The sequence below is a fragment of the Haemaphysalis longicornis genome, unplaced genomic scaffold (genome assembly GCF_048455015.1).
Source record: "Haemaphysalis longicornis isolate Haplotype H1 unplaced genomic scaffold, Haemaphysalis longicornis Haplotype H1 scaffold_8, whole genome shotgun sequence".
Lineage (NCBI taxonomy): Eukaryota > Metazoa > Arthropoda > Arachnida > Ixodida > Ixodidae > Haemaphysalis > Haemaphysalis longicornis.
The window spans coordinates 15,303,160-15,591,517 of NW_027526445.1; the positions used below are offsets into that span (position 1 = coordinate 15,303,160).

General features: G+C 45.7%; 1 non-coding gene and 1 pseudogene across 1 annotated transcript; both read right to left on the reverse strand.

Annotated features, from left to right (window-relative positions):
* Nucleotides 1-11,233: 11,233 nt before the first annotated feature.
* LOC144148201 (uncharacterized) lies at nt 11,234-116,666 on the reverse strand (annotated as a pseudogene).
* Nucleotides 116,667-119,803: 3,137 nt separating this feature from the next.
* On the reverse strand, nt 119,804-119,875 carry Trnaa-ugc (transfer RNA alanine (anticodon UGC)). The gene has a single exon. It is a non-coding gene; the product is annotated as a tRNA-Ala (tRNA).
* Between the last annotated feature and the right edge of the window lie 168,483 nt (nt 119,876-288,358).

Below are 288,358 nucleotides of genomic sequence, written 5' to 3' on the forward strand. Positions count from 1 at the left end.
AAGAAATAAATTTAAACTTTACATAACCATAAAAGTTTCACTTTAAGCACACGACGTGCCATTTCAAGTGTGCGACGCGGACTGATTGCTGTTATTGTAGAGGGAAGAGTGGGACGGGTAGGATCTCTTGCAGAAGTAAGGTTCTCCAAACTACGACATAGTTCAGGTGGCCAAAAACGCAATCCCCCTGCCGCTGCGTGAGGGTACAAGCGTGTGAGTAAAATTCGAATGACTGTGCCCGCGAGTCTGCAATGCTTTGGAAAGCGGGGATTTGTCGGCCAGATAGTTATATGAGCTTTAGATTTTTTTTTGTACTGAAACGTGATCCCATTTCCCCATGTTTAACCTCAACATACATAAACTGGATATTCGTCATTGCCTCGATCTTTTGGTCAGTCGTGTTTCTCTAGAGGCGTTGCATGATCTTTGTAGTGAATACGATTTAACGGTCGATGACTACAACTTCAGAGCCAATATACGACTGCCCAACTTGGCGAATAAAAACAATTGTTTCTTCATTGTCGTTCCAAATGGAAAGGGCGGCGGTCTCTACTTTGCGAGCCCTTTAGTATTTCGCTAGAACAGTCCACCTGTTTGCGGCTCATCTCGTACAAAATGGGTTTATAAGGTCAATTCCCATTTATCAAAATAGCCGCGATGACATGGCGGTATGATAGGGAAGCCCCATGGGCCTAGCCGGCGGCGCTTGCGCAGCTGGCCTTCACGGAAGCTGCGAAATTAGTGGGCGGCGTGAGATGTAGTACGAGTCGGGTAGTATTTTCACTTCATCTTTCTGAGCGTGCGCACCGTGCTGAGGTGCCGCGATATTGGTTCATCAAGCCACGATTCAAAGATTTCGCCGTGTAGACCGGAGAAATGCCAAGAAATTATTTCTGTGTTGTTGTAGGGCCGAATTCCCTCACCTGGAACGAATTTTTCTTTAGGGGTGCAGAGGATTTCTGCAACACTGCTTTGGCACGGTGACGTTGCGTCCTTTGAAGTCCTCAATCATGAAGGGGAACTCGGAGACGCCTCACTGTTGGGTGGTTAGTTCACTTTACGTGATAACGGCTAGGAACGTGGCGTCTTTGTCGGTGTCCAGGGGGCGCGCAGACAGGAACGCATTAAAAGGGCTTCGACTTTCAACTGTTCCTTTCCGATTTTAAATGATGGTCACGTCGAACTTGTGCAGGAGCAGGGTGAATTGCCCAAGGTGTCCAGAGGGGCCCTTCATTTGCGCGAGCCAACATAGCCCTTGGTGTTCTGTTAAAACTTTGAATAATCAGCCGTAGACATAATAATGAGACTTAGATTTGCCCCGTAACAGAGAGATGCGCTCTCCGTCAGATGCTTAAAAGTTTTATTGTTCTTTGATAGACCACGGTGGGCAAGACGACTAGTTTTGGAAGGAAAATGTGCTTTTGGACTAAGAAAGTCCCCAAGTTTGCATCACTGGCTTTGGTGGGCATTTGCGTCTCGGCGTAATCGCGAACTTAGCAAGTCCAGGGGGGATTCTCCACCGCATGCCGCACCGTCTGGCTGCACTGCTAGTAAACTGCGCTCATGCGTAGTTCTTTCAGAGCGTTTAAGAGTGTGGCCTACTGTTAGGGGACATGCCTGATAAAGAAGCGACGCCGGTCATTTATTTTAAAGCGTCTTGTTATGCTCTGTCGCAACTGAGCATCCTGTTATCTACTCATTTGGAAGCCCAGCGCGCAGCAGGCTGATTGCAGCTAGCATCATGCCGTTCAACGATCATCCTGCTCAGTGGCGACGCAGCGTGAAAAGCCGCCTCAAAATAAACGACCGGCGTCGCCCCTCGATCAAGCATTTCCCAATAATGTAGGCCACACTCTCAAACGCTCTCGAAGGAGTGCGCATGCGCACAGTTTGCTGACTTTGCAGCCAGAGGGTGCAGTATGCGTCGGAGGCTGTGTGCTCCGTTGTTCGCATTTCTTTTTATCCCCCCTGTACGTGCGTGCATTGATGAAAGCTTGGTAGGTCGCCAAAAACCATGTGTTCTTCACACCCGCCGCGGTGGCTCAGTGGCTAAGGCGTTTTGTTGCTGAGCACGAGAATGCTGGTTTAATTCCCGTCCGCGGCGACCGCTTTTCTGACTGAGACGAAAAGCGAATACCCCCCCGTGCGTACATGATTTCGGCGTGCGTTAAAGATCCCCATATGATCAAAATTATTCCTAAGCCCTCAACAACAGAGCACCTCGTATCCTGCATTGCTTCGGCGCGTTAAACGCTACAATCTACCAAATTATTCATGTACTGTTCTACCTTGTAACAAAACTGAACGCGCTCTTTTATCACACTTTATGCAGTTGTTTAAAAAGATGATACTTGGAGGCCGTCCGTCGCTATGCACCCACGGCACTCCGTCAGAGACGAGCGACGGCTCAACACGGACTGCCTGAACCGCGAACACTCGCAATATTCAAGAAACCTTGTATTTTGGGGAGGAGGGACCATGTACGTTCTCTTAACGCTGCGAGTTACCGAATTAGCCTTGTTCCTGCAAGCTTTTAATTTCCTGAGGTCATCTGATGTTCTAGTTTTTAGAAATTTTGTAAACATTATGTCTTTATCTCTTATTTCTTTTAAATATTATTTCGATATCCATGGTTTCCGAGCCTTAGATGGTTGCTTTCTTTTCTCGTAAGGGAAGCACTCTTTGTATATTTTTTCAAATGTCTCAAAAAAGGCTACATATGACTCATCTGGGTTAAACTGTGCATATACGTCGTCCCAAGCGACTTGCTCAAGTTTGCTCTTAAAGTTTTGTAGCGTATATTCATGATATTCCTGGCACGTGTAGGTAGCAACTGCTTGTTGTACTTTGTCTGTGGCGTTAAATTATTCATGAATAAGTATATTGGAAGATGATCACCAATATGAGCGGCTATGGTGCCACACGCGTGGATTTCTTTTGCGTTAGTGATAAATGTGTCGAGGAGCGTTGCTGTGTTTTCTGTGATACGAGTAGGTTCACGTATAACACTTACACAAGCATTGCTTTCTATAATTAGGCACAGTTCTTTACGAATTGAGGAAGGTTCGAGAAGGTTTACGTTAATGTCACCGCCAAGAATTAGGTTGAGGTTATACTGGTTTACCCAACCCAAATACCCATCAAAAAAAGAAAAAAAATTACTTGCATTTCCGCAGGGGGAGCGGTATATGACGCAAAACACCGATGTATCACAACGAACAGAAAGCACTTCATAATGTTCGATTGTTAAAGAAAATTGTTCCACCAGTTCACATTCAAGTTCACGTCTTGATAATAGCAGAACTCCCCCACCCTCTTTGCCAGGCCGATTCAAGAAAAAAGAAGTGTATCCGGGCATGCGCAATACCTCATAATGTTTCCGTTATGAAGATAACGTTAAACTGAAAGTGTAAATTTTCCAAGAAAGCGCATATTACGTCTTCCTTGTTCCGTTCCGACTGGGCATTGAAATGAAGAAAGGAAAGTACAGGTTTTTGTGTGACTGAGAAGCGGCTAAATTCGTGCGGTGTTAAATGCCGGTTACTTACCATCCCTTTCATTGTGGCATTCATAATCCTACATCTGCTGCCTTTATTTATTGCATCTTGTCAATATCTGCTAGGCATGAATTGCGCAGTATAAGTGAGGACTCTGTTTTCCGGCCGAAGATTTTGCCGTTCCTTGTCCAAACAAAGCGCCATCCCAAGTCTTTCTTTTTTGCAACTGCAGCCCCAAGCAGCTTTTTTAGTGCAGGGCAAAAGTGGTCATTCAAGAAAATTGGGGCTTGCTGCTGGAAGCCAAAGTCGGTTGTCAAAAGACGCTTCTTCCGCGCCTTTTCAAGGACACTGTCACGTTTAGTCCGGCTGCAGAACTGTACAACTATGTTTGATTGTGACGTATCCCTGCAGGGGACGCAGTGGCATACTTCGATGTCATCTGCAGTGATGGATTTCTCTACAGAACGCCCAATTTTGTCCAGAATGTTATGTAGACTTTTATTTTCAGCTACAGGTACACCTTTTATTTCAATGTTCCGGTTTCTCGAGTACTGCTCTTGCTCCACGATTGGTTGTTCATGAACAGTAGCCTGCCTTCTAAGCATCTGGCAGTCGGACTGAAGCGACTGGTTCATTTCAAGATGTTCGCTATTTTCTTTTTTTAGTCCAGCGCAGAGAGAGGTAAGCTCCTCGAAAGTTTTGTTGAAAAATTCAAGACTTGCTTTAATCTCTCGGTTTTCCTTTCTCATTTCCCGCTCAAGTGACGGTCGCATGTCACGTAAATCCTGGCGGACATCCTTCAGCGCATTTTCAATCTCTTTTTTAACCATATTTTCTCATCACCACTCTGGCAGCCGTGGCGGTGCAACTAAGTGAGAGCGTGCAAGTACAATAGGTAAAGTTCCAACCTGCAAGATAGGGGAAGCGAGCGTAGGTGCTGGGTCTACTGCGCCGCCACAGCTGCCAAATGAAGGCGACGGGTCCTGCTCTTGCTTATATGTCGTTGATCCCTGGCGGTGAGTGCAGATCCTGCGCTGACGTCCAGGAGAGGGGTCAGCAATCGGAGCGATGAAGACGTCAGCAGGCAAACTATGCAGTCACCATGGCCTCTGTCTCGGTACACATGCGCCGCCGGGGAAATGCAAGATAGGGGAAGCGAGTGTAAGTGCTGGGTCTACTGCGCCGCCACAACTGAAAAAAAAACCATAAATGTCAACAGGAGAAGTCTAAAAAACAAAATCGTCGAGTTTGATAGATTGGTCAGCTTTGTTCAACCAGACATAATACTTGCAACCGAGTCCTGATTTTATGCCGAGGTTTTAGACACTGATGAACTTTTTCAAGTGGTTATGCCTCATCGGAAAGAACGCAACACGCGTGGTGGCGGAGTGTTTATTTTAGTTCATAATACTCTTGAGGGCAAGCCCCTTTATTTCTTTTAAAATGCATCGGAATATATTCGGTGCAAAATAATATTTTCGAATGGCACCAGCTTTGTTGTGGGTGCTTTTTATCTGTCAGAATCAAACAGTATTGAGCCGTTGCTGGAGTTGTCACGATAACTGCTTGATGAGCTGAGACGATTCGGTTGGGCGGAGATTTTAACCTACCCTAAGTCACTTGGCAAGACCATCCTCCGATTGAAAATAACCGTTACGGGATCAATGATGCTGTTCGTGAAATAGCTAAAACATTCGAGATTTTTCTATTTGCAGATTTTCCTACATGGTCTGGGCACTCAGGCGGTAGTATACTTGATTTATTATTCAGCAACCACAAGGACACTGTGAAGTCGGTTATAGCAACACCTGTGATTAGCGACTACCTTGTGGTGGTAGGTGCGGTAATTTGTCAGAGCATAGTGATAAGCAAAGCACGACAAAAAGAGGCGCTCTCGTTCGATAAAGGGAACCATGACGCCATTACAACGCGTTAAGCTTGTTTTTGCCACTTTTCTTAGACCTCAGCCACAATTTCAACATGGAAGAGTCATGGACGTTGTTTAAAGAGAACGTTTTAACGTTAGTAAACCTATTTATCTCCTCAAAAATGGTTACACCAAAGAAACGGAGTATAAAACAATGAGTTACACGAGAACTTAAATACATCATAAAACGCGAAGCTTCGTTGTACAAAAACTTCCGCAGAAAAAACCACACATCCTTGCTGGCACAAGTATATTTTCTAGGACCTGAACTTAAGCACGAAACAAAACAGGCAAAACACAAGGTCTTAACGACTCTCCCTGACAGAATAAAAACAAACCCAAAAGAAGTGAGACACCTCATAAAAATGCAATAAAAAAGACTGTTATCATTTCACCTCTACCGCACAACGGTGTAATAATAAAATATAATAACGGTACAGCTGAATATTTTAATTCCTATCTTCATTGGGTCTTTTCGGAAAAAACCAACTCATGATTTCTACTCCCTTTCCCCGAACAATATATATATATATATATATATATATAATATAAATATATGAAATACATGCATATATATATATATATATATATATATATAGTTAAGAGAAAAGGTTCCTGGCTATGAGGTTAGCTGTACGATAGAGAAGTCAAACTGAAAAACATAACAACATTTATCCTAACGTTTCGACCGGGGGCCGGTCTTTGTCAAAGATACCGGTCTTTTTCAAAGATCTTTGAAAAAGACCGGCCCCCGGTCGAAACGTTAGAATAAATGTTATGTTTTTCAGTTTGACTTCTCTATCGTATATATATATATATATATATATATATATATATATATATATATATATATATATATATATATATATGTATATGTATATATATATATATATATATATATATATATATATATATATATATATATATGTATATTTATATATGTACTTTGATTGCGAGAAGGGCTGTCTTTGGTTGCCGTAGCAAATAGTAAAAATGGGTATAGCTTCTAACAAAACTGTTTATTGGTCGACGTTTCGATCGGATGCCGATCTTTCTCAAGACAACATTTCGTATTTCTGTGCACGTATTTATAAGCACGTCGTCCAACGACGCCGACAAAAGAGAGAGGGGGGATGTGGGGAGAAAGGTAGCAACAAACACGCTCTCGGCGAGGTGAGGTGAAGGTATGCAAAAAAAAGAAAGAAAACGGAAAACAAAAACAAACCTAAACATGCAGAAAAGAGAGAGGAGCACACAACTCTTTCAAAACGCTGTCCTCCATCGTTCGTCAACTTGTAGAACGAGTGACAGGTAGCGCCCGCTTCAGAGGGGGGCCGCTCTGCTTAAGAAACGAAAACGCAAAGCAGTAACAGGGACGATCTCACGTCATCACTGGGAGGCACAGAATCCTAATGGTCACTGACATTACGGGAAGGGTTGACAGGAAGCGGTCGCAGCCGCACAGATTTCTCAGTGACGCCAACCCTACAAAACAAACAGGCAGGCTCGTTTAGAGTGTAGGTACGAACTCCGCACTGTGGCTCAACGCATGCACGATTGCGCCTACCGGCAGGACGGACGAGCGCCATTCATCACTCTTAGCTCTATTCTTCTGCCCTGTCCGGGCAGCCGACAGGGTCGTCCCTGACCATGAACCAGGCAAAAGGAGCTTAATTAATCCTCTAACCGCACGCGGGAGTCGCGCGGGTCCTTTGTTGGAGTAAGCGGCGGCGGGCGCCTCGATGTTGTTTGTGGCATACGCCGCCTGTGCAGAAACCCCAGGAAGGGAATAAATAAAATAAGAGTAGCTTGGTTACTTGTTTAAACAACACAGAGACCTAAAATTTAGATAGGGGATAATTCTGCAGCCATATTATCAACAGCATGTATAGACGACATAATGCCCGGGCTAACATTCATTCCTGCCTTTACGGTATTGAATTTGTAAATAATGTAAGATTCACGTTGTTCGCGTTCTCTTGTAGTAGAAAATCCACTCTGTAAAAGTGTGACCCTGATGGAGTCGAACGGGTGGTTTTCGGAGTTAATATGTCGTGATAAGGGTAGATCCGGGAGTGAACGAACATGTGCGCGATGGTTGTTGAAGCGCATGCGGAAAGCCGTGTCCGTCTGGCCAATGTATTGGATGCCACAAACACCGCACTCCAGAAGGTACACCACATTAGAAGAGTCGCAGTCGAGTGTCGCGTGAATTAGATGCTTGAAATTTGAGTTGGTGCTTTCTGCCACCGTGGTTGTCTGCGTGTGTTTACATACGCGGCACAGTGCGTTTCCGCATGGTCGACACCCACCCTTGGGTGCCCTCTCAGTTTTGGCGTGTACAAGGTAATCTTTAATATTTTAAGAGCGAATGCTCTTTACAAGCGACCCCAAACCATCCACCGCCGGCGGCGGCGTCCGCAGTGCTCCTCTATATTTAAGAAAGAAACAGCATCCGGCGCCAGGTTTCGATCCGAGGACTTTGCGGGCCGCAGCGCAACGCTCTACCGAATAAGCCACGGACGCGACGCTGATGTCGGTGTCAGAACGCGCCTTATATCTTTAACGCACTCAAACTACGTCGTCAGCGGCGTGCGTTGGCGACTCAGCGGCGTTATAGCGGCTTGATAACTGCGTGGTGTACACGTGATACTACAAACCCGATGGAAGAGATGGAAGAGAAGGCGGCGAGGCGGTGGGGTGCGGGGGCCGAGCGCAAGCGCCGCAAGCGGGCCGACAACCGTGCATTCGCACTTTCACATTCTCCCCCTCGGGGAAATGCGGGGGAATTTTTTTGGGGCGCCTGTCTACGACCAGAGGAGGGGTCGGGAAGATTTTAGAAAGCCGTTCACTCTTTTGTAGCATGTTGAAGTGCTTTTTCAAGATTTTGTTTATGTTTGGGGAACTGCCCCCGAACGTCAAAACTAGGTTGCCTCTCCCTTTCTGGTTTAGTTCTTTTTCATGGTGCAGCAACTCTTGGCGATCAAGGTTGACCGCTTTGCAAATAGCGTCGTTGACTATGGGTGGTGGGTATTGTTGCTTCGCGAGTACATTGCGCAAGTTTTCTGCGTTTGCCTCGAAGTCATCGGTGCGGGAACAAATTCTCCTAAATCGGTGGGCCTGCGAGTATGGGATACTCGTTTTGCAGTGGCACGGATGACAACTGTCGAAGTGCAGATACTGCTGCCATTCGTAAGGGTTTTGTACACGGTAGTGATCAGTTCTCCTTTGTCTGTATTTATAAGCACGTCAAGGAAATTGATTTCCGTGGTTGAATAGGTATAAGTGAATGCGATGCTTGGATGGGCCATGTTGAAACACTCGATGAAGTCGATTAAGTCTTCCTCCGTACCGGTCCAAATAAGGAATACATCGTCCAGAAAGCGTTTGTAAAAGAACGGCTTAATTTCCCAGGTTGATAGAAATTTGTTTCGAGATCGTTCATGAATATATTAGCGTAGTTGGGTGCCATTCGAGTACCCATCGCAGTGCCGTTTATTTGTAGGTAATACTGATTGTTGAATTCAAAGCTATTTATTTCCAGCACTAGCTTGGTCAAAGTTTCAATGACTTGTGGGTTTGGCGACTCCTGGTCCCGATGTATGCTATAGGATTAAACCAGGGCTTCAATCCCATCTCGGTGAGGTATATTTGTGTACAGACAAGTTACATCTAGAGTTACAAGGAAGGCGCCATCAGGGATTTTTATGTTGTCGATTTCCCGTAGGAAGTGGTTAGTATCGCGAAGATACGACGAATGGGTAGCGGGTATTTTCTTAATCAGGGAGTCTATGTAGCTTGATATTGGTTCGGTGAGAGTGCCTCTTCCCGAAATTAATAGCCTACCAGGGTTCCCTTCTTTATGAACTTTTGGCAGCATGTAAAACCTTCCTGGCGTTGCGTGTGCTGCTGTAAGTGCTTTACAGAGGCGTGGCTCTATTTCCCCAATTTTGACAAGATTATTTAGTGTTGTTGTTATTATTTCCTGATGTTCAACAGTTGGATCCGCGTCAAGTTTTTGGTAGAAAAATTCATTATTTAACTGACGGTGGCCTTCTTGGATGTAGTCTGGTTTACTAAGTATTACAATACCTCCACCTTTATCGGCCGGTTTTATGACAATGTCTGTTCGATCACCCAGTGCCTTAAGTGCCTCTCGCTCCTCTTTAGAAAGGTTCTGGGTCCCTGGTTTGCGAGCGTTATAAGCCCGCAGGACGTCTCTTTGAACGGCCTCAATGTACGAGTCCAAGTGTTTTTCCCGCTCTGATTTCGGTGTCCACTGCCGCCCTACATTGACGGAGGTTGGGGCAGCGCGCTCTTTGTTCGGCTTATCGAAAAAATATTCTTCTAGGCGTAAATTTCGTGAAAAATTGTCCAGATCTTTCAGCAAGTTAAACTCATTGTATCGGCCGGTACTTCGGCAAAATATCAGCCCGCGCGAGATTTCCGACCGCTCATGAATTGTAAGTTGTACCCCGGAGAGGTTAATTATGTTTTCATCTATGTTCATTTGAGTTTTTGGCATTTCCTTCGACTTGCAGGGTGAAATGGGGGGTGTAGTGTTGGGATTTCTAATGTCCGTGTGGTGCAGAGCTGAATTGATTTGAGAAAACTTGTTGGAGTATGGAACGTTATCCTTTGACAATTTTTTTAATTTTGATTCTCATTATTTCATCTGTCTTCTTTTTCTCGAAAAGTTCCAGTTGGCTGGCCTCCAGCGCAGAAAGGACAATATTATTCGAAGCTCCTCCGCCCTCAGAGACGCGAGTGTATTATCACAATGATCCACTACGATGTTAGTTAGCTGAAGTGATGCGGATTTAAGAGTTTCGTTCTAATTTTGTGTTTCACGTTTGTTAAACGTATGCATCGATGGTGTTAATGATAGAAGTAGGCCCCGGGGGCCGATCGCAGCCTTTAGATATATTTTGAGTGTACGCACATGTAGATCATGGCGCACCCGCTTGTCAATTGTTTTCGTTATCTTAAAAAAATTAGGCGTCAGCAGCTGATCACGCGTGTCATCTGAGGGAGAGGAAGTCGGAACATTGGCGCGGCCAGGATGTCAATTCATGCAAATGCGACGTGCAGAGCCACAGTGTTTTCGGAGATCGTACTTTTTGACGGCGGGGGTGGCACGGCTTTTCTCGTTTTCTGGACTGGATTCCAGAACCTCGCAGTCTCTCGCGCTCGGCTGGGGGTCAGAAGGTTGTGGGCTCGTTGAAGTCGGTGGGTTGAGGTCTGATTTCCCGGGGTTGTGCTCGATCGTCTGCAGGTTTTCCGAAGGAGATACGCTTGTGGCTGAGAGCCCTGGGTCCGGGCCTTGGGGTTGTTCAGGTGGCGTGCTGTTTCATCCGGCGATGGGTTTGGCTGGTTGCGGTGCTTTACGAGGCTTTTCGGGTTTTTTGTTGATAGCCCCAGAAAGAACGCTGCAAGGGGTTTCGCTGGGTTTCCACGTGGAGTCCGCAGACGCTGCGTCACCTTTCTGGGGGGCCACAGTTGTACGTGCACTCCCAGCTGTAAGCCTTCGGTGGACGTTCGGACGAGCGACCGGGCTGGGCGCCGGTTCTCTACTGCTAGCAGAGTGACTGTTCGAGCTGACCACCTGGGCGAAGGATGGTATCACTGGCTGCAGCTGGCTAGTTGCACTGGGGCATGTGGGGTAGGCCGTATCGTCCATGTGAAGGCCGTTCATGGAGGGGACGTTCGGGCTCGTCGGCGGTGGTTAGATGGTGGCACGGGGGAGGGCGTGGTCTCTCCAATCTCCGATTTGGGGTTTCCGGGTTCGCAGCAGGAGGTTGTACAAGTTCTAGGAAAGTAGTGATACTCCCGTGAAGTTCGGGTGCAACCCATCCGCCGCCAACACCATCCGAAGGGAGAAGTGCTGCATAGCGTGATTGAGGTAGAATACTCCGGCCATTTCGTTGCACAAAGCTACGAGCCGGCAGTTGAATGTGTGCGTCTCCTGGTTGATGATACCTACTCTTCTCAAGTTGGGCTCGCGTAGTCTCTCGTTAGGGCCCCGGGGCAGCACCAATGACACAAAAATGGATCCAATGTCCGGTCTTTCGGCCTTGATGTGGTGAAGGAGGGTCCGATACCTTTGAATTGCTGTCTTCGCGTTCGTCCTCGCGATGTCGTTAGTGCCCACGTGAAGGACGAGGAGAGACACCCCTCGTGGCACGAACTCCAGCAGTCCCCTGACGTCGTCAATGCGGGCACCCGGCTGCGATATGAACGCTGGGGAGTCCGGGCTTGACGGGTCGAAGTGCGGGTGAAGGTGCTTCGTCTGGGAATCACCCACGACGGCACAGGTGGGTGCATGCTGAGGGAATTTTCAGATGATCCGTTTCGTAGAAGCGTTGCCGGCAGCCATTGCAAGTTATACTTTGATTGCGAGAAGGGCTCTCTGGTTGCCGTAGCAAATAGTAAAAAATGGGTATAGCTTCTAACAAAACTGTTTATTAGTCGACGTTTCGATCGGATGCCGATCTTTCTCAAGACAACATTTCGTATTTCTGTGCACGTATTTATAAGCCCGTCGTCCAACGACGCCGAAAAAAGAGAGAGGGGGGATGTGGGGAGAAAGGTAGCAACAAACACGCTCTCGGCGAGGTGAGGTGAAGGTATGCAAAAAAAAGAAAGAAAACGCAAAACAAAAACAAACCTAAACGTGCAGAAAAGAGAGAGGAGCGCACAACTCTTTCAAAACGCTGTCCTCCGTCGTTCGTCAACTTGTAGAACCAGTGACAGGTAGCGCCCGCTTCAGAGGGGGGCCGCTCTGCTTAAGAAACGAAAGCGCAAAGCAGTAACAGGGACGCTCTCACGTCATCACTGGGAGGCACAGGATTCTAATGGTCACTGACATTACGGGAAGAGTTGACAGGAAGCGGTCGCAGCCGCACACATTTCTGAGTGACGCCAACCCTACAAAACAAACAGGCAGGCTCGTTTAGAGTGTAAGTACGATCTCCGCACTGTGGCTCAAAGCATGCACGATTCCGCCTACCGGCAGGACGGGCGAGCGCCATTCATCACTCTTAGCTGTATTCTTCTGCCCTGTCCGGCAGCCGACAGGGTCGTCCCTGACCATGAACCAGGGAAAAGGAGCTTAACTAATCCTCTAACCACACGCGGGAGTCGCGCGGGTCCTTTGTTGGAGTAAGCGGCGGCGGGCGCCTCGACGTTGTTTGTGGCATACGCCGCCTGTACAGAAACCCCAGGAAGGGAATAAATAAAATAAGAGTAGCTTGGTTACTTGTTTAAACAACACAGAGACTTAAAATTTAGATAGAGGATTATTCTGCAGCCAGATCATCAACAGCATGTATAGACGACCTAATGCCCGGGCTAACATTCATTCCTGCCTTTACGGTATTGAATTTGTAAATAATGTAAGATTCACGTTGTTCGCGTACTCTTGTAGTAGAAAATCCACTCTTTAAACGTGTGACCCTGATGGAGTCGAACGGGTGGTTTTCGGAGTTAATATGTCGTGATAAGGGTAGATCCGGGAGTGAACGAACATGTGCGCGATGGTTGTTGAAGCGCATGCGGAATGCCGTGTCCGTCTGGCCAATGTATTGGATGCCACAAACACCGCACTCCAGAAGGTACACCACATTAGAAGAGTCGCAGTCGAGTGTCGCGTGAAATAGATGCTTGAAATTTGAGTTGGTGCTTTGTGCCACCGTGGTTGTCTGCTTGTGTTTACATACGCGGCATCGTGCCTTTCCGCATGGTCGACACCCACCCTTGGGTGCCCTCTCAGTTTTGGCGTGTAAAAGGTAATCTTTAATATTTTTGGGGCCCCTGTATACGACCCGAGGAGGGGTGGGGAAGATTTTAAAAAGCCGTTCACTCTGTTGTAGCATGTTGAAGTGCTTTTTCAAGATTTTGTTTATGTTTGGGGAATTGCTCCCGAACGTCAAAACTAGGTTGCCTCTCCCTTTCTGGTTTAGTTCTTTTTCATGGAGCAGCAACTCTTGGCGATCAAGGTTGACCGCTTTGCAAATAGCGTCGTTGACTATGGTGGGGGGTATTGTTGCTTAGCGAGTATATTGCGCAAGTTTTCTGCGTTTGCCTCGAAGTCCTCGGTGCGGGAACAAATTCTCCTAAATCGGTGGGCCTGCGAGTATGGGATACTCGTTTTGCAGTGGCGCGGATGACAACTGTCGAAGTGCAGATACTGCTGCCTATCGGTAGGTTGTTTGTACACGGTAGTGATGAGTTCTCCTTTGTCTGTATTTTTATGCACGTCAAGGAAATTGATTTCCGTGGTTGAATAGGTAGAAGTGAATGCGATACTTGGATGGGCCTTGTTGAAACACTCGATGAAGTCGATTAAGTCTTCCTCCGTACCGGTCCAAATAAGGAATACATCGTCCAGAAAGCGTTTGTAAAAGAATGGCTTAATTTCACGGGTTGATAGAAATTTGGTTTCGAGATCGTTCATGAATATATTAGCGTAGTTTGGTGCCATTCGAGTACCCATCGCAGTGCCGTTTATTTGTAGGTAATACTGATTGTTGAATTCAAAGCTATTTATTTCCAGCACTAGCTTGGTCAAAGTTTCAATGACTTGTGGGTTTGGCGACTCCTGGTCCCGATGTATGCTATAGGATTCAACCAGGGCTTCAATCCCATCTCGGTGAGGTATATTTGTGTACAGAGAAGTTACAGAGAAGTACAGAGAAGTTACATATATACATATATATATATATATATATATATATATATATATATATATATATAAATATATATATATATATATATATATATATATATATATATATATATAATGAATATATTTAGAAAACTGAGGCATACGTAAAAACATTGCTCGTTAATCTGAACGCATACTCTGCGCATGGCCCTGGCGGCATATCAAATCAAATTCTTAAACGCTGCGGAGCCTATATCGCTCTTTTTCTAGTCGTACTGTTCACGGTATTCTTCAACTGCGCGACGTTGCCCAGAGACTGGAAGACAGCGAACGTCACACCCCTTCATAAAACCGGTGTTAAAGACAAATCTTGGAACTACAGACCAGTTTCACTAACCTGCGTTTGCTATAAAGCTCAAACATATATATTTATGTCTAACCAAGCAGCTTCAAGACAATTAATTTTTCACGGAGTGGCAGTATGCGGTTGATTATTCACGATATTTCACGAGTTATTCACGATATTGTTTTAGGCTTCAACAAAGGTGTGTAGGGTAATGTCCTTTTCTTAGATTTACGAAAAGATTTGGATGTTGTTCCCCGCAATCTTCTATTTTAAAAGGCGTCGTTTTTAGGCCTTCCCAGATATCTCGTAAAATGGGTGCAAGACTCCTCTCACACTATTCATCTGACACTAATCTTATCGGGCCGGCAAACTCCTGCTGCACCTTTACACTGCCTTGGCAGGGTCTCGGCTTGACTCTGGCAGTGTCCTGTATTGGTTGGCGACAAATATAGCAGGCAAAATGCTCGACCTAGTGCTGTATCTTGGCCTTCGCCTCTAATGCGGCGCTTTCTGCACTAACCCTGTGGAGAGTGTGTATGTCGAGTGCGACAAATGGGGCGTAGGGCATCAGCGGGAGTATGTTGACCTGCTGTGTACATCTAAGATCGTGTCTCTCACCAACCATCCTTTTCATACTATCATAAAATATACCAAACTTGCAACTCTTTTTAAATAGGCAATTTATGTTCTTACCTTTCTCTCTCAGAAATAGGAAAGATGCTTCAGTACTCAATATCGCCCTTTCAGACACGCACAAGAGACCCATCTATATTTTAATTCCATCATGCATGCTCGTCCTATATCGTGCGACCTGTCATTCACGCAAATAGAAAAAGTACGGTAAACTGGAGCGCGATTTTTCACCACTTCCTGTTCCTGCAGGATAAATTTGGGTGCGCTGAATCCTTCAGCGACGCGTCGAAGACTGCATCTGCTGTCTCTTGTGGTCCGCACGGGCAAAATTTGTAGTTAGTAAAAAAATAAAATTTTTAGCAGTATTTACACAGCAGAAGCGTACAGAATGTTACTCGTTTCATATCACATCATTAAACATAAAATTCCTTAGTCGATCGTGTTCACACATTTTCTAATCGTTGTGCAGGCACCGTCATCAGGAAAGTCGTCTAAAACTATATGATCAACGTTGTTTTAAAGGTTATAATGACTGCTTATGATTCAAATTTAGAAATAAGTATATGCTGGGTACAACGACTCTGTGGGATTCTTGGCAATGAGACCGCTGATCAAATGTCCTCTGCTGCTGCTCTCATGACCTCAGTTGACATAACAACAGTACCGTATACCGACATAAGACACACATGAGACGACAGCTTCACAACACATGGCAGTAACACAGTGGTCAACAGACCACAAGCTGTAGGTAACAAAATCACAATTACGACGCTACACTACTGACTCTCGCAACATAAACACTGAAGGCGCCCTGGCTAGGCAGCGCATAGGCACGCTCAAGTAAGGCCCTCCCAGCTGCTCACTGGATCTTTGCGACCCATGTCTAGCAGTGGTGCAAAGGACCTATCCGTAGTTCATGTACTAATGAAATTCAAGGCACTTGACACAACACGACACAAACATTTCCCTGAATTATACAGACGACACATTCCACTACACCCATCATTAATTTCTACGGACGAACCAATGATTTCTAGTCAACGTGTTCTTAAGTTTTTAAATAAGGTGCAGTTTCTGCAGCTCTTGAAATTACGTGTATTCATCCCGGCCCCATACACCAGCCGCCTTCATAGTCTTTGTTTAGCGTCACTGTTTATGTTTTATTTTTTAGTAACATGGTTTAGTCTTTTTCTAACACGTTTTAGTATTTGCGTCTCATCAACGAATAAATCAACACATCTTTGGCGGTATTTGCCATTGTTTGCCTTGCGCGAAATAACACGAACCTTCATCGACCTCAAGATCACTTCAGTGATCGCCAGCAGTTGGTGCTTGCTAATGGTGTTTCATCATCTCCTGCTAGCGTTTTATCTGGAGTCCCACAGGGCTCCTTCCTTGCACCATAACTATTCCTATTTTGATCAAAGATGTTCTCTTGGGACTTAAAGGCACTGTATCGTTATGCGCTCACGATTGCATCGTATATCACCCACTGAAATGTGCCGAAGACGTCAATGCAATATAAACTGACCTTGCCAGAATTATTACTTGTTGTACAAAATGGCCGATGAAGTTAAACATTTCCAAATGTTATCACGTTCAATGTACGAACAAGAAAAACAAAGTTCGCTGTCCATTATAGTTGCAGAATACTAAAATACAGACTGTGGACACGGTGAAATATCTTTGTGCGAACCGAAAAGAAACATTACACTGCACCACCCACGCCCACGCAATATTATGAAGGCATATCATCGTTTTTATTTCTTCCAGAGTGTTTTAAGGACGACCCAAAACAGAAAATAAACGCTATATTTTACAAATATAAAACCAGTAGTTGAATATGCATGCACAGTATTTGACACCTCTATCGCAATTTTACAAGTAGAACGAGAGAAGGTTCAAAAGCGAGCTGCTCGTTTTGTAACCAGTAATTAAAATTTATTGTCAGGAGCTCACAAATTATAGACAGACTTAGATAAAAGTCGTTGAATCAGAGAAGAAAGCTCTGTTGGTTGAAATTTCTACACAACATTCATAATAACCAAACTGGAACAGATAAAGTTTTGTATTTAAAACAGCCACACTATGTATTCGCACGCAGAGACAATCACGAAAGATTAGAGAATACTACTGTCCCATTATTGTGATCAAACATTCATTTTTTAACACAATTAGTGACTGCTATAACCTTCCAAACGGAGTGTTTCTTGCCACGAATTTCGCTGAGGCCATGGAGCATGCTGTATAATTTGCGCTCCAGATATTTGCCTCATGTAATGTCAAAAAGGTGTTTCATTCTTAATTTTCTCATCCTGATAAATTTATGCACTGTATACTGTGCGAAATAACCCCTCTCCAACAGTGCCCTAGGGGGGCTGTAGTAGCGTGTAACAAATAACTAAAGAGCTCGTGAATGCGCGGGTTAAAAAGGACACGAGTGGTATGTAGTGTAGAACCAATTCCATACCATCGATATATTTTATGCGGCGTTCTCTCTTCTCGGTGTTTTCTTGCAAGATGTACAGACATAGCTCAGGGCTTTAAACGGACATAAATATAACGTACAAATATAGTTCATTGGAAAATTTAAACACCCCTCTATTGTAACAGTCTCAGTGACCAGAAAAAGCTACGACATGACTCCGGAACTCAACTTACAAAGGAGGCATTAAGGTAATGCCGATACTGTGCCGTTCTGAAAATTAAAGCGGGAAAATACCCCATGGTGTTTCCGTGTAAAATCACCCCATGTCTCGTTACGGGATAGCCAAAAGGGTATCTGGAGAGATGCCGGGAAACGCTCATTGAAAAAAATAAGGACAATTATGACGCAAAAGTTATTTGCGGAAACTTATGTAGGCATTTTAATTCGTTGCTATTTCGTCCTAAATCTCGCGGCATACAAATTCAGCTTCTTCAAAATACGTAAATACACGTGCCTCCCCTGTCTAACCATGCTCGTGCTGAAAACAGTTACCCGACACTAATACAACCCTAACTCTTCAACTCCGACGGATGGTTGTTGTATTGCCTTTTCTTCAGCGCTGCACGTAAGTTAATCTAGACCGGTTCGCACTCGTTGCTTTAGTTTGTACGCTTCATTTAGTGACTTCCTTATTCTTTACTATCATACTAGTTTCTTAAAGTTGTACAAGACAATAGTACTTATCCACAATTTTGCCCCCTGTCCCTTCTGTGGGTGTGGTTGCCCAAGGCTTCGCTAAATTTGTACCCTGTACTCGGCCATATTGCAGTTTATAATTAACATTAGTTTGGGGTCATACATTTGCGTTTTCCTAATAAAACGTAACCGGCCCTATAAAATCCAGAATGCACGGGGTTTAATAACTGATTTATATTAAACCGCCGCAGTGCGTTGCAATTGTTCTTCCCGTATATTTATATGGAATTGCAAGCTGCTCCTCTGTGTTTGAACACTGTACATTGCTTTACGTCGTTCTAATTTAAACTTCGTTGTAATCAAAACGGAGTGTTTTGTCCATGAAAATGCAACCGCCCACACATAGGCACAAATGACCTAGAGGTAATTGCTCTACTTAAGACAGTCGCTCTACAGCCCACCAATTGCTCTCGTTCATTTTTACACGGCCTTACCCGCAGCTCCGCTCTATTTCCGCACCGTAGCTGGCCCTGATGGGCTAAAAATTAGGGTGTAGCCCGAAAGAACCCATTCCCGTTTGACCCCTTCCCGTTTGAACCCATTCCCGAAACGCCCTTCCCGCTTGACCCGTCGCGTGTGCGCCCGTTCCCGAAACGACCTTCTCGTTTGGGCGCTTCCTGTTTCAGCCCGTTCCCAAAACGCCCTTCCCGTTACAACCCCTCCCTAAGCGCCCTTCTCATTTGAACCCGCATCGTTGCAACCCATTTGAATTTCTGAAAATATGCGTTACCGTCTTCGAAACTGTTCCCCAAAATGTGCTTACAAGCAACGGGTCATGCACTAAAAACTTGTATGCACCACATTTTCCGGAATCGACCGATATTTCCGGCCGATAAAAGTTTCCGAATGCCTTAGGCCGATAGCGCCCTCTTGACACAAAATTTTTATCGGCGAAAGTGTACTATAAAGATACCCAATATCTTGAGTAATTAACGCATTGGATTTTTCTGCAGTTGGTGTTCGTACGTGCGGCTGAAATTTATTTATCAGCCGCTCTTATGCTCATTGTTTGGAGTGTAGCTTTGTCTTCGGGTTCGAGAGATCTATATATCAAAGATGTCCGTAGGAGAGACTTTAAAAAAGGAAAAAACATGTGCAGAAATCTGAGAATTGGATGCTAATGCCTTTCCTACGTGAGTAATTGGCAGATATTTTTATTTATTTACCGATACTTTACGGCATGGTCGGGCTGATGCAGGATTGAACATAAAAACACATCAGTATTGGTTGGCGTAGTTTAACAACGCCCCACACAAATAAATAAAAGACATAAATATGTAATAGACGCAAAGGGGTCCGAACAAGGATATGCATTCGTAATGTACTATTCCAATTTTAAAATACGACGATTCAACCAGAATACATATTTACAATACGTGGGCAAAATACTTATAACGATACTGAGTTCGCTGTTCGTTCATTTAACTTATTCCAGTAAGAAATTGCACGAGGAAACAAAGAAAACTTTCGAATAGTAATTCAACTGATTGGCTGCCTAATAGTCTTACTATGATGTCTTCTCGCTGAACGTCTGAAAGGCCCTTGGAGGTAGTATTCCCGCGACAATTTTAAGTTTTTGTAGTAAAGAAAATTTAGGTTAGAGATGACCCTGCGCGGCTGAAGTTTTTGAATGTTTGCCCTATTTGCAAATTGAGTACGCTAGAGTGGTGGGAATAAACAGAATCAATAAAACGCAAAGCTAAGTTTATAATTTTCGCCGCTTCTCATGACTGCGATTTCTTATAGCTAGATGTAGCATATGTATCCAGATACATAGGGTTACTTTACTTTTATTCGTCTTTTTATGTTTTATAGTTTTCATATGTTTCTTTTCGACATTAATGTGCACTTGCGTTATTATAACGTATAAATGTGTTAGTCCACGAAATACAATTTCTTTCAAAGAGAGGGTATTTTTTCGATTTTTTTTTTGTGCTTCCGCGGCGCTTTTCTGGGCTTCTTGATTTTATGATTTTTTGGTTCGTTAATTTAAAATATTTGTTTGTTAATTTAGAAGATTTGTTTATTAATTTGCTAATTATTAATTTCTTTGTTAGGCTTTGTTAATTTAAAAGATTTGTCAATTGGTATAACGAATTGTAACCAAATGTCGTCGTCTCTATATATTCAAAAAGTGAAGCCCAGGTTTGAAAAGCAGTCAAGGACTCTGGATGTACTAAGCATGCTATCGCAGCGGTGTGAACAAACGGAAATAAATGACAAACAATATGAAAATGTTTTTATAACGTTTAATAAACTGGATACGTTATTCCGGGAACGGGATAAATAAGAAAATACAAAACGGGAAGGTTCTTTCGCCCCGGGTTGAAATGGGAAGGAACAAACGGGAAGGTTGAAATGGGAACGGGTTCAAACGGGAACGGGCCAAGTGGTAAAGGCAGAAACGGGAATGTCGTTTTGCGTCGGGTTTAAACGGAACGGAACAAGCGGGAAGGGTGAAATGGGAATGGGTTCAAACGGGAACCTCCCAAAAATTAAACCCTGTTTGAATCATGGTGATGTGTCTTCACGACGAAAATGAAACCCACACTATCTAAGCACAAATTGAGTAGGTATTCTAACTTATTTTACAGGAAAGTAGTCCTACGGCGCTACTTTGAACATTTTTTACATATCATCGTGCACGTATTCGCTCAATTTCCACAATCTGTTTGGACTTTGTGTGCCTAAACTGAAGTTTGGTGTTATGAAACCTCGGTATTCTCTCCTAAAGAAAAGGAAGGAACCTCATACCAACGCATTAAACTTAAAGATTGTGAAGGTGTACGCTACATCCACGACCACCACGACGGTTTAATTCAATTATTGCAACTGATTTGCTTTCTTCCCTGCGTCGAAGCTCTATACTGCATTGCTGTCGCTGTGTGACCTTCCTCCATTTTTTTGGAAAGGGTGAATATTGTACATCACTTGGGAGGGGCGTAGGATGGAAGGGCGTGTCTTCCGCGAACGGAAGGTGTGTAGAGCAATCAGGGCGAATGCCGTATTTTTTCTCAGTCCGAGCAGGCGTTGCCAAGGTTATGGAAAATGCTTCAGTGTTTTTTGCAACTCACTGGCAAGTCTCCGTAAGCGAGTAGTTCGACATACGTACGCTGGGGACAATAGGTGGTCGCCGCGATGCACGCACTCAAGTGCGCTGGGCATTCCCTTGGTTTTTACCGTGCCGAGTGGTCGCCGCAGCCTTAGCCCACTTTCTAATTCGGTATGCTTGCCTTGGCAGACGCGCCCCGGGGACGCACAGCAGTCGTCGCAAGGCATGCATATAGGTGTTCTCGGCATTTTCTGACTTTCTGTAACTGTCGGGTGGTCGCGCGGTGCACGGCGCACATGCTGGCGCCTAAATGTGCACGCTCCGAATATTTTTCGTATATTTAACTGAGACGGAAAAATTTCACATGCTAAACAGCCTCGCTGTTAAAAAGTATACCGATCAGATGTAAGAAAAATTGCTGTGAGTGTAAAATGCTTACATAGAAAATTCATTGTACGCCACAATTCTCCCGCATTCATTTTCCACGTTGGATGGAACGCGAACTGCCTACACTTTTGATGATATGTGGCCCTAGTGCATTCTAACTTACAGTTCTTCGTCAGGAGAATTGGTTGTTTTGTCAATAAAAAACTTTACTACATATCATAAATGGGCTACGTGTTTTCTCTAGTGCTTGCAAAAAAGGCGTTAAGCCTTCAAATTTCGCCAACTTTCTTTTTACACGGCAATGCTGACAATTTTCCTCACTTTCGTGGTCTACTTTGCCCAACTGCGCCAAGTTGAACGTTATGATCATAGCTTGGCATTTTCTTCAAATAACACATCCGGCATACATAAGCGCAGAAAACGTATGTCTGATTATCAGTTTGGTCAGGCATCTGTGCTGCTCCCCACTTTTGCCGTACTACCATATTTAAACAGTATAAACATGCCTTTGATACGGTCTCATGTTATACGATGTCCTACTGCCCCTAAAATAAACCTAATTGTGTCCCTAACTTGGAATTTTCTCTCAATAAACACATTCAACAATGATTATTTGCAGTTATTGTTGAGTTCCACAGAACGCATGCTCTGCAAACAATGGTTCAGGCACTACATTGAGAGAGCGCTCCAGTGGGGCTAAAAATAATAATGAAGAAATAAAAAGCAACGAGGAATATGCATGCGCAGAAGGTCGTCTGCATCTTAGGAAATTATATGCTAGAAGTAAAAGGATAAAGCTTTCTCGAACCGATGGTCATTGCTGATCGCAACCACGAGAAATAAATCCGGCGCACAATAGGTATGGACTGGCGAGCACTCGGCAATCGTTCGGAAATTATAAAAAGTAAGCAACCTCCTTCGTTCAATCTACAACAATCTACAATTTCTGCGAACTCCCGGTCATGATATAGAGCTGTAACTTACTAAACAAATTGAAATAAAACTTGCTTTGGTTCAATGGGCCATGGAACAAATATCCTTAGGAATAACACTCAAGGACACCAAACAAGCTAATTGCATCAACGAACAAACTAAAGTTGACGATATCATAGTTCAAATAGAGAAAAAGAAAGAGAGCTACATAATGAGCCCAACCGACAACCATTTAAACATCAGGGCCACAGATTGGATACCAAGATCTCGGCATACAATAAGCGGAAGGCCAATCCACGATAGAGGCATAAAAAATAAAGTTGGGTATTAAATTCGGGTCCAGAGCAGCGCAGGGCAGGAGCATTGGGAGGTCAATAGGGGCGGCCTGCATTCTGCAGTTGACCTTAGAAGCCTTATGATGATGATGACGAGGGTGATGATGATGGCGAAGATGATGAAACAGAATCGGTGCTGTATGACTGTAATGGCGTTGGTTTGACAATTAGGTTTGACACTCGCATTGCGCCCTAATTTTTTTATTTTTAGATTTGACAATAATTAGGTTTGACATTCACAATGCGGCCTAACATTGTTTAACGATGATTGTATTTGTGTTTTCTGTATGACCACCGATATTTTGCTTGACCTTATATCTGTTGGTTTGCGTGTTGGCCCTCGATTGGAGACCCTGTGTTTGCGCTCGCAACCTGGCGGCCGTCTGGAGAATCGCGGCTAATCAGGTCCGGTTGCGGTCTTCTCCCCTGCCCATCACGCTTGGTTTTTGTCATAACTGCGTCGCTGTCGTGATACCGCCTAACAATACCAATTGAAGAAAAAGCCCAGGTTTAAGATGTTTTGCTGCATCCATTTGTTTCGGCACAATGGAAAGGAAGCAGGCTACCTTTTTACCGGTTCCTGCGGGAAGCAGACAGCACGTCTCGAAGGGGTATAACCGCTGAGCAGACCGCCGCACCTGTTGGCGGTTTGGGAAGGTGACTGTAAAGTATTTGTCGATGCGGTCCCTAAGAGTAAATGTCTCAACCACTCTGCCGAGTTCTATTGCAGCGCCCACACATTGTCGTCCTTCATACTTACCAAGTCGCCAAAACGTACTCGAGATAAAGACGAAAGCGGGCAGTGATAAACGAAGCGTAGAAGAAGCAAATATTCTTCCTTCCAACGCTTCCATAGTCGGTGCAGAAGCTCATCTCTGTACTGCACCCTTCGTCGCAAGTCATGCGCGGCAGAGATAGGCAAACAGGCGGCAGTTCGTGGTGGTATTCCCACAGTCGCTTGCCGGTTAAAAGTGCTTCAATCACAGGCATACTACTGACAACATGTTCCTCGTGTTTGATATTGGGGGGTGACGCAACCGCAGCCGGCTTCACGTCCGCACCCGGAGTCTTTGTGACCAGGCTTGGCGCGCACTTCCGTCTCGTTAACTGGTCGTCCGCCTTCTCCTTGTTAAGCTTCGCATGCTCAATCTCCACGATGTTCTTCAGACGGTTCCGTTCATGGATGTACCTGATGGCGCTGATTGTGCTCTTGAGCTGCTTGTGCAGCTCCCTCGCACGTTCATCAAGCTGATCCAGTTCTCTCGCCAAACACTGTGCTTCTTGATGGTCTCCCTTAAGCATCACAACCTCCTTCTTATTCATGAGCTGCGCCTGCCGCACCGCGTAGTTGCATGGATTCCGCTTGAAACGCTGCTTCTCCTTACGATGGCCTCGACGTCGAACTCCTTGTACTCGTAGTTGAGTACGTCCTTAACGTATGTCAGCTTCCGCGCCACCTCTTCCTTTGTCGGAAACGTGACCCCTTCGAGGTTTATTTCTTCTCTATACTTCTGAAACTCGTTGTTGGCGAAGTCATGGCGGGACACAAACTCGAGCCGGAAGACCCTATCCTGCTTCCCTTGCTTCAGCCTCAGTTGGTGCAGCCTCAGTAGGTGTTTCACATGGTGCAGTATCATCCCATGGCGTACACGTTAGCCGTATCGACCACGTCGGTGATCTGGGTGAACCTGTAGACGGCGCGGCCATTCTTGGAGCCGATTCCGACGCGCACAAAGCAGCCCAGCACCGTTTTTGCAAAGAACGGCGCATGCACCTAGCGTTCCATCTTGTGACGCGACAGACGGATCTTGCCGACCTCTTCCTTCGTGGCGACAATCTGTCGCTTCGCCTCCTCCACATCTTCCGTTGCTGAGGACGAAGGTGACGAAGAATGGCGCCGTTCTTACGCGTCGCCACCAACCTTGTTATTCTCTTCGTCATCTCTGTTGGAAGTGTCATCATCCTCGTCAAACGAATAAACGTCGCTGGCTTTGAGCTTCCTAGTCGTCTGGGCCTGTTAATCTTCCCGTGTCGGTGACTTGCGCTTCTCTTTTTCCTCTTGGTCATTCTGCAGCTGATCTGGCTGATGTGCAAACAGCTGAAGCTGCCTTTTCAGCCTGCATTCGGCTACACTTCGGTTCGTTGATCGCGTTAACCCAGGTGTCTTAGTCTTCAGCGGTACTACGTAGCGACCCGTGCTCTTGTGTACGGCGCTACGAAACGTTTTGAACGCCCGGTGTTTGTTGACGTTTTGCTCCTCGTCGGTGTCCTTTATACCTATGGCGTCCAACCGGCACATCTCCGACGTTTCTCCCTGCAGTACAAGCCAGGAACAATGCAGTTGCACTGGTGCTACTTGGTGTCAGACGATGGCAGACGTTAGTGTAGGTTCCTTGAACGATCCAGCCGAATATTATCTCCACGGCGCACAGGGTGTCGGTGAAGCGCTCTACACGACCGGTTACAATCCTCCAATAATTGTCAGAGCCAATCAAAGCGCTTATCACAGAGTCCTGAGGTTTATTGTCTTTGGGCTTGTCAGCTAAGGGTAAATTCTGGTCACGTAGCTCTGCAATAACGGTGGTCTCTATGCCCGGGTCTCTTACTGTACAGACCTGTGACACTTCCAGAGATTGGAGGGTAAGCTCAATTGATTCAAAGCCGCCACTCACAGTTATGTTCTCCTTTCGGCATTTTTACTAGCGTGGGCGGTGGCACTTGCCGAATGTGAACACTGCCAATTCCTTACTTCGAGTGCTAGATACAGACAGCTGCTGAGACACGTCTAGACGGACGAAGAACCGTTGGCTTCCAGTATCAAGCAGTTTCTGTACCGGTACGCGGTCGCGGTTTCTAGACGCCCACCTCTTGGCGGTTTGGAGCAACACGGGTGACGAGAACATGCTGCTTGCGTGATCGGCTGTCAACTGCTTTCCTCGTTGTGTTTCCACCTCTCGGTTTTCAGCTCCGATAGGAGTAGGTGGCAGTGTAATGCCCGTTGCTGCTCGTCCCCAAAGGCCGCACAGTGTAGTAATACGGCACCCTGAGCAGTGGTCGCAGCTGAGCCATGCTGCGCCTAGTTATAACGGGCAGTGTGGCCCTTCTTCCCACACTTGAAACAGCAATGCTTCCTGGACAGCCGTCGGCGCTTTTCCTCCGCTAATAGTGTGGCCTGGCATCTGCGCGTCGCGTTTCCTGCAACGTCGCAGAGGGAGCACACAGAATGCGCATCCATCGACGGATCGGTACATGGCGATGCGCACCATGACGCTAGTGCTAGGGCGGGTGGTTTTCGAGGCCTTGTCACGTTGCGGCTAGCAGGCAACATCCTTGAAATGGGTTTTTCACGCGACACTCGACTCTTCTGTCTGCTTTCAACCTCCATTTGCAGGAACTATACCATGGCCTTGAATTGCTGTTCTCGTGATTCCCCTGCAGAGTCCGCTCCCACCGTGTCGGTCTTCGTGCGCCTGCCGTACAAGATTGCCAGATCATCTGGCAATGAACGCATTATCACCCGGTTCGGAACAGCCGCGTACTCTGCATACGGCATGCCAAGGCTATCTAAACAGCCGGTCTGGAATTGAATCTGCAAATAGAGGTGTTACAGATGTGAAACTTGAGACGATGGATCAATTGGTTCGATGGAAAGCAGGTTGTTTATGTAGTCATCGAAGAGGACATCCTTTCGGCCATAGGGTTCGGTGAGCCCCTTGACTGCAATCTTATAATTGGCGTCAGTCAGGCGTATACCTTCCATTTCCCGCTTTGCAGAGCCAGCCAGGTAAGTCTTCAAGTACTGGAACATTTATATGTCGGCGAGATTGGGGTGAGCGTGTATGGTGGCCTCATAGTGCTGTCAAATTCCCGGCCATTCACGGCTCTTGCTGCAAAGACGGGTATTTTAAGCTTTGGGAAGTTTACACGTAGATTCGGTGCTCGTGGACAACTGTGAGCGGCCGCATGTTTGCTGATGAGCTTCGTTTAGGCAGCTCCGTAGGCATTGCTGGAATCGTTGATAGTCCTCGCAAGCCTCTGTAGCTGGCCTTCAGTGACAGGACCACCAGACGTAGTGCGCGAGTTCATGGCGAACCGAAGCCTTCTTATCGCGTTGCCAATCTTCGCACGGTAATCTATGGCACCCGCGGCTTTTTCATCAAACGCCTCAAAGTCAAGGAATTTGGCGATCTGGCTGTCCATCTCACCGAGAGCGGGCCCTTTAGAGCAAAGCCTGTCGATAATTTCCTGGAGGTCGCCCAATGACGGTAGAGTGCTTTCCCGAAGAATATCGCTGGCCACGGTATTGCGTCGGTGGTAGAACCACGAATGATGCCTCGATGCCTGGGCAGCTTCTCCAGGCTCGGTAACGTATCGGTGCGATGGAAGCTGGCCGTTTCCTGGGTTTTACGGCACCGTAAATGTAAAGACAGCGAAGAGTCCGGCACCCGCGTTACCTACTCGAACACATCCTGGTTCTCCTATTTTTTTATTGTGTGCTCAGGACTACAAAAATTACACGCGGATCAGATTACTGTCAGTGGTGTTAAGGGTACTTAAAAAGTAAATTGCTAACAGAATTTATGACACTTTATATTTCAGTCAACACAAAGAACAAGCATGGTTTTGTAAAGGCTGTTCAACAGTGGACCATATTCAAACGATCAATCAGGTGGTAGAGAAGTGCGCAGAGTATACTGAATCCTATGTATAGACTTGATATACTATGGAAAAGCATCTGAGTCGGTCGAAACCTCAGCAGTCATTCAGGCATTACAGAACCCGGGCGTGGACGATCAATATGTAAGAATACTAGAGGATATTTACAGTCGGTTCAGCGCTAACATCACCCTCAATTAGCAGGAGTGAAATACCTATAAGGAACGGCGTCAGACAAGGAAACACGATCTCTCCGATGTTAGTCACCGCATGTTTAAAAGAAGTATTCAGAACAATGGATTTGGAACAGGTGGAAGTAGGAGGTATGGTAGACTACCTCAGTAACCCCAGAGTTGCTGATGACATTGCCTTGTTATTTAATCTGGGAAGAAATTGCAAAACATGCTTACCCCACTGAACCAACCGAGTAGAACCGCTGGTCTGAAAGTTATTATGCAGAAAACTAAAATATTGATCACTAAACTCGGGACAGCACAGCGGTTTGAGATAGGTGGCGACAGAGTGGGAGTGGCAAGCGAATATATCTACTCAGGCCAAGTTGTGACCATGGATCCCAACCATGAGGCAGAGCTTCGGCAGGCAGTCTCAGATAATGAATGGCAGCCTATCGTTGTCTCTGAAGAAGCAAGTGTATGACAGCTGCATCTTGTCGGTACTCAAGTACGGGGCAGAACCTTGCAGGCTCAGTGAAAGGGTTCAACTTAAATTGAGGGCAACTCAGCGCTCAATGGAACCGAAGATGATAGGTGTAACATTGAGGGGCAAGATGAAGGAGCGGATCGGGGAACAAACGCGTGTTAAGGACAATATTATTAGAAATTAGGAAAAAGAAATGGACGTGGGCAGGGCATTTAAAGCTAAGGCAAGATAACCTTTGCTCATTAAGGGTAACAGAGGGGATTTCCAGAGAAGGGGGTGGGAGAAAGTTCGATGGGCAGACGCCATCAAGACGTTTGTGGGGATAACTTTGCAGCAATTAGCGCAGGGCCGGGGTAATAAGAGAATAATGCGAGGGGCCTTTGTCCTTCAGGGTGCGTAGATAGGATAGGGGTGATGATGATGATGAAACTAGCTACTTTAGCCGAGGCAACTAATATATTCGCTATTTATCACGTTTACTTGATCCTCCCGCTATGTATAATACCACCTAAGCCAAAACCGAATTGGTTATCAGCAATTTAGAAAAACGGAGTCCTAGTTGTGGCAAGCAGTGCGCCAAAGCTAGGTCAATCCTTAACGTATCTTTGCCGCACGACCACTTAATGTCTGCGCGTGCGGGTTACCGAGGAGGTTCTGACGAACAAAAAATAATGGCGCCGTGGGAAGGGAGCAAGGAATGAACACGAAGCACGCAAGAAAAGGCAAAAACAACCGTCGCTAAAGCTGGTGACAAAGCTTTTCCTCCAATGCGCCCGCCGGTGCGCGGAACGTTGATTATTAATGTCCTGTCATCGCCCTATCAACACTGTGTTCCGGCTGAGAAAACAGCCCTCCGTGTTCTCCTCCGCGTTCAGAATTTCTTTTGCGCACTGCACGAAGGAATCGTTGGCTGGTATAGGTAGAGGCCTAGCCTATAAATGACATACAGGCTTTGTTTTTGCTACAGACCATGAAATGCTTCTGTTCCTTCAGGCTCGAGGCACTCCTACAGACAGATACATAGCTCGTTCCCGTTGAAGCGGTGAGGAGCCCATCATGAGCCACCCCAAAATAGCTGCGTGCAAAACCCCAAAAGTGTTTCTGCCGAAACCCCCCAAGGAGTATGTGCTGAACAAGAAGGTACGAAATGTGCCAAGAGTGGAATGAACATAGAGAGGGGAAGAGGAAGCCGAAGGTGGCATGCTTTGGGAGAAGGAGTTTGAGGAGAACACCAGGCCTGCCTCCTGGAACCGCCTCCAGCTTCAACGGGGCCTAATGACGCCTCAAGACTTCTGACAAGAGATCCAAGCTACGATCCTGGAGGGAGGCCCCGCGGAAACGCACCGTTGACGACTCCGGGTGCGAGAGCCTGCTGGGCTCCAGGCGGCAACGCTCCGGCTTCACACCGCATCGGTTCAAGAACGCACCGACGGCTACACTCCCCTGGTTCCTGACGGTGACGGCAAGCTCACTACAACCAGCGGCTGGACTCGACACAACGGGCGCTTTACCCCTACACCAAATGGGAAGACATCGACTTTAACGAGAGGCTATATTATATTTAAGGACTTTACGTGGATATCAACCGTGTGAACGCCTTTTTGATTAGTTATCAGTAATTGTCTTGGGCTGTGATATACCGTCTTCGTTAGTTAAACATGCTTTTCTATATCCTGGCTAATTGAATAATTGGCGTGACAATTTTGGCGAGAATGGCAGGATGTATTATTCTTGATTGCCACTGTCATTTCATCCAGGTGGATTGTTAACCGAGAAAAAGTGTTATGGCTTACCGAGGCAATAGGGTTGACTAAAGAGAAGGCGTTGCCGATGTACGAAAGAGCAGCCCAGTAGGAGCAGAAGAAAGCCGAACGCGAACCGCAAAATGCAGAGAGGGAGCAGAGGATATTGGACTGAAATCACGCCTTGATGAATTCGCTTCGCGTGGTACAAACATAGATAGATTCAAGCGAGAGATCTGGTTCGATAACACCACGAGCACCACAAATCTGCCCCCTAAAATTTATGGCACCATTCCATGAGAAGCGAGACTACTGGGACGCCTACTTACAACTTTCTGGCAGAATAGCCACTGGTCAGGGCTGGAAATGGTCCGAATGGGCTGCGGCCTCGAGCTTGTGTTTGGCAGGCGAAGCATTAAACTGCTTCTGTCCGATCGCAGCTTCTGACTCGAACGACTACCACAAAGTGAAGATTGCGCTCCTGAAGAGCTTTCGCTTGACGGCTGAAGCTTTCAGAAAAACGTTTAGGTGCTGCCAACCAGAATACGCTGATACCAGTGGACGGTTTGCAGCAAAGATTAGGAATTACTTCTATCGTTCAATGGCCCCGATTTGAAGACACCTTTAAGACTATCAGCAACCGGATTGTCTCCGAATAATTCTTGCATGGCTGTTCTCGCAAGTTAGTCGCGTTTCAGATGCAAAAGCATCTCTTGCTCTCGGCTCCGTCATCCGTCATCCGTCGTCCGTCAATCCAAGGCCCAGGAAGACACTGACAACAATGCCTGTATAGGCGCCCTTTAAGGGGAAGCGTGCTCGTCTCGTGCTGGCCCAGGTAGACACCGGGAGCACTGTCGCTCCAGCATCTCATGGTCGAGGCTATGTCTCTCCCTTGTTGTGGCACCGTTCACACACCGCTGCGCATGCTCGGCTCATCTTGGGCCGGCCGAGGAAGACACCGGTAACACTGTTGATCCAGGAGCCCTTAAAGGATAAGACACCACCGCGCTTTCAGCAAGCCGAGCCTGCGCAGTGGGGTTGTGGACGGCACAAAAACGACAATGGAGAGACATAGCCCCGTCGAATCTAATAAGATTACATCTTCCCGTAGGGGACCTTTGAGTAATATGCAAAACAGCCATGGGCTCAACGCAATTTCCCATTTCGCAGTTCTGGTAAGTCAAAAGTGTGCTAGTTACCATGAAAACAAAACTGTAAATATAACGGTAGCTACGTACCTCAACCTAACGGAAACGACGAACTGAAAACTAATAGGCAGTTGAATCGACCCCATGGGTGCTTTGCATACTACTCAGGGCTCCGCTACCGGAAGATGGTGCAACCTTTTAAACGAAGACCGATTACAAGCTATTGGTTACCTGGCTGACTCAACCGATGGATTTCTTTAGGCGCAGGGCTTACAAAACTTTGGTACGGTGAATGACGAACAAGAACAGCCGTCTGGTAGAGGCAACGTGCCAGAATTAGGAAGTTCCACCTCACCGAACAGGATCCTAGAAAATGCTTCCTCTGCAACGGGGACAGCCATTTAGCTGCGGTTTTTGGCAGTAACTTTGTTGGTAACAAATCTGACCTTATTTGCCAAGTTTGTAATAGAAGAGGGCAGAGGACTGAAGCCTGTCGCTTCAAGACACAAGACATAGTGGCTGGCATGGCGTATCGACATGCAAAACAAACGCAATTGCCAAATTATGCTAAAGCAAAAGGAGATGAAGTCAGAACAGTAGGAGCATGCACGTCGATGTACAATACGGAGAGAACACCAATCGGTGAAGGAATAGTGCAAGGGAAGAAGATCGCGGTATGGAGGAATAGGGGTGCTAAAATGGTGCTGATTTGATGGAGTTCGATGCGTGATTACGATTTGAACGGAAAGAAGTCATCTGTTATTTTCGCTGACAGTACCTTCAAGTGGTTATCAGAAGCCATCATAGACATCTCAATGGCCTCCTATTCTGGGAAGGTTAGTGCAAAATGCCTAGAGAAGCCTTTACATGATCTGATATTGGGTAATGTTCCTGGTGTTCGAGATGTAGGCCCACCCGATTCTAGTGAATTTGCACGGCAAAATTCATGCAGAAAGGGAGTAATCAGGTTATATCACAAGAGCTACACAATACAAGTGGTGATTTACCCATAGAGAGTATGCCCCAGTGGAAATGTCAGCAGCCGTGGAAGCAGCCATTAGGGTGTAGGAGGAGCAGACCACTCTACGTTTTACTAAACCAACCCCTTACCCTACACTCTCGTGAGTTGCCAAGCACCAGATGCAAGATTAGACACTGCAGGGCTATTATTACCAAGTAGGGGTGGAATCGAAAGAATACCATTCTGGTTACACGTTTTTTGTTCAGAATGAACTTCTTTACCGAAGAGGCCTATTCCGCTGAGGAGGAGTAGTCAAGCGGCTTGTCGCAACGCAAGATATTGTCACGAAGCTAAGGACGACGCAGTTGTTTGGAAAAGAAACAAGTTTATTGGAGCGAACTTGTGCTCCCCTAACAACTGAAAAGAATACAGAGGCGGCCAAGCAGCGGTCAACAAAGTGACGTACAGTCGCCCGCAAAAGTTTGCGGGATGAGCAGCGTATGGCCGAGCGGCGCAAAACTGCGTTGCTGCGCGATCTGCAGCCAGCGGGCGCCGGGTCGAGGCTGAAGGAACTGGCGTGGTGGTTGCGCTTTGCGCATGCCTGGCCCTCATTTGTTACCGGGAATTTCTGATTACTCGCTTGCCCGTGACATGCTTTCGATATTCGCGGCAGCCGCGAATATCAACAGCTTGTCACGGGCAAGCGAGCGATCAGAGATGCCCAGTAACAAATAAAGGACAGGCATGCGACAAGCGCGACCACCACGCCCACTCCTTCAGCCTCGACCGGGCGCCCGCTGGCTGCAGATGGCGCAGCAACGCAGTTTTGCGCCGCTCGGCCACACGCTGCACATCCCGCCAACTTTTGATGGCGACTGTACGTGCGTCTGGCGAGCGTCGCAGAATCGAATGCCCCTGCCTCCGCACTGCAGACTTTTTATCTTTCGGCGCGCGTGGTTCTCGAAACGTCGATTCACATCGAGAACATAGTAGATCCAAGAAAATTATTCTGGGCTGTTAAAGTTAGATCGGAATGCTCTCCCTATCACAACAGATAACACATGCGGCACAGAAACAAATAAAGAATGGAACACGCGCTTCCCTTGGCGCAGAGACAACACAGACTGGCGCAGCCAGGCGGTAAAAGCAAAACACAATTAAACAAACCCAATTTATGGTTCGCGGCATTACCCTCCCCCCCCTCTAAGAGTGCATCGACCCGATGCTAACATAAGCGACAGTCCGAACAAATGAAAATAAAAGTTCGTCATCGTCCGTAGAAAGGTTTTAAGCAAACCACGTGGACGACATCGGGTCGCGTGGGTCGTCGTGATGTGCCGGAATCACCACTGGGGATCACTTCGTAGGTTAATTGCCCAACACGTCTTAGAATCTGGTAGGGTCCGAAGTACCGTCGCAGGAGCTTTTCACTGAGTCCGCGTCGTCGAATGGGTGTCCAAACCCACACACGATCCCCTGGTTGGTACTCGGCGTCTCGGCGTCGGAGGTTGTAGCGGCCCGGATCCACCAGCTGCTGGTCCTTTATACAAACTCGAGCGAGCTGGCGAGCCTCCTCTGCACGTTGAAGATATCCGTGGACGTCGGCGTTGAGGTCGTCGTCTTCTTCGTGCGGAAGCTTGGCGTCGAGCATCGTAGTCGGCCTTCTACCGTCGACAAGCTCGAACGGCGTCAGCTGCGTCGTCTCCTGGATAGCTGTGTTGTACGCAAACGTGACATACGGGAGCACTTCGTCCCAAGTCTTATGTTCTACGTCAACGTACATTGACAGCATTTCTGCGATTGTCTTGTTCAGACGTTCTGTTAGTCCGTTCGTTTGGGGGTGGTACGCCGTCGTTCTTCGGTGATCCGTGTTTCTGTAGCGTAATACTCCTTGCATCAGCTCCGCAGTAAATGCCGTTCCGCGGTCTGTGACTAGGACTTCCGGGGCTCCATGTCGCAGCACAACTTGGCTTATAAAAAACTTTGCCACTTCTTGTGCAGTCCCCCTCGGAAGAGCGGCGGTCCCTTCGTAGCGCGTCATGTAGTCTGTCGCTACGACAATCCACTTGTTCTGTGATCGTGACGTAGGGAACAGGCCTAAAAGGTCCATTTCAATCTGTTGAAATGGTCTCGTTGGGACGGCGATCGGTTGCAGAAGTCCGGAGGGTCTTGTCGTCGGTGTTTTTTGTCGCTGGCAGTCACGGCAGCTCCGGACGTAGTGGGTAAAAGCAAAAAGCCGGGCGGTAAAAGCAAAACACAAATAAACAAACCGAATTCATGGTTCGCGGCAATATACAGCAGAAGCTCTTAATATTAGCGCACAAAAACATCATGTCGGGCCATCGAGGGCTGTTTGAAACCGTCAGGAGAATCGACGAACATTTGTTTTTGGCCAGCCGTGCAAAGTAATACAAGGGAATATTCTCAAAGTCGGACCGAGCCCCTCATTTTTCATTTCTTATTCGCCACATGGCATACCGAGGGGCTCTGTTCTGGCAGTCTTGGTGCCAAATGTAGCTTAAGAGGGTTCAACGCTGGTCGACCACTCTCGACATGTCGTAGACACTCCATTCACGGCCCGGGGGTAAAAAGGAGGTCCCCTTCGCCCCGAGTAGTCCGAGTGGCGCCGGCCACCACCCCCAAGTGCAGGAAACAAAAAAATATCTAAACATAAATACCCGAGAAAGTGACGGGGAAACAGCATCCACAAGTAGTTTAGTAGTCATCGCACCAGACCGGTATTCTGGAGGTCGTGGGGTTTGATCCCACCCGGCGGGAATTTTTTCACCACGTTCTTTCTGTCTCAAAAAATTCTTCATTTGTTTCTATGACCTAGCGCATTCCCCCCTTTGCTTCCCGAGGTTTGCTTGACTGCAAACCCGTATTCTGTATTATTTCACCGAGCCCCTCATTTCCAATTTCTGATTCGCCAAGTCCATAGCGAGCGCCTCTGTTCTGGCAGTCTTGGTGCCAAAGATAGCTAAAGAGGGTTCACCGCTGGTCGACCACTCCCCACATGTCGTAGGGACTCGAGTTACGGCCCGGGGGTTAAAAAGAAGGTTGCCTTATCCCCGAGTAGTCCGAGGGGCGATGGCTACCAAACCCAAAGGGCAGGAAAGAAAAAAATATATTACCATGAACACCCGAGAAAGTGGCGTGGAAACAGCCCCACAGGTAGTGTAGTGGTCATCGCACCAGACCGCTATTCTGAAGGTCATGGGTTCGGATCCCATCCTGCGGGCATTTGTCACCACTTCCTTTCTGTCTCAAAAAATTCTTTATCTGTTTCTTTGACCTACCGCATTCCCCCGTTTGCTTTCCGAGGTTTTCTTGACTGCAAGCCCTTATTTTGTCTTTTTTACCGAGCGCCTCAATTCCCATTTCTGATTCGCTACATGCACTGCGAGGGCCTCTGTTCTGGTAGTCTTTGTGCCAAATGTAGCTTAAGAGGGTTCAACGCTGGTGGACCACTCTCGACATGTCTTAGACACTCGATTCCCTGTCCGGGGGTTTAAAAGAAGGTCCCCTTCATTCCGAGTAGTGAGAGTGGTGCTGGCTACCACCCCCAAGTTAGGGAAGGGAAAATACCTTAACATAAATACCCGAGAAAGTGGTGGGGAAACAGCACCACCGTTATCGTAGTGGTCATCCCTCCAGACCGGTATTCTGGAGGGTGTGGGTTCAGATCCCACCGGGCGAGAATTTTTTCACCACTTTCTTTTAAGTGCGAATGCACTTCTTAAGCGAGCCTGAAGCGTCCGCCGCCGTCCGCATAGCAACAGCTGATTGATTGATTGATTGATTGTGGGATTTAACGCGCCGACGCAACGCAGGCAATGAGGCGCGCCGTAGTGGAGGGCTCCGGATTAATTTTGACCACCTGGGGATCTTTATCGTGCGCCGAAACGCATAGCAACAGCTGCGGGTGCGCGCGCTCCTCGTCTTCCTTGGCAACGGGGGGAGATGGGCGCGCGCTGCCTGGCCGCTGACATGGCACATACCCATGTGGGGGATTGGCCAGGAATCTCCTCGTCTTCCTTGGCGACGGGGGGAGATGGGCGCGCGGTGCCTGGCCGCTGACGTGGCACATACCCACGTGGGGGATTGGCCAGAAATCGGGCGTGAGAAGGGCTGATGCACCCGCTTAGGGAGTACTGACACGAAATTTCAAAGCTGAGATCCGCTCTAGCAATCAACTACGACGACAACACAAATAGGTGTCTGTGTGAATAAATGCATCTTTCTTTCTTTGTAGTTGTGTGTGTGTGTGTGTGATGTCTATTTCGCGAACATTACCGAACCGCGCAAATTCAACTCGTGCATTCGCACTTCCACATTCTTCCCCTCGGGGAAATCCGGGGAATTTTTTTACTCTAAAATTTTGTCATCTGTTTCTATGAACTACCGCATACCCCCCTTTGCTTTCCGAGCTTTTCTTGACTGCCAACCCTTATTCTGTCTTCATTCACTGAACCCATCATTTCAAATTTCTGATTTTCTACATGCAAAGCGAGGGCCTCAGTTCCTGCAGTATTGGTGATAAAGGTAGCCTAAGAGGGTTCAACGCTGGTCGATCACTCTCGTCATGTCGTAGACGCTCGAGTCATTGCGCGGGAGTTAAAAAGAAGGTCCCTTTCACCTCGAGTAGTGAGAGTGGCGCTGCCTACCACCCCCCAAGTGCAGGAAAGGAAATATACCCTAACATAAATACCCTAGAACGTGGTGAGGACACAGCCCCCCCTGTAGCGTAGTGGTCATCGCACCAGACCGGTATTCTGGAGGTTGTGGTTTCAGATCCCACCCGGCGGGAATTTTTTCACCGCTTTTTTTCTTACTAAAAAATTCTTTATGTGTTTCAATGACCTACCGCATCCCCCCTCGCTTTCCGACGTTTTCTTGACTGCCAACCCTTATTCTGCCATAATGCACCGAACCCCTCAATTCCCATTTCTGATTCGCTATATGCATAGCGAGGGCCTCTGTTCTGGCAGTCTTGGGGCAAAAGGTAGCCTAAAGGAGCCATGAAGAAAGAATACACGATTGGTTCATTCAAAAGACGGCCTCGTTAGATTCATACTGTCACCAGTTTTAACGTGAAGTTCGCTCAAATAAGCTATATAATTAGGCAAAAAGGGAATGCCCATGCGACCCACTCGCTCATTTCCCGCAACTGAACCTATGATGCCATTCGAGCCTGCTCTGTGATTAGCGGAGGCCGGCAAAAGCAAACGAAAATAAGGCTAAGCTTATAAGCTTGCAGAACGAGCTATTGGTGCCTAAATTTAGGGCACATTCTTTTTAAAGCGATAAGAATGGTGGGACAAACAGTGGAAGTCACGAAAGTACATGTAAACATATGATCTATTCTGCTGTTGGTACTGCGCGCCCTATGCTTGGTATAGCTGCACAGCACTATGGGGCTTTGGGGTTGTCTTAGACGACAATAGCCTATTGATGCAAGCAACGTTGTCTTACGTGAACATATTAGCCGAGCGAGCACTGTTTCACGAAACGATTATTTTCTCATGGTGACTAAACAGCGCAGAAGACGAAACACAGAGAAGAGCAAAAACAGTACGAGCGCTGAACACTGAAAAGAGCCCGTTGAAAAAGAAATGAACTGCAGCAGGATGGAAAGTTGGGCGAGTTGGTGTTGCGACATGGTGACTAAACAGCGCAGAAGACGAAACACAGAGAAGAGCAAAAACAGGACGAGCGCTGAACACTGAAAAGAGCCCGTTGAAAAAGAAATGAACTGCAGCAGGATGGAAAGAGTGGCGAGTTGGCGACCATGTCGCAACACCAACTCGCCCAACTTTCCATCCTGCTGCAGTTCATTTCTTTTTCAACGGGCTCTTTTCAGTGTTCAGCGCTCGTCCTGTTTTTGCTCTTCTCTGTGTTTCGTCTTCTGCGCTGTTTAGTCACCATGTCGCAACACCAACTCGCCCAACTTTCCATCCTGCTGCAGTTCATTTCTTTTTAAACGGGCTCTTTTCAGTGTTCAGCGCTCGTCCTGTTTTTGCTCTTCTCTGTGTTTCGTCTTCTGCGCTGTTTAGTCACCATGTCGCAACACCAACTCGCCCAACTTTCCATCCTGCTGCAGTTCATTTCTTTTTCAACGGGCTCTTTTCAGTGTTCAGCGCTCGTCCTGTTTTTGCTCTTCTCTGTGTTTCGTCTTCTGCGCTGTTTAGTCACCATGTCGCAACACCAACTCGCCCAACTTTCCATCCTGCTGCAGATTATTTTCTCCCTGAACAAAAACAAGCCAGGTTTAAATACGGTCAAAAACAAACCAAAGCAAGAAAACGGCTTGCCCCGATATGGTGGCGCCATCTAGGTTGCAGTAGAATACCTCAACCCAATTCCGCCGTACAATATAGAGACACCCTTTCAACGGACCCCTGGGGCTGCAATTGGGTCAACGTGCTCAACGCGTTGTTCTTTTCGTTTCCCACGAGAACCAGCAACACGCAATACATAGGATGATTCAAACTTTGTCAGTAAACAGCGTTGCAGCGATAATTTTAGCGCGGTTTTGATGCAATAACTTGCTTCGGCGGCGCGCGAGTGACCAAAAATGGCCACGCCAGCCTCCACCCGGTCTCCACCCTGTACGACGGCCGCATGAATCAAGGCAGAGCGTTCGGTTCCTGTGATGTCATTGCAGACCACGAAAACACGATTTAGCGGGAAAATCAAAATTTTAACCTAAATTGAATAATTTCTCAGTGAATAAAGCATCGTTTGTACCCGGACAAGCGCTAGGGGCACTATAAAACACGAAATCTTTCGAAAAAAACAAACTTGTATTTTCTCTTCATGGCTCCTTTAGGAGGTTCAACGCTGCTCGACCACTCTCGGCTTGTAGTAGAGACTGGAGTCACGCCCTGAGGGTTAAAAAAAAGGTTCCCTTATTCCCGAGTACTCCGAGTGGCGATGGCTGCCAACCCAAAGTACAGGAAACAAAAAATATATTATCATAAACACCAGAGAAACTGGTGGGGAAACAGCCCTGCCGGTAGCGTAGTGGTCATCGCACCAGACCGGTATTCTGGAGGTCGTTGGTTTTTATGTGTTTCAGTGACCTACCGCATCCCCCCCTCACTTTCGGACGTTTTCTTGACTGCCAACCCTTATTCTGCCTGAATTCACTGATCCCTCATTTCGCATTTCTGATTCGCTCCATGCATAGGATGGCGTTTGGTATGGCAGTCTTGGTGCTAAAGGTAGCTTAAGAGGGTTCAATGATGGTCGACCAGTCACGACATGTCGTAAGCACTCGAGTCACGGCCGGGGCGTAAAAACAAGATCGCCTTCACCCCGAGAAGTCAGAGTGGCGCTTGCTACCGCCCCCATGTACAGGAAACAAAAACATTCCTTAACATAAATACCCGAGAAAGTGGTGGGGAAACAGCCCCGCCGTGGTCGTAGTGGTCATCGCACCAGACCAGTATTCTGGATGTCGTGGGTTGAAATCCTACCAGAAGGGAATTTTTTCACCACTTTATTTCTGAATCTAAAAATTCTTCATTGGTTTCTATTGCCTTTCCGCATTCCCCCCTTTGCTTTCCGAGGTTTTCTTGACTGCCAACACTTATGATATTTTAATTTACCGAGCCCCTCATTTCCCATTTCTGATTCGATACATGTATAGCGAGAGCCTCTGGTCTGGCAGTCTTGGTGCTAAAGGTAGCTTAAGATGGTTCAAAGCTGGTTGAGCAGTCTCGACATGTCGTAGACACTGGAGTCACTGCGCGGGGGTTAAAAAAAAAGGTCCTCTTCACTGCGAGTAATCCCAGTGGCGCTGGCTACTACCCCCAAGGGCAGGAAACAAACAATACCTAGACATAAATACCCGAGAAAGTGGTGGGGACACAGCTTGCCAGTAGCGAAGTGGTCATGGCAGCAGACTGGTATTCTGGAGGTCGTTGGTTCGGATCCCACCCGGTGGGCATTTTGTCACCACTTTCTTTCTGACTCAGAAAATTCTATGTGTTTTCATGACCTACCGTATCCCTCCCTTTGTTTTTCGACGTATTCTTGACTGCCAACCTTTATTCTAGCGTAATTCACCGAGCCCCTCATTTCCCATTTCTGTTTCGCTACATGCATATAGGGCCGCTTTTGTTGCAGTCTGGTGCCAAAGGTAGCTTAAGATGGTTCAACGGTGGCCGACCTCTCTTGACATGTTGTAGACGCACGAGAAACCACCCGGGGTTAAAAAGAAGGTCCCCTTCACCCCGAGTAGTCCGAGTGGCGCTTGCTTCCACCCCCATGTGCAGGAAACAAAAAAATTCCTGAACATAAATAGCCGAAAAAGTGGTGGGGAAACAGCCCCGCCGGTATCGTAGTGGTCATCGTACCAGACCGGTATTCTGGATGTCTTGGGTTCGGATCCCAACCAGCGGGCATTTTTTCACCACTTTCTTTCTACCTAAAAAATTCTTCATCTGTTTATATGACCTACCGCATTCCCCCCTTTGCTTGCCGAGGTTTTCTTGATGGCTAACCCTCATTCTGTCTCTTAATATATGTATATATATATATATATATATATATATATATATATATATATTGCCGCGAACCATACACTGTGTTTGTTTATTTGTGTTTTGCTTTTACCGCCCGGCTGCGCCGGTCTGTGTTATCTCTGCGCCAAGGGAAGCGCGTGTTCCATTCTTTCTTTCTGTGCCGCATGTGTTATCTGTCGTGAAAGGGAGAGCATTCCGATCTAACGTGAGCAGCCCAGAATAATCTTCTTGGATCTACTATGTTCTCGATGTGAACCGACGTTTCGAGAACCACGCGCGCCGAAAGATAAAAAGCCTGCAGTGCGGACGCCGGGTCATTCGATTCGACAACACTCGCCTGTGCAAGTCACTTTGTTGACCGCTGCTTCGCCGCCTCTGTATTCTTTTGAGTTGTTAGGGGAGCACAAGTTCGCTCCAATAAACGTGTTTCTCATTCAAGACAACTGCATCGTTCTTGTCTTCGCGACATCTGGTGTTGGTGCGGGGTACTAAGTCTTTATGCCCTCTACGACATCTCGAAGCCGCCAAGACAGTCCAACCAGAGAAAGCCCCCGACTGCAAGGATTGCTACCCGAGTTCGGTCTTCTGCCAGAAGGGCCCAAGAGAAGGAAGGCTGCAACCAACACCATGGTGCAAGAAACAACGTCGCCAATCATCCTGCAGCAGCCCCGAGAACCGCCATCGTTCCGGGGAGCCCCCGCTTAAGACCCCGATGAATGGTTGGAGAAGCTGGAGCGCGTCCGCATCTTCAACAGGTGGGACGACGAAGAAACTTTCCGGCATGTCTTCTTTTACATAGAAGATGCTGCGCGAACTTGGTTCGAGAACCATGCGAGCTCTTTGACCGACTGGACTCAATTCAAAAGGGAGTTCCTGAAGACTTTCACTACCGTGGTGAGAAAAGAGCGAGCTGAGCTTTTGCTTGAAACTCGAACGCAGCACCCCAACGAAGGAGTCGCGATTTTCGTTGAGGACATGAAGCGACTTTTTCGTCGTGCGGACCCTGAAATGACCGAGAAAAAGAAGCTTAGGTTTCCAACGCGAGGAGTGAAGCAAGAGCTTTTTGCTTGTCTAGTCCGTAACCCTCCGAAGACAGTGGCGGAATTCGCGTCTGAGGCGGCCGCGATGGAGAAGACGCTAGAAATTCGAACGAGGCAGTACGACCGCCCTGTCAACGCGCTGTTCTCGGAGACCATCGATGCCGCAAATGGAAGCTCCGATACATTGCGAGAGACCATCCGAGCAGTGGTCAGGGAGGAGCTTCGGAAGCTTTTTCCAACGACGCCGCAACCTCAAGTGGCTTCCCTGACCGACGTAATCCGAGAAGAAGTCCAAAACGCACTGGGAACTTCTACGCCATCGGAAGCACCCCGCGAACCACAAGCCATGACCTACTCCTCGGCTGTTCGTCAACCCCGCCCTGCTCCAACCCGCCGTCAAGAGGCCGAACCATACCGCCGTCCAATGCCGCCCGCCCGACGCCTTGTAGACCAATACCAGACGCCAAGGAAGACCGACGTGTGGCGAACGCCCGATAATCACCCGCTGCGCTACCACTGCGGAGAGGCCGACCACATCTACCGTCGCTGTCCCTACAAGAGGCTCGGTTTGCGAGGGTTCTCCGTCGACGCCCCACGCCCCCGATACGGCCAGCGCCCTGCTGAGATCGAAGAATACCTCTCCAACACCAACCGAGGACCAGCCCGCTTCAACCGTTCACCGTCGCCCTACCCGTATCAGTCACCGAACCGCCGTAGCGACGCTGACTTCGCCCGTGGAAGGTCCCCCAGCCCACGCGGGGGAAACTAAAAACAGCAACTTCTGGAGGTGAAGTTGCTCTACGGCGAAAAACCGGAAACCCTCCAATGACGCAAGGACACGCCGAAGACAGTGATTCACGACATGCCCTCATCCCGACGACCCGACATAGCCCTAACGAGACTCCTGAACACGACGACAGCTACACGGCGTGACGCGAACCCGACCTGACCGAGACGTCCGTTGAGAAGACGACGACAACGACGAAGCACAGTGTCCGACTGTCAACAAGTACAAGAAGAGATACAACGCCCCGACGAACCCGGAACTCGAGGAAGACTGCATCTGACGTCAAGGTGTCCATCGACGGCTTTGACGTAGTCGCCCTCGTAGACACGGGAGCTGACTATTCGGTAATGAGCGGACCATTTGCGTCTAAACTGAAGAAAGTTATGACCAGATGGGACGGTCCGCACATACGCACAGCAGGAGGCCACCTCGTGACGCCAAGTGGAACGTGCACATCGCGCGTCACCATAGACGGCACAACGTACCCTGAGGCGTTCGTCATTCTGCCTAACTGCTCCCGTGACGTAATTCTTGGAATGGACTTTTTGATGGACAACGGTGCAATAATCCATCTGCAGACCAAGTCAATAACCTTTTCCCCCAATCACTTCATGACGCCGGAACCGAACCCCGAACGACGTGCTGCTGTAAGGATTGCCGATGATCATCTGACCCTGCCACCCTGCGCAAGCTTGATGGTCTCAGTCTACTGTGAAGATGCTGCTCCTGACGTCGACGCTATCGTAGACACCGATCAAAGGGTGCTTCTCAACCGTGGTGTGTCGGTCGCAAGAGGCATTGCGCGCTTCAAGGAACACCAATCCCACATTTTGGTTACGAATTTCACTGATGAGTACCAGCATTTAAACAAGGGCGCGGCAATTGCATTCCTCGAAGAAGCGCAAGAAGCAAGTGACGTGATCGCGGTCGCCGACTTTGAACGCACACCCTTAGAAACTTTCAAGCTCCCGCCGCCATTCGACGTGAATCCAGCGCTACCGCAAGAACAACGGAAAAAATTTTTGGCTTTGCTGTGTCGCTATAGCGAATGTTTTTCGTCGAGCGCAAAACTACGTCAGACCCCTCTAGCGAAGCACCGAATAATAACCGAAGATGGAGCCCGACCTACCCGACAGTCACCGTACCGCGTCTATTCACACGAACGGGAAGCCATCCGGACTCAAGTCGACGACATGCTCACCGACGACATTATACAGCCATCGAAAAGCCCCTGGGCTGCGCCCGTTGTACTCGTAAAGAAAAAAGACGGCACATTAAGGTTTTGCGTTGACTACCGGCGACTGAACAAAATCACAAAAAAGGACGTGTACCCCCTCCCCCGAATCGACGACGCTCTCGACCACCTCTGCCACGCGAAGTACTTCTCATCGATGGACCTGAAGACCGGCTACTGGCAAATTGAAGTGGACGAGAGAGACCGAGAGAAGACTGCATTTATAACCCCAGACGGCCTATACGAGTTCAAGGTGATGCCGTTTGGGCTGTGCACAGCACCAGCGACGTTTCAGAGTCATGGACACTGTGCTAGCTGGCCTTAAGTGGCACACCTGCCTCGTATACCTCGACGACGTAGTGGTATTCGCCCGGACTTTCGACGAACACCTTGCAAGGTTGGAGTGTATACTCGAGGCCATTCGTACGTCGGGGTTGACGCTGAAGCCTGAAAAGTGCCGTTTCGCATAAGGGGAACTCAAGTTCTTGGGCCACGTCGTCAACGACGCGGGAGTCCTACCTGACCCGGCAAAAACTTCAGCCATTGCGAACTTCCCATGGCCGAAAGACAAGAAGGGCGTGCGAAGATTTCTCGGGCTGTGCGCATACTACCGGCGCTTCGTCGCAAACTTCGCACGCATTGCAGAGCCACTCACGCGCTTGACGAAAGATAGCACCCCTTTCAGCTGAGAAAACGACCAAGAAAAAGCATTCTGCGAGCTGCAAAAACGCCTGCAAAGACCGCCCGTGTTCGCTCATTTCGACGAAAATCCCGAAACGGAAATGCACACGGACGCCAGTGATATAGGCTTGGGTGCCGTCCTTGTCCAAAAGCAAAGCGGCTGCGAAAGGGTAATCGCCTATGCCAGCCGTGGTCTGTCGAAGGAGGAGAAAAACTATTCTGCCTCTGAGAAAGAGTGCCTGGCTATTATATGGGCGATGTCAAAATTTCGCCCATACGTGTATGGAAGGCTTTTCAAGGTTGTAACAAACCACCATGCGCTGTGTTGGCTCGCAAACTTGAAGGACCCCTCTGGCCGTCTTGGGCGGTGGAGCTTGCGCCTGCAGGAGTGCGACGTTACAGTCGTTTATAAATCCGGCAAGAAACACTCCGACGCCGACTGCCTGTCCCGCGCCCCCGTCGACCCACCACCCCAAGACGCTGACGAAGACAGCGCGTTCTTCGGGATCGTGACGGAGAGCGACCTAGCCGCCCAGCAGCGTGCCGACACCGACTTACGCGCCATAATCGAGTACCTCGAGGGATGTAACGTTGCCGTTCCTAGGACCTTCAAACGCAGCTTACCAGCATTCAGCCTGAGAAACTCCGTCCTCGTGAAGAAGAATTTCAGCCCCGGAACAAGAGCGAATTACCTTCTCGTCATCCCCGCGGACCTTCGTGACGAAATTTTGGAAGCGTGCCACGACGACCCGTCTTCCGGACATCTCGGCACAGCACGCACGATTGGAAAAATCAAGGCGAGGTACTACTGGCCCGGCCTTACCTCTGACGTCACCCACTACGTCCGGAGCTGCCGTGACTGCCAGCGACAAAAAAAGCCTCCGACAAGACCCGCCGGACTTCTGCAACCGATCGCCGTCCCATCGAGACCATTTCAACAGATTGGAATGGACCTTTTAGGCCCGTTCCCTACGTCACGATCACAGAACAACTGGATTGTCGTAGCGACAGACTACATGACGCGCTACGCAGAGACCGCCGCTCTTCCGAGGGGGACTGCACAAGAAGTGGCAAAGTTTTTTATAAGCCAAGTTGTGCTGCGACATGGAGCCCCGGAAGTCCTAATCACCGACCTCAGAACGGCATTTACTGCGGAGCTGATGCAAGGAGTATTACGCTACAGCAACACGGATCACCGAAGAACGACGGCGTACCACCCCCAAACGAACGGACTTACAGAACGTCTGAACAAGACAATCGCAGATATTCTGTCAATGTACGTTGACGTTGAACATAAGACTTGGGACGAAGCGCTCCCGTATGTCACGTTTGCGTACAACACGGCTATCCAGGAGACGACGCAGCTGACGCCGTTCGAGCTTGTCTACGGTAGAAGGCCAACTACGATGCTCGACGCCATGCTTCTGCACGTAGAAGACGACAACCTCAACGCCGACGTCCACGGATATCTTCAACGTGCGGAGGAGGCCCGCGAGCTCGCTCGAGGTTGTATAACGGACCAGCAGCTGGTGGATGCGGGCCGCTACAACCTCCGACGCCGAGACGCCGAGTACCAACCAGGGGATCGTGTGTGGGTTTGGACTCCCATCCGACGACGCGGACTGAGTGAGAAGCTCCTGCGACGGTATTTTGGACCCTACCAGATTCTACGACGTGTCGGCCAACTTACCTACGAGGTGATCCCCGATGGTGATTCCGGAACATCACGACGACGCACGCGGCCCGAAGTCGTTCACGTGGTTCGCTTAAAACCTCTCTACGGACGATAACGAATTTTATTTTTATTTTAGGACTGTCGCTTATGTTAGCATCGGGTCGATGCACTCTTAGAGGGGGGTAATGCCGCTAACCATACATTGGGTTTGTTTATTTGTGTTTTGCTTTTACCGCCCGGCTGCGCCGGTCTGTGTTATCTCTGCGCCAAGGGAAGCGCGTGTTCCATTCTTTCTTTCTGTGCCGCATGTGTTATCTGTCGTGATAGGGAGAGCATTCCGATCTAACGTGAACAGCCCACAATAATCTTCTTGAATCTACAATGTTCTCGATGGGAATCGACGTTTCGAGAACCACCCGTGCCGAAAGATAAAAAGCCTGCAGTGCGGACGCCGGGTCATTCGATTCGACGACACTCGCCTGTGCAAGTCACTTTGTTGACCGCTGCTTCGCCGCCTCTGTATTCTTTTGAGTTGTTAGGGGAGCACAAGTTCGCTCCAATAAACGTGTTTCTCATTCAAGACAACTGCATCGTTCTTGTCTTCGCGACAATATATATATATATATATATATATATATATATATATATATATATATATGTATATATACATATTTATATATCTAAAGCAGTCAGTGTGAAATAGTAACCTATTTCAGGTGGAATCGCCTTGATAAAAACGGCTTTATTGTAACTTCAAGCCCAATATTGAACTATGATATTTTGCCTCTAAATAGGCTACCGCAAGTTTCAAAAGCTATTTGGAACATTTTTTCTGGCGTTTTGGTATTATCTGATTCTGGGGTTCTTTTTTGAATCATCCCAGACTACTTTACACATTATTTAAGAACAGTTATGATAGAATCCTTTCGCGATCCACCGCAATGAAAATAAACGCGGTGCTTTTAGATCACTAGAACAGTTACGAGAGTAAAACATCAAATATTTTGGTATCCAGATACTACCAAGGGTAATATTGCCTGAGAGCATTTCCTTCAAGGGAATGTTTTGTAATACACCCCACGCGAATAGTTGACACTACCAAAGGAAACAACAGATGTATGTGCACATCAAAACTGACACAGCGTGAAGTATTGAGAATAAAAAACTTCGATTGCCAGATCTGTACTTACTTTAAACCACTAAAGGCAATAAAAATTTGCATTCTTAATTCTTGAAATCTACCTAATGACCACGGGCGTTAGAAAAGCACCTCATTTAGGTCCATAGGAGAACAACAGATTTTTGTCTGGACATGACATGGCTGTTGTCAAGTGCTGCCCGAATAAAACGTTCTCCCAATTTCTCTAATGCACGCGTACATGAAGCTCTCATCCACTATTTCTCCTATGCCCACCCCCCGGTAATAATTCCAGCATGAGGGTAAGTATTTGCCAAACAGTTCGCGGAATGTTAACCTTCTCCTGTGACTTTCGTCTGTGATATCAACCACTCCAATGTATTTTCTAATCTAATATTGTCATATTTTGACAATTTTGGCAAACGAATTTACTTCTTCTGAAGTTTTCCCGCAGGCCGTAGTAGTGACGTAACATGTTTTTTTCGTGCTATGCAAGACGTATTTTGCGCTATATTTTGCCACCGAATGTAGCATACAGTTATGTACTACCACGTATCTCTTTATTTAGGTCAAGAGATGGTATATGTATCTCTTTAGCCAGGCTATTTTAAATACCCACAATTCAACAAAATATTATTTTGAGAAAAAATACATACTGTAATTTTCAGGGCCAAAATTGTTTGAAGAGCACTGACCTACTTTTTTTAGTACTTTGTTGATTAAAATTTTTGCCATCCAAAGTTTTTGTTTATAATTGCCGGTTTTTTGGCGCAAAGCCCGAGAGAGAGAGAGAGAGAAACTCTTTATTAAAGAGGAAAATGCAGTGAGTTTTGCAGACATCAGTTCGCCGGCATGCTACTCTGCGGGGAAAGGAGGAGAGGCCGAGAGAAGCAAAGATCGTCAAAACAACGTGGTAAATCTGGTTTGCGTAAGCATAATTAAAATTTTGAAACTTCTCACGTTCGTGTAAAGATGTCTGCTTTACCCGCAACCTTCGAGAAGCTCCCGTCATGGCGGACTAGCCCTTTATCGCAGCTATTCACTTGATAACAGCATTGGCTCGCTTTTACAATTCATACGTTGTGGAGCCCCCCTGAAGCTAGGGCCGCATTTTATTTCTGCAGAACCGGGTGTATAAAAAAATTGTGACCAGAAACGCTGGCTTTATATAGCTGCAGGTGTGCATAGCAAAGTCGTTCAAAAGAAACTTCTGTAGCTTTCTCTTGACTTCCTCGTCTGTCTCTCTGGCGTATCCACCGAGGAATGGAGTGCTGCCTCCTCTGGTGGTAACCATTTTCACGGATTTCTTAGAGGCTACAATAGAAAGTTTCAAACATGATAAGGAAGCCACAAGGACACAAACAGCACTCCCTAACAAGAGAAGGATTTGGCCTCCCTGGTGTGGTAGATGGCTGCCACATCCAATAACTGTCAAACTCGGCTCTTGGGCCTGAGTCTACATTTAATCCAATTCATATCATGTCGTCCGATCAACACCTAAAAAAAAATAAAAAAAACTGCAAGACAGAAGCCGCATCAGCAAAGCTTTATACGAATACTAAATAAATAAAAGGGGTCCAATGCCAAATACCGTTTTGTAAAAAGGTAATTTGAAGTTGATTTAAAAAAATAAACATTTCACTCCATATTCAAGGGCCTGAAAGTTTACATCACACTAAAACACTAAAGTTGTAAACTAGCAATATATATCTGAAGATGCGAAAATTGCTAAAGGGCAGTACGAAATCAGAACGCACTACAAAATACATCCAAACAGTAAACTGATAATATCACTAAAGCAAGTTTGGGAACTATGCGAAATTGTTGCATCAATGACCTTTTTCTCATTCTATGCGGCCCAGACGCACAATATTTACACTAAAAACGCATCAACCAGAAATACGCACCATAGAAGTGACTCAAAACCACGTAGTTCAAAATAACAGTACTCGGCTGTGAAGTAAATGCTAGCACAAAATAAATTTCGGCGGTCTTTTCCATTGTATAGTCGTTTATAAAAGTACACTTTACTGTGGTGCTGCGTTTGGTAACTGTGTTCCAAAACCACCCACTTTAGAGCACCTTCCAACTGCTGCGGTACAAACAGCGATACAGCCAAGCATGCTAAGAATCTCTGGTCCGGACAGGTCGCCATTGGAACTTGACCCTGGCCACATTCAACGCATGCACTAACTGAAGCGAGGGAAGCTAAGCTGTATTACTAGAGGAGCTCCCCGAAATTAGGAGGGATATAATATGATTCTGCGAAGCTAGAAGGATAGAATAAAGCTCCTTACAGCTCACTAGCGAAAACTTTTTGTTTTACAGAGCACTTAACGAAAAGATATGACACTGGTTGCCATTTTTATTTCAGATTGAAGTAGGAGGAAACGTGGAGTAATGTTTCAGCATTGGTGGAGTCGCGGTGGTTTTGGTCAAGCTAAGCAAGTAATACACGTACAGGTACTACAGGCTTGCACGCCAAAAACCAGCTGTAATGATAAAGCCACCGACAGTTCCTACGAGGATGTCGGACCGGCAATGAAGAAGGCAACAAGAAAGTTCACATTTGCGATGGAACGCTTTACCACAAAGCTAGGGAAGAGGCAAATGGAGTAAAAGTCAGTGGGAAACTTCAGAGTAAATACTCACAACAGTAGAGGACGTGCACTGGTGAGGTTTGCATAGAGAAATACCTTTAGGTTGAAGAACAGGTTCTGGTACGAACAAAACAATTGTAAATAGACATCGAAAGGTCCCAACTATACACAAAAAAGACCAGTTTAAGAAACAACCGAAGTATTGTTCAAGGCTTAGATGGGGTGTGTATTATTCGGAGCGGTAGTTACACGATGGTTAGAGGCAAGCTATGCCTGAATCTGAAAAGAGAATGAGGTAAACTGGTGAAAACTAAGAAACCCGCATGGAGTAAAAGCTAGATAAGAGAGCTAGATCAAGGAGTTTAAAATAGCTCTTCAATACCGGTTCGTGCTTCAGACCAACACGAAGTAGGTGAGTTTAGGCAAGGTTACGCAGCCTGACATCTGGGATCACTGAATCAGCAGGAACTGTGTCAGAAGCGCATTACCAACCGAAAAACTGAGAACGAAGGAAGTAATTGTCAAAACTAAGAACCTAAATTTATCAAGTCCGGCAGAATAAATAGAATTACCCGAGCTGTCGAGACTGATCAACACAAGTAGAGCAAAGGACACTCGTGCCTATAGAATGATAGTGATCGAGGAAACGCTGCAAATGGAGGGAAGTTTGAGAGACGAAGAAAGAACGATACCACTTGCTGAGAGAAGAGGTACGCAGTCAGAGACGAGCCCGGTCACATAACGCACAATTTCGATGAACTAATAAAGTAGCAGAATGATTCTACTGCAGCCTGTATGCAAGCAACGTTATCGCAGGGCAAACTACAGAGATTCGAAGGTTTACTTACTTTGTCTGACTCGTACATGAAGAGGTAGGAAAGGCGCACAAAGGTATTACAAGAGGAAAATCTGCAGGTAGCGAAGGTATAACAGTGAAAACTTCGAAGGAGGGCGTCGAGTTTGAACAGCAATAGCCTGCTGTAATATTTTCTGAACGCCTAAAGACTCAGTATTTGCCCAAAGACTGAGTAAACGCAAAAAATATTTACAATAATAAAACTCACATACCAAAGACACAAAAATCACCGACCCATCACCCTAGACTCGCTTCTACATGCTTTTTGCTAAGGTCATAGATAGCCGCATAAGGGACAGGCTGCGTTTTCAACAACCCATAGACCCGGCAGAAATTAGAAAAGACTTCTCAACCGTGGATAACATCTATGTTGTCATTAAAGTAATATAAAATCCACAGAATACACTAAACCCCTTTACATGGCATTTTTAAAATACTCTGAAAGCGTTTCAGTCCGTACTAAAAGCACTAAAAGACCAGGGAATGGCGGACACCTGCGGGAGCGCTGTCCCGATCGCAACGTCACCAGCCACGGCAAGGTTAGAGCGGCGGACGCCCGCGCTGTAGTTTGGGCGCGCGTCGGCAGAAAGACAACGAATAAGATATTCTTTCGAAGGGTGAGGAAGACTACAGTAGGAGGGGCGGACACCACCACAGTAGCTCGGCCGTGCATCGGTAGAATAAAAACGGAGAGGAGCGTCATTCAAAGGGTGAGCAGGAGGGCGGTACACGCGGCTGCTGCGTTCTCTCTCTCTCTCACTGCCTCCCCGTAGGTCTTGTTTCATGTGTCGCCTCCAAACAACTTCCTGCTCATCAGCAAAGCAACAAATTCCCAAACCTAAAGGAAGTAAGACATGTAGATTCCATGTCGTCAAAACGCCTGCACAGGGTACCTTGAGTAATATATGTGACGGTGTTGGCGACGCGGCGCACCTAGATACCCTATACTCACGCTGTAATCTACGGCGGCTACGAGTTGTAAGGTGGAGGGAAGAAACCACAAACGGTGGCCGTCGGAGCCCGGGTAAAGCTCCGGTAGATGGGTTCCCTCCCTGTTTACCAGGCACGAAGCTCTGGGACCTCTTCAGCTATCAGGGTAAGGGTTATGAAGAAAGTACCCCGTCCCCTGTTTCGTTTACATGCACTATCATAAATCTTAAACCCCCAACCCACCCCCCCCCCTGCAAACATCAGGGGCCGCACCAAAGGTTCATTTCCGCCACTCACGGTCCTTAGTTTCACAAAGCCCGATAACTACCCCCATTTTGGGCGTAGGAATCTACTAAACAAGAACAGCCTCTTGTAGCACAGTCTGTGTTCCCGTTATTAACATTTCGGGAGGGCATTATTGGTGACAAATACAGGGCCAAAAACAAAGAGCTGGAGAAATCCTGGTTGCAATACACTGCTGGAGGGCCTGAGAAATCAGGGCGTGACAGTTGTGAGCCACATGGCTATGAGGAGGGTTGACAAAGTAGTCTCGATCAAAAACATAATCCTTTCTTTATTCCGGTCTTTACTCCCAGAGTACGTAAATGCAGGTCTTGTACTTTGTAATGTCGGGCTCCAATTCAAACCCGCGCCGCTGCTCAAAGAGCGAGGGGTCCTGGCATGGAACCCACTACTGCCCTGGCGATCTGACCGGCGCAAAGAAGTGTGCCCAGCATGATCACCCACCTGAAAATTGTCCGTATCTAACCCTCACTGCACCAACTGCCGGGAACCCCATGCCGCCTAGCCTTGAAAATTCGAGAAGCCAGAAAGTCCATTCCCCAGGTGTCCGGTGCCCAGCGCAACCCTTTGAGGCCCTGGTGGAAGGAGGATTCGTTGCGAGCACGAGAGGCCCAGAACAAGGCATGTTATGCCGCAGGATGGAAAGTTGGGCGAGTTGGTGTTGCGACATGGTGACTAAACAGCGCAGAAGACGAAACACAGAGAAGAGCAAAAACAGGACGAGCGCTGACTGCAACCAAAAGGGGGTTCTGAGGCAACGCGTAGTACATGTCTTCAACGTCGATGCTAAAGGCTCCGATATTAGCAAGATGTTCATTTTCTAAATACTCTATTATCGTTTCTGAGTTCTTGACGAGAAAAGGCTGGGCAAGATTCAGAGACATAAGACATTTCTGCAAGTACGCGGACACGTGAATCTGCCAAGTGGCCCTCTCAGACACGACGGCGCGGAAAGGAATGTCGGTTTTATGGGTTTTGGCGGTAAAGAAGACCTCTAGATTTAATTTCGGGGCTTTTTTAACATATTGGGCTACACTCTCGAGGTTCAGATCCTCAAGTAGGGACAAGGCTTGCTGTTTCTTTTCCGCCAGGTTAACGCTCATCTTCTTAAAGTTCTTATCCACTTGTCTGCACCTAGTCTGCACCTAAAGTTCTTATCCACTTGTCTGCACTTGTCTGCACCCAATATGTTAAAAAAGCCCCGAAATTAAATCTAGAGGTCTTCTTTACCGCCAAAACCCATAAAACCGACATTCCTTTCCGCGCCGTCGTGTCTGAGAGGGCCACTTGGCAGATTCACGTGTCCGCGTACTTGCAGAAATGTCTTATGTCTCTGAATCTTGCCCAGCCTTTTCTCGTCAAGAACTCAGAAACGATAATAGAGTATTTAGAAAATGAACATCTTGCTAATATCGGAGCCTTTAGCATCGACGTTGAAGACATGTACTACTCGTTGCCTCAGAACCCCCTTTTGGTTGCAGTCAGCGCTCGTCCTGTTTTTGCTCTTCTCTGTGTTTCGTCTTCTGCGCTGTTTAGTCACCATGTCGCAACACCAACTCGCCCAACTTTCCATCCTGCTGCAGTTCATTTCTTTTTCAACGGGCTCTTTTCAGTGTTTAACCTTCGATCCCTCTAATCCTGCGAACCTAGCTTCGCTCATTGCCGCGTGCAATGTAAAAGCGCGCATCGCCTCTTGGCATTTAAGGATCGGGTCCTGTCCAGAAGACGTCCAGCGAGTGTGCGGATGGCTGCATCCCACTCCTGCTCGCTCCAGGCGTTACTGCAGAATGTTCTCGGAGGAGTGGCGTAGGCAAGCCCGATTCTTTCGGGATTGCCTTAGGACTCACTGCGGCGGGCGATCCCGTGACCGTGAATATAGGGGTTGGTGCACAACGATCGACCAGACAACCGAGTTCCTGTGGCAAGCGGTGCGTCCCTCCCTACCGAAAAAGGAAAAAGCGCATCCCACGCAAGGCCGCCTACTCACTCTCGGTGAAGTTGAACTGCCCGACCGCCATCGCCGAGAGCTGGAGTTGGGCCCCAAGTTCTGCTTTGAACCTCGGCTTCAGCCCGTCGACAAAGTCGTCTTGGCCAGAGGAATCAGCAGACACGCCGATGAGGATGAACGAAGCAGGTGTGTAAATGAGTGTGTGGAAGCCTTTGCCCGCTCGTCGGGAGAACCTCGGAAGCGCAACCCTGTAAAACCGTTAGCAGAGTACTTGGTTTCTCACGATCTTCGCGCCCTTGTATCTGATAAGGAAGGCTTTTTCTTTGTTTTACCTGAAGGAAAGTATCAAGAGAAGGCCATGTCTGCCGTGGATAAGAACTTTAAGAAGATGAGCGTTAACCTGGCGGAAAAGAAACAGCAAGCCTTGTCCCTACTTGAGGATCTGAACCTCGAGAGTGTAGCCCAATATGTTAAAAAAGCCCCGAAATTAAATCTAGAGGTCTTCTTTACCGCCAAAACCCATAAAACCGACATTCCTTTCCGCGCCGTCGTGTCTGAGAGGGCCACTTGGCAGATTCACGTGTCCGCGTACTTGCAGAAATGTCTTATGTCTCTGAATCTTGCCCAGCCTTTTCTCGTCAAGAACTCAGAAACGATAATAGAGTATTTAGAAAATGAACATCTTGCTAATATCGGAGCCTTTAGCATCGACGTTGAAGACATGTACTACTCGTTGCCTCAGAACCCCCTTTTGGTTGCAGTCAGCGCTCGTCCTGTTTTTGCTCTTCTCTGTGTTTCGTCTTCTGCGCTGTTTAGTCAGCATGTTATGCCCTTCGCCTGTACCCCTTCGTACAACCACATCTCTTTTAAACGTATAAAAACACTAGGGAAGCATGTGCGCCGTGAGGCAAAAAGGGATAGTTGGCGCACCTTCCTCACATCTATAAATTCATACACTGACCCTCACATGGTCAGGACACTCACGAACACTCAAAGGACAACACAGCCTGCCTCTGGTTCATACAACAGGGAACACATTCGAAGACCAGGCTAACACATTTGCACAACACTTCGAACCCGTCTCCAGTTCAGCACACTACACAAACAGTTTCATGAAACACAAAATGTGTTGCGCAAAGAAGCCCCTGCATGATAGAAACAAGTCGCGCCCTTTCTACAAATCTCCAGTTTCAATTTATGAGGTGAAGACCGCACTGACCACATTTAAACCTTCAGATCTAGGTGCAGACAAGATTACATACACCATTATACAACATCCAGACCAAGACACTCTTGAAAAACTCCTGCACCTATACAATCAAACATGGCTTTCGGGGCACATTCCACTGTTTTGGAGGGGGGCCATAGTATTGGCTTTCTTGAAGAAAGATAAGGACCCTTCTCCTTCCGCCAGTAATCGGCAAATTGCTTTGACAAGCTGCCTGCGTAAACTCTTCGAGAAGATGATAAATAGGAGACTCGTTTATTTCTTAGAGTATAATGGTCTTCTCAAGAGCTGCCAGGCAGGCTTCAGGGCGGGCCGATCTACCAACAATCAACTCGCTGCATTAGTGTCATATAGCAAAAATGCTTTCCTCCATAAGCAGTACTGTATTAAGGTATTCTTTGATCTTGAAAAGGCGTAATGTACCGGTACCCTAATCAATTTGAAGTTCTTTGGCATGTCGCGTAGCATGATCAACACGCTTGCCAGTTGCACGCCTGACAGAACATTTCACGTGCGAGTTGGAAATGCACTCTCTCGGGTTAATGTGCAGGAGAATGGTGTACACAAGGTGGAGTTTTGAGCTGCACCCTTTTTACTGTTAAAATGAATTCTCTTACGAAGGCGCTGCCACAAACCACTTCCTGCTGAATCTATGTAGACGAAGTTCAACTCTCCTTAAAATACTTTAAATTGTCTGTTGTGAGCGCAAAGTCCAGCTTGGCGTTAACAAGCTTGCCAGCTGGGCAGATAGCAATGGATTTAAATTTATTCCAGAAAAGTGCAATTGTGTTTTTCTTTCCAAGCGGCATGGCATCCGCCCGGATACAGACATTCAACTCTGATGCAGGCCGGATCCAGACGTCAAAACAGGAACACTACTTTTCAGGCATAATCTTTGAAGAAAAGCTCACATTCATCCCACACATAAAACTATAAAACATAAATGCTTAAAAACAATGACTATCCTGAAGGTTCTCGCGCACATTTGTTTTGGTGCTGACAAACAACTTCCTTTACGTGTTTTTACCAGAATAATAGGTTCAAGATACGACTACGGTAGCATTGTCTATGGGTCAGGTACTAAAATATCCCTCAGAGCGCTTGACCCTGTACTTCATCTAGGGCTCCGCTTGGCGTGTTGTGTCTTCCGGACTAGTCCGGTTAAAAGCATTTATGTGAGCGCAACAAATGGAGCCTACACCGTCAGCGAGCGCACACGGACCTGCTTTCATTAGAAACGTTAGTTTCTAATGATACATCCGTATCTCAACAGCTTCCTAATCGTCCATGTATGTCTGCTCCCTTGCCTTTCAGAATAAAAGAAGCGTCACACCTTAATGCCACGCTTTCAGACACCACTGAAACCTCAGTTAATGATTTTCTAATACCGTGGCATCTTCGCCCCATATCTTTGGATGTATCTTTCAAAAGTGTCGAAAAAAACAGAGTGCCCAGAAGCGCCACCGTGCAACATTTCTTGTCTCTGCAGCGCAAATACACATATGCTAAATTTTATACGGACGCATTAAAACGTGCCACAACTGTTTCCTGTGCTGCGCATGGTGGCATCTTTTCTGTTTGTAACGCTATAAATAAAAATACAAGTTTCTTTACGGTAGAGCCCTATGGCATATTTCTTGTAGCTAAACACTTTGTTCTAAGTCGAATTTTAAAATCCTAATTATACTGATTTTTGAAGTGTTGTGCGTACATTATCGTCACAGAAGTAAAAAACCATATGGTCAATGTTCTCAATAATGATAATATATCGGAATATGCGGTAAACCATCAAGTGACCTAGTGCTTGGTGCCAGGGCACTCTCGGATTGCTGGTAATGAAGCCACAGACCTAATGGCTGCCGTGGCTGCACTTATAACTACAGTTTACATAAAGATACCCTACAGCGACCTCAAGTCACACATCAAACAATACCTTCGCACAACATGGGAAGCACACGGGAATGAACCGACAAACAACAAACTACACGTTACAAAGCCATTCATGGGAGCATACTCCACTGACACGCACAATAGACACAATGAAGTCACCCTGGCTCGATTAGGAATAGGCCACATGCATGCAACACACGCCTACCTGCTTACGGGATCTCCAAGACCCCTGTGTAGCAGGTGTGGAGATGGCATATCCGTGAACCATCTGCTAAACGACAATGAAAAGCACTCCACGCAACACGACAAAAACACCTCCCACAACTATACAGACAACGCATCCCGTTTCACCTATCAGATTTTTAGCAGACGAGCCTGTTATCATCATGCGTGTTTTTAAGTTTCATACTGATGTCAAGTTTTTTACATCTTATCTATTATCATGCATAATGACAACCTTGCCATTTACACCAGTCATATTAATTAGCTGGTGATTACTTTGTTTATTTTTACTGAAATGCTTCACGTTCTCTTTCATGTAACTCGAATAAACTAAACATCCTTTGGTACTCATTGCTTTCAGTCGGCCTTGCGCCATAAATATACAATCATCATCATCATCATGTTACCAACAGTTCACACCATATCACGAGGGGGTGTTTAAAACGCTTGAATGAAACACATATGATTAAGGATAAAGGGGGAATAGGTGAGCAATTTGACGTTTGTAGACAACACATTATTGATGAGCGAGACTGCAGAACCCCAAGAAACAATGCTTGAGGCGCTGATCCACCTCCAGCTGCACAGCATAGAGGATGGCGAACAACGCCATCTCGTGGAACACCCGAAAAGCCACGGTGTGTATGCAGCCCGGCCCGAGCCCCAGCAACCTCCGCACGCCTTGGTAGATCCTCGTTTTGCGGTGCCAGAGTGCCTTCTATGATGGTAGCCAGGACAACTGGCAGACGACAAGGAGCCCCAGATACTTGGCTCTGGTGCACCTCCGAACGGACAGGCCGTTCAAGGTGAGCGGCGGTGTCGCCTTACGTGCCCTGTAGCTCCTCAGGTGGAAGACCAAGATCTCCGTTTTCGACTCAGAAAGCTGCAGACCACGGCTTGTCAAGAAGGCGCGCGACTGCCCACAGCAACCCCCAGAGGCATGTTTTCACCTTCTAGAATAGCCTCATTCTTCTGTGGGCCCTTATACCCATGTCGTCGGCATAGACTGCCATGCCCAAAGCAAATGCAAGGTAAGTTAGGGTGCAGTCTGGGAATGGAGTCAGGACGATGTTGAAATAGAATTGGCTTAGCACACTGCCCGGAGGATCCCCAGAGCTGACACCTCGTGCGCTGCTGGTTGCTCGGGAAACCTTGACTCGAAGGGTCGGGTTCGCGATACACAGTGCTCGCTGAAGGCCAAGCGTCGTGCGATGGAGGTTCAGGGTGTACACTGCGACTTCACTGGCTGCCATTGCACGTAGGCATCATTGACAACGAGTTACAAGACACCTTGCGAAGGGTGCTGCTTTCAGGGCAGGGGTCCAAGTCACCGGGAACATGGCGTCATTCGACGCTTAAAAGAATATCCTGGCACGGGGGGGTGGAGGTCCTGCATTCACATGCCAGAGTGGTCAGTGTTGAGGCCCCTGGGTCCGTCCCAGACGCATCAGCAGAGATTTCCGTTCGACCCTGCATTGCAAGCGGCCTAATGGCTGCAACTTGGGAGCCCGCCTGCACCAATAGAGCCACCGTGCGTCCTCCACCTGCGCCGACTGCCGAGACTCGCAGACCCTCGAGCACTTTCTGTGCCTTTGCCGCCAGCATGACAGCTCGAGGGAGGAACTCCGGACTTCCCTCTAGAGACTCGGTGCACCGAGCCACAAGCTGGAAGTCTTCGTTTTCTCATGGGGTCCGGCAGCCTTCCGATGGGGGTCTCCAAGCATGTCCCCTACTTCCTGGTTGTCAGAGCACTAGTGCATCGTTTGTAGCCGTCGAGCCTTGGACGGGACGAACGCCACATAGACTGTCCCCCACTCCCCTCCTTCTTTCCTCCTTTCTGTCTTCCTATTCTTTAAAACCCCGTTTTCCTTCCCTGGACTAGGTTGTGCGAGCGTGAAATCCCCGCTAAGTTCAACAATATCGCGAGTTCTTTTCTCTTCCAAGCTTTCTTAATAAATCACCACTACCTACACTACGTGTGCTCACGGCAGCTATGAACATACGAAGTTTAAATCGACTGTTCTTACCAGAATTTTTTAATTGTCCTGTAAGGGCTCCCCTTCTGTAGGTATATTGTGTGGCGGGAACTTGTTTGTGCAGTGTGCCGAACTTTACCCATGATTGCAGTATTGTGCAAGTGTGTTAGTGTCGTTTTCGAGATTTCCTCTTTTGTGCTTAAACGGGCAGGCTTTGCTTCGGTTGTCCTGAAGTTTACGTATCAGTGGGGAGATTTTGATAGCGTCTGTGTACGAGTTTATAGATGCCATAAATGCACAAAAACTCTCTCTCGTCGGCATACGGTACCCACTAAATAAGCCTATGAGAGCGACAATTCAGTAGATTTTATTTAAACCTTGCGCAACCTTGAAATATTATAAGCTACGGCCAATCCCACCTATCAGAACACAAGGCAGTGTGCTGGAGACGATAAACTATGTACGAGACAGATTGTGTCCTGTGGAAAAATGTGGCACACCACGCTCAAAGAAACTTTGTTTGAGGAAATGTAGCCCAACAAAAACACATATACAAATGAATAGGTACTAAGGAAAACAGACTGCCTCACTTTAAATTCCCGCAGAAATACATCAACAAATGAATCATTAACTCACCACTCCTATTGCTAGCAAAATAGATTCATTCTATGGTATAATATTTCCAACTGTACAAGGGCAACTTTGTCTTGGCGATAGCCGTAGGACCAAATTTACGTCTGGCTAATATTATATCAGGCTAGGAGCAGGCATTCGTATACTTCCCCTAAAATAAACCTTTTAATTTACATAGAGTTGTTTGGAATGCCTTCAGAAGCTTTTGAAACGGCAGTGTTCAACTGTTTGTAGGCTTGGCCATTCCGGCATTGTTGCGTCTTCTATAAATGAATAAATGCTCGGCCGAGATATGCAGGGTGTCATGAGGTTGGTTTACCTAAGGAGTTTAGGGCCTTCGAATGTTAATGAGAATTGTTATATTGGCCCCAAAATTGGAGATTTTAACTACGAGTTAGTAGGCGGGGACAAACTAGTCGAAGGAGTTCTGCAGGATTAGTGGTATTTATTTAGGTATTTTTTAGAGGCGAGGGCCATCTCATAATATAAATCAATCAGTCGATTCATTTTCAGTGCCCAGGAATGATGGAGATGTCTTAGAACCAGGGTGTCGAACCGGTATTTTTTCGGGTTCGGTTCGGGTTCGGGTTCAGGCCTTTCGGGTTCGGTTCGGGTTCAGTTCCGGCGCACCATTCTGTTCCGGTTCGAACCGGTTCGAACCGGTTCAAACGGGTTCGAACGGGTTCGGAGAAAAAAAAAGCAAGCGTGTATTTTCTGTTCATTTTTTGTGCTAGTGTTTGGTTTCCTTGTCAGGTTTCCTTGTCAAAAACGAAGCCATAATGTAGGTGTTTTTGTGCAAGTGTTTTGTTTTGGCCAAAAATAAGTAACCCTGCAACACTTTTTTCAACTTTGTTCGAAATCTTGAATGCTTGCAGAAAGTAGTCAACCAACACATCCAGTACTTAGATCAGGGAGTCGGAAAGTACCTCAGACAAAAAGTACTGCTCTGTCCCCGTCAGATAACTTACAAACTTGCTTGAAATACTTTTCTTTCTTCCCCAGTCTTGGCGTTCTTCTACCGCTGGAATGAGGTCATTACAGCGATGTAGCGGCTATTTGCCGGCTTTCCTTAAGTTGCGACATTAAAATGAAACCACAACAGCGAAGCAGAAACGGAAGGCGTATCTGCTGGGATGAGCAAATCCCGCACTGCTCCTCTGTGCTGGCAATAGCTATAACTTTTGCAGTGTTTCCAGATGCGAAGATAAGAGTGAGAGCGTTGATCTAAACTGTTGAAGAGTTCCTTTAACTGTAAAATGTACTGCAAAATGTTTTCTATAGTAGGTCTACGATTACAACATTAACTGAAGCGAAATGAAAAATTCGCTCGGACACATAAGACTGCGTATTTGTATGAATTTGAAAGCCCTTCTTTTTATGGCCGCAAGTTTATTTTTATTGATTTAGTTTCTTTCATTTTTATAATTTAATTTAATTTATTCTTGGATCATAACGCTTCAGTTTTATACCCCGCAGTTGTTTTCTTGAGGAAGAAAATCACGGACGATTACGACACTCGCTAATGCGAAATTTGAGTGCAGCGCGAACTGTAGTCTTCTCGGCGACGGCGCATAGATGCTGTGCCTCAGGAAGTGGTCGCGTCATCAGCTAATGCACGACGGCGCGCGGCATACTCTGTCGTTATCTCGTAAGGGGTGGCCACTGGGAAGCACGTCTCGCACGGTCACAGAATTACGCCCTCCCCCTTACACTTTCGTCATACTTGCAACCTCCGTTTTCCTGCCAGCTCTATCTTCGGTGGCGTCTTCTTTCTCTCGGTTACAACGACTCCAACGCTGAGGGACTACGCGAAACCACAGGAGCGGGTGCTTAAGGGCTGCGCTCTAACGCATGGCTCTACGTCGCAGCTGTGCAGCCATGTGATCCACTCCCTTCGCCGACAAGTGACGGGCCGCACATCGTCTCCAAATAATGCATTCTCGCCACAGTCTTCTGGAAGGCAAACAGGTAGCCTCCTGACCAGTGGGCAGCACACTGGTGCCTCCGACGCCTCCCCCTCAATGCATCTTCGCCAGAATCTTCTGGTAATGGGCAGCCTCCCTGCAGACTGCCTATTGCCCCGTCCTACTAAGCAGACGACCCGTCCGTCCACAATCGTTTTAACGCGTACCATTCTTTGCCCACAGCAAGGACCGTGTAACCCCCTTCATTTCCACAAAAATACCGATTTCAGCGGGAGTTCCACCTGTAATCGCTATAATAGCGTAAATGGAGATAACTGGTCGCACAAAATTTCTGAAAAACTAAAAAATAAAAAAAGTAATAACCGAAACTGGCAAACTGTGTGACACCCTGCATTTACACAATAATGACGATTATTGGAAATTTTCAACTGTAATCGTTATATAGGGTAAAGGGAGATAATTAGTCGAACAAAATTTATAAATGTAAAAAATAAAAAAATGTAAAATAATTGCGGAAACTGGTGAACCGTGTTACACCCTGCATTTCCACAATAAGGCAGATTTCGCGAGTTACAAATGTAATCGTTATAATGGCGCAAATAGAAATAATTGGTCGAACAAAATTTTGAAAAACTATAAAATAAGAAAAATATTAAGCAATTAAGGAAAACGGGAAGCCGTATAACTGCCTGCATTTCCACAATAATGGATATTTCGCGAATATTATATTTGTAATTATAGCAGCGTCAATTCAGATAATTGGTCGGACAGGATTTATAAAAACCAAAAAATTGGCTGTAGAAACTCACACTGAGGACAAGCGGCGTAGGAATGCTACGCATTAGTAGATAATTGTTTGAATTTCTGCAGAAATTTTTTAGTACCCTGGAGTGTCGCCATGGTACAGTATTTTGCGTCTCCGCCGCCTCCCCCCCTCCGCCCGGGCGTCTCGTGGCGGGCCGCCCCTCGTCCCGAAATCACACATCCTCGCAGAAATCGCCTGCCTGGCAGGCAGCCAGGCAGGCAGGTAGTTTACTGGCGAGCGGGAAGTCTTTTTGGCGCGCAGGAGAGCCTGAGCGCCCAACATTTTTTTTGGTTCTACCAAATGTCTAGGCACGCACGCGCGCATGCACCCCTGTTTCCACACAATGAGGCAAATAATTTTGCCTTTAAATAAATTGATTGATCTGCTACGCTTTTCATGTACCCCTTGTTTCAACGGCGCTTTAGCTTTAACACGAAATCATTAGCACTGCTAGAAGTCGAAAACAGTCCCGCGTCGGCGTCAATTTCCGACTGTCAAGCGTGGCTGGTGGCGTTTAAAGCGATTTCCTTCTGCTCATCTTTCGTATGCTAACGTACCAGTTAGAAAGAAAGAACGGCTTTAATGACTCATTGGACGCCGTGTACAGGATGACATTAGATAGGGAACCACCGGAGATAGGAACTTACTACATGGCACTTCAGCGACAGGTGAGAGCGGTTGGGCTCTACGAAAGATAATAGCTGAGTGAAGTCACAAGCAGCAGTAAATATCCCTCGCAGAGAGAGGGAAAATGAACTTTAAATAAATCGAGGAAAAGTTTCAGAGAGGCGTCCTCATTCGAGGGGTAGAGTCGACAGTCGTTTTCATCAAGAGAAACTGATCTTCCAGGCCGGAGCTGGCCAAGGCTTTCTCCCAAATCTTTATGGAAACGTGTAGGTTGGATGGATCTAGGGTGGACTTGTCGCAGCCGCCTTCTGTGTATGCGAGGTTCCCAGGCTCCCCATGGAAGTGACGAAATGGAGAGAATTGTGTCCCGTCAAAGAGGTGAAGACTGGTGATGTGTGGGAAGGTGTTAATCCGCATTGCACAAAATAATCTTTCCTGGTTATTCGCTAGCGATTTTTGCGGAAAGGAATACGTTCTACGGGAGAGCCTATAGTGCTAATTAATTTCCTGGTGGATGCATGCGCTCGGGCTCGGCTACATCAGCGCTGGCTAAGCGGGTAAATGTCCAGCCACGAGGTTGGTGATCTTGTCTGCCGGCGATGCCAGTATGAGCTGGTGCCCATACAATCCTGGCTGGTCTCGTTGGTGGTCTCTGCTTGTTCATTCGAAGTGTTGTAACATGCAATAGACTGTTGGCAAAGATGCGCCACGCCTGATAAGAGTCTGTTATTAGACTTCTTGCGGCCCTTTGGCTAAGCGCACGTGCTATCGCGTCTTCCTCAGCTTGGAAGGGGCTGTGTTCGGGGGTTGAGATGCTACACCGGCGGAAGGCTGCAGAACGGTAGCACGAAGAAAGAGAAGGTATCGGAGCCTGCTATCGGTTGATGATTGATTGTGGGGTTTAACGCTCCGACGCAACGCAGGCGATGAGGCGCGCCGTAGTGGAGGGCTCCGGATTAATTTTTGACCACCTGGGGATCTTTATCGTGCGCTGAAATCTCGTACACACGGGCGTTTTTGCTTTTCGCCTCCATCAGAAAAGCGGCCGCCGCGGCCGGGAATCGAACCCGCGACCTCGTGCTCAGCAGCGCAACGCCTTAGCCACTGAGCCACCGCGGCGGGTCTCGTATGCTATCGGGCGTCTTTCGCATCAAACCAGTTGATCGTTCCATTTTTTTTTCTTTCAGTTTAGTTGCTTCTTAGTCTTACCTCCTATATATACACATTTTGAGAACCTTTTGGTGAATATAAGACATGCATTAGGCAATTAGTTTTTAACTTCATTGCGAGATGTAAATCTTACGCGAGAAATAACATAAGAGCTTAATACGTGCATAAAAAAGGCCTTTTATAGCATTCAGGTGATCGACACATAACTTTCCGGCTATTTTGTGCGTAACTAAATTTCCTGATTGGGCGAGAAAGAGAACGCTGCAAAATTTGCAAATGCCAAGGACCCCAAATCTATCATGTTAGGTCCAACCCTCTAATCCGCCTAACTGACCCGCTAATTCCTCTAATACATATTAATCAACACCGCAATCCCACTAATTCACATTAGTTCATTCACTCATCTCACTAAACCACCCTAGTCTACCCGCTAATCCGCGTTAATCGACATAAATCCATGCATCGAAATGCTATCGCATTCACTTTAAAAGTGAAAACGAGAAGGCCCCAATTTTTTTTTCAATTCTCATGTTCTCCTAGGGCAGTGACCAAAGGACACAATGGCACTGTACAAGAAAAAGTGATGGTGACGTAGAAAACTGTGAGTGTTTGTGTCTCAGTGCTGTTTTTATATAAGTGCGCACTCAAACTAAAATAAGTGTAAGATACGGATTTATTGTTGATGGTGTCCCTGAAGGCCTTCACAAGCGGACACGGATGCATTCGAATTAACAACATGAAAACTTCACACGATTTTAAACACATTGCACATAGAAACCATAAAGAATACCCCATCATATGTTGCCACGGAATATGCGTCCTAACTTAAGTTATTGTAAATGCAAAAAGATAATTTGGGGAGATGGGCAATACCTAAAGCAAACTAATAGTGTATACGGACTTGCAGACGTAACTGCAGACTATGCAAAATACTGCGTGGTGCCGTCTGGCGAATGGTAAAAGTATCTTCGGATGCAAGGTAGGATACCGGGATGGAAAACTAGAAATCACAGTTTTGAGGCCCCGGAACCGGTTCGGAACGGTTCCTTCAATTCGTTCCGGTTCGGGTTCAGTTCCAAAATGGCGGAAAAAATACGGTTCCGGTTCAGTTCCGGTTCCGGGCAAAAATTTGGGTTCGGTTCCGGTTTTCGGTTCGGTTCCGGTTCCGGTTCGACACCCTGCTTAGAACTGGTACACTAGCGAAAATACGAAACAAATACGTGCAATGACACGCCACGTACAACTACTGTTTATTAAAAATAGGCTACACTAATACAAACGCACTGTAAGGTAATAAAGATGCGATACAAAAAGACGGAATAGTAACCAAATAATATAGTAGGTAAGTCAGCACCCAAACAAAAAAAGATCATTAAGTAAGCATGAAAGCTTATATAAGCAATAGGTTGAAGAATATGCACTAGTGTGTAATTGAGCGGTCAAATAAAGGTACGTGGCACAACAAGAACATGTGGATGGAGTAAGGGCATATGCCGTTTGCTACAAACAGCACAGCTAAGCCCTACATGAAACTGTCTGAAAAATCATTGAACACATCCACTTTCTCACGATGTAAATTGTACAGGCTTTGCAGTCGGTGGACAGGTAAATTACCAGTACCAGTTGCGCCAGTATTGAATGAATCGGGCAACCACGTGTACGTCTGGGGAACACGGAGCATAAGATGGGACAAAAGTTCCGGGCAAAAATGATTCCGTGAAGCAGTATATAAAGAAAGAGAACATCAGCTCGATCCAGCCGACCACTCAAAGAAAGAGTCTTAGGTAACTGATGGAAACATCAGGTAGAAGCAGAACTGCATCCTGGCCGCTGTTTATATTTTGAGAGAAATTTTTTCTGCACCCTTAATAATAATACTTCTAAAAATGATGATATGACGATGATAATTATAATATTGTTACGGAGAGGAATACGTGAAAGTGAAGGTGTATTGAAACACGTATGCACCGGGCAGCGAGCACCGAGTTGGATATAGCACCAAGTCCTGCTTCTACGAACTGAGCCCAAGCACACTGCCGCAATGCTTGTGGCTATGTACTAACACTTCGCTTTTTGGCCACTGACACACTGTAACGTACCCCCCGCCTCAAAAATCGCCATCTCGGTGTTTCCTAAGGCGATGTTGTGCGAGTACGATGATACGGCTTGAGGCAGCAAACGTGGACAATGGCTGTTTGGCGGGTTCCAAGAGGGTAAATTGGCGGAGGGGCGGCTGGAGAGATTTCGTATGTGACTGGGGTCACTTTACGGATCACATGGTAGGGTCCCGAGTAAGGAAACAGCAGTTTTTCAGAGATCAACGCGGAGAGAGGGCGCTTACAGAAGCACTACAGTCGCAGGTCACAACTGGAGGTCTCGGTGCCAGGAATCGTAGAACGCCTGTTGGGAAAACTGCGATGAGCTGTGGCGAAAACAGACAATTTTCGAGCCTGGTCGGCATGGTCTACTGCGGCTTGGGCATATTCGGAAGTTGGAACTGAAGGCGGCAAGATAGTGTCCAGTGGCAGAGTGGGCTCGCGACCATACAGCAGGTAAAAGGGAGAATATCCAGCGGTGCCGTGACGGGACGAATTGTACGCACATGTGACGTACGGTAACGCAACGTCCCAATCACGATGGTCGTCGGAGACACACATTGAGAGCGTGTCGGTAAGTGTTGTGTTGAGCCTCTCAGTGAGACCATTCGTCTGAGGGTGGTAAGAAGTCGCGATTTTGTGTTGCGTCGAGGAAGCACGGAGAAGATTGGCCCCTGGCGAGGAGCTTCATGATGAAGGATGACGTCTTGGAGAAAAAAATTGCCAACGTTCGATTCAAAGCTGGTGGCGAGAGCGCGTCTAATGGTGTAACGTGTTGCGTAATCAGTGGCGACCGCGATGCACTTGTTGTCCGAAGCGGATACCGGAAAAGGACCAAGGAGATCGACCCCTACACGAAAACATGGTGGGGTGGGTATGTCCACCGGTTGGAGAAGGCCTGCTGGGAATGTCGTAGGCTATTTACGGCATTGGCAGAGGTCGGAATAGGCCACATAATGCCGTATAGAGAGATAAAGGCCTGGCGAGAAGTATCGAGAAACTCTGAGTTGCCTCCTGTGGCTAAGTCATGGAGTTGCTGGAGAACATCCAAGCGCAGATGTTCAGGGAGGACTAGAAGCAACTCTGGACCCTTGGGGCGGATGTTCTAGCGATAGAGAACCCCAGTGCGTTACTTAAAGAGGCGCGGTAAAGGGTCATGGGAGCCAGAATTCAGACGGTTCAAATTGGCCTGTCATCCGGCGTTCTTCATTCAGCGGGATTTCAATAGCGCGTAGGGCCGTACACATTGCGTGATCCGGGTATGGTACAACTGTGACAGAGAGCAGGAGTTACAGCGCATACTGTCTGGAAACCCATGTTGGAAATTTTGTCACGAATGAAAGCTTGAATGAGCGAAATGGCTGGGACAGGGGTGTCGATGGCATGGGGAATGGTTTCGGAAGGAGCAGTCGCTTTAGGTTTTCGGCGTAATAATATTGGGACGGTGTGCTCGAAGGGCGTCACGGTAAGAAGGCGTGGGCGAGAACGACTGAGGTGCTGGTTCGTCGCAACAAGAAGTAGCAGCGGTGTTGGACAGCTATTGGAACTGCTGCGTGATGCACCAGCTCTTCGCTTGCTCGAAGCGCCGGCATTCTTTCCGCATAGCATCGACTGTCGTAGAGTACTTCCATATGAGCAGGCGAAAGGCGTTGTCAGTTATTCCTCGGAGCACATGCCCGACCTTGTCCTGCTCGTTCATGGTGGCATCGACTTTACGGCAGAGAGCCAGGACGTCGTGGATGTAGGCGACGAACGGTTTGGTCGACGTTTGGGCAAGGGAGGCAAGTTCACTTTTTGCACGTAGGTAAAGGGCGACAGGGTTGCCGAATTCTTCCAAAAGCCTGGATTTACGAATGTCCCAGCTGGTGAACGTGCTCCATCCGTCTTATAGTATGTGAGGGCCGTACCTCTGAAGCAGTAAGAGAGGCCGGCGAGCTTGATAGTGGGGTCCTAATGGTTGTGGGTGCCGATCCGGGCGTAGTGCTTGATCCAATATTCGATGTCAATGTTGTCAGTGCCGGTGAAGAAACCAGGCTCGCTCGGCTGAGTAAAGAGGACCAGTGGAGTCGCTGGCTCGCTGGACGGAGCCCGGGTGGCAGGGTGAATACGATGCCTGCTGCGGAGAGACGTCATGAAGGGTCCCAAAGCCTCGAGGATTGGGGTGCCAAGACGAGAGGGAATAGATGTCGGGCAACCTTCACCAAGATGTTGCAGAGAGGAATACGTGAAAATGAAGGCGTGTTTCACACACGTATGCACAAGGAAGCGAGCACCGCGTTGGACCTAGCACAAACTTCTTCTACCCAGCTAAGCCCTAAGACACGTCCGCAATGCTTGGGGCCATCTACTAACATTTCATTCTTTGCCTGCTGACACACTGTAACAATATAATTATAATCAATCGGTTCATTAAATTTTTTTTCGGTGCACAGGAACAACCCTAGGGTCTTGGTGCTGGTGCGCCATACAAAACAAAAAACACTGAGTTTAATGTGAGAACACACACAAAAACAATGTGTATGACAGAAACAATAGAGTAAAAATTGTTGCCAAAATCTCCGAAGGCTGAAGGCCCAAGAAAAAAAAGAAGAAAAAGGTAAAAAAAAGAAAACAAGAAAAGAAAGGCCTAGTGTTGCAAGCCATGACACTCGGCCTGCGAAACACTAAAGGCACGTGAAAAATGTGAGCTATACAAGAAAATATTTAATGAACATAGTTTAGAGTATACGTATCAAACGAAAGTTTTCTAAGCAAATGCTAGGAAATTCTTAAATAAAAAAACTTCTCCATTTCCAGCACTTTAACTCAAACATACCCATAATCAAGCAACACAAAATAGGCCAAAGTGAAAAAAAAACAAGCGAGAACACGGTTTTCATATAATCAATACGGCACATAAATTTGAAATGACATAAAAGGACTAAAGCTACAACAGTTTTCTACCCATTAGAGAACAAAGAGAAAAGGAGCTCTGGAAACTATCAAGTCGTTCTGAATAATCATTATGTTTTAACGTGAGGAGAAATTGTGTGTGGGCAACCCGTCGGCTGGTCAGATGGCTACATCTGGATGGCAGAAGACGAGGAAGAGATGGGGAAGACGGGACAGGCGAAACGAAGCTGCTCAATCAGTGGTTCGCGCTCGCATCTTGGACCTCCGGCCAAGGCAGTGGGCCTGGCGTACCTCTCGTTCTTGTTCCTGAGGTGCGCTCTTACAGCCCTGGTGCCGGCATGCCTCCCGACGCAGGCAAGAGGAGCACCACCTCATCAGCAGGCTCAGCCAGTCACTGACGCTGACATCCGCGACTGGACTGGGGTTTGGTAAAATGCCGTCTGGACATTCTAGAGAGGCTTTTGTTCTATGTAAATACCCCCATGTGTCTGTGAGATTCCACAAACTTTTTCCAATTATTTTGTTCAGTGGTTTTGTTTTCGTGGTTGGAATAACAAGTAAGGGCACCATACGAAGGAGCGAGTCATTACGTCTCGTGCGAGGTACCAGTTGTACCTGTGATCCTTACAAAAGTGGTGAGCCTGCTAGGATCCAGCTACCATAACGAGCAATATGACTTTCGTGCCGTGCAGAAAGGCCTCACTATGGCCCTCGAAATGCTTACAGCGCGAGGCATCTAGTAGGGCCTATCTAGCGCTGAGCTGCTCGAGGGGTTAAGAAACAGTGTGCCTACCAGCGCGTGTACAGAGTCGTTCAAATTGAAGCAAGTCGCGAGGCGGAAGAAAGGCAGAAGGCCACGGACAAAAGGCAGAACGGTGCGGATGAAAGGCGCAAAAAGATCTTTTGCTGCAGCTTCAACTTCGGATACGCTGGCAATGCAGAGGGCCAAGGGAATTGCAGTCACGAGAAGAGCGGCGTTGGACCGATCGGCAGCCACCCTGTGGGGTCATGGTCAATCTCCCGAAGCTTCTCCTAATCATTGACGAGCGCAGCGATGACCTACATGCATATCTACAGGTGCATTGAGCGGGTACCTACTGCGCAAGAAAGGCCACCAGAGACGTGGTTCACGGCAATCAGAGTGTGCCTCTCTTGGGAAGCTTTGACCGTGATAGCCCGTATGACAGCAGAGGAATCGCTGGACTACCTAATGGGCTAAAATGCTCTGTTGCAACGCTTTCGCTTCAATGCTCAGGGCTACCAAGATAAATTCAGGAAAGCACGAGCCATTGATGGCCAGACTAGAACACAGTGTCTGTCCGGCTCTCGGGATACTTTGACTATTGGATTGAGATGGCAGGCGTGCCAAAACCATTCCAAGGACTCAGGGACCTTGTGGCCTCTGAGCAGTTCATTCAGTGCTGACACGCCAAGCTCTTTGTATTCCTGAAGGAGCGGGACTGCAAAATGCTGAGTTCTATTGCTGACCACACAGACCGCTTCCTTGAGGCCCAAAACATCACAAACCTTGGAACAACAGTGAAGAAAAGACATCCAAGATGGAAGAGATGCTCAAAAGAACCCGTTGACACGCTACGTATGCAATCACATTGGCCACACTGCCCCTGATTGTCACGTCTCTACAAGAAGCCACAGAAATTCAAGAATTGCGACATTTCAGGGCATGGCGCTGAAAAGTGCAAAAACAAACCAACCAACCGGGAACATTTTGTCTCGTGTGCCTTTACACAGCCTTCTCATGGTCATTCAAACCGGGCCGCCACTTCTTCCTCTAGGAACGCCGACAATACTTTAAGATTCCATAGCCGATGGGACCACAAGGCACCTAGATTCCTACCGGACAGCCTACCCGTTGTTGAATGGCGTGTACTCGGGGAACGTTAACGCGTTCTAAGGGACACGGGCAGCAACGCCAATGTTTTCCGGCGAAGCCTCATTAACGAAAACAGTTTTTCCGGAAAAACAAAGAAAGTCTTCTTTCTTGACGGGTCCGCGATGCAGTTACACGTGGAGAAGATTCACGTTGACAAGCCCTACTTCACAGGAGTAGTCTACGGTATTTGCATTGCAAACCCCACGTACGATCTAGTCCTTGGTAACTTGCCTCAAGTACAAGCAGCACTGAACCCAGATCCGTGCAGGAACAAAACAAGCGTCTTGGACAAGAAACACATCGGGCCTCAAAAATGAAATGACACTCAAGCGTTCTGGTGCTGATGTCTGCCATTGTCAAGATACAGAACAACAGCCTTCTTTTGAAAAAGCTAGTTGTTATGACTTCCCTTTCAAACGATGAGCTTGCTCAACAGCATAACAGCGATCCTTCACTGAAATGCTGCCAGCGGAAAGTGGAGAAAAATAACAACCTGTATTTATCTCAAAGAGAAACGAGGGAGAGCGAAAGCGGTCAGCCTCCCAAGTTCAGGATGCCGCGAGGCCATGAGCCCGCGCTGATTCCAGTGCCCGGTTGACCAGAGTTTGTTACTCCATAGCGGAGCTGGTCAGCGCAGACTCCCACTGCTCAGGTGATGGATTGAGGAGGTGTTTGGGGCTGTCTGGGCACGAGTGCGCCAAGTTGTAGCTGGAGAGAGGGAGGCTCCAAGTGTGGCAGTCATGTTGGAAGAGTGATGGAGAAATGATGGAGAGAACCCCGTGGTTAAAGTAAGTTCCGGTCTGTAGCCGGCGCCAGATATGAGACTGTTGGTTGGCGAGAGTAGGGTGGGGCGGGGGATACATCATTCTGGAGAGCAGGTAGTGGTTTAGGATGGCATTGAATGTTGGTCCAAGGGGTTTTAAAGAAAGGATTGTGGAGCTCGGGGCGCTCGTGGCATCTTGCCTGAAGGATAAAAGGCCCAGAAGTGCAGATTACTGGTGGAAGCGTGAGCTGCCTCGTTCCCAGCAAGGCCCGAATGGCCTGGGGTCTATACGATGGCGATTTCAAGATCTTCAGGAACGGTCCGGAGGAGACAAAGGGTGCTTGGCGGTACCATGATGTACTGATACAGCCGCCAGGCCTGTTGGAAATCTGTGAGAATTATGAGTTGTGGTTGGTTCTGGTGAGTAGTTGCAGCATGTGCAATCGCGATGACCTCAGCCGCAGTGGGAGAGGGATTACAAAAAGATGCTGCTGTAGCCAGCTCACATTGCGGAGTGAGGGCAACAAATGTGGTTCTTCGTGATCGGGGGTCCTGTGCGATGTCCGTGTACAGAACTCAATGGTCTTCGGATTATTTTCTGGCCAGATGACGAATGCGAGCTTCTCTGCGGCCATTGTTGAAAATCGGGTGCATGTGGCGGGGTATGGGGGCTACCAGGATCTTGCACCGTATGTTCGGTTGGATGGGGTGCGGGGCGTTGTTGGAATCGGGGGGTTCTCTCCCTAAAAGTAGGAGTACTCTCCTGCCTGGTGTTGTTAGGGACAGTCGGTTGAGCTGCGCCGTGTGCTTGGCTTCTAGAAGTGCTGAGAGGTTGCTATGTAGGCCGAGTTGTAGCAGTTTCTCGTTGCTTGTGTACGCAGGGAGTCCCAGTTCCGCTTTATACGTCTTGCGTATGAGAGTGTCCAATTTCCCTTGTTCTTGAAGATTGAGGGCTAGCAACGGCGTGGCGTACGTGAGCCTGATGAGGAGTACCCCTTGTACGACGCGGCGTGTGTCCTGTTCTTTCATTCCAAAATTTTTGTTGCTGATGCGACAAATGAGGTGGGTGAGTTGGTCTATAGTTGTTTGCAGTTGGGGTAAGAGGGCCGCACCGAACCCATCATGGTGGAAAGAGACACCCAATATTCTTAGAGTCTTGGCCTAAGGTATGGATTGACTGGAGATGGTTACTTGCGGGTCAGGCGTTGGGGGAGGTGGACGACCGCGGCTGCGGGACTTTAACATAAGAAGGGCTGATTTGGACGGTTTACAAGTCAGTCGTCTGGACATGAGATAGGAGATCGTGGTGTCGACTGGTTTCTGTTGGGTATCTTGTTGGTGACCGCTCCCGCGTTCTGTCGTCCATACGGTTTTATGGTCAGCACAAAATGCATGCCGAAGGTGTGGTATCGACTCCAACAATGAAGGGAGAGAGAAGAGGGCTGTATTGAATAGTAGGGGTGAAATTACCGACCCCTGGGGTGTCTCATCGGCTGGAGTGTTGAATGTGGGTGACGTTTGTGGGCCGAGTCGGGGTGTTGCCATCCGATTTGTGAGGAAGGTTCTGACGAAGTTGTAAGTTTTAGATTCACAGTTGATGTTGATGAGGTTTTCCAGAATGGCTACAGGGGTGACGTTCTCAAATGCCCTCTTTATGTCTAGGGCCAGTGTGGTTTTGGGTGTCGAGCCACGGAGATGATGAATGACTAGCTCTTTTAGTTGTATAAGAACATCCTGCGTTGAGAGATTTTGACGGAAGCCAAACATGGTAAGGTGGAAAAGTTTTTGCTCTTCTAGGTAGGTGGTGAAGCGTTGGTACACAAGTTGTGTGAAAAGTTTTCGAATGCACGGTGTCAATGAGATTGAGTGAAGCGATGTAGTGTAAATGGGCTTCTTGGGTTTTGATATTAGGGTAATGTGAGAATGTTTCCACTCCTCTGGCAACGTTCCCTGGTCCCAATGGTGGTTGAACAGTTATCGAAGCGAATTTTGAGCGTCATGGTCCAAGTTTCTGAGCAGTCGGTTGGTGATCCCGTCTCTGCCTGGCGTTTTGCTTTGGGTGAGACGTGCTAGTGCTGGCTGGAAGTCTGATTTTGTGAAAAGAGCATCCAATTCACAATTGGGCTGCCTCATGTATTCAGTTGACATAGCGGAAGGATGTGCTGTAGGGTAACCGAAGATGTGGGTTTTACACCTTGGAGGAGTTCGGCGGTGTAAGATCGCTGGTTCTGAATATTCATTGGATCTTGGTGTTGGTGATGGATCCGTATTTGGTCTTGTTAATGAGGTGGTGCAGTATATGCCATGGGCGTTTGGTACTGACAGTGCCCTTCAACTAGCCCCAAAAAAGCGCCAGTTTTGCGGTTGGAGTGTTTTGGCATAGTCTTGAGCCTGTTGAAGGAACTGGGCTATGCGCTTTTTTTATTTCTTGTTGCGTCACTGACGTTACCATCTCTTGATGAGGCCTCGGCGCGCATCCAGGATGTGGAGGAGATGCGGGACTGCGTCAGGGTTGGTGTGCCTGAGGGCTATTTCTTGCGTGTGTTGCCGTACAAGTTTGTTGACTGCTTGCGTGCATGCCTTGTAGTATTCCCCTGTATGTGGAAGCAGAGTGGGGTCAGATCTGAATTGTGGCCAGTTGGTGACTCTTGTCTTCCCCCTCTTGGTGGGAGAGTGGGCGACCATAACTGTTACAGAGATTAAATTGTGGCCGCTGCATAATGTGTCCTCCAGGCAAGTCCACTGTACGTTAGGTTTGTTGGTCCCAAAAGCGAGGTCGGGTGTCTTGTTCCATGCAACACTTCTGCCCAGTCTTGTTGTTTGGGTCGAATCGTTGCATAGTACAAATTCTTGGTGCTTGGTGGCTTGTAGCAAAGCCGTGCCCTTTTTGTGGCTTGTGCGTAGCCCCAGCCGTGGTGTGGGTCGTTAAAAAAGTCCAACCAGGAGGCTGGGGTCCTGCTTGGAGATCTCTCGCGCTTCATGAATGAGTGTGTCGATTTCATTGAGGGATGCGGATGGTGGCCTGTATTTGTTAATTATATATATGCTTGGCTGAGAAGAGTGACCTGGGATAATTTCCTCAAAGGTGTTGGCCTAATCTTGAGGAATATTGTGGGTCTGAGCAGATTGATTGATTAATAAGTCTTTATTTGCGAGCCTGAGGCGCAGGTGCTAGGGCCTCCGCCTGGTGGAGGGCATCCTTAGTCCAGGATTCCCTGGCTGCGGCTGGCTGTCCGGGCCCTGGTTACCAGGTCTTGCTGGATCCTGAGGTGTATTGAGGTCAGAAATATTTTTATTTACCATGACGAACGTTCTGTTTTGGGTCTCGGGCGAGAATGAGGCGTAGTTTCGGAGGTGGGGGTTCGGGGTGTTTACCTCTGGTAGGGCGACAATGTCAGGGGGGTTTTGGATGATGTAGACACTAAATTGCTCTTTTTGGTGTTGTACTATCTTCAGATCGATTGGTTCATATTGAGGGTTGCGCTGTGGCAGAAGTTATTATAAAATACAAGATGGGGGTCGCAGGGAGAGGCTACCGTCATCACATAGATGGAACTTCGCTTTTCGTGATGAGGCTAGTGATTGGGTCGTGGCTGGTGAGAGGGCAGGGATTGCCTTTTCCAGTTTCAGTTGACGTGGTGTAAGTGCATCCACTGCGCCGTGAAGTGCGGAAGTCGCTTCAAACAGGACTTTTGTAATGGTTTCTCGTAGAGTGTTGAAGCGCTCATCGAGCTCCTCTGCCTCTGGGGACGGGAGAATCCGGAGGGAGGAGAAGGTGAGTTTGTTTACTTTTCCTGTGAGGAAGTCTAGGTGTGCTTTAAATACTTTTTTGTTGCTGGGAGAATTAGTCTAGGAAAGCTGTTATGTAGAAGAGTAGGTAGGGTTGTTCTGGGACATAGTTGAATTGAAGAGAGGTTCGGAGGGACAGGCGGAAGTGCTGCATAAGGCCGCTGACCAGCTCAACTGGGCCGTTGGTAGTGGGGGATTGGGACTCCAGCGGGGTGTTCCCGGTGCCGCTGCTGCTGTGGTAGATGGGCCTGGAACTGGGCAGGTTGTTGCTTTCGGCCTCGTTGCGGTGGCAGGGGGGTTGGAGATGCCATTTGGGCACTCTTTGCTGGCAGTGGGGTGTGGTTGGTCACAAAGTTTCACTTTGGGAGACAGGTGTGGTCTGGTGGGGTGCTAGCAGCGGCACACATGAAAAAGTTTGTGGACTCTGGGTGGGGCACATGTGCCAGGGGTGGCCCACTTTCCCGCACTGTTGGCACACTTGCGCCACCCGCCAGTACGTGCGGCAGCAAATGAGTTCGTACCGCACTGTCACATAGATGGGTACTCTGTTTTCATTGAAGGTCAGGAAGCCTGGATATGTCCGGCCCAGTAGCCTTGCATGAATTAGGTAAGGCTTATTGGCAGCAGTCAGCTCGAGTAGTGCTTCATTGTCGATTTCTTCCGGCCGGCCGTGGATTACACCTCGAGATGTCCCGGGAGGGGGCTTCATGTAGGCAGTAATTTCGTGCTGGTTTTGCCCAGAGTGATCGTTGTTATTTGTGAGAGGACGGTGGTGATATCGGGGTCTGCTGTTCCTGCTACGACGAGATTCTGCACCGATTGTGCTTGGATGGTGACGCGTTCCAGAAACTGCGGCCGTGGGAGAGCGCTTGAGGTTATCAAACCTTGTACAATCACGGCCGGACTCGACTCTCATCCTCCTGCGCACCCCTTACGGCCTTCGCATTAGAGCATCTTGCTGCCTTCCGCCAGAAGTTGGGGATGGCGCTGCTAGACCACTGTTGCGCCGCCACCTCCAAGCGCGTTCACGGGCGCAGTGTGTGCGGCGCAGCACCGGGGACAGCCGTATGTGTGACAATTTGTGACGCAGAAAGTGCATGGTTGCACATCCTCCGATGAATATGCACTGCTGTCCAGTAAGCTGCCCGCATCTAACCTGGTAAAGTTGGCCACCACTCTTAGCGGCAAAACCAAATGGTTGCGCCAAGAACAGATGTCCTGAAGGATCATTGTGGAAAATGGTCTTCGTGTTCTGTAGGTTGAATTCAAGTACCTAAAATCGCGACATACATAGTGCGGTCGTGCCTTATCGTAGGGTGTTGCCTTCTAACAAGCTAGCAATATTTGGTAAGTTGAAGCCTCCTCGTTGAACTGCTGCCGACTTAGCAATCGGATTTACGATTTGTCAACGAGGATCGCCAAGCTGTATGTATATATCCAGTCCTTGCCGGTTTTTACGAGAAGTCAAGTCGAAAAACTCGCCCAGCGGGAGGAACAGAGCTCACAAAGAATATACCATTTTGATTTGGTAAACGATGGATGGGATCATTATAGTTGCAGCAGACTGGACTGTAATCGCATAAGTATGCTGTCAATGGAGTTATTGACCAAATAAATTGCGCATCTTGCCCTGAATAATTCCAAACTGTGGCACCCTGCTTTCTTTGCTTTGTTTCTTTTTCTTTTTGTGTGTGTGTTGGTACCGCGTGTCACACAGGTAAAGGTTGTTGCATAGTTGTTATTTGTACTTAAGAACACGAGCTATGTCAAAATATATTGCCATTTTCTCGCATGACAGATGGTTATATCGTCTGCGGAATTTATTTTTCGCTGATGTGCGCATATTTGGTGTAATATATGAACGTTTTACGAATAAATGCTGACTTATTGACTATGGGGTTCAATGCGCAGACGATACACCGGCGAGTTGGTGCACCCTATTGGAAAGCTCCCGATTAATTTTGACCACCTGGGTATCCTAAATGCCCGCCGAAATCTCAAACACAGGGGCGTCTGCGCTTTTCCCCTGAATTAGAAAAGCAGCCGCTGTGGCCGGGAATCGAACCCTCATTCTTTAATGCTAGTGGGAACTAGCGCTTGTCTCTGTCGTCCTTCTTTGTCCATGGTGTAATTTTTGCGTTTTACACGTCTACATTAGGCAGTTCTTGAGGGGGCGTGTTGCTTTCTTTTTCTTATTCAGGTATAGTCATAGAGAATATGCTTCTTTCCCAAAATTTTATAAAGCTGGCCCTAAAATAAAACTGTGTGTCACGGTGCGCCTCAAATCAGGAATGTTGCAAGCAAATATAGGACATACGCTAACAAATTTGCTCTGATAATATTGCGTAAACAACTGCCTGGCGTATATATCGTTTAAATACAAGAACAAAAAATCTTAGTCATAACAGTTACACTAACTGCCCCGTTTCATGTGGAAATGCAACCGCGAAAGCTCACTGGTTATGTTGTCGACGCTCAAGCTGCTTTGCTCTTGTCTTGTGCGGAGAGCCGGCGACGCAGAGCTTGCAGTGAGATAGTGCTGCCCTCGTGCGGTCAGCCCCTCCAACTGCGCGTCAGAAAAATCCCATGCGCCGAGACGGTGTTGCGAAGGCCGTATGGGAAGCGCAGGAGGAGAGTCAAGTCCGGCCGTGGTATGAGGTCTCGCATGGCCAAAGCTCCAACTCGCAGGTCCATTATTGGTCGATATACGGTGACTTAATTCGAGTGCGGAAGGCGGGGAGCAAGAGTGGCGCGAGCAGGCACCTGAGTCGTGGCTGCAGAGTTGCTGTTCGGCGTTGTTGAATTCTCGGCTTTCGCTTTGCGGAGAGCTTGGCGGGTTCACGCTGCGATCACCTCGGTCCATGGGTTAGGTAAATGAATCGTCAGACCACAGGATTCGTCGTACTCCATGGCTGCTGGAGGTATTCCGGAGCTCGCCATCGTGGTCGGTCGGCGAGGAGCCTAGGCGGGGAGGCCCGTACCGTCGGACCTGAAGACGAGGCCTAGCCGTGCTGCAGGCGTGGCCGCGAAAGTTTCAGGGCTGGAGTCGCCCCCAGATGATCTTCAGGGGTCGTCTTGGTGTCCAAATGCTCCGCTGGTCTCCACGAAGCCAGTGTTGAAGTTTTGGACGTCGTCAGTTCAGACCGGCCACTGGTGGAGCGACAAAAGCGAGAGCTGAAATGAGGCAAATGCGTCTATGTCATACCCCTGGTGGCGGCCTCCGGAAAGTGGGCAAGCGATATTTTATCGCAAAGGACACAATTGGAGATTCCAATAGGAAGACGGCATTCTCTAGTGGCAGTACCACTGAGGGACGGGGGAAACGCGTAGCCAGATTGTTGTGCGAAAGCCGGTGCAAGAATCGATCATTCGAAGGTGCCTTGAAGGTCCCCCGGCGGTCACGTGGGTGTACGGCGAACGCGTTATCGAGATCTAAAAGAGTTTTAGTGGCCAGGCGTAGACGTTGACCTGCAGCGTTTCGTCGCCTTTTGCACCACCTGTAAATGATCGAACTCGCCAGAAAAATCTCCGCATGGAGGTCGTGCAAGTGTCATGAAAGCGGCTGGACCCAAGAGAACAAAGTTCCGGGATCCGATAGGCTTGAGACCAAGCTCAAGAGGTCCACGTAAATGACCAACATGACATTGTAAAATTGCCTGGTGAATGACCATGTGGGTGCTGAATGAAAAACTGCCTGTGTAAACTAGGCATCACCCGTTTTCCCATGGAACAAAAAATACTTGTTATAACAACTTTCTTTTGTAGGGGCAATTGTGGTAACGTGAACGGAAATAGTGCGTGGGCGACCCGTCGGCTGGCCAGATGGCTGCATCTGACTCGCGTAAATCTAAGACGAGCAGGAAGAAGTGGGTTCGCAAGACGGGCTGCCTGGCAGGCTTGATGGTTCCGGAAGCCTCTCGTCATGGCGGCGACAACCAGGTGTCCTGCGACCATTGGTATAGAAGGTCGAGACACCACATCGCCACTGGCCACACCCGGTCATGGTATTTACTGCAGTGCATCTATTCTTCCCGGGACAGAGCCATTGTGTCTTCTCTACCTGGCCCTCTCTTCTTGAGCAGCTGCGCCTTCAAACAGGCTGTTACATCTGAAAACGTTTCCGACACTCGCTCATGCAAGCTTCAAAATGTCATCTATGTGCATGGACCACGTTAGACTCTTTATTTTCGCGAGACCCTTGAATCATTTCTGTGTTGGTTGCAATATACACTATTCACTCTATTTCGGCTCCGTTGAACTCTACGTTGTAACTTTTAGGTGTACCTTTTCTGGTTAGAGTACCACACGATGAATAAGATGCGAGAGAGAAGACGAGGAAGAGAAGGGCGAAGAAGGGACGGGCAAAACGAAGCTGATCAGACTGTGGTTCACGCTCGGATCTGGGATCTGGGGATTGGCGAGTGGGCCTCAGTTTCCTCTCGTACTTGTTCCTGAGGAGCTCTTATACAGCTCTGCTGCCGTCATGCCTGGCGGCGTAGGCTCGAGGAGCACCACCTCATTAACAGGCTCAGCCAGTCACCGACGCTGATATCCGCACCTGGACTGGGGTTTGGTGGGAAGCCGTCAGGACATTCCCAAGAAACTTGTGTTTTACATACCTGGCCGCGTGTGTCTTTTGAGATCCCGGAAACTATACGCAAGTCTTTCGTTTTGTGGTTTTATTTTCGTGGTTGAAAATGCCATTGATACAGGAGCTCGTTAGCTATGGTGCGAGGTGCTAGTTAGACCTCTGATCCTTACACATTACATGCGCATTGTATTCCCCAGATAGGCGGTGCGTCGCCTTCATTTACACACTTCATTCTTCACTTTGGCACTAACGACCTAAAGAACAATACCGCTGAAAGCACCATCGAGGCCATGAAAACTCTTGTTCACGACGTTCAGACCAACAGGCCCAAAGCAAAGCTAACCCTCACTACAGTACTTCCCAGCATCGAAAACAAACACAAGCCAGACATACCCCGGGCACACAAACTTCTACCTCACTCACAAAGGTAAGCTAAGCATAAATACTTCCTCGTGTACCTTGGACACAACAAAGAAAACGTTGACATCATCCACCACGCAAAAACTCACCATGACTCCCTAGAACTCCTGGCCAAGGACGGACTACACCCTAACTTTCGAGGCGTTCGACTGATTTCAGAAAACATCAAGCACAGGCTGAGGAACTCATTTAAGGTGACGCTCCAACTTCACGCATCAGCCTCCCGTCTCCAGCCAGCACAGAACAACAGAACCAACCAAACACCCCCAACCGTAGCCAAATATCATGTCACCCTAACAACAGCACATGTGACGCCAGCACACAAACCGTGGACATGGCCGCAACACCAGCTGTACAGCACGTGAGCGAACAACAACCCGACCCACCAAAGACATCACGATCATGGTTCACGCAGACCCCAACACGCAGTATAACGCAAACAAGCACCCAAACAGGCATCGATGTGCACCTCACCCCTAGCAGTTCCCCTAAACAACTGACTCCAAGCAAAAAAGCGTCACCCCGGCGGTCTGCTCGAAACAAACACAAATGACTACTACCGAGTAGACCGGACGCTCGAACCCCTAAATCCCGCTCTTTCCTCAAAGCTCGAAAACTATCCGGCAAACAAACCAACTACAGATTTCATCTGAAAACGTGCTCCTCGTACCTCCAAAGCAAAAAAATCCCAAAAGTCTTCCGCCTAAACTTTATTTGTTTCCTTTTTGAGCTCCCTCCTGAACTAACTGCCAGGTGGCAAGGTATTCTCTAAATTGCTTCGCTTTCCGTCCTGGAACTTCTTAGAGACTACTGTACTAGCCAACTCAGCCTCTTCGACGACCAGATTGAAGCTCTTTTGCTAACTGAGCAGGAGAAACTAGATCTCCAATTTTTTATAAATCGCAAGGAAAATGATCCTAATAATAAGCAAGCGGTTTAGTTTCAACGTGACCATCTTCCCTTGCGAAATACAGCTTGCACTGTGAAAAATCAGCCTCTCAGTAGCCCGGACTATGAAGTATTAGGTCATGTAATGTTCCCCCTCGACACAGAAATTCCTTTAGTAGAACCTCCACCCCCATCCAATAAACCTGTAGAAAAAACGAGCTCCCCCGCTACCTGCCCCGTCAACGTCATTGACATTTCCACAACACTAACGGCCTACGAAAAAAGTAAACTAGAACGAAGCCTAACTTTCTGTCCCACAAATAAGCGTGTGTATGAATACGAGTTACATAAAGGTCTCACTGAATTTTCTCGTAGAATGAGACTAAACGAGTTTTTTTCGGAAAAGCAAGACCGACCTGACGTTAACGAATGCACCCTCCACCCTACTAGCACGTGGTCTCCAGATGTAGATCAATCTCTAGAATTAAATCTCTACTTAAATCAGTGTCAAGAGAAATATTGGCAACAACTAAGTGATCAAACAAGCGCAAGAACCTAACTCCGTCGGAAGAAGTTACCCTCCTCAAAAGCCTATCAGCCAGAACCGACATAGTCATAAAGCCACCCGAAAAAGGTGGTAGCGTAGTTGTTTTTTTTTTCCCTAAGGGAAAATACAAAAATGAAGCTTATAGGCAGCTCAATAACCCTTGCCACTACAAGCCCTTAGATAACAATCCGACCCAGGAATATAGCCTAAAAATCCTTCAGAGCCTCACAGATCTGCAATCAAGAGAATTAATAACGACCAGTGACTGAAATTTTATGAAACAGAATATTAGGCATGCAGGACGTTTTTACCTCCTCCCAAAGGTTCAGCAAGTCCCCGTAGAAATATTGTTCACTGCCGACATTCCTGACAGACCCATAGTTTCGAATAACAATACCCCAACCGAAGCATTATCTCTGTTTCTGAATCATTACCTATCCGACAATCCGACACTTCTTTCTTCATTCGTTCAGAACACCTCCACTTCCTCCGCATAATAGAAGAGATAAATAAGGCTAGGCGCCTACCCAGTGGAACCCTCCTTGTTACTCTTCACATTGCCGCATTGTATACAAACATCCCTGTTGTCGAAGGAATGGAAGCTATTTCAAAACCTCTATCCGAGGACCCGCACCAACATGCGCCAGAGGTGTACATAACTTTCTTAAAACTAGTTGTAACGCTCAATTATTTTGAAGTTGACTCTTACTTTTTGTAAGTTTTTGGAACCAGCATGTTACTCCAGTCGCGCCGACCTATGCCAACATTTTAATGTGGCAACTTGAAGCCACCCTATCAAGCTCTTTTCTGCAAAAACCTAAAGTTTACCTCCGATACATAGACGACATCTTCATGATTTGCGAACACGGTCGCGCGACTCTAGAAACGCATATATCTCATCTCAATTCTTCGCATCCGACTATTAATTTCTCCTGCCAGTATTCTGAAAAAGATGTGAACTTCCTTGATACTACCGTCATTTCAGACAAGAGTAAACTTTAAACCACGCTTTTTAGAAAAGCAGCACACAGGCAGCAGTACCTAGATTGTAAAAGCCATCACCCGAGACACTACAAGCAAGGGATCTTTGTAGACAAGCAACCAGTCTTAGAAGAGTATGCAGTGATGACAGTGACTACGTAAAGCACCTAGACGAACTCAAGTCTACCCTTATGAACAGGAACCACCCCAAATGCTCGCTTGATCAGGCGTACCAACGTGCGTTTACTCTCAAAAGGGACGACGTGCTCAACGAACAGCGACAAAACGAAAGCGCCAGGCCGCCTGCCCCTTTTCAAACGCCCTCCCAAAGGTAAACAATATGCTGCGGAAGTACTACCCCATTTTAGCCAGTAGCGACAGACTTAGAAAGACTTTCCCGGAAGCACCAAGGGTTACCTACCAGAGAAACAAGAATCTAAAATATATTTTAGTGCATGCTAAAACAGGGCCTTCAAAGCAACCAGTCATAGCCAGCTGCTCCCGTCCCAGATACAAGACTTGCAGGCACCTGCAGACGAACGGCATTCTAAAATGCACAGCCAGTAATTGTGTCCACAATATCAATTCAAGTTTTACGTCCACTTCATCCAACATTGTGTTTATGTTGGAATGCTCAATGTGCCACATACAGTATACAGGGGAAAGGAGTCAACCTATGAGCCTACGTCTTAATGGTCACCGGGCAGATACTATTAGTAAATCCTACATAGCTGTAGCGCAGCATTTCAACCAAATAGCCACAATTTTGATGAACTTATGTTGTAATACTTCAGTCAAACTTGAAGTCTCCTAGGGGCAGGAAATACCGAGAATTCTATTTATTCCACAAATTCAACTCCACGGAATCTACTGGAATTTATGTGTCTAGGGGCAACTTGGAATCCTTGCGATATTCACCGGGAATACAGAAATAGGCATTGTCTTGCATATAGCTTATCCAAAGACTATGACCCCTCCCGCTGCTCTTCACCTGGTCACCTAATTTCTTTTATTTTCATTTCGTAGCTTCCACCCCAATACTCGCCCGCATCCCACCAACCATTGTTTTTGGAATTCCAATTTATTTATTTTATTTCTCCTTTTTTTGCTCCGCTTTGTCTTGTGCCCCGTACGTCACTGTAACTTTATTTCAGTTGTCGGGTTATTGCTTTTTCTTATGTTTGTGGGTTTGTGTGGTTCCCTCCCTGTTTTTTTCCTCTTTTTTCTTTTTTTTTGACCTAGTTATTTCCCCTCTTTTCTACCTTCTCTTTTGATCTGAGGCTTGCAGATAGTTTCTAATATTGACCCCACTCTCGCCGCCTGGTCTGCTTCCGGCGGTTCTGAGAACCTTTCGGTATGGGCAACAAACACCCGGCATTCTCTCACCACGCAACAAAACGCGGCAGGGCAACAAACACCCTCTCATTCTCTCTCTCCCAAAATTCCCCGAATATCAACCCCCGGCTGACTTCCTTGTGACCTACTTCGCGGCTAGAACTATACAACCTTCTCTGACCCTCAATATCTTCCCCGACTTACTCCCAAACCAATCCTCTATCTCAATTTCCCTGCCTTCTTTCCTTCTCTCCTTTCACCTGTGGACCTACCCCTATAAAATCGTGCCAGGAAGGCGGGAGATTGCCATGACGAAAGCAAGTCTTTTTGCTAGAACATTGGTAAAAATCGTGCTTTTTGCTTGTTCAGTTTTTTTTCTTATATACATACATACATACATACATACATACATACATACATACATACATACATACATACATACATACATACATACATACATACATACAACAATGCGCCAGATAACTAAAAAAAAGGATGGAACAAATTGTACATGTGATACTACCTTAACGGTACAAACCTTGGAGGAAAACGATAACTGTGACCCATCAAAAACATTGAAGTGAAGTATCCTGTATCTGTACCCTGTTGCATCCTGTTGAGGGTTGAGTGCTGAGAGAGGCGGGTAGTTACAAGAAACGGCCTGCCGTCTCTTGTAAGCTTCCGAGAATTCCGAAAATAATACTATTGAGCAGCATAGGACAGGATATAGTACCGTGAACGAGCTTGAAAAGAAAGAAAAGATCAGCGCGATTCCGTCGGCAGCGAAGCGAAGGCAGTGGCAATAGTTCAACGGTGTTAGAACACGAGCCAGGGTCATTTTTAGTGAAGCGATGGTTGTAAACGCTAAAAATTTTTTTCTGGAGACGTTCAACTACGTTACTTAAGGTTTTACAGATGCAATTCCAGATCACTGCTGCATACTCAAGTTGAGGGAGAAATATGGCGGTGTACAATTTGGGGAGTGGCAAAGGAGAATTAAATTGTCTCGATATTCTACAAACGCAACTGAGAGAACGAAGACCCCCATAGCGACAGGCTCAGTATGAGCTGAAAAATGCAAGGTGCTATCAGAGAACTCCGAGATCATTGATCTCGGAATGGATCATCGATCATTGATCATTGAATTGATCATTAATCATTGGAAGACACAGTATTGACAGTGTTTAAAAAAGATACGTTAGATAATTTGCGAATGGAACTGAAGAATTTGGTCTTTGAAATATTCAGAGAAAGGTTATTTTTTTCGCATCCATTCTGAAAAAGAACACAAATCAGACTGCAACAAGCGTCAGTCGTTAAATTAATGAATTTCCCTAAATATCTTGATATCATCCGCATACAAAAGGAAACAAGAATTGCGAATGTCAGAAAAAAAGTCATTAACCCATTAGGGACCCGTTTCTTTTTGTATGCAATTTGTCAAACCTGAGGTCATTTTTCAACGTATATGCGTCCAAACAAGTCACTGTGGATATATCATTGTGAACGTTCTCTTCGTTTTCAAAATATGACCCTGCAATATGGTCACGGAAGGCTCTAAGGCTACAGTAAAAATCACAAAGCGACGAATTTTATTTCAGGCCTTGACACATAACGAAAAAATTCCCCGCATTTCCTCGAGGGGAAGAATGTGAAAGTGCGAATGCACGAGTTTAATTTGCGCGGTTCGGTAATGCTCGCGAAAGAGATATCACACACACACACACAACTACAAAGAAAGAAAGATGCATTTATTGACAGACACCTATTTGTGTTGTCGTTGTACTTGATTGCTAGAGCGGATCTCAGCTTTGAAATTTCGTGTCAGTACTCCTTCAGGCGGGTGCATTAGCCCTTCTCACGCCCGATTCCTGGCCAATCCCCCACGTGGGTATGTGCCATGTCAGCGGCCAGGCAGCGCGCGCCCATCTCCCCCCGTTGCCAAGGAAGACGAGGAGATTCCTGGCCAATCCCCCGCGTGGGTATGCTATGTGGACATCGCCGGTGGACGCAGGCTCATGGTCGCTTAAGAAGTGCATTCGCACTTAAAAATATCATTATGGATTTGTCGGGCCCTATTTATGGTATGAAGCACGGGATGCACATGCCGACGTCGCATCAAGTGCACTGTGTGTGCACTGTACTCTTGCAGTTGTCTCCAGCGCACCTGTGCCTTTTGCCGTTAGGCACACTTCCAAACGAAGTGGGCTGTTCGGTCATACCGTGGAACGTAAAGTGCACTGTCCCCGAGCGCCGCCGTTCGTCGACGACGAGGTCCTTTTGGCTTGTTGCCCCATCATGTGAGGTCGCTTTGAGCGATTTGCCTCTTGAATTCAAGTTGAGAGATTTTGGCTACGGTGCTGCGGATAAGCGCCCAACTGCTGCTTATGGCTACGTCGCAAAGCCAAGTGAATATTGGCCTCCACCATTTCTTTCCGCGAACTGCAATTCGCTAGGCACCTATGTTTGCGTCCATCTGGTCAGTGCCTCGCATAAAGCAGTTATATTGGGTAACGACATTAGGGCGAGGCACTTGATTCCCTTTTTCTGTGCACGCGAATACCTGTCTGCTGTGGACATGGGTTCTATGCCGTGCGCGGTGCTTGCGATTGTGACAACAGAGTTGTCCATTCGGCGCACAATTATTATCCCGTCATCCGAAAGCGCGTGCTCTTCGTACACACGGGTATTGCGTTTGATGATATCAGGCCGAGCAATGGGGCATTCTTTCGGCACACGGTTTTTCCTCACTGTGCCTGTGGCTTCAAAGATTTTTTTCTTTCAGGTGCATCAGTAGATGCAGGCTGTTGAAGAGGTTTTTGAAATAAAAGTGATAATGCAGATCACGAACTTCAACGGGAAGTTCATGCACCATTTCGAGGAGTGGTGCACCGGCTTTTCCGCATTCCTTTTCATACTTCGTGCTTGTTCTACGGTCTTTCTGCTTTCCTTGGTAGACTTCGAAGTTTGCAAGGTAGCCATTTTTCGCATTCAAGCACCACACCTTTTACCCGAAGCGAATTGGTTTACCACGTATGAATTCCTTGTAGCAATGACGACCATAATTTTCTATCATGCTTTCGTCATAACTCGATTGACGCACAGGCTGGAAGTGGTTCTAGAACCTTGCCTTCAGTAATGTCATCAGGGGCCGCAACTTTGTGAGTTTGTCGCTTAGGTTAAGGCTCGTACTGTCGGCACAGTGAAGAAACGTCATGTTTTCTACGAAACGGTTTCTTGGCATGGTGTTGTATACCATCTCGTTCCGCATGTCGGTTTCACTGTCCCAGTAGCACTTCTTTCCTGGCAAGCGGTTGTAACTGGAGAGAACCAGTACACCAAGAAAACACTTTGTGACGTCGGAATCTGGCGTAATCAAAAACGAGCGTAGCTCCTTGGTTGTTCGACCAAGAGATTTATGACGCTTCTGTCAAAAAAGGTCTCTGTAACTGGTGAAGTCTTGTTCCGGAAATATTTCCAAATGTTTCACAAGGTCACTCTTCTTCCACTTGGTACTTGAAGATGAATTCACGTCGGCGCTTTTCATTTTTACGCATGAGGAGCCATTTCGTGATTTATCACTTTGTTCTTTACACTCTGCTTCATCTTCTTCACAATCGCCTCCACCCATACGACGGCCGTCGGCAAGAACCGTCTCAGCACCTGCTCTAAGCTACCTACTACAGTAGAGCCCACTTATAGCGAACCCGGTTTTTATTAAATATCGGCTATAACGAACAAACCTTTGTTTCCCGTTACCATTAGTATACATAGATTTTGTGTCCATATATAGTGAAATGCGGATATAACGAACTGAGTTCAGTTTCCTAATGCCTTCGTTAGAAGCATGCTCGACTGTACTAAGGTTGTCAATGAGGCCGCCAGAATCCTCACCTGCAGAATCTTCGTCCGAGTAAAGGGTACCCTCCGGTGGCTCAATGTAAAAAGCCGACACATCTTTATCGTCCTCTTCGGGTATTCTGGCTACTTCTTTTAAAGTCAACCTAGGCAGAGAAGAGATTGACGCATGAGTGGTGCGGAATTACACTACAAGGAGCGTAAATTCAAGTAACGAAATCAGGCAAAATACGGATCCTAAAGGCCAAGCGTGACCATTAGGCAACATGTAAAATAACACGCTTTTTCACTAACAACACGTAAATCAATCTCTCTCTAATTGTCGCGGCAGATTGCATACAGCAAGTGCTCTACCTGGACATGTACATCACGCTATTGCAAGAAAGAAAAATACAGAAAAATCCGCTTACTCTCGGGAGCGTTGCATGTCAATACGCCGAAACGAAGAACCACTGTTTCCCGCCACTTATAGCAGCTACCAACTAAACATGGGCAACTTCCACCACCTGGTGTCTGTAAGGGGTACCCAAACCTTTGAGAAAAGCATTGTGCCGACATTTTGGCGCGATGTTTTAAACCTGCATAAATTGAAACGCGCCGCTAGGGTATGCGTGACCATATGGTCACGCTGGTACCTAATGGGTTAACATTCATTAAAAAGAGGAGTGGGCCTAATGCCGAACCCTGAGGAACACCGCTTGTCACTTTGTAAAATGAGGACGTTTTGCCATTGACGGCAACATAACACGATCTGTCACGAAGATAGCTATGCAATAGATTCACAACAGCGGTGTCAACATCAAAGTGAGCAAGTTTACCCACAAGCATTGAGTGACTGACTACATCAAACGCTTTGCTGAGGTCACAGTAAATACTGTCTACCTGTCCTCTCTGGAATACAGGTGTAGATATAAGCGTCATGAAACTGGCAAGACTATCGACAGTTGAGCGGCCAGTTACAAACACGTGTTGAATATTATTGACTGAGTTTTTCACAATTAAAGACACTATGTGGGGAAGGGCCAGCTCAGAAATTTTTGACATGGCGCAGAGAAGAGAAATCGGTCGATAATTCGGAACATCAGTTTTATAGCCAGACTTAAATACTGAAAAAACACGGGCAGTTTTTCACATGCTAACAAATGTGGAAGTAATCAGACAATTAATAAATGGGCTAAATATACTGCTATAAGCTTTTAGTATGGCTGAGGGTATACCATCTGAACCGCATTATAAGGATGCTTTCAAGCGCTTAATGTATTAGCTGATGAGATTTTCTTCTAGCGACATAGCATTGCGTGTGTTGATTTCAAAGTGTTGTTCGATAGTAGTGCCAGAGTCAGAGGCTTTATAAACGGAAGAGAACTTCGCGGTAAAACACTAACTGACGGCTTGTAGTTCTGTTCCGTTGAAATCCAGTAGTAATAAAGACTCTCCACTTTTGTTAGACCATTTGCGTACATACTTCCAGAACTTAGCCGGCCTTTCACAGGCACTTTTTTCTAAGTGTGCAATATATAAACTGTGATCCCGTTTTATAGGCTTTTACAGAGAGTTCGAAAGCATCGGAAATCTTCCTTGCGCTCAAGAGATGGAGTGCTTTTAACCTTTCTGTGGGCGTGACCTTTATGCTTTAGAGCATTTAAAGGTTCAGACGAGAACCAGGGGGGATATTTATGGAGTTTAGGAGTAGTTTGTGGAATATATGTGCGCATACTGCTTAAGATAACTTCTGTAAGCTGATCTACTTGGTCATCAACATTGGTTTTTTTTAGTAACCATTCACCAGTCAATAGAGGATAAGTCACGGTGTAAGCCAACGTAGTCTTCTCTTTTGAAAGCAAATATGGGCGATTTGACGATGTTATTTTGAAAGCTGCGTTTTTCCCCTGACAGAGAGAGCCTTAGTTTAAGTTGTAGGTGATGTTTATCGGGCAGAACAAGAAAGACGACCGAGAGTGGCACTTCAATAGGCTAATTGTACGAAATACACATATCTAAGATGTTACCGCAAGGAGTGGCAATAAATTATGTTAAAGAGAATTAAAAGAAAGAAAATCTAATAGCAGGCCGCACTTATTCTCTATGTATTGATGGTAATGAGAATATTTATGTGTGCTCCAGTCGGTCCCAGGGGTATTAAAATCACAAATAACAACAATCTTGTGCTTCCTATGGGAAGCTATGACGTTTTCAATGGAAGACATGATGTCAATAAAAGAGATTGAGGTAATACTAGGCGGCACATAGAAGGACCCAATAAACAATGTTTCTCCGTGATCAAGGCTAGTTTAGACCCATAGTATTCAGGAACAGTTTCAATGTCATTTCGGGGAACAGATCTCAGAGAAATATCTACAGTCATAAGTACAAAACCAACTTTTTGTTTGGTTTCACTGAATTCACAATAACTGCGGAAGGTGTAGCTTGATAGAAAATAGTCTGATGAGGGAATATCATTGCACAGCCAAGTTTCGGTAATCACAATGACAGCAAACGAAGACGAAATAACATTAGCGAAGAATTCAGTTGGCTTATTTCGTAGACCACGAGCGTTTTGGTAAAAGATTTCCAAATTAAACTCTTTAAACTATCGATTACAGACTCTGAAGGATGGAGCATATCATCACGTAGAATCCCACGGAATGGCTAGAAAATGTAGCCACGCGACCACATTGAGGGGTCGTTCAGACGCTTCATGTATTCTTCGTCAACCGTGACGTAGAACGATTAATACGACGAATATATTGTTTTCAGCCGCCGGCTGGAAAGAGGACAAATATTTAGAGATTCGAAGTGCTTCTTGAGGTCAGCAGTGGAAGTGTCAGGGCTCAACATTGAAACAAATAGTGCCATTTGACGGCTCGGCCTCTCAACCGCCGACGACAGGACGACATCGTTATGAAAGAACGAAAGGACGACATCGTTATAAAAACAAATTTTTCTAATATTTGAGGCAGGACAGGCAGTATAGAAATGGGCCTATATCAATTTACGTTATCTTTCGGACCTGATTTGTGAAGAGGACGTACTATAGCAGTTTGTAACATCATAGGAATATCTGAACCGTTTATGAAGCCATTTAAATTGAAAAGAACGACATCAGCTCAAGTCTCGAAATTTTTATGAAGTGTATCAATAGACATACCGTCCAAACCGGCAGGCTTATTCGAACGACAGCTGAACACGATGGTTTGAGGTCAGATTTGGATAAACGAGGTAAAAATGATGACGAGGGAATGGAGTCTTTAAGTGTGCAGGGCCCACTAGAAAGCTCCGAGGGTTCAGGTACTTTTCTAAAAGCCCGATTTAACGCATTTGTTATATTAATCAGATCATCATGGAAAGATGAAAAAATAGAACAGCTATTGCTCACATTACCGCGTAAAGCGCTCACAAGAGAGCAGGTCTTCCTCTGATTCTTTGAATGTTGATTAAATTGCTTAAAGAAATGCCGGCGCTTGGCCGCTCGTAACAGGGCGACGACCCTATTACGCGCGGTTTTATTATTTATACGCAACTCACGGTCTCCAGGTGACCGCCTAACCCGTTGCCACAACCAATCTCTGCACGACCAATCTGTGCCTGCATAACCTCGGAAGTTTTCCAGCAGCAATCCTCACGACCCTTTTTGAACACAAAATCTGTGCTGGTACATTCGAAAGTTTTCAGCTGTTCGCATAAGTATTCCTACACCAAACCAGGGGAACCGTCCAGCATTAACGCCGACCAATTTAAATCACACACCAAACCATCACTCCTATTTTTGTTCACGAAGAAAAACGAACGTCGCTATCTGAATTCCCTTCACCGTATTTGCTCTACGCAAAACCGAGTCAGCCGAAAGCCGACAGACCACAAAAAATCATCAGCCAACTTTTTAGTGATGACGTAGTAAGCAAAAGAAAAGCTTTCGTCCTGATAAAGATATGGTCCAAGCATGGTGTAACCATTTTATCACCTACCACTTCTTCACCCATAGTAACATTTACAGTGCACTCAAGACCGCGTGGAAAGTACTAAGTAGTCAGCAACAACAGGTTGAACAGGACACAATATATTTATATTTAAGTTTCCGACTAAACACAATTGATCCGCTGCGCCGAACTTTTTAAGCGTTTCCCCCTATTCAAGCAAAAACCTAGTGGCGCTGTATGAAAGAGGACAGTAAATTGCCAAAGTACCTTAGGCATTGCACCATTTTTCACTTTATTAGCTAAAGATTCTGCATGAGTGAAGGTTACAACAAGATCAGTTACTTCGAAATAAATACGAACAAAAATAACAATGCCTCCGCCTGGGGGCCTGCTCGAGTTACAAAGTCGGAACGGTAGCTTGGCAAGGTGATCAAACTAACACATGATTCAGGAATATATATTTCGGTTATAACAAACACATCTATGAGCTCAGATGAACATTCAGCGATATGTTTGAATTCATCCTAGTATTTACGCATGCTGCGAATATTTATGGTAATAATTGTAAACTCAAGTCCTGATTTACTGCTGCGAAGCGTGTCCCGTTGGACGCTGAAGTTGACTAGCTCTTTAGAAGCAAGAGACATGAAGTTTAATGTATCTTAACGATGTCAGACCGTTTGTTTATTCGGAGGAGTGGTGCATCTTCATTCTTGTTAACAGATTTTTCCCGTCTTCACCCAAGCGAAGAGATATCCTTTGTCTTTTGCTGCAGTCCTCGCGTGCCAGAAGAGATCAAGAATGAACTTTGTCAGGTTGTCATTGAAAACAGTTTAGGCACAACCCCAGACTGGTGCAAATCCCTGAGTTTATCGCGTGCAGCAGACCAAGACTGGCTTAAAGTGACGTGAATCGCACGAGAACTACAGGCACAGTGTCACGTTTTGAAGGAAGCCTGTGAATTAACAACACATCATAGGGAGAGAAGTTAGGCGACTTCAGGGAGACTGCTGCTTTCGAAAGCTCATCTTTTAGGTCTTCATCTTGCTCTAAAGGAAAACCATGGATCTCTAATTTTGCTCTGAGACTGTACTGTTTGCTTTCGTTCTGGTCTTCCTGTACCAGCTGTATCTGCACTGCTTGCTCAAACACACTCTTTTTTAAGGCATCGATCTCTTCCTCTCCTTTTGAAATTTGCTGCAGGTTATCTTTCTCTTGATCTAGTATGATATCATACTGTTTAGAGGTGCATACCATGGATTCCTGCACTTCTTGGATATGCTTAGACAGCCCTACATATTTCGTTTTAGGAAGAGCAGCGAATCTACTTTCGCGTGTAGTTCTGGTAGAGATTCTAAACGTTTTCTAATCTCCCGAAGCTCGGACAGCAAAGCAGATTCGGAGCAAGAACTCTCGCTCAGAGGATTAACCTCGACGCTTCCTAACCGAACGACACGTCTTGTACACCCTTGAGTCTCGTTTTGTTTTGCCCATAGTTGTAAAAGTGCCAGAAGCAATGCCCGAGCACGTTCGGCCGAAATGATAGCAGTGGTTGCAATCCGAACACTTCGTAAATTCGCCATCGCACGGACTCATTTTCATGGCACGCAAGGCAACTGTCCTGGTCCGACATATGTGAATAACACCCTCAAAGAGACAGTACCAAAGCGCAGTCAGAGGCGAAAATCAAGCATAACAGGCTAAACAAACGAAATACATTGACTACCTGTAGGAGTAGAAGCCGTCAGTCTGCGAAAAACTTTTACCGCCGACTGCGAAGCACCGTCGAGATCCACCCCCCCTTAAGGACGATTACATTGGCTGGGTTTCCAGCTGCTGCGCAGACTACCGCCGGATGAAGCAGAACGGTCCGGACCGGCGAAGAACAGGCACAAATGCACCACCGAATAGGCGACGAAGTGTTGTATGCGTCAGCAGGCCACCTAGGTCCACAATAATCACGAGCTCGATCGGACAGCGAAGCTACCGCCATAACCTGTAGGAGAAGCCGTCGGTCCGTGGAAAAGTTTCGCCGCCGACCGCCGACCGCAGAATATTCAATCAATCAATCAATCAATCAATCAATCAATCAATCAATCAATCAATCAATCAATCAATCAATCAATCAATCAATCAATCAACCAACCAACCAATCAATCAATCAATCAATCAATCAATCAATCAATCAATCAATCAATCAACCTTTATTTTCGGTGCCCAGGAACAACCTTAGGGTCTTGGTACTGGTACACCATATACAAAACATACATAAAAACAAACTAAAATCAAGACAACACAACACACAAAACCGTATGCATGAAAGAAACAATAAAATAAAGATAGTTACAGTAATCTCAGAAAGCAAAACAGCAAAAAAAAATAAGAAAAGAAAAGAAACAGAAGACCTAGCGTTGCAAGCCTCGACACTCGGACTGCGAAATCTTCAAGGCACGTGAAAAACAGGAAATACTCACGGAAACCGACAGAGATAAGTTATACGCATAAAACGAAGGTTTTATAACCAGATGTTCGGAAGTTTCAACTTTGAAATAAGTTCAGCATTACAAGCACTTGCACTCAAACCTACAGAAATTCAAGCAATGCAAAACCAGAAAATGTGAAAAACAAACAAACTAGAACATGATTTGCCTAAAATAAATACGGGACATAAATTTGCAATGACATAAAGGCACTTAAACTACAACAGTTTTCAAGTCGTTTGAGAACAACGAAAAAGAGCTCTGGAATATATCAAGACGATCAGAATATTCATTATATGCACATTGTATTCTGCAGATGGGCGAGCGTCTTCTACTTAAAGCATCTGTTCTAAAAGTTCGAAATGTTCGGAAAGGTTTGTTCGCCAAGTTGATATTGATAACTCTAACCAAGTCGTCACACAAAATATCCCCATGAAGAAGTTTATAAAGAAAGATAACATCAGGCCGCATTCGTCGACACCGAAGTGAAGGAAGACTTTTGAGAAAAGGCACACTGCCGTTAGCGTCTTCTTGCACATTACGGAAGCGGTGCTTAAAGATAAAGAGGAACATATTTTGAACTCTTTCGATACGGTGACTAATGGACTTGCAAGTTTCATTCCAAACAACAAAGCCGTATTCGAGAAGAGGTAAGCAGAGAGCCGAATACAACTTTAAGAAAGGAAGAGGACCTTTAAACTCTCTAGAATATCTGCAAACAGCACCAAGACATCGAAGAGAGCGACGGGTAATTTGTGTAACGTGGGAAGAGAAACTCAGAGAAGAATCAAATAGTACTCCCAAGTCTCGAATTTCAGTCACCCTCGGCAATGCAGTGCTTGCAATTTTATAAGAGTATTGCAGCTGTTGAGTTTTTCTACTATAGGTGACCACTTTCGTTTTTGAGGGGTTCAAAATTAGGTCGTTTTTGGTGCACCAACGATGGAATGACGCAATATCAGCCTGAAGATAATTACAGTCATGAATATTACGCACTTCTCTAAAGATTTTCGTATCATCAGCTGACAACAAAAAACAAGAATTTTGAATTACAGAAGCAACGTCGTTAATGAAAATGGAGAAAAGAAGGGGACCCAGAACAGATCCCTGGGGTACACCACTGGTTGCTTTGTACCTAAATGAAGTTTGACCGTTAACACTTACATAGCAATATCGCTGCTGGAGATAGCAACGTATAAGACCCACCAAAGAAGCGTGGACATCTAACAGAATGAGCTTGGCAAGCCATAAAGAGTGGTTGACTACATCAAAGGGCTTGCTCATGTCACAGTAGACCACATCAAGCTGGCTTCTACCAACATTGCTGGGACAGCCTGCTCGATGAAGCACGCGAGGTTTGACGAAGTTGAACGACCACGCATAAAGCCATGTTGATTAGGAATGAGGACGTGTTTTAGTGAGAAAGACAAGACCATATGAAGAGATAACTCGAATATTTTAGAGGCAGAACAAAGGAGCGAGACTGGCCTATATTTTATGGCGTCAGTTTTTGAGCCTGACTTGAATACAGAGAATACGCGAGAGATTTTCTGTGCGAGGGAACGTGCCAGACCGGAGACAGCTATTAAACATTGAATGGAACACAGGAACGAATATGTTTGCATACGTTTTTAGAGTGGCAGCAGGAATACCATCTGGTCCACAAGAAAGCGAGGGCTTTAGCCGCTTGATACTGGTTCGCACGATGTTCTCATTCAGTTGGAAACAACCAGAGTTACCGCCCTGGTGTCAAGGGGCGCTGCTGTTATCACTGCCGCCGCTAATTCCAAAAAAAGAAGAAAACTGACGAGCAAAGCAGTCGGCCACCTCCGCAACCTCATTGCCGTTGGAGTCTAGTAAACGAATAGATTTTTTAGTTTTACTAGATCTTGAATCTTGAATAATAATAATAATAATGACGATAATAATAATATTATATGTTTATTTCTAATGTTATCACGTTAATGTAACAAAAATAATAATGATATTACAATATAATATTCAGCCTGTCCATTCTCAGGGCAGGGCAAAGGTCTCTAATATAGGTCTTGAATTTCCGCGGTTTTGTGCTAACTGATACTACTTTTTCCCCGCACACCCCCTATATGATCTGCCTACCTAACGTTCGTCCAACCACTGCCACGCATGGCTTGTGTAGGAACCTACTCTGTTATAGTTAATGACAAATAGTTATGTTGGCACCGCATACATGCCCTGCCGACAACTTCTTCCTAAGTTCCACTAATATGTCTTTAACACAGTTTCCTTCCCTGATCAATCCCGCTATCTTCTTCTCCATTATTATTCCACCTATCAATTTGCCTTGCGTTTGACGTTTAGTCGTCATCAATTTTAGTTGAACCGTTTTAGTGAGCCTCCAAATTTTCTGCTCGGTAGGTGAGTACTAAAAAATGCAGTTATAGTGCACTTTCTTCTTTAGGGACAAGGGTAAATTCCATTCAATAATTTAGAATTCCTGCCGAATGCACCCGACCCCTTTCTTATCTTTCCAATTTTCTCCGCTTCATGGATGCTAGTCCAGATCACTAGTTGGCCTATAGAGACATATTGGCTTAGCACTTCCGCTCCCTCTCTACCTATCTCAAACATAGGTAAGCTACCGAGACTACTGAGCGTATCGTTATTTTTGGGCACTAGTTTTCAGTCTCCCAATTCTACTCTGCTTGTCCAGTGCGGTAATCACGCTTTGCAATTCACCTCGCGAGTTACTTAGCAAGGCAATGGTCATACGAGGTTACTGCTGTATTCTACCTTACCCTTCCGCCCACCTGTTCTCAATTTAATGTTCTGAATACACCATGTAAACATGCTGTGAATAACCTTTGAGCGATTGTGTCTCCCTGTATGACGCCGTTCCTTATACCTATTTTACTGCTCTCCTTAGGAGGTACTGTGCAACTGTGGACATAATGCAGATATTCTAGAGTATTCTTACGTAATACCCGTCTACACCAGGACTCCGCAATGCCTGAACGACTGCTGAGGTTTAGACCACATCTAGTGCTTTCTCCTAATTCGTGAAGGCTATATATAGCGATTTACTATAATCTGGGCTTTTCTATACCACCTTATTGGTCGTGTGACCGTGGTCCATTGTTGTTTAGCCTTTGGCGGTGAGCGCGAACACGGGCGGCGCGGCGAAGCGCGTCTCCATGACGTCGGATTAGGGATTCTCGCATTTCTCGTCTGCTTCACTGAGGCTCGCTCTCCCTGCTGTTTCTTAGTGCTCTCTCTCTAGTGTCCATGTGCCCTCTCGTCGTCCCTCGTTTACGTTTTGCGTTTTGAACGGTCTTGCAATGGAATACAAACTTACCTAGAAGTCCGCCTTAATCTTACCGCTCGGTCGACGTGGGATGCTTGCTCGCGCCAGAGTTTTCGTGTGCATAATTTTTGTGATAATAATAGGCTTAAAATCGCATACACTAGCTGAAGATGTGAGTTAAAGTATAGTTTTCGATACTGCTACGGAAGACACATTGCCGGCGTCGCCCCATTCCTTGCGAAGCCGGTACTTTGCGGAGCGTGAAGATTCAGAGCTAGTTGTCAGCGCCTTATTAGGTATTCTTTCGAACAAATGGAATAGCCAGCTGCTAGTAAGCGACAACAGCGAAAATACAAGACCAAAATAAATTGTAAGCCATCAGGGCTGTCGGCTTTGACAGAAGGCATTACGATTTCCGGTAATCATATGCAAGGTAAAACAGTTTTTGCAACCATATAGAACACTCTAAAGTATTATATCACATCGCTTTACTCTGCCATGGCACGACAGTATGCCGACATGCACTATGGGTTGCATTAACTGTCAGCTGAGTTCCGAATAATCCACTGTGTGTGTAGGTTGGTGTTATACCAGGCTTCTAACCAGTATGAAGGTTTATTGAGCAAAACGAGTCTCGTCTACGGTAAAGATAAAGTAACAATATGTTTGTTCAGACCTGGAAGTACATTTCGTTACATTTTCCACAGCTATATCCTCCCAATATACGGATATGCTTTTTAGGAAAACTGCACTGAAGAGGAGGAAGCGCGAGAGGATGAGAGAAAACTTTATTTAACAATAAAATGGAGCTGGTAATGGGCCGGGTCCTGAGTTAAGGACAAAAGAGTGAGAGTAATTTTCTTCAATTCATAGAACGCCATTCAGAATAGAATAGGATTTGTTCTTTGCGTCTCAAAGGGTTCGAAACCAATAAAAAGATGCTTGGAAATATTCATCAGATTCGATTATTGTAATATCTGCACGTATAGTATTTATTGCGTTAGTTACCGAGTATATCAAGCCTTCAACACCGTAATCATGTTTTAATTGTTTGGGTTGAGAGTCAGGTGGCTATGATAACAATGGTTGCGATAGAAATTCGGAGCACAAAAACCGCCTTCGAGTACTCTGGACAACGTTGTCTGGGGCGCGATTGCTGTGGCGTAGCATAAAAGTTCTCATTGTATTTGCATATGACTAAACCACGCACGCGGCGGATATGCACCTTCTTGCACGCAGCCGTAACGAAACAAATTTGTGAAGGAGGAATTGTTTGCCATACAACCTGAAGAAAATATCCACACTATATTTTTGTGAGCCTCCCAAACATCCCCAAACGTCCTAATAAGACGTCTGTGACGGTGCAGAAAAATTAGTGCGTTGGGCACAGAAAGAAAAAAAAACATTCATCTGATACAAGTCAACTACAACGAAAGAAATAGAAGACAGCCGCTTTATTTCCTGCTGTGCGATGCGCGTGTAGGGCCCTGGTGCTTGGTACGCAGCATTAGACTGTTGAGTCTTCATAAGAGCATCTAAAAAAACTGCAGGGAAGCTTTTGCATTTCTAATACTTATCGAGGAGCTCTGAGCGTTGACCCTCGCGAATAAGGTACAAACGGCAAGCTACACACGATTTTCTCACCGATGTTCTGAAAAAAGTTGTTCTCTACCCCCTCGCGCGTTGCAAACTTGTGGGAGATACAGCTTGAAATTATTTCGATGTGTCAGAAGTTTGGGAAAAATAACTGAATTACTAGAAGTACGCTTTTTAATGCACTAAAAATTAAAGCGGGCGATTTCTAGTGCAGGCACTGCTGCCCCTCACAAGCGGAGGGTAGCAGACGACAGCGGCGCGACCCTAAGCTGACGTCAGAGCCAGGGCACGCCCCTCAAACATCTCCCCGCCAATAGTTCCCATGTGCCTTTGTCTGCAGCCCGCTTCTTGCCTACTTTAGCATTGAAATCTCCCATAATTACGATATACCGGGATTTTACTGGCGCCATTGCCTGTTCTACATCTTCATCGAAGCGTTCAACTAGCTGGTCGTCATGGCCGGACATCCGCATGTGCCTGTACCACCTTGAAAGTCTACCTCTTCATCATCATGAGCATCATGGGCTTGTTATAGCCCACTGAAGGATGAAAGCATCCCCCAAAGATTTCAAGCCATGCCTATCGAGTGCCAGCTGAGTTCATTTCCCCCCATTCCGAAGCTACACTCCCCAACAAGTTGTCGGCCGCCCCTACTGCGTTTGCGGCCCATTGGCAGCCAATCTGCCAAACGAATGGTCCACGTGTTGTCCCCCATTCGCATTACGTAACCATAAATGTCCTCCACCTTGGTCTGTTCCCTGATCCATGCGGCTGTTTCCTGTCCCTCAACGTGGTCCATAGCATTCGGCGTTCTGTGGCCCAGTTGTGCCCATCGAAGTTTGGTTTCAACTGATTTGGTAAGGCCCCACGTTTTTCCGCCATAGGTCATTATAATCCTTATCAAGTCATTCTTCCTCTTATTAGCCTAAATACAACACCCGTTACACATTCGGTGATGCTATATATCAATACATTTTGCCAGCTATTCTTTTATTGACTAGACATCTCACTCTCTTCTGTCCTCTTGCCCATAGTAACCTAATACATGTCTATTTTACAGCACTGTAAAAGCTTCACTGGTCCCTCGAACCTCACTACGCCGTATTGCACTATTTAATGTACTGTAATTCCTTCAACAACACCTCTACACTCGCCTCTCTAAATAAAGTTCTCGTGTTAGATGTTCACGAGAACTTTATTCTAACGGTGGCCTGTCATGATCTATACATTTTTAGCACCTTCTGCTGCATCTCAATTCTGACAGTCACCGTACGCCGTTGGTTCGCAGCTGCTGGGAACAGGGAGCCGAGGGTTTATTGACGTATTCATGGGAGGTTGTGGCCTTTACAACACACTCTAAATACAGGCCGCACTCCATGCCTCCTTCTGCAATTCCAACAGGGGGATATTTTTTATCTGGTGGTAATTGCGCATCACCGGGATTCAGACCACGTTCCTTCTACAGGCGAGGCCGATGCTCTACCTGCACGCTACCCATGGACCTCTCAAAATACTGAACCGCTCATAGTATTATGCAACGACAACTCCTAACACTTGTCTCAGTGAATTTATTCGTTTATTATTGTGAAACCAACACTGGAGGAGCTATGAACAAGGTGAATGGTCTTATTTGTGTATGAGAAAATCTCGTAGCGCATTTGTTTTTGAAATACCATAAATATAGTGCTTCTTGAAGGAATATGTCAACGGCAAAGTATTTGTGCTATTTATTGATGCTAAGTTAGCGGGAGTCTGGTAAGATTTTGGTAAGGTTACTGTGCAGAAAAATATCATTCCACTCGTTTCGTAGAACAGACTTTGTGTATTGCCCCACGTTGCAAGAAGGTGTAGAAATAGCATACTACATTTAGTAAGACTCATTACAACAAAATCGGATGATGCTATAATTCTTCTATATTATTTACGATCTACCATCAATGGTTTCTCTACAACATTTACGGGTAAAGCTGCTAAGTGCTCTATTCTGTGAACAACATGCGTACGGTGAATGGCCGGAACCTACCACGATACCTACGCATATTTGGCTATAATAACTGACGAAAATTACATCATCCTTTTGTGGAGAATCCTGATTTGGATGCGAAGTATCATGGGGCTTCCGTGTGGTTCCATTGTGTTGCCGCTATGTTCAGTGATCTGGTGTTTAGTAGCGCCAGAGGGAATTCCGCATCCGGGTCCACACCAGTGTCAAAGGCACGCAAGTACTGTTGTGTTACGGTGAGTAAGCGGTGGTTCTCGAGGCGCCGAAACTCGTCCATAATGTCCTTGTCGATGTGGCCGTCTCTGGGGTACAATCGGTAATCTCCATCAGCTTAGGTGAGGTAAAGGTTGTAGACGTTGGTGCACCGGCTGAGAAAACGTACATGCCCTACTCTTCGCAGCTTTGTCTTCTCCTTCTTCTTCTTCAGGGGTGCCCCTAAGGGAAGATGACGACGGTGGTTGAACGCGAAGCTATCTCGTGATGGATTCATTGGTTCGCCAATCCATAGGAGCCTCCTGCCACAATCATCATCAGAGGCGCTGCGTACGGGGCACAAACGCGGGACACCCCCCGAGCAAGATATGATTCGCATCTAAAAGTTTACATCGCGCATGCTTCGCGTGACAGTTTAATACCGCGGCAGGGGAACAGAACAGTTGTTCGCTTGCAATGGAGAGAGATAGAAGATACCATATCTTGAACTAAGGGAGAGCACCTGCTTATATACAAGAGTGGAGGGTTATTTTGGAAAGGAAAACTCACATTCCAAAAAACAGAATCGGAATTGCTCTGGTGGAGTGGGCTAGTTCTTTCTTCCCCAGCATATCGGAACTGTTGGAGGTTGGTTTATCGTTGCGGTTTTGTTTGCAGGCCGATGTTTACAGATGCAATTGCACTGTAGACACTTGGGGCTATAGTGAATTGGATAGCACGTCTGAAGCTTAGGTTGAGGGCGGGCCTGAGTGCGAGTGAGAGCTTGTTTAAGCAGTGAGTGAGAAGCGTGAGCATCAGTTTGGTATAACTGTGACGGCGAGTGGTGGGCATGAGCGTGGGTGAGTCTTAGTGGTGAGGGCAATTTGTGAGATTAAGTTGCATCTACGTTTGCTAAAGTATGGTAAAAACGCGAATATGACACCTCAGCGCTCTATCAAACGTAGACTAACGATATTATCAAGTGGTAGCTGACCAAATACAACTACAGGGCTACCTCTTGAGGTATCTCCACCATTTGTATAGCAAAGCTTTCTCATCAAACTTATGGCGGCCTGCTTTACAGGACGAGTAGTATAAGTTCGAGAAACAAATATTTTTATTACCTAATTAGGATTCTGATGTCGGCCGTTATACAGCCATAATCAAAAACTTTGTGATCCTAACTTATGCCCAGCGCACACACCTGCGGGCCGGGGTACCAATAAACACAGCGTTTGAAATTTCAGACGCTCCAGTGCGTGATTATTGCACACTACAAAGGGCAGACGTTTGCTGTAGCATCCAGAAAAAAAATCCCGAGCTACGCATTCCCTTTGGTGCAAAGGGGCGTACTGTATGTCAGCCCAAAGCCACACTTAGTTATTGTCAGCGCTGTGGGCACCACCCCTCCAAACAACATTTAAATGAGTGCCTTCCGAAGTCCCTCTTCTTAAGGTGAAATGAACAACAGCGTAAAAATGAGAAGCTGGAACCAGATACAGGCAGACGAAGCACTACTTTACCTGAGACCGTCCATTAGAACATAAACCTTTGCACTAGATTACAAAAAAATGATCTTGGACGATACAACTGGAGATCATTGTGTCCACGTGAAGGCCCCCGAAAGTCGTTTTCAAGACTATCAAAGATTATCTGTGTTTAGCTTCAACCCTCCATGCAGCAGCGTCCAGTACAATACTTCGTCGTACAACAGAAGCGCGTTGACACAAAAGTTGCCGACAAAGTTTACATTCCAGTTGCAATAGACAATACAACAGGTTCGACAGCACTGCTGTGCTGTGTTTCTCCAACTTTGAAGTGCCGACTGGATGATGTGCTTACGCGGCAGTAGCCCATTAAATGCTGCACGCTTCAGCTCGTTCTACTGGTACTGGGCATGATTGCAACCCCCACTCTGCACTTCCTCGTCTTTGCACACTAGTATTATTCACGGAAGTCTCTCCTCACCAACGTTAAAAAATGAAGAACTCCGACTGCTCTGAACTCTCACACAATGAACATTTTATGCCATATTTTGCAAACATTTTGCGGTATTAGCGTGCTGTGTAGGCAAGCAATATCGCATATGGTACGCGCAAGTATATATTGATTTCTAAACAGGCATAGCTTTTTCCAAGTCGCCATGCCAGACAAAAGAAAGTATGCTCTGTCCCAGACGGCATTACATACATTGTCACTGACGCCGAGAGTTAGAACATCCACCGTAGTGGGGCCGCTGCCGTGTTACTAGACGACACCCTAGAATTCGGTAGTGTATCATCCGATGCGAAACTTTTATGCTGTTGAGTCCGTTGTAATAGAAGGTCGGGGAAAACGGTTGATAGTACGTGTCGTCTTAGAATGACCATTTTTTCACAGCACATGATTAACATCAAACATATCTTCATACAACTCGTGGCGTGCTACTTGGAGGATTCCTCAACCCCGCACTCTTCCTCGTGCTCTTTAAGGTGTCATTATGTGTTCCAAAAAATATCGTGATTCTCTGCCTTTGCGAAATAAATTTGTGTTTTATGCCAAGACCTAACATTTCTCACCGTGTACGGACGACTTTAGAACGCAGTATCACCCACTTCAGCATTTCTGCGCCACCAGAACCGAAAATGTTAACATGACACCGCATGACAACCACCATATTCTGCAGGACGTAGAGATTCTAAGCAAGATGTGGGGAGGCAACAATATCATTTCAGATGCAAGGTAAGGCTTGTAGGTTTTTCTGCCTACCGAGGGGGTTCAGGCAACTGCCTCGTCAAAACATTACATCACAGAACATTGCGAGAGGAATAAGGCGCTTTACTGAAGCAGTGGAAACGAAGTATAAAAGCACGGAAGATACAATCACCAACGCACATCACCAAAGCACTTCAATGTCCGGAGTCTTACGGCACGACGGGACGGACGGCTGACCACTTGCGGCCGTGCGGGCTCCTTGAAGGTGGCTGGCAGTAACTTGTCTCTTCTGGCTGGCGGCACTCCCGGCCGGCGACTCCCGCTGGCGACTCCCCCCACTAACAAGCACCGCTGCGCTTATCTAACCTGCATATAACATGCCACGCCTCCCTCCATCGCACCGTCTTTCCGGAGTGCGTTCACAGATGGCAGGAGAGGTGGCGCGCTACCGCGCGCCACCTCTCCTTCGAATGCAGCCACGCGACGGCTGAGAGCGGAAAATCCCTACAGGCTGAACCGTAAAAGCCAACGAATGGAACTTGTGAAACGTAAACAACCAAACATTCGATTAGTCAGGGCCACGATAGAGCATGTAAGCATAACTCTTCATAACATATTGGCGCTTGTAAATGCGGACAACAATGATAATGTAGACAGGCTAAGTTACAAAATATTAACAGCGATCACAGAATCTGCAGCAGTTGCACAAGACGCCACACGTTGGCAACTATCTTTAAAATTAAGAAAACGAAGGAAGCAACTAAGAAAGAAACCCTTAGAACATCATTGAATTGCCAAGTAGGGAGAATCAATTTGAGTAACAAGAGCAGTTTGAAAAGCTTTGCCGAAGTAACAGAAACAAAATTTGCTGATGTTACATGGCAGCGATCAAGGAACCCATCCAAAAATGCAGCAGTTTGAAAGCAACTAAGACGAAGCTACCTAAGGGAACTCACAGACGAGCAGGGTAGTATTACCCACAACATTGATGAGATAATGAAAGTATCAAAAAGATTCTATAGCAGACCATATTCCATTATACAGCGACAATTAGTCAAGTCAAACTACTGATAGTACACGCGGAACTTTCGCTGTCCGACTAGTAGCTTAAGAGAAAATACGAGAGCCTCTCAAGGCATGAAAGCAAAAAATGTTGCAGGTGACGACAGTATACCGGAAAATATATTCAAGGAGTTCGGAGGTATTGCACTGGAAACGTTTTCTCGCGCTATTTACGAAATGATTAAAGAATAAAAAGTGTGCCGATATTATGGAAAAATATGTCAACATTATTATTAGCTAAAAAGAAAAATGCCAAGAACATTAACAATCACCGACCCATCAGCATTGTCTCAGTTGTTCACGAACTCTTTATCAACGTGGTGGTTGGGCATGTGACAGCTGCGATTGAGAACACCCCAGTGAGTTAAAATATTAATAATGAAAATTCAAGTAAGCGTGCTTTAGAGATTATCTTCAAAGCAGTCTGAATTCTGAAGCAGTGGTACAGTGCATCTAACTTTATTTCAGCAAAGCATTCCACAAATTCTCACGTTGCATTTTTGCTTTATATTTAGGTACGCTAAAATAAATCGAAGACAATCGCAATTTTTCCTTGTTTTCAAGGTCACTGCTTTTCATCCATAAGAGTTAATATTTCTCACTCACGTTGGTCCCCATTTCCTTCAGTGTTTCACAGAAGTCTCTTCATAGTCAAGTTCCTTTTCTTCCTTTCCCCTCAAATACATCTCAAATGCATCGGCCAATCACCTATTCGCGCAAGCATTTGATTTATATTATAAAAAGACACGCTTACAATTCCTAGTACTTAGTAAAACCAAAATGCAATATTTTCAAAGTAAATCAAATGGGTGATGGCACTGCATAGCGACAAATGCAAATTATTGGTTATCTCAAGCAGCAATGCAATTTACTTTCAATTTAAACCCTACAGGCATATACGATTGACACTGTTTCCCCTTATATGTATCTAGGAGTCTATATTTTAAACGCACTTTCATGAGTTCAATATGTTACATACATACCAAACAGTAAAAACAACCTATTCTTATAGATAAGATATAATTTTATTCAACTTCTTCATGCCTAAAACAAATCTTCAAAAACTAATATTTCGAAGGCAGGATTATGCGGCCCCATAATGAGTAGGAGCTCAAGAAGTTCTAGCAACAACTTAATAAGAAATCCACTTCCGCTCGTGTCTGCGCAACCTACCGAAAAATCTTCGAACAGGAACTGTATCTAATGAAATAACCCTTGCCTCAGTTTAATCTGCTGTTTCACTGCAAGAAACTCCAAACATGTTTCCTACACAAACTTTTATCCATGTGCTTCTCGACAATGTTCATTTGGCTGCCCCATCTAACACAACAGGCCGCGTCGACCATCGCCAAAAATATGGAACCATTCCAATGCAACACAAAGGCATTTTATCACTCGTTTGAATTCCGCATGGTTGCTGAATAGATCAGTCTTCCCAAACGGTTAGAAATGAATCAGTATAATAAAACATTCAAGGCAACCTCACTTGCACATGTTTCTGATCATTCATAGCTCATGTCCTTCAGAAGCCTCTATCGCGTGTAAAACCCTGTATGTAATATTAATAGCGCAATAGCCTTAATAGGCTGGGGTTGTTTTATTTCTCCGTGCCTGCTAGCTGTCCGCTATCAGCTGAGATCTTCAAGCGCCCACATAGTCGCGTCATCACTGCCTCTCGGAAGGTACAACAGAGCCGGCGAGATGCGAAGGGTTGCTTAAATTTTCAATATGGCCTATTTTGAAACTTAAGTGTGGAAAAGTGTACAATGATACTACAAGAGAGACAAAAAATGAGACTCAATTTTATCAGGTGGCGCACCGGCGCAGTGATGTTCGTTGTACGCTCTTCGGTGTTAACATGTTCGGCCGACACGGTGACCAGCCCTTCCCGCAACGAGCGCCATTACACTAAAGCAGCTCGCCACCGGAATATGACATTTATGTTTGGTAATTCACCTTCTGAAGCTACACCGGCGCTATAAGGGCGCAGTAATGCAAGACTCTGGCTTGATATACGCAATATGGGGATAGTTACGTGCACTCAAATATTCCAAAAAGTGTCGCCATTCTCTGCTTTCATCAGAAGAATGCGGCCATGGCCAGCATACAATCAACGTTCTTGGCTTTAGCAGCGTTACATTTCACACAACAAGCCACCGGGGCGTGCTTTCCTGTGGAACAGGGGCCAGTCAGTGCTTTGTGTCATCAAAATAAAACAGACGGGAAACGATTAGCGCCAGTCTCTCAAAAAACAAGGAAGACATATATTATGGGCTGAATTGAAATAAATAAAAGACTCCATATAGCGCCTAACTACAGGAAGTTTCAAACAACTTTGCATTGCTGCAGGTCTCCTGTGCCACATGCTGTATTTGGCCAGCGATGAATCCTAAAAGTGTGTGTGGAGGTCCTAAAATGATAACCGTGTCTGTAGAATCATGCATCAAAGGTGATCAGACATTCTTAAAAAAGGAAATTGTTGCACAATTGTTGCACAAAAGAAAAGCAATACACGGCAGGACTGACGCCGTCACTTATAATGAGACGAATATCTCTGAACCTTGTTATAAAAATAATCTGATATTCTACACGTAAAAAAACAACTCATCTTTGATACCTTGTTAAAAAATGTTTTTATAGAGCCATTTCAAAGTTGATATTATAAAAACAAGGTGACTCTGTAAAACTGAACTTCTTATGCTGCCTCGAGTACTTACCGGCTACGGAAGGAAAACACTCTCGCTCAACATACCGGTTTACTTTATTAAAATATACGACCCCCCAAGCGTTAACTGTCCCTCTCAACCACAAAAATTGTTGAAGTCATGGGTCTGCGAAGCTGCTATTGAATAAGAGAATGGTTTTAGTTGTGTATGAATGTAATTGTGCTCATTTTATTTAAATCGCAGTTTGGGAACCTACACTAACAACCATTTTATTTTTCATGCTTTACAGTCCTTTGACATCAAGCAACACAATGTGTTTTCTTGCTTGTTTTTTCCTTCTTGCTTTTATGTTCGTTTTTGTTTGCGTTTTTCTTTTTAGAATTGTTTTTATTCATCATATTGTTTCTCTTTCGCCTCTTTGTATCTGCCGTAAAGCCCATCCCCGCACGCAAACTTATCTGGCTTATGCGGTCTCGATATTACAATGTAACAGACCTTGAATAAACAATAATATAATTATTATTAGCCACTATTTACCAGCAATACATCGACGACATTTTTTTGGTTTGGTCTCATGGTGAGGAAACTGTTATGAAGTGCCGGTGGACGACGAAGAATAGCACACCAACTACGCATCAGCAGACTGAGCGTGCAGAAAATGGAATCTGGCCATGCAGAAAATCCAGTCAGTGGACGCCTGCGCCGCGCTGGGCTTGAGAGCTGTGCACTGTGATAGTGTTCGGGTGAAAAATTTGGTCTCAACCGCTGCTGTTTCCGGGAGCCGTCCGCCGCTCATCACGATGACCCGTGCCCTGGCCGTCTGCTGGTTATGGTGACGCGGTGGGCGAGAGGGCGTGGGTTTGTGTTCACCTTAACACGGAACCCTCGGCTTGCACCTGCTACTACGGCCTCGAACCGTCACCCACGTCACACGTCGACGGTGCCTGCCCGATGTCCCGTGCTTGTATGCGACGTGTCCTAGAGCGGTCATCGAGGCATTTTCGCCGTTACGTCCCCGTCGACCCCGCATGCTTGCGGACTTCAACATCCCGAGGTGCTGCGGACAAAACCTCTGTAGGATATTTTCTTTTCTTTGTTGCGGACATTTTTCGGTTAGCCTCTTTCATATTTTACCAATTCTAGCCTTAGGCTTGTGTCCTTGCTTCCTGCCCCTATCTCTCTTCTGCTTCCGTTTGCAAATTATGGCTAAATCAACGCTTACCCGCACACGCACTGGCCACTGACTCATGACTTTCACACCAGTCCTGGGTCCATTCATTATAGAAATACTGAATGAATTTATATACAATTTCAAGAATGCTCACAGTAACATCTCATTCTGACAGGAGTATACAGCTTCTACAATAAGTTTTCTGGACGTGCAGATAACAATGTATGGACACAGACTCGCTACTTCGTTGGCATAAAGCCTCATTATGGGCACCAATACTAGCGGCCATGCGAGACACTACAAAACGGCCATCCCAGACCGCCAAGCCTTGCGCTTCCGCAGAATTGGCTCTAACCAAAATTGCTTCTTTTCAAATTGTGATCAGCTCCGCACTGACATAGTACTACAAAAATACCCACCACCACTAATGGAAGATTCGATCAGAAATGCATCAGAACAAGAGCGTTTTATAGTTTAGATTGTTACTAAAGCCTTCACTTTGAGGTCCCAAAAAATATGAATCTGACATATTCGGCATCTGGCTCAATCATCAATGAAATTTCAAGGAGATGCCACAACATCATGCTCCAGAGTTAAAGAATGAAGACGTCACCCCAGAATCACCACACAAGGTATATCCCCCCGGCAAGAAACATCAGATATATTGTAGCATCATCTCGATCAAAAGAAATTAGTTCATCTGGTTGCAAACTGTGTAGCTCCGGTGAAAGCTGAGTCTGATAATGACACCAAAAACGGGCGCTCAGGGCAGTTAATCTGACTTTTCCTTGCATTTCAGCGGCAACTTCTATTTTGACACTGCAAATATACTTAACCTACTAGAATGTGGGTCATGTGGTGAAATATATTGGAGACACTGAAAATTCTTTTAAAACTCGCATTAATAATCACAGATCCGATGCAAAAACAAAAACTAATCTCCCTCTTCAAAAACACATCAGCTCTCTTAGACACTCATTCGATCAATTTACAGGTACGGTGCTCCAGTTGGGATTTAAAACATATTATGACAGGAAACACTGCGAATCATATCTGATATACAAATATACCACTCTCTAAAGGGGTATCAATGAGTCTCCGGGAAGGCTCTCGGGCCTCGAAGCCTCGGCAATGTAGCCGCACATTTCACAACCTACCACTTCTCCAGCCCTGAATGCCTTAGTGTTGTCAACAGGTTACTTTTCCGTATGCTTTATTGGTTCGTATGCACGAAATGTTACTGTATCACATCATTCCACTTTCCATGCACTATTCGGTTTAGAGTGGTCCACAAGTTATTTTTTCCGCATGCTTCATTGCTTTTTATGGTGGAATTGTGACTTCGTAAGCTGGTTTTGTTCACGGTTTTGGTTCCCCATATCCTGCATTTTGTACGCGCGAATTCTGTGGTTCTTCTCTCGTTTGTCAGTTTGTTTTAATTATGATGTGTGCGAATTCACACTGCAATTGATGGCTGATTACGCAGTGTACTTTTGTTTCCAATGTCAGTTGAAATTCGTTTCCGTGCGCGCGTCATATGTTCTTTTTTTTTCCATAATGTGCGTGGCCTTGGTACTTGCAGAAATGTGAAATGTAAGCTACAAATTTGTTTTTTCTAGTCATTTCATGTCACCAGCCAGGCCATCGTCAAACTGCTGTTTTTTCTGTGGGCTACGTGAGTTTTTGTTGATTTGCTGTCTGATAGGTCATTTCAAAACGATATCATCTGACCGGTGCTCTTCGCTTCTTGGGTGGCTCATGTACCCCACCCTTGCTTTCGGCGCCCATCTAGGGGTCATCATTGTCCGTTGTATATCCAGAGGCGGGCTATGTACAAGCTATTTGTGGCTATTATCTGGTCTCTTCGGTAAGCGGCGGCATTTTGTTTTCAGGACGCGGCCCCTCGCCTTTCCGCACGCCTGGGCTGTTTAACTTTAATTTCGCCTTCTTTCTGTGACGTAGCTGGCTTTTTGCGTTCGGCAGCGTTTAATCAAACGGATTGACGATTCCGCGCTTCTGCCTGTTGCGGCAGCTTCTCTGAATTGATATGTACAAAATCCATGTTTTATTTTAGTACTTTTCCTAATGTTGCTGTGCATGGGTTGGCAGAGACTGAACGAAGCACACTTGATGAGTGCCTCGCTTGTGCTTTTCGCCGGGTTGTGTACTGAGATGGCGCCGAATTGTCCGCTACTTTTCATTACTTTGCCTGCGTTTATTGCTGTAAATTTTTAAATCACGTATCCAAGTTCATGCCGCGCTCACTATGGGCATTCATATACCCTGTTTTCGACCTTTGTACTCCACATAAAAAAGCCTGGACCCCTGCCGAAATGTCGTAATAAAGGTTGTTTCTCTTGGTGAATCTACTTCATGTACTACTCAGCTGCCAAACAGTGTGCTTGTGTATATATATATATATATATATATATATATATATATATATATATATATATATATATATATATATATATATATATATATATACATATATGAGCTCACGAGTTCATACCGGCTGAACCTACGCTCGACCCGTTGCCTTACGCTACGCCTTAAATAAAACCCCACGATCAACTACCATTCTGACTGCTATCTTTAATATATATATATATATATATATATATACATATATATATATATATATATATATATATATATATATATATATATATATATATATATATATATATATATATATATATATATACATATATATATATATATATATATATATATATATATATATATATATATATATATATATATATATATATATATATATATATATATGTATTAAAGGGTAATAGCAGTCAGAATGGTAGTTGATCGTGGTGTTTTATTTAGGGCGTAGCGTAAGGCAACGGGTCGAGCGTAGGTCCAGCCGGTATGAGCTCGTGAGCGTGAACGTCCGAGTCGGGCCTTCGTCGTCTTCATGATAATCCTCATGGCATACCCGATTGTGGAAATGGCGCTTCGGCATCTAATATTGTTGTGCAGCGTTAACTCTTCTCAATACAATTGCCCCCCGTGCAAAAAGAGCCATCCTGGCTCCTCAAGGGCCCTAAAAACTAGAGCGTCGTAGTATGGCTTTAACCGATCCACGTGAACAATTTCACGCCCTCGGCGGCGATGATCTGTAGTTTGTGCAACTGGTTCCACAAGGTAATTGACGGGCGAAGCCCGCTCAATGACTTTGTACGGGCCATGGTACTTGGTGGTCAGTTTTGGGGAGAGACCTGGTGTATAGCAGGGCACCCAAACCAACACAAGAGAGCCGGGATCAAAACTGTGATATTTGACGCATTCGTCGTGATGATGCTTCTGGCCCTGCTGATCGGTCGATGTAAACGAACGGCCAGTCAATGTAAACGAACGGGCCAGTCGAAGGCATTCCTCGGCGCGGCGAGCAAGGTCTGAAATCGGCGTAAATTTGGTTGCGTCGGGCTTGTAGGGGAGTATCGTGTCGAGTGTGCAGGACGGCTCTTGCCCATACAAGAAAAACGGCGAGAATCCCGTTGTCGTCTGCGTTGCCGTATTGTAAGCAAATGTTACAAACGGGAGTGCGAGGTCCCACTTCGATTTGTTGGCAGACACGTACATGGAGAGCATGTCACCAATAGTGCGATTGAAGCGTTCCGTGATTCCGTTCATTTGTGGACGGTATGATGTGGTAGTCCGATGAACTACGCGGCACTCACAGAGCAGTGCTTCAATAACCTCAGGCAAGAAAACCCGCCCTCGGTCACTGAGAAGGTCCTGAGGTGCCCCGTGTCGAAGAACGAAGCGGCGAAGCAGGAATGACGCTACGTCGCGAGCCGTGGCGGCCGGAAGAGCCTCTGTTTCGGCGTACCGAGTAAGGTGATCCACAGCGACAATGGTCCATCGGTTTCCGGCTGGAGTAGACGGAAGTGGGCCATACAAGTCGATGCCCACACGTTCGAATGGCTTTGCTGGGCATGGTAGTGGCTGCAAAGGACCGGCAAGGCGGGGCGGCGGCGATTTTCGGCGTTGACATTCAGGGCGAGAGCGCACGTACTTGCGCACGAAGGTATACATTCCACGCCAGTAGTATCGCAGGCGAAGACGCTTAGAGGTCTTTAGTACGGCAGCATGACCGCAACTTAGATAAGCGTGAAATGAGGAGCATATGTCGCTGCGCACATGACGGGGTATCACGAGCAGCCACTTTCTGCCGTCGGAGCAGTAGTTGCGGATGTAGAGTAACTCGTCACGAGAGGGCAAAGTGAGAAACCTGCTGGCGTAGGGCCCGAGATCCCCCGGAAGGAGATGTACCGGAGAGCATCCCAATAACAGAAGCAATCCACGGGTCCTTGCGTTGCTCGGTTGACATGTTGCTGACTGCAAGAGGCGACAGACGTAAGTCACTGCCACTTGAGGCAAGGCAGGAAACTTCAGCAGGCAATGGTGAGCGTGAAAGAGCATCAGCGTTAGAGTGCTTCCGACCTGAACGGCAAATGACCCGGATGTCGCAGTCTTGCAGTCGAAGAGCCCACCGACCAAGACAACCCGACGGATCCTTGAGGGAGGAGAGCCAACAGAGTGCATGATGATCGGTGACGACATCGAATGGGCGACCATACAAGTACGGCGGAACTTGCCCAGTGCCCAAATTATCGCCAAGCACTCCTACTCTGTTACAGAGTAGTTCGACTCGGCTTTCGGCAGCGTACGGCTCGCGTATGCTACAACGTACTCGTCAAAACCGGGCTTTCGTTGGGGAAGCACGGCACCGAAGCCGATCCCACTAGAATCAGTGTGGACCTCGGTTGGGGCGGACGGGTCGAAGTGCCGCATTATCGGTGGGGATGTGAGTAGGCGCCGTAGCGTCACAAATGCTTCGTCGCAGGAGGGTGACCATGCAGATATGTCACTCGCACCCCCGAGGAGCTGAGTTAAACGCGAAATTATGCTGGCGAAGTTGCGTACGAAGCGTCTAAAATACGAGCAAAGACCGAAAAAGCTCCGAAGCGCCTTTATAGAGGTCGGCTTCGGGAATTCGGCTACGGCTCTCAGCTTCGCATCATCTGGGAGGATCCCGTCCTTCGAAACGACGTGTCCCAGTATCGTAAGTTTGCGCGCTGCAAAACGATACTTTTCCAGATTCAGCTGCAGCCCAGCTCTTGCAAGGCAGGTAAAAACTTGCCGCAAACGGCCGAGGTGCGTTTAAAAGTCCCAAGAGAAAACAACAACGTCGTCCAGATAGCAAAGACACGTCTTCCACTTTAGTCCGCTCAAAATACTGTCCATCATTCGCTCAAAGGTGGCAGGAGCGTTGCAAAGCCCGAACGGCAATACATTAAATTCATAAAGACCGTCAGGGGTAACAAAAGTAGTGTTCCCTCGATCTGCTTCCGCCATCAGGACCTGACGGTACACGGAGCGAAGGTCTAGCGACGCGAAGTATTCTGCTCCCTGCAAACAGTCGAAGGCGTCGTCGATGCGGAGGAGGGTATACACGTCCTTGAGGGTTATGGTGTTCAAACAGCGGTAGTCGACGCAAAACCGAATGGACCCATCCTTCTTTTTTAAAAGAAACACGGGTGATGCCCAGGGACTCTTGGAGAGACGAATAATGTCACGCTGAAGCATGTCATTGACGTGGTCTTCAATGGTGCGCCACTCTGCCGGTGATACACGATACGGTCGTTGTCGAAGCGGGGCATGCGAGCCAGTATCAATGGCGTGGCTGACAATGCACGTACGGCCAAGAGAACTTTGCCCACTATCGAAAGACGAAGAAAACTGGCTCAGAAGTGCAGTAAGCTGCGCTCGTTGGGTGGCGTCCAAATTTTCGTCGATTGAGCAGCAGAAAATCCCGGAACATGTTTCGTCCCGTGTGCATGGCGTAGTAGCGCTCAGCTCGTCGACTTGGAGATGGGGCGCATCATCAAGAAGCTCCGTAACAAGACGGGGATCGACCGTCTCTACAAAGCCGAGTGTTTCGCCGTGTAAAAGGGCGCACGAAGTCGTCGACTGGTTCGTAATCATCATTGCACTCGCGCCATTGCGAATGGTCAAAATGGCGAGGGGTAGCGGAACGCATCTGCGGCGGAAGAAAATGTCGGACGGCGTAAAAAGCACAGTGGCCTCAGGAATAGATGTGCAGCAAAGAGGAACAAGAACAGAAGAACGGGGTTGGACGGCAGTGTCTACGGCGATGACCACCTTGGCGTTGGGAGCACAGAAAGAATCTCCCAAGAGAGGCGAAAACTCGACTTCAAAGGTGCACACCGTATGACGGCATGATGGCGCGACAAAAAGTCCCAACCCAGGATTACATCATGAGAGCAAGAGGGCAACACGACAAATTCAACGGTGTAGAGAATATTCTGAATAACGACACGGGCCGTGCATGCTGGTATGGGCATGATCTTTTGTGCACTGGCGTTGCGCAAGGATAGTCCGGAAAGGGGCGTCAGAACCTTTCCATTTGAGCGGCATTGGTCGGCGTGAACGACAGAAACAGCAGCCCCAGTGTCGATTAGGGCAGTAGTGGGGATACCCTGAACAAACACATCAATAACATTTTTGGGCGGAACGTGAGGACTTTTAGCTTTCGAGGGCGACGCAGCTCTTGCCTCCGGAAATGCGGCTGTTAGTTTTCCTCCCCAGTGCTGGCACAGCGGCGCCGCATAGGCGACAGCGAGCGACGACGTGGAGAAGGAGATCAGGCGGCCACGTCGTCAGGCGGCCAGGCGTGACCGCTGCCAGGCGGCAGCGGTCAGGCCTGGCCAGAGTGGTCAGGCGGCAGCGACGTCATCGGCGGATCAGAGGCGACTGGATACATTGGCTCACGTGCCTCAGTGCAGAAGCTAGAGGGGACGACAGTTCCGCGGTGTACGGCAGGAGGGACACCTAGCGTGCCACCTCTTCCCGAATAAAATCCTTCATACGGGTGAACAGCGTCGGGTCGTTTGTGTAGGTCGCAGCCAAACTCGACTGGGGCTCGGCTTGAGCGCAAGCTTGCCGAGTTAGGACCCGTTGCTTTCGAAGCTCGTCGAAGCTCTGACACAAACGTACGACGTCGACTATCGTTTGAGGATCCTTGGACAGCAGCATCTGGAACGCGTCATCGTCCACTCGTTTAAGGACGTGCCTGACCTTGTCCGTTTCCATCATCGACGGGTCGACCTGCTTGCACAAGTCAACCACGTCCTCGAGGTAGCTGGTGATGTAGCTGGTTCGCCTGGTCTTGTGCCCCATACATCACTCTAACTGTATCTTTTCCTTTTTGAGTTTCAGGGCAGGCCTTCAGGACTTCGCGGCTTAAAATAGTCGTGGGTGACACGTGCCATTTCTGTTGCAGGGTCATTGCTTTTTCTTTTGTGTGTGGGTTTATGGGGTTTCTCTCCCTGTTTTTTTTGTTCTCCTTTTTTTCTTTTTTCCTTGACCTAGTTAGTTACCCCCGTCTCTATCTTTTCTTTTGACCTGTGGCTTGGAGATAGTTTCTGATAAGGACCCCACCCTCACCGCCTGGTCTGCTTCCAGCGGTTCTGATATCCTTTCCCTATACCCCGCGGAGGGTCAATAAACACCCTCTTATCCTTTCTCTCCAAAAATTCCACGAATATCAACCACCAGTTGACTTCCGTGTGACCTACTTCGCGGCTTCAACTAGACAACCTTCTTGGCCCCTCAATCTCTCCCCGGACACACTCCCAAACCAATCAGCTTGCTCGATTTCCCTTCCATCTTTCCCTCTCCTTTCACCTGGGGTCCTGCCCCTATATAAACCGTGCCTGCCAGGCGAGAGATTGCCCTGAGGAAAGCAAGTTCTCTTTGCTGAAACGTAGGCCACAATCGTGCTTTTACCTTGTTCGAAGTTTTTCTTCTCTTGTGTTCTCTACCATCTTCAAAGTTCTACTACTCCCTATATATATATATATATATATATATATATATATATATATATATATATATATATATATATATAGGGGAACTGAGGGGCTCCGTGAAATAAGACAGACAATAAGGGTTGGCAGTCAAGAAAACCTCTGAAAGCAAAGGGGAGGTTCTCGTGGGTCATAGAAAGAGATAAAAAAATTTTTGAGTTGAAAAAAACTAGCGAAAAAATGCCCGCTGGGTGGAATTCGAACCGATGGCCTCCAGAATACCGGTCTGGTCCGATAACCACCTCTGCTACCGGCGGGGCTGTTTCCCCAGAACTTTCTCGGGTATTTATGTTAAGGTATTTTTGTTTCCTGCACTTGGGGGTGGTCCAAGTGGCACTGGCTACCACCACCAAGTGGATGGTCCCCGTCCGAAATGTCGATGTAAAGTTGTGTTTTCGAAGTAAACTTCTTATGTTTTTTATTGCGCCCCATTTTACTATTTACCCTTCACTAGCCTAACCGTTTATCATATATATATATCTATATATAAAAATATATATATATATATATAAATATATATATATATATATATATATATATATATATATATATATATATATATATATATATATATATATATATATATATATATTGTGACCATTCTTGGTCAATCTACCCGCACCGGTTGGCACAGTCAGTCTTGGTGTAGTTTCTTCAGACTGGCATCAGTGCTTGGTCTTCATCTGTACATTCTCATTATCATTAGCCACCATGCTCTAGCACTTCGTCCTCATCTCTGTAAATACTTATCATCATGCTGTGTGTACTCGCGCGTTCCTTGCTGGAGATTCCGAATAAATGGTCGCCCCGACCCTCGCCCTCCTACGATAAACCTTGTCCTCTCATATATATATATATACATATATATATAGAGAGAGATAGGTCAGCAGTCTACAACGCCAAAGGAAGCATAGGGGTGTGGTAAGCTCTGTTCTTTATCACTACGGTTAATTAAGTAAACATTTTTTTTTAATTATACAGAAGAAAGAAAAAAAGAAAGAAAAACACGCTTCCAGAGTGGGGACCGAACCCACGCCTTTCGATTACATATCGAATGCCTTACCAATTCGGCTATCTGGGCGACTGTGTTCTCCTTCACTTTCTGGGCTATATATATTTACTAGAAGTGTATCTGACGCTTGAGGGTGGTAGCCAGCGCCACTTTGACTAGACGGGGAGAAGGGACCTTCTTTTTAGCCGCAGGGGTGTGACTCGAACGTCTACAGCCTGTCATGAGTGGGTTACTGGCGGAAAGCCCTCTTATGCTACCTAGGCATCAAGGCTGCCAGAACCGAGACCCTCGCTAGGCTTTCGCAGAATAATATAGTAAGGAAATGAGGGGCTCGTTGAGGAAATACAGAGAGATAGGTCAGCAGTCTACAACGCCAAAGGAGGCATAGGGGTGTGGTAAGCTCTTTTCTTTATCACTACGGTTAATTAAGTAAACATTTTTTTTAAATTATACAGAAGGAAGAAAGAAAAACACGCGTCCAGAGTGGGGACCGAACCCACGCCTTTTGATTACATATCGAATGCCTTACCAATTCGGCTATATGGGCGACTGTGTTCTCTATCACTTTCTGGGCTATTTATATTTACTAGAAGTGTATCTGACGCTTGAGGGTGGTAGCCAGCGCCACTTTGACTAGACGGGGAGAAGGGGATCTTCTTTTTAACCCCCGGGGCGTGACTCGAACGTCTACAGCCTGTCATGAGTGGGTTACTGGCGGGAAGCCCTCTTATGCTACCTAGGCATCAAGGCTGCCAGAACCGAGACCCTCGCTAGGCTTTCGCAGAATAATATAGTAAGGAAATGAGGGGCTCGTTGAGGAAATACAGCGAGATAGGTCAGCAGTCTACAACGCCAAAGGAGGCATAGGGGTGTGGTTAGGCTCTTTTCTTTATCACTACGGTTAATTAAGTAAACATTTTTTAAAATTATACAGAAGAAAGAAAGAAAAACACGCGTCCAGAGTGGGGACCGAACCCATGCCTTTCGATTACATATCGAATGCCTTACCAATTCGGCTATCTGGGCGACTGTGTTCTCCTTCACTTTCTGGGCTATTTATATTTACTAGAAGTGTATCTGACGCTTGAGGGTGGTAGCCAGCGCCACTCTGACTAGACGGGGAGAAGGAGACCTTCTTTTTAACCCCCGGGGCGTGACTCGAACGTCTACAGCCTGTCATGAGTGGGTTACTGGTGCGAAGCCCTCTTATGCTACCTAGACATCAAGGTAGCCAGACCGAGACCCTCGCTAGGCTTTCGCAGAATAATATAGTAAGGAAATGAGGAGCTCGCTGAGGAAATACAGAGAGATAGGTCAGCAGTCTACAATGCCAAAGGAGGCATAGGGGTGTGGTTAAGCTCTTTTCTTTATCACTATGGGTAATTAAGTACACATTTTTTTTAAATATACAGAAGAAAGAAAGAAAGAAAAACACGCGTCCAGAGTGGGGACCGAACCCACGCCTTTCGATTGCATGTCGAATGCCTTACCAATTCTGCTATCTGGGCGACTGTGTTCTTCACTTTCTTGGGTATTTATATTTACTAGAAGTGTATCTGACGCTTTAGGGTGGTGGCCAGCGCCACTCTGACTAGACGGGGAGAAGGAGACCTTCTTTTTAACCGTAACCCACTCATGACAGGCGTGACTCGAACGTCTACAGCCTGTCATGAGTGGGTTACTGGCGGGAAGCCCTCTTATGCTATCTAGGCATCAAGGCTGCCAGAACCGAGACCCTCGCTAGGCTTTCGCAGAATAATATAGTAAGGAAATGAGGGGCTCGTTGAGGAAATACAGAGAGATAGGTCAGCAGTCTACAACGCCAAAGGAGGCATAGGGGTGTGGTTTGGCGCTTTTCTTTATCACTACGGGTAATTAGGTAAACATTTTTTTTAATTATACAGAAGAAAGAAAGAAAGAAAGAAAAACACGCGTCCAGAGTGGGGACCGAACCCACGCCTTTCGATAACACGTCGAATGCCTTACCAATTCGGCTATCTGGGCGACTGTGTTCTCCTTCACTTTGTGGGCTATTTATATTTACTAGAAGTGTATCTGACGCTTGAGGGTGGTTTTTCTTTCTGACGCGTTTTTTCTTTCTTTCTTTCTTCTGTATAATTTAAAAAAATGTTTACTTAATAAACCGTAGTTATAAAGAAAAGAGCCTAACCACACCCCTATGCCTCCTTTGGCGTTGTAGACTGCTGACCTATCTCTCTGTATTTCCTCAACGAGCCCCTCATTTCCTTACCATATTATTCTGCGAAAGCCTAGCGAGGGTCTCGGTTCTGGCAGCCTTGATGCCTAGGTAGCATAAGAGGGCTTCCCGCCAGTAACCCACTCATGACAGGCTGTAGACGTTCGAGTCACGCCCAGGGGGTTAAAAAGAAGGTCCCCTTCTACCCGTCTAGTCAGAGTGGCGCTGGCTACCACCCTCAAGCGTCAGATACACTTCCAGTAAATATAAATAGCCCAGAAAGTGAAGGAGAACACAGTGCCCAGATAGCCGAATTGGTAAGGCCTTCGACATGTAATCGAAAGGCGTGGGTTCGGTCCCCACTCTGGACGCGTGTTTTTCTTTCTTTCTTTCTTCTGTATAATTTAAAAAAAATGTTTACTTAATAACCCTAGTGATAAAGAAAAGTGCCTAACCACACCCTTATGCCTCCTTTGGCGTTGTAGACTGCTGACCTATCTCTCTATATTTCCTCAACGAGCCCCTCATTTCCTTACTATAATATTCTGCGAAAGCCTAGCGAGGGTCTCGGTTCTGGCAGCCTTGATGCCTAGGTAGCATAACAGGGCTTCCCGCCAGTAACCCACTCATGACAGGCTGTAGACGTTCGAGTCACGCCCCGGGGGTTAAAAAGAAGGTCCCCTTCTACCCGTCTAGTCAGAGTGGCGCTGGCTACCACCCTCAAGCGTCAGATACACTTCTAGTAAATATAAATAGCCCAGAAAGTGAAGGAGAACACAGTCGCCCAGATAGCCGAATTGGTAAGGCCTTTCTTGTAATCGAAAGGCGTGGGTTCGGTCCCCACTCTGGACGCGTGTTTTTCTTTCTTTCTTTCTTCTGTATAATTTTAAAAAAATGTTTACTTAATTAACCGTAGTGATAAAGAAAAGAGTCTAACCACACCCCTATGCCTCCTTTGGCGTTGTAGACTGCTGACCTATCTCTCTGTATTTCCTCAACGAGCCCCTCATTTCCTTACCATATTATTCTGCGAAAGCCTAGCGAGGGTCTCGGTTCTGGCAGCCTTGATGCCTAGGTAGCATAAGAGGGCTTCCCGCCAGTAACCCACTCATGACAGGCTGTAGACGTTCGAGTCACGCCCCGGGGGTTAAAAAGAAGGTCCCCTTCTACCCGTCTAGTCAGAGTGGCGCTGGCTACCCCCCTCAAGCGTCAGATACACTTCCAGTAAATATAAATAGCCCAGAAAGTGAAGGAGAACACAGTCGCCTGGATAGCCGAATTGGTAAGGCCTTCGACATGTAATCGAAAGGCGTGGGTTCGGTCCCCACTCTGGACGCGTGTTTTTCTTTCTTTCTTTCTTCTGTATAATTTAAAAAAAATGTTTACTTAATTAACCGTAGTGATAAAGAAAAGAGCCTAACCACACCCCTATGCCGCCTTTGGCGTTGTAAACTGCTGACCTATCTCTCTGTATTTCTTTAACGAGCCCCTCATTTCCTTACCATATTATTCTGCGAAAGCCTAGCGAGGGTCTCGGTTCTGGCAGCCTTGATGCCTAGGTAGCATAAGAGGGCTTCCTGCCAGTAACCCACTCATGACAGGCTGTAGACGTTCGAGTCACTCCCCGGGGGTTAAAAAGAAGGTCCCCTTCTCCCCGTCTAGTCAGAGTGGGGCTGGCTACCACCCTCAAGCGTCAGATACGCTTCTAGTAAATATAAATAACCCAGACAGTGAAGGAGAACACAGTCGCCCAGATAGCCGAATTGGTAAGGCATTCGACATGTAATCGAAAGGCAAGGGTTCGGTCCCCACTCTGGACGCGTGTTTTGCTTTCTTTCTTTCTTGTGTATAATTTAAAAAAATGTTTACTTAATTAACCGTAGTGATAAAGAAAAGAGCCTAACCACACCCCTATGCCTCCTTTGGCGTTGTAGACTGCTGACCTATCTCTCTGTATTTCCTCAACGAGCCCCTCATTTTCTTACTATATATATATATATATATATATATATATATATATTGTAAGGGGATTATAGCTGGGAACCGGCAAGACGCTTGGAAAGAGGCAGAGACCAGAGAAGGGTAAGGCAGCGCAGACCGATGTCTCGGTGCGTTCTCTTGGAGCGAGCCACGCGATGCTGACCGTGCCTCATCTTCTCTCGCTTAGCACCATGTGCCTGCCATCATCATGCGACACATAGTAGTCCTTTCTCCTGTACATACCCCGTCGGTTGTACAGGGGAGATTGGCGCACACTAACCGCAAGGTATGTCGTCGTCTCGGAGACTACTATCTCCAATACAATTACCCCTCCCCCTCAAAAGAGGGGCAATCCTGGCGATTTAGGCGGACGAAACCACGAGGGGATCGTAGTAGGGCTTCAAACTTTCAATGTGCTATATTTCACGAACTCGACGACGAAGGACTGAGGTGGGAGTCACGGGCTTGATGAGGTAGTTCACGGGCGATGTTTGTTCGAGAATCTATATGGGCCGTGGTATTATCAAGCAATTTCGCCGAAAGACCCGGATTGGGGCATTGCACACAAAGCCATGCAAGGGATCCAGGTTGAAACGGTGCAGCGGTGGAGCTGTCATGTCGAGACTTCTGGCGTCCTTGGTCGGCTGATGAGAACTTGCGAGCGAGCTGTCGACATTCCGCCGCGTACCTCGCCATCTCGGAAACAGGGGCACATTCAGAGTTTTCCGGGCGGTAGGGCAACATAGTGTCGATCAGGCAAGACGGCTCACGTCCATATAGAAGAAAAAACGGTGAAAACCTTCTGGTCGCTTCCGTGGCGGTGTTATATGCGTACTTGACGAAAGGTAGCACCATGTCCCAATTTGAATGGTCGGACGATATGTACTTGAAGAGCATATCTCCAAGGGTGCGGTTGAACCTTTCAGTAAGGCCATTTGTCTGGGGTGGTATGAAGTCGTGGTTCTGTGGACAATCTGACATTGCTTTAGCAGCGCCTCCACGATGTCAGTGAGAAATACTCGGCCTCGCTCGCTAAGCAGCTCTCGGGGCGCCCCGTGGCCTAAGGCGAAACGCCGGAGTAGAAAAATGGCGACGTCGCGTGCCGTTGCGGTGGCCAGGGCGGCTGCTTCGGCCTATCGAGTCAGGTGATCTATGGTGACGATGATCCAACGGTTGCCTGATGGAGTGCTTGGAAGGGGTCCGTAGAGGTCAATCCCAATCCGATCGAAAGGCCGTTCTGGGCATGGTAGCAGCAGCAGCTCTCCAGTGGGGTGTCGTGAAGGGGTCTTGCGACGCTGGCAGTCAGTGCAGAAGCGAATGTACTTCGAGACGAACGTGTACACGCCTCGCCAGTAGTAGCGTAGGCGTAGGCGCTGATATGCCTTTAGTGTGCCAGCATGCCCATACTGGGCGTCAGCATGAAACAATGCGCATATCTGGGAGCGCAAGTGACATGGTATTACTAGCAACCATTTGCTGCCTTCTGCGGAATAGTTACGCCGGTATAGGAGCTCCTCTCGAATGGCAAAATGTGCTGCTTGGTGCCGCAGTGTTCGAGATGCGGAAGGCATTATAGGGTCTGCAAGAAAGTTTAGTACCGAAGCTATCTAAGGGTCCTTCAGCGGCTCGGTTGCCATGTCGTCAAGTTGTAGCGACGACACGTCGGTATTCGACACCAGCGCTGACGTACTGGCTTCCGGTGGCAATGGCGAACGAGAAAGGGCGTCTGCGTCGGTGTGCCTTCTTCCTGAGCGGTAAACAACAGAAACGTCGTACTCCTGGAGCCGACGTGACCAGCGGGCCAGACATCCGGACGGGTCCTTCAGCGATGCCAACCAGCACAAAGCATGGTGGTCCGTGACTACATTGAAATGGCGGCCATAGAGGTAGGGTCGAAATTTAATAATTGCCCAAACGATTGCAAGGCACTCTTTTTTTGTGACGGAGTAGTTATAAACGGCTTTTGTCAGAGCGCGACTTGCGTACGCCACAATATACTCGTCAAAACCAGCCTTGCGTTGAGCCAGGACAGCGCCGAGACCGGTACAACTGGCGTCCGTGTGAAGTTCAGTGGGCGCGGTAGGATCAAAATGGCGCAATATCGTCGGTGATGTCAGAAGCCTTCGTAAGGTCTCGAACGCTCTCTCGGAAGCCGTTGACCAGTTTAAAACTTCTTTGGCGTCACGGATAAGCTGCATCAATTGTCGATGATAGGACGCGAAGTTCCGTACAAATCGCCAAAAGTAGGAGCAAATCCCAATAAATCTTCGAAGGTCTTTCATTGTGGTCGGTTTAGTGAACTCGCGGACCGCACGCAGCTTGGCTGAATCTGGTAGGAGGCCGTCTTTATATACCACATGACCTAATCTAGTAAGCTTGCGGGCAGCAAAGCGGCATTTCGTGAGGTTCATTTGCAGGCCAGCCGAAGTAAGGCACGTAAGGACTTGGTCAAGTCGCTGGAGGTGGGTCGTAAAGCTTGGTGAAAACACGACATTGTCGTCCAAGTAGCATAAACAGATAATCCACTTCAGCCCACGCAGAACATTGTCCATCATTCGTTCGAATGTCGCTGGCGCATTACACAGTCCAAAGGGCATGACGTTGAATTTGTGGAGCCCATCCGGTGTCACAAACGCTGTTTTCGGTCGGTCAGCCTCAGCCATGGGTACTTGCCAGTAACCCGAGCGCAGATCTAATGAAGAAAAGAACTCGGCACCTTGCAAGCAGTCCAGCGGGTCATCTATTCGAGATAGCGGGTACACGTCCTTCCATGTAATCTTGTTTAGACGTCTATAGTCAACGCAAAGTCTAATAGACCCATCCTTCTTGGTGACGAGCACGACTGGAGAAGCCCAGGGACTCGTGGAGGGTCTAATAATGTCCCGGAACAGCATATCGCCTACATGCTCCGAGATAACGCGGCGTTTCTTGGGTGTTCACGCGGTATGGTTGCTGGTGCAGTGGTGCGTGGTTTCCGGTGTCAACCTGGTGAGAGACCGTTGACGTGCGCCCTAGGGTTGTTTGGTGGGAGTAGAAATAAGTGCGGAATCGTTGTAGAAGAACCAGGAGCTGGTCTGTTTGCTCCACAGTGAGGCCAGTATCTATGGAAGGCAGAAAAACTGCCAGATCGAAAGTGGTGTCGGGGCTTAGGGCGTCGAGATGGCCTGTGGCTGACTCGTTCGGGATGTCGACAACGAGGTGTGGCGCAATGACTTGGACACGCCCAAGACATTCGCCACGAAGCACTCGAGACGGACAAGGGGACGGGTTAGAAATTGACATGATGTTCGAACCACATTTGATGTCCAGGACAGCAAACGGCAAGTGTAGGTTTGTGCATGACAAAAACAGACTGGATGGCGTAAAGAGAACGGTGGCGTCCGCAACATCAGGTGTCGATAGAGGTACAAGAACGGAAGAGGATGGGGGAATAGAAGCATCTTCGGAAGCAACCAATTTCAGGCTTCTAGTCTCCGCCGCACCATCATTAGGTGAAAACCGTTGAACTTCTGCACGGAAGCAGTCGATGACAGCGCGATTACGAGACAAAAATCCCAGCCGAGGATGACGTCGTGAGAGCATGAGCGTAGGACGACCAGTTCAACGATGTGGGGAATGGCTTGAATGGTAACGCGAACAGTGCACATGGCTAGTGGTTGAACGGGCTGTGCATTGGCAGTACGAAGAGTAAATCTTGAAAGCGGTGTCATCACTTTGCGAAGTTTGCGGCAAAAAGCCTCATGAATCACAGATACCGCTGCTCCAGTGTCAATAAGCGCGAGTTCCGGGGTACCATCCACAATCACATCAATCACATTACAAGGCGAAATATGAGCACTTAGCACGTTCGACAGTTTCGCAGCTCGTGCCTCAGGAACTGCAGCTGCTAGTTTCCCTCGGCTGCAGGGTTCACACGGGGGCGCATCGGGGAAATGGAACGGCGTCGTGGGGAAGGAGAACGGCTGCCAGAAAAGGGAAACCCGTCGGGTGAATACGAAACAGGCGTTGAGCCAGGAGGAACGGACGCTGAGTGGGGCTCAGAGCCATAGGCGGGCGCTCGAGGAACGTCACTCGTCTGAAGCGGTCGGCGTCCGCAGAAACGTGCGACATGTCCGGGAACGTTACACGCGAAACATATGTGCGATTATCGGTCGTGCGCATTGGGTTGGGGGCTTGAGCTGCCGCACGAGGATATGGGAGCACCCGCTGAATTGTGGTGTACTGCAGCGGCTGAAATGTTGTGGGTGGTGCCTGCGCACAAATCGTAGCATTCGTGTAAGGTACTGCCACCAGGGTAGCGAAGGGTGCCGCCATGGTGGTACGAATAGATGCTGCCGTAGGCGAGAAGAGAGGGGCCGCCTCAGGTGCGGCTGCGGGCGCGGCCATGGGCGAGTTGACGTGAGCAGTAACGGCCAGCACCAGGTGCGCACACAAGGATGTAGGCTGGTGGTCTAACGGTAGCGCTTTGGTGACTCGGTCTTGAATTACTCGGCGTACTGTCGTAGGTAAGGGGCATGAGGGCGTGGATGTCAATGGCTGAAGGTTAAGTTGACGCGCAACCTCTTTGCGCACGAATTGTTCAATGTGTGGAATAAGAGGCGCAAGATCAGATGAGACTGCAAGTGCTGAAAGTGAGGCCCGATGCGGTTCGTCATTCGGGAAGCACTGGCGGGTAGAAATGCGCTGCTTCCTGAGCTCGTCGTAGCTAAAGCACCATTTGATGATGTCTCCAAACGACTGGGGGTTCTTGCTGAGCAACATCTGGAACGCGCTGTCTTCGATGCCTTTCAAGACGTGCTTGATCTTCCCGGACTCGGGCATAACAGGATTTACGCGCCTACAGAGGTCGACAACGTCCTCAATATAGCTCGTGTAAGTTTCGTTGGCAAGCTGCGCGCGCAAACGTGGGCTCTGTTCAGCCTTAACCTTGCGGGCGGTGGGGCGACCGAACATTTCTAAGAATCTCGTTTTGAAGGCAGACTAGGTTGTCATGTCGGCATCGTTGTTGAGGAACCACCCTTCGGGTATTTGAGTATGGCACAAACCGACGTTAGCGCGCTTCGTCGGGTCATTCCAGCGGTTGTAGGCACTAACTCTTTCCAAAGATTACAGCCAGTCTTCTGCGTCATGATCGTCGGCACCGGAGAACTTGGCAGGGTCGCGTCGAGGCAGCGATCCGAAACACATGATGGGTTCTTGCTGCGGGGGCACTATTTCACGATGGATTTCTTGTAATACTGGTCGAATTATGCGCTTGCTCCGTAGTTCCAGGCTGGAAAGGCAAAGGGGAACTGCACCTACCACACTGTAAGGGGGATTATAGCTGCGGACCGGCAAGACGCTTGGAAAGAAGCAGAGACCATAGACGGGTAAGGCAACGCAGACTCGTGTCTCGGTGTGTTCTCTTAGAGCGAGCCACGCGATGCTGACCGTGCCTCTTCTTCTCTCGCGCAGCACCTTGCGCCTGCCATCATCATGCGGCCCATAGTAGTCCTTCCTCCGGTACATACTCGGTCTGTTGTAGAGGGGAGATTGGCGCACACTAACTGCAAGGTATGTCATCGTGTCGGAGACTACTATCTCCAGTACGATATATGTATGTATATATATATATATATTTATATATAAGACAGAAATAAGAATTGGCAGTCAAGAAAACCTCGGAAAGCAAAGGGGAGGATATAGAAGGTCCGGATAAAGAATTTGGAAAATAAGAAAGTGGAGAAAAAATGCCCGCCAGGTCGGATCCGAACCAACGACCTGCAGAATACCGGTCTGGTGCGATAACCACTACGCTACCGGCGGGGCTACTTTAGCCGCCACTTTCTGGGGTATTCATGTTCAGATGTTTTTGTTTCCGGCGCTTGGGGGTGGTAGCCACTACCACTCGGACCACTCGGGGTAAAGGGGACCTTCTTTTTAACCCACGGGTCGTCACTCGAGCGTCTACGACATGTCGAGAGTGGTCGACCAGCGTTGAACACTCTTAAGCTCCCTATAGCACCAAGACTGCCAGAACAGAGGCCTTCGCTATGCATGTAGCGAATCAGAATAGGAAATGAGGGGCTCGTTGAAATAAGACAGAAATAAGAATTGGCAGTCAAGAAAACCTCGGAAAGCAAAGAGGATATAAAAGGTCCAGATAAAGAATTTGGAAAATAAGAAAGTAGAGAAAAAATGCCCGCCAGGTGGGATCCGAACCAACGGCCTGCAGAATACTGGTCTGGTGCGATAACCAATGCGCTACGGGCGGGGCTTTTTTAGCCTCCACTTTCTGGGGTATTTATGTTCAAGTGTTTTTGTTTCCTGCACTTGGCTGCTAGCCAGCACAACTCGGACTACTCGGGGTGAAGGGGACCTTTTTATCCCCCGGGTCGTGACTCAAGCGTCTACGACATGTGGAGAGCAGTCGACCAGCGTTGTACCCTCTAAAGCTCCCTATGGCACCAAGACTGCCAGAACAGAGGCCCTCGCTATGCTTGTAGCGAATCAGAATAGGAAATACGGGGCTCGTTGAAATAAGACACAAATAAGAATTGGCAGTCAAGAAAACCTCGGAAAGCAAAGGGGAGGATGTATTAGGTCCAGATAAAGAATTTGGGCTAAGAACTACCTCGCATACTCGGCGAGGTAGTGACTGGATGGGCTAATTATAAAAAAAAACAAAATACGCAGAATGGAGTATTTTTTCCACGCGAAGAACGAATGCGGGATTCGGCAACCAGTGACATAGCCAGACAATATATTGTCGTGAAATAGAACAAAGTATACGCGGAATGCAGCAATGGTAAATTGCTACTAAACTGTCCGTCAGTTTTGGGGAAAGCGTAAACACACGAGGTTATCGAACGAAAGGTGGCACGAGTTTTAAACGAAAGTTAGTCGCACTGCAGCGACTTTTAGAAGCAAGGAAAGAACGCACGCATCAGGAAGCATTGAAAAAGCAATGCAATATCTTAACAATAAAAATTGAACAGTTTGGACCTAGGGAAGCGGCACTGGCGTAAGAGTTACAAAACACTCCAGCCGTATTTCTGAAAAATGTAAAGACTTGGAGCTGTGAGGGACTGTCTGCGCGGTTGTTAACAAAACATAATCGAAATGCACCCTGATTGGATGGCAAAAGAACACGCGCGAATTGTCAACCAGCGCGAATCTTTGCAATACTTTAGGAAGCATAGAACACTGTCAGCACAGTCAAGTTGCATTCGTAAATATCGAGGAAAGCCTCCTTCTTTATTTACGAACGCATTTTTTTTGCATTAGGCTGTTAACCGTATAGGTTCATAGATTTTTAACAAGTCAGATGGAAGGTGATACCTTTCGGTGGTGAAAAAAAGCGCGTAGTGGTGACCAGTGACAACGCTGTGGATAAGGCAACTTGAAATACGGTGGAACCCACTTTCCAGGGACCGCAAGAAAGCGTCGCATGACCGGGGTGTCGTACGACGGGGGTGCGGTAACTGGCTACCCATTAGACGGTGTCACATGGCAATTGGGCTAAGATGTCATCTAAAGTACTATACTTTGCGCGTTCTCGCGTGAATTGCGAACAATCAGGTGATACTCCAAGAAAAAAATACACGTCCATCTTGTGGCCCCGCACCTCCTTGGCGTCGCAGCTAGCCCACCTACAATTCGCAGCGCGCAACGCTACACTCGTACAACCACCTTACCCATGCCGTCCGGCGCTATTTGTAGGCCGCCAGCCTCGCGCCTTGCACGAGCAAGATAAAGCCGATGTGGTGGAGCTAATTGAGAGAGGATAGAGCTAGTGTGAAACTGCTAATGCGGAGATGAATAAAAACCGCATTCTTGTATAAGCTGGAGACAATCTTTGAATGTTCCTGTGCCGTCGTTATTGGGTCATAGTGTTCAACACAGAGCTTTTTTCGTTCCCAACAAGACCTAGCAAAGCTAAATTGATAAGATGATTCAAACTTCGCCAGTAAACCGTGTTGCCGCAAAAATATTGCGCCGGTATTGCTACAGTGACTTCCTGCGGCGGCAAGCGAGTGACCCAAACTTGCGGTGCCAACAAATACGTGTATCCACCCTTGCGGGTGGAGAACCCGCCTCCTCGCTTGAGTTTGTTCAGTAGGTTGTCTGGCCCGCATGCGGACGCTTGCACGTCAATGAGCCTCAAAGAAGGGTTCTGAATAAAGAAAGGTAGGAACGAGGCGGCGAAGCTGTGTGTGATATGGGAAAAACTACGGTTTATCTGCCCCAGGGTCCGTCGTATGAAGTGGATAGCTTGCACCCGAGCATCATATTGTCACGAAGCCAAGGACGAAGCAGTTGTCTTGAAGGAGACACAAGTTTATTGGAGCGAACTTGTGCTCCCCTAACAACTCAAAAGAATACAGAGGCGGCGAAGCAGCGGTCAACAAAGTGACTTGCGTCGGCGAACGTCGCCGAATCGAATGCCACGGCGCGAGAGTTTCTGGAACCGTCGATTCGCATCCAGAACATTGTAGATCACAGAAGATTATTCTGGGCTAGCGGCGTTAGGGCGAAACACTCTGCTTATCTGAATGAGATAGCCCGTGCGGCATAAAAATAAAGAATGGAACACACGCTTCGCATGGGACACGGATAACGGAGCCGGGCGCGGCCGGGCATTAAAAACAAACAATAAATAAACAAACCCGCACATGGTTCGTGGCATTACCTTCCCTCTAAGAGTGCATCGACCCGATGCTAAAATAAAACGACAGTTCGAACAAACGTCAACAACAAAACAACAACAAAAAAGTTCGTCATCTTGGGAAGTACGGTTTGAGGCGAACCCCGTGGACGACTTCGGGTCACGTGCGTCGTCGTGATGTGGTGGAATCACCACTGGGGATCACTTCGTAGGTTAATTAGCCAACACGTCGTAGAATCTGGTAGGGTCTGAAGTACCGTCGCAGAAGCTTCTCACTGAGTCCGCGTCGTCGAATGGAAGTCCAAACCCACACACGATACACTGGTTGGTACTCAGCGTATCGGCGTCGCAGGTTGTAGCGGCCGGCATCCACCCGCTGCTGGTCTGTTATACGAACTCGAGCGAGCTGGCGGGCCTCCTCCGCACGTTGAAGGTATCCTTCGACGTCAGCGTTGAGGTCGTCGTCTTCTACATGCGGAAGCATGGCGTCGAGCATCGTAGTCGGCCGTCTTCCGTAGACAAGCATGAACGGTGTCATCTGCTTAGTTACCTGCGTCGCTGTATTATACGCAAACGTGACATACGAGAGAAATTCGTCCCAAGTCTTATGTTCAACGTCGACGTACATGGACAGCATATCCGCAGTCGTCTTGTTCAGACGTTCCGTTAGTCCGTTCGTTTGGGGTAGGTACGCCGTCGTTCTTCGGTGATCTGTGTTGCTGTAGCGTAAGATTCCTTGCATCAGCTCCGCGGTAAAGGCCGTACCTCGGTCCGTGAATAGGACTTCAGGAGCTCCATGTCGCAGCAAAACTTGGGTTATAAAGAACTTGGCGACTTCTTGTACAGTCCCCCGCTGAAGAGCGGCGGTCTCTTCGTAACGCGTCATGTAGTCTGTCGCTACGACAATCCACTTGTTCTCCAATCGTGACGTCGGGAACGGGCGTAGAAGGTCCATTCCAATCTGTTGAAATGGCCTCGACGGGATGGTGATCGGTTGCAGAAGTCAGGCGGGTCTTGTCGGCGGCGTTTTTCGTCGCTGGCAGTCACGGCAACTCCGAACGTAGTGGGTGACGTCGGATGTAAGGCCGGGCCAGAAGTACTTCGCCTTAATTTTTGCAATAGTGCGAGCTGTGCCGAGATGTCCGGCAGACGGATCGTGGTGGGACGCTTCCGAAATTTCGTCACGAAGGTCTGCGGGGATGACAAGTAGATAATTCGTTCTTGTTGCGGGGCGGAAATTCTTCTTCACGAGGACGGAGTTTTCGAGGCTGAATGGTGGTAAGTTCCGCTTGAACGCTGTAGGCACGGCGACGTTTCGTCCTTCGAGGTAGTCGATCATTACGCGCAAGTCCGGGTCGGCACGCTGCTGGGCGGCTAGGTCGCTCTCCGTAACCACCACGAAGAACAAGCTGTCTTCATCGGAGTGTTGTGGTGGTGGGTCGACAGGGGCGCGGGACAGGCAGTCGGCGTCGGAGAGTTTCCTGTCGGATTTGTAGACGATTGTAACGTCGAACTCTTGCAGGCGCAAACTCCACCGACCAAGACGGCCAGAGGGGTCCTTCAAATTGGCGAGCCAACACAGCGCATGGTGGTCTGTTACAACCTTGAGCGGTCTGCCATACACGTATGGGCGAAATTTTGAAATGACCCATATAATAGCCAGGCACTCATTTTCGGAGGTAGAGTAGTTTTTCTCCTCTTTCGACAGACCACGGCTGGCATAGGCGATTACGTTTTCGCACCCGCTTTGTTTTTGGACAAGGACGGCACATAAGCCTATATCATTGGCGTCCGTGTGTATTTTCGTTTCGGCGTTTTCGTCGAAATGAGCGAGAACGGGCGGGCTTTTCAGGTGTTTTTGCAGCTCGCAGAATGCCTTTTCTTGGTCGTCTTCCCAGCTGAAAGGGGTGCTTTCGCCAAGCGCGTGAGCGGGTATGCAATGCGTGCGAAGTTTGCGACGAAGCGCCGGTAGTCTACGCACAGTCCAAGAAATCTGCGCACGCCCTTCTTATCTTTCGGCCTTGGGAAGTTCGCTATGGCTGAAGTTTTCTCCGGGTCAGGCAGGACTCCCGCGTCGTTGACGACATGGCCCAAAAACTTCAGTTCCTCGTACGCGAAGCGGCACTTTTCAGGCTTCAGCATTAACCCCGACGTGCGGATGGCCTCGAGCACCGACTACAAGCTTGCGAGGTATTCGTCGAAAGTCCGGGAGAATACCACAACGTCGTCGAGGTATACGAGGAAGGTGTGCAACTTCAGGCCAGCTAGCACAGTGTCCATGACTTTTTGGAACGTTGCTGGTGCCGTGCATAGCCCAAACGGCCTAGCCTTGAACTCGTATAGGCCGTCCGGGGTAATGAATGCAGTCTTCTCTCGATCTCTCTCGTCCACTTCAATTTGCCAGTACCCAGTCTTCAGATCCATCGATGAGAAGTACCTCGCATGGCAGAGGTGGTCGAGGGCGTCGTCGAATCGGGGCAGGGGGTACACGTCCTTTTTGGTGATCTCGTTCAATTGCCTGTAGTCAATGCAGAACCTGAGTGTGCCGTCTTTTTTGTTCACGAGTACGACCGGCGCAGCCCGCGGACTTTTCGATGGCTGTATAATGTCGTCGTTGAGCATGTCATCGACTGTTGTCCGGATGGCTTCGCGCTCGTGTAAAGAGACGCGGTATGGTGACTGTCGGGTAGGTCGGGCTCCATCCTCAGTTATCCGGAGCTCAGCCAGAGGTGTTTGACGTATATTTGAGTTCGACGAAAAAAAAACTCGCTGTAGCGACGTAGAAAAGCCAATAACGTGTTCATTTCGTCTTGCGGTAGCGCCGGATTCACGTCGAAGAGGTGCCGAAGCTTGAAGGTATCGTCGGGTGCGCGTTCAAAGTCCGCGACTGCTATCACGTCACTTGCTTGTTGCGTTTCTTCGACGAACGCAATTGCAGCGCCCTTGTTTAAATGCTGGTTCTCCTCGGTGAAATTGTTGACCAAAACGTGTGATTTGCGTTGCTTAAACCACGCAATGCTTCTTGGGACAGACGCGCCGCGGTCAAAAAGCAACCTTTGGTCACTCTCTACGATAGCGTCGATATCGGGAGCAGCACCTTCCCAGTAGACGGTGATCATCAAGCTTGCGCGGGGTGGCAGGGTGACGTGATTATCGGCGATCCTTACAGCTGCACGGTGTTCGGGGTTTGGTTCCGGCGTCATAGAGTGATCGGAGGAAAACGTTATCGACTTGGTCTGCAGATCAATTATTGCGCCGTTGCCTGTCAAAAAATGTATTCCGAGAATTACGTCGCGGGAGCAGTTGGGCAAAACGACGAACACTGCTGGGTGCGTCGTGCCGTCTATGATGACGCGCGATGTGCACGTTCCACTTAACGTAACGGGGTGGCCTCCTGCTTTGCGTATGTGCGGACCATCCCATCTTGTCATAACTTTCTTCAGATTAGACGCAAACGGTCCGCTAATTACGGAGTAGTAGGCTCCCGTGTCTACGATGGCGACTACATCAAAGCCGTCGATGGACACCTTGACGTCAGATGCCGCCTTCCTCGAGTTCCGGGTGCGGCGGGGCGTCGCATCTCGGCTTGTGCGTGTTGACGGGCGGGCACTGTGCGTCGTCGTGGTCGTCGTCTTCTCAGCGGACGTCTCGGTCAGGTCGCGTACGCGTCGCACCGTATAGCTGTCGTCGTGTTCGGGAGTCTCGTCAGGGTTAGGTCGGGTCGTTGGGATGATGGCATGTCGTGAATCAGTATCTTCGGCGCGTCCTTGCGCCGTTGGAGAGTTTCCGGTTTTTCGCCGTAGAGCAACTTCACCTCCAGAAGTTCCTGCTTTTAGATTCCCCCGCGTGGGCTGGGGGACCTTCCATGGGCAAAGTCAGCGTTGCTACGGTGGTTCGGCGATTGGTATGGGTAGGGCGACAGCGAACGGTTGAAACGCGCTGGGCAACGGCTGGTTTCAGATAGATACTCGTCAATCTCACGTGGTCGTTGGCCAGGCAGAGGGCGAGGTGCGTCGATGGATAAACCACGTAGTCCGAGTCTCTTGTATGGTCAGCGACGGTAGATATGGTCGGCCTCTCCGCAGTGGTAGCACAGAGGACAATTATCGGGAGTTCGCCATACGTCCGTCTTCCTCGGTGTTGGTTTCGGGCTACCGGGGGTCGGACGGGTGACGATGGGTGGCGGTACGGCGGGCCCTCTTGACGGCGTGTCGGAGCAGGGCGGGGCCGACGAACAGCCACGGAGTATGTCATAGCTTGTGGCTCTCGGGGTACTTCGGATGGCGTATGTCATGAGTAAAGGACAATCCCCGCAACAACGCCGAAGACGATCGAGGAAGAGCAGGAGGAAGAGAGATATCGAGGCAGGGGCGGAAGAAGAGACCCGGCTCACGAAGAGCGAAGCCTGGGGTGACGCGACCTGAGACCGCGACGTCGCCACACAAGCCTGGGCTGTAGCGGGCCGACGACGCTTCGGCTCCGGTCTCCCGACGGTCCGCAAACCCACGTCTTGGCGGCTCCAGCGGCGACAGGCGCGCGTGTGCGATCAGCGGCGCTGTATCGTCGTCTTGTGCTACGACGGCTCCGACAACAGCAACGTCCACGTCCTCCGGAATCCCAGCCGGGCTACACTAGTTGCACAACATCACAACGACACCATGCGGGCACCAGCTCTTTCCTTACGTCCATACCCGTGAAGTACGTAAGCCTCGGCGCTAGTGTAACAGTCTTCTAGGACATTCTCGAGCTTGTAAGGCAGTGGGAGCTTGGGACATGTGTATATTCCATTTTCGAGAGTTCGATAGTCTTTTCGTGTGTGTGGTTTTCTTAACTCGGTTTTGTTTGCTTCGAGCTTTGCTGCGTCATAAATGTGTTTTGTTAAGCTTGCCCTTGTTTCCCGTTTCCTTCTTCTCTGCTGGTCAATTCAGCCAGGTGGATTATGGACCCAGAAAAACTGTTAACCCTCACAAAGGTACTATGACTGACGAAAGAGGAGGCATTGGTTATGTCTGAAAGAGCAGCACGGGAGAAGCAGAAGAGAGATGAACGAGAACGGCAGAAGGAAGAGAGAGAGCGGAAAATACAAGAGCTTAAGGTGCAGCTGGCTGAAAACGCTTTGCAAGGACCAGTAATAGAGAGAAGCGAGACGACAGGTTCTGTGTCACCCCGAACCCTAAAGATCAGTCCAATGAAATTGATGGCACCGTTCGACGAGAGCCGGGACAATATAGAAGCTTACCTTCAACGATTTGAAAGGATTGCCACATACCAGTGCTGGCAAAGGTCAGAATGGGCTACAATGTTGAGCTTGTTCTTGGGACGAGAAGCATTGAGTGTCTTCGAGCGAATGCCAGCATCAGACTCCAACGACTACGACAAAGTAAAGATTGCTCTCCTCCAAAGATTTAGGCTAAGCGCAGAAGAGCTGAGACAAAAGTTCAGAGAGTGCAAGCTAGAAGATACAGAGACCGGCCAGCAATTTGCTGCCCGGCTTAGCAACTACTTCGACAGATGGATGGAGCTCTCTGGCACAGAAAGGACCTACGAGGCAATCCGAAATAGGATCATCGTGGAGCAATTTCTGGATTGTTGTAACGCCGATTTAGTGGAGTTTTTAGAAGGTAGGTGACTTCAGTCTCTCGACGACCTGGCCGAGCCGACAGACGCATACATCGATATGCAGGGCTTGGAAAATTTGGGTGAAATGAAAGTCAAGCCAGACAAGAAGCTGGAACTCATTGCACACAGTCCAGAAACAAGAGATTGTCCTACAGGTTCCCACCTTCCTAGAAAATGTTTCTCATTTGATGGCGTTGGGCATTTGCCAGAAGATTGTCGCACTAATAATGTAGGTGGCGAAGCAGACGTTATCTGCAGCGTTTGCTACAAGAAGGAACACAGGACTTAAGACTGCAGTTTTAGCTCGAAGGACAAGGCGGGGAGTATTGTGTGTAGGCAGATTCAACCAGCCGGTGTGCAGCCAAATTATGAGGGAAGCGAAGAAAATAAGGCTGAAGTAAGAGTAGTGTGTTCAACGATTGAGCAACTGGAGGAGGAAAAGTCGATGCTCCGGATTCCATCCGTCCGACAATTAGCAATAACTCCTAGTGAATTTAAAGAATGTCAAAAGCAAGATCCATCTCTACGGGGCTGCTATGTGCAAGTAGGAACTCAGTGGAGACGGAATCATACACTATACGAGTTCCAAGTAGTAAATGGACTACTGTACAGAAGGTGCCAATTGAATTCTGGTAGAGAAGCCATGCAGCTGGTTGTACCGCGAGAGCTACGACATGCAATTTTGGCATCAGCACATGAAAACGTGGTGGCGGGTCATCGAAGGTTAAAGCCAACTCTTACAAGAATCACCGAAGAGTTCTTTTGGCCCAACATACAAAGTGACACAAGGCGCTATGTAAAATCCTGCCAAGTTTGCAAGCCAGCTTTACATAAGGGCAATCCTCCACTTAAAGCAGAGCCAAAGGTTATGACACTCTTCAAAAGAGAGGTTGCAGGCACTGTTCAACGGCAACGAATTAACGAAGAACAAGAGGTGTCACCCAGGAGGCTATCCAAGTACAACCGGCGTTACAATAGGGGAGTATGCACAGCGCAAAGGACACTAGTATACCAGAATGGGAACTACGGAACTACGGCAGGAAATATTTGTTAAGGAGAGTGAGAATGCCGCATGGAAGATTTCTGCAGAGAACACCAAATGAAAAGATAGTACAGGTGCGGTATTGCGTGGGCGGTGGATTTCGTAAAATGGAATTATGAGTGGGATGACTTGTGTTATTCGACGTGTTGCATTGACTGTTACTTCAGTATTGAGCTACATTGTTTTTAAGGCCTCAGAACTGTGAACACGTGCGAACTTCAGAACGCTACGGAGAACAGTGTTTGTGAACTGTGTTTTTTAGTCTATTAGGACTTTGTGGTGCAACCATGAGTGTGAGAAGGCAGTGTGCCAGTCAAGCGCATAGAATCTTCACCATCAACCAGATGGTCAGTCTTTGTGGAGTGAATAAGCCGTTTTTTAGAAAAAAACGCTTAAAAGGGGGAGGTAATGTCATGAGAAATCCCCCCAAGAGACCAACTTCCCGAAGAAGCCTAGCAGAAGAAAAGGAAAAAAAGGAGACATTAATGACAATAATGACATTTAAAGGAGACAAATAATAATGTCACGCGTCTCCACCAGCAGAGAAGAAGGAAACGGGAATCAAGGGCAAGCTTAACAAAACACATTTATGACGCAGCAAAGCTCGAAGCAAACAAAACCGAGTTAAGAAAACCACACACACGAAAAGACTATCGAACTCTCGAAAATGGAATATACACATGTCCTAAGCTCCCACTGCCTTACAAGCTCGAGAATGTCCTAGAAGACTGTTACACTAGCGCCGAGGCTTACGTACTTCACGGGTATGGACGTAAGGAAAGAGCTGGTGCCCGCATGGTGTCGTTGTGATGTTGTGCGACTAGTGTAGCCCGGCTGGGATTCCGGAGGACGTGGACGTTGCTGTTGTCGGAGCCGTCGTAGCACAAGACGACGATACAGCGCCGTTGACCGCACACGCGCGCCCGTCGCCGCTGGGGCCGCCAAGACGTGGGTTGGCGGACCGTCGGGAGACCGGAGCCGAAGCGTCGTCGGCCCGCTCCCGCCCAGGCTTGTGTGGCGACGTCGCGATCTCAGGTACCGTCACCCCAGGCTTCGCTCTTCGTGAGCCGGGTCTCTTATTCCGCCCCTGCCTCGATCTCTCTCTTCCTCATCGTCTTCCTCGATCTTCTTCGGCGTTGTTGCGGGGATTGCCCTTTACTCATGACAGCGTAGAAGTTCCCAACGCTTGTTGCACTTCTCTAATCACGTCGGTAAGGGAAGCGACTTGGGGCTGTGGCGGCATGGGGAGACATTTCCGCAGCTCCTCTCAAACTACTGCGCGGATGGTCTCGCGTAGGCTTTCAGCCGGAATCCGCATGTTGTCGATGTAGTTCGCATTAGCCGCGCCAACAAAGTTCCGCTCGTACTGCTTAGCACGCATTTCGAGGATCTTCTCAATTGTAGTGGCTTCAGTCACGAATTCGGCGACAGTATTGGGCGGGTTTCGGACAAGTCCAGCAAACAGTTCCTCCTTTACACCGCGCATTAAGAAGCGTAGCCTCCTCAACGAAGATCACAACCCCTTCGTTGGGGTGTTGCGTGCGCGTTTCCAACGAGAGGGCAGCTCGTTCTTTTCGCACGACGGTAGCTAATGTTTTGCGGAATTCGCTCTCTAAGACAGTCCAGTTGGTTAGGGAGCTTTCATGGTTCTCAAACCAAGTTCGGGCCGTATCTTCTAGATAGAAGAAAACATGGCGGAAGGTTTCTTCGTCATCCCACCTGTTAAAGATGCGGACGCGCTCCACTTTCTCTAACCAGTCCTCAGGATCTTCTCCGGGGGATCCGCGGAACGATGGTGGTTCCTGGGGCTGCTGCAGGACGACTGGCGACGCTCGTTCTTGCACCATGGTGTTGGTTACAGCCTTGCTTCTCTTTGGCCCTTCAGGTAGAAGACCGAACTCGGGTGGCAATCCTTGCAGTCGGAGGATGGCTTTAGTGGGACTGGGCTGGCGGCTTGCAGAGGTCGTCATAAAGGGTGCGTACCCAGCACCTCCACCACAAGTCACGAAGCCAAGGACGAAGCAGTTGTCTTGAAGGAGACCCAAGTTTATTGGAGCGAACTTGTGCTCCCCTAACAACTTAAAATACCGAGGCGGCGAAGCCGCGGTCAACAAAGTAACTTGCGTCGGCGAACGTCACAGAATCGAATGCCGCGGCGTCTGCTGTGCAGGCTTTTATCTTTCGGCGCGAGAGTTTCTGGAACCGTCGATTCCTATCCAGAACATTGTAGATCACAGAAGATTATTCTGGGCTAGCGGCGTTAGGGTGAAACACTCTGCTTATCTAAACGAGATAGCCCGTGCGGCACAAAAATAAAGAATGGAACACGCGCTTCGCATGGGACACCGATAACAGAGCCGGGCGCGGCCGGGCATTAAAATCAAACAATAAATAAACAAACCCGTACATGTTTCGCCGCAATATCTACCGGGTTTTCGATGCGTTGTTTCTATGGGGAATTGCGGGGACTGCGGTGATCCGTCGTACCAAGCGGGTCGTCGTAAGTACGGGGGACGTATCAACGGGGTTCCACTGTTGTGCTTGCCGGTCTAGACACGCCACAAAAGATAAATAGCTTTGTTTTCAAAAACGTTTTTTTTTCAAATGCGGCTGTGTAACAAAAAGTACCTTTTTTTCTCAATTAAATTCTATCTTCATTATTAAAGAGAAATCGTAAGCGTTTCTGGACCTAATGAGGCCTAAATAATTTAACTCAAAGTCACTGAAAACCTAACCTTTCCACAAGCACGCTTGAAGCATGCCCTGCTTTCAGGCAGAACCTACGCAGACGCTGCTCGCCGGGGGGGGAGCGTCGTCTGGTGGATGCGGGCACCCAGTGCAACCTGGTTCCGCCACAGCCCCCCGCTCAGCAGCAGAAAGTTGCTCCCGTGGATTCTGCTGCTACACCCTCCTCTAGTGCTGTGCCTAAAGCTTCCAGCGCGACCACCTGTGCTGCGCCTAAGGCCTCTAGCACGAGCTCTGGTGCTGTGCCTAAGGCCTCAAGCACGAGCTCAGTCCAGACGAGTGATGATCTGGCTCCATCCGGGGCATCTGCAAAACAGCAGAAGGCTGCTCCTGCGGTCACTGCTGCTGCAGCAATGTCCAGTGCTGTGACTGCGGCCTCTAGCACAAACAGTGTCTCCACTGACACTTCTCCTCCAGAAACCGTATATGAGGCCATATATATCTCTCCAAGCACACCTGCCTCTGAAACACAACAGGAGCGCCGCAGTTCCGCTGGTCGGGGTAAATCAAACAAACCGACGTCGTCCAAGATCACTATACTGGGAACTAACTCGGCGACCTAGGTAAACTACTCGAAGGGCCCCAAAAACAAACCTCCCTCACTAATGACCCCTTTAATGGAAACCCAAAGAAACATCCCCCTCGCGAGGGGCACGATCAAATGCAGAGCATTTCCGCGGGGGGCGCGCCTGCAAATTGTATGAATTACGTATTGGTTGTTGTTGTTGTAATTGTTGTCTTCAAGCGTAGACATTGTCGATGAAGTCGATGGTGAAACGTGAAACGTGCCGTGAACCCTCTGCCGCGGCTATGACGGAAGGTGGAGCGGCTATGACGCAACGTGGCGCGCCTACGACGCAACACAATCCAACACAATCCACTTTAATCCAATGTCTTCCAAATCCAAACCAACCCAATCCAAGCCATGTCAATCCAAGCCAATCCAATCGAATCCAATCGAATCCAATCGAATGCCCCTCGCGAGAGAGTGTTATAGCGCCGAAATCGCGCCACCACACGAACGCTAGATGTTGACGTCACATTCACGCCACAGATGTTAGCGACCGGAGCGCGCGCGAACGACATATGTGGTTTAAGCGCGAACCGACCGCGGCGAGAGAGCGCGATGCGAGCGCCCCCACCTGTTCTTGCGCGCGAACCGGCTGTTGCTCAGCGCGAACCCAACGCGGCGAGAGAGGGTGTTGCGAGCGGAGAGAAGGCGAGGAGGACGCGGGGGAGAGGGCACCCCTGTGGCCGATGGTTGAATGAGTCAAGGATACAAGGCGTGTTCGTAACCTTCCGTTCTGTGTCGGCTTTGTGGCCCAGTGGGTAGAGCACCATGTACCTTGCGTTCCGCCCGCAGAGTCTTGGGATCGAAACCTGGTGCCGGTAAGTAATATTTATTTATATAGTGTAGGGGGAGCGATGCATACTACGGACGTCAACGCGGGTGACATCGTGAGTTACTGAAATGCTCCGCATTTAAAAGGCACAGCGGCGTGTAAATGCAGTTTAGTCGATTGAAATACCATTTCCTGGAAAAGAGCATATCAGAATTTGCCGAATGCAACAAACACAGGTTACATGTTAACGAGAAATAGAGCACAGTTGACTCAAGCGTGCGGCCTGTCGTACGAAACTTTTCTCCTGTATTTTGGGATAGCTATGCACACGCGGCCGTCTAACAAACAGCTGCGCTTATTTTAAACAAAACGTAAACAAAATTTATTACTTTTTTAAGGCGACCAACGAAAGCCCTAGGCGGAACCAGCGACAGAGGAAATCGTTATGTTCTTGAAAAACAGAACACCACGCACCCGAGCATTGTGGCTCTGGCTAGAAAGCTTCGAAACCCTCCATCCGTGTACACAAGAATTTTCACCATACATGGTGCGCCGCCATTATAAATGATTACTGTGCCACCTCGCGGACAGTTCTTGGGGACTGCGGGGCGAGCAGACGAAGTCGCAGTCCCCAAGAAATGTCCGCGAGGTGGCACAGTAATCAGACGACGCCGCAGTCAGAAGCTGCTGCTTTATGCTGTGCGTGGTTGTCATACGTCCCAGCTGCAATAAAAATCAGTGTCATTTATTCGGTACCTCAGCAGCACGAAGTCAGTGATTTAAGGGGAACGTTCAAAGCGTCCGAGAGCTGTAAGGTTTGCCGATAAATTCCGGTTCACACTTGCGAAGGCGGCGTGCCAGCCGACACGCTCTAGTGTCCTGACAGTGCTTGCCTCTGAAGCTACGTTTTGCCGCACGAGCAGGACGCCTGATGATTTATTACCAATTGTTGTTTATTTTCCTAATTATGAGGAAGTGAGTATCGTTGTGTTTGCTTGAAATATACAAAACCTGCTCGTCCGGTTGTCATTACCTTGCTGTTGGCTGCACCAAGAATCAGCGTAAGTTAAAGTTCTAAAAGTCCTAAAAGTTAGAAACGTGCGAAGTGCACCACGACAAAACAAGTGCCTGCATGTTTATAGTAGATTCGGTGCACACGTTTTCTGCGTCCCTTGAGTGCCACTACGATTGGGTCGTCGCGCTGAATCGGAAAGGATTCGAATCTAGCAAATTTTCGAGAGTAAGTGCGTTCGTACGCTGCTTTTAGAAGCTCGGTTTATTCACTCTCACGCTCAACCCGTTCCACGCGTTACTGTGCTCTGGTGGTATTCTCTTATAATATCATCGACTGGAAGCCAAAAAAAATCAATCCTACAGCTGTGCTGCAGCACGGGTATACGATAAAGGTGAGCCCAAAGCAAAATAGCAGCGTCGCCGTGGCGCAGCACTGTCGGTCGTGTCGTTAAATAGCCGTTTGCGGTTCCCACCCACCTCTCAAATGGAAAAGTTTTTTTTAAGGAAGCAAGCGGCCGTGATATTTTGGTGTGTCTTATACGTTGCCCTGTGTTGATAGCAGGAAATAGTGTTATGCGGCGGCAAATGTGTCTCCTGCAAATCCCTCCTACGTGCGCTCAGATGTCTTTGGGTTGGCACATTCACCAAATGCCTCCGATTGCGCGGTGGGCAAATTTCTAGGCATAGCCTTCTCCTGCCGGTGCACAAGCATGAGTTCTTAAATAATCCAGCCTTTATATATTTGGTTAAATGTGCCGGTGGTAGATGTTACGTGCTCATAAAAGTGACATAGGTTTTAAGAATACTAACCGCGGGATAACACTATTTGCTGCTACCAACTCAAGGCAACGTATTAGATACAGCACGATATCACGGCCGCTTGCTTCCTTAAAAGAATGTTTGCGTTTCAGTGGCGGGTGGCAACCGCGGATTGCGATTTACCGACACGAACGGGCGTGCTCCGCACAAACAGCGTCGTGGTGCCGTATCAAGCATGGAACGCAGAACCCAGGCGCCCGGTTCTCGTAGTGTTCATGGAACACTATCTGAGCAAGGCAGTGGGCTCAGCTTCGTCTTTCTCACTATGAGCTGCTGCCCTCTGCTTGCCCTCATATCATACTTTATTTACAACCCACTCCCACCGGCCACAAAGGCCTTAAAGTTCAACCCTTGCCCATAGTGCCATATTTCTGTCCCTGTCGAACGGTTAAGTTTGAAAGTTGTTAGAGCGTTTTATGGGTGGTGGCAGAGCATTAAACATAAGTACATTCACATCACTTAGGGCAGCACGTTATTGTGGTGGTGATGCCACCCAGCTGGTACATCGTGACTCGGGCTGCAGCAGATACGAAAATGGCGGCAGTTCCTGCACCTTTTCATCAATGAGCGAAAAAACCACGACGAACGCCGAGAGCGAATGTGGTATCACCCTTCGTCACGCGACTGAGATTCATGTCGCAGCTGCTGATCGGCGACATCCTCCTCTTCCACGTTTAGTCTTGACGATGTAGCAAAGAAACTCCGTGGTGCTTGAGTAATCGTGCGTGTCTTCTGCAGCTCTACAGGTGACGTAATGAGACCATGGCAGCTTGTACACAGAGAAGAGGTCCGCTGCACCAGAACCATTGCTCGTTTTTCGAGCCTGTCTGCAGGAGGACCATGCACAGCCTCCCACTGAATCCGGCAGCCTCCATGCCTTCGGGCCCAGGCAGTGGCAGGAAGACCTCGCGGGCACTTTTGCCTTAGCCAAGATGTTCATCTAGGATACAGGGGTGTTCGACTTTTCCGTGTGGGAACTTGGTGGCCTTCCTCAGAATAACTCCATACTGAGTGCTACGGCAAAATCTCACTATTCACAAGAACCGTGTAGCCAGAACTCGTGGCTTTACAACTGGCATGCGTGGACGCCACTCTCCACTCTGTGGAGAAGGGATGCTTTGGTTGTAATTGTGGCTTCATGAACCACTCAGCGATTTGTGTGTTTTCGTCGACTTCATGCTCACTTTACAAATGAGACTTGCTGCTATTTCGGGCACTAGTGCCTTAGCTGTTTCTAGTGATGCACCCTGTTCTTCCAGTTTTGACATCAGGCAATGTGGGGCCAAAGATGAAATGGCAGCTTCAGAACTCTCAGATTGCTGGCATTTAGTCCTGTTGACGTTGTCTCTAGCAACATTCGTAGCAGCTACTGTTCGTACGTGGTAATCACTGCTAAACGCAGCCGCCTTTGCGGCAGGAGCATCCTGGTAGCTCGTTAAACCTGTTACCACACTAACCGATGCAAGGATAATTTTCTGCACGTACATGCTGCATGCAGTCCTGGCGTGTTTCTAGGACGCAGAGCTTCGCATCCCATGTCGTTCGTCCTGATGTCGCCCCGTGGAGAGGGGAGCTTCTGATCTGTTGCCATGTGGTCGTGTGAGGGTTCCCCTTAGGCCAGGAACAAAGCGCTCAATTCTGCCTGGCTGTAATGTTTGCGATTGGTGTATTCACCCTGAACTTCTGCGAGGTGCTGAGGTGTGGAGTCAGCCGTAAGATTTCACCCCAGGTGATTTCCCAATAGCAGTCGGATCTAATTAAAATGCTGATGTTGTAGACCATGTAAGACTAGTCTAGACGAGTATCAGCAACGGAAAGCCAATGGTCGTTCATCATTGTGAGTGCTTCATCGGTGACTAAAGACTCGTAACCGCACATATGTTTGGCACCTCTAGTGCCCCAATGGTCACTTGCTTTCCATTGTTCTGGCTGGCCACAGTGACTGAAAGACGATGACACTTCTCCGCTGTGGTAAGACTGCTCTTACCGAAGGTAACTAGTTTGAATTCTTTGATGTCTTCAGTGGAGCAGCCCTGATCCCGCGATATGTCCCGCCACACGAATGCCTGCTGGCGCCAGTACCTAAGAGAACGCTTACCAGCTGGTGACCCTTCAGACCCATTGCCCACGCGTGCCAAGTACGTAAGTAGACTGGAGCGAGGCGTGTGATACTGGTTAAAGCTGTGGTAACTGAGGAGGTGGAGTCACATGGTCTAAGCTACACGGAAGAGCCCACTTGACCAGACAATTTGGCGGGCATGGTAAAGTTCACTGGATCTGGCTGAGCCACGTCGCACAGAGACGTTAGATGCAGGAGCGAAAAGCGGTTGCAGGACAAGGTTCCAAGAGTCTGGAAAGCACGCGCAACATGAATTTGCTTGCCGTACAGGACGCAATGTCTGCCTGCTTGCAGTCACCGTCGCGTCTTGTCTCTTGGCCCATTATCTATGCAGGTCAGGGTCCCATGGCCTCGCCCATCACAATGGGGCCAGCAGTCTCGATTATGGCAATGTGGCGACACCGCAAAGAGCGCTGCAGCCAACGGTGGAAAAAACTACTGATTGGGGTCTGCCAGGGTGCTGGAGGGTGGGGAGCCTTAGGACCGGGGCTGTCAATATGTCCTTCCTTCCGAATTTCTACCGGAATTTGGAGAAACTGCAAGATCTCGTGAACTTGCTTGGCCTCACCGGTCACCTGATACGCTGCTGATTCTTTTATGCGTGGCAAATAAAGGAAAAGCAAGGTCCTGTGGCAACGCCTTTAGCAGGACACGGTGGGTCATTAGAGCATACCGTTCGGACTCCACGCCTAGTCCCTCCACTGCGTTCAGGTGAAAGGCTATCTCGTCATGCAAGTGCCGCTGCCTCTCGACGTTCGGAGATGTATTCACTTGAGGTATGGCGAGGAGGGCAATAGACATTCTCAGCCATGAATACGTCTCGGCGGCCAAAACTGTTTTTAGGATCCTGACCGCTGCATCGTAGCCATCTTGCGCAAGCCCATCGCGGTCTTAGCTAGGCCGGTAATGTACGAGCGGAGGTACTTTAGCTAGAATATTTTCGACAAGGGTTGGTTTGTATGGAAGGTAGCATCGAATCGTTCCCAGAATCCCTCCCAATCGCGACGGTCCCCAACGAGAAGTTCAATCTGAAGCTTGGCGAGGGCGACGCGGGGTACTGGCCCAACGGGATGAGCCATGGATTCGCTCACCACTCGACCTTGGGTTCGCTCAACAGCATAAAGACCCCGAGGGACCGACGACAGCAGAAGGCGGCGAACGGGCGGTGTCGACACGTGCCCGAATTGGGCAAATGCTGTGCTCGTACTTCCATGCTGTGGCGTGGTCGACTTCAAAGGCATCGTTCGTTTCTTGAGCATGGATAATGGCATCCAGGACGTGCAGCTGTCTGCTTCTCTGCAAGAAGGGTGACCTAGCCCCGAATTCGGTGCTTGCAGGCAGCGGTATCCTCGAGTAGAGCTTTAAGCGCGGTGACTGCCTTCGTGATGGCTGTGCACAATGACTCCCGTAGTCGGCCTTCGTGCTCCATGAAGGAAGAAACCGGGCGTCTGGGCGGGTTTTCGGCACCAGCGTGTGGCGGATCCAGCAGGGAATGCAGGACCCATACTCCCGGTTCTTGTGGTGGTTATGTAACACTCTCTGAGCGAGGCTGTGGGCGAAGCTTCGTTTTTCGCGCTATGCGCTCCTGCCCCCTGACTGCGCTCATCGTATTCGTTATTACAACAGCCACTATTTCGCTTTCGGCTCGCCTTTCCGCGTAACTGAGCAGAAGCATAGCTCCGGGATCTTTTTTGTCAGCTTTCAGTCGATGAAACGGACAGGGAATACCTCCAGAGCACAGAAACTTGTGATACAGGTTGAGCATAAGGGTCAATAAACAGAGCTTCCGAAAGCAGTGCATGACTGTTCTTAATGCAGAAAATTTCCTATATTTGAAGTCTTTCTGGTTCAACGCGACGACCCAATAGGGTTGGCATTTAAGGCACGCAGGGAATTTGTGCAGCGAATATACTCTGAAGAGGTAGACACTTCTTTTGCCGTTGTGCACTCTGCACGTTATTATTTGTATAAGCACATCGCACCTGCGCAGATGGTTGGTTCAGCCAACCACAGGGTAACATCACCCGGAAGAGTAGCTTCTCTGTGTTGAAAGTACAGACAATGACGCCGCCGTAAATAAACATCAGTTTGTAATAAATAGTTGAGCGTGCTGCTGGCGCGGCGAAACGCAACCTGAGACGTAAGCCCCTTCAGGACACCAGCGCGTGTCGGCTGGCAAGACGCGTTTGCGTGTTGGAAGCGGATTTTATGGGTAAACCTTATAGCTCTCGGATGCTTGAACCTTCTCCTTGAAGCCGTGTTAAACTTCGTGTTGCTGGCATAATGAATAATTGACGCTTACCGATTTTCGATTCCACTGGGGCGTCTGATATCCACGCGCGGCATAAACAAGAGCCTGTGACTGTGGCGTCATCAGCTCTTTCTGCAGTCCCTAAGAAATGCCCGCCTGGTGGCGCTCCCGTATCCGGAAAATGGCCTACCCGGCAAAATTCCTGTCTATACTGGACAACCGTGAGCGTAAGCTTCTTTTTGACGAATCACTGCGCTGGTTTTACCCCAAACTTACACAAAATTCAGTACCCGAAAATGAATAGAAATGGAAGCGAAAATGAATACGTCTGGCAGGAAACAGTTACAAAACTATGAAATATCTTGGAGGAATATTGCAATGAATACTCAGCCATGCACGGTGGAATAAATACCTAGGAAACAACCTCCCGTATTTTCGAAACGTTTATACACGCATAGCTGTAAATGAATCATTACGCAGATTTTCAACAGAAAACTAAAAGCAGTATCTGTTCACGGGAAGCACGAGCCCCAACGAGGCAATAAGCTATAAAGCTTAGCAATATGTTACAGGAGTTCTCCACTGCCAACCTTGGCATGCGGCCTCCGCTCAATAGCTATACAACCCTTCACTTGTATTTTAGTAAAGCGAATGCACTCTAGGTTTTGTGTAGAATAGAGGTGCCATGATTTAAAACTAAGTTGGAGCTCATACGGTACCTTTTCTATGTAAAGAATAAATGGTCGACTCAGGGACCACCCACAGTACGACGCCATATGTAACGAGAAATCGAAGAGTGACAACCGAGGAATTCGGCACTGCCTAAAGAGGTACGGTTCCCTCCGCCAGCATTTTGGGAATACCTATACTGCTGCGGCTGGGTTGGAAGAGCTGCGCATTTTTTAAGAAATGTTACAAGGAACACAAACATTTGCGTAAGGAAAAATGAACGCGCAAGGTGAGAAACCAGTGACAAAGATTTGCAACTTGTTGAAGAACAAACGAACACTGTAGACCCATACGTTCTACAAAATATGTAAGAACACCTCCATCCGACCTTTGGGGATGCGCAGAAACACGCGGTACTCTAAGAAAAGACCTTGCTGTCTTTTTAAAAATTACATAAAATCAGTTTTTTTGGCAGAGAATGAACGTTTGAGGCGTGTTCCAGACACATAGCTAATCAGTATGGTAAAGGAAACATAATTGTGTCGATCCGGGCTTGGAGCACTGGCTTAAGAGCTGAAAAACTATTCGTCCGTCTTCTGGGAGAGCCAATACCCACGCGATTCTTTAAAAAATTGCTGCGGACGACATTCAACAAAACCCCCTGGGAATGTAGTATGTTTTGGAGGCGAATGAGCAATGTTCTGAGTAAAAGAGCCAAACAGTTTTGCAAAAAATCATCGAGGATTGGTATTGTGGTAATCCCGGCATGGGGCATTGCCCTAAATGCCTATCAAACCTTCTTCCCGTATTTTCGAAAAGTATATGCACGAAACGCTTTTAACGAAGGAATGCGTGGCTCGGAAACCGAGAGTAATCCCGTATCACGTACCTAGAGGAGGCGGAGAAATGATGCGCGAGGTAGCAACATCTCGGAATATGTGCAGTATGTTAACGAGGAATAGAGGAATAGCAGTACTCGCTATTAAGCTAAAAACAAACCTTAAGCTTTTTTTTGTGAAAGCGAATACACACGCCCCTACATGACGAATCAATACGCGATTTTCAACAACTGTTTCACAGAATGCAGCACCTTTTTCTGCAACGAATGAATAGGTGAGGTGGCAAAAGCGACAGAGCTATGCAGTATGTTCTGGATCCATGGAACACTGGCTAAACACGCACGCGGATCTCGCAAATATATACGAAACCCACGCTCTGCTTTTGCGTAAATGTTTTACTCCAAAACCTGTCAGGGGAATTGCCTCACGGATTTAAAACAAAATATACACGAATGCAGTACATCTTGGAGGTGAGAATTGAACACGCGATGCGGCAACCAGCGGCAGATTTAATGTACATGGTAAGGAGAAATAAAACGATTTTACCCTACCATGCGGTACTGGTTAACGAGCTATCAAACCTTAATCCCAGGTTTTAAAATACTCATACACACAGGGTTCTCTAAAGAATGGTGGCGCAAATTTAAGGTAAAGGAAGACGGAAAGCAGTACGATTTGGCTACGAGGAATGAAGACGCAGAGCGGAAATTGACAAAATAGCTTTTTATATAAAGTCATTTAGAATGCAGTCGACCCGGCCATGTAGACTTTACTAATTAGTACGAAATCCTCCATCTGTGTTTAAGAAAAGCCGTAGAAATGCGGCTATTTAGGCCATGGCTTGGCACAATTTACACAAAAGATATACCAGCTGGAGTACCTTGTTAAGGCGAAGAATAACGTGCGAGTTGGTAGCAATCGTCAAAGCACGGCAACACGGTAACAAGGATTAGGACATTGTCCACCCGGGTAAGCGGAACTGGGCAATATAGCTACTACACCCGCAATACCTATTCCTCGAAAATGTATACGAATGCCGCTACTTAAAAAAACACAGCAGCGCGCATTACCACAAATTTTACAAAAAATTGAGTGCCCTTTGGAGGTGAAGAATAAAGGCAATATTTGGCAAGTACCCTGAAACGTTTGCTATAAGTGGACGAGGAATAAAACACTTTCGATTCACTCTTGCTAATTAGCTAAATAGCTCCAAAAACAACGTCCGTCTTCTCGAAGAAAGGTTATACAGGCGCAGCTGTTTAGCGCACAGCTGGGCGCAATTAAAACTAAAGTATAACGGAATACAATGTAGTTTGGAGACTAAGAAATAACCTGTGATGAGATATCAAGCCACGAAGTTATATTTGTAGTAAAGAGGATTAGAATGCCCTGGCGTGTGGCACTGGTACGTAGTTCACGAAATTATCCATCCGTATCTTTGAGAATCGGTGCACACGTGAATGACGAATGGCTTCGGAACAAAAAGTACACGAAATGCAGTTTCCTCAGGTGCCTAAAAAGATTGCACGAGATGTACCCAGCGACAGATATACGGCTCAGGTCATTCAAAAGCTTCAAATCAATTTTTCTAGCATTTAAAAAACAGTAAGCGGCACACATACAGAAATGTCTGAAGGCATGAAAAGGACTGTATCTGCTTTACATGTGATCCAGCAATTCCGATCGAAAGTTTAGAAGCTCTTCTAAGCAACGATCAGTGGTAAAGCAAAAAGGTCTCTTCTGCAAGTAGTGTTCACTCACCAAATAAACGTGTTCAAGAAAACTGAATTTCAAGAAGCTCGTAATCAAAACCAGAAAACATCTCCAGAAACAATACCCACGTAAAAGTTGTTGCCTAAGAAAGATACCGTACTCTAAGACACGCATTCACCTACAAATATCACGACGATATTACAAACACTAGAAACACGTAACGTATCCTACGTGAACGAAACAAATATAAAAGTGGAGTTGGAAACATTGAAACACATAACCTATCCCTTGGGAACTAAGAAGTCGCCAAATTGTTTCATACAAGGGGCACCTTATTTTAGAGCCCGTGGCTACCATTGTTCGTGTACGTTTGTGTTTTTCCATCTCTCCCCTAAACGTTTGCCTCGCTCTGTTTTCTTTTGCTGTAAATGTGGGCAACTGGGTACAAAATACGTCATTGTATTTTACATTACCCTGAAAAGTTTTAAGAAGATCTTGTTATAAAAATTGTGTACATGATGCGAACAAAACGCTTGACGGAGAAACAGAACACTATCGAATTCAGGATCTTGCACGGGTAGAAAAGCTATGAAACTATCCGTCCGTATTTCGGGCGCGCATGTCCACGTGGTCAAACTAATATCTGCGGCCTTTTTAAACAAACCTTCGAATGAAGGCTGTAACTTCGGAGGGGAAACGTGAAGGTGGGAGGCGGAAACGGGTAACCAAGCAATGGAATGTGTTAACAACAAATAGAACACTTATTATCCTAGTATCTCGCATTCGTTATTATTTGCGAAACGTAAATGCTCATACTGCCGAATATCGAAGTGGGACCAATAAAATATTCAGAGCTTTTACGGAATTCAGCGCTTGCAATAGTACACCGAATATCGCCAGCATGACTATGCAAGTGCCAACTGATTTTAATGATGGCAAGTTTTTTGCCCGTTCCAGTGACGAGATTGAGAGGAAGATACTGGAAGCGTCTTACATCACACGGCCCGCCGACTAGAGCATCAGCAACGCGTCGGTCACGCTTGGCAATAAGAAGGTGGCATACAAGATGCAATAGGAAGATAACCATGCCCCGACTGCGCGTGTTGTAGGTTCCTTTGCTATCTATATAAATCCTTCTTATTCAAAAAAAGTTTGTTGGAAGTTATCACCAGCATGTTGTACTGTGTTCTTTCATACCTTCATTAGTGCAAGTGTATCTTGAAAAGTTAGGCCGAATAGGGTACGTTTCTGTGGCACAGAATGGACTCCCCATATAGCAACGAGCAGCAATGCTACGCAAAATATTTAGGAATAGAACACTGTTGCCCAGGCCATATGGAACTGGCCTAACATTTGGTACAAAAATTTAAATGCTATTTACAAGAAGAACATGCACGAGTGGCTACCAAACAATGTCTGTTCGAATTTAAAACATATAATTAGCGCAGTGGAGTACGTTTCGAGGGAGAAGAAAACAATCCCGAGGCGGCCACCAGACAGGAGCTAAATGATGTAACAAGGATTACAACATTGTTAAGCTAGGAATGCGGCATGGATCAAACGTCTACGAAACCATGCATCCGTTGTTTTGGAAAGCAAATAGACAAAGGGGCGGCTGACAAATGACTGCGGTCTTGTTAACCAGGAGTAATACGGCATGCAGTACTCTTTTGGGGCCGACAATCCCCGCGCGAGGCGGAGCCGACGGTGAAAGCTAAGCGATATTATGGCAAGAAATAGCACACTGTTCGCTTAGGCATGCGGCTTTAGGTAAAAACCTACGAAACCATCTTTCCGTGTTTTGGGGTTTAGTATATTCACGCATACATCTTTAAAGGGGCTGCGGGGATTTTAATTAACGTTAGGCAGAATGAAATAAATTTTGTAGGAAAAGAATGAACTCTTGAATCGGAAACCAGAAACAACATGGACGGACTCGATGGACCACATACTCTAGAGTTTAAAAGATCCAGGATGCTTAAAAAATTGAATGGCAGGACCAAATGGTTGGTAGGATTGTCTTTGCCGTGCAGAGTATCATAATCCGTCGAACCGCCATAACGTATCCAACTTGAAGCCCCTCAATGATTTCGTTTTCCTTGAGGTCAGGGAGGTCAGAATCTGAAATTATTACTTGGCATGTAGTTAGGTTTTGGTGACCCCGTACGTAAACCCTCAAGTTTAATAGCCTTTGCATCGATGGCATTGCTTCAGCCTGAGCTTTCTTTTCACATTAAATGAGGATACTTCGAGGTCACATTTCTTTTGCTTCAACTTAACTTCCAAGGGCGGCATCCAACACTTCTACGGTTACAAAGGATAAGGCAATCCGTAGGGTGCCCTGGCTATCGGTAGATCCTATAACAAGAAATCTTCGATAATTTCATACCGTTCCAAGTCCTTTCCTAGCCTGATCAATAGAAGGTTTGTTGTTGCCACAGAGTAAGAAATGAACGTGCAAAGGCGATGCTTGTCGCCCATCTTGAAACGCAACACAAGAGCGCAGACATGCATTACCCATGCATGACCATTGTAAACCCGCATAAATATTCCCATGGTTGCCGTCCTGTGGCCTCTTAAGGCCCACGACAACGTCGGTGTCAGCACAGCCACCAGGAACCCCTTTCCCTTGGACCCGGCTAAGCTACGCACAGACTACAGCATGCGTGTGTCCTACCCCGTTGGATTGAGATCTGCGGTGTCGCCACTACCGTTAACTTAGATAGACAAGGTGCCCTGTGCAGGCCGCGGAAAAGCCGACTTAGCTATGCAATATGTCAACGAGGAATAAATCTCAGCGCACCCAGGCAATCTTCACTGGTTAAATGCCTACGAAACCCTCTGTCCCTATTTCGGAAAAGCCTATACTACGCGGTTGCCTAACGTTTGGCTCTGAATTATTAAACTAAAGTTTGTTGGAAGGCAGTACCTTTAGAAGCATGGAAAGAACAGGAGATGCGGCAAGCAGCGATGAAGGTATGCAATAACTAAACAAAGAAGGGAACATTGTCGAAACGGTCATGCAGAACTCGCTAAGCAGCTACAAAGCCGTCCATTCATAGTTCTGCAAAGCGTATGCACACTGCACAGTGCAACAAATGGCTGCGCGGTTGCAGGACTGCGTAATAGTTAAATAACCCTCCGTTGATTTTACGGGCGAAGCCCCGTAGAGGCCGGGGCTGTTCGCGTCTCCTCCAGTCGTAATTGTCATTCGGCAAATTGTATTAAAACACCGGGAAACTCAATCATGCCTCGCGCTAGGACGTAACGCGTACTAAAAAAAACACCGGGAAACTCTTTAACATATCGCACTGGAGCACTTCCTAGCGCGTACTTAAGAAACACCGGGTCACTTGTATACGCCAAGGGCTAGAGATATTCATGCTTGAAAAACAGGAGACCCTATCGGAAAAGCTGTATACCTGTTGCCCCAACGGTTTCATCTCGGTTGTCAAAAATGCCAAGGTGACAAGAATACACTTATACACTGCAAGCTTCGCCACTCCCGATGTTTACCTTAAGTGCAGATGCCCCAGAATTTTCATGATAATGCTTTTTGAGAAAGTGTATACACATGCAGAGCTCAGAAAAATGGCTTACTGGTTAGAAAGAAACGTTAGGCGGATTTCAGGAATACGCTTAGAAGGGAAGAATGAACGGGCGAGCGGCAGAAACCCCCAGAGCTATGAAATATATTAACGGGAAACAAACCCGTTTCGACTCTTGCACACTAGATACAAAACTCTCCAACCAGGATTTCAATAAAAGTGAGTTATATTCTAATATGTTTCTAAGCAAAATGTCAGCCGGAAAACCTGTATCGACGAACAAAGAGACGCAGCATGTTAACAAGCGCTTGAAGCATTCCGGTAGCGGTATTCTGTAGTAGCTTAGACAACAAAGCTTCCTTCCGTAAACCCAGAAAGTGTACACAAGCGCGGCTGTATTACGAATAGCTGTGTGGATTTTCAACAAATGTGGGTTTGCATGCAGTGCTTTTTGTATGCGAAGCACATGCGCTAAGCGGAGCATCGACATATCCATGCAATCGCTAACAAGGCATTGAGACTCCCGACACAGACTTGCGGCCCTGTATTATGTGGCTACGAAGCTCGTCTCTCATTTTTGCGGAAAGTATATTAGAAGCTCCCGAAACGATGCGAGAGGCGGAAACAGGGACGAACGTTGGCGATATTTAAAAAAAACGTTGTCGACCTAGACAAACGGCACTATCAAAATAAGCAGAAAATTATCTGCCCACATTTAAGGAATACGTGTAAAGAAGCGGCTGCCTAAAGAATGAATGCTTGAGTTTCAAACAGTAATTAGACAAAATGCAGTAGATTTTGTAGGCAATGAATGAACTAATTGGGGCTAATAGGGAGAAGCTAAGCAATATTCTATCGAGTAAGTGAGAGAAAAAAAACATTATTCTTGTTGCCTAGCTATGTAGCTTCGAACCCCTACATCTCTGCTTTGGAAAATCTTTAACACACGCGGCTTTTGAACGATATGCTGCGGGTATTTTCAACACAATTTAACCAGAATGCAGTGCCTTTGTACTGGAAGAATGAACTGGAGGCGGCCACTAGTGTAAATATACGCATCTATTGACATAGAATAAAACACTCTTGGCATATAAATGCGGCAATGGCTCAAATACTACGAAGGCTCCAATATTTGTGGCAAGCGAGTACACACTCAGCAGTGTAACGAATAGTAACGAGGCTTTTTGCAAAAGTGAGGCAGAAAGCAGCAACGGCAGGCGGTGCATAAATGCGCGACGTGGGCAGCATTTCAAGGCGATGTGGTATGTTAAAAAGAATAGGGGATGGTCTAATCAGGCATGCGGAACTGAACAAAGTAGCTTCAAAACTTCTCTCCCATATCTTCAATAAGTCTTTTCACAAGCTGATGGCTTAGGAACCTTTTGCGGATTTCAACAAAAGTCCGCCGGTATGCAGTATCGTTCAAAGACCTCCAATCAAGAAATACATTGCCTTTCCGAACATACCGATGAGAATCTCGTAGATAAGCCGAAAAAATTGAATGAGCCACCGGAATAACACATTTACCGCAGCTGAACAAGTCACATAGAGATGAGAGAAAAACTTGCTGTAACTGATTGTGAGGCTGTCCGTCGACTGCAACCTAAATTTTATAAAAACAGAGAAGCAATATACAGCTTGTGTTTGTATGCTTGTGCTCCAAAATACCATAAGATGAATGCCCTGAAAAGAATGCACAATAAAAAAGGAAAATGAACAATTTTTTGCCGCAATGTTCGGACCGCAAAATATTACGATGTTGATGAATCTGAAAGCAGAGTCCCGAAAATCTAGTAGTAATTTGCTTGCCAAAGAAACAAAAAAAAATCTTTGTTTGTGGCGGCTTCGCAAGCGGAAATTCAGACCAAGAGGTATGGCGGATATTGGAAAAATACCGGCAGCCTGTACCTTGAAAACATTGCAGCTAATGAAATCCTTTCAAATGCTGAGTGATCTGGTGGAAAACAGTTGTAACTACGGTCGTTCTTTCAAGTGTTGTGGCGTGATCTTTCTCTAAATCTATTATTCCTTTTTACTTCAAAATTCAATTGTAAAAAAATAAACAAGATTCTGTCTATATGGTTCATGAGACACTGTACCATAGTTTTGATAAAACATTTACTGAGACTTGGTTTGTAGGTGACTGGAATACTGTGCATCAAACTTGGTTCAGGTGTGCGTTATTGTGCCAGGGCAATCTGAGAGGAGGCGTAACCATCTGCGTTAAAGGCAATGTACATTTTACGCTTGTTTGGGAATTTTCAGCATACAATGCTTACTACGCATCAATCAAGATCTAATTCTTGAACACTGCCTTTTTTGTGTGCCAAATTTCTTCTGGTACACCGGTCGCGATTCTGAAATTATTACACATAATAATGGAGTACTTTAAATCTCTATTTACGCCGGTGATCCCAACTAATGATTTTAAGGTAAATTTACCATCCTGAGACCTTCTTCGGAAAATCTTCATGTGGTTTTTCCCTGTTCGCTAACAAAGCAAAACCCACACAAAGGTGACGGCGGTGTCCCAAGCATTTATTACTTTTTTTCACAAGATATAAAATTAGGAAGTTGCAAATAAATCTGCAATTTAAAATGTTGGTTACCTAATGCCAATGTTTATTATTTAAACATTTCCAGATTTACCGAACCAATGGCAAAAAATCTACCCTTTTTACACATAAAATTATATTTACGACCACTTCGGAAAAGATTTACCCGACGAACCCAAACCTAATATCGCCCACAACAAATTCTAGTGCAGATAACTCGTTCCCAGAGAAAATTTAATATTTTACCATCATTTCTCGATAAAGATGAGGAGAAAAGCGAAGTGAAGTTTTCGGATTGCCCGCAACTTTCTTAAAATTAGAAGGCTAACAGTTTGTTTTACTCAAAAGCATAAAATTTATAATGCTTCAATCACATCAAAAACGTATGGCTAACATATCGTTCCAATTTCTAAAATGCACGTAACGTATACTTTTATATGAATTTGAATCTATTTTAATGACCTAGGATAAATGTTGAAAAACGTAAAAGGCTCATGTTCGAAGGCGAGAGACGAGCTATTTCTGAGCCTATATCGGAGATAAACAGTTTACCGGAGGCGGGCCTGCGAATAACATCAGCAAACATTTTTTTTTTACTTTCGCACGCTGGTTTTGTGACGAGGTGTAGTTATTGCCTGTAATGAATCTTATATATAGGCAGGAACACGAGGGTAAATATTCAGGTCTTGTCGTGTGTGTTCCACCCATTTGTCCCGCTATTTTTCGCGCTGTGAAGAATAATAGGCACAACCAAGCTTAGTTAAAAACTAAATAACTCTAGGGAATGCGGAAAACAGCATTTGAGATACACTCTATTAACCCAGCCACACAATGTGTAAATGAGCCACTGTCCTATAAAGCAACCAAATACTAAAATTCTATCATTATTCTGCTGGTTTGAAAATGGGCAACCTTTCAATAAATTTTATCAGCGGCCATGGATATGAGAAAGATTTATTCTCCAACTTCTGTTCATCTCTTTTTCTGAAACGGCTTATAAAGAGTGAAAAAAGCTCGAATTTCAGGTGCTAGAAACACCAAGCATAACATCGCCCAATATCATGACACTTCCAATATAAAAATTAAACCTAAGTGGCAATATAAACATAAAAATATGAAATTAATAATAACTTAGAACAAAAATTCTTCACTATTGCAGTATTTCAGATTTTGAGGATACTTTCAAGCTAATCAAACACAAAATTGTGCATCAAAAACTGCAGAAATACAACATTAGGGGAGCCTGTTTAAATTTATCAAAACGTTTCCCACATGGATAAATTAAAGAAAGCTTTTTCGACAAACTAGCTATGGGGATTTACAAGGATTTATTGTCACCCTAGAACTATTTTTATGTTACAAATAAATGGGGTGGCACAAAAGTCGTGGAACTCTGCATGAGTGGTTCTCCACAGTTTGTGTGCGGAACGCTGTGTGTGCCATTTTAAAGCTGATACCTCCACAATTTTCACTCAATATCTACTTAGAACCTAGGCACTCCATTGTAGGTACTAAACTGTAGTTATTTCAGCTACACAAAATCTACAAACAGTAGCACAAGGTGACCATGCCTAAGCTTAGAATGCTTGCGTAGGCATACTTAAGATTAAGGCTGCTCTACCGCCACCCTGCAAATATTACCGCCACACGGTGCGGTGTTCATATCCTTCTGCTCGGCAGCCGTAACGCACTACATCACCCACTCCGATTCTGAAGAACGACAAAAGAAGGGAAAGATACCAGCACAACCTACTTAAACAAGATTTCCCCCGACAATGAAATGAATGAACAAGGAGATGAAGATTTTCCGGAAGAAGGACCAACACTCCTGACACTACCAACGATCAATGACCGATATATCGCAAGATAGATGCAGAACGCAAAAAGCTGCAACAGAAAAGGTCCTCATCCGCACGAAGGAAGAATGCTCTTTAACTGCCGTCCCTAATTTCATGCTTTTTATGTTATTGCAAACCACGGCACCGGATTCTAAGTTAGCAGACTACGCCGCATGTTGAAAAAACGCCCAATCCTACACCTACAATAACGGCGCATGATAAAATTCATAGCGATAACCGGTGCAAGGTAAATACTGACAACTTTACGAGGGGAAGCCTTCGCAGTTGGACATTAACGCCTTTATGGGCATACCCTGTTTGAAGCAGCGTCATGAGTACGCACCCTAACGATACCAATGAGGAACTTCGTAGTGTGCTTCGATGTGCAACTGCTTATGTTCTAGAGGCCGGGTAGATAAACAAAAGCGGAACGGCACTCCTTAGGTTTCACACACCGGGATTGCCTAAGCGAATCATGTATTACCGCGAAATAGGAAAGGTAGGTTCGTAGGTTCACGCATGCTAATTTGCTGTTTTTGTCATGAAGACTGAAATATTAAAACGTATTGCCCTATACACAACATATATTTGAAGGGTAATAAAGGGTAATAAAGGTAATAAAGGGTAATAAAGGTGACAGGTATTAAAGGGTATCACGAATACTTCTTCATAATGAACAACCTATACACAGAGAACAAGCGGTCGTTTCTGTAGCAGAACTACAGTCAAACCCGGTTATAGCAAATTGCAATATGCGCCCCGTTTAGTTAGATATATCCAATAGTTAGATATAACGAAACCCGCGGATAACAAGGTTTTTGTTACGAGTTCGCAGTACGAGGGATACCCCCCCTTTTCCCATTACCCATGCGGAATCTAACACGAATAAATATGCCGTTACCATACCCAAAATAATCCATCTATTAAAAGCAATAAGGCTACTTGACGCCTAAACTGCCTACCTCGCAAAAAAGAGATGATTCTTGTTTTCATTCCGATTTTTGCGGTGTCAACTAGCACAGTATTCTCGTCCCTGTGCTTCAGTTTTGAGTCAATAATGGCGGAGCATATCAAGTGCCGAAAGCGCTTCATTATGCGGCGGACGGCTTCCACCTGGTCATTCATTGCTTCTTTGGATCTCCAACAGCAGCGGCCATGGCATGGGTGACGGTGTCTGCGTCAAAGGGACTCAGAGTGACTGCAACCTCGTCGTCAACGACACTCGGGATATCCCCGAAGAAATTTCATCGTCCCGTTTTGTTTTTTCCAGACTTGCAGTGATAAACCATATTCAACTATCCGGGCTATCCACTCCCCTTCAGTTACGGAAAGTTTCCGGTATCACGTCTCTTCATGTGATGCTCGATGTCTCAACCGCGGCCAATCAACATCTTAATTACCGCTGTGAGACTATGAGCTTCGGGGGAAATTTTAGGTACTCTGAGTTCGATATATTCGATGTGAACTTCGTTATAGGAATAATGATTCACGTGTATTTTCGTTACTTATTTGTTTTGATATACAGCATAATTTGGTCTATTCGGGTTCGCTATAATCAGGGTTGGCGCATTCTGCAGGTTCACATGGACAATTCGTCGTGGTGCACGGCCTTCCAGGTAGTCGTAGCAGTACGAATTGACTTGAATCCGCTACAAAAAATATTTGAGCCGGCGTACGCTTATGTCCCGTCCCGTCCCATATTCTTTTCCTGAATCTTAAATTATGCAAAATAAGGAACACTATAACTAATTTTAGGCAATTTTTTACTCGAACTGCATGGAAACGAATTGAAGGAATTTTTGCAAATGGTCTTCAGTCCCATTATTGAGCCCACACCTTCTTTAACGTTGCCGAAACAGAAACATGTCCGCCTCTTACAGACTTTTTCTATTTCGAAGTAATATTTACTACTTAAAAAAGAGCACAATTTGGTACCATAGATTCAAAAAGGTATTAATTACCGTCTCTGGTTAAGCAATTGAGTAAACCCTTGAAGATTACAATTCACGGAAACGAATGGTCAACATTGCCAAAAGTTTTATATGTGGTCGTACATACGAGATAAATAATGAAAACTCAGCCTCACGAGTGCGGAATAATTATGTTTGTGTACCACTGGTATCGGTAGTGTTTCCGATTCATTGAACGTTGTTATGAGAATTATTGCGGGGTCACCATGAAATAAACTGAATGTACGCTTCACAATACACGTAGAGGATATAACAGTATGAACAGAATCAAGCGACTAAAAATGTGCTCCAACTGGCATGTGAAAAACTTCAGCATGCGCTTCTCATACCTGGACATACACGTGGCCCCACTGACCCAGAAGTCTCCCCTAAAAGGATACACGTTCTAACGATGAGGAGGTACGTAATAAAAACAATACATAATCGGTGCTCACACCGTAGGGTCGTAGCCTAAACACAATGTTCTGTCGGCTGGAATCGAAAGCTTAAAAATTCCGAATATAAAAAGGAATAAATTAAAAATAAATATTAAAAAATAAATAAAAACACATATTCGCTCGCTCTTGGATCAAAGATAGTCGATCGCCCTGAGCTGTTGACGACCATTTTCGTTTTATGGAGGCAATATTGCTGCCCCTTCCCACCCCTTCACCCACAGAAACATTTTTCGCGTCTTTATGTGTCAACCACGGCTCAGCAAGCTCCGGTCTCACTGGCTGCAGAGCTACAGCGAGCTTTATGAGTTTGTTCCCTGACATGCCAAAATATCTTAGCAACCGAGTATTACAATCCCTAGATCCCTGAATCAGGACAGGCCGCCAATGGAATCTGAACCTGGCAACGTTTAACGCGCGAACCTTATCAAGCGAACCAAGTCTCGAGGTGTTGTTCGAGGAATTAGAGGGTAATAAATGGGATTTAATAGGGCTTAGCGAGGTTAGGAAGGCAGGCGAAACCTTTACGGAGCTGAGAAATGGACACGTCCTATGTTACCGGGGTCTAAAAGACAGAATAGAGCTGGGAGTAGGATTTCTAGTCAATAAATGCATAGCTGGCAACATAGACGAATACTAAAGCATTAACGAAAGGGCAACAGGTCTTGTAATTAGGCTCAATAACAGGTACAAGCTCAAGGTGGCGCAGGACTACGCGCCCACATCCAGCCACGACGACCAAGTAGTGGAACGCTTCTATGAAGATGTGGAATCGGCAATGGCTAAAGTAAAAACACAGTATACCGTAGTATGGGGGACTTCACTGCTAAAGTAGACAAGAATCATGCTGGAGACAGGGCAGTTGGGAACTATGGTCTGGGCTGTAAAAATAGCAGGGGAGACCTACTAGTTGAGTTTGCAGAACGGATTAACCTATGCATAATGAACACCTTCTTCTGTAAACAGGAGAGTCGGAAGTGGACCTGGAAAAGCCCGAATGGGGAGCACAAAAATGAAATAGACTTCATAATGTGCGATAACCCTGGCGTCGTGCAGGATGTGGAAGTGCTCGGAAGGGTAAGGTGTAGTGACCACCGCATGGTAATATCTCGAATTAGGCTAGATCTGAGGAGGGACCGCGACAAGCTAGTACGAAAGAAGCCGATAAATGAGCTAACAGTGAGACCCAAAGTCGAAGAATTCAGGATCGCGCTGCAGAACCGATATTCCGCCCTTAATGACGAAGCCGAGCTTACGACACAGGAAGCCCGCGACAACCTTACAAGCATTATCACGGAGTGTGCAGTAAAAGTAGGGGGCACTATGAGTTGACAGGATACTGGTAAACTTTCACAGGAGATGAAAGATCGAATCAGGAAACGGCAAACCATGAGAATCTCCACCGCAGCTGACAGAATAGAACTAGCGGAGCTTTTGAAGTTAATCAATAAGCGTAAGACAGCTGACATACGGAAGTATAATATGGAGAGGATCGAATACGCTGTAAAGAACGGAGGTATCTTGAAAACAGTGAAGAGACGTCTGGGCGTGGGGAGAGATCAGATGCATGCCCTTAAGGATAAGCAAGGCAATGTCATCACAAATAGGGATAAAATAGTCACAGTGGCCGACGAGTTCTATAGGGATATATACAGTAGCCAGGACATACATGATAATGCCGAAGGAGACAGTAGTTCAGAGGGGATAGACATCCCACCAGTAACGACCGAAGAAGTAAGGAAGGCTTTGAAAGAAATTAAAGGGGGCAAAGCACCTGGTGAGGATCAGATAACAGCAGACCTCTTGAAGGAGGGCGGAGAAATTATACTTGAAAAACTGGCAAACCTGTATACGCATTGCCTAATGACCGCAATGGTACCAGAATTTTGGAAGAACGCGAACATCATCCTAATCCATAAGAAAGGCGACATGAAGGACTTGAAAAATTATGGGCCGATCAGCTTACTGTCAGTCGTCTACAAGGTATTTACCAAGGTCATCGCTAACCGAATCTCTGCAACCTTAGATTTCAGTCAACCTAAAGAACAAGCAGGGTTCCGTAAAGGTTATTCAACAATGGACCATATTCACACGATCAATCAGGTGATAGAAAAGTGCGCTGAGTATACTGAACCCCTAAATATAGCCTTCATAGATTATGAGAAAGCATTTGACTCGGTCGAAACCCTATCAGTGTTTCAGGCCTTACGGAACCAGGGGGTAGATGAGCATTATGTAAGAATACTAGAGGATATCTACAATGGGTCTACAGCTACCATCGTCCTCCATAGGGAGAGCAGTAAAATACCTATAAGGAAGGGTGTCCGGCAAGGACACACAATCTCTCCAATGTTATTCACAGCACGCTTACAAGAAGTATTCAGAACGTTGGATTGGAAACAGGCGGGAGTAAGGGTTAACAGAGAATACCTCAGTAACCACAGATTTGCTGATCATGTTGCCTTGCTAGGTAACTCGGGGGACGAATTGCAAAGCATGCTTTCCGCACTGGGCGATCAGAGTAGAACCATGGGCCTGAAAATTATTATGCAGAAAACTAAAGTAATGATCAATAACCTCGGGACAGCACAGCAGTTTGAGATAGGTGTCGAGGCAGTGGAAGTGGTAAGCGAAAATATCTACTTTGGCCAAGTTGTGACCCCAGATCCCAACCACGAGGCAGAGATAATTAGAAGGATGAGAATAGGGTGGGGTGCATATGGCAGACATTCTCAGATAATGAATAGCAGCCTATCATTGTCGCTGAAGAAGAAAGTGTATGACAGCTGCATCTTACCGGTACTCACCTACGGGGCAGAAACTTGGAGGCTCACTAAGAAGGTTCAACTTAAATTGAGAACGACTCAGCGGGCAATGGAGTGGAAAATGATAGGTGTAACATAAAGGGACAAGAAGAGAGCGCAGTGGGTCAGGGAGCGAACTGGTGTTAAAGACATAATAGTAGAAATTAGGAACAAGAAATGGATGTGGGCAGGGCATGTTGCGAAAGCAAGATAACCGCTGGTCATTAAGGGTAACAGAGTGGATCCCTAGAGAAGGCAAGTGTTGCAGGGGGCGGCAGAAAGTTAGATGGGCAGATGAGATCAAGACGTTTGCGGGGATAAATTGGTCACAGTTGGCACAGGACCGAAAGAATTGGAGAATAATGGGAGAGGCCTTTGCCCTGCAGTGGGCGTAGATAGGCTGGTGATGATGATGATTATGACGACGATGATGATGATTACAATCCAAGTAAATGACCATTTATACTCCTTATGCAAAGAAATTGTACCTGTTTGCTTTCCAGGTAAGCTTTAATGTCCTCACTTATGCCGCCGTATGCAAATAGGCTTTGCAGATAGGCCAACTTTCTCAGATGATGATAATCATGATGATGACGAGTACCGCGGGTTATGGGAAAGAAAACAACTCTTCCTTTGCCCAGAATCAAGCTTGGGTCCCTCCAGTTATGAACAGTTGTGGATGCGATTGTTCTAGTTCAACATTATCGAAGCAGTCCAGAAAACTCAAACGACAACCAAACAATTTGAGACGACAAGAATGGCGTTGATCTGTGAGTCGTAAGGCAGTTAGACACAAGACATTAGGCCCTACACCCAATTTTCATGCATGGGACATTAGTCCTAACATCATCTCTTGGGGTGTAACATCTCAAAATGGCACCCACGCGCAGCACAACCCAAACCCTAGACTTGCTGTCGGTATTTTAAAAAAAGTTGCGTGTACCTCCATGGTATTTCCTACTCGAAGTGTGGCATTTGCCTACTAGAGAATGCATCCTGAGACAGGTTCGCAGTCAACCATCCTCATCGTTTGACGAAAGGGGCATGGTTTTTTAAAAGCTGTACTTTTTTTTAAGTTCAACCGTGCAAAAAATCATTTGTCCAAAATTTGGGCTGTGTGCTTCTTACTGCCAACATTCATACTTTTTGTGCACAACGCTGAAAATGTACCAGTCGGCCGTCATTAAAGCAACGTATATGAAGGCAAGGGTGCATAGGGTAGAAAAAAATGCTATATTTTAACTGCGTGCTCCTGGATTTGAGATTTCGTAGTGGAAAATTTCCTTTATACTTTTTTTACAAACCTTTCTCACCTTGGCTATTCAGAGCTGGCCTTCATAACCTGTGGACGTGCGAGGATGGCTGATCTCAAAGTGAACCCTCAAAAAATGCTAATGTACTACGTCATTGCTAGGGTGCACGGCTTAAATTTGGTAAAATAAGCATTCTCGAAACACATTTTTATAGGCTTCGTTTGCAGAACATGATGATCGGAATACACAGATGAATATTTTACACGAACTTCAGTTGGTAACCTAATGAATAAAACTCGCCTGCTACTTCCACATAGTAGACTTGGGCACTCTTTTAAATTACGCCATGGTGTGGTGAAGACCAAAACCAAAATAACCGAGTAACAAAATATTATTGTTAAGTTCCATCCAGAACTTCCAGTTATTCATGTCAAAATTATTTAATTTTTCTATAATAACATGAAGGAACAAGAGCACCGATGCACTTGCACGGGCAATGGCTGCATAAATTGAGGCCAGGTTTTCTTGCATTAGGTGTGGAAGGTGCTCAATGCTTAAAATGGTTCATGAACACCAAGGAATGTTTTCAGCATAAAGCTATGATCGGTAAATCACGCCAAAAATTTTGTTGCAACTCCATGAGGGCTCACGTGAGCTTTAGGTTCCCTCTTCTACTCAGCGTCAGCGCCTAAATCAAGATTTGGTTTCACCACAATGTCCATCACTGGGCTCTTACCACATTTTGTTGTGGGGAAATAAAAAAAACTCTCGAAATCTACCCCTAGAAAAGCGGGGAAAGAAAATATCAAACCGAAGATGACTACGTAAAAACCATTCTTTGAGTATAGAATTATCTAAACCAGTTTAAATTGTCACTATTCAGTGGTAAACAATTTTGTTTAGGTAATGTTTTATTGCTCGCGAAAGCTCAGCAAACATTCTCTTTTAACATTAGGAATGACGTCACACCATGTACACCTCTCCCCAAACTGCCGAAGTCAGAGCTCCTATGGCGTTGCATTGGTGGATCTACTGTTGGGTCGTAGTCCTCTTCGCTGGGCATCAGGCCAGCTTTTGGGACTGACGTCGTTCTGTGAAACCACATGCACCTACGGCGAAAATGACGTGTAGACGCTGCGTTTAGGGTGGCCAAAATGACGGCGCGTTTTGGGCGGCGGTGGTACGACGAGAACAGCAACGTAAACCGCTCCCTCCTGTCATGGTGGCAACCTTAGTGTTCGCCTCACCCAAACCGATACTTACGCCTACAGTAAAAAAATAGGTGAATACATACACAGCGATCCACCATTTTATCTGCCATTTTGTGATTAGCGGGCCCGTAGGCACCCATCGCGGCAAAAAAGATAGTAGCACAAACAATTTGCGTTACTACTCGTTTACATACTTTCGCTGCAGTGATGGCCCCAGCGTTTGCCATTGACCACGATTGCTGTGAGCCCTGTGCAGCCCAGTCTTTCAAAAAATGTGTTTTTTCTTCTTAGGTGAAAAATAAAGGAAACGCAAAGCACGGGCAAAACACGAGGCCACAAAATAAGGGCAAAAACAGAACCTATGTTTTTACATATTTATTTGTCTTTGGTCTGATCTGTTTTGCTTTCTCCTCTTTTTCAACGTAAAATAAACTTGCCCAGGCCTCAACCTGAGCAAGGCTTCATGCGCCCATTATTGGAATTGGGAGATGTTTAATGGGTTTGATTGACTGTTTGCAGTATGCAAGACAGATGCCTTACTCGTTTTATTCATTTTGAACTGAACGAGTACTAACAGTTTACAAATGTTTGCACGTTCAGCTAAATCATTGGTAATACCATTTATAATGTAAGGCATCTGAAGCCATAGAACTGCATAACCTAAGGTTCTCCGTTCGTGACGCCTTCACTTGTGATGGTGATGAGTGGCATTTGTGGAAAGCTTCTCGGTTTTTGAAAACAGTTAAGGCAGGTCTTGTGGGCAGGGCGACGAGTATGCTCCTATTACTTTGCAGCACTTGTGAAAGGGAACTGTTTTGTCAGAGGAGTTCTTTCCGAGAACAGTTTTCTGGGGCTAACAAATTACAAAATATTTATGGATGCTGCACAGACCTTCACGGAAGAATTGTCTTTAGAATGTTATCATAGTTCGTGGCCCTGTCCAAGCCGTCGATATATTTCATAGTTTTTGTTGGTTTGTAATGCGTGTATATTTTTCATTCGGAAGGTAATGCGTGGTAGGATGCAGGCTGTTTTCTTTTTGAGTTCTTTAATACAGGGACTTGCATGGGCTCCCAATTTTCCGTCATACCAGAACCACTATTTAAAAGAGGGAATGAATGTTTGCCAAACAGGCTCAAAATCTGAGAAGGTTTGTAGGCTTTCCACATGTTAAAATCAAAGACATTGACGCACGTTAATTACGCTTGAGGTCATACGTGCTGCTTCAAGTTACTGGGAAACCCATTGCCTAAAATATGAAACACGGTATGCTTGATTTTAGTTTAAGGGTATTTCAACCCTTTTTTCACGCCAAGAAAGACTTTTTTGGGGATTGGGGCATCAAAGGAATACTTGAACCCTGTGCGAATTATTCGCGATCACAGAGAGAATAGGTCGCGAGGACTGGAAAACACGAGCAAGAATTTTACACGCCCTAAGAGAACACGTAGGTGCAGCAAGGTGCATGGGTCCACAAACATGCAAAAAATCATATGTGATGAGAAAATTCGACAGTTAAATAAATACGCTCTTTAATATATTTCCTCTACAGTTAGAAAAGCCTTTTGCTTGTCTGTACCCTGTACCCTGTACCCGTGATATAGTGTTGTGTAAGCCGGTTTAGATTAGTCTATAGTAAACATATCTTTAGCTCCTTCTGTACCCATTCGTGTTGACAGCTCATCTGGGATTTGTAAAGTTTCAATTGTCTTCATAAGCGTAAGGCTTCTAGTGTTTAAAAGTTACTTTTAGACACTACACTGTACAGGGAAAAAACCAATTGCCGAACTCTATTTACTTCAGCAAGCTGGTGTATTTTGAATCGCTGCATAAAATGTTCGCAATCAACCCACAAATACGACATAATAAAGGTTTGCAAATTGGGCTCAAAAAGGGTTTGTAATCTTTTTATCAATATTGTAACGCACATACACTAAAATGTATATTCAGAGATTGATATTTTGCTTTTAGGACGCCTAGTTGGTTTGTGAACTACCAAAAGATACAATGTTTTAGCGGAGACTAATTTGTAGCACTCTTCTGCATAGTAATTAAGCAAGGAACCAAATGTCACTGGTGGTGGACTCGTGTCAGCAATGCTGACTGTAATATTACGTAATGAACCATCCCAGGAGCTGCCACAGAGCTGTGTGAAACAGCTTAGCTATGCGACATCGTCAAGGGTAGCGGATAAAGCACATTTACATGATAATTGTAGTGTGAATTTACAAACTCTGTCAGGTTTGACTTGCCTCCCTGAGAGGTGGGCCACTGTAGGGTAAAACATTTTCTCAGTTTTTCAGATGCAGAGCATCTGATTCACTCGCCTTGTCCCTCCGGCGTCGTCGTCGTCGTTGTCGTCGGCGTTGTCCACCCCTCCCCCATTCTCCTCGCCGCGCCAGCTGCGCTCTCCGCCGCTCACCCCCTCTCCTCTCCGATAGCGAACACTCTCTCGCGAGGGGCATTGAATTGGATTCGATTGGATTGGCTTGGATTGGATTGGATTTGATTAGATTAGATTGGCTTGGATTGGCTTGGATTGGATTGGATTAAAGTGGATTGTGTTGGATTGTGTTGCGTCATAGCCGCGGCACGTTGCGTCTTAGCCGCGGCAGGCGCGCTGGGACCGGTGCATGTGCAGTACTCTCTTCCGCGGTTTGCTCTCCTTCGGGCGCGCTGCGCATATAACCGGTGGGCCGTTCTCTGCCGAGGCAACATCCACGCTTGGCTTAAACACCTAGAGTCCACGCCGCTTTACAAGTACGCCAACGTCGTCATCGACTGGGACCGGATTACGCAGTCCCCTCAACGTTATGCGCGCTATAAGACGCGGTTCCTTCGGCGCTCCGCCTATGCATCGCATCTACACAGGGGTTCCCGCTAGGGGTGGTGGGAGTTTTTATAGTATATACTTCGCGCTGGTTCACTTCTATGTCTTTAAACGATGGCTTTGAGCCATACCTTGTTTGGACTTTCCTTACAAGTAGTCCACAATTTTTACTGCTAGCTCAAGATTTCTTCAATTTTTTTATATTTGTATTATCGAATGAAGTGCTTTCTATATCACCAGCGTAACAACCCGTATGTTCTTCAAACTGGATTGCGGAGTTTGCAGACAATGAACTTTGTAGTGTTTGCAACTGAACCGTTGTATTTCCTTTTAATTCATTGCTGCAACCACGCCGGGGCATTGTGGCTGGGCTGTCTATTGCAACATAACGGCTGCAGTCTGTGCGCGAAACAAAATGACGTTGACTTCAAATGAAAGCAGCATGACTGAAGAATCAAATATTGATGAAAACGTACTAAATTTTAAAAGAACGCTTTGTGATTTGCTCAAGTTAAACTTCTCCATTATGCACAAATGATTGCTTTAACAAGAATATAAATTATGCAGTTGGCGGGGCAAAAACCTCGGCTATAGCTTTACGAGGGCTGAATGAGATGGAACAGCACAATCAGAACGCCTGCTGCAGTGGAACGGGTGCGCTACAGTATCTTGCAACTTCAATTTCGCCATAGGTGACCAACCATGATTCGAAAGCTGGTCTCCTGAAAAAAAAACGAATAGCCGCTCTCTGTGAAAGGGGAAAGGTCTATCAACTCTTGAACTACCGACAGCGAGAAAAAGTACAACAGGACTTAGCCAAAGTCTTCGGCTGAAGAGCGATAGTGGGCCCCATTGGTAATGCATTGGTCAAAGGTGAGCAGCTATGCAGGCCACACCAGAGACCTTTCGGCCCGTGGCGCAGGACCCTTTTTCAGTATGAAGTTTATACTTTGAGAAACGGCCTGGAAGCAATCGCCGAGCGAGAGATGTGGAGCTGGTGTGTAGCTGAATACATTTGTACTGTTTGGGTAAGTGAATGTTGTACAGATTCAATTCTGGTAAGCACAATTTGAGTACTACAGTAATTACGTAGAAAATGAACACGGACTGAAGTATACATACAGTATTGCAAGTACAGATATATTCAGTATGAGTGAGTACAAATAAATTAATAGCACGAGTAAAAGTGAATGATGCACTTGATGGCATTGACTGAGTATAAAGTCTTGTTAGCACATAACAGTGTATCTACAAGAGAGTATAATAATAGGTAAATGTGCAGTTAGTGCCCACAGAATATATCATATTTAAATTAAGGTTTTTATTCTAATCTGCGGTATCTTAAGAATATTGAAATTTAAATCGTTACTTTCATAGCGTGTAAAAGAATGCCCATCATAACTAAGCGCTCTGCTGCAAGACAACAAAAGTTTGGCGTTTGCGATTAAATACATTTTCTGGATAGTCATAGAAATAAATGTGCAAAAACTCAAATTTTATTTATTTGGACGAACCGTCACAGTTTGTTTCAAGCTCATGTCTCAGGCATCTTACTTTGTTTAGCACTCAAAACGTACCTTATAACCGCGGCTACACAAGTCAGGTGGCATCAGGCGTTGTGGCGCCCACGTTTAATACCACCCTCCCACCCCTTTAAAGAACTAGTATGTGTACGGTGAGGGCCGAAATCCTGTCTTCGTGTGGATGTCTACCCAACTGGACGCATAATGGAGCAACCGGCAATGGGCACCTAGTTACACAAAAAGAGATCCGTTCATACGTCGCTTCAAAAGCCTGTAAATCTTGAAGAGAACAATAGCTTAAACCAGAGTCTAGATTCTCTTTAAATACTTAACACAAAAAACTAATGCTATGATTTTCTTTGCAATGGTCTGGTTTCGCACACTGAATGTATGTACTATGGTCTATAAATCTCGAGGCTTTCCAAGCTGGCAAGTTGTTCTTCACCCGAAAGAGAATCGAAGGTACTTCACAAAGCAGAAGTTTTTTGGCAACCGTTGTGGCGGCCAATTCTGTGGCCGTGGATTTTCGTTGTTCTCGCGGCCATACGCAATTAATGCGAAGCTCCACTCATTGACATATCAGGGTTTTTGCACTGAGTGGACGACGTGCGTTCGTCCAAACAGCTAGTTGAGAGTGCAAGTACGAATTTCGGAGCTGCCGCCGCTATCATCCCGTTGCCAAACTTGTGAAAGAGGCGTCCGGGTGGGGTGGGGGTCGCAAGAAGAGAAAGAGTGGGTGGTCAGCCAATTGCATTTAGCGAACAAAAATTTTTGAATTAGACATAGAGATTCAACGTAGATGTAGTGAAAAGAAGGAAGCTGAGGGACGAGAACAACATACAGCCTTCTTAAGTTTAAATAACATGGCGGTAACGACGACCCATCGGCATGTCAGCACCCAAACCATGGGCCCATCCTAATCCTCTCATTTTTCTTTTAAAGAGCTGATATAGCAGATTCACGATAAGTAGAGGAAAATTATTGTCGTAATATTGTTGATTGCGATGCTGACGACGACCCCACAAATGGAGAGGAAAAAATGTAATTATCCATAATGCGTGGGAAGGATTTTCTACTTTGGTGTTACCAATAAATTGAGTTAAATAGTCAAAACTTACAGTTAGCAATAACTGCAACCGAAGCGAAAGTATTCCGGCATAAGGGTGTGCTAGGGTGTTTGAATGAAATTTTTAGAAAACAAAACTTAAGGAAATCATTGCACAACTGTGCGCAAGAAGGCGAGAATTTTTCGGTGTGTATTTGAATAGAACGCAAAAATCCCTTATTACGTTTAGGTTTTTTTCTAAGGCATAAATTTGGATTGGTATGACGTTTTTTCTTCAGAATTTGCCAAGCATTTATTGGTAGTTATTGGTCGCTAAGCAAAAAATTTCGACATTTTCTAATTTTCTTACGTATAATTAAAAGTCATTTGCCTATTAAAGCGACAACTTCGAAAATTGGTACAAGAACATCAAAACTGTGCGGTTGAAGTCGCGGAGATGTGCCCAGTAATCTTTACTCCAAGTTACCAAAGGAATTTTCGTCTTGTAACTAGTACCCATTGGAACATTTGCGCTTAATAAGTAGAGCCGTTGATTATGGGCAAAATATTTACGATAGTGAAGCCGATGCGTAAAAGTAAACCTGAACGATATAACATCAAATGCATTTTTATCCGTACCAAAGTAATCTTGATATGAACGATTTCCCTAAGCACTGGTTAATTTATTAGCTTCAAGAGAAAATTTCAATGCTCTTCAGCGGAAAACAATTCAGGCATGGATTCATGTGGCAATTTTTTTATTGAGCATACCTCTATATTCTATAGATAAATGTGCTCTGAATAAAAAGGAAACTTGTTTGAAACATTTCGTGAAAATGGGGTGAAATAAGGAAGAATGACTCGAAGGTGGAGAAGAACAGCTGACAGTGCCTAATATAACAGGAAATAAAAAAATTACGCGTGTTTCATATACAAACCAAGGTACTACAGAAGTCTAACAGCATCAAAGAGCAATCACACAGATTGCTTTCAGTAAAAAATGGTGGGACGATGGAAGTCCTTGTGGCCATTCAACTACAAAACCGTGTTAGAAAACGTGTCGGTGCCTACACGAGTATTTTGACCAGTGCAACTACATCAGCAGCCCCGCAGTTCCACAGTGCGCGGGAATATGCTGTAACGGAAAGAAAAACGAGATGAAGAAACAAAAAAACACCGATGTTTTGGCACACCCTGGTTAACTTCACCAAAAAGTGAAGAAGACAACAAAGCAAACCCTAAATGACGAAAGGGGCATATTCAAAATTACAAAACGCCAATGTTCACTCGCACAACCTACTGCTCTACAGGTTTGTCAACGTCTCCCTAGGAGACGTTGACAAGAACGATAAAGGTGGCGATGGAAAAGTCAGTAAGGAAGCATATCCAGATGCTACTTCTCACGATGTCTCCGTGTCTGGCCCAAATGCAGGTTCTGATGGTTAAGCTATTTTTTAAAGAAATTTCTTGCTTTCGTTTCTGTCACCCGTAATCTTAGATTGTGGAGCTGAATGTAGAAGCTTCCCTTACGGCAATTGCTACATCTTGCTTCCAGGATTGTAAGTATATAAAATGTTGTGCTGCTTGCTCCTCCTTAATTACTACTTGAGTGCCTCTGAGACGAAAATAGATAATCCCTACGTTTTTAAACGAACGGTGCTCCTCAGGTTTACTCCTCATCTGATGATAGCTCTCTTTTAATGCAAGTTCGTTTTGAAACACCCCATATAAACACAGCCAGTCTTTTGTGCATATACAATATCATATTATTCACCAAAATAATAAAAACACAAACATGTAACTGCTACTTCGGAGTCAGCAGCCTTTTTGGAGAGGCAATTGCTTCAGCAGAGCGCGAGTCAGAATAGGGCGGAGCCCATTCCCATAATGAGAAATAGCTGCTCTGTATCTCTACGTCTTCAGATGTTTCGTCCAAATTGTCGAAGCTATTTTCGGATGTAAGCGTGCAGCACAAAACTTGGCTATCTGCATCGATATCTCACTTCGTACAATACTGTTGCCCTTGCCGCATGTGTCGCAAGCTAGAGACGGATGTTTGCTCAAAATAAATTTCACCACATTTTGAAACAGGACGCGTGTTAAGTTCAAGTTTTCAACAAGTGATTGTGAAAGTAGTGTGCTTGACCTTTGCCTTTTAAAAAGGCTTGTTTCTCTGCGGTCCATGCGTACTATACTTTGCACCAGGTGTACCCTGTAGGAAACCATTCGATACTGTTCTCAGCTCCTCTAATCCACAGTGTCTAGGGTGTGCTTTTGGCTCTCACCAATTGTCTTCGGGCTTCTGCACATGTGTTTGGTGTCAGCGTTTGGAAAGTTCTTTCGGGACAATAACCTACAATACGACTTTTTATTTCGCTGTGGCGGCCTCTGGTGGCGCCGCCGAAAAGCGATAGGGCAGGGGTGCAAAAGGCCGGCCACTGCAGCAGAAGGGGAATCAGGGCTGTGTTGCTGGTGTTTATTTGTTTCACGTGAATTGTATTGCCAACCTAACGCTGGAAAAGTAATAACTATGTTGGAAGACGTGTGTTTTTCACGTGGGAAACACCCTAACAAGCGTGCTACGCTCGTTTCTTTTTGCAGCAGTTCCGCAAGAGTCAGTAGCGCCGGGAGGTGTTTCAACGGCAATTTTTTTCTAGCGCTTTAAATAGATGGGATGGGGCCATGGGTTTCTGTAAAACAGCAGCATAAACGCAGTTCCTCAATGTCGCCTTATACAAATCATTGCGTGAAGCTGGTATGCGGGTATCAGCAATGCAAAATATCATACGTGGCTGCAAATTTGTTCAATTCCGCTGTTATTTTTTTCTCTTTCGTATCATAACAAGCAAAAATGCATGACATTTCTAAGCGTTTTGACCGAAGAAACAGAATTTAATTCAACCGAAGTCCTGACGTATCTAAGAAAATTGGATTTTGGGGTGCATTTTTATTCGTATGTGCATTTGTTCATTGTAGTTGTACGACTTCATTTTCCCATTTAGAAGAACTGTCAGTTTGAAAAGTTAGCATCGGTTCATTCGTTTTAACCAACGCCAATATCACTGGCGAAAAATATTGTGCACAGAACTACATTTCTACGGAAATCACAAGCTCCTTTGTATTTGAATGAATACATTTTCCAGCAGTGGAGGAAGGAAGGACGGAATCCTTCCTTCCTTCTTTCCTTCCATCGTCATTTGGGTGGATACATTTCCCAGTCGTGGAGGGCTGTATGAAGAATACAACGATAAAAAAATCCGCAATCACCACAAAGGAGTGAGGACGAGAGGGGCGGAGGTAAAATACCTATCGGTAACACAGTGAAACATTCACCGACAGATCATTTCAAGACTCGACACTTTGTTATAGTTCTTCCTGACGGCACGCACCATCTGAATGAGTGAAGGACCAAAGGCGGCTCCGTAGGCATGCTCGTGTCTCGGTTTGTAGCACAGGGGGAAGGGCGCCAAATACCTCCCATCGTGGCAAGAGAGTTGTGGGATCGAAACCGGGCACCGCCGCTTCAAGACCACCATTCCTCGCTCGCAAAGCTTGAGATTTCCCAACGCTCCGTTGTCAAGCCCCTTGACGACGTCGATGTTTGTGGTGATCATGTAGGGCTAGTTTGGGACGATCAGAATCTCCATGGGTAAATTGGCAAATTCGGTGTGTAACATTTTAGCCACCTTGGCAGTCGCCTCCTGCAGCGCGTCCTATGTCGCGTACCCCCGGGCACGTGTCTTGAGCTCGCAGACGACGAACGAAAACCTCGTCTTCTTCTTCCTCTCCTCCTTGTTGGGTAGCAACGAACGCGTTGAACGTTTTGACCTCCTCGTCCGATCTTTGGTTGGCCAATCCCTAGGGGGACACGGCCCAATCATCATCAGCAGTATGTACATGGCGCAACGAAAGACAGGACCGGGCCCGATTAAGAGGAGCTTCGCCCTAAAAAATACACCACTTGCCGCAAGCATGTCAGGACAAAAATATGGATCCCAAGAGGATTCTAACAACCGAATTCGAGCAGGCCGGTGTTTCTAACCACGTAGAACAGTCGGGCACGGCGCAGCAAAAGACCACTCTTGATAGCCGCGGACGCAAGGCTGAGGTTTAGCTTATATTTTTGCACCTCACTGAAAAAGTCTTTTTTTACAGTATTGCTGGCACAGAATGATCATCAATCTTTGAAGAGCCCCTGTCACTAAGGTTCTTTTACTCTACGTTACTTACTAAGCCAGGAAATACGACAGCAAATTTTAGCTCGCAAGCATAACGCGAGTCTCCTACTCAAAACAAATGTGCTCTTCGTACTTATGTTTCGCGCTTTACGACAGAAAGATTGGTTGCTTCTGATTCTCCGTTTCCTAGATGAAGTTGAGTAATTCTTCTTGTGGACTTCACATGCCTTACATTTTCCACAAGCCTGCCACACGTGTACGCTAATGGAGCTTTGGTTAAGGGAAGTCAGCGAAGCGTCGCTAGCCACGACTTGCGGATCGCATACACAGTGTGAAGGTACGTTTGCTTCGTTGACCTTACAAAGTTTATTACGCTGTACGAAATTACAAATTAGAGCACCTTTGTCGCGGCTCCAATGTAATCGGGTCTACTGGCTGCCTTGGTCAACGAGCCTGCCGTCCGATGGCAACTTTCGGTCGGCCCTTGTGTTCGTATCGTCGTAGGAGTAATATCACAAGGCATCTCTGGATTATACGTGCCAGCAGGTTATCGTCACCGGTGATGTGAATTCCTGGTGTGGCTGCGACGGGATGCCGAAGGGGGATGTTAGGCATGGTGCCGTGTTGGAGAGCTCCTAATTGTTCACTTTCGTTTCGCTGTTGGCGTGTGTTGATAGAAACGAAAATTGCACCATTCATGTTATGGTTTGGACGACAGTTGCATTTGTAAAACGTACTGCGTTTTGTTTTGTTCGTGGTGGCCGAACACGGCCGCATGCTTTCACTACACGAATTGAGTTACAGCCGCAGACAGCAGTGAAATCACCGCGGAGCAGACCGGCCGACCCCTTCCTGACTGTTTCCGGCCTCCTCCGCCAGGGCCATCCGCATCCGCAGTAGCGTTGTGAAAGAAGCGGATTGCGGTCCTACAACTGCTGTTACCTCCCACTCCGCTTACTGCTGTCTCCCCTGCCACGTAAATTCCACCCTACTATTTGCCGCAATCACACGGGCTCTTCTATCGTGTCACTCCTGTCGTGCCTAACGTCAAGACGAACTTTCTGAAGTCAATTAGTTTTCTCCGTTCTGCTCTTAAACGGCCTGTTTTGGAAATGTTTTCTACTGTGAGAATTTTTCCTATGCCGCCCCGGGGAGAGTCGCAAGGGTTCTGTTTATACAGAAAAAAACTTTTGTGATGGTGCAGTTGTTATTATTATGGCAGAATCCCAAAGGACATGGCTTTTTGAATAAAAAAATGAAAGTAGAATTTGTACACTCATGTTGGGCCGCAAACTTTTGTAGTGTTTGGTTTTTCAACAATATTCCCAAGTATGAACACTGATGCAGACATATGAGATAGGAAATGTTCTGCCTACACAAACATCTGATTCTATACCTGTGTAACCGTACAAGCACCCTCACTGTTTCTGCAAGCAACCTCACTGTTTCTGTGAGGCAGGAACATGGGTCTTGTTCATTACTCCAAAAACTCGCACTCCACCTTGCTGGCAGACGAAGATGCCCGCTCTAAATCTGGCCCCTCTTTTTGTAGGTACGTAACAATTTTACGTTTTATGTCTATGGGTAAATTGATAGTACTAAAGCGAATGTAACTTGTAAATAACACATAGAGGAGTTCAAACGTTATTGACTAACATAGGGACACCGTGTCTTGGTAACGTTCATCGGACGACGTTATCAACCAAACAGTTGGGCACTGTCATTTGCTGTTTTCCGACGTTATAGCACTCGCAGGAACTTGACTCCATGACAGTGTTTTGAAAATGAATCTGGGCCGCAATTGTTTTGTGCGCACTGACGAGATCGTGATTCGAAGGGTTCGGGTGTCAGCCTAATATTTAAGGAAAAGTTGAAGGAGACATGAAGGCGGGATGCTGCAGGTGTTGAGGCGTTATTTTGTCACTTGTTTTGTGATCGCCTCTGCCTAGTTATCGCAGTTATTTAAAAGCCACCGGGACCGATCTTACGGTGTTAGAAATCCATTGGCGCCAAATTGCTTAATTTTTGCCAACCCCAAAACACATTTTAAGAGTTGATTTAAATTTACCCACAATCAACCAGACTTCTTTCACCGCCGTTAACAACAACACCAAATACTGAATACCTCATTGTTATTGGCTTTCGTTTTATTTAACACAAGTGGTAAACGATTATCCTTGGGTACAGGGCAAAGTCAAGTCAAATGTTTACGTCGTGTACGTTCAGAGCAATATACAAGGTGAAGTTCATTGTGAAGTAGAAGGTGGAATTTTTGACCATAATGCCATTATAGTAACTTTCAGCTCATTTAAGGCATACTAAGGGAAGCGGGAGCTTTCCTAGTTGAAACTGATGCAGTTGCAATTCTTGAGCGTTCGTTGCTTTTTTCTGTACTTAGGCGACAGAATGGCCTAACCAAAGGGAGGTGATAATGGCGCCAAAAAAATCGCGCCATCTCCACGAAGTGAATGATGATGAGAGGGGCGAAGCTAAAATGCTTATCGGTAAAACCATGAAACATTTGCCCACATATCATATAATGACTCGACGCGTCAACCTTTCCACCGCTCCGTTGACACGTCCGTCGACGACGTCGATGTCTGTGTGGTGATTATGTTTTGAACTCTTCGGCCAATCTTTGGTTGGCCAATTCATAGGGGATCCTCCCTCAATCATCATCATTCCGCCGTGTATGGTAGCAATGAGGGACGGGATAGGGCCCGAGCAAGAGTCTTGAGCTCGCAGGCGACGATCGACAACCTCTTCTTCTTCCTCTCCTCCTTGTTGGGTAGCAACGAACGCGTTGAACGTTTTGACCTCATCGGCCAATCGTGGGTTGGCCAATTCCTTGGGGGATCCTGCCACAATTATCATCAATGTGCCGTGTACCGCAGCAACGTGAGACGGGACAGGGCCCGAGCTTGAGGAGCTTAGCCCATAAAACAACAACCACCCGAACTTTCACGCTAATACTAACCGTTCAAAAACCTGAATCTTATGTCGCTGTCTGCTGACGCCACACTCGCTTCTCAACAAAGGTTATTTTCGTTTTGGGCCATTTATTTGGGCTATGGTGGCCAGCGTCGCATGCTGCAATCTTGGTGGTGTTGTATATTACTTGGGTTCGTATTTGCTCCTAATTATTTTTTTGCCACTGTGAAACGGCGCTATAAAGGCGCCTAGAAAAGGGGCTGAGAAAATCGCCAGGACAATTAAAATGCGGATGCCAGCCAATCTAAAACCTAATTTCTCTTAGTGTTGTTCTGAACGCGATGTGTTTTCTGTCAACATATCGTTTAAAATGAATTCTTGGCGGTCCCTTTGCACTCTGGAGGACCGTGATGCGGGACGACATCTGCCCGATGATTTATCATTGCGGCGTTTTTTTTCGGCACTTCTGCAAAGCGGATTGCGCAACACGACAGCACCAAGGGGAAAGTGCCATGAAGAGCACCCAGAAAAATTAGCACGCTCATGCTGACCCTTTTCGGACATATTTCGCTTTGAAATTACCCTATGTGCACGCTAACCATGTTCTTCAAAACATTTTATTACATCCCCATGACAGTCTTCGGCCCCCTAAACTACGAACTTGTCACGAGCGAACCAGCCGTACACGATATCAACGACCCAGAAACTTGATCTAATACATGAGCCATATACGCAGCTCCCACCCATATAGTTCGTCCGCAAACGCCAATCATCATCATCCCCGATTTGCAAGACGCCTGCAGGCAATTGATAAGAAATTACCTGCACCACAGAGCAGCCCGCCTCATTAAAGACGCGCTCTACTACAAACCGCACACGTTCCACATTATATGAACTCCTGGGCACAAGGCTTTGGCAGGAAAGACGCGCTAGACTACAAACCACGCACGTTCCACATTATATTATGACGGGGCAATCTCTGTTCGCGCCAAACACGCGGTGGGCACCGCGCCGATGATGGAAGACCACGAGAACGACAACGCTCGGCGTCGGACTCACGGTGCTGCCTAACCCAGTGCTTCCAAGTTAATTCGGACTTATAAATAGCTCTAACGTATGTGTATTTGCCACCTAACATCCCTGGTGGAGCTGGCGGATTTCGAGTCAATCAACAGATCATCCAGTACCCTCACCCAGGCTAGATACCCCTGCTCCATCCCCCCCCCCCCCGGAGCTTCGTGGTGGACGCTCGGTTCCTCGTGTCACCATGCCTACCAATGAAGCGACCGCGTCGGCGACACCCCTCGTCATCGTGTCTCATCCCCGGGAGCCTGGCCTGTTTACCGGAACAGACGACGTTGATGTTAATGACTCGCTCAGCCTCTTTGAGCATGTCAGCACTCACAACAGGTAGGACCTTACCATCATGCTGCTGAATGCGATCTTCTACTTGAAAGAAGAAAGTCCCTACCGCAAGTGGTTTGAGACGCAACAGACCAAAATGACCAGTTGGGAGGTATTCAGAACAATGTTGCGAGCGGTATTCAGAAAGCGTCTTGGCCGCCAGCTTGCTGCCCGAATGGAGCTCGCAGCGCTCGCCCAGACGTCAACCGAATCTTACGTCGCCTATATCCAGTATGTCTTGGCCTTTTGCTCCAGTGCGCAAAGCGCCATGACGCAGTCCGATAAAGTAGGCCACATACTGTAAGCATCGCGGAAGACGCATTCCACTTTCTTAAGTGCAAAGACTGTGCCTCTTTGGCGACCATTATTACGAAATGTCGCCAATTCGAAGAGGCCAAAGGACGCCGTATCACCCACAACTTCACAAGGCTTCCGCACACAGCAGCCACATCTTCATGTGAAGATGGATGTCAACCAGCCCGTATTTCACGCCTTAAAGATTCCGTTCCGCCGTCGGCCGATATAACGAAATTCGGGCGCCGAGAACTGGAGGCTATGGCCCCTACTACTGCGGCGCCATACGGTCCGGATCGGAACAAGCTCCACACCGTTTCCGCCATTCAAGCCATTGTGCGCGATGAAATAGCCCACCTAGGCCTTCTCTTTGTGTGCGCAATTCGCTCTGCTTTCAACGACAGTCCAGGTCTCCCAGTCCCCACAATGACCATCCTCCTCCACGCTACAGCCGCCAGAACCCCACCTATTGGCGTACCCCGAACGACAAACGAATTTGTTTCACTTGCTCTGGAGTCGGCCACATTGCCCGGTATGGTCGCAACCACGGGATCCCGTCCTCCAGCAACGGCTACGCCAACTACAGTACTCGACTACCCCTTGTGCTACTCCTATAACCGGCTAAACTGCTTCTCTCCCCGCACTGACTTCAACTCGCCCAACTGTATCAGTCCCAACACCCGAATGAACCGATCGCCATCGCCGCAATTGCGCCAGTCGCAATCACCGCAGCCTCACCGTCACACCGCCATGGCTGACTACTCTCGACCCCCTCCGGAAAACAAAGTAATACAGCTCAAGGATGTGAAGCTGCGTCAAGAACCTGGCTCATAAATATATACTGACTTTGCAGACTATACAGAATATACTTAAAGTCCTTGTTGATGGAGTTGTATTGCGAGCACTTATTGAAACAGGTGCCCAGATTTCCGTCATGATTTCGAGCCTTCATCGCCGTCTCCACAAAGTCCTTACGCCGCCAACGTCCCGTGTAGTTCGAATCGCCGACGGCAGCACGCTCCGGTCGTAGGAATGTGCACAGCTCAAATACGCATCGCTGACCAAGGAACAGCCGTTGTGTTTACCATACTCGAACACTGTCTTCATGACCTCATTATGGGCATTGATTTTCTCTCGGAGCATGACGCTCACATCGACTGTTCTACTTGATTCCTCCACCGGCAATTGCATCTCCCTCCTTCTTCCGACGCACCCCAGCTGCGCTGGTGCAACACCGAACACGTTCGTTTGCCCCCAAACGCTGTTAGATACATCTCCTTATTCCCCTCCTCCCCTGTTGCAAGTGGCGACTTCATCGTTTCACCTATTCTGGATGTGCTTTTGTCACGCAGTGTTACTATGCCGCATACTATAGTCACTATTGTTGCCAACAAGACCTGTCTCCCGTTCCTCAACTTCGGTTCCTTCCCTCAAGTTTTACCGAAAGGAATGGCACTGTCATCACTGTGCCCTTTGGAAGCACATACCGCTACTACCCCGTTCGAGCCCGCGACGCCTTGTTTGGGTCCCACCGTGCAGTCATAACTCCCAACAAATGAAGTCGCAGCAGTGCTCGCACCCTATCTTTTGCAAATGGACGCCGACGCTCTCCGGTATCTCTTGACGTCCTATTAAGCCATCTCTGATTTAGGCATCTGTCCACTGAGTACAACACACACTGTGACGCACCGCATCATGATGCAGCACCGGTGCGAAGATGGCCATATCGCGTATCTCAATCTCAACGCCTCATGATCCAACAAGAAGTCGAGAAAATGCTCACAAGGGCATCATTGAACCGTCTTGTAGTCCGTGGGCATCCCCTGTCGTTTTAGTAAAGAAGAAAGACGGCACGTAGCTTTTACGTGGATTATCGGCATTTAAACGAGATCACGTGTAGAGATGTCTTTCCGCTTCCGCGCATAGACGATGCTCTCGACGGCCTGCGTGGTGCCAGATACTTTCTGTCGATTGACCACAGATCTGGGTACTGGCAGATAGCCATTTATGAGAAAGTCCGCGAAAAGATTGCATTCCTTACACCTGATGGCATTTTCCAATTCCGGGTTATGCCATTTGGCCTGTGCAATGCTCCGGCCACATTCGAGAGAATGATGGATTCTTTTTTGCGCAGTTTTAAGTGCCACGTTTTACGGTGTCACTTTTACATGGGGTCTCAATCAAGCCCAAGCATTCAGCACTTTAATTTCCCTCCCAGCGTCATCGCCAATTTTGGGTGAGTTCGACGCTTCCGCTCCCACCGTAGTGCGTACCGACGCAAGCGGCAACGGGATCGCCGCCGTATTGGCCCAATCGCAAGCTGGTCAATACCGCGTGATTGCGTATGCAAGCCGTTTGCTGTCAAAGTCCGAGCACCATTATTTATTTACAGAGCGCGAGTGGCTTGCTCTTGTCTAACCCCTCGCAAAATTTCATCCCTACTTGTACGGCAGATATTTTAAAGTCATCACCGATCACAACGCGCTCTGCTGGCTTACAAACTTGAAAGACCCCACCGGACGGCTTGGTCGCTGGGCATTACGTCTGCAGGAATATACGTTTTCTGTCACTTATAGGTCGGGTCGCTTGCATAAAGACGCTGACCGCCCCTTCCGTCACTCTGTTGAGCCCCCCGAGGCCACGCCACCTACTGATGTCACTTGCGTGTTCGCAATATCTGACTTTCTCCACGCCGGTCTCGAGCAGCGCCGTGACTCGTCATCCCGTTCCCTCGTTCAACGCCGGACCTCTTCATCACCCGATTCTTCCACGCGCAACTTCACCCTATGAAATGTCATCTTATACCGCCATAACTTTCGTTCTTACGGTCCGGACTTCCTCCTCGTTGTGCCGAACCACCTGCGTTAAACCGTCCTGCTACGTTGCCCCGCCGCTACGTTGCCCCGTGTGACAGCTGCCAGCGTCGAAAAAAGCCTTCAACACTTCCTTCTGAAGAACTTCAACCCATCGACATTACCCATGAGCCGTTTTTCTTAAGGGGTCTCGATTTACTTGGTCCCTTACCCCTGTCGTCCGCAGGAAACCGGTGGGTCGCCGTTGCGACAGATTACACGACGTGGTACGCCATCACCCACGCCCATACAACAAGCTGTGCGATTGTCGTCATTGACTTTCTTCTCTACGCCGCCCTTCTGCACCGCAACGCTCCCCGTCAGCTTTTAACTGACTGCGGAAAAAACGTTCTGTCCAAAGTTATCAACATCATCCTCCACTCTTACTCGACGAAGCACAAGCTTGCCATGGCCTATAACCCGCAAACTAATGGCCTCCCCGAACGCTCGAACCGAACGCTGACCGACATGCTGTCTATGTACATGTCTTCTGACCACCGAGACTGGGACCTTGCATTACCATTCGTAAGTTTCGCGTAGAACACCTCCCGCCATGACACGTCCGGTTTGTCCCCGTTTTATCTATTGTTTGGCCGCGAACCGGCTTTGCCTTTGGACTGCCTTCTTCCTGCCTGCTCCTCTGAATACACACGCGATGCTATCATTCGTGCCCATCAAGCTCGTCAACTGGCTCGCGACCACCTTGTTGCTTCGCACGTGTCACAAAAGACACGGTACGATGAAAGTCACCGCACGGTCCACTTTACTCCGGGCTCCCTCATCCTGCTCTTGTCCACCGCACTTCGCGTTGGCCTGTCCAAAAAAACTGATCCAACCCTATTCTGGTCCATACAAAGTGTTGCGTCGCGTCACAGATGTGACGTACTATGTGGCTCCTACCGTCTTTACTGAGGAAACATCCTCTACTGTCCCGCCTACCAGGGTTTTTCCATATCGCCCGCCTCAAGCCATACCAGCCCCGCCAACTGATTCTCCATAGACGGCACCGCGATGGTGCCTCTTCCGCCGGGGGTCATGTGATGGGGCAATCCCTGTTCGCGCCAAACGTGGTGGCGCTGCGCCTCTGATGGAAAACGACGAGGACGAGAACTCTCGGCCCCAGACTCACGCTGCTGCCTAATCCAGTGCTTCCCAGTTTATTCTGACTTATAAATAGCTCCAACGTACGTGTATTTGCCACGTAACAAAACGGAATCCTGGACACGGGGGTTTTGCAGGAAATGAGAGGGCACATAAGCTCGCCCTAGCAACTATTTACCAGGCATGTGACTAGCATTCGTCAACTTTAGACGATGCACAGCCATCTTTCAGCCCACGCGAATACATCGAGTGTTTTCGCGCAGAGAGCAAGGTACATACATCCCCTCATCGTACACTAACAAGGTTGCAGTGCATCCTCTTCAGACAGATAAAAACTAACACAATACCCACTGAACATCCCATACATCGCTTTCGAAATTTACCCGGACCCCTACTTGTTTGTTCTGCGGAGGTTACCCAAACATATTCCACGCAATATGGGCCTGTGATCGACACCCAAAGTTGACCCGCGTTCCGAAGCAAAATCTGGCTTTCTGGGAGGCAAGTCTGGCTGACACCAGCGCGATGACACAGCTCCTGCTGATGTCCAGAGTGGAGGAAGCCATGACCACAGCTTCCCAAGATGGCGCCCTAGACTAAGAGGCTTTGGGAAATAAAGTTTACTTACTTCCTTCCTTCTCATTTTATTGCGTCCCCTCACGCCGTTATAGCTAGCTTCACATGGTGCCATTTAAAACATGTATAATAGCTCAGGGCGAATTCGTTTCTTCATTATTTCGTACCAGAGGAACGCCAATAAAACGAGTAAAGGTGAAGAGGACAAGAATACCAGCCACAAGAATTTCTACTCTCCCGCGTACCGCTATGAAACCTTTTTATTTTATTTCTCTGATGGCTGGTCCTTCTCTCGCTTCAGAACATTGCTTATTTTCAATCCGGGGCTTCCCTTTTCACTGTAGTTTAGTGTGTCACGTCCCGCCATCGGCCGGATTTATAATACTTCGTTACGTATCTGCTTTTATGTGCAGAGAACTTTGGCTGCCAGGCTGGTATCGTAGCTCGTTCGCTATTACGCTATCAGGCAATGCGCAGGGCCATGGTGTGACGGAGGTAAACAGATCCCCGAGGCCTCACCGGCCTTACCACAGGCCTCGAAATTATGTAAAAAAATTAATAAATCTAAAATCTGATTACATACCTGCATACATGCGTTTTCTATCGTGCGGGCACACATGAATAACCAGTCTCGGGTAGAAATGCATATACGATATTAACGAAAATGCGCCGGAATAGCGAAACAAATACATGGTTCTTTAATTACAGTTCAAACAGAAGCGAGTGCCCGGTATACACACATGGAACATTCCAGATTTATCATACGGTATAATCTTGGCCCACAAGGCAATAACACCAACCATTGAGGAAATAACAAAAGAAATGAACGACTCGTGGGCTCTAATAACAAGACTTAAGCGCCAAGTGAATCACTACAAGATACAGCACAACAAAATAAATAAACACTGCAAGTGAGGCCGGGCGCGTTTACAGCACATGGAAATAGTGTGTTTCGCAACTGGAAAACGGAAGCAAATTTAACGCAACTCTCGGTACTCAAGCACAACAGCGATCGATTGTAAAAGAAACAATGTAGGAAACACTTATGCTTCTTACATTTGTATGCAGTGCTTTTCTCTGTAACCCAGCCCTCACCAATTTGCAGTAGGCTCGTTACTTATCCACAACTGAGCTACGGAGGGGAGGCAATATACGTTAGCCTTGGCCGCCTCATTGTTCGCGACAATGAAAAACTCCCAAACAAAACAAAACAATACAAAACGCCACTGAGTACGTTCACCATTGTTGCTCTTTACCTTCAATAAGGGACAATTTGTACTTGTGTATTCTCAATGCGACTGTAATTATTCCCGCCGACTAAGGGCGGCACAGAAAAGCAATTCACCCCAGCGCGACTTGAGTGAACGCAAAGTGCTCGAACAACCTGTATCACATTTTGCTGAGCATACGATATATGCATATCTGAGGTCCCGCTCTGAGCGACGGACGCCGTGGCGTTTCCAGAGGATCAAGCACCCTACCACGAAGAGAAACGTGATCAGCGCAGAGCACAACTTTGTGTTGCGCACTCAGCCTATATCCGAGAATTCACGTCAACAAAGGTCACAAAAATTTTGCCAACCTGCACAGGTCGTAGCCCATAATCTGGGAAATGTCGCATGGTGGTACACCCACTTCGCAATCCAATCTCCCTTGGGTAAGACACCCAGGCACGCCGACAGCCGAAACCTCGTATATCGACCGGTATTGAGGAGGCTGCGAGCTGCTTTCAACAAACTGTGCTATTTATTTTCCGCGTGTTGTTAGTAAGCTGGGTGACCGCTATCATTTCGCTCACCTTGCTCGACTGCGCTTTTGCGATGTCAAAATCGGGGAGTTGTGGTAGCAGATATCTCAGTGATTTGTGGAAGTATTTATAGAATGATGGTGGCTGTGCGGCTCCTGGGCCCATGCGTTCCCTGTCAAAAAACATACAACGATTGGTGTCCAAAAAGTACACAGGTAGTTTACGCCTTTGATACTCCTGATTGTTCCACAGCCTAAACATGTAATTCACTAAGAAAACAGTGCAAACACTTGGCAGACAACGTAAAATAAACCCGCCCTCGTTTGGGAGCTACTCAGGCAAGCACATGCCAATCTTCAGTTTTTAATCCCCAGAAGCAGTAGCCGAACATCTCTGTGAATTGGCGAAGAACGTGACGGGGCTTGCGTGCAACGCGAAGTAAGTAACAGTATGCCACCGGCAAGCCTGCATTTATCCCAAAGGTCCGCACTCGAAAGAAGAAGCTCAAAAACGCGGCTAGGTCTGGACGCTTCTCAGGCTTCTACTTAAACTCGCGCCATGTTTCCTTTGCAACTTCCGCCTGCATGTAACAGACTAGACGAACCAGGTTTACTTCCGCTACCCATTTTTTTCTCTCAAAGCAGGTCAGACGCGAACTTGTAAAAAGGAAACGCCTTGCTTTTGCCCCTTTTCGATACGGCACCAGACAGGTCGGTGTACTTCGGAAAAACACTAAAAAACGCTGTCCCCGTATAAACCGCGATACATCGTCCGCGTAAACAGACCTAAACCTGGTCCTGGGCGCCCAGCGGAAAGCCGCGAATCCCCGGGGAGTCAGGTATGCAACGTAGCAGCTGATCAAGACAAAGGGCAAATGACAGAGAGTAAAGGGGGTATCACTACATAATGCCGTGAGTTCCGGGTACAGCTTCAGCAACTGGCCGTTAATGAGTAGTTCGGAAGTCGGGTTCCCGCAGAAAGCTCCCAGCCTCGCCACGCACTGCTAAAGAAAGCGCAAGAGCTCAGGACGGTGAGCAAACACCGTTGCTTGACCCTGTCGAAGGCTTTTGCCTGCTCGACACAGACGACACAGACAACACAGACGTTCGCATAGTGAATATAAAAAGGTTCCCGTCAAAGGCAGAGCAGAGAAAATGGTGCGTCCTGGAATGCTACATTTCTGTGCGAGGCTGTCGCTATACGTCTACACGCCTGGAAGGGTACACGCCCGTGCGAAGCAACGTACCTGTTCGTTTGGCTAGCAGCTAAATGGCCCCATTTGTAGTCGGCGTTTAGCTGCGTTATTTACTGACACCTCTAAGGTCCTGAGGGTTCACAGCTTGGCTTGTCGATTATAACGAGCGTTTGGTTGCGACAAAAGTCGCGTGTACTTTCCTCTAACACAAACGCGTTCACCATTTCCACGGGGAGGGCGTTAGTGAACGGGAAGATAACTTTATGAACTCCTGCCACCATTCCCTCCGGCCGGGCGCGGAAGCGTAACGCATGTCTTTGAGCGCCTCCGAGAGCGCTACCCTTATGACGGGGGGAAAGAAGCTGCTGAAACTGGCTGTGAAGGCCGGGCCGAGAACCGAACAAATACCGCACCACCATGAATGCTCTCATCTTTCGCCACCCAGTTCGTTTCTGACATAAAAACGTTCAGAAGTACTGGGAAGAAATCGCGCAAATGTCTTGCGTATCTGTACAGTGCTGGCCTTTTGGCGTCTGCACGTGAGGTGCGCGAACGTGACCTTATTCCTCTGTACCCCCCTCTTCGCGGGTCTCAGAAAAGCGGGATCCGCTAACGGCCGTTCCAACATAGGCGCCCGACTTGTCGCGCTCGACGATTGTCGCAGAACCCGTCCGTAGCGGAAGCGTGTGCTAGAAAGGTTCTACGTATACCACGTAGCAAAACTGATCGTTAATTTGCGCCTAACCATACCCATCGTGCGAGAGATTTCCTTGACTTCGCGCGTGATACGCACCCAGCGTTTGTGTCTTACATTAGTAAGGAGGCCTTGCCAGCCCCTATTTATACTAACCTGTTCCGGACTGCTCTCGCAAGCCGCCCTCTGAAATCACGAAATGCCTAATCTCTTTGATTCTGAGTGGGACTTTAGCAGACACTGGTGGATGCGCCACAAGTCAGGGCGGGGAGCGCTTACGTCAGACGTCAACATTACTGAGATCGACGCACAATGTGAGACACTCGGTGCATCTTCACGATAGTGCAGTACGTCGCAACTAGTAAGCAACCTGCTAAATTCGGACTGAAACCGGAACTTGTCTAAAGGACTAGACGAGCGACCCCTGGACCAAGTTGATCCAAATTCCCTGCCATGGATAGCAAACCACGCATCCCTGAGACGAACTTGCACGACCAAGTCACGCAATGGGCACAAATTGCTCGCCACACGGTAGGGTCTTTCTTAGCCTAGCCTGCGAACAACTTCTGGTTCACTGACGAAAAGATGTGGGCTTGCGCCTGGAGCCAGCCTTCAGGCTAAGAGTTAACAGTATGCCTGAGCAAAAGGTTTGTATATTCATAACCTAGTGAGTACAATTGCAGTGTAAACAAACGCAAAACGCACACGAGGTCATGATGATAGTTAGCCGCTAGCCCTTTGTCAGAAGGTAGCGTTGCACAGCGACCTGAGTCGGTGCGGCACTGTACAGTCAGCTTGAGGTAGGTGATTGTACAGAAAAAGAAAAAGAAAACAAAAAAGAACGTTTATAAAATTTTTGTGCCAGTCTGACTTGTTTGTTCGCATGCCTTCCCAGATTCTTCTCGGCTCTTTTCATAGTAACAGTGCAACCTTCTTTTACTAACCTCTACAGTCTTTCCCAAAAGGGAGTAACGGGGGAGGGCCATGGCTCCGTTGGACACTAACTGCGTCGCCACAACCAATAGTCCCCTACGGGAGTAAATGCGAGCGGACGAACGGTTACTCCCCTAGCCATTCGTCTTTACCGGACCCACCGTTGCTCCCTTCCGTTATTCCGACGAATATGAGCTAGGAGCGGCGAAAAAGAAACCCGCTGGCGGAGAATCGAACCACTGCATCCCGCCACACCAACGCGACGCGCTACCGACTAGATCACGAGAACTTTTATTTATTTATTACCTTTTGCACACACATAATACAAGTCACGGATAAATTAAAAACCGCCCGCAAAACTTTGGCTGACGGAAGGACCTAAAATAAGCATCAAATGTACACAGCTCTTCCAAAACAGGAGGCCATTCAAGTTCGGGGTCCTGTAACTTGTACACTTCATACAACAGCCTGAAATTTTGAGCAAAATACTTGCTTACAGTGAGCGCATTCGGGTCCACATGATGTCGCACAGCCATTCTGGACCTCCAAATGGCATGTAACCCGAGCGCCATGATCCCATTATACGGGACTTCATTTTCGCGCTCAACCGGAAGGAACCGAATGTCATGTGCTGAAATGGGAAGGTCTTTCTGTAACGTTCTCTGTAAGACGTCCCAAAAAGTACGGCGTTCCAGCACTCCGCGAAAACATGCTTCAATGTTTCGGCTTTCGCAATCAGCGTACACATACTGGACCAACAAATAAACAGCCCCTTCTCCTCTATCCATGTTTTAACTGGTAGCGTTCCTGTATGTAACTTGAAAAAGAAAGTTTTCACGGAGGCTTGGAATGCCATTTTTTCACGCGACATAAGACATCGTGCCCAGGACCAGAGCTAAACATTTCACGACAACGTGGTATGGAGAACAGCATCTCCCTCAAATTATTTGTAAGGATTATTTTTCTAAACAGTGGGTAACTATTCTTCTGAAAATCTCACAGCAAGAAAACGATACGACTCAACCACTTCCTTCATATTGCCTTTCACGCACCACATCTGTCACTTACAGAAGAAACAATATACATAGGCAACGCATTTACAAATGTAATGTGCATTAAAGTAAGAAGAATTGGATCACGCGTATCACGCAAAAACCTAAACCGGTTTTCAAGCTGGCAAACAAATACAAGACACAGGCCAACACCCCATGCCGTACTCGGCGAAAAAGGTTACTCCGACTGGAATGCTCCCACACCGACGACCAGATAAAAAATGCGAATACTCTGTGTATTCGCTGCAAGTGGACTCGTGAACAATAAACCACCTGCAGCACATACCACAGCTTTACCAAAAGAAAGAGGTTGCATACCGTGGCTCGTGCGAAAACAGAGAATGCGCGCCCGCCCAACTTCATTGTTGTTTAGCGCAGCTTCGCCGTCTCGGATTCCCAGTGCTCCCCGCTATCCTGATAGCGATCCAGCGGAACCCCAAGATAACGCGCTGGCGTACGCGACCAAGACACGTTTTCAAATGCAGATGGTGTTGACCCCCGCTCCCCGTGAAAAAAGGCCCCACACTTGGCCCTATTTTACGGCTTTTAGTGCGCTCACAAAATTCCTTCGTTATCAATATGGCTGCACTTACACTCTCTTCGCTTTCACAAAAAACCGCCGCATCATCTGCGTATGTTAGTACCTTCACTTCACTTGTGTGTATATGAAAACCACGTACTCCACTGTCAATAATTATTCTTAAACAAAAAGGTTCCAAATAAATTGCAAACAGAAGAGGAGATGCTGGACATCCTCTTGCACAAAAGACAGTGCAGGAATACTTCCAATGACATTCTTGTTGATGGTCATTCTTGTTGTCACGGATGGTACCAAAAACAACATGGCTTCCTGCCCTGGTTGTCATGCGAAACCTAGATCTTCAAATTTGCTACTGTCTTTCATCTGAACTTGGACTCCTCTTTACAAACTGATGTCGTCTTTTTAGATTTTTCGAAAGCTTTCGACCGCGTCCCTCACCAAACACAACTATCCAAACTTTCGTGTCTTCGTCTTTATCCACTAAATCTTTCCTGGATTAGAGCTTTTCTAACAAACCGCAGCCAATCCACTGTCATTGCTGGCCAACCTTCATCCCCTGCTCAAGTGTTGTCAGGCGCCCCACAGGGCTCAGTGCTCGGTCTGCTGCTATTTTAATCTATATCAATGACATTTCATCTGGCATTCAATCAACTATCCGCCTCTTCGCCGACGATTGCATTATTTATCACCGAATAAATAACAACGAAGACCAAATCCTACTACAAAAGGATTTACCAAAGATAGAAAATTGGTGCTCTATTTGGCTAATGACACTCGAGTTATCGTAATGCGAATTCATGCACGTAACTCGTAGTCGTTCCGAACCTAATTACACATACACTTTACTGTCAACTTACCTTTCAGGAGTAGAATCATACCGATACCTGGGATGTCTGTTAAAAACAACCTAACCTGGTCCAAACACATACTAAAACTCGTTGCTGAAGCATCCCAAGCGCTTGGTTACATTAGAAGAATCATTTCACTATCGCCCCCTACCATACGCAAAATGGCATACGAGACCTTCATCCGAACAAAGCTGCAATACGCATCTGCTATTTGGAACCCTCACCAGTCGTACCTAATAGACGCCATCGAATCAGTTCAGAACCGCGCAGCCCACTTGATCACTTCTAAATATTACTGGCATCTCAGCGTCACCGACATAAAAGCATCGCTCTCCCTCCCCTCTCTGACACTTAAACGGGAAATCGGACAGATATGCCTCTTCCACAAACTGTATTATCACCGTCTCCGTACTTCCCTCCTGCTCACACCATCCCGTTACTCACACCAGCTGTTCAATTCCGCGAGCACACAACGATTGCATGGTTCATTTAACGCATTCAATATGTCATTCCTACCACGTACCATCGAAGAATAGAACAAGCTGCTAGACTCTGTTGTCCGTGAACGCAATCCGACGAAATTCAAAGAATTACTGTTATCTCACCTTAGACTATTTTCATATAATCCCCAAGACTTGCCGCTGCTGCCTTTTTTAGTTTATTATTATTTTGGTTGTTGTAAATTATCTAATTAGATTTGTTGTTGTATAAATTGTCTAATTAACCGTGTACCCAACCGTATTTTTCTTGTACCAAATATGCACACTGATGACTCTGCCCCCCCTTATTTAATACCCCTCTGGGCACTTAAGAGTTTTATAACTGATGATGATGATTATAAGTTGCGTGCAGCAGTGAGAGTACGCCCTACGCACTCCCTGTATGATCACAGCACCAACATTTATATGCTCCAATACACAAAAAAGAATCTCATGCCACACTCGGTCGATCGCTTTCTAGAAATCAAGTTGAAGCATAGTGACCCTTTTAAAAAACATATCACAACAGTCCAGCACACTGCGCGCAACATGAACATTGGTAACTGTACTCCTCCCCTTTATGCCACAGGTCTGATGCGGCCCTACTACACTTGTTCAAACACTCTGCAATCGTTGCGCTACGATCTTCATGAGAATTTTATTATCTACATTGGCCAATGTAATCGGCCGGTACCCAGACACCGACTGAAATTTAACACGGTCTTCCGATTTGGGTAAAAGGATGGTGTTTGTGCGACCAAAAGACCGCGGCAATACCGCGGACTCGTACGCCTCGCCAAAGACCATAAATAAAAACTGAGTTACTATGTCTGAGAACCTTTCATAAAGATCCGCACCAAGCCAGTCAGGTTCCTGCGCCTTACCTACTTTTAACTCCGATATTGCCGTCTGAATTTCGCCAAGCGATAGTGGTTGCTCTAACTCCTTCCTCACCTCATCTTCCAACCTTGGCATGACCGGAAGAGAGTCTCGCTTGAACTCATCGGTTTTTGGAACTGTGGAGCTAAGCAAATCTGTGTAATGTTCTTGAAGCGCACTTTTTATATTCTATTTGTCACTTGTGAGCGCACCTCGCCAATATATTTCCTCGTTACCATTGCTTCTCGCGTAACGTGCTTAATCTTTTATCGCTCGCTATGTTGGCGCTTCGCCGGCCAAAAGCACTTCGGCACTCACCCTCACGGTCGCTCCCTGATATTTTCCTATATCGATGACTTCCAGCTTATTTTTAATGGTTTTGCTATCTTCTTTTTAGGACACAAGTATTTCGTTTTCGAGTTTTAACATGTGTTGCAGATTATTTCTGAGTTGGTTTTCCACTTTCCTCTCTTGCCGTTTCAGCACTGTCCCCCTCTCCATCGCTACCATTTTGCATTACTGTTTGAATATCTCCCACCTTTCCCGCCATCTGCTGATTTCATCGTTTGTTTGTTTTTGCTGCTTTTCCCTTGAATGTGGTGTCTTGCAATAATTTTATATGAACTTTCCAAAGTTACCAGCTGAACTTCTTACAATCCTTCCCCCTTTCCCCCAACAGAAAAAAAACCAGACAATGGTCACTAAAAGAGACACTATCGACCACGCAGTACTTGCATGCCGAAGCGAGCTCAAAAGATACGTATGCACGATTCAGCCGCGCATGGCTCGTGCCCTGAAAGTGCGTGAACTTTAAAGCACTTCTGCTCCCCGCACAGTGTCTACATCGTCTAGTTTGCAGTCTTCAAGATGTTCTGTAAGGACCCCTGCACTCCAATCTTTTGATCGCGGCGACATATTTCTGTCTCTTCGTTCACACACAATTGAAGTGACCCAATTAAATCACTCTTTCTGCTGCTTTAAATAGTCAGACAACCCTTCAAAAAACCGTTCTATCTCCTGTAACATTTGGTGCATAAATACACAGTGCACAAAATTCTACTCCACAATTGCTTAAATTACAGAACACAAGCCTGCCAGTTTCGCTCGAAATAACTGTTTGTACACGAATAACAACTGAATTTCTAACCAAAAACAACACCCCCCAGAAGTTTCCCAGAATGACTCATGCCAAACTTGTAGTGACCACTAAAGGGCCTTATCATGCTCTCGGTGCTGCTTTCGCTTTCTATTTTCGTTTCTTCAATAGCCATTATATCTCTTTCTTTTTCGTCCACAATCCTTCGCAGTTGATATTGCTTGCGCCTAGCCTCAAGACCTCTTGCTTTCAACCTAAAAATGCTGAGCGGCCTATTTAAAACAGCCATTATATCGAATTAAAGCACGTGGAGAGCAAAATGCAACGACCAGCTCAACGAACCCTGGGCTCCAGTGTAGCGACGGCGGATATTCGATGTGTGTTGCAGCACCCTTGTCCATAGACTCCCCGGAGACGACTGTTCGTTGCGCTTCACTGCACGGAGTAAATCAGGGGGCATTGTTCGCATTGCAGGGACGAAAAAGGGCTTCACGTTAAGTGTCCAGTGGCTGCTTGGGCCGCTCGGCGTTGATGTTCGGTTTCACTTTCACCGGCGCCCATCGAGCATGCGTCGAAGCCTTCGTCGGCGGCTCGCCACCACTCGGCTCGGCTGTGCTTGCCTGCTTTCCTTCGACAGCATCCCTTGCACGCTCTGAAGAACCAGAAAGGACACCTGAATCTCAACTTCATCTCCTTCCTTCCTATTCTCACCCTCCGACACCAAGAGTGGTGCTTCGGCCAAGCCCGCACTGTCCGTGGCAAATTGGTTGACCTGAATGTCCGGGGATTCGGTGGGCGTTTCTCCTTCGGCGGGTGGTTTGCCGCTGGGTGCCACGGCGGCTGCAGGTTCCGGTGGCGTAGCCTCCTCCACCGCGTCCTCATCCTTGCCCTTCGAAGCGCTCTCCGCGTCTTCGGCGTCCATCACATACTCGGACTTGTGGTCGTCGTCCCCTGGTCCGCCAACGTTCGCGTAAGCGAGGACGCACTCACTCTCGCTGTGGCCGAAGCGGCGGCCACGCCCGCACCTTGGGACATGGCTCTCCCGCCCAATGTGTCTACTCCGGTGGCATCGCAAACAAAGCGGTAGCCGTCCCGGCACCACAAGGGCCTGCTCACCGGCGACGTGTAGCTGGAGCGGGATGTCGTCTACGGTGACGCTTGATTTCAGTCGTAGGGTGACCAGGCGTGTCATCTAGAGCTGCGAGGTGCAGCCCGGCACACGCAAGCGGTCACCGGTCACTTCGGTGACCTTTCTGTAAAGCGCCAGGGCCCCTCGCACGTCGTCCTCGGGACGTTGTGGAGCACCCAGTGCAGCTTTAGGCATACGTCCTGGCATCGCAGATCTAAGATAAGGCACCTCCGCACCTTCACTTGAAGTTCGGAGGCGGCAACAAGTTTCGCAGTGGCCTCGGTGTCCTTGAACTTCATCTAATATGAAGTTCATCTTCATATGAACATGAAGGTGGTTCATCTGCTAATCGCCCAAGGCCACAACCTCGGGCAGCAAATTCAGACGTACAAGCGGGTAACAGAAATCTTCCACCTTGTTTGGCCTGGCTTCCACGTCCGCGTGCACAAAAATGCCGTTCAAAACAGATGGTACGGATGGCAATTGAGGCAGAATAACTTGGTATTCCTGGTTTGCAGAGTTCTCAAAAACAGAAGACCTGGTATCGCTGGCCGATGGGCCCTCCACAGCCGCCCCTTGAACGGAGCTCGCCACCCTGCGTATGCACTGCGCAGCCGCCGGAAGCTGAATCTGATCACGAGAACAGTTACTAGAAATCGAGGAAAACGGGTAGTGGAGTTTAAAACATTTAAAACTATGATCTTGACGTAGTTGCGTTTATTGCTGGCGTCGGAATTACTAGCGATGCAATTGCTTACAATTTATGCGCGGCTAACTCTAGACATTATTACTGAGCTTCGACTGCAATTATACGCTCACAAGCATAGTTTGTTCTCGTAAAAGAAAACAACCAACTGACCCCATCGCAGAATGAGGCTGAGTAATTTAACGACGCACCCGCTCAGGCCAAAACTAACAACTTCCTAATGTTTGCAACTTACAGCAGATCTCTTTGGTCTCATATGTGCGAATTGATGGTTCTCTTTGCGAGAGATATAATAGGGGGACAGGGCTCATCTTTCCGCACAGACGAAGCAAATTGCGGCGCTGCCGACTTCTCCAACTAGCTTTCGTAGATGGGATTGGAAAATGCAGCAGGGTCTTACGGCTGTTGAGGCATTGTCCCTGCTTTTGTACTAAAGGCACTTATGTCCCGCTAATAAAAGCTAAGAGCAAAGCGCCAACCCGTTGTGTGCGCTTACAATTGGCCTTTGTTGTCTTTGTTCTTGACATATTTGTCGGCCGGTATAAACATGTGCATTTGCTTCAATTAGTGAGTAAGGTTGGCGATTTTCTAGTAATACCTGCCTCCCTGTGTCATGTGCGTGGAGTCGGTCATTTGCCTTTATTATTCCTCGCGAGATCTATGTGTGTGACACTTCGTATTAAGGGGAACAAGAGGCGTTATTCTATCACCCATCGCCGCTCCGAGACAGGAGCAGCTTCTTCACTTAAACCAGGTGCTTTTTTTGCTATTTTTCAACTAAATTTTACTAGTATGGCACGATAATTTTTAAAAATTTTGTGCTGGCAGCTACGTTTGTTTGCAAATTATGAAATTTAACAGACATGCCGCAGATCGCAAACAGTGACACCATTACAGGGAGAGTAGCTGCTCGGCGTTTCGTCCTCGCGTTGCTCTCTCGATGGGCGGGGACGAACATTTACACCGCGAAATATGCAAACGGCCCGCGCGCTCCCATACTTCGTCCTCTTGAGGAGCAACGGTTTCGTCGTTTTTGGCTGGCAGGGTACTGCTGCCCTGTTGGCTTTTCGGTTAGCCTATACGCCTCGAGCTTCGCGATCGCTGCGCCGCCTGCCGCCGCTTCTCCGCGGCGTTGAGGGGATTTGCGCTGCGTGGCTCATAGGGGCTCGTGCAGTGTTTTGGTTCTGTTTCGCTTCTTTTCGCCTTTCCGCCCCCTAAAACGAATTTGTTAAGGTTACGTCTATAGGCAAAGAGTACGTTTAGGTCACTTAAAAAGCATCTGCGTCTTCGTAGAGTACGCGATTGCCTGCAAGAGCTACCCGAGAGGCGGTTCTGCGCGCTTCGTCACCGCTCTTCGGGGCGTCGGCTACGGCAGCAACATGTCACCTCCAAAACATCAAGCACAAATGGATTCTACTGTCGCCTCGTTTAGACCTGATACTGGCACAATGAGAGGTTGGCTTCATTTCGCAGCGTGGATAACGAACGCGGCTTCGATTCGAATATGTACGTCGCAGAAAAATGTGTTTTGGGGATGTGATTACCCAATCCCGGACAATAATGGTTGATATAAGAATATAAACCATGCGAAAATGTTAAGTAAATTCCTAGCCTGTGCGTCGTTAAAAATGTGCCCACACACACCATATAGCAAGAACCAAGGCAAGTTAATGAATCCACGGGGGAAAAATGCTGTGCAATATTCTCTAACACAAATAAAAAAAAACAATGCAGCTTCTCACATGCTAAAGACGTTCGTCAACACGTAAGCCAAATAGAGTTAGTTCACTAGACCAACTATACGGGAAATGCACTGCTTTTTCGCGAGACATCAGTGGGGGGGGGCGGAGGGAGACGACATGTGTACAAATACGGAGCGGAATCAAGCAATGAACGGTTTAGTAATCCCATACACAAATCTCGCGTTCACTTTCCTTTTGTTTTTCTACTTCAACGAAGAGCTGGTCGTACGGCGGACGCATTTTTGGAAGTATACAGGGTAGGCTGTTCAACAATTAAGCGATGAAAGGTCGTTGGAAGAGTGTGGTATGTGATAAGGCCCTCTGATTTCAGTTTCTGCTTTATTCTGCACACTCCTTGTGCCATATAACGATATGCCGAAGAAGCATTTACTCGTGGACGCGGATTATATTCTAAGCCCATCTCCGCGCTGCGCGCAGAGGATATATGTAGCAGATGAATGTTTGCGGGCGCTCACCTCACGACAAGACGACTCTGTCGTGCGCTGATCCCCGAGTATAAGTGTGCATTGTCCATCGTACTTTTGTTGAATATTCCAGAAATTAACACAGACTGGCTTGTAAATGGTGGTGATCAATATCTGAGGTATAATATTGGCAAACGTAACTGGCGTGCTGTCAGGTATGAGTGCTCCGCTGACTATGTAAGCGCACAAAACCTATTTAAGCCGTAGTGTATAGCCGTAGCATAAACATCTGAGGAACCGGTGGCTACGGAGACAGGGCTGGCAAATTCAGGTCAGTGTAACTACAATCGGCTCCATCATACGCCGGTTCCGCGACGCTGGCCTGTGGCACACACCTTATAAAGACAATATATCACACTAAGGTCGCGTCACAAACATTTGCCCTCTCGTAAACGTACCCCATTTGCGAACAGAGTGACTGCTCCACATAGACATGAATTTCAAACGCCCGCAAACGGTAAATCTCAGTCGTGAACGTGCCGCAAAAGCAGCGGCGGCACTGGGGAGCGGGGCGCGGAATCCCGCGGCTGCTTTCGAAACGGGCCGCTAGGGGGATTTCAGTGGCGCCCCTACAGGCCGCGCTCGAGGCGTATAGAGAAAGGCTTCCGGAAGCTGGATGTCTTCCGCAGTAAAAACTGGACGGATACATTTGCATATCGTTACAATAAGCCCATGGTTTCAGGCCACCTGCCGCAACCTGCGCACACTTATGCGTGTAGCGGCTCACGCAGGAGTGTTTTTTTGTTAAAGCAACCCGCCCGGTTACCAAAAGGTAATGCCCTACGGTTGGTATTATCAAACACGTTTTCTCTCCTGCTCTCCCGCTTACTGACTCTGTGGATAGGTCATGACTTCTTTGCGTACATCCTCGTTTTTCAGGACGTTACCTTTTCTTCTTTGACTACATTTTAATGCATTGGTTGTTGCCCACGAACTTCCAGGTTTCATATACATTGCCCTGAACCTTCCGACTCGTTTCCTCTGCTGTGTGTGCACGCTTTTCATATAGAGGTACCGTAACACTGTGGCCGCTCGCCTCTGTCATTATTATTTCTAAGTCGTTCCTCAAAACATACTTTGCTTTGGTATGCGTTTCTCTCACTTAAAAGGAAGCCCATCTTACGTCTCCCTTCGCTGCTTCATTAGTCTTTTACCTGTGTGTTATAATGTCAATCGACCTAACGCCCTCGTATTTATTCTTGCCGTAAATTGAAAATATTATTCGAAACACACTACTGCATTTGAAAGGGTGAGTGCTTGTACCATTACAGCCTTCAAGATTCATCTCATTACTTCATATTTCCTATATACCAATTGTGCTCTTTCCTTCATGATAGCGCATCTTTTTTTTTTCATTCTTGAAGCTCCTAATCAGGTAATATATAGGCCTGATCGGCGTTTATCATCAGGTCCCGACATTTGTAGTCCTATACCCAAGGTATTGTTGCTTATTGAATGAATGCCGATTCGTTACTCGAGCCACCAATGAAAAACCCGAACTCCCACTTTGCTACGATAAACTCTGAACCTTGTTCAGTGGTTTCTTCCCCGTTAATATATCTGTGAGCTGTTCCAGACCCTGTTCGCTATGTGGTAGTAGTACCATGTCACCTGCACATATCAGTCCCGGGATTTATTGTTTCACTTCTTGTAATTGGCGGCTATACTGAACATTGAAACCCATTTTATGGTCTTTAGGCATTCTTTCTAGTCGTGGCTTGTACAGCATGAACAGCCATGGCGACAGAGGACACCCCTGCTTTAAACCTTTTTTTTGACTACCGATTCCGAGGACTTTATCTTCTCTCAGGTAATATGGTCCTCGCTGTTATTGTATATTTCATGCGGCAGCTTCATAAAATCATGGCGCAATCCCTCCGGCTAAGGTAGGCTCCATACATTTTTTGTGCCTACATTGTCGTAGGCCCCCGTTATATTCAGAAATTCATGTCATAATGGTCGCTTTCGAGTTATTGACACCTCTATGCGTTGGGTTAGAATGAAGAAATTGTCTCTCAGCCCCTCTACTGCCCTAATCCATTTAGTACCTCTCCCAGTATGCCGTTCCATACTATTAAGGCTTGTAGTTGCGATTTTATGGCTTGCATTGGTAGTCTGTATGCCACTGAAATAATTCCATTAGGAATTAATCCTTCACCTTTTGTCGATCAGCTTCACCCTGCTCCTATGACAATCGTACGGTACTTGCCTAGTTTATATCACTTTTCGATTGCTCCAATCAGTTTTGTTTTCCTTTTTGGGCCTAGTAGATTGGCCAGCCGTAAAGGAATTTCACCCAACCGTATTGCCGTATTGACAAGAACACTTCCTTGAAATTGTTTTCAATATTGGTTTTTCCAAATTTAGCTCACTATTCATCCGCACCTCAGTTGCCACACTGTTTCAATCCTACTGTCCTGCCTTCGTTTTTGACAACGTCCGTTGTGTGACTGAGAGAATGTAAAATTCCGCCTCTTCTCCTTTTAGTATCCCAACGTCATCGTTTATAGATGATGTTCACTTCTGTTTTTTTTTCCGTAGTTCCTTTACATGGTTCCCACTCTTCTTCTGCGCTACTTTATCCTTTTTCCGTATATTCGAGACCCATCACTCACTTTCTCGTTTAGGTTTTTTCAGCACAAGTTTTTGTACTTGCAGCTTGTTTGGGCCTTATCAATTCCACTTCAAAGTGATTTCCTCTGCTTGCATTCCCCCTCGCTTGGCCTCCCTGTTCTCTCTCGATGCTTGCTGTCGTTGTGTTATGCCTTCCTTGATTTTGATGATCCACCAGCTTCATGGCTTTCAGCATCCTTTACAGTAGTGACGCTCTTTGGCGTTCGTTATCGTTCTTTTATTTTGACGAATCAGTGTACTGTTTTTTAATTGTTGTGCAGGCTGTCCCTTGGTTTCCGTCTCCAGGCTTTTGTCAATCTTGACCATTTGCTGTTCGTTTAATTTTCAGTCTTCAACCGCCGTTTTTGGATTTGGACCTTTCAATTTTCCAAAAGGCAAAGTTATTAGATTCCGGTCAGTTCCTAAGGTTTGGGATCATGCTTAAGTCTTTTTATTAAATTCAGCCACTCATACAGCCCTGCCACAGTAGGCTTTATTCTATATTGTGCAGCTTTACCCTCGTTGCCAAAAAGGTTCTCCCTTACATTTCTTCTCCCTGTTTTATACAATAATAATATGCTATTTACACATACATTGTACGAATTTACAATGGCGGCTTGTGTATCCGACCAGGTCCTAAATCTGGCCATCGCTGTCTCCCACTTGAATCACTTTTCCCAATCGTCCTAAATGATTGAGGTAGCACTTAATTCAGCTGACCAGCTTTTGATTCTTTTCTCTAAGCTCACTAATATCCCCTGACCACAGGTAGGCGACTCCCAGCGGCGTTTGTGTGGCCGCCATTGTGCCCTTAACCCACATATGTTCTCCGCAGTTTTTGTTTATATTGTACCAATTGGTTCACCATTGAATAAAAATGCCGACCCTGCCAATTTTTCTAGAACCTACGTTTTCGTTACAGCCTTGCCATTCATATTCATCCATTACAGGTGGTTCTATAAAATCTAGAAATTTCTGTAACAATTTACGTCAGTTTTGTTTTGGTCCAGGTTGCCTGAGAACCTGTAACCATTTTTCCAGCGATCAATTCCCATACTTCTTTTTGTTGTTAATGTTCGCTTCTAGTCGCTGTTTGGTTCATTATGTTCTATTGTTTCGGAGAAGCATTTCTCCCTGAGGGAGCCTTGCTAACCTGTTCATTGACCTGCATTGCTAGCCCATGCCGCTTTTACGGTTTTGTGCGCCCGGTGTGCTAACCTCTGCATTTTGCTTGGCGCTATACTTCAGGACTCGATCGAAATCGCTTAGCCCTGCCGCAATTTCGCTGCGCCTGTTGTTTATTCCAGCCAACGGGTTGTATGTGGACCCTTAAATAGCTATCGCCCACGGAGTTAGTTGCGTCCCGACCAGCTCTGCTAGACGCTCAGTGAAATTTACTCCTCCGTCTGTAAACGCCTGACCCCGGCCTGCACGATGCACTTCCCGATTGAGGTCAACCACCTCAAAATTCATTGCTTTAGCCGTCTCGCTTCTATCACCGGCCTTTCTATGTGGCTGCCGTTCAAACCCTCAACAACCGGTAACGGGCAGACAGCGGTGTGGACGTCGTCCGAAATCGCCCTGAGTTATTAAACCCCCTTCGCAACCTGCTCAACTATACCTCGCCCTCCTCCCTGAAACACGTCTTTTATTCCTACCAAAATCACCACTAGGTGCCCGTGTGTCGTTATATTCTAGAACTGCGCTTTGGCCTTAGTAATCACTACATTAACCATCTTCCTGGAACGCCCGCTAGCCTTAACTCTTTGGTCCTCTCCTACGCTTTGTGTTATAACCTCCTCTGCCGTGCGCTTGTTCGAGTCGCCCACAATGGTGACGCGAGACTCCCTTGGCTGCTTTGGCGGCGCAGTTGTTTTTGCCACCCGAGTTTGTGCGCTGATTGTCTCTGTATAGTTCTTTAACCGGTGGCGACCCATTGCCTTCTTCCACTACACCGTTAGGCCCCGTCCGGGACTAGCACTATCATATCCGCCATCGCCACCACGTGCGGCGGCATGTTCGTGTCCCGTTTCCCCGCGTGGGAGCGAGGAACACTTAATCCGCTTGCCCCGTGGCGTACGCAATTGCGTTCCGGAATGGCATTCCTCTTTACACGCACGCTTTATACGAACGCTAGCTTTTCTTCTACGGCCCCTCACAGCTGCCTTTCGGTTTTAGATTCTCCAGTAACTCGCCAACCTGTAATCTGAGTTGGTGCTTCTTCTCGTCTAGCCTCGCGTGGTGCGACTCCATCACACATGTCATACACGTGATGTGCTGCCCTTCCGTCTCCTAGGGGGAAGTAAACTTGGTCTCCTCCAGGCGTTACTACCACTCGCGCCTCATACACGCAACGGCCTGCTTTTCCTTTGGCGGCATGCTTTGGAGCTACCTGACTGCCCACCACAAAGTAGGTTCTACCGCTTCCTCCTCCACATGGTACGCCTGAAAACGCAGCACAAAACACCGTGTGATAAGCTGGCGGGCAACACCTTGCTTATTCGTGAACTCTCAAAAAGGTGCTTAGATAAATATTGCCACTACTGCCACCTTACCTGTATTTGCTCCACAGCATTACCTCCCTAAGAGAGAAACACAAAAAATCTGACCGATCGCTTTCGTTGTCTGGACCCTTGTCGCTATCGCGCCTACACGCTGTCACTTCTATGGGTCAGCAGCAATACCACAGTGATGCGGTTTGTCGTTGCGTTTTGTTTCTAGAGGCAATCCAAGGGAAATTGTTTTTGTAGAGTGAAGGCAGTGTTTCAATTTCTACCCACAAAAAAAACATATCTGCATGTTCTTTTAAATAAGCACTGGAGATGTCACTTATGTATTGATGTTTTGCCTCAGATAGGCGTATTGAGTTTTTTTTTTCGCGCAACAATCATGACACGAATAAATATTCCAAGCAGAACCTTGATATTTAACAAAGGCTATGGATATACAAACGTACCGTTCAACCTGTGCTGTAACTTTGGTCTCGCGGCTGAATCTAGCTGCACGAAGCCGACAGACAGGCCAGAATTTCCTAGGCAGAGTAGCCCCCAAAAAAACTAGCATGTTCGAAAGAACAGAACCTTCGCTCGTGCAGTACAAAATATAAAAAGTATGCCAGCTAATCCAGGAGAAGCTTAGCGATAACCGTAAAGGATGGAAGTGAAAAAGCCTCATCAAGAGACGAGTGAGACAGAGGAAGAGCATGAGGGGTGGTGGCAAAAACTGTTTGAACGAAACAACAGCTTTTATGGCGAATTCCTGCTCTCCACTTCCGATAGCTTTTATGTCGATGTAACTGCTTCAGTTTTTATTCTTTTGTCTCAGTGGTATGACGCAATGGAGTCGAAGCAGAGAAAAGGCCGTGAACACCGGTATAGAATATTACAATGCTCATTGTAACACTTCCCAACTTAATTTTGTCTTTTATTTTGCTGTTTAAACTTCATCTCTTGCTTCAGAACAGAGCTTCTACACAATCTCTCGCGTTACTTAGTGTCGAATTAGATAGGATCAAGTGCTACCATCTGCCAGGTGTTGTATAAAATATTTGTATAAACCATTTGTATAAAGCAGGCCATATGGTTTTTCATTAACACGTCTTAACACCCCAGGGGGGAGGTACCAAGAGCGGCCTTCAGTGTTAGGACGCTAATAAAAACCATTCTCAAACCAACTTTCTTATTGCACTTTTATCTGTCTGCGCTCCCATGGAAACAAATAATGTTTCTTTTTATGGCGCTTATGCGAGCCATGCCTGACAGCGTAGCATGGTGCCCTTTGAGGTGTTGCATGTTATTTGGTTATATCCGCGATTTATTTTATCCAGATAGGTGCTACAATTGCTACATGTTTAGGGGCCGAGAATAGCGGCCACCAAACTTCGCAAACTCGCTTTAACAGTTCCAAATCCCAATTTTCCTGTTTATGATGCTTTATTGTCGCCCAGATCTTTTTTTAGAACATAACATATAGTCATCTCTTGGCGTTCACCAGAGCTTGAAATGGGGCTAGTTGGTTTCTTACTCAGAAAATTGCTGGTGCTAGGCGGGACAAGGACGACGACTTACACACAACTGGAGCGCACACTACCAACTGATTTTTTAATCACAACAAACACAACTTATAAAGGAAAAATTTAGATGACGTGAGAGGTGGACCTAATCAATCTCGCTGAAAATGAATACAACATTTGTCATGCGCATGCGCTTGCCTACGAAATGTCAAGTAGTGCCATCTGAGTTGTCGACAGTGCAATCGATGGCGAACTGATACAGTCTTTTTCTTTTCGGATGCCGTAAGCTTCCCATATCTCGCGGGTGATCGTTTCTGAAGATTGAAAGAGGATCGTCGAGCTTTCGAATTTCGCAGAGCACCCATGTCTTGCGCAGTGGGCAGCCAAGTGCCCTGGGGCTGAGACTTGCTTGCCCATATTTTTGTGTTCTCTAAGTCGTTGGTTAACGCAGCGTCCAGTTCGGCCAATGTAAGCCTTCTTGCATGACAAAGGTATCCTATAGACAACCCCCGAGCAGCATGCGACAAACTTACTCGTGTGCTTAATGCCACATGCTGTTTATTTAGTATCTCTGTTTTTGTTAGTCATCTTGCACAGCATTTTTCTTGCACAGTCAAGTTCTACCTCGAGTCCTTGCTCATCAACCACGACGATGATGTGTATGCTCAGTCCGACGGAATTGGAATAGGTTCGTGTATAAAGCCGGTGCTTTCTGGCATATTTTTGGCACAATTGCAACCGCATTTTGGAAACTGTATTACCAGATTTGCATGTGCAGAAATGCTTCCGGTATGTGGATGATTTTTTGGTTTGCTTAAAGCCAGGTGCTGACATTGAAAGTAGCATCCCTCCAATCATTGCAGCATTTGAGTCTGCGCACCAGGGCCTTGATTTTACATATAAAAACCTGTTAATGATGCCATTCTATTCCTTGACATTAACTTGAAGAATGGACTGTCACACACGTGTTTGTGCTATCGCACGAGAGGAGAGAAGGCGCTGCTGACATACGATTCGGCGCACTAAAAGTTGATTAAGAGAGCCATAGCCACTTCTTGCATGTCGCAAGCCATCAAAAAATCCTGCGAACACAGAGTCACTGAAAGGTTATCTTTTCAAATTGACCATCTAACAAAAAGTTGTTTCAGTAATCAAGTACTTGTCTGTGTTGCAGAAAAAGTGTTAAAAACAGTGGTAAAGAAGATTAACAAAGAGAAAGACACCAAAAAACCAAAGAAGCGGCCGATCGTTCTGCAGTACATCCACAAATTTTCCCACAGGGTAAAGAAGGTTGGCACGAGGCATGATGTCTCGGTTGTTTTTTCTGCTCCCAAAAAACTAAAAATGCTGTGCAAGATGACTAACAAACCAGAGATATTAAACAAACAGGATGTGGCATTAGGCACACGAGTAAGTTTGTCGCAAGCTGCTCGTGGGTAGTCTATAGGATACCTTTGTCATGCAAGAAGGCTTACATTGGCCAAACTGGATGCTGCGTAAACGAACGACTCAGAGAACACAAAAATATGTGCAAGCACGTCTCAGCCCCAGGGCACTTGGCTGCCCACTGCGCAAGACAAGGGTGCTCTGCAAAATTCGAAAGCACCACGATCCTCTTTGAATCTTCAGAAACGATCACCCGCAAGATATGGGAAGCTTACGCCATCCGAAAAGAAAAAGACTGTATCAGTTCGCCATCGATTGCACTGTCGACAACTGAGATGGCACTACTTGACAGTTCGTAGGCAAGCGCATGCGCATGACAAATATTGTATTCATTTTCAGCGAGATTGATTAACTCCACCTTTCACGTCATCTTAATTTTTCTTTTATAAGTTGTGTTTGTTGTGATTAATAAATCAGTTGGTAGTGTGCGCTCCAGTTGTGCGTAATTCGTCGTCCTTGTCCCGCCTAGCGACAGCAATGTTCCGAGTCTTGGCGTTCATTGCGTTATGGTAGACGGCGTCAAGTACAGCCATCTTCCCGGTGCATGGTAATTGACACTAGCCCGCACATTTATGTTTTCTTATTTTAGGAGAGCCAGAAAGGTGCACGAAAGGTGATGAAGGAAATTTCTAGTGAGCAGCGCTCACCAAAAATAAGATGCTTATGCGAAGAGTTCGAGGTTGTATATTCTCTTTTAACTTGGTCCCATGGGCAACAGAACAGTGCTCAACACCGTAAGATGCTCTTGCCAACTATTTGAGAATGGTATTGGCAGTAGTGACAACGATGCGAGGAGAGTGATGATAACGTCCAGCAGTGTATTTCTGCACCATCGACGCCTATTCCAAAGATCACTCGGAATGGCTCGTTCCAGTGACACTTCGGGCGCGGACCACACTCAAGCAACCAGAAAAGAGGGGGGGGGTGTGACCACCAGAGCACCTACCCCTTGGAGCCTCGATTAACGATACGCACTAAAAACAGCACCAGAAGCTACAAAAGTAGTCCTCACCGACCGGATGCCCGTTCTCCCTTTGCTGTGGTGACAGTGATGTTCGGAGAGCGGCTATAACGTCCTGTTGCATATTTAAGCAAAATCGGCGCTGGTTGCACAGGCCACTCGGAAACGGTCATTCCATTCACACTTCGGCGCGGACAACGGTCACGACACTAGAACAAAGTGAGGCGGGGATGACCACCAGAGCACCAACGCCTTGCAGTCTCCTTGAGTAGTATGCACTAAAAATTAACTCCAGTTTATGCTTGAAGATGGTTGAAACGTAAATCCGTGAACGATACTGACAAACATTTCACATGTGACTTCACTTCGTTTCACACACGTGACTCTAGAAAGAGTGAACACAGAGATTTTGCCAGCCATTACCTGGGATTCGAGGGGGCGCCGTCCCGAATGAAGCAGCGTCGGCAACGACCGGGCTCTAGTGGCGGACGCTGCTGCTGTAGCCAGGCCGTGCATCGAATGAAAGAAAACGGAGAGGTGTGTCTTTCGAAGGATGAGATATCGGTAGCTAGCCACCTTGATGTGCTAGCTCGTGGCTACACTACCACGCGACACAATCACAGACACCGAAAAAATCTGGCATATGATCTTAGTGATTCCCATTATTGCAGGTTTAATTGGAATATTTTCATAAGTTGGAGTACTGCGAGAAAACTGACGGCACTTTTCATAATCGCTATTTATCCGACCCAGTTCCCACATTCATCTGTTGTAATACCTGTAAAACACAACAGTATTGGTATTCAGCAAAACAGAAAACGTAGTCCCATTCTCGACAAGCAGTGTGCAAAACATGGCGTTTCTCTAGCAGCAAGGGGTCTGTAAGTGCTCTGTACAATTTGTTTTGCCGCAATGCAAACAAAACCTTAAGGTGTCTTTGCCGTACGACCAATTAATTACGCCCCGTCCGGGTTTCTTAGGAGGCGATTTCGAACAAGTAATGAAGCCGTGCGTAGTTAGTATGCAATGGCTGCGAAGCTGCACCCTAACAGGCTCAACACCTTCGCTAAAGCAGGCGAAAAAGCCGACCAAAGAGTTTTGTTGACGCGCCTGCCGGGGTGAGCACAGGGAACGCTGGGAAATGGCACCCAATCACCGTGCCATCTACACTGTGCTCGGTGAGGGAAGAATGTCCTCCGCCTAACCAAGCCGCGTTGGGAGTTTCTTGTCCCGCTAACCACCAAAGAACCGTTGGTTGGTAGAGGTAAAAAGCTGAGCTTTTAAACCCAATATAAGGTACAAAAAAGGTCCTCACCGGATGACCGTTCTACCTTGGCAGTGGTGAAAAGGAGGTGCGGGGAGCGACGATAATGTCCCGCGGCGGTTTTAGGCAGATTCGGAGCCGGTGGCAAATATTACTCGGAATTGGTCGCCCCTTTGACACTTCATGCACCGACAATGCTGAAGCAATTGAGGAGGGTGGAGGGGATTGGGGACTTTCTGAGAATTGTTTAGCGTTTTGTGAATTTGCCTAGTTTTTGTAACCACCATTCTATTAGTTCTGTGTTTCCAGATTTTTGTTGCATTGTTTTCGACCCATTTTCGTTTTCAGTCATTCATGTAACATGGGCGTACATGTGTACTTACTTTCCTATTTTGTACCAATGTTTCTCCATTGAGTGAGTTATTTAATTTGATGCAAATTTATACTGTTCTTTTAATTACACTCTGTTTATTTTTAAGCCGGGGCAGATAGGCATTAAATATAGTGCTTGTGTGGCAAAAGCCTAATACATAATTTTAAAGTTAAGATCAACTGGTTTCCCTGAACACTTGTGTTTTATGTGTACTCTGAAATTTTTATTTCTGGCCTGCTGCAGCTATTTAAAGCTAGCTTTGCAAGAATGTCAATTAATTAGTTTATTTTTTGAATTGTTGCTCTCATAGTTGATTTGCAGAAGACCCGTACAGCCGTGCTGTGTGGTACAATCCGAAGGAATTGCTGTGGTTGACTTAGTGTCAAGGGCACATGTAGTTATCAGGAATGGTTTGATGTTACTTACTGCCACTTGTAGTGCGATGCAACATTTCTTGTTTTGAGTTGTGCTTTGTGTGCTTCTGCAAACGTCATTGGTAAGCGTAACCCTTCAAATATTGGACCATGCCGTATGCAGCACTTCAAATATTGGAACACATAACTCTAGAAACCAGACGCCAATAACAATAAACAGTGCTGGATAGCAGGAAGACATGTATTTGAAGTATAAGTGCCCACGACACGTAGGCCACCTCACTAAGGAGGCTGGCCAAGCTCCCAAATAGTTTATAAAGAATATAAATTTTATGCGTACAGGTTTCTCTCAGCGATTTTATACTAACTTAGACTAGACATACTTTAACAATTTAATGTTTGCGCCAAAGATAGCAAAACAATGTAACATTCTATACAAGAGGCACGTATAGGTCTTGCATGCATACCAGTACAAAAGGTAACATCTCGCAGACAGCATATATATGTGCCATGACCGGTGCATTTAACGTTATCCTTCACGTCATTTGGATGAACTTTTTTGTTTCAGCATAAATCACGTAATTTTAGCGATTTCTGTCACCTACCGGATATCTCATGCACGTTACACGGTTTGCTGAGCCGTTTTATGTCGCTAGATGTATCTTTTAAATACCCACCGCGCCACATTCTACAAATCACCATTTAACGTTCCAAGACAAAACCGGTATAAAAAAAAGCTGCGGGAATAATGTTCTTAACACGTTTCGCGCTCAAGCAATGACCACGACGGCCATCTTTTGTGAAAGTAAAATAGCGCGTTATTCCGCAACAGCCACTGATTACTGCGTTCCTAGACTTCATCCGTAGGCAGTCGCACCTATGGTATTGGTAACAACCAGACAAGTACACGTACTCCTTTTTTAATGTATTTACGGTGCATCGCGCTTAGCCGGCGCGAGAGCGGAATCTTCACTAGGAACCCGCACAGGGCACCTTGATCAATCTTGGTGACGGTGTTGGCGACACCGCGGACACCGAGCCCGCGGACACCGCGGACACTCACGCTGCCCTAACCGTGGTAATGAGTTTTAAGGTGAAGGGTGGAAACCTCTAACGGCGCCGTTGGAGCCTCCGTCAAGCTCCGGCCGATAGGCTCCCAGCCTGTCTACCAGGCAGGGAGCTCCGGGACCTCTTTGACAACCAGGATAACGTCAAAGGAGAAACTACCCCCGTCTCCGTGCTTTTATAATTGCTGTATGGTATGTTCTCAAACACCCCCTTAAAAGATCGGCCTCCCAAAGTGAGCCGCACCGAAGTACTTGCTAAAGAGAAGGCAGAACATTTCTATAAACATCTTGTAGTTCATTCCACAGGGGACACCCCTGTTGGCAAGAAGTCAGTCATTCTTTTGGCCAAATGCGTTGAGTCTGTTGTAGGCTCAGACTATGATGCTCAAAAGATTTCATCCGGTGAACTATTTGTTCAAGTAAAAAGAAAAAAGTCAAAGCGAAAACCTCCTGAAACAGACCACGTTTGCTGACCTGTCTGTTACTGTAACTCCACATAGAACCCTCAACTCCTCTCAAGGGGTGATCTCAGAAAAGAAATTAGAGTCTGAGACAGAGGTGGAACTTCTTCAGGCGCTTCAACCACAAGGAGTAACTTCTGCCAAGCGAATTGTAATCCGTAGAGCAAACGAAAAAATCCCAACAAAGCACCTTGTCCAAAAATTTGATTTCACAACCTCACCCGAAAATGTCAAAGTGGGCTTCCTAAGCAGCAATGTACGACCACATGTCCCTAATCCGAGGCGATGCTTTAAATGCCAACTCTATCTGCCTTGGAAATCTATCTTGCCGAGGAAAGCTGGCTTGTCCTAAATGTTCAGAGTCTGACCATTCGCCGGATCACTGTCGAAACAGCACAGTGAAATGTCCCAACTGCAGTGGCAAGCATATGCCAGAATTCAGCCTTCTTAATAGCACGGCAGTGCGTCTGGATCCGTAAACTAAGAGAGTCCAGCACAAACACAACCACAATTGTGCAATACGTATCCTCTATCTTTGTTAAGGCTGTTGGGTACTAGAACTAAGATATTTATTAACGAGTGGTATGCAAAGTAAAGAAGTCACACTTTTTTTACGTTAAACATTGTCTGTTTTGTGAGGTTTGATTGCTGAGATTGCTTTTATTTTTATGTAGAATACAATGCAGTGTATATTTCTTATAAATGTATACATCCAGACATTTAAATTCTAGTGTTTTGAACACAAATAAATACAACGATTTCAGAGGCACAAAGCCTCTATTTTTCGCCTACAGAGCATTCAAGTAGACACCATTTTTTAGCCTCTTTAACAGACTGCTTCCTTTGTGAAATTTGTGATGTCGACGCTGCCGCCTGGTGTAGTGATCTACTATCCTAACTAAACATAAAAACCAGAAAACAATATTCGCAAATTTTTTTCTTTACTCGAACCAAAATGGCGCTCTATTTTGCTTCCTTACAAGCATTTCATTCGTGTCGCTACTAGGCCAATTAGGTCACGCTTGCTTTCCACCTAATACCTGAATATTTTACCTGTGTTTACTGTCTTCCAAAAAAAATACAGCAAAGGGTTTACTTGTATTTGTTAGAAAATCACAATGTAATGGTGGTTGTACCCTGTTTGTCTTTTGTTTTCGGACAATTAGAAACATAAGCGACGGCATTAAAGAATTGTAGAAACGGTTGAGGGACACAATAGCTACGGCAAAAATTATTTTGCAAGGTGCTACAAAAACGCAAATTTGTTCAATCGCGCATAAATATGCAGCAAAAATGGTACACTTTGTACAACCAGCCATTTAAATTGCCACAGGAATTGGCACACACTATAGAAATATCTTTCTATGGGGACAAAAGTTTGCAGTATTCGAGATTCAGGTGCAGATGGCGGGAAAATTTGTGCTGATGAGAAAATTTGTGCCTAAATCCACGATATCTCAAATTCTAGGATGCACAGGGATAATTTCATAAAAACTGCAAAGTTGCATTCTTTTTCTGGAATAACAGAATAAATTTGTGGTAGCATACTCACCGTTTCGAACTGCAAACCAGTAAAAAACTTTCAAAATTTGTCCTGTGAATTGAAATGAAATGGTTGATATGTTTCACATAAAAACGGCTGAAGTGCCCTCACAATTCAAAAGTAACACTGGGACAACCTATAAAACAAACGTTAATAATAATATAGGCCTTTTTAAAAATGATGTGCAAAAAACACGAAAATGGAATTGTCACGGCGCTGGCACATTTTCGTGAAGTATTCAGCATTTGATTGCTGCCTGATTGAAATCTTTTCAGAGAGTTACTTGCGAAACGGGCGTTGGCAGGTTTTATTACGGTTTGTATAACCAGAATGTTTATTTCACGGCTCACAGAACCGTTACAACAATCGACATGCAGAAAAGGGAGTTTCAAAGTTTAAAATTGCCCAGCCAAAACTTTCAATTATCATTTAACCAAACGTTCTTCCAAAAAATGATAGCTTACCATACTGTTCACCCGGTCACGAGTGAAAAATTTTCAAACGACACAATACGAAGGCAGCTCAAACGATATAAGCGGCCCTTCTTACATTTACGATACATACGATTTTAGGTGGTAAATTATCTTTATCAACAAATCTTAAGCGTGATTTCTAATGCCTTGCGTGTTTGTAAATAATAACGCACAATGTTACGGTTTACTTCGTTCTAAAGAAAGCCCTGGAGGCAGCGACGCAGCTTTTTACCAGTTGAGTTTATCCGGAGCAAGCGTGCGACGCTGTTTCGACGCCTTACATCGTTCTTGTAATAGTCAAGGGGATGAGAAGAAATATCTTTAATGCATAGGCCACAAAACAGGTGATGAGTGGGCCCCTTCTTGAGCTCATGTTCTTGTTTATACTTTGAATAGATATCTGTTAGCAGTTTATGTATATACAACCTTTATGTCCGTTTTTCTGGTTTTGATGACCAGTTGCATGGCGGTACTGTAGAAAAGATGTGTAACGGGTTGGATGCGTAGGTCTTCAGTTTATCTTTCAGTTTGAGATTATGGAAACATTGAAAATAAAGTGGGTAAAAAGACATATATGAGAAGGTGTTGCATAGATAAACGGTGATGAGACCACTCCAAATTTATTCTAAACAAGTAAGCAAGTAGTAGCAGTCACGAGCTCAAAGAATATATATTCCAGAAAGAGACAGGTGCAGTAACAATTATACACGATGAAATCGTAATAACCTCTTTGCATTTCAAAAACACGTAGAAGTGACATATCTGGAAGTACTTAAAATCAGCGTAAATCGTCCAAAGAAAACATCATAAGAGAACGTCTCAACTATGACAAGGATGATGCAGAGGTCATATTAAAAGCCAAGTTGGTACAACCTTATACAGCAGTGAAGCCGACTATATTTTTACTCAGTACCCAGTGAAGGAAGTTAAAAGTTACGTAATACTGAATGCAGTTTTAGTAGGGTTGATAGGTTATGGCGGCCAATTATATAAACATTTCGAGAATCATGAACCAGGTGGTAGAAAATGAGGCACAGATTGTTGCTGATCGTCAGTGTGATTGGTTTCATGTTAAACGCAAAGAGGTATGACATCTGCGTTTTCAGGGCTGTGTCAAGTAATCGAATTGATCATATTTGAATGTGCTTGAATGGAGCGATATTTGAGTTGTCAGTAGTCTCCCAAATGCTAAGCATATTTATAAAGCTATGTATAAAAGCGTAGTACGGTGTGACGAGCATTGAAATCGGGAGTAATAGCTTTGAAATTATTAGCACTATCTTTGGAAATGCTGTTTTTCTTTCCCGAGGAAATAAATATAAACATTGAAAATAAACAATGGTGAATTTGTATACGAAGAAATTAACACATCATCTGCATAAACATTAAGGCAGAGAGGTTGAATATTTCCCTCTTCTTGGTTTTGCGATCTACAAATGAACAATTTGGCTGTGCTTTTACTTACCAGTAGCTGGTTGTTACGGCACCATTTGTTAATATTGGTGAGGTAACAGTTAAGATCAGATGTTACATTATCTATGCATGTATGTGAAGAATAAATGGGGGTGTCTTCCGCGTATGAAATACAATCAGATACTGGTGTAATCGAATTAGGAAGATCTTTACATATAGAAAACAAATACTGGAAATTAGCTGAGAATGGTACCCTGGAGAACACCTACGAAAATAACTTGAATGGTAGAAGATACACCAGGTCTAATGTTCATTTATTTAGAATTTATTACATAATGCGTGTCACACTAGAGGATTGCCAATATTAAGATAAATCCGAGTTTTTTGGAAAAGAATATAACGATTAGTAGAGAAAAAAGCTTTTTAAACTCAATAAAAACATATACTGCAAATGTATTCCCATCAGTTTTTTTTCGCTTTTGTCATTTAGAGCACCCAACACAGTAGTCATTAAACACCACCTCTGAAAGCCAAACTGTCTTGTAGTTAACAGGTTTAACTTGGTATGTTGTTACAAAGACGTCATTGTATCAACTTTTCGAGCACCTAATACATATTCGAAGATTGGAAGTTGGCCAACCATTTTCTACGGATGCTTTCTCACGCTTTTCGAAGACTCGGGTAACTCCACTTTTCTACTTTTCGAGTGGAAAACAGCATTGTGAAAAGCTAAAGTGAAAAGTGTGGGCGAAAACTGCAGATACCATATCATAAATTGTCTTCATGTGTCGGCCATGAATAGTACCAATTCCGGTACTAGAGCATTTAAATTAGCAATGTTTGATCGAACTTTCACCGAGGTGGTAAGAAAAAAAAAGAGGTGTGCAAAGTATGCTGGAGGATATCGTAAGGTATATTTATGCTCGCTGCGGGAGGAGCAAGAAACACGTCACTAAAGGTATTTGCAATGTAGCTGGGGCTAGTTGATGTAGTTTAGTCTTAGAATATTTTTGATGTTGAATGGTGACCAGTGTTTGCATTCAAAAAAAAGTAAAACCAATACTACAACCTGCTTCATTTTTTTTCATAATATGCACGCCTAGCGAGGTTTATAGCGTATTTTTTGTAGCTTAGCTTGAGTTGACTGTGAAAACGTTTCTGTCTAGTTTCCAACTAGAGGTTATGTTTCCTTCTTTTGCTAGCTAGTAGGCCTGGTATGAGGCACGGGGTTTTTGGGGAGGGGCACATATGTTGGCCGATTTCATCAGAGTGGAGGAAGTAACTCAGATAGCAGTCATTACACAAACACCACTGCAAGAGGTCCCCGTACATGGGGAAGAATTACTTCTTGTCTAATCACACCCAAAAATTATATGAATGAGTGGCATCTTATTGAACACCGAGTTCGAGAACGGTTTACGAAGCGTCTTTCTTGGATGTGCACTACGGAATGCTACAGGGTAATGATCGGTTATGTTGGCCTGCATGATGAAGAGTTCTTAAGCGGAAAGTACGTTGGATAGTGCATGATTGATTAACTTGACTTTCACCAAGTTTAATAAATCGAGTAGGCAAGTTACTTAGATACACAAAGTCAAACCTTTGATAAAAATTTGTGCAATTAAGGATAAATGAGTGAAAAGCATTGGGCAGGCTTTTGTTAATGTCCCCCATAACTACGACATTTCTTTATTCATTAGCGACCGTTTGAGGCAGAGAAGTAAGGATGGGGCAGAAGCACGATATTGAAGAACTAGGGGGGCTGTATATACTTCCAAAAACGACGTTTTTTTTATTAAATTCAAAGGTGGAGCAATCAATATCAACACAAACCGTTTGGCAATCAGTGATGCAAACACAACGTACAGGGTGACATTTGTAGCAGATTTCTGAAAACTTAACAATTTCGGAGCACCTTGGCCTGATGAAGCACGAAGAAAGTAGTCACAAGTATACGAAGGAAAGCTGTACAGGTCTCTTTTCGGATTGATTTTACCAGATATCTCAAATTCAAATAACAGGAATAGGGTGACTTATAGAAGGCAAGAGCAACAAAAAATCGCTATAAAGCTAGCGAAGTCTGCAAGACCTAAAGTGGACGACCGAGTATTGAGGAGCGGAAAAAAAGAAAGCTAAATAATGTCAAATAATTACACCTTGTAGTCGGTGTACTTATTAGGAAGAGTAGAAGATGGCGAGACTAACTGAAACAAATGCCAAGAATTTCAGACGAATGGCGGGTCTATATGACGCACTCTTAAGTCCCAACAAACTGGTACTATTTTCTTTTCAGTGCACGAGCTTTTGCAAAGATGTTTTCGTTCCCTTGAGTTAACTGGTCATTTACAGAAGCAGTGGAAGACACCATTTGCTGAGACCCACTCTCCTTCGTAAGCAGTCGGGGCTTCTGTGCCTTGGAGATGAAATGTGACCTTGTTTTGCCAGAGCGTAACTGAGCGATCAATTTCTTGGAGTTCGATCAAAACGGACATCGAAGAACAACGTCCAGGTCTTCTTCGGAAAGGGCTCAGTTTATTTTGGTGGCAATTGACGGGACAATAGCATTGCAGAACTTTCATTAAGTGCGTGAAACACCTAGAATATCAACGTTGTTTTACGAGAGTACTGTTGGAGATCAGCCACTTTTTTTCTAGCACGGCGTTATGTGCATTTTTATTGTGTTCATTTTTTTTCGCTTTTAGCTGCTGAACTGCGCACTCAGGAAGGTAAGGCTTTCATAAAACTAATTCATTTCTTTCGGCTTGTTTTCGATGTGGTCACTGGGATTATCTTCTAATTTTTATTGTATGCTGCTGGTGATGTTCTAACTATTTTTTCGAATTTGCTTTCAAAGCAGTTTTTCCAAATTCCTGGTCGCTTTGAAAGTTGAGAACACATTGGGGGCATAATGACGATGTGTGGCAACTAAAAACAGAATCACAAAGCAGCAGCAGTAACAGCAGTCATGGTAATGCAAACGAAGTATGGACGTAGTACAAAACTCACAGGTGCACACAAGAAACAGGCGCATGATCAGCGACGAAGTTTCCGTGCCGCGACCACTGCTTCTCTATGGAGAATCGGCGATGTGAAGATCTTACACTCAAGAGCGGGCTGGGATGCTCGGAAGTCAGACATCGTACGTAATGTTTTCGCTACAGGTGAGCAGAGCCTCAGCAGAAGCGGCAGGGCTCTTGCACATGCAGTAACATAAATGCGGCAGCCGGTACCCAGCATCCACCAAATCTGTGGGTGAGAGGGGAATGATCATAAAGGAATTGTTCAGTGCTGCGACTGCTGGTGCTTCCTGCGCAGGAAACAGCCTCCTAGACAGCTTGTTTGAAAAAAAAAGAATTCACAACAGTTGGGCGTAAACAACGAGCTCAGCTGTTCTTGCAGCCGCAAATCAAACACCCCGATGGAGTTGCTAGAAAATCGTTCAAGAGATGAAGATGCTGTACTAACAAGCTGATGTCGGAATGGCCGAAAAGAAGTAGAGGCCCTTTCTTATTCAGAGACTTTATCAAGATCTCCTCGCTGGATGCTGTTAGTTCCGCCACAACGGACCGCTCTGCAGTTCGCCCACGCAGGCACTTCCATGAGGTAGCTCTCGGAAACATCGGGAACTGCCTACAGTGCCAGGGCGTCGACAGTTTGAAAAAATCGGCACGTCAACAAAAAGCTCCGAAGGTTTAGCTCGGTTGCAATACTGCGCCGAACTCATCTGGGAACGGCAGAATAACGTGACCGACTTGGAAAACGGGAGCAAGTCGGCAATCCCTTGGTTAGCACCGATTGCTGAGACTGTGCACACACCCTTCTTTGAAGACTCACTCAAAATTAAAAAAAAACGATGATCGGCGAGGACCAGGGCCACCTGTTTTAGCGAGCGGGTCTCGTTAGATAGAGGACAGAAGAGCTCAGATGTGTTATACGCCGCATCAAGGACGAGATATTTGGGCGTCCATAAGCCAAACAGACCATATACTCCACAAATATTTATAATTCTTGAGTTTCCACATCACTCTAGCTTTACTAAAGAATGTTTAAAAGAAAACATAAGACGTTTCACCTACTATGCGGGTCGCTTCTTCACTAAAAAACTGGCCCGAAAATGATACAAACACTATTTATTGAGCCCACCAGCAACTTCCCGTAGCGGGACACGGTTAACACTGCCCATGGTTGGGTCATGAAGAATAAACCTTGATTCCATAAAACTTTGCGGGCGCAGCGGTGTTCACGTACCGGTGTCTTCGCGTTCAGATAACGAAACATATTGCCACGTACCATGTATTTGATTGATTGTGGGGTTTAACGCGCCGACGCAACGCAGGCGATGAGGCGCGCCGTAGGGGAGGGCTCCGGAATAATTTTGACCACCTGGGGATCTTTACCGTGTGCCGAAATCTCGTACACACGGGCGTTTTTGCTTTTCGCCTCCATCAGAAAAGCGGCCGCCGGGGCCGGGAATCGAACCCGCGACCTCGTGCATGAACCATGTATTGTTTATTTATTGGGGTTTTGTACTGCCGGGCCGCGCCCGGCTTTGTTATCTGCGTTCCAAGCTAAGTGCGGCTTCCATTGTTTATTTTTATGCCGCACGGGTTATCACACTCAGATAAGCATACTGCTTCGCCCCAACGTCGCTAGTCGAGAATAATCTTCTGTGATCTACAATGTTCTGGATGTGAATCGACGGTTCCAGAAACACTTGCGCCGGAAGATAAAAGCATGCAGGCAGACGCCGCGGTGTTCGACTCGCCGTAGCTCGCATGCGTACGTCCCTTTGTTGACTGCTGCTTCGCAGCCTTTGTATTCTTTGAGTTGTTAGGGGAGCACAAGTTAGCTCCAATAAACGTGTTTTCCTCGAAGACAAATGCGTCATCTGTGGCTTCGTGACAATATGAGCATTTTTGAAACAGTGGTCGACAGCATATGACCCTGTACGAGTAGCGCTTGTAGCCTTCCGAACGCCTCTCCCATGCTACTTAATTCGTGTTCCCTACCGCCTCCCTCCCTCCACGATGTAGGTTGTGTCGCAGTCCTGGCATTCAACCTTGTAAATGACACTACTGCTCATTGACACCACTGCAAAGTCATGTTGGAGTGAAGTGCAGCACAACAGAGTAGCATCGCCACTTGAAAGCTTGTCCACTATGTCAGTAGCCAGCCCAACAGGAACAGTAGTATATAGAGACACTAACTCAAGGGACACCCGATGTTTTTCCGATGGGAATCCCTGTATGGGTGAATATAGCAAACCTTGCGGTGGAACACGTGTAAACACTTGTGTTTGACTCTTTGATATACGCTATAAATGACAACTGTACCTACGTTGGTGACACCTTCGTTGCACAACCCATGAATGTATGTGCCTTACACAAGGCAGTAAATGATGCCCACCCCGCCAAAAAGTTTACTACTGAAAAGGAAAATGATTGTGGGTGGTCGTTTTTGGATACGCTTGTTAGTAGTGGAGGAGTTGTTCCATCGAGACAACAATATATCGAAAGCAACTCGTTAGCGGTTCTGTGCGACAATATGAGTCCCATTGCCATGCAGAAACGAAAGAGGTACTGCGAGTCTTTTCTGTTACGCTGTTATGCGTTTTCATCGAATGGGCAACAATGCGCGCAAGAATTCAAAAATTTTGTTTTGCATTTCATATTCGTAGCTTCATCGTGCATTTATTCATCATTTACGGCGGTCTATGCAAAACGGCCACAAATAAACAAATGAGAGGCTTATATCTTATGTATGAATACTGTTTGTTCGGGGGGTATCTGAGTGTATTAGAAGAGCTCTCAATTCTGTGGGGGTTCGTACGGTTTTTAAACCCCATTGCACACTCCCGAACAAATTCCCGATGCAAAGGACCACGTCCTTCAAAATAGGTGGTGTCATTTACAAGGTTGAATGCCAGGACTGCGACGCAACGTACATCAGAGAGACAGGGAGCGACGGAAAACACGAATGAAGGAGCATGAGAGATACGTTTGGAAGGCTACATAAGCTACACGTGCAAAGGCGGCACTTGTCAACCACTTGGTGAAATGGTCATGCGTTTGATTCGCTCAAGACAATGATACTGGCACGTGAGCACCACTGTTGCCCTCGAAAATGTATGGGGTTATTTTTAAGCCCGTGAACGAACCGTATGCACTGTTAATCGTGGCCCCCAATGGATGTTTATTGTGCGCTCGATAAGTAGGATCTTTGTATATTTTACGGTCCAGTTTGTTACTTAAGATTTCCCCCGCAGAATGGCGAAACTTCTTATGTTATGTTTTAAACGTTCCTGAGTAAAACCAGCTGTTTTCTAGGAACTCAAATATTGTCCCCAGACTTTTGGAACATTTCCGCATAAAATAATTATACCGCTGATTTACCTCAAGCGATATGGTTAGGAGTGCTTTTGTTAGAATGCCTTAACGGCAACCACCGCTCCAAATTTGTCCACAACCGAAGTGTTTATCTACAAAGGCGATAGCAGCATGTGCAAACGTATTAGCTTTGTGTCAGAGTCAAGTTTGTAGGGTGTAAAAACCGGCACGACAACCAGCTGTCTTCAACACTGAAATTGTTTTCTGGAGGGACATTTGCCAGCCACTCTCGTATTGGGAGCAGCAGTACCACTTTTTTGTAATATTGAACTCCAGAAACTCTGCTCTTTGTAAAATCTCCATCTGGCCGACTGCAACGACTGTGTCACAATCCTTGTTCTAGAGACCCCAATGTCCTGGTAGTTCATACCAAAAGCACTACAGGCCTCTTTTTAAATTATAAGCAGTAATGTATGCTCCCTGGCTAATCCTAGGCCTCTCTGATGTTGTCGCGAACCATGCACTTGGTTAGTTTATTTATGCGGTTTGTTTTTCCAATGGCCGCATCCGGCTCTGCTATGTATATGGCAAGCAAAGCGACAGTTCCATTTTTTTTTCTTTTTATGTGTGCACAAAATATTTAATTTGATAGGGAGAGTGCTTTTCACTTTTGTTGCTCGACTACAAAAATATTCTATGAGCTTCCCGTCTGTTGATTTATTTCTACGGTTTCAGAAACCATATCGCCCTGCAAACAAAGCAAACGCCGCGCCCTTCGATTAGTCCACACTAGCCTACGCACGCAACTTTGTTGACTGTAGGTTCGCCTTTTCTGTATTCTCTGAGGTTGTAAGGGCAGCGGGAGTTCATTCAATAAACTTTCCTTTCTTTCAAGACAGCTGCATTCTTCTCAGCTACGTCACATCTAGGGCAGGCGGTAGGTACATGCGGCCTTAACCCTCTGGAAATCCCCAAGCAAGCCCTACATGTACCAGCCGCCGATGGCAATACCTTCAACTCAAGTTTGGTGTACTAGCCACAAAGCATAAAAAGGAAGACATCCAATTCATCACCATGGTCAACCAAGCTGATACTCCAGTCATTCTTGCGCAACCTCCGAAGCTCCCATTTTTCCGAGGTCGCCCTGGTGAAATACCGGAAATGTGGCTAAAGAAGTTTGGGGCCTCCGAGTGTTCCACCGGTGGGATAACAGAGAAATCCAGAGGCAAGTGTTTTTCTGCCTCGGATACTCAGCTGGAGTCTGGTTTGTAAATCACGAGTGCTCGGTAACATCATGAAGCACATTCAAAAATTTGGTCTTTAAGACATTCAGAACTGTCGTGCGTAAATAACGAGCTGAGCTGTTGTTGCAGACGCAAATCCCACGCCCAAACAAAGGGGTTGTAGTACATCTTGAAGCGATGAACACGCTGGTGGGACGAGGTGACCCTGAAAAAGCCGAAATGTACAAGCTGGGCTTTGTGACGCTGACCGTTTATCAAGACCTCTTCGTTAGACTCATTCGCAGTGCCCGAGGACCAACTGTAAATGAGTTGGTGACAGTGGCTTGCATTACGATGAAGGCCTTCTAAAATAGGTCAAGGCCATCGATGAAACACTCAACGCGTTTTTGACGAACCCCGTCTACTCCCCTGGTTACATGGAGGAAGCCTTATGGAAAACAGTCCACGCCGTCATTGGAAAAGACCGTAAGAAGCTCTGCTCGACAGCGTTGCAAGACACCGTCGCTTCCCCTCACCAATGTCATGCGTGAAGTAAGCAAGCAGTGGAGTGTTGCTTGACGCTGGAAGAACCCGCTCATGGAAATTCATGGCCTACGTGGCGGTTGTACGTTGCCCTCCCACGCATGCACATCGTGCCCGAGTGTCCATACTGCCGCCCCGCTTCGCCTGCCTGACCACGTACAATGCAATCCCCCAAGACGAGTAAGAGTAATGTGTGGTGAGCTCCTGCTCATCGATCGCTGTGCTAGCAATACTGGGAAGCCGATCGTATCAACCATCACTGCCCCTATAACAGGCTGCATTTGCGAGGTGTTTTTGTCGGGTAACGCCTCCTCGCCCTACCGGGGCCTCCGCCGGACTGCGATCGAAGAATTCCTGTCCAGCACAAACTAGGACAGGCCCAGCTCCCCCCTACCACTACGCCCTACCAATACCTTTCGCCAAGCCGTCGAATCTACGCAGACTTCACGCGTGGACGATGCTCACCTTATGTAGGGGAAAATACAAGAAGCACCTAGGTGCTGTAGGGTGAAAAACCGGATACACTCCGAGTACGCAACGATGCACCGAAGAATGCGACCCATTCCCCGCCCCAGCTCAACTAGGCTGATTTTTCGAGACAACTGAAAACGGCCAAAGCCACACGGAGTGACGTGGTTACGACAAGGCCAATCCCGCCCTAATCAAGACAACGACTACCATCAGCCCTCTTAAGCCGAGATACGGCACCCCGAAGCAAACGAAATTAGAATTCGACAACCTTCACTTACGGGCTATCCATCGATGGCCTTGACGCAGTCGCTGTGATAGACACAGGAGCTGACATTTAAGTCATGACGGTATTACTTGCCAGGAAAGTGAAGAAAGTTGTGACCCGCAGGGATGGCCCTCCCACCAGCATAGCAGGAGTTAATCTCGTCACACTAGATGGAACATGTACGTCACGCGCCACCATAAGGCACCACGTAGTATGAAGGTTTTGTCATAATGCCAAACTGCTCCCGCGACACAATTCTTGCAATGGAGTTTCTCACGGACAACGGGGCCATTATTTATCTGCAGGCCATGCAATGACACCAAAGCCAAGATCTAAACAACGTGTTTCTCTAGGGATGGCCAATGAAAACATTACCCGGCATGACTGTGCAATCCTGATGATCGCCGCATACTAACAGGATGCTAATCGTGACATCGAAGGATTTGTGTGAAACCAGCAAAGCTTGCTTCTTGAGCATGGTGTCACCGTTACAAGATGCATTGTGCGCTTGCAGTAGAGATATTTCCGCATTCTGGTCAACACTTTCGTCAGGCGAGTATCAGCATTTCAACAGAGATGCTCCGACTACTGACCTTGAAGGAATGCACGAACAAAGATACGTGCTCATGGTCGACGACTTTGAACGCCAGCCCGAGAATGCATCTGACCCTCACCTTTACTTCGACGTGAATCTGGCGGTAACACAAGAAGTCCGCGAAACGTAACGGCTTTGTTTCGCCGCTACATTTACGGTTATTGGTTTACCTCTGAGCTATGACAGACCCCCCCCCCCCCTTGAAAAGCACGGAAGTATCACCGAAGATCGACCCCACATATGCGACAGTAACCGTACCAGTTGTCTCCTCACAAGCGTGATGCTCGCCGGACACAAGTTGAAGACATTCCCAACGACGTTAGAACTCTCAAAATGACCCTGGGTGGCCACAGGTGTGCTCGTGAAAAAAATGTACTGTAGTCTGAGGTACTGCGTTCACTACCGACGTTTGAACTAAACCAGGAATAAAGTCTTCTAGCTACTCCCTCGAATCGGCGACGCCCATGAACAGTTTTCCTATGTGAAGTAGTTCTCTTCTATGGAATCGAGTACATGTCACTGGCAAATCGAAGTGTGCGAGAGGAGCGATGAGAAGACAGTGTTTATAACGCACGATGGACTGTACGAGTTCCACTGATGCCAATTGGAGTGTGACCCGCACCCACGAAGTCGCAAAGAGTGATGGACACTGTTCTAGCTGGTCAAAAGTGGCACAGCTGCCTCGTCTGCTTCGACGACATTGTCGTATTTGCCCAGAGATTCGACAAGCGCCTCGTGAGTTTGGAGTCGGTATATGCGGCAATCCGACCATCGGGATTGACGCTGAAGCCAGCAAAAGGCGGCTTTGCTTACGACAACGCCGATGGAGTCCTTCCTTACCCAAAATAAACGTCAGCCATACCAAACTTAACTAGGCCGAAGGACAAAAATGCTTGCGATGATTCCTCCAACTGTGTGCTTACTTCCTGCGCGCCATCGAAAGCTTGCCGACATTGCAGCGCCACTCAAGCGCTTGACGAAAAAAAGCTACTCTCCTTGCCGGGAATACGCCCCCAAAAAAAGCATTCCGATAGCACTAACGACACCTGCAAAGCCCGCCCGTGTTCGCTCGTGTCGACCAACACACCGAAATAGAAATGAACTGAGAGGGTAGTGGTATATGCTTCGGGGCCGTCCTCGTCAAACAGCAAAGCAGAGGCAAAAAAGTGATTGCCAATGCAATCCGCGGTATGTTAAACCAAGGTAACAGCCTTTCAGTCTTTGAAAATGAGTGCCTTGATATCAAATAGGCAATTTCATAACTTCGACCAAACATGAATGGCAGAACGTGTGAAGCTGTGACATACATTCATGCGCTGTGTTAGCTCGCCGATTTCAAGAATCCCACTGGTAGTCTCGAGCGACAGAGCCTGCACCTTCAGACATCCCGACCACGACTGCCGGTCTCAGACCCTGTCAATCCACCGCCACCTGACTCTAAAGAAGCCGCGTTTGCCAGCATCGTGACTCATCTCAGCATCTCAGGCAATCCCCAGTTGCGCGTCATGACGGACCATCTAGATGGACGGAACGGCGCCTTGCTAAGGGCTTTTAGGCGCCATTTCGCTTCATTCTGCCAGACCCATTCGCGCTGGGGAAGACCTTCGACCAAACAAGAAGAACAAAATACATTCCCGTCTACCCCGCGGGCCAGCGCGATGAAATCTTGGAAGCATGACATGACAAACCATCATCAGGGCACTTCGGCACGGGACGAACACTGGGGAAGATGAAGACGTAATCCTACTGTCCCAGTCTTACAACCAACTCACCTACTCCGTTCGGAACTGCCGTAAGTGGCAGCCTCATTACACACCGACGACGTGACTCGCCAGATTTCTCCAGCCAATCGCTGTCCTAGCGAGGCCATTTCCAAAGCACAAGATGGACCTATTGGGCCTGTTCCGTAAGGTAAAAGGCGAAGGCAAGTCGAATGTCGTTACAATCAACTTCATGACGCGCTCCGCAGATACCGCCGCTCTTCCGAAGGGACCTGCAAAGTCGCAAGTGCTCCATCCCCCAAGTTGGGCTGCAACATGGAGTCGCGCAAGTCCTAATCATGGACAGTGAAACAGCTGTATTGCGGACGTCATGCAAGGGGTTTCCCGCAGCGGTAACGCGGATCACCAAAGGACGACAACGTAGCGTCCTCAAATTATCCGACTAAGCGAGCGCTTCAATGACACAATCGCGGAAATGCTGTCATCGTACACTGTCGCTGAACACAGTACGTCAAACAAAGTCCTCTCTTATGCTTTATTTGTGTACAACACATCCCTCCAGGAAACTACGCAGATGACACCGTCAGATCTAGTCCACGGAAGACGGCTGTATACGATGCTCTACGCCATGCTACCCCACGCACCAGACGACGATCTCAAAGACAGCGTAAAAACATGTCTACACCGTGCTGAGGCGGCCCGCCAGCTTGCTTGACTTTTTTCAACGGAACAGGAGGTGGCCGATGCCCCGCGCAACAACCTCCGACGCCGAGACGCCGAGTATCACGCAGGGGATTCGTCTTCCGATTTTCGCGGCCATCTGACGACGCGGACTCCGTGAGAAGGCTGTGGGCCGTGATTTTCTTCTTATCAGGCTCTATAAAGTGTTGGCCAGCCTATCCACTATGTAATGGCCAATGGTGATTCCGGCACATCACGAGGACGCACGTGACCCGAAGTTTTCTATGAGGTTTGCTTCAAAAGTTATTCCGCAAGATGATGGACTTTTTTTTGTTCACAGTATTGTTCCATTTTAGAGTGTGTTGATGCCGGCTTAGAGAGGGGTAATGCCCCAAACCATGCACGCGGCTTGTTTACTTGTTGGTTTTGTGTTACCGCGCTTACACGCCCGGCTCTGTTATCTGTGTGACAAGTGGAACGTGTGTTTCATTCTTTCTTTTTCTCCCACACGGGCTACATTAGGTATGGAGAGTGTTTTGCAAGGTTGCTCGAAGGGATTATTATTTTATATTATCCACTGTTATCGATGTACTTTGTCGGTTTGAGAAACTGTCACGCCTAAAGTTAAATGCTCACTGCGCAGAAGGTTTGCTTCAATTTGTAGTCACACGCCTGTGCCCATCACTATGTTGACTGTTGCTTCACTATTGGTGCCTTCTCTGAGTTTATAAAAGAGCACAAGTTTGCTCCGCAATAATTGCTTTTCCTTCAAGACAGCTCCGTTCTCTCGGGCGGCGTAACAATAAAACTGTGGTCAGGGCGGTAATGTTGGTGACGTTGCGTCTAACGATACTTCAAGCTACGTCGATTTGCGGGAAGTATCCTTCTTACATTGTATCCTGAGTGTCGCCGTTATTGCTTACTACCTTGCCGTACGACAATCGTTCGAGACAAAACATCAGTCCTTGTTTGCCGTGCCTAGCTCCCTACGCTTCACCCAGCCAACTCAATCTTGAGCATTAAGTACTTAGTAGTCTCCAAGTCCATGGTGGGAACACTAGAGGTGCTACTTTTGGAGGAAAGTTTTCTGTTTTGAGAATAACGAAATGCATCCCAGAATAACGAACAGTTGAGCTTCTAAAAGCTCGATAAAATGATTTGAAAGCTAGATAAAATAGGTCAAATCTGTTTGATCATTGTCAATTCTGTTGACAGAAGTATCACCTCTACTGGCCACTGGCGGCGGCACCAGCTAAGTAAATGTCGTTTCCATGGCTAGTAAAGCTTGAGGTGCTGTCGGGTTCGAACAGCCTGGGTTAGACAGCTACATGAACCAAGATGCGAAGAATCTTTGGCCTAAACAGAGATAGCCAAGCTCCTTCCACACACCAGATATTTTGGCGTCGGGGCAAAGTTGACACGAACGATCACACGGGATGCAGCTATCTAGTTACATTATCTACGAGGCAGCCATAATATAGACGTAGCCAGACAAGGCGCTACTCGCTTCTTCTTCTTTTTTAAATTTATAATATGACAATATCACTGTGACACACAAGGATATTGAAGCAATCACGACAGCCGATCTTCGTTTCGTTGTAGGTGAACAGAAGGTACTCACACCAATAGACATTTGAGCGAGCTATTCAGTTGTGACCCACCATTCTCTTGAGAAGCTAAAAACACCGTGGGGTGCGCAATGGCTGTCTATGACCGAAGTCAGTCTGACATTACCCGTGGTAAAGGCGCCACTTTAGCGCAGGTCGGTTGTAGTGATTACGTCGCTAACCTTGTAATTCTACCGCACTGTTGAGAGAACGCTATCAATTGCATATAAATTATTCCGAAATAAAATGACATTATAAACACTCGCGAACCATATCGCAATTTAAATTGAGGTCCTGTAATAATGGCACACACTCGCTCATCACGATTGCCAAAACCAAAAAGAGAATGCTTCGTTTGGGGGCGCGTGCGCTCCAACGTGGACTGATACACATACTATTATTGTCGGGTGCGTATATATTTAGGTTGAGCTGCGCAATCCTCACTTGTACTTGTTCAATAATCACTGGAAATTACACATACTACTAATCAGGGTACGCTTTGTTGTACCTGTCAAGCAGCAGTTCGAAGAAGAGTGCGCCAAGTGAGCGTGCCCCGCGCTATTACGCCTGTCTGACATTTTTTGTGAGACCCCAACTGCAGAAACAATTCTGCACGATCTGCTAACTATCCCAAGGGTCTATTCATCTGTGCAAAGCCCTTGCAAAAAAGCTTCTTAAATATTTCGAACTTATCCTGCGTTATATATGTCATTGTATAACACCGAATGTTGTTCACCTTGGTCACACGTCACTCCTTTTACCCAGCTACATCTCCTTTTATGGATCGGCCCTTTTTCAATGTACTGATTTTGGCGTGACTATCCAGAAGGGTCGGCTAAGTTGTCCAGATTGCGATAAACCCTCTTTGCAAAACACATTCTAAGTGAGCACTTCTTCCTAAATAAAAAAAACTTATTCACGAAGCAGCCTATATCAGTTTCAAAACGAATTTCTTGGCCCAGAAAATTACCCAATTACTACCAGCATACCGGTGCCTTTCAGAACAATTGCCTTTAGTATCATTTTCCTCTGTCTTGAAAGATACCCGACCATGTCATCACTAGGCAACCGCTCCCAATTCAGAAGGCGATGTGGCGTCAAACCGCTCTATAAAAATCAACAAAAGTCATTGTTCGGTAGTTATCAGCAGGTAGGTTGTTTGATTTAAGTCACTTGCGTCAAGTGGCACCCCACTGCCGCCAGCATACAGGCGCCCTTCCTCCGCTCGTTTGGTTAATTTTTATTTTCGCCCAACAACCACGCAGGGCCTATTATATTCGCATTCCTGGGGTTCAAGATTCTTTCATAACACGTCACAAGAAGAGCTACTCCTAAAAAATAAATCACAATCTTCAGCCCATATGTCCGGCATAGATTTAAAATTTGATAATAGTACTTGCCCTAGCATGTAATTACTTTTACAGGCTGTGGTACTTTTTATTCTTTTATTTTTGCGTTTTAATATCGGAGGATATGCCAACTTCAGTGGGATATACTCAAGCCCCATTTTCAGAAAACGCCATAAGAAGCTGTTCTCAACAGCAAACAGCAAATAAATGCCCGAAAACTTAAAAGCATCCCAGTTAACAAGGTGATCGACATCACTTGGAGAACACCACGCCCTATTGCCGCCGATGTACAATTGCCTTCCAGCAACTAAAGTTTATTTTTCGAAAGTTTGCAGAAGAGTCTTCAAGAATCTGCTAACTTTCCTTCTTTTGTGCCCTGCCCTTTTTGGAAACACGTGCCATGAAACGTTAAGAAAATGAACGAACATTCCTGTCGCACCTATGAGCAGCATCGTTAATACAACGATGCGTTACTTTGCACACTGCTTATAGGTAGTGTGCACGTGCCTTTACTTCGGCTCTTGGGATTTTTAGATGTTAGAATTTTATTCAGAAATAGCCTAAGATGGTGGCCAAGGTGGCCCTCTTATTATGGAGAACCCGCGAGATGCAGCAATTCCACTGCAATAAACACAGTATCCTTCTACAATTATAGGCCTCATAGTTACAGAAGTATCGGCTACTTTACGCGAAACTCGACCCGGTGCTTCCAGTGTGTAAGTGCATGTAATTGTGTAAGTTTATTTTTTGATGTTCGAAAACATTCCACACAAAATCTGTTAATTGCGCCACCATTGCACCTGGCCTCTTTTGCCGAACACGGGCCAGCCAGCGTGCCTACGTAAACATGTTATTCAGGCCTTAAAGCAGCATAGTAGTCCAAGACGGGTTGTGTTCCCCAAACCTCTCCAAAATACAGCAACAATACCGGTGCTTTTCCGGCGGCCCGTCTTGTTTCCTCATTTTCTGTCTACAAGTTCTAAGGGCCAGCATGTTTAAATGAACGAGGCCAGCCCGGCTTGCATTCGCTGAAAATGGCTTCCTAATAAATACGCAAAAGTAATTTTGACGCATTTTATAGCAGCATAGTTAACAATTGGATCGACGTTACTATCCACAAACGTTTCCCTATTGCCGACAGAATAAGCGTGGCTTTTGGGCACTTCTATTTTTCAAATTATTTTTGTGTTGTTAGTTGTAAGGCTATGCTAACTTCGTCGAAAACAACACCACCGTTGCTTCTTGCTAAAAAGAAAATATTCTTTAGATTTGTTACCCGAAAATTGTTAGATGTTCGGATTATTTTGATCCACATGTCGTACATCATTACTGGCACCATAGCCATGTCATTAAAACATTCACCAAGTTTAATCCTTTATTTTTGTCGATCATTTCTCAAAGATATACCATGCTCATTAGTACAGCTTAGTTGCATTGAGGAACATTTGCCAAACAATTTTCCACAGCTTACAATAAAGGGGCAAGGCTGCAGAAGACGCTCACCTAGCGTCGCAAAACACTCGCAGCGGAACGCACCAGAAGAAATTCGTTTAAAATTGCAGTTTAAAGTCTACACCAATATACTATGTCCAGTCCTTTATTCCACAGCAATCGTCGTCATTATTTTTGTCGTCGTTTTCAGGCAGCCCAACCACGTGGGGCAAATCCTATTACACAACGTTCTGGCCACTGTAGAATAGGATTTCCACTTGTGAACTTTGAAGGGATGATTTGGCAGCAGATTCTTCGTCATTATCTTCCTCGCGGAGAACGGATGGTGCACCGGTCGCTACACGGCGACAATGACGAAAGGGGGAGCTCCTCATTTGGCGTAAGCTACCACGCTAAGATTGGACGCCACGTGGTAGCCGAAAGGCACGCGCTCCCGGTATTTCTTTGCTAAAGCCAGTCGCCGCAAGGCACGGCTTCCGTGCGCCACTGCGATCCGGGTGGTCGCAGCGATGACACCTTCACTGGCGGGTTCTCGCAATCTTCCGTTGAAGCCGGGTGGTTTTTGTGTCGACACAAACCACTGTGGTGTTTAAAAACTCCTCGCTTTAAATAAAAAAGCCATTATTTTATCACTTCTCACAGACGTCAATAATTGGGCAATCAGAAAAACTTGGAGCGCATCCCAACTGTTGTTCCTTTAGCACCCCCGTGGCACTCCTGCAACAAAAAATTGTTAAATTCTTTTTTTAATTATTTCATTTCATAAAGATAGGGTAAATTTGCATCGAAGTATAACAGCATGCATTGAAATATACGTGCAAGCACACAGTTCTCTGGAAACAAAAAAAAACCTTTACCTCCTGGAAATTGCAATTGGAGACACAATTGAAATCACGTGGGACGTATACCTCACATTTCTTCCTGCGCAACCCAGCATGCTTTCCAAGGGTATACCGGATAAGGGTCCCAAAATCTGAGGGTAACCATCACAAAACTATCTGTGAAAATCCGATTTACCGTGAACCTCGTGGAACACATACAAATAGGGATTTTTCTGTTAGTGTATAGGTAAAACTTTAGCATTTATCCGTGACGTAGGTTAGCATTTGTTGGAGTGACTACTGGTATTTATCGCTGTATTGTCTACAGGCAACCCTTAGCTTTCCTGCCTGTACAACTTTATTTATTTTTGCGTAACGATCACAAAGTATTTTTGAACTTTGCCTCAACTGAGCCAAGCCCACATTGCATACCATGTGCAAACACGAAATTGTCAATTGGATCAGTTGGCGCATAAGTTGCATCAGTTTTCAAAATTCCGCAATGCCTTCCACGCTCGAAAACTCGCTTCTTCATAAATAAATGGCTTATTTTTAAACAGTTTTAGTGTCCTATGGTAATAAGCGAGTGCTGTCAGCAGGACTCTTATCAGCAAAACTGCTTGCAGAATACCCTTGGCTTCCCTAGACTTGAAACATTTCTTTTCGCGTAACTATACCGAGGGATCTATAACTTCGCATCTGTTGGCCCCACCAGGAGTAGCATAACACGTGCTAACACACGCTTTTCAACACAGGTTGTCTTTTGTGTCTTCGAAGCATCACCTGGTAGCATGAGATTAGAGTGACGTGCATCTCACTCTGTTGCCTCCAGCATATTCTTGGCTGTCCTGCCATTATAATTTATATTTACTTTTCCTACCCAATCCTGGAAGATCTGTTCCTTTGCTTTAGTTGTCCCAAGCACTAGCTGTGTAGCACATTGCAACACGAGGTTCGCTATGAGCAACCTCTTTTTTGGCGTCATAGGTGTGCTTGCAGTAGAAGTCGTTGTTCATATCTCACTCCATTTAGTCTGGTGAACCCTAGGATTTCGGGTCATGAGAAGTCTTATGGTATTTTAGCAGAACAATCCCGTTATATCTTCTAACTTCGCACCAACTGGCCCAATACGTGTTGCATAACCCGTATCAAAACACAGATTTCCCAAATCAAAACGCAATTTCTTCGTCACCTAGAGTAGCAGTGATTGAAATGCTGTCGCAGTCACTTATAGCACATCGCACCTCATTGCCGCTGAATTACCTTAGTCTTCCTGCAGCTAGAATTATTTAATTTCGCGTAACCACCCCCACGTTTATCCGAACTTCGTATTATATGTGCCACACTTGCGTTGCATGAATATCCCAAAGCGCGTATCTCCGTAACTAAGTCGTTAAACCTTCACCACTTTTTTGTGTCACAAGTTAAACAGCGATAGGAGTCACTTAGGGCGCATTCAACCCAATTGCCTTCAGGATAGTTATGCCTTTGCTACCATTTACTTTAGTTTATTTTTGCGTATGTATCATCTTGACGAAACAGCGTAAAAAACGGGGACACTGGGAGAGAAAGACAACAGGACAACAGCGTCGTCCTGTTGTCTTTCTCTCCCAGTGTCCCCGTTTTTTACGTTGTTTCGTCAAGATGATACATAACCAGTACCAACTCGCCCAAATGTTGATCCTTCTACAGTATATTTTTGCGTAACTCTCCTGAAGTATTCACGAAGTTCGTATCGCTTGCCGTCTTTGTGCCCACAGAGACTTCTCCATTGAAATGAAGACTGACCTCTCATCGCTTATACCTGTCATATGTTACAATGTAAATAGAGTCACTTAGAGAAGAATGACCCAAATGCTTTCAGGAAACTTTCGGCTTTCCGGAATTACGAATAGCTATTATTTTTGTCAAGAATCCTCCAATCTATGCCAACTCCGCATCAATTGCACTCAGCTCGCCTTACATAACACGAGCCAACACGGACGTCTTCATAAAAACACGGCTATAGTTCCGCACCTATTTATGTCATAGGCTACACTGCAATTGGAGTACTATTATGGACCGTCTAATTCACTCGCTTGAAGAATACCCTTCTTTGGCCAGCCTTCGGAGTGTATTGATATTCGTGTAACCATCTCAAAATACCTGCGAATATCAGAATAATAACCCCACCCTGCATTTCACACAAGGTACCACATGGACGACTTTCTAAATGAATAACCAATTCTTCATCGATTATGTATGTAATATGTTATAATGTGATTGGAATAACTTAGGACACATAACCCGATTTTCTCGTAGACACCCTGGGCTTTCCGCGTTTTGAGAATGTGGTCTATTTTCGCGTAAAAATTCCGAAATCTACATCAACGTCACTTCATTTCGCACAAGGTCGACAACAGGGTCTACCCAACACTTCTTTAAATAAGCAGCTATTCCTTCATAATGTATACATTTAACACGTTAAAATGCGATTTGGAGTAACTTGGGGCAAACCAAAACCGATTGCTACAGGATACTCGCGGCTCTATTGGCATTAGAAATGTTATATATTTTCCCGTTACCATCACAAAAGATGTGCGAACTCCGCATCACTGGCACCCAGCCTGGCTTGTAGAATACATGCCGACATGAAGATAGATAAGAATGTGGTCTATTTTCGCGTAAAAATTCCGAAATCTACATCAACGTCACTTCATTTCGCACAGGTCGACAACAGGGTCTACCCAACACTTCTTTAAATAAGCAGCTATTCCTTCATAATGTATACATTTCACACGTTAAAATGCGATTTGGAGTAACTTGGGGCAAACCAAAACCGATTGCTACAGGCTACTCGCGGCTCTATTGGCATTAGAAATGTTATATATTTTCCCGTTACCATCACAAAAGATGTGCGAACTCCGCATCACTGGCACCCAGCCTGGCTTGTAGAACACATGCCGACATGAAGATAGATAATACTTCATCAAATGTGGGTGCCGCATGTTAACATGCGATTGTAGTAACCTTGGGCACGTCTAGGTCGATTGCCTTCACGATGTGGTGGCTTCCCTCCACTGCAATTGTTATATAGTTTCGCATACCCTACAGAGTTATTCTGTTAACCTTGCATTAATTCTGCTAGCCGGCATTGCCGTTGTATATGCGCCAACAATCTCGTCTCCAATATTAAATCGCCATTTCTTCCTTGCTTATAGGTTTGATAAATGAGAACGCAATTGGAAGCAGTTTGGTGCCTTGTCACTTGATGACTCCAGCACTTCTTTGAGTTATGATTTTACCGCGGTTTTTTATTTTCGCGTAACTATCACGAAATATCTGCGAACGTTGCAGCAATTGGGAGCAGCACGCATTGCATTACACGTGGAAACAGAGAGCTCTTTCTACATAAATAGCTGATCCTTCATCACCTTTAGATGTCATAGATTAAAATGATATGGCAGTCTCGAGGGGCACAATAACCCCATATGATACTGCATATGCTTGGGTTTTCTGCCTTTATATTTGTAGTTTATTTTCGCTAAACCAAGCTGAAAAGCTTGGTAACTTCGCATAAATGGCGTCCAGCCACATGCTAACACCAACTAATCTAAAAAAACCGCTAACTGTCGTTCAATATTAAGGGTAATAGGATAGAGTCCCATTGGAGTCAATCCGGGTAAATGTCACCCGAATAGCGCCTGATATCGTTGGTGTTCCTGCCAGTAGAACTGTTATTTTTCGTCTGCCAATCCCGACGAGCCTGCTTACTTAGCAAAGACGACTATCAGGCCAAGTTAGATGAGACTGCACAACACACGCTTCACTGTAAAAAAGCCATCTTTTGTTACTTTGTATCACAATATGTTACAATGCCATTTGATTACCTGGGGCCACATGACACCAGCCTGCCTGAAGATACTTCGGAATTCCGCCGTTTGAATTATCAGTTTATTTCGTGTGACAAATCTAAAGAATCTGCAAGCTTGGCGTAAGGTTGCTCCAGCCTCCTTCGCCTACACATGCCAACACGTGCTTCTAATAAATAAAAAGCTTATTCTCCATACCTTTTATTCAACTTAGCTTATAATGTGATCGCAGTGGTCGGGTCACTTCTTGTCTAATGTCATCCAGCATACCCTCGGGTTTTCTGAACTATAATTGTTATTTATTTTCTGCAACAATACCGACAACATAAGAGCGACCAGCTAGCAAGCCTGTCGCTCTTTCGAGCAGGTCGAGCCAGTCGCTCAAAGAGCCTGTCGCAAATAGCGAGTCTAGCTAACTTGGTTTGAGCGCAGAGATCCGATAACACCAACCAGTGATGATATGGCCAGCACGACGATCTGTGTGATGAGCAACTCATCTGGCACTGGCATATGGCTTGGGCAAGTAGGAGGAACGTAGCCTTTGGCACATACCCACTGAGAAATATTTACATCCGGTGGCTATCGTCTCCCTTAGTTCTACAACAATCCCCTCTGGCGCCTACCCCTAAGAGATGCCTCATTTCGTGATTATGAAGATCCGAGTCATGTCTGTGCACCCTGTTCGTCTGGGATAATTCATCGTATCATTGGACGCAAATCCGCGTCGTAGATAGAGACGCGGCATTTTCACTTGGTTGATTCCGCGCACAGGAACTGCATGTCATTGAGGCCCTGACACATCGTTACGACCGAGGTAGTGCTAATGCCAGAGCCTTAAATGCTAAGAGAAACAATTCGTTTGAGGACATGGCGGAATTGGTTTCCTGTGTGATATTTTAGTGGGCATGGTGGCATATCTTGATAGAGTTCTCAAAGTAGGCAATGTATTACTCAAGGAGTTTTCGTATACGCTTGTTTATTTCTTTTTGCCGGCTTCGGTTGGAGTAGACCAAGTCACCAAGACTAGGAACAGCTCGTAAGTAAATAGCTGCCAGTCAGTAAAGTGGGGCTCATGGTTGTAGAACAATGTCTTCGCGACGTCGGGGAGGTATAATGAGACGTTCTCCAAATTAATAGAAACATCTCACTGGTTGAAAGAGGTGATTCTCTCTTAATTATCAAGCTCAGGATTTCATTGCCTCTGAATATCAGCAAAGAAGGAGGGATGCGCTTATGGCTGCTGTCAAAGCACGTTTAAAGGGCAGAACCCGCAACGGGGCAGGGCTCCAGTATCATCGGTATGGCCTGCCTCCTGCGCTACGTGATGACTGAACTGTGCACAAGGTATAAATAGGGGGTCGAGATACAGATTATGAGAATACCTTCCCTCCACCTCATCTGATGCAGACGTCAGGAGTATTGGGGTACCCGTTTATAAGAAGAATGTCACATAGAACGACAGGCTAACAAGCCCAGGTCGAGCGCAGAGATCACAGAACTCACGGAACATCATAGCCTGCAGTTGGACCTAAAATGAAAGTATATGGACCTGAATGAGAGCAGGTGGACCTAAAATACAGTCAAACCCGGCCATAACGAACCCGGATAGAGCGAAATATGCTATATATCGAACAAAAATATGTCAGTAACGGAAATACATGGCAAACTGATTCCGTATAACGAAGTTCACATCCGATATATCGAACTCTTTGCGGCTAGAATGGCCGCCAAAATGCGTGATCTCGGAGCGGCGATTGAGATGTTGAGTGGCAGCGACACGGAGCAAAAGCTCTGTCTGAGACATTGCGCCTCGCACGGAGCGACGTGACGCCCAATACTTTCCGGAACTGTTTCCGATACGCGGGACTTGGGACGGAACCCTCCCAGACAGTGAGTGCGGACCAAGACAGCAGCATGGGTAAACTGTGGGAAGAGCTCACCAACGTTTCCGATGATGTCGCCAGTGAAATCCGTCCGACGCTTTAATGAAGCGCTTTCGGCAGTCGATGTGCTCCGCCAATGCTTCTTAGATTTTTGAGGACACGGACTCCAACTGGTGAAAACAAAGTTTCGTGTAGAGAGTGCTATGAATAGTTGATGCCACCACAACGACAGTGAAAAAAAAAATCACCGTTTTTTTCCAACGTGGGCAGTTAAGGCGGAAACTAGGTTTGATACTTGCAATAAATGGATTATTTTGGTCTGGTAATGGCTACTGTTCTGTGTTCGTTTATGCATGCGCGGACGGCGGAGTTGTGGAGGGGGCGGGCGGCTCACGCGGATTGCGAACTCGTAACAATAAGCTCGTTATTGACGGGTTCGGCTATATCGAACTATTGGATATATCGAACTGATCGCGGTGCATATTGCTGTTCGCTATAAACGGGTTTGACTGTACCCTTCAGCAAGTAGGTAGCACATTTAAACGCAGCTCATCTCACCTGGTTGCTTCCAGCATACACTTGGCATTTCTGTTCTATAAATATGGCATTGTTTTTCCGGTAACCCCCCTGCGTGCTCGGTAAGTTTTGTATGCGTTGGAAACAACCTGAATTACGTACCACCTGGCAACATCTGCTTCTTTATAAGAGAATGGGGCTTTGGCAATTAATTTCATAGATAGGTATACAATACAACTCACGTAGGCACATGTCACCCCGTTTACTCCCGCGTAGCAATGAATTCCTTGCCATAAGAAGTGTTCTGGTAGTTAGACGGAACAATCCAGAGGGGTCTCCTAACATTGCATCAGTTGCCCGAACCTCGTGCTCGAAAGCAAGCACCAACACGCGTTTCTGCCGATATAAAAAGGTAACACTTAATTACTTGTAAGCGTGTTATCTTAAGATTCCATTGGAGTCACTTAGGGCAGACCTCTCTCATTGCCCTTAGCATTATCTTCACTTTCCCGCCACAAGAAATCTTACTTTATTTTGGTAACAATTGTAAAGCACCTGTTAAAGAATCATCAATGGCTTTCAGACCTTGTTGCATGACGCGTGGCCACGCGCATTTATCAATTTCTAAAGTCCATATACTTCATCACATGTATACACCGTAATTGAAAATACGATCGGAGTCTCTTGGAGCACATTTCCCTTGCATTGTATTTCCAGCCACAAGAATAATTACCGATTTGGCATAATCATTCGAAAACATCTGCGAATATTGCGTCAAGTGTGCCGAACTAGTGCTGCGTAACACATGCCAGCGTGTGCGTCTCTACGAGTAAGGATCAAATATTTAATAACTTGTACGTGTCTCGGAGAAAATGTGACAGGAGTCACTTGGGGCAGATTTCACACAATTGCCTGCACGATACATTTGGCTTTCCGCTTATTAGAATTGTTATTTGTTTTCGCGTAACCATCGAAAATATCGGCAAACTTTGTAGCCAAAGTGCCCAGTCTTCGGTGCGTATCACGTGGAAACACAGAGTTCCTTAAAAAAGGTGGTCTTGCATCACATGTAGGTTTCGAAGGAAAATTTGATTGAGAGTCACTTTGGGTGCACCTACCCCGCTTCATAACAAAATTCCCGTGGCTCTCCTGGCATTTAAATTGGTTTTTTAGCGTATTTGTCCTAAAATAAATGCGAACCTCACATCTGCACTCAACACACTCTCTACAACATGTGCCAGCATAGATATGTCCATACACAAATGTTCAATGCCTTGTCATTTACACCTATGTGAATTTAGGGTTTAAGGCGGAGAAGCAACGCAGGCGATGAGGAGCGCTATAGTAAAGATGTGTGCATTATTGTGGGCCACCTGGGGATATGCAACCACAAGGGCGTTTCTGATTTTCGCCTCCATTAAAAAAGCTGCCGCCGCTGCTGGGAACCGAACCTGTGACCTCGTGCTCACCTGCGCAATGCCTTAGCCACTGAGCCATCCTGACAGATCAATTTATATGTTTCGCAGGTTCAAATGCGATTGGAGTCACATAAGGCACCACGGCCTACCCGATTCTTTCAAAGGTTCTCTTGTCATTCCGGCTAATAAAATTCTACTATATTTCGCTTAACCATAACCAAATATCTGCGAAATTCGAAACAAGCCCACCGCACCCGCGCTACTGCACACTAACCGATATGAACTTCTTCATAAATAAATAACTAATCCTTGATCAATTTAACCTGTCATAGCTTAGGTTGGCATTGACGTAAGTTGCGGCTATTTCCTTTCCTTCAATTAATATTACTGATTCTTGTGTATCCATCTCGAAATATGTGTGCCCTAGCCCGCGGTCCAAAACAAGTGCCGACACCCACTTCTACCGTAATAAATGCCTCAAATTTAATGAGGGTCATTCTGGGCACAGTTACCCTCACACCTCCAGCATAACTTCAGCCTTCGTGCAAAAAGAATTGTTAATCCTTTTTTATAAAAAAATATGTAGAAACTGCACATTTCGTACAGTGAGAGCGAGCTACTGTTCATTACCAAAGGTAACATGCCTGTTCTTCATAAGTAAATGCCCAATCCTTTATAACTTACATACGTATTCTGATAGAATGCCATATCATCAGCCAGCATAGAATGTCATAAAAAAAACATCACCTTACTGCCTCCATCGTAGCCGTGGTTTTCTGCTACCGCAATTGATATTATAAATTTCGTAACAATTGCAAATGATGAGCCTACTTTTTATTGATGGCACGATCCCGCATAGAGTTACACGTGTCAACAGGTACTTATTCATAAATAGGAAGCCACTGTTTCAGCACATATATTCGGACTGGCATGAATTGCGATTGGAGCCCCTCGGGGCTTGCCCCCATTTTCACCAGCATTGACACGTGATTTTTAAAGCGGGTTCGGGGCCTTTGGTGCGAAGTTAGTAGATCATTTGTGATAGTCATATAAAAGTAACAACAATTCTGCTGGCAAAGGAGCCATCGGCATGTGGGACGGAGCCGCGTGACATAAACAGGGGTTCTTAGCATGTGGTATTAAACGCGAGCAGCTTGCCGTACATGGGAAGTTAGTATATATTTTGGAGTCAGTACAGGAAAAAAATGACAAATTTAATGGCAAGAAAGGCATGTGTATTTTACAAGGACGGGGTGGCGGCATGTGGAAAGGGTACCTCCAAATGCATTCTATTAGTACGCCATTCCTTCATCACATATGAACGTCTACGCTTACAATGCCGTTTCAGTCACTCCAGGCACATCCAACTCCGGTTAAAAGCATGCCCTTGCCTTTTCTGTGTATATTTGGCTTTATAACTGATATGATATTTTCGCATATATATTTTAAATATTCTTTTAAATATTCTACTACATGAAATATTCCACTAAACCTTATCACGAGACAACACACGAGACAACACACACTTCTCCAAATACACACAGCCAATCGTCTGGCCACATCTCAGCCGAGTGCGTCAAACAAAACTTTTGCGTTCTTGATGAAGGAGTACAGAACGCCAAGGAGTCCAGAACGCATACACTGCCAAAGGATCTGCAACTCCTGCAAAAATAAATAGCCAAACCCTCAACTGTTTATGGTACCGGTAGAACGCGATTGGAGTAACTGGGTGCACATCACTTCATTCCGTCGACCATATGCTTCGGTCGTCCTCTAGCATGAGGTAATGTATTTTCAGGAAACAATCCCGAGGATCTGCTCACTTCGCATCAATGGTGCAAAGCGTTCGTTAAATACCACGTGTCAAGATGCAGTTCTCCGTAAATTAATTGCGAATTTCATCACCTATGCCCGTTTAAGGTTAAAATGCGTTTAGAGGCAAACGGCTTACATGTCCCCCGCCCCTTTCCAACAACATAGCGATGACTTTTCTGCCATTGCAATTGGTAATTTATTTCTGCTTAACAATTTTGCAATATCCTGTAACTTCACATCTGTGGCGCCCAGCCAAATTGAATAACATGTGCCCACGCGCAATTCTCATAATAAAACTGAATCTTCGTCGCTTTTAACATCCTAATGTTAGAATTCAGTTGGAATATTTTCAGCAATAATTCTTCCCTGTGTTTCCAGCATACCTTTGGCTTTCAACTACCTTCCTACAATGCCTCCAGCCCGTGTTGAATACCAGTATCCAAAATGTACTTCTCCGTATTAAAATGACCAAGCCTTTATCACTTACAAGTGTCTTCGAAGAGAATGCGTTGGGGTCACTCTATTCAGATGCCACTTTATTACCCCCACCATGCCCTTGTGTTTCCTACCTCTACAGCGAGTGTATTTTTGTGTCACAATTATGCATATTCTAAGAAATTCGCCGCAATGACACCCAGACCACTTGGAATACCACATGGCGACACACAATTTTCCAATACCAAAAAGCCAATGCTTGGTCACCTAAATCGTCTAAGCTTAGCATGCGAGTGATAATGAGCATACGTGACTCAATGGTCTACCCGAAAAACTTGTCCTTCCTGCCACCAGATATATTGTTTAATGTCGAATGATAACCCCGATTGATCTGCTAACTTAACATCAATAAGTCCCAGCCTTCATTGAATTGCACCCACCAAAAAGCGCTTCTCCAGAAAGAGCCCAATCATGACAAATTCGTCTTAGGATCGACGGCTATTGGAGGCACATGCGGCATATTTCACCCGAACTCATCACCCATACACACGGCTATATTGCCCCTAGTCTTGCTATTTTATTTGCGTGTAACGATCCCAATCGGTCCGCTAACTTTCAATCGACAGTCCCAAGCTCTCGTTGAATAACATCTGTAAGCACGCACTTCGTCATAAATAAATGCCAATCTTCTATTTGTTTTCAGCGTCTCAGATTATCATGCGAATAAAGTCAATCCGAGCACGTATCACCTCTTTGCCTTCAAAACCTTGATCTTCTGGCCCCCAAGATGTTTTTTATTTTGGTGTAAAAAATTCAGTAGAACTTGTACTTCGATGAATGGAAACCAGCCCGCGTTGACGAACGTGTGTCAATACGCGCGTCGCTATAAGTAAAATAATAAACGTTTATCACTGATCACCAATAACTTTTATCACCAATGTTATAATGCGATTGAAATCATTTGGGCCACGTTTTCCCTGCTCCGCATTCCTTTGGATTTTCGGCTAATATATTATTGATTTTCTTTTCTCGTATATATCCAGAAGAACCTACTAAGATTGCTAAATTGACACCAGCCCGGAATCTATACCACAAGCCAACACGCACATCTTCATAAATTGTTAGTTAAGTCTTCGTCTCTCAAAAGATTAAGGAATGAAGATTACGATTGTAGTTACTCTCGACCCAATGCTTGCAACATATCTTTGGCTTTTGTGTACACAACTGTTATTTGATTTTCTTGTAACACATCCGCATGATTTCTAAGGTAAATAAATGGCACCATCCCGCGTCAAATACCATTTGCCAACAAGCACGTCTCAATGAATAACCCACTATTTATCAGTTATACCCCCCTTTGGCTACACCAGAATAGGCAACGAGGTTCAAATGTTCCTGCTTTGTATGCAGCATAAAGTTGGTTTTTCTCGCACTGTAGTTATTTTATGTTTGCCTAACAAGAACGAAATATCTTAAAAGTTCGGATCAATTGAGGGCAGCTTGCCCAAAACACATGGGCCACCATACACTCCCCTAAAAATAAATGGTAATTTCTATATCACGTTTTGAGCTTAGGTTAACCTCCGATTGGAGTCATTTGGAGGCCATGTCATTTTCGCATCAATATATCGACAGATCGGCTAACTTTGTATCAGTGGCGCCCAGCCCGGGTTGAACAACAAGCGCAAACACGAGCTTCTGTGTACATACTTAGCCATTGTTTCTCCTCTTATTAGCGTCTTAGATTTCACTTCAATTTCTGTCACTCGGGGACCATTTAAACCATTGCCACTTACACCCTTAATGTTCTGTAATTGAATTGCTGCATTAATTTTACGTAAATATTTTGATGGTAGGATTTTCTTTCCCACGAGCTATCGCCCCATGGGCCTCAGGAGCCGCCTGAGCAAGCGTTTTGAGGAGATGATCAACTGGAGACTCAAGAGCTGCCAGGCCCGCCTCAAAGCGGGTTTAACAAAAAATGGGTAACTATTTGCTTTAGAATGCCCAAATAAATATGTGTTCTACACAAGCAATATTGCATAACGGTAATTTTTTATATTAAAAACGTATACCGTACTGCATGGCGCTACGACATTCTCAGAGGCTTATATTCTTTTGTTGTTGCAAGTAACACGCGGAACAATCCTTCAAGCTATGGCTGAGCGAAAATTTGGTGTCAGAGTTTGATGCGCCCTTATAAGCATTCATCATCATCATCATCATCATCATCACCAGCCTATCTACGCCCACTGCAGGGCAAAGGCCTCTCCCAGTCTTCTCCAATTACCTCGGTCCTGTGCCAACCGTGACCAATTTATCCCCGCAAACTTCTTGATCTCATCTGCCCATCTAATTTTCTGCCGCCCCCTGCAGCGCTTGCCTTCTCTAGGGATCCACTCTGAAACCTGCTAGGGATCCACTCTGAATCCAGCCTGAAACCTGCTTAGCATCTCTAAAAATACTTTTGTACACTACAAATGAAAATAGTCTCCCTTTATCATCTTTGCGTGAGCTTCTGACTGCAATAGGGAAATACTATTCCAGAAAAGGTTGCTCTCATCCTTTTTAAAAAAAGGCCACTACTATGATCTCTTTCAAACAGCTAAAATGATACAAAAGGAGCGGTTTTGTTGTATAGCCAGGGAAGTGTTTCGACTGCGATGACGTGTAAGCGTTGCTGAGTGTTTATAACACTCCATTTGTCCAAGAGCTGAAGTCTGACAAATGCTGATTCCGACGCTGAGTTGATGATGCCAAAATAGAGAAGTGTAAGACGTTTCTAAAATATTGTTATCCGTAGATGCTTCAGTTACTGATATTTTCTTCGTTATAAATGTGTTTTTGTAGGGTACATAACTGGACACGTGGAGGAACGGTTGGCAATGTGTAGCAAGGTCTTCGGGTGTTACCTTTGCTGGAACAATAGATAGGCTATGCTTTTGTTGTCGTTAACGTTTTGTATGGCTGTCATCACTTCCGGTTTTTGTGTGCTTGAGTGTATGAATGTTAAAAAGTGCGCCAACTTTTTCTTTTTCCTTTACATAGAACATTCTTCTCAAGAGACTTTGGCATTTCAAATAAATTGAAGTGACCTGGTCAGGTGCAATAAGCAAGGTTACCCTAAGCCTTCTTGTAGGCATCTCGTGCCCGCCAGCCTTCCTCGTTCTACTGGGGTCTTCAAGGAATGAGTCTGGTATCGCATGATTGTTGCATGGACGTTTAGGTGGAGTTGAGGATGAGCACGTTGATATTTTGGGAAGCCTCTTAAAAATTTAGGTGTTTGACATAGGCGTAGTGACGTTTGGGTATTTCAGCAAATGTTTTCCAGTCTGCACCTGCTTCTGTGGACGTTTTAAGTTGATGGGAACTTTTTGGACTTTCACATATTTACATTTACGATGTGGGAAGATGCTGCTTTTCTTAGGGGTTTGTGACCACGCCATACTGGAGGATGGAAAGACCGGCGGAGCCGAGGTCCTAGATGAAGGTTCAAGAAGGTGTTGGGTACATCGTTTTTGTGTGTTGGCTGTTTCTTTTTAAAACGGCGCTTTCTGTTGGTGTTGAGACTGCAAAAACAAGTGACCCTGGGAATCGGTGCGGCAAAAGTCTCAGTGTTAATCTTGGGCCTTGATGTCTTCAATATGAACTGGTTTGGGTGGTTTCTGTAGCAGGCTTTAGAAATTTGAGAGTAACTACTAATAATCAGGCTTAGGTTAAATAAAGCGTACTGTAATGTACCTTACCGAATGTTTTTTTTGTTTCTATTGTACAGCCTGAACAATTTACTGAGAAATAATTGTATGACACTACTGTATTTTTTGTGCGATAAAAACCACACAAAAAAAGATTGTGAGCACTCACGCGGTTCTTATTTTATATCTTACATATATTCCATTGGTTTTTTTATTATAATTTTGTGTATGTTTGCCGTACACATGCCTTACTTAGTTATTGGTATGCAGAGTCTCTGATGCGTCGTTTTTTATATAAGGACTCAGCGGCATTCCTCTATTTGCCTCGTTGAATGCTTTTGTTTGAGCGTGGGGATTTGTGTTTGTGCGGGTTCTTTCTCAGCTTTATGTTACTCTTTGTTTGCTTTGCCACAACAATTAGACGTCGGACACCAATACTTGCGCTGTAATGCGGGAAGGAACAAATCGACATTCATTTTGTCGAAGGACGACCTTGGAGATCGGGACGGATTGAGCCGCTTGGACTGCGCAGTATTGCTGATGCCCATTGTGTCTGTGGTGCCAAAGGGGAGTCCAAAAATGTATGGGGGATAGAAGCCAACGTTATTCTATCTATGTGGTTCTTATACGTGCCTCTACACTTACGGGGCACGTGAAATTCGAACTCTAAAGCAGCAATGCTCCAACAGAGCAACCGAGGCTTTTTCCTCCTGAACCAACTTGGGAAGCGACGCCGTGGCGGATTGAGCTGATGAAGGGAACCATGCGGGGAACGAAGCATGATAAATTTTGTTTCACTGCCGGTTTAGTGCAGATACCAGCACCGTCCACAACTTACCAAGCAGCTAGGCGTGCCTTGGAGCAGCGAAACAGCCGACCTCTTTTCGTGCCTTTGAGTAGGGTGCGTTTGTCTGTGTAGTTCGAATTTAAAGTCGAGTTCCTTTCAAGGAATGTGATGCATGTTCTCAAGTAGGCCGTGTGGGGCCCTGCACAAGTAAGACAGTGAAAAACATTTATCAAAGAGTACTCATTACGTTTGTGCGGGTACAGCATTAGACACGTGTCCCTTTTTCTGACACGTACTGGTGTGGAGACCGTACTGTTGGCATGTGAAGCAGCAGCGTGCATTTCCGATATACGCCCTTACTTCTCGACAATTAACCCTGCAGACATAGACTAGGGAAGATTAGCATGATAAAATTAATTGTGGTCGGTAATAGGTCAGGTATATCTGGGGATTGTAATCCAGCTGACACAAGTACAGTCCCAGAAATATTTAACTAGCGTACGGGAGCCGTTACAATTTGGTGCGTGAGTGCTAGAAGACAAAGTGAAGTTCAAAAACTTAAAGCGCAAGCTTATAGATCTTGCTCTGCTGTGCCCATTGTCTAATGTGATGTACCTTCTTAGGACAGTCACCTTATATTATCGCACTGCAAAAGAGGAGCCAGCACGTGTAAGCGAATCATTTCGCTGGTATTTGATGTTCAAAAGATAAACCTTGCACGGCATAAGGTTGATAAAAGCACTTTCTACAGATAAAAACACTTTTACATCAGTAAGTAAGAAATTTATGATACGTGTCCTTAAGGCTTTCTTATTACTGGTTGTGTTTGGCTATATTCCAATTTCATTTCCCCGATTGGGTTATTTTCGTTTATCTTCGCAACGTAAAACACCAGCACACATATTAGCTACAAAAAGTAGCACAAGGTGACCATGCCTAGGCCTATCCTACTTGCGTAAGCATACTTAAAAGTAAGGCTGCTCTACCACCGCACTGCCAAGATTACCGCCACCCGGTGGCGGTGCTCATAACCTTCTGCTCGGCAGCCGTAACGCGCTACATCACCCGCTCCGAATCTGAAAAACGACAAAAGAAAGGAAAGATTACCCACACGATCAACTTAAACAAAATTACCGCCGACAAAGAAAGTATTGAACTTAAAGATGAAGATTTTTGGAAGACGAACCTTGCCAGGACCAACACTCCAGACACTACCTACGATAGCGACGGACATATCGCAAGGTAGATTCGGAACGCAGAAACCTGCAACGTACCAAGGTCCTCGTCCGCACAAAGGAACAATCCTCTTTAAATGCCATCCCAAATTTTACGCTTTTTATTGTCATTGAAACCACGGCACCAAATTCCAAGTTACCACACTACGCCGCATGTGGTAAAAAACCGCCTAATTCTACACCTACAAAAACGGCGCATCATAAAATTTATACCAATAACCCATGCAAGGTAAGTACTCACCAGATTACGCGGGGAAGCCGTCTTAGTTGAACATATTTACCTTTGTGGGCATACACTGTTTGAAGCAGCGTCATCACTATGCACCCTAAAGATACCATTGAGGAACTTCGTAGTGTGCTTCGATGTGAAACTGCTTATGTTCTAGAGGCCAGACAGATAAGCAAAAACGGAACGGCGCTTCTCACGTTTCATACACCGGGATTGCCTAAGCGAATCATTTATTACTGCGAAATAGAAAAGGTAGGACAGTATGTTTCACGCATGCTAAGTGGCTCTTTTTGCCATCGAGAATAAAATATTAAAAATTATGGCCCATACACAACATACGAAATCGGTGGTTTACCCGTCGCACGAAACAAGAATGTGGAAGACAAGATATGTGCTGCGTCACGTTTTAGAAAAACAGCCATATGGCTACAAAAGCCACTTCTCAGAAAAAAAATAAGGGTTTGAGGAAAACAAAGACCAAATATAACGCCGCTATCGTAGCCGCTCTCATACATAAAGTGTCAATTCCAAAAAAAGACAAGCAGGGCTCTGAAGAAGTTTATAGATACACCGCGCTCTCCAGAACGATGGTGTCAACCACGTGAGAAGCAGTTCGCTTTGCGAGGGAGCTCAATAGCTACGGCTACAAGGCTTGCATGAGGCTGCATGGCAACATAGAAAGTGAAAGCCCTCACCAACATAAAAATCGAAATCAACGACTTTCCACAAGAAGGTTCCCCTCGTGTCACAGAGTTCCTGCCGCAGTAGGTGCGCTATACAAACATCACATCAATCCTCGGACTTCGAACTACAGAGCCTTAAGACGGCCCCCTTGGGACCGTGCGCGCAAAGATATTTCTCGACACAATGCTGTTCGGCCCAAAACAACCTGCCTAACAGACAATGGGTTCGAAATCATGGCCTAACGAGGACAAGACTTCTTTATCTCGCCCTGCCCCGGAAACGAACATAAATACCGGACAACATGCAGGCACTATCAAACCATGTTAGAATTCTTTTATGCCACCTCTAGAAGGAAGGTTACCTCGAGTCCAGAAACACAATCAAGCGCTCGCCAATCTTATTCCAAAGCAAGTGCAGAAAACGGCAGACCTTTATAGTCTGGCAAAGAACAGTTAAAACAAAAATAACGGGGTAGACACGCTGACTTCGGAAGTCGGATATTAAGGCTACCGTGAAACGCCGGGAGCAGCGGCGTTCATACGATACTCTTTCTCGTTCACTCCTACGCGCCAGCAAAACCGCAGCCAACAGAGTCTTCTAATGAACATTCCGCTGTATACGAGCTAGTGACACTAATTGAGCCAAAGATAAAAATCATGCATTCTCTATCCCTGGCCCTTCTACTCCAAAAAGCTTTGCGAACAGCCACAATCATTGAAGGGTATTGGGAATATTTCTTCATAATACAAAGCCTGTAACCAGAGAACAAGCGGTCGTTTATGTAGCAGAACTACCGTAAAAACCGGGTATAGCAAACTGCAATATTTGCCGTGTTTAGTTCGATATATCCAATAGTTCGATATATTGAGACCCGCGGATAACTAGGTTATTGTTACGCGTTCGCAGGACGGGGGACACCCCAATTTCCCCATCCCCACACGCGGAAACCAACACAATTAACTATGCCGTTACCATACCAAAAACAATCCATCTATTACAAGCAATAAGGCCACTTTCCTCCTCAACTGCCTATCTCGCAAAAAAGAGATGATTCTTGTTTTCAGACCTTTTTTGCGGCGTCAACTCGCACAGTATTCGCGTCCCTGTCCTTCAACATTGAATCAATATTGGCGGAGCATATCTACTGCCATAAGCGCGTCATGAAGCGGTGAAAGGCTTCAACGTGGACATTCTCTGCCTCTTTAGAGCTCCAGCAGCAGCTGCCATGACAACGGCTACGGTATTAGTGTCAGAGGGGCTCAGGGTGACGGCAAACTGGTCATAAACGACACTCGGAACGTCCCTGAAGCAATGTTATGGTCCCGTTTTGTTTTGCGGAGTTGCAGTGATAGACCATTTTAAACTAGCCTGGCTTTCCACTCTCCTTTCGTTACGGAAAGTTTCAGGCTTCACGTCGCTCTATGTGAGGCTCAACTTCTTACCGCGGCCAATCAACATCTCAATTATCGCTGTGCGACCAAGTCTTTCGGCAGAAAACCTAGGTTTCCGGTTTCAATATATCCGATGTGAACTTCGTTATGAGGAATATGTTTCGCGTTTATTTTCGTAATTTATTTTTTCTTCTCCTATATATAGCATGATTCGCTCTATCCGGGTTCGTTATAATCAGGTTTGGCAGCATGCCGCACTTTCACCTGGATACTTCCTCGTAGTGGACGGCCTTCCAGGTAGTCGTACAGTACGAATTGACTTGAATTCGCTACAAAAAATATTTCAGCCTGCGTACGCTTACGTCACAGTAGCAGCGACGGCGTAGAGGTAGAGAATCCGCCTCGCGTCCAGAAGGACCGCAGTTCGAATCCCGGTGCCGTACAATTCCTACCCGATGAAAAAAACTCCGCGTATTGATGTAATTGCACAAAAAGGCTGTGGGTGCGGCCTGACCCCGGCGACCATTACCAGCAATGCACTCTCTCACAAGAGCAAAATTGGCCAATCTTGTGTAGTTTGAAGTTTAGTTTGAAGTTTATTCAATTCAATTCAATTTGTTCAACAACAACAACAGTGAAGCACAATGCAGCGGCCCGTGGGCGAAAGGCGATACATCACGAAGTCACACAGCTGCAGCAGCTGTGTGACGACGTGATCGCCTGACTGGGCCCGTAGGACAGCTGCACACGACACACAGCAACATCATTGCCGTTCAAAATATACAATATAATAACAGTGAAAACAGCTTAAATACTAAAAATAAATGGCTTGTTATCTGATACAAAGAAGGAGAATCATGGTAAAAAACAACAACACAAAAAGGCCTAGTAACAATGACAACCTATACAGCAGAAATAAAGGTTTCATATGCTCTACAAAGCTAACTTGTGAAAAAACGTGACATACAGAGATACAGTTGATAACGTAAACGGGAAGTGTCATATATACTGCAGAAACATAAGATTTAATTGTTTTCTAAGTACACGCATGGATTGGGCTTTATCTATAACGTCGATTACATTCGGGTGCTGGTTGAGAAGATTAGGAATCTGCCAAGATGAAATTTGTTCGCCATATTTAGTTCTCGTCCGCGGTGTTTTAAAGCTATTATGCCTTAAATTATAGCGACATTCAGCATCGACATACATTGAGAAGAATAAATCACGGTCACGTTTTATTTCAGAGAACACAATTTATGAGAGTCGTAATTTGTACAGGTAGTGAATTGGAAGGATCCGAAGCTGCCTGAAATAAGGAGACGTATGTTCATACCTAGCCAGGTTTGAGATGAATCGGATTCCTTTTTTCTGCATGATGTGAAGACTGTCAATGTTGTATTTCGATGAGTTGCCCCATACTAATAGACAGTAGTCTATGCGCGATTGAATTGTATTGAAGTAAAGTCGGCGTCTTAGATGCTCAGGTAGCTGTGAACGAAGCTTGTTCAATAAACCTATCGAATATGCGATCTTATGCCGTACATTATTTACATGGTATGTCCACTTGAGGTTTTCGTGAAATTGCACACCGAGGAATTTATGTTCAGGAACGCGTTCGACAACCTGTGTACGAAAGGTCACATTGTCGTTAATATAAACTGGTTTGTTAATAGAGGAAAACCGAATATATTTTGTTTTATTGGTATTCAGTTTAAGCTGGTTCGCATAGAGCCAGTTTGACAAGTTTTGAAGCCATAGGTTAGCTGTACTTATAAGAGACGGTATATCATCCGCTGAAAAAAACACCGTTTTATCATCGGCATACAGAACAATGTATTGGGTACCAACAATAGCTGTTATATCATTACATAGAGTAAAAATAAAACTGTACCTAAAATAGATCCTTGTGGTACACCGAATAAAATTTTATTTAAGTCAGATTTTTTGTTGTTAATAAAAACATATTGAGAACGGCCTGTTAAGAAGTTTTGTATCAGATCAAGAGAGATGCCTCGTATGCCTTAGTGAGGTAATTTTGCGAAAAGTATGTCGTGCTTAAGGGAATCAAATGCTTTGCTAAAATCTAAGAAGATACCAAGAGAGTAAAGACGGTTTTCTAGGTTTGTTGCTATTTTACCTTTAACACTAAGTAATGCACTTTCGTGGATTTGCCCTTTTGAAATCCATATTGATGTGGAGATGTCAATGCATGTTTGTTTAAATGATTTGCTAATCGCAAATTATTACTTTTTCCACTATTTTTGAGAATAGTGGAAGAATAGATAACGGCCGGTTTTGCTAAGCAGTCAACGCTGCCTCCTTTATACAAAACAGACACTTTTGCAATCTTCATTTTATCAGAAAAAATACCAGTGGAGAGAACTAAATTGGTTATATGACACAGTACGCCAGCAAGGAGGTCAGACACAGCTTTAATTGGCTTTGCGCTAATGTCGTCAAACCCACACGAATTCGTTTTAATATTCTTAATTAACGTCACAATTTCTTCGTGAGAAGTAGGATAAAGGAACAGCGAATTAGAAAGGTTGCAAGAAACATAATCTTCATAACCTCCAGTGCTCTGTATTGGTACGGTCATAACCTTCCAAGAATACGACAATTAACCCTCGGCCCTCAGTCCCCAGCGGCTGCGAAGCAACTGACCACGGCGGCGGTCAGACCTGTGATGCAAAAGAGGGTGCTATAAATCCCTGGATCCGGACAGGCCGCCAATGGAATCTGAACCTGGCAACGCTTAACGCGCGAACCTCAGCTAACGAAGCGAGTCTATCCGTGTTGTTCGAGGAATTAAAGGGCATTAAATGTGATGCAATAGGGCTTAGCGAGGTTTGGAGGGCAGGCGAAGCATTTGTGGTGCTCATAAATGACACGTCCTATGTTACCGGGGTCTAGAGGACAGAAGAGAACTGGGAGTGGAATTTCTAATCACTAAAAGCATAGCTGGCAAAATAGAAGAACACTATAGCATTAACGAAAGCACAGCAGGTCTTGTAATTAGGCCCAATAAGAGGTACAAGCTCAAGGTGGTGCAGGGCTACGCGCACACATCCAGCTACGACGACCAAGTAGTGGAACGCTTCTATGAAAATGTGGAATCGGCAATGGCTAAAGTAAAAACACAGTATACCGTAGTTATGGGGAACCTCAATGCTAAGGAAGGCAAGAATCAGGCTGGAGACAAGGCAGTTGGGAACTGTGATCTGGGCTGTAGAAATAGCAGGGGGGACCTACTAGTTGAGCTTGCAGAACGGAATAACCTACGCATAATGAATACTTTCTTCTGTAAACGGGAGAGTCGGAAGTTGACCTGGAAGAGCCCGGATGGGGAGCATAGAAATGAAATAGACCTCATATTATGCGATAACCGTGGCGTCGTGCAGAATGTGGATGTGCTCGGAAGGGTAAGGTGTAGTGAGCACCGTATGGTAAGATCTTGAATTAAGCTAGATTTGTGGAGGGACCACAACAAGCTAGTATGAAAGAAGAAGATAAATGAGCTAACAGTAAGACGTAAAGAAGAAATATTCAGGATCGCGCTGCAGAACCTATGTTCAGCTCTTAAAGATGAAGCCGAGCTTACTACACAGCAAGCCAGCGATAACCTTACACTTATTAACACGGAGTGTGCAGCAGAAGTCGGGGGCACTATGGGTAGACAGGATACTGGTAAACGTTCACAGGAGACGAAAGATATAATTAGAAAACGGCAAATCATGAAAATGTCTACCGCAGCTGACAGAATAGAACTAGCGGAGCCTTCGAAGTTAATGAATGAGCGTAAGACAGCTGATATACGGAATTATATTATGGAGAGGATCGAATACGCTGTAAAGAACGGAGGTAGCCTGAAAGCAGCGAAGAAGCGTCTTGGCACTGCGAAATATCAGATGTATGCACCTAAAGATAAGCAAGGCAATGTCATCACAAATAGGGATAAAATAGTCACAGTGGCCTAGGAGTTCCATAGGGACCTGTATAGTTGCCGGGACATCCAGGACAATAATGAACGAGACAGTAGTTCAGAGGAGACAGACATCCCACCAGTAACGACCGATGAAGTAAGGAAGGCTTTGAAAGAAATGAAAGGGGGCAAAGCACCTGGTGAGGATCAGATAACAGCAGACCTCTTGAAGGATGACGGAGAATTGTACTTGAAAAACTGAAAAACCTGTATACGCAATGCCTAATGACCGCAAGTGTACCGGAATCTTGGAAGCGCGCGAACATCATCCTAATCCGAAAGAAAGGCGACATGAAGCACTTGAAAAAACAGGCCGATCAGCTTACTGTCAGTCGTCTACATGGTACTTACCAAGGTAATCGCTAATAGAATTTCTGCAACCTTAGATTTCAGTCAACCTAAAGAACAAGCAGGGTTCCATAAAGGTTATTCAACAATGGACCATATTCACACGCTCAATCAGGTGATAGACAAGTGCGCTGGGTATACTGAACCTCTATATATAGCCTTCATAGATTATGAGAAAGCATTTGACTCGGTCGAAACCCTAGCAGTCATTCAGGCATTACGGAATCAGGGGGCAGATGAGCATTATGTAAGAATACTAGAGGATATCTACAATGGGTCTACAGCTACCATCATCCTCCATAGGGAGAGCAGTAAAATACCTACAAGGACGGGTGTCATACGAGGAGACACAATATCTGCAATGTTATTCACAGCATGTTTACAACAAGTCTTCAGAACGTTGGATTGGGAACAGTTGGGAGTAAGGGTTAAAGAAGAATACCTCAGTAACCTCAGATTCGCTGAAGACGTTTCTTTGCAAAGTAACTCCGGGGACGAATTGCAAACCATGTTTTACGCACTGGACGAACAGAGTAGAACCGTGGGACTGAAAATAATATGCAGAAAACTAAAGTAATAATCGATAACCTTGGGACAGCACAGCGGTTTGAGATAGGTGGCGAGGCAGTGGAAGTGGTAAGCGAATATATCCATCGAGGCCAAGTTGTGACCCCAGATCCAAACCACGAGGCAGAGATAATTAGAAGGATAAAAATGGAGTGGGGTGCATATGGCAGACATTGTAAGATAAGGAATAGCAGCCTACCATTGTCGCTGAAGAAGAAAGTGTATGACAGCTGCGTCTTACCGGTATTTACCTACGGGGCAGAAGCCTGGAGGCTCACTAAGGGGGTTCAACTTAAATTGAGAACGACTTAGCGTGCAATTGAGCAGAAAATGATAGGTGTAACATTAAGGGACAAGAAGAAAGCGGAATGCTCACGGGAACAAAGTCGTGTTAACGACATATTGGTAGAGATCAAGAAAAAGAAATGGACGCGGGAAGGGCATGTAATGCGAAGGCAAAATAACCGTTGGTTATTAGGGTAACAGAGTGGATCCCTAGAGAACGCAAGCATTGTAGGGGGTGGCAGAAAGTTAGGTGGGCAGATGAGATCAAGAAGTTTTGCGGGGACAAATTGGTCACAGTTGGCACAGGACCGAGGTAATTGGAGAATATTGAGAGAGGCCTTTGCCCTGTAGTGGTCGTAGATAGCCTGATGATGATGATGATGATGATGGTGATGATGAAGATGATGATGATGATGATGACGACGCGTATGTCCCGTCCCGACCCATGAATGACACTATTACAATCCCTTTTCTCGTAGCCCGCAAAAATGGTTGGGGACTTCAGCGAACCGGAGCTTATTAGGAATACCTCTGAAATACTACACGGGGAGCTGAAATTTTGCGTGAAGCGCAAGCTGCAAACTTTACCTTGGTTAACGACCTTGAAGTTCTATCAGAACTGCACTTCACTCTCTTCAAAAGGAAAGAGCACACTTCGTATTTGATGGACGTCGCAGAATCACTCTTTTTCCTCATCCTGTGACAACGGCTTTTGGAACACTGCCCACTTCCCCACACGGGTCACGGTAAAACGCGGCTCAAAAAACGTTAGAGGAAAAGTGTGCTGTTCAGATTGGGAACTATATCTAGCCGACCCCAGTTCCAGGTCTAACGAGAATATTCACTCTATGAAACGAGATTATGTTGCCGCAACTCAAGAAATTGACGTACCATATGAACTTTTCACTGCTGACAAAGGCGTGTTAAACTTGTGGGAGACACGAGAACAATTTCAATTATAGTATTGTGACCATATATGCAATATATATTCGCCCACAATTGTGTCATAATACTGTACAGATAAGACGGTATTCTAAAATGGTAAATAGTCCGCTGGCCAACCTAGTGCGAATCGTTCAGGAACAAGTCTGGAGTACCTTCTTTTTGGAATAATTCGAACGTTTAGCAGGAAAAGAGAGAGACTCTAAATCTCCCCAGAAAGGGGCGTTTAAGCAAAACAAAGCGATTTTATGAATCAAGCACTAGGACGGGCAAGCCTTTTTCCCTTAACCCATTTCTTTCCTGCTGACTTTTTGGTGTTGTCAACCTTGCTGTCGATGCCACTGAAGCACTATAGTCTCTGTTAAACATGGTCGCAATAATATCGGCTATGGTTTAAGTTGGATTGACTGGTTCACCTACAAAAGAGGACCTTTACTAGACCACATTCGCAGCCCCTTCCAGGACGGCAAGGCTTTCGTAAATCAGTCACTCCCAACTTGCTAACCTTATCTATGCCCCGTCCTCTCCCGAATCTTAAATCATGCAAACTAATGAGCACTGTAACTAATTTTAGTGCAATTTTTTGCTCGAACCACATGGAAACGAATTAAAAGTATCGGTGCGAGTTGTCTTCAGTCTCATTAGGAAGAGCCTACAGATTCTTTACCCTGCCCATACAGAAAATTTATCCCCGCTTGCAGACTTTTTTATATTTCGAAGTTATATTTACAAACATAAATCAGGCACAGATAAGCCGCCATGAATTTAAAGAAGGTAATAATACCTACACTCGTTAGGCAATTCTGAAGCCCCTTGAAGATTCCCACTCACGGAAGTGAAAGGGAAACATTGCCAAAAGTTTCATTTGTAGTCGTACTTACGAGATACATAATGGGAACTCAACCTCACGAGTGTACAGAAATGTTTGTGTACCACTGGTATCTGTAATGTTTCCAATCCATTGTACTTTGTTATGAGAATAATTGCGTGCTCGCTAGAAGATAAATCAAATGTACGCGTTACAATACACATAAAGGATATAACTATGTGTGCAGACTCACGCGACAAAACTGTGTTCCAACTGGCATGTGAGAAACTTAAGCATGCGCTTGTCATAACTGCACCTACACTTGGCCCCACTGACCCGGAAGCCTCGCCGAAAACGACACACGTTCTAACCATAAGGAGCTACGTAATAAAAAATACATAATCGGTGCTCACACTGTGGGGTCGCAGCCTAAAAACAATGTTCTGGCGGCATGATCCGAATGCTAAAAAGTTACGAATATCAAAATAAATAAATAAAAAAAACACCCCCTTTCTCTCGCGCTTGGAATAAAAGATAGTCAATAACGTTGTGCTGTTGACGCCAATTTTCTATTTATTGAGACATTACTGCTGCCCACTTCCTGCCCCTTCACCCACAGAAACATTTTTGGCGTCTTTATGTGTCAACCACGGCTCAGCACGCTCCGGTCTCACTGGCTGCAGAGCTACTGCGAGCGTTGTAAGTTTTTTTTCGTGACATGCGAAATATATCGTGGGAACCAGGTATTACAATCCAAGAAAAGAACCATTCATATTTTTGTCGAAGAAATTGAGGCTGTTTGTTTCCACGCTTTAATGTACTCACTCATGCCACCGTATGCCAATGGGTCTTGCAGAAAGGCCAAGTTTATCTGATGATGATGATGATTATGATAATAATGATGATGATGAGTACCGCCGGTTATGTGAAAGAAAACAACTCTCTTTTGCCCAGAATCGAACTTGGTCTCTCGCATAATGAAGCAAGGGTCGATGCGATTGTTCAATTGCAACCTTATCGAAGCGGCTCAGAAAACCCCAACGACAACCAAAGAAGTCGTTACGATAAGAATGCCGTTGATCTGTGAGTCGTAAGGCAGTTAGCCACAAGGCGTTCGCCTTACACCCAATTTTGATGTTGAAGACGTTGAGCCTAACATCCCCTCCTGGGGTGTAACATGTCAAAGGACACATACGTGCCGCAGACCCCAAAACCTGCATTTGCTGTCGATATTTAATTAAAAGTAGTGTTTACCTCCATGGTATCCCATACTAGTAGTGTGGGATTAACCTAAAAGAGAATCCTTCCTGAGAAATGTTTGCGGTCAACCACCCTCATGCTTAGAGGGAAGGGGGCATGATTTCTTAGAAAATGCAGTTTTTTTTAGTTCAATCGTGCAAAAAAAAACACCTGCCCAGAATTTGGGCTGTGTGCTTCTTACTGCCGATATCCATGCTTTATGTGCAAAACGCTGAAAAAGCAGCAGTCGGCCACATTTGAAGCAACGTATTTAAAGACAAAGGTGCGTAGGATAGATAAACTGCAATATTTACCTTCGTGCTCCAGGTTTTGGGATTTCGTAGTGAAAAATGTCCTCTCATACCATTCGCTCAAACTTTTCTCGCTGTAGCAATGCAGAGCTGGCCTTCATAACCTTTCTAAGTGTGAGGGGTTTCGATTTTAAAATGAAAGTTCAAAAAATGATAACGAACTACGTCGCAGCTAGGGAGCACAGCTTTCATTTGGTGAAATAAGTATTCTAGAATAACATTTTATAGGCATTGTTTGCAGAACATAAAGATCGGAATACAAAGATGACTATTTTACATGAACATAAGTTGGTAATGTTATGATTAAAACCCGCCTGCTACTTCCACAAGGTGGACTTGGGACACTCTGTGTCAATTACGCCATGGTGTGGTGTAGACCAAATTGCAGGTAAATAATAATATAGTTAAGTTCTCGCCGGAACTTAGAAATATTCATATCAAAATTAGCAATATTTTCTACAACAATATGAAGGAAAAAGAGGAACGATGCACTTGCATGGGGAATTGTCGCATAAATTGGGGCCAGGTGTTCTTGCATTAGGTGTGGATGGTGCACAACGCTTACAATGGTTCATAAAGGGCATGGGAGGTTTTCAAGATAAAAGAATGATCGGTAAATCACCCCTGAGATTTTGTTACAACTCCATGCGGGCTCACGTAAGCTTTAAGTTCCCGTTTCTACTAAGCGTCAGCGCCTAAATCAAGAACAAAACGATATGTATATATTTTTCCAATAAAACAGCGACAAACGCTATGAGGTTTCGTCAGATATTCGAAAGATATGGTTTCGTCACAATGACCATCACTGGGCTCTTGCCGCACTTTATTGTGGGGAAATAAATAAAACGCTCGAAATCTTAGTCTAGAAAAGTGGTGAGAGAAAATATCAAACCGAAGATGACCACGTAAAAAGCTTTGTTTGAATATAAAATTATCTAAACAAGTTCAAATTGTTACCGTTCAGTGGTACACATTTTCAATCAGGTAATCTTTTATTGCGGGCGAAGGCTCAGAAAATATTCTCTTTCAACATCAGCACTGGCGTCACACCATGTGCACCTCTACCCAAACTGCCAAAGTCAGGGCTCCCATGGCGTAGCCAAGCCGGTTCTACTGTTGGGCCGTAGTTCTCTGCCTTGCGTATCAGCCCAGTTTTTGGGACTACCGTCGTTCTGCCTAAGCGCATGCACCTACGGCCAAAATTACATTCAGACGCGTGCGTTTGGGGAGGCTGTGTTACGAGGAGAACAGCAACTTAAAAAGTGCCCTCCTGTCATGGTGGCCACCTGCGTGTTCGCTTCACCAAAACGGATATTACGCATACAGTCGAAAAAATAAGTAAATATATCTTCAGCGATCCACCATTTAATGTGCCATTTTGTGATTAGGGGGCTGATAGGCACCCATCTCAGCAAAAAGGATAGTAGCACAAACATTTTGTGTTACTACTTCTTTGCATACTCATCCTGCAGTGATGGCCCCATCGTTTGCAATTGAACGCAATTGTTGTGAGCCGTGTGCAGCCCAGTCTTTCAAAATATGTATGTCGTTTTCATGAATGAAAAATAACGAAAATTTAAAACATGGGCACAACACAAGGCAACAAAATAAGGACAAAACACAGAACCTAAGTTTTCCCGTATTTATTTGTCTTTAGTCTGGTATGTATTACATTGTCCTTTCTTTCACCGTAAAATCAACTTCCCAAGGCCCTAACTTGAGCAAGGCATCATGCGCCCATCATTGCAATTGGGAAACGTTTAACGATTTTGTGTGACTCTGTGCAGTATGCAAGACAGATGCCTTACTCGTTTTATTCTTTTTGAACCGAACTAATGCTAACAGTTTAAAATTGTTTGCTCATTCAGTTAAATAATAGTCTATACCATTTAATAAAGTAAGTCATTTGAAGACGAAGAACTGCATAGCCTAAGGTTCTCTGTTCGTGATGCCTTGACTTGTGATGGTGATGAGTGGCATTTCTGGAAATTTTCCCGGAGTTTGAAAACGGTCAAGGAAGATTTTGTGGGAAGGGCGACGAGTATGCTCTTATTACTTTGCAACACTTGTGAGCGGGAACCGTTTTTTTTAGTTCTTTCCAAGAACAGTTTTCTTGTGCTAACAAATTCCAAAACATTTATGGAAGCTGGAAAGGCCTTCACGGAAAAATTGTCTTTATAATTTCCTAACAGTTCGTGGTCCTGTCCAAGCGGTCGAAACACTTTTTCGGTTTTTTAAAGTTTGTAATGCCTGCAAAGTTTTCATTCGTAAGACAAGGTGAGGTTGGATGCAGGCTGTTTTCTTTTTGTGTTCTTTATTACAGGTACTGGCATGGGCTCCTAATTATTGGCCTACCACAACCACTGTGGACAAGAGTGAATGAATGATGGCACCACAGGGTCAAAATCTACAAGGTTTTTATGCTTTCCGCATCTTAAAATCGAATACATTGACGTGCGTGTATTTCGGTTTTGGCCATACGTGCTCTTTAAAGTTACAGGGAAATTTATTGCATAAGTTATGAAACACGGTAGGTTTGTTTTTAGTTTAAGGGTACTTCAGCACTTTTCCCCGCTAGACGTTTTAGAGGAGTGGGGCGTTGGAGCAACACTTTACTCTGCGAAATATTTACGATCACAGCGCGAGAATAGCTGGCGAGGACTGGAAATCCCAAACAACTATTTTTATACATCGTTAGAAAACACAGGTGCAGGCCTGAGGTGCATGGGTTCACAAACATGCAAAAAAGCAGTTGTGATGAGGAAATTCTACAGCCTAACAAATACGCTCTTTTATATGCTTCCTCTAACAAATACGCTCTTTTATATGCTTCCTCTACTGTTAGGAAAGCCCTTTGACGCGTCGCTGACACAATCACAGCCATTATTTCTATGCGGTAAGAGTGATGTATAACTGCACTGGCACTATTTTGAATTGCTTTAGGAGCACAATTAATACACTTTCACATCAACGAATAGGGTGACAACCACTTGTGCGGTTCTCACCTGAAAGTTTGCGTTCGCGCAGCCGCACATATACACACCTCCCAATGTGCCATATGTGGACCTTGTCACATGAAAGAGGTATCTCATATGCAATCGCTTCACACAGCAATCTACATAGGCAATGGTGTGCTTTTTCGCAACCTTCCCTCTTAGGCTTACTTGCATTCGGGAGCGCTTTCCTGTTAGCTTACTGGAGCGGAAACCACCACCTGAAGTTCCTAACAATAAACACTTTTCTTTTGAGATCGGGCTTGTTTTGAATATATGCCACGCCTTCACGGTTTTTTGCCCACCTTTTTTTTTGGTTGCTGCTTCTATTTTCTGTTCTTCTACTTCATACAATTCCATGAGCGTGCGCTAGCATGAATTGCTGTTGTAATTAATTCTTTATTGCAGACAACCTGCACGGCGAAGCTTTCCTTAACTTCGTAGATCCGCGACTTCTTCCACTGATTGCAGGAGATAAGCAGTGTAGTGCGGCTTTAGACGAGCAAAAATATTGTGTCGGTGTAGTGACACACATGCGATGGAGGTTTAGGCGCTCTTTGCCCATAGTCGGCCTTGCGCCAATAAAACCCAACTATCATCATCATCATGGAGGTTTACCCTAGGTTTACCTAGGGCTTAGACGATATGAAAGGAGGGATATGATTGTTTCAACAGGCATGCATACGAGAGAGAATTGGTATAGTGAAGATCGTATCATTTAGGGTATGAAGTTTTACTATTTCAAAGGTTTTCTTTTCATTCATGGGAACCGTCCACCTCTGGTTTTGACTTCTGCTTGTTATCGCACTGCACTATAGCACGACTCTGCGGTGGTTCTTACGAGCTACTCTCTCACTGTGGTTCTCAATATTTCGCCGTGTGTACAAATAGCGTTTCATGCATATAATGGAAATAATTAGCAGACGCAACTGCGGCCGAAATTCACAGGCAGCATTCTTTAACTAGATGTTTGGTTTTAAGGGGATGATGTGATGTATGAAGAGGCTTGATTGGGCACAATGAATTAAGTGGAAGTTCGCGCCCAAATAAAATGCCTTAACCGTTTATGCTCACCTTAACTACTGTAATTCTGGTCAAAGCGCTATATGATTTTGATGCAGAGACTAAGCTCTGCTTTTTATTTCCTTGAACCGTTTGCGGACCATCGAATTTAGCTCTATTAAAATACGGCTTTGTATGAGATCCACTAAACCTGGATAAATTGGACTGATAGTCGTGCGGCTGCTGGAAGTTATCCTTTTACACCTGTTTTTACATAAGGAAGAAAAAACACATAAAAAACATACGGGATCAATGCGGAATTTAGACAACCTATGATTGTACAAAATTGAAGTAATGAGCCACAGTATATAGCCGGGATGCTCAGATGTCTTGGTTTTATGGTCCAAAAAAGGAGTAAACTACTAGCCGTCAGTACGTTCTGGTTCACTTTGACCAAAGGAAAAATAACGGCATTTTTATTCTTCACTAAGCATAAGAATATTAGCCTTTAAGCAGTAATCATTTGCTTGGCTGTTCTGTACTTCTCAGCGGTTCAGCTAACATGCTCAAAGGTCATGTTGCCATATTTTTATTTTCGTTAATCATCGTCCTGCAAATATAAATCACTTCAGATATCGAGTTGTGTTAGCTAGACAAATACTTTCAGTGCATTTTCTGAATACATTCAGAGAAGAATAAATAGCGTACCTGTTTAATAAAGTAGTGTATAAGAAAGTAAAACATTTTATTTTTTATATAAAATCTGGTTTATTATTTGGAAAAGGGAAACGTTTGTACAGTTTCATAAAATACTGGTTTTCTGACTTCTAATACGAACCTTGAGCGAATAACAATTAAGAAAAAAAAATTATGCAGGCCACCTGAAGATTGCAAAATATTATATCATTCATGGTTTGCAAAGGATCAGCCGTAGTTTATAATTTTGTCATGTGCTGATTGGACAGCAATATTTTCTGATGTAAATATGTAATATCGAAAGACAGCAAAGTATGATTTTATTGGAAAATGTTGTGTTGTTAGAGTTTCAATACTTGGACCGACACAAAATTAATCTTTACACTGAGTGAGAGAGGTTGAATATTAAAGCCACATTTTCCGGCTACAAAATGTTTTGGGTAGTTCTTCACATACATTCAGTTGTGTGAGGAGGCCTCATACATCGCCTTGTAGAAAAATTTTATCTGGATCTCCACGAAGTTCTTGGTATGTATGAATTTATAAAGCTGCCTGGGCTTGACACGTCTGCAAGGAAACGAAGTTTTCGGCAGTTCTGCTTGGACCTCGAAATAATTGAAAAAGAAAATTCACCACCTCCTCATTTCTTGCTACATACGTGAGTTCGTTGTCATCATTGCTGGACCCGTGATAAACTGTTGGGTAGGTCAGTTTAGGTTAGCGTAAATGAAACATATCATGCGCTGTTTGTGTTCATTCGACCTAATTTTGGATCAGTAAATTGGCAATTATCTTAAGAAGCTTCAGGCTTCTAGTGCTTAAAAATTACTTTTAGACCCTTCGCTGTACAGGGAAAAACCGATTGCCAAGCTCAATTTACTACTCTAGCAAGCTGGTCTATTTTGAATCAATGGATAAAATGTTCGCAATGAACCCACAAATACGACATGTCGAATCTTTGGAAATTGTGCTCAAAAAGGGTTTGTAATCTCTTTATCAATATAGTAACGCACAATACTCAAAATATATATTTGGAGATTGGTATTTTACTTTTTGGACACTTATTTTGCTTTTGAACTACCAAAAAATACAATAATATAGCGGAAACTAATTTGTAGCACTCTACTGCTTGCTAATTAAGCCACGAAACAGATGCACTGGTGGTGGACTCGAGTCACGAATGCTGTCTGTATTTTACGTAATGAATCACCCCAGGGTCTGCCACAGAGCTGTGTGAAAAGCTTAGCTATGCGACATCGGCAGGGGTAGCGGATAAAGCACATTTTACAAGATAAACATAGTGTAAATTTAGAAACTTGCCTCCCTGAAACGCGGGCTACTGTAGCGTAAAACGTTTTCTCCCTTTTTCTATAGTATTCACTTCGCGCTGGTTCACTTTTATGTCTTTAAAGATCGCTTTGAGGCATACCTTGTTTGAACTTTTCTTACAACTAGCTCAAGAGTTATGGTAAAATTTTTATCAATGTTTGCATTATAAATAAAGTGCGTTTTATATCACCAGTGTAAACACCTGTATGTGCCTCAAACTGCAATGGGAAGTTTGGAAACAGTGAACTGCGTAGTGTTTGCCACTAAACCGTTGTTTTTTTCTTATAGTTCATCACTGCAACCACTCCGGTGCATTGCAGCTGTGCTGTCCATTGCAACAAACCGGCTGCTGTCTGTGCACGAACCAAAATGACGTTTGCTTCAATTCAAAGCAGCTTGACTAAGGAACCAAATATTGATGAAAACGTACCAAATTTTAAATCAACGCTGTGTGATTTGCTTTATTTAAACTTCCCCTTTAAGCACAAATGATTGCTTTAACATGATTATAAATTATGCAGTTGGCGGTACAAAAAACACGCCTATAACTTTACGAGGGTGGAATGAGAGTGGGAACAGCACAATCAGAACGCCTTCTGCAGTTGAACGAGTGCGCTACAGTATTTTGCAAGTTGAATTTCTCCATAGATAAGCGACCATGATTCGAAGGCTGGCCTCCTGGAAAAAACGAATAGCCACTCTCTGTGAAAGAGTAACGGTCATAAGTTATCAAATCTTGAACTGCACACAGCGAGCAAAAGTACAAGAGCACTTAGCCAAAGTCTTCGGCTGAAGAGCGATCAAGGCCCCATTGGTAATGCGTTGGTCAAAGGTGAGCAGCTATGCAGGCCACACCAGAAACCTTTCGGCCCTTGGCAAAGGACCCTCTTTCAGTATGGGGTTTATACTTTGATTGAGAAACGGCCGAGAAGAAATGGCCGAGCTAGTATGTACATATGGTGCTTAGCTGAATACGTTTGTGCTGTTCGGGTAAGTGAGTGTTGTGAAGATTCAGTTCTGGTAAGCGCAGTTTCAGTACGACCGCAACTACGTAGAAAATGAACACGGAGGGATGTATTCATATAGTACTGTCAGTACAGAAATATTCAGTATGAGTTAGCACAAATACAGTAAGAGCACGAGTAAAAGTGAATGACGCACTTGAAGGCATTGACGCAGTATAAAATCCTGTTAGCACATTACAGTGTATGTACAAGAAAGTATATAAACAAATAAATGTGCAGTTAGGGCCCACAGGGTATATAACATGTAAATAAGGTTTTTATTTTATTCGGCAGTATCTTAATACCATTTAAATAGAAGTCGGTATTTTTATACAGTGTTAAAAAGAATACCCATCAAAGCTAAGCGCTCTGCAGCAAGACAACAAAACTTTGGCTTTGCGATTGGTCATTTTTTCTGTATAATCAGATAAATAAATGTGTAAAGAACTGTAATTTTATTCATTTCGACGAACCGTCACAGTTTGTCTGAAGCTCATGTCTCAGGCACCTTACTTTGTTTAGCACTCATAACGTAACTTATAACCTGGGATACACCAGTCAGGTTGCATCAGGGATTGAGACGCCCACGTTGCGATCCCCCCTCCGGCTCCCTTGAAGAACTAGTATGTGTACGGTGATGATTGAACTCCTAACTGGACGCATAATGGAGCAACCGGCAATGTGCACCAGCTTACACCAGAAAAGATCCGGTCACACGTCGGTTCAAAATCCCATAAATCTTGACGGAAACAGCAATACCGCACGCTGAGTGTAGGTGCTCTTTAAATACTTAACACAAAAAAACTGATGCTATGATTATCTTTGCATTGCTTGGGTTCCGCACAGTGAATCTATGCACTATTGTCATTAACTCTGGTGGCTTTTCAAGGTGGCAAGTTGCTCTTTATCCGAAAGAGACTCGCAGATACTTGACAATGAGGAAGTGTTTGTGGCCACAGCGCTGGCTGCAAGTTTTGTGGCCGTGATATCGTTATTCTCGATGCAATACGCAATTGATACGAAGCTCCACTCATTGAAGTATCTGGGTTTTTGCACTGAGTGAGCGACGTGCGTTCGTCCAAACAGCTAGTTGAGAGTGCAAGTGGGAATGTCAGAGCTGCTGCCGCTATCATCTCGTTGCTGAACTTGTGAAAAAAGCGTCGGGGTGAGCTGGGCGTCGGGAGGAAGGGTATGGTGGGTGGCGAGCAAATCGCATTTACCGGAACCAATCTCTTGGAATTATACATACAGACTCCTCCTAGACTGAAAAGACGGAAAGCTGAGTGAGGAGAACGTACCGCCTACCAAAGTTTAAATACCATCACGGTAGCGCCGACACTTCGGCATGTGAGCTCCAAACCCATGGACCCTTCTAATCCTCACACTTATCTTTAAAAGGGCTCTTAGAGCAGGTTCACGACAAGTAGAGGAAAATATTTCTCGTAATACTTTTGATTATGATGGTGATGACGACCACACAATTGGGGAGTGAAAATGTAAATATTTCCGTAATGCGTTGGAAGAATTTTGAACTTTAGTGTTACGAAAAAATTGAGTTAAATAATCAAAACTTACAGTTTGCATTATCTGCAAGCGAAGTCAAAGTATTCCGCATAAGTTTGTGCCACGATGTTTACAATAACCTAAGAAAATCGCTGCACAACTGTACGTCAAGAATGCGGGCATTTTTCGGCGTGTCTTTGAATAGAACACAACAATTCCTTATAAAGTTTTGATTTTTTATGACATATATAGGGATTGGTATGATGTTTTTTCTTCAGAATTCGCTAAATATTTGTCGGTATTTATTGGTGCCTAAGGTAAATATTTTCCCAGTTTTCCTATTTTCTGATGTATGTGGAAAAGTAATTTGCCTATTAAAACGACAACTTTAGAAATTGGTAAAAGAACATCGCAACTGTGCCGTTGAAGTGTCGGAGATGTGCCCAGTAGGCTTCTCTCCACGTTACCAAAGGTTTTTATTGTTCTAACTGGTACCCATTGGGACATTTGTGTCGAAATAAGTAGAGCCGTTGAGTATGGCCAAATTATTTACGATACTGACACCAATGCGTAAAACCAAAGCTCACCTACAGGACATCATTTGCCTTTTAACCGCACCAAACTAATCGTGATATAAACTATTTCACTGAGCAATGGTAATTCATTATCCCCAACATGAAATTTCAATGCGCTTCACCGGAAAACTATTTAGTCGTGCAGCGGTGCGGGAAGTTTTTTATTGAGCATTACTTTATATGCCATAGATATTTTCGCGGGAGTAAATGTGCTCTGATCAAAAAGAAAACTTTTTTCAAGAATTTAGAGAAAATGGGGTGAAAAAAGGAAGCGTAACTCAAAGGTGGGAAAGAACGGCTGACAGTGCCTAATATAAAAAAGTAAAACTATTACGCGCATTTCATATAAAAACCAAGGTACTACAGAAGTCCAACAGCATCAAAGAGCCATTACAGAGATTGATTTCAGTTAACAAATGGTTTGCACGATGGAAGCCCTTGTGGCCATTCACTTACAAAACGGTGTTAGGAAATGTGTCGGCGCCTACACGAGTATTTTGACCACTGCAACTACAGAAGCAGCCCCGCAGTTCCACACTGCGCTCGAATATGCTGCGACGGAAAGACAAACGAGATGACAAAAAAAATCCCGCTATTGAGGCACACCCTGGTTGAATTCACCAAAGAGTGAAGAAGACAAGACACCAAACCCTAAATAAAGCGGCATATTCAAAATTACAAAACGGCAATGTTCGCGTGCAGCACCTACTGCTTTGCAGGTTTTACGTCCAAAGAGAGATCTCCTACGGAGACGTTGACAAGGATGATAAAGGTGGCGATGGAAAAGTCACTAAAGAAGCATGTCCAGCCGCTACCTCTCACGATGTCTTCGTGTCTGGCCCAAATGCAGGTTCTCATGCTTAAGCTATGCTTTAAAGAAATTTCGTGCTTTCCTTTCTGTCCCCCGTAATCTTAGACTGCTTAGCTCAATTTGGTAGCTTCCTTTACTGCAATTGCTACATCTTCATTTCAGGATTGTAAGTATACAAAATATTGGGCCGCTTGCTCTTCCTTGATTACTGCTTGAGTGCCTCTAGAGACGGAAATAGACCCCCCTTTGTTCTTTCACGACCGGTACTCGTCAGGTTTACTTCTCATCTGATATCAGCTCTCCCATAGTGCACGTTTTGAAATACCACAATTAAACACAGCCGGTCTTTTGGGCAGATACAATACCATATCATTCACTAAAATAAAAAAACCACAAACATGTAACTGCGACTTCGGATTGATCAGCCCTTTCTCAAGGGGCAACTGCTTAAGCAGAGCGCGAGTTCAAATAGGCCTGAGCCCATTCCCCAAATGAGAAATTGCTGCTGTGTATCTCTGCGTCTCCAGACGTTTCATCCAAAATATCCAAGCTATATTGAGATATAATTGTACTGCAACAAAATCTCGCTATCTCCATCTAAATCTAACTTCGTGCATTACTGTTGCCTTTTCCGCTTCTATCGGCAAGCTAGGGAAGGGTGTGTGCTCAAAATAACTTTCACCACATTTCGAAACAGGACGCGTGTTAAGTTAGAGTTTTTAACGAGTGATTGTGAAAATATAGTGCTTGACCTTTGCCTCTTAAAAGGAGCTTTGTTCTCTGCGGTCCATACGTACTGCATAATTTGCACCCGGGTTAACCTGTTGGAATGGATACTGTTCTCACATCCTTTAATACCCAGAATGTTTTAGGGCATGCTTTTGGCTCTCACCAATTGTCATTGGGCTTCAGCACATATTATTGCTGTCGGCGTTTGTTAAAGTTCTTTCGGGACGATATCCTACAATACGACTTTTTCATTTCGCTGTGGCGGCCTCTGGGTGCGCCGCCGAGAAGGGATATGCCAGGGGTGCAATTGGGCGGCCATTGCAGCAGAAAGGGAATCAGGGCTGCGTTGCTGGTGTTTTTTAGTTTCACGTGAATTGCATTGCCAATCTAACACTGCAAAAATAATAACTATGTTGGAAAACGTACGTTTTTACGTGGGAAATACCCTAACAAGCGTGCTGCGCTCGTTTCTTTTTGCAGCAGATCCGCAAGTGTCTGTACCGGAGGGTGGCTACCTGAGGCAGTAGAAGCGATGCTATAATGGCATTTTTTTCTAGAGCTCAAAACAAGTGGGATGGGCCATGAGTTTCTGTAAGATAAAATATATACGTAGGCCCCAAATGTGGCCTTGATACAAACCATTGCTTGAAGCTGGTATGTGGATATCAGCGATGCAAAATATTATACGTGGCTGCATATTTGTTCAATTCCGCCGTTACGTTTTTCTCTTCCCTTTCATCACTAGCATAAATGCATGACTTTGTAAACGTTTTGACCGAAGAAGCCGAAGAACAAATCAACTGAAGTCCGAACGTACCGGAGAAAATTGTTTTTTTTGGGGTGCTTTATATTCATAAGCACACTTGTTGATCGTAGTCGCAGAAATACATTTTCGTATTTAGAAGAACTGTCAGTTTGAAACGTTAGTATTGGTTCATTCTTTTTAAACAACGGCAATATCACGGGCGAGACAAGTGGTGCACGGAACTACATTTCTACTGAAATCGCAAGCACCTCTATATTTTCATGAATACATTTCCCAGCAGGGGCGTAAGGAAGAAAGGAAACCTTCCTTCCTTTCTTCCTTCGTTATTTGGACAATTACAATTCCAAGCCGTCGAGGGCTGTATGCAGATTACAACGAGAAAAAATACACCATTTTCTGCAAGCATGTCAGGACAAAAAAATACCCATCCCAAGCGGATTGGAACCGCCACAATCGAGCAGGCCGGTAATTCTGATGCTCTAGACCACTCGGCCATGGCGCAGCAAGCGACCGTTCTCGAATGCCGCGGGAAAAAAGCTGAGGTTTAGCTTATATTTTGGCACTTCTCTAAAAAAATATTTTTCAGTATTCCTGGCGAAGAAACTGATCATAATTCTTTGAAGAGCACTTGTAACTAAGGTTTTCTTACTTTACGTTACTTATAAGGCCAGGAAATACCACAGCAAATTTAACCTTTTTCTTTAAATTTTTTTTACTCGAAATAAATGTGCTCTTTGTACTTATGTTTCGCGCTTTACGACAGAAAAATTGGTTGATTTGGATTCTACGTTACTTAGATGAAGTTGAGTAATTCTTCTTCTTGACTTAACATGCCTTACATTTTCTACAAGCCTGCCAGACGTGTACGCTAATGGAGCTTCGGTTAAGCAAAATCAGCGATGCGTCGCTGGCCACGGCATACGGATCGCATGCACAGTGTGAAGGTACGTTCGCTTAGTTGATGTTACAAAGTTTATTACGCTGTACAAAATTACAAATTAGAGGCACATTTGTCGCGCCTCCAATCTAATCGGGTCTACTGGCCGACTTGGTCAACGAGCCTGCTGTCCGATGACGACTTTCGGTCGGCCCTTGTGTTCGTGACGTCGTCGGAGTAATGTGACAAGGCGATTCTGGATTTCGCGTCCGAGCAGGTTATCGTGACCGGCGGTGTGAATGCCTGGTGTGACTGCGATGGGATGCAGAATGGGGAGGTCAGGCATGGTGCCGTGTTGGAGAGCTCCTAATAGTTGACTTTCGTTTCGGGGTTGGTGTGTGTCGATAGAAACAAAAATTTCAGCCTTCATGTTATTGTTTGGACGACAGTTGCATTTGTAAAACATACTGCATTTTGTTTTCTTCATGATGGCCAAACCCGGCCGCATGCTTTCACTACATAGATTCCGTTACAGCTGCAGACAGCAGTGCAGTCACCGCGGAGCGGACCGGCGGACCTCTTCCTGAATGTTTCCGGCCTCCTCCGCCAGGGCCATCCGCATACGCAGTAGCCTTGTGAAAGAAGCGGATTGCGGTCCTACAACTGCTTTTACCTCCCAATTCGCTTACTGCTATCTCCCCTGTCACGTAAATTGCACTCTACTATTTGCCGCCCATCGTCCAGTCTCCTCTTCTATTGTCTTACTCCTGTCGTGCCGAAAACCAAGAAGAACTTTCTGAAGTCAATTAGTTTTCTCCGTTCTGCTCTTAAACAGCCAGTTTTGAAAACGTTTTCTACTATTATATTATTTCAATGCCGCCCCCAGGGAGAGTTGCAAGGGTTCTCGTTTATATTAGACAAAAAACGCTTTATGATGGTGCATTTTTAATTACTTTCGCATAATCTAGAGAACATGCCTTTGTAAATAAAATAACGAAAGTAGCATTTGTATATTCATGTTTGGCCGCAAACATTTGTAGTGTTTTAACAATATTACCATGTAGGAACACTGAGGCAGACATAAGAAATGGGAATTGATCTGACTACAGAACTTTCTGATTCCATACCTGTTCTATGTTTGACCTGACTGGGGAATGTACAAGCAGGATGTAAATTAGGTTGAAGTTTTCAACAAGTGATTATGAGCAACCGAAGAACAAACATGTTCATGTCAAGAAAAAAACTGCTGGTTTATCTGATCCCTTCGCTGCAGATGTGGTCGAAAAACGATAGTCGCCTGCCGCTGTGGTCGCGTGAATGCCCCTGTTCCAAGTCTTGCTTACCTCTGAGGCCTTTTCATTTCCACCTCGCCATTTACACGAAAAACACTTGGGAGGTTTCATAAATTTTATTCAATTTTGGCTCGTTTATTATTGGCGCGACACCTACTGGGGCAAAGTTGTACTTTTACACTTCCTTGAATACGACCTTTAGAAGGACGGTCGCACCTAATGGTGTTTGTATTTTGTCTGAAAACGTTTTTTTACAACTATTCCTTGTGCTGTTGACTGTTTTAGTTAAAACCTGTTTTTTATTCAACATGTACTTATATTCGCTATCATAAACAGCCCAGACAGTCACAGACATGCGTTATAGAGTGGTCACAGACGTGCCTGAATTATTCGGCAACTAATGCTGCAAAAAGATTAGCTCCCTCACTGTTTCTGCAAGCATATTTGGCTGTGAGGTAGGAACACAGTTCTCATTTATTGCTCCAAAAGCTCGCACTCCACCTTGCTGGCTGCGAGGGCCCTCTCTATTTCTAGCCCCTCGTTTTTTAGGAACGTAACAATTTTACGTTACATTTCTATGGTTGAATTGATAGTACTATAGGGTATGTAACTTGTAGGTAACACATATATTAGTTCAAACGTTATAAACCAACATACGGACAGCGTGTCTCTGTAGCATTCCTCTGGCCCCGTTATCAACCAAATGGTTGGGCACTGTCATATGGCGGTTGCCCGACATTAAAGCACTCACAGAAACTTGACACCATGAGAGTTTTTTGACAATGAATTTGTTCCGCCAGCGTTCTGGGCGGGCTGACGAGACTGTGATTCGAAGTGTGGGGGTGTCATCCTACTATTCAACAAAAAGTTCAAGTTGACGCGAAGGAGGGATGCTGCATGTGTTGGGGCGTTATTATGTCAATTGCATTGTGATCGGCTCTGCCTAGTGATTGCAGTTGTTACAAGCCACCGGGACCGATCTTGCGTTGTTATAAAGCCTTTGGCGCCAAATTACTTGATAATTATTGCGAACTACAAAACCTATTTTATGAGGTGATATCAACTTACTCACAATCAACTGGACTTCTTTCACCGCCGTTAGCACCAACACTAATAATATTGAACAGCTCATTGTTATTGGCTTTCATTTCATTTCACGCAACTGGTAAACGACTATTCTTGGGTACAGGGCAATAGCAATTGAAATTTTTACGTCGTCCTCGTTCAGATCAATATACAAGGTGAAGTTTCCTGGGAAGTAGTATATGGAATTTTAAACCATATTGTCATTATAGTACCTTTCAGCTCTATTAAAAACAAGAAGGTTGTTACATCCACTCGAGTTCTTGTTTTTGCCTTAGGAGACTATGTGTAAATTTCGCATAAGCTACAGCTGGCCTATGACAAATTTGCTTTTAGCGCTACCTTGGGTTATTTCCACACACTATGGTTAGAGTTCGAGAACACCGTTCATGCCTGTTTATGTTCGTCCTATTAAAATATAACGAAAAATTTTTTGCAAACTCTGGATTACGAGGGAAATCATTCATAATAAAAGGAAAATCAATTGGCTTTGGAAATCACGTAAAAAACTGTTCAGAGAAACTTGAATGACAAAGTTGCTTTTCGGTTGCATTACATTAAAAATAAAGGGAATAACGCAAAGCACAACCTTCATGACGTTCGCTGGGGCATCATAAAAAAATCATCGCATTCAGGCTTCTGGCGATTTATACCACCTAAGGTGTCCACAAATGAGAGTTTTGTGTTCAGTAACTTTTTCATTCTCATTCAAATGAAATTGTTAATGCTTTAAACGACCCTTGCCAGTCACTTTTTTCGGAAGATAATACCCTAAGGCCAGGATTAGATAAACACAGAGATAGCTCCAGTGAAAACTTGTTTTTTCGACGCTGTATTTGTTTCTTCGCTCTTGTATTTGGATATACAGAAATCGTAGGGTGCCGATGGAATACCAAATGCTTGCTTAAAAAGATATGCCTAGTGGCCATCTAAATTTATGGATATTATATTAAAATGCATCACTTATCATTAGTACACTGCCGGAAGAGTGGACACAGCCAGTAATAAAACCACTACGCTAGCAATGTACGAAGCAGAATATTCCTAATTATCGCCACATTGTTCTGACGAGCACTTGCTCTAAACTTGAGCGCATAATTCACAAGCACATTGCCGTTTTCCTTGATACCCATTCAATAATTTCTCACAACCAGCACGGCTTCCGGCGCACGCTTTCCACGATAACCCGACGTGTAGAAAAACCTCATGATTTCGCTTCGGCCAATAACGTAGCATCACAAGTGAACGCCATTTTTTTTTTATTTAGCGGAGACTTTCGATAATATCTCCCCTCCTAAGTTGCTCATCCCAACTTCCCAGCTCGGCAATTGGATTAGTTCTTTTGTGACGGGTCGTAAGCAATATGTATCACACAAAAAAACTACTTCAAAATTTTTTAATGTGTGCTATGGCGTACCACAAGTTTCAGTATTGGGGCCATTACTATCCCTGATCTTTATAGATCATGTTGTACACGAATGTGACGTCAATATAAGAGTGTGTGCAGACGACCTTGTTGCGTACTCCGTAATTAACCCCCACCCACCACCGATCATCTAATATGAAACACCAAACTAGGTAAAAAATGCAATGGTGCAGTACCTTGCAGATGCCCTTAAATTATAAAAAATGTTCCAATATTTCTCTTACTAGCAAAAGGCACCCTTTTCTTTTAACTACACAGCCGATGGTAATAAACTAACACGCCCAAAGCAGTTCAAATACCTCGTTCTTATGATATCCGTTGACTTGCATTGGCACAAACATATATATCGTATACCCAGCAAAGCAATGTCGACACTTTACTATTTAAAACGCTCATTACACAGTGTTTCAAGAGAGACTAAGTTCATGCCACATTAAACCCTATTCTCCCGATTCCTGGCTACACAAACACCACCGGGGATATCTACACTGCTGCTAATCTTAGAAAGCTAGAAAGGGTACAAAATAAGGCTGTGAGGTTTATCTTCAACAGCTATGAAATAAAATCGGTTTTCAGTTAGTTACCAGAGCTGAATTAAAAGAAATTTCAGCACGAAATCGTATTTGTTGCTTGTTTTGCATGTTCAATTTGGTTAAACGGAGCCTCTACAGCCACACATCTGATTATACCGAGTTTTCTTCGGGGTATGCTTCAAGGCAAGCACACCCGTTCAGATTAGCACCATTTATTAACAGAAACAATGCATTTAAGTACTCCTTTACACATTTGACCATAATAGACTGGAATGACCTAGCCAGACACGGTGTTTGCGAATATGACGACATTAAAAAATTGCTGCCTGATCTTGAAATTTGGAATTGATTTTGTCAAATTGCATCGGTGCTTTCATTCCGTTCCATTGTTTTATAGATGACTCAGTGTACCTTTCAGAAGAATCTGAAATCCCTTTTTCTATTCGTGTTCCTTGCGTTGTGTGATAAATGCACGTTTGTTAAATTTCGTGGCAGTGCTAGGGAGATCGGTGTATATTTTGCACTGAAGTACTCTGATGTTATTTGAATGTATCCCAATTTAAATGTGTACACATGTGTGCCAGGTTTAACCCACTCTGGAACAACCATTGCATTAGGGTTGTCATTGTTACAAAATAAAAAAAGAAAAACACCTTTGTGAATTTAAACTCAACCACAGTGTTTTGAGTTCCGAAAATTCTAACGTAAATTTCTCACAAGGCCGCTCCACAGACTACTCAACTTGTTGCTCCATCTTATTGCTAGAAACTTTGGTAGTCTATGCCGAAACATCCAAAAGGTATTTTAGCTGCAGCCATATTGCAGACAGTGTCAGTGCTTGTAATTTTCTTTATTCTTTTTTGATATGTTGGAAGTCGCGCTTTTATTTTGGTTTTTCTGGGTGCAACGTGGTGACAAAATTTCTATTTATTCGCGCAGCACATGTGGGGCCTGTTTCTATTTTGGTTTCTTTTCGCTTTCTGGGTTTTTTTTTTATGTCCAGCTGTGTGGCTGTCTTGTGCGAGTTTCTCGGAATGGCTAAGTTGCCTGAAAGCAACTTTTTTTAAGCGTCCTTCGCACTGTTTCGTGTGATATAAAGTACATTGTTCTTATTCATGCATGTGATGTCAATGTAGTGAAATACATTTGACATGCGATTCTTTTATTTATTTCATAAGTTATACAAATGATATTCCATCGTGCAGGTAGCCGGTAAACTTTTCTGAGCTATATCTGTTTAGGATAGAGTCCTTCGTGTGTCCACGGCTCCTAAATGATTGAGTGCTCTAAAATATAAAGATTCAGTCTTTCAGGTGTAGGAGAAACATTTTTATATCGTGCTTATAACTGAATTTAACCCGTCAACATCATGAAGTATATACATTGAAACAGACAGATTAAAAGAAAAAGCCTGTGGTGCCGTCATTGAGATTTAGCCGCGATAGCTTCTGTATTGTTATTGTCCCCCAAAAAATCATCTATTTTTATGAAGCCTTCAGATGCCACCACAGACTTCACAATTTTAAATATCGACAATTCGAGTATATCATCATTTATTCTTTTATCGGTAGCTATGACGGCGAAGCACGGTTGTCCGGAAAGGAAATAGGGAGTTCTTCTGCAGAGGAATATCATAATACAATGTAGTACTGAAATCGAAAAGCAGCGTTGCAGATTGTGAAAAATAACAACACTTGTTTGTCTGAGTGGAAAGCTATACTCCGACACAGCGATCGCCCTGTCGAAGTCATCTCAATATCGAGTGTTGTTATCTGATTGAACTCACCAAGCCAGTATTACGAGATGGGTCGCTTAAGCCTTTGAACTAATTGTATAAAAGTTTCACCGCATAGTTTTGCCAGCAGGCCGCAACCTTGAAGCAATTGACATTCAAAAAGTCCATTTATACTGTTCTATGCAAAGTAAAGAATTCAAGTTTTTTACGTTAAACATTGTCTGTTTCGTGAGGCTTGATTGCTGAGATTGCTTTTATTTTTCGGTAGACCCCAACGCAGTGTATAATTGTTATGAATCTATAGATCCAGTCATTTAAATTACTAGTGTTTTGAACGCAAATAAATACAACGCATTGTAGCGGCACCAAAAACCTTTTTTGCGCAATAAGCGCAGTTTAGGAACACGATATTTTTTAGGCTGCGTCTAGCGTTCCGTCCAGACAGAACGGAGCGCTGCGGGCTGTCCTTCCGTCCAGACGGAATACAACTGAGAGCTTAGCGTTCCGTCCATACGGAGCCGGCGTGAAATTTGTAAAGTTCCGTCCAGACGAAAGCAAAACCGGCTGATTACACCTCATGCTCACTCTTCAGATTTGGTGTAGAGGTTGCGCCTCGGATAGTGACGCTATTGTACCAAGTCCGTTTCTCTGTGGTGATGGTTCTTTTTGCGTGGTTGTGCCAGCGTTTAGTAACAGGTAACCTCGTGCCCACTTTACAATTGAGGCGGTAAGAGCAGTCGGTCTTGATTTTGCAACCAACCGGCCGCTCCGCTGGTGCTCACTAGAGCCAAGACCGACGTATCCATCGCCAGTGTTACGATCATCTGTAGTTCGTAATGGAGATTTGTATTTACGAGGATTCTGGCTAGTAAATGAGCGGACGCGGCTCATTCTGCTGGGTAAATATCAAGAAAGACTGGTCGCTGTGCTCGTTGTGAAGCGGGTTTGGTCTAGCTTGGCGGTTTGTTTTACGGCCTATCATCTTATTGAGAATGATTATAAATGAATAGTGACTCTGGCTAGTCAATGAGTGGAAACGGTTTGACCGGTTGGGTGCAAATTAACAAAGGCAATCGCTAACCGCAGTTCCCGCCGCCGGAGTGCTCGAAATCGCCAAAGCCAGTTTGGACTCAAGTTGAAGCGCATCAGCGGAGGCGGAAACAAAATCACCTAGGGTTCAGAGGAGACGTAAGATTCTCATATTGTGGGTGCCCCAAAGCGGCCCCCAAGGGGTGCTTGCTGTCAGCAGCGGCCCGTTTCCCGATCCACCCGATCAACTACAACAAAAGCTCGCTAAATTTGTAATTTCCGCGCGTGGTTCGCCAAAGCAGGCATTCACGGTGCGTTTTAAGCAATCGAAAACGTTCGGTGCGCACGTCGGTCATGCCTGCAAACATGCCGGCGTGCCTGCCCGCACGGCACTGAAAGCGGCTCGACCCGGCCCCGACCACGGTAGCAACAGCTTGTCGCCGCTCTTTATAATCAATCTGATCGCGTAAAACACCTTCCACTAGCGACAAAGTCGATGTTCGTGTTTGGAAAAATTGTGCTATGGATAGTTTTTCGCAGTTGTAGAGATAGCGGTTGTAAAATATCCACTGCGATGCTAAGCCTAGAGTTCCCAACACCGAGCAAACCCGAGAAAACCCAAGCGGTTGCGAGCTGTTGTGGAAGCCCCTCTCCTAAATCTCGCCGCGCGCGAGTGCATGGCGCTAAGGTATGAAGCGACTGTTTTAACGATATTTCCTTTTGTCTACACTGCTTCCGTTTTGTTTTTTATTGTGAAGTTAAAAGTTTGTTAATTTATTTATTTTTGTTACACTCACAACCAAGTAGCTGCGGTCAACACACCTAAAATTTCGCGTGCAAAAGCCAAAACCGCAGGTTGTGATAACCACGGTTAAGGTTTAGTCACCACGGTTAAACTTAACATCGGTTATATCCAACGAGTCTCCATACAAACGGAAATCCAAGCCGCTACCTCGACCATGCCCGCTTCACAACAAGCAGCGAGAGCAGTCTTTCTTGATATTTACCCAGCGAAACGAACTGCTTGCGTTCATTGACTAGGCAGAATCACCGTAATTAGTAATCACCATTACGAACTACAGATGATCGTAACACTGGCGATGGATACGTCAGTCTTGGCTCTAGTGAGCACCAGCGGAGCGGCGGGTTGAGTGCAATATCAAGACGGACAGCTCTCACCGCGACAATTGTAAAGTGGGCACGAAGTTAGCTGTTACTAAACGCTGGCACAACCTACCGTCCAAAAAATAAAGCATTTTCGGAGGAAATTGAACGTAGTACAATGGCGCCATTATTCGAGGCGCAACCTCTAAACAAAAACTGAACAGTGAGCACGGCGTTTAATCAGCCGGTTTTGCTTTCGTCTGGGCGGAACTGTACAAATTTCACGCCGGCTGCGTATGGACGGAACCCTAAGCTCTCAGTTGTATTCTGTCTGGACCGAAGGATAACCCGCAGAGTTCCGTTTCGTCTGGAAGGAGCGCTAGCCACAGCCTATTTTTTAACTTTTCTGACAGACTGCTTCCTTTGTAAAATTTCTGATTTTGACACTACCGCCTGGTGTAGTGATCTACCATCCTAACTAAACACAAAATTCATTAAACTATATACCCAAGTTATTCTCTTTACCTCGACCCATGACGACGCTGTATTAGGCTTCTTTACAGTATTTAGGTCGTGTCGCTTAGGCCCAATTTGGTCACGCTTCCTTTCTACCTATAACCCCCCGATTTTACCTGTTTTTACTGTCATCCAAAAAAATACATCAATATCTTTACATGTATATGTGCGAAAAAACATTGTAATGGTTGTTGTACTTCTTTGGTTTGTTTCTTATTTTCGGACAATAAGAAATCAGCGATGAAATTACAGACATGAAGAAACTGTTGAGAGACACCATACCTACGGGAAAAAATTGTTTTATGAGATGCTACAAAAAAACGCGCATTTGTTCATTCACGCATAAATATACAGGAAGAATGGTAGATTTTGTAGAACCAGGCATTTAAATTGCCGCAAGAATTGGCACACTATACAAATATCTTTCTATGGGGACGAAAGTTTGTAGTTTTCGATATTCCGATGCAGGCGGCGGGAAAATTTGTGCTGATGGGCAAATATGTGCCTAATGTCACAATACCTCAACTTCTAAGATGCAATAGCAAAATGTAATTGTTTTTTCTCAATATTATAAAACAAATTTGTGGCGGCATGCTCACCTTTTTGAACTGCAAACCCGCAAGAAACCTTGAAAATGTGCCGCGTGAGTTTAAATAAAATTGTTAAGATGTTTTACTTCAAAAGGTCTGCAGGTACCTCACTAATCAAAAGTGACACTGGTACAACCTATAAAACAAACATTAAAAATAAAGTAAACTTTTTTTTTTAATGATGTGCAAAAAACACGAACAAAAGGTATCACGGTGCTGGCAAATTTCGTGAAGTATTCAGCATTTTACTGCTGTCAGGTTGAGTGTTTTTTTTCAGACAGTTGTATGCGCAACGGCCGCTGGCTGGTTTTATTACAGTGTGTAAAAGCAGAATGCTTATAGCACAGCTCACAGAACTGTTGCGAAAATCGACGCAAGAAAAGGGAGTTTCAAAGTTTAAAGTTGCTTAGCCAAAATTTTCAATAATCATTTACCCACAAGTTCTTCCATGGAATGGAAGTTCACCCCACTGTTCGCCCCGTTCACGAGTGAAGACTTTTCAAACGACACGATATGAAGGCCGCTCAAACGATATAAGCGGCCCTTCTGATATAAACGATATATACGATTTTGGTGGTAAATTTTCTTTATCAACAGATCTTAACCGTGATTTCTACTGCCTTGAGTGTTTGTAAATAATATTACACAATGTTACTGGCTTACGCCGTTCTACAGAAAGCGCTGGTTACGCCGACGCAGCATTTTACCAGTGGAGTTTATCCGAAGCAAGTGTGCGACGCTATTGCGAGGCCTTACATCGGTCTTGTTATAGTCATGGAAATGAGAAGAGATATCCTCAATACATAGGCCACGAAATAGGTGATGACTCGGCCCCTGCTGCAGCACATGTTCTTGTTTTTTGCCTGAATAGATATCTGTTAGCAGTTCATGTATATACATCCTTTATGTCCGTTCTTCTGGTTTTGATGACCAGTTGCATGGGGGTACAGGTGGAAATGATGTCTAAAGAGTGAGATGCCTAGGTCTCTAAATTTCCCTTTAGGTTTGAGTTTATTGAGATATTGGAAATACATTGGGTACAAGGACATATACGAGAAGGGGTTCCAGAGATAAACGGCGATGAGACCCTACTAATTTATTGTAATCAAATAAGCAAGTAGCAGCAGTCGTGAGCAGAAATAATATATATTGCTTAAACGGACGGATGCAGAATGATTATAAACGTTGGAATCGTAAGAACCTCTATGCATTTCACTCACATGTAGTAATATAACATATCTAGACATAATGCACCATAACACAAAAAAATACAAAAGAAATACTTAACTAAACAAATAAATGAACGTAAATCGTCAGAAGAAATTATCATAGAGCACGTCTGTAGTATGACAACAATGATGCAGAGGTCATATAAAAGGCAAGTTGGTACAACCTTTTACAGCAGTGAAGCCGACTGCATTTTATCTCAGTACCCAGTGAAGGAAGTTAAAAGTTACGTAATACTGGATGCAGTTTTAGTAGGGTAGATATTTTATGGCGGCCAAATATATAAAACATTTCGAGAATCATGAACCAGGTGGTAGAAAATGAGGCACAGATTGTAGCTGATAGTCAGTGTGATTGGTTTCATGTTATACGCAAAGAGGTATGACATCAGCGTTTTCAGGGCTGTGTCAAGTAATCGAATTGATCATATTTGAATGTGCTTGAATGGAGCGATATTTGACTTGTCAGTAGTCTCCCAAATGCTAAGCATATTTATAAAGCTATGTTTAAAATCGTAGTATGGTGTGACGAGCATTGAAATCGGGAGAAATAGCTCTGAAATAATTAGCACTATCTTTGGAAATGCTGTTTTTCTTTCCCGAGGAAATGAATATAAACATTGAAATTAAACAATGGTGAATTTGTATACCAAGAAATTACCACTCATTTGCATAAACCTTTAGGCAGAGAGGTTGAATATTTCCCTCTTCTTGGTTACGCGAGCGACAAATGAACAATTTGGCTTTGCTTTTACTTATCAGTAGCTGGTTGTCACGGCACCATGTGTTAAGATTGGTGAGGTAACGGTTCAGATCAGCTGTAACATTATCTATGCATGTACGGGACGAATATATGGTGGTGTCTTCCGCGTATGAAATAAAATCAGATACTTGTGTAATTGAATTAGGAAGATCTTTGATATATAGAAAAAAATACCGGAAATTGGCTGAGAATGGTACACTGGCGAACACCTATGAAAATAACTTTAATGGTACAAGATTCGCCCGGTGCAATGCCCTTTTATTTACGGTTTAATACATAACTCGTGTGACACTAGTGCAGAAATTGGAGTTTTTGGAAAAAAATGTAACGAATAGTATAGAAAAAGCTTTGTATAAAGTCAATAATAACATAATCAACAAATTTACTCCCATCAGTTTCTTTTTCGCTCTTGTCACTTAGATAACCTCTCCGAAAGCCAAACTGTCTTGAAGTTAACAGGGTGAACTTGGAATGTAGTTACAAAAATGTCATTCTATCAACTTTTGAAGGCCTTATTATATATTGCAAGACTCAGAGTTGTCCACCAATTTCCTACGGATATTTTATCACGCTTTTCAAAAACTGGGGTGATTCGTTTTATAATTTTGGAGTGTAAAAACAGCAGCGTGAAAAACTAAGTTAATAGTGTTGGCGCAAACGGCAGATACAGTTTGAGAAACTGACTTGATGTGTCGGGCACGAATAGTACCAATTCCGGTACTAGAGCATTTAAATTAGCAATGATCGATCAAACTTTCGCCGAGGTAAGAAAGAAATAAAAGGACTGCAAAGCACGCTGGAGAATATCGTCAGGTATAGTTATGTTCGCAGCGGGATGGGCAAGAGACACGTCACTAAAGGCATTTGCAATGTAGCTGGGGCTACATGATATTGTTCGGTATTTCAATATTTCTGAAATTGAATGCTCACCAGTGTTCGTATTCAAAAACTACTAAAATATAGGCCATTGTTTGCCAATATTGCTGCCTGCTTTTCTTTATTTCCTTTTTCCTAATATGGATGACTAGCGAGTTTTATAGCGTATTTTTGTAGCTTAGCTTGAGTTGACTGTGGAAAGGTTTCTCTTTTTTTCCGCTAGAGGTAATTTGTTCTCATTTTGCTAGCTAGTAGCCTGGTATGAGGTACGAGATTTTTGGGGAGGGGCAGTTATGTTGCCAGATTCAATAGGAGTGGAGGAAGAAATCCAGATAGCAGTCATTTCACAAACACCACTGCAAGAGGTCTGGGCATCATGAATTATTTCTTGTCCAATTGCACTCATAAATCATTTCAATGAGTGCCACCCTATAGAAAACCGAGTTCGAAAACGGTTTAAGAAGCGTCTTGGAGGTGCAAAACAGAATGCTACAGGGTAATGATCGGTTATGTTGGCGTGTATGATGAAGAGATCGGAAGCGGAAAGTAGGCTGGATAGGGCATGATTGATCAACGTGACTTTCACCAAGTTAATAAATCGAGTACACAAGTTAATTAGATACTCAAATTGAAACCATTGATACCAATTTGTGCAATTCAGGATAAATGAGTGGCTGCCATCGAGCACATTTATGGCAATGTCCCCCATATTTACGACATTTCTTGGTGCTTGTGCGACAGTTTGAAGCAGACAAGTAGGGGCGTAGCAGAAGTCCGAGATCGGAGAATTAGGGTTGCTTGCAATACTTCCAAAAACGATGTTTTTTTTTCATTAAATTCAAAGGTGGAGCCATCAATTTCAACCCAAACCGTTTCGCAATCAGTGATACAAACCTAAAGTAGAGGGCGACATTTGTAGCTGACTTTTTAAAAACTAACCATTGCGGAGACCCTTGGCCTGATGAAGCGCGATGAAAGTAGTCGCATGAATACGACAGAAAGATGTACAGGTTTTTTTATTAATAATTTTACCAGATATCTGAAATTCAGAAAATAGGAAAAGTGTACCGGATAGAAGAAAAGAGCCACAGAAAATCGTTCTAAAGCTTACAAAATCTGCCAGACCAAAAGTGAAGGCCGAGAATTCAGGAGCGAAAAATGAAATAGAAAGTTCATTACGTGTAATAATTACACCTTGAAGTCGGTGTACTAAATAAGAAAAGTGGAAGATGGCGAGGCCAACCTCATCCCCTAAACGAATGCCAAGAATGTCTAATAAATGGCGGGTCTATATAACGCAGTCCTCATTCCCAAAGTACTGCAACTATTTTTTTCTCTTTAGTGCAAGAGCTCTTGCAAAGAAATTTTGGTTCTCTTGTATTAAATGGTCATTTACAGAAACAGTGGTAGACAGAGTTTGCAGAAAGCCCCTGTCCTTCGTTTGCTGTTGTGCCTTCTGTGTCTTGGAGATGAACTCTGATCTTGTTTAGCCGCAGCAAACTGGGCGATCAAGTTCTTGGAGTTCGAACAAGATGAACCTAGAAGAACAACGTCCAGGTCTTCTTTGGAAACGGCTCCGTTGATTTTGCTGCCAATTGATGGGACAATAACAATGCAGTCCTTTCCCTTAGTGCATAGAAACCCTAGAACATTGTTTTTACGAAAGTACTGTTGGAGATTGGCCACTTTCTTTTCTAGCACGGCATTATGGGCAGAAACGGATCTGTTGGCCTGTTTGAGTTCATTTATTCCGCTTTCAGCTGCTGAACTGAGGCACTCAGGAAGGTAAGGCTTTCGCGAAACTAATTAAATTCTTTTAGAATGTTTTCTATGAGGTGGCCGGGATTATAAGCTAATCTTTATTGCATACTGTCTGTAATGTTCTGACTATTTCAGCGCATCTGCTTTCAAAGCTGTTTTTCAATATTTCTGGGCGCTTTGACAGTTCAGAACACATTGTTTACATAATGACGATGCGTGGTCAAGAAAAACAGAGTCGCAAAGTAGCAGCAGTAGCAGCAGTTCTGGTAATGTAAAATAAGTATAGACGTAGTACAGAAAGCAAAGGGGGACACCCGAAACAGGCGGATGATCAGCGACGAAGTTTCCCTGCCGCGACCACTGCTTCTCTATGTTGTATCGGCGATGTGGAGATCTTACACTCAAGAGCGGGATGGGATGCTGCGAAGTCAGACATGGTCTGTGGGTTTCCCGCTACAGGTAAGGAGAATCTCAGCAGAAGCGGGAGGGCTCTCGCACAGGCAGTAGCGTAGATGCGGAAGCCGGTACCCAGCATTCCCCAAATCTGTGGGTGACAGACGAATGGTCAGCGAGGAATTGTTCTGCGCTGCGACCGCTCGAGCTTCCTGCGCGGGAAACAGCCAACTCAGACAGCCTGTTTGAAAAAAATTTTTCAAAAAAGTTGTGCGTAAACAATGACCCAAACGAACTTGCTATAGTGATCGTTCAAGAGACTAAGATGCTGTGCTAACAAGCAGTCGTCGAAATGGCCGAAAAGAAGTAAACTCCCTTCCTGATTCAGTGACTTTAACATAAACACCTCGCTGGATGTTGTTTGTTCAGCCGCAGCTGACCGCTCAGCAGTACCGCCTACGCACGCACTTCCATGAGGTGGCTTACGGATACATAGGGAACTGCCTACAGTGCCAGGGCGTCCACACCTTTGAAAAAATGGGCACGTCAAAAAACGTTCGGAAGGTTTACCTTCTGTTACAATAATGCGCCAAACTTATTTGGCAACGGCAAATAAGCTAACCGACTTGGAAAACACATCAGCAAAGGCGACATTCCTTGGCTAGCACCTACTGCAGAGACTGTGCCCACACCTCTCTGAAAATGCTCATTCGAAAGTCAAGAGCAAGTTTAACGATGATCTCTGTTGACAAGGGCTGTCTGTTCTGGCGAGCAGATCTTGTTATGTAGAAGCCAGAAAAGCTCAGGTGTTTTATGCACCGCATCAAGGACAAGCTCTTTGCGCGTCCATATGCCAGACTGACCACATACTCTACAAATACTAATTATTTTCAAGTTTCCATAACACACAAGCTTTAATGAAGAATGTCTAAAACAAAACATAAGATGTTTCGCCAGATATGCGGGTCATATCATCAGCAAATAACTAGCCTGAAAATGATACAAACAACCTATTTATTGAGCGCACCAGCAACATCCGGTAGGGGGCCACGGTTAACACTGCACATGGTTGGGTCATGAAGAACAAACCTTGAATCCACAAAGTTTCGCTGGCCAGCGCTGCTCTAGTACGGGTATCTTTACGTTGAGATAATCAAACATATGACCATTTTTAAAACAGTGGTCGGCAAGTTCTTTCATTGTACGTGTAGCGTTAATAGCCTAGCGAACGTCTCTTTAATTCTTCATTCGTGTTCCACATCGCCTCCCTCCCTCCACGATATAGGTTTTGTCGCAGTCCCGGCATTCAACCTGCCACTGCCAAGTCAAGTTGGAGTAAGGAGCAGCTCGCCAGAGTAGCATCGTCACTTAATAGCTGGTCAATTATGTCAGTAGCCAGCTCAATATGAACCGCAGGTAATAGCGACAGTAACTCAAAAGAGACCTGATGGTTTTTCGATGGTAATCACAGAATGGGTGACTATAGCGAACTTGGTTATGCAACACGTGTAAACACTCGTGTTTGACTCATTGATATTCCCTATGAATATGTGCTGTAGCAACGTTCATGACAACTTTGTTGCACAACCGATGAATGTTGAATGGATGTGTCTAACACAAGGCGCTAAATGATGGAGACCCTACCAACCAGTTTACTTCTCAAAAGGATGGTGAGTGGTCGTTTTTCGATACGCTTGTTAGTAGTGGTGGAGGGGTTCCATCAAGACAACGATCTATCGAAAGCTTTGCATTGCAATGTAGCGAAAGCCCTCCGAGCACTGCTGGACTTTCATTCCTATTACCATGCAGAAACGAAAGAGCTACTGTGCAGTCTTTTCTGTTAGGCTGTTATGCGTAGTCATCGAATGAGCAAAGATGGGCACATCGTTGCTACACATTCGCTACACATCGTCGCTACACATGTGTTCTTAGCTACATCGTGCATTCATTCATCATTCGCGACCGCCCATTGAAAACGGCCATGGAAGAGGCCGATATGCTTTGTTTGAATACCGGTTGTTCGGGGTGTATCTGAGTGTACTAGGAGGGCTCTCAATCCTGTGGGAGACCGGAAGGTTTTCAAATCCCATTGCACAGTCGCGAACACGTTCCCCAAGCAAAGAAACACCTCCCTGCTAATGAGCAAAGTGGTGTCCGTTACAAGGTTGAATGCCAAGGCTGCGATGCAACGCACATAGGGGAGACAGGGAGTGACGAGGAACACGAATGCAGGATCATGAGAGATACATTTCCAAGGCTACATAAGCTACAAGTGCAAAGGCGGCACTTGGCAACCTTTTTTTGAAATGGTCACGTGTTTCATTCGCTCAAGACAAAGAAACTAGCTCGTGAGCAGCACTGGTGCCCTAGAAAATTTATGGAGTCACTGTTAATGCCCGGTGAACCAACCATGTGCACTGTAATCGTGGCACCCTACCGGATGTTTGTGGTGCGCACCAGAAGTAGGATCTTTGTACCATTTACGGGCCAGTTTGTAACTGACGATGTCACCCGCATATTGGCGAAAGTTTTTGTCATGTTTTAAACACTCTTGAGTACAACCAGTCTGTTTTTTGAAACTCAAGAATATTGTCTTCTGCTGTTTTTAATATCTTCCCATAAAATTAATAAACCGCTGATTTACCTCACGTGAGCTATGTAGGAGCGCTTTCGTTTGCAAGAACTAACGGCAATTGCTGCTCGAACTTTGTCCACCACCGAACTGTTTATCTACACAGATCAAAGCAGCCTATGCAAACGTATCAGCTTGGTGTAAAAGTCAAGGTTTTTGGTTGTAAAAACCAGCATGACAACCACCTGTCTTCGAGTGTGAAATTAATTTCTGGAGAGACATTAGCCAGGCACACTCTTACCTAGAGCTGCAGTACCACCTTTTGACAATATTAAACTACAACTTTTTTGCAAAATCTTCATATGGCCGACTGCAACGATGGTGCCACACTCCTTGTACTACAGACATCAACACCCTTGTTCTTCACACCTAAGGGACAACTCGCCTCTTTGGCAAGTTACA